Source organism: Haliotis asinina, chromosome 12 (genome assembly GCF_037392515.1).
Source record: "Haliotis asinina isolate JCU_RB_2024 chromosome 12, JCU_Hal_asi_v2, whole genome shotgun sequence".
In the NCBI taxonomy this organism is placed as follows: Eukaryota; Metazoa; Mollusca; class Gastropoda; order Lepetellida; family Haliotidae; genus Haliotis; species Haliotis asinina.
The window spans coordinates 52,867,856-53,156,213 of record NC_090291.1 but is presented as its reverse complement, the minus strand read 5'-3'; the positions used below and the strand labels follow the sequence as shown (position 1 = coordinate 53,156,213).

At 40.3% G+C, this 288,358-nt stretch overlaps 5 protein-coding genes across 9 annotated transcripts; 4 read left to right on the top strand and 1 right to left on the bottom strand.

The window, feature by feature from the left end:
- The first annotated feature begins 22,842 nt into the window (after positions 1 to 22,842).
- LOC137258381 (tyrosinase-like protein) lies at positions 22,843 to 32,161 on the top strand. 3 transcript variants are annotated; one of them, XM_067796043.1, is made up of 4 exons: positions 22,843 to 22,962; positions 29,214 to 29,447; positions 29,994 to 30,109; positions 30,764 to 32,161. In XM_067796043.1, the coding sequence occupies exons 2-4, from the start codon at positions 29,214 to 29,216 to the stop codon at positions 31,983 to 31,985; spliced, it is 1,572 nt and encodes a 523-aa protein (XP_067652144.1). In that variant the 5' UTR covers positions 22,843 to 22,962; the 3' UTR covers positions 31,986 to 32,161. The 3 variants fall into 3 exon arrangements, with proteins under 3 accessions (XP_067652144.1, XP_067652143.1, XP_067652145.1); XM_067796042.1 differs by lacking the exon at positions 22,843 to 22,962 and adding an exon at positions 26,348 to 26,442; XM_067796044.1 differs by lacking the exon at positions 22,843 to 22,962 and adding an exon at positions 27,197 to 27,300.
- Positions 32,162 to 33,891: 1,730 nt separating this feature from the next.
- Positions 33,892 to 34,242, bottom strand: LOC137257568 (nodulation protein O-like). Its single transcript, XM_067794892.1, has one exon. It carries the CDS (start codon positions 34,240 to 34,242, stop codon positions 33,892 to 33,894), a length of 351 nt encoding a protein of 116 aa, XP_067650993.1.
- A 19,378-nt stretch (positions 34,243 to 53,620) lies between these two features.
- LOC137258380 (uncharacterized) lies at positions 53,621 to 58,607 on the top strand. 2 transcript variants are annotated; one of them, XM_067796040.1, is made up of 5 exons: positions 53,621 to 53,709; positions 54,195 to 54,631; positions 55,411 to 55,523; positions 55,904 to 57,492; positions 57,806 to 58,607. In XM_067796040.1, exons 2-5 carry the CDS (start codon positions 54,212 to 54,214, stop codon positions 58,150 to 58,152), a joined length of 2,469 nt encoding a protein of 822 aa, XP_067652141.1. In that variant the 5' UTR covers positions 53,621 to 53,709; positions 54,195 to 54,211; the 3' UTR covers positions 58,153 to 58,607. The 2 variants fall into 2 exon arrangements, with proteins under 2 accessions (XP_067652141.1, XP_067652142.1); XM_067796041.1 differs by lacking the exon at positions 53,621 to 53,709 and adding an exon at positions 53,768 to 53,868.
- A 2,561-nt stretch (positions 58,608 to 61,168) lies between these two features.
- LOC137258872 (uncharacterized) lies at positions 61,169 to 66,816 on the top strand. The gene is made up of 5 exons (XM_067796567.1): positions 61,169 to 61,197; positions 61,372 to 61,822; positions 62,218 to 62,330; positions 63,796 to 65,492; positions 66,064 to 66,816. Exons 2-5 carry the CDS (start codon positions 61,400 to 61,402, stop codon positions 66,411 to 66,413), a joined length of 2,583 nt encoding a protein of 860 aa, XP_067652668.1. The 5' UTR covers positions 61,169 to 61,197; positions 61,372 to 61,399; the 3' UTR covers positions 66,414 to 66,816.
- Positions 66,817 to 137,762: 70,946 nt separating this feature from the next.
- LOC137257886 (inositol 1,4,5-trisphosphate-gated calcium channel ITPR3-like) lies at positions 137,763 to 278,656 on the top strand. 2 transcript variants are annotated; one of them, XM_067795378.1, is made up of 69 exons: positions 137,763 to 137,935; positions 152,833 to 152,953; positions 193,187 to 193,260; positions 196,167 to 196,291; positions 199,041 to 199,127; positions 200,812 to 200,889; positions 203,615 to 203,695; positions 204,231 to 204,328; positions 209,571 to 209,658; positions 210,042 to 210,074; positions 211,001 to 211,088; positions 211,705 to 211,812; positions 213,799 to 213,944; positions 215,353 to 215,431; positions 216,327 to 216,421; positions 216,975 to 217,100; positions 219,448 to 219,498; positions 220,302 to 220,382; positions 221,215 to 221,400; positions 222,708 to 222,830; positions 223,086 to 223,190; positions 223,568 to 223,678; positions 225,156 to 225,233; positions 227,344 to 227,476; positions 231,804 to 231,913; positions 234,242 to 234,358; positions 234,957 to 235,092; positions 235,550 to 235,649; positions 236,994 to 237,048; positions 237,895 to 238,007; positions 239,477 to 239,576; positions 241,912 to 242,019; positions 242,118 to 242,254; positions 242,506 to 242,573; positions 242,897 to 242,952; positions 243,434 to 243,595; positions 243,762 to 244,000; positions 244,169 to 244,253; positions 244,798 to 244,985; positions 248,962 to 249,075; positions 249,914 to 250,088; positions 251,187 to 251,291; positions 252,164 to 252,235; positions 252,857 to 252,986; positions 253,400 to 253,538; positions 253,778 to 253,936; positions 254,519 to 254,675; positions 255,531 to 255,628; positions 256,552 to 256,654; positions 257,838 to 257,888; positions 259,045 to 259,266; positions 260,311 to 260,445; positions 260,702 to 260,851; positions 261,290 to 261,391; positions 262,056 to 262,139; positions 262,541 to 262,741; positions 267,895 to 268,000; positions 268,791 to 268,906; positions 269,625 to 269,794; positions 270,235 to 270,375; positions 270,796 to 270,957; positions 271,999 to 272,107; positions 272,298 to 272,421; positions 272,767 to 272,942; positions 273,337 to 273,489; positions 274,111 to 274,188; positions 274,439 to 274,558; positions 274,988 to 275,125; positions 275,565 to 278,656. In XM_067795378.1, exons 2-69 carry the CDS (start codon positions 152,853 to 152,855, stop codon positions 276,495 to 276,497), a joined length of 8,772 nt encoding a protein of 2,923 aa, XP_067651479.1. In that variant the 5' UTR covers positions 137,763 to 137,935; positions 152,833 to 152,852; the 3' UTR covers positions 276,498 to 278,656. The 2 variants fall into 2 exon arrangements, with proteins under 2 accessions (XP_067651479.1, XP_067651480.1); XM_067795379.1 differs by lacking the exon at positions 210,042 to 210,074.
- Positions 278,657 to 288,358: the final 9,702 nt, after the last annotated feature.

Here is a 288,358-nt window from a genome sequence, read left to right as displayed (position 1 = left end):
CCCTTAGTGTTTTCATCAAAACTTTCCATGTTTTAAAAAGCACGCCTGTTTGTTGAACGATCTCACACGTTCTCCCAGGTTCCACTCCAACGGATCCCACCGAATGTATACTCCAGCGATGGTCTAGTCGGAACTAATGGTGGCTCAGACTCCTATAATTGGTTGGTAGACGAATATTGGCACTTATTTTCTCATTTTCTCTTTCACTTCTAAGACGAGAATTTTGTTATTGCGTAAATATCTCAATCTGAACGTTTGTATTAACCCAGTCTGTTCGGTCAGCACTTCATGATCTACAACTATTTACTTGGACAGCATGAGATATGTCAATTTTACTACATAGTTTTGTGTAAGTATTGCAATGTACATCATTCACATGTTGAATGGCTGTGTGTATTTCCAAATCTTTGTACCCTACTGTTTGTAGTTTACAGAATATTGCCACTGTCCCTTCATGGAATGCTATGAATATCTATCTTCAAGTAATGTTGATACTCACAACACATTCACAGAGCACCCAATGAATAATTAAATTATTTTCCTGAAGCAATTTTATTCACACCTTACTGAAACAAATATTACTTCCAGGCGGTCACTACATTATACTTCTAACGGAAGGTATTTTATTTTATCTTTTCTAGATTGAGACCCGTGAAGATCCGGGACAGAACTGATCTTCAGTAACCGGTGCTTGCCGTAAGAGGCGACTAAAGGGATCACGTGGTCAGGCTCGCTGACTTAGTTGATACATGGCATCAGTTCCTAATCGTGTAGGTCGTTGGTCATCTATATTGTCTGGTACAGACTCGAATATTTACAGACTACCGTCATATAGCGGGAATATTGCTGAATGCGGCGTAAAACTCACTCACTCCATGGTGAGGTATGGCTATGGTCTACGTATGTGTGTATTAGAACGGGCAACTGCATGACTTCTCATTATCTCAAGAATTTGGATACCGAATCCTTGCCGTAGGCAAACTATTCTTACCTAACAGGCTTTAACAGCCTACCATACTATAAAACAGTCCATTTGAAGATATAGTCTGCAAAAACGTTTCATATAGCGTAAAATCCGGTTAATCAAGATAGAAACTAGACTGACAGCTAATCTCTGAAATGAACATATTTTCCAGAAAAAAATAATGTTTTTAAATTAAAATTACAAATACAGTAAATAAGAACCCACACACACTGTTAATTTTCTGAAACTGTGGAAATCTAGACTTGCCATATTTTCTAGACTTATTTGGGCTTTCTGGGATATATTTGCTTCAGAGTATGTATGACAGGCTATAGAGGAACGTTTCCAGTGACATGTTTGGGATTAAAGAGTGTCACAACGTTATACAACAGTTCGCTTAAGAGAATATTGTGAGAGTTCCTCACTAACTCACTAACCCAGTGTTTTGCTTCGAAAATCTCGTTATGTCGCAGAAGCTGACATGGAGAGAAGGGAACATGGAGAGTAGTGGAGTGTAAGCCATTCAATCATTCCATATCAAGTATTTTCATTCCACCGTAGGCATGTAGAACATTCAGTTTTAAACAACACTGTGTGATATCGCATGATGAGCGGCCGTGTCAATGGCGACCTCGCCAACTGAGTCAATATTGCTTCAAACAACCTGATAGGTAATGTTATCCTGCCAACTGTTTCAGTCACTAAAGTATCAGAGACCTTCATATGGCAAGTGTCACCCCAACACCAGCACAGAAAAAAACACGTTCAGTGTCTCAGTAATACTTTGTCATCATCAGAACACACATCATCACACGATATTCCGTGACAGGAACACCAACAGCTTGAGGAACATCATCACTGTGAACCCCCATCTGTAAGAATGGTTGACCCTCTAATTGCTGCCAATTTTTTTCCATTTTTGCTGTTGTTTACAATGCCAATTTCACCTGCCAAACTGTTTTTTGCGCTCAGTTACCATGTTGACCCATGTCTCGTGTCACCATGCCGGGCGGTAAACCTGGGATGGTTCAGTATATGACTTTGTTGTGCTACCCATTCATATATCGTCAAAATCAGTCGCGTTGAACTTCGGACACTTTGGCATCAATAATATTCAGTCATCAAGTCGTAGTATTTGCATAGTATCATCCGGGCGGTGGGGGTGGCCTAGTTGTTACAATGTGTGAAGTCTGGAATGTTGCTGAAAGCGGGATAAAACCACACTCACTCATTCAAGTAGTATCCTCACCTTTGACACAGCGCTGTTTGACTGGTTATTTTCTGGAAATATTTGCTGAGTGACTGACTGACTGACAAGGCAAGGTGTGGGTTTTTCTCTCCCTATATTATCTGGAATACGTTTTGTAAACGGTGTAAATCCCCTGAAGATCAGAGTTAGTCTTTAGCAAGCCATGCTTGTCGACTAACGGGATTGAGTGGTCTGGGCTCCCTGGCAATCATCGTATCCCAGTCGTAACGATCGTGGTATCAGTCACGAGTGTAAGACACGATTATTTACAGACGATCGTCACACAACAAAAAACACCCATACACTCACACACAAACAAATATGGCAATGGAAGAAAATAATATTCCTCCATATCTTAATTGATCTATGGCGAAGCTGTTGAGGAGAACATCAATGTTTATCATAGACATGTAAAGAAATTCAGACGCACACTAAATTTTTTTAAAGACTTCGTCATGTAACTAAGTGTAAAATTTGAAAATTATGAAAAAAGTGAACCCAGATAGCCTTATCTCGATAATATTTTTCTTAATACCATACACATAAATATGCTACAACGACCATAAACAGTCACCTGAAAAAATAAAAGCTGAAAAGTCTGATTCTTAGATATTTGAGTTAATGAATATATGTATAGCGTTATGTATCAATGTTCCGGCGATGTCCTTTACTCATTATAGATTGATTGGAAACACTGGAAGTTAGTGCAGTAAAAACGGGTATAGTATGTGTATTTTATCCTGGCTGGTATTCTATGTTTTAAACTTACTGGATCCATACGGCCTTGAAAATGATCATTTCGAAATACGATCGATATGTTCAAACTGCGCTCTAGTCTTTCGTACAGAAGCTGAAATAAACATATCCAAGAGAGTTCAAATGTGGCAAGTCTAGATTTCCACAGCTTCAGGTGTCTGAAAGTCTCAGGGCTCCTTTTCATTTTATTTTATACCAAGACGGTTTTCTGTAAAATGTGTTCATTTCAGAGACTGGTTGTCAGTCTGTTTGTGCCCGTGTTAGTCGTTGACGAAATATCCCGTTCTTCAGTGGAATCATATCGCACGTGCAATTATGTTTTTTTTGTGTTTATAAAAAAATAAATAAATGATAAAGCCGTGATTATGTCGTAGTTGATTCAAGGGTCATGGTGTAGCCTAGTGGTTAAAGCGTTCACGCCAAAGACCCTAGTTCTATTGACAATGTGAGTACAATGTATGAAGCACAGTCCTGATGTACCCAGGAATATTGCTAAAAGCGTTGTAAAAGTAAACTCACTCACTCACTCATTGATTCAATTTACGGTGTATCCTCTGAAATCTAGACATGTGTTTTAAGAGGGGATGGGTGTGGGGGATAGGGTTAGGGCGTGGAGGGGTTGGGGGATGGGGTTGGGGGATAGGGTTAGGATGGGGGGTGGGGTTGGGTGGGGGAGTGTACTGCTTTTGATTACCTCTATACGCCATGAACGTGTTTCCTCGAAATGATTTGTATTCATCCACTTTGTTTGCATTACAAGAAGCTGACGTCGAGTTTGATCAACTCCCATGTACCGATGTAATACAATGTTTTCTTGAGTTGACTCGAACCCCATTTCCCCATAGGGTCATGAAGATATTAGAACGGCTATACAGCTGTAGCCCTCCGGTGCTTGACGAAATGACAATCTGGTATGCAGACTCTGAAAACAAATATCTCATAATCCATTCAGAACAATAATAGTTGGCAAGTCTAGATTACTGATTAGTAACGGTGTTTCATTTTACATTATTCAGATATTTTACGAACTTTTGCTTCTGTCTGTGAAATATGGTCATTTCAGATTGTCGGGTTTTTTTATCTGAAATTGTTTATCATCAATAAATAGTTAGAATAACTTTTGTATAACAGAAGAAGGTTGATTTGTATATGTATCTAAAAATACACGTCTATTGATATAAACTGTCTTTGTCTTTTAATATTTCAATTTGTAAAGAAGGAATCTTTTTATTCATTTTATTTGTATAGTGTTTATATTTTTTATAACAAAATAAGTGAAGCTTGTTCCGGGTCTGGGGCGGTTGGGTGGCCTGATGTTTAAAGCGTTCGTTCGTCAAGCTAAAAGCCCGGTTTCGATTCCTCACATGGCACATGTGTGAAGCCCATTTCTGGTTGCCGTGGTAATGCTGGATTATTGGTATCATTCATGTTCTAATCGTTAATACGTCTTGGTCACATTTGGGAGGTATAAAGAATGCAAAATGAGCAACAATTTGTCTCAGAGTAACTATTCACAATATGCGCACGTACATCTCTTGAACGTTTATCTAGGAATAAGACTAAAACGCTATACTAAAACTTAATAAAGTCGAAGGTTCATGCAACCACATTTAGTGGTACATAATATTCAGGTATATAGAACATATACATACTTGCTGAAAATGAGTCTTATGTGTATTATTAAGCACAAACTCGTAGAACATCTTTGAGTGGCAGTTTAGAAGTTGGGAAGTGCAACACAGAACAAACGTTTTGTGTGACATTTATGGACCTTATGGACAGGTATCATCAATAATGTCTTCACTAGTTTGTGCTTCCATTGGACTCTGTCGCGCCCGATATTCTCAGAAGCTCACGTCTTGAATTTATTCTAAAATTAATTGCACAACAGTTAATGTGAAACCCCTGTTATTAATACTGCCACCTCCTCTGATCTTGAATTGGTCTGATGTTACAAAATAAAGTTTATTTTCAAATACCTCTCTAGTGGTTGAAATCACGCTTCTAACTTTGTTTTCCCAACAAACAAATACGGTCTTCAGGGGAAAATTTCAACAAACTTGAAACCGTTGTATTGTTTAACATAAATACTGAACAATAACTTCATTGTCTTAATTTGAACAAATCTCGCATTACAAAACAGACTTAATTCCCCCATTAGCACAACGCACTTCAGACGCCTCACCACTTCAGATGTGGGATTTTAAATTTGATGGCAAATAAACATATTGCACCAACACGTTTGATTATTTTCCCCAAATAATCAGCGAATGAAATCCAACCATATTCACTAAGAGGTTTGACCAGCGTAATTGTACTGCTGGCTACCTGTAGATCGGATTATTGAGTTAAATTGACCATACGGGATTAATATGCAAAGGAAAAACAAACATTGCTCCAACCATGCTGAGAACCATTGGCCGAGACCGGACATCAATGACGGGAGAGCGGTCACTTGCTGACCCACGTGGTTTGAGTTTGACCACGGTCAAGCAGCTCGGAGACGCCATGTTGTTTTCTCAGCGGGGGCACTGGTGTGTGGTCAAGCGTCCACTCTGATAGTGATAACTATGGCAGGACAAATAAAAATAATAAAAAACTGAATTCCGACACTGAAAATGAAATTTGATGAAGGTGTCGGAATATTCCAAATACGCCTGTGTTTTCACAGAGATTTGGTACGGGTTTATCATTCCAGTTATTGTGCGAGAGTTGGAAGCCCCATGCGATATGTGAAACACCATGTGATAGTTTAAAGAGGCACGTGACTTGAGTTAGACGTCAAGAAATACACTATCACAGCTCTGGAAAGTGTCACTTCTGAGTCTGATTGTTCAAGTTTTATTACATTGTTCTGTATGTTTATGGAAATTGTTCGCACAAATAAACATGATTCCTGCAGGACCATAATTTTCTATGCTGGTTTGCATGTCCAGACAACGGCCTTGGTCTGATGTCCAGAAGGTCTTCAATCGGTGAAGTCATTGCCAACGGTATGAACAATAAAAAATCCCGACCCCTGGCGCTAAGGATGGATTCGAAACTTAGCATGTAAACCTTCTCAAATGTAAAAATGTGAAAACCTCATCCTGAGCTCAAGAGAAGTTGGAAAATTTCTTCCGACTGTCCCTTCCTTCAGTTATATCGAGTATCATAGTTGTCTAGTTAGGCAATATAGACAACCCAGGAAATACTGACATTAACGCCATGTTTGTTTGAATAATATAAGCAAATGGATAAAAGTGGATGAACATAATTATAGTAGGAGATCTAGAGACTGAGGGATATGAGCACTGACTCATCAATCATTTTATGGAAATCTGTTGTTGTTTGTGTCTTGTTGCCTATCCCCGCATTTGGCAATATTGGCTTTCTGAACGAGGATACGTAACGTTGTTTTACACCACCGTCACCGCGCCAGGTGGTTAACAGCATGAACGACATTGCTGGGAGGCGGGACAGTTACCGTTACCTTCGTTAGTTCCTGACACAATCTCGGGATTATATTCCGTCCCGGAGATCAGAGGTAATCAAAGAGTAACTTCAACCACGATACTTATGAAAGTGATACATTGGTCTCCTCGAACATTACTCTCATTCCTCATATTGGGGCAATAGATTAAAGCATCGCCAACCGTACTGGTTCCAAAAAAAGAAAAATGAGTTTTTCAACTTCGAGGTATTTGTCATACTATTATATCGACAACCTCAAAAACATATATATGATTAGTAATATCATCTAATAAAAGCAGAGCTCACCACACAAATACAAACTGTTGGCGAACGTTTCCTGCACATGACACTATTCACAAATACATGCACATCTATTGAACATCTGAACGAACACATGTGATAAAGTCAAAATACTGACATGCTGCAGATATGTTTGATGTGTAAAGTCTGGAATTATCCACCACATGCCTACCATAAAACCTGCTGAAAACTTGACTGAGGCCTTTCATGTTGTCATGTTGTTATCTCACACCTTGCCCGACAGTACCTAAATTTGTGAAATGTAGACACAAAACAATGAAGTTGTTGGAATATTGCTCAAAGCGAATTACTGTGTCAGTTGTTGGGAGAATGAATCCATTCCTCTTCTCATTCATAATCTTGCGGAATGTCTTTGTGGCTTTTAATCACTATCCACATATCCAAACAGGAACCAGATGAGATGGGTTTTAATTTGTCCCTTGTATTGCTAGTTCTTGTGCGTAAATCAGTGGAAGGGAGTTGGGTATTGTATAAAAACTGACACACGTATAATGTTCTGCACGTCTGTCTACGGATAGCACACTGATGTACGGAAACGCGCAGTTTGCTGGCAGGTCACGTGTTTCTGTAGATATTCCAGTCTTTTTGTATCGATCGATAACATCCTTTACCCACACCTATGACTTCCATGAGTGTACTAGAGAATCACATGAGTCCGTATTTCTGTTTTCCACCTTAAGCGTATGCACCATAATATCTGAAATGCTATTCAATGTTGAAACGCCGGCCCCATCATTCTATAGAGCTTAAAGGGGGGTATTTGTAGTTTCCCTGGCTGGTAAAGAGGGGGTCAGACAAGGACTGGTCTGTGTGGGCCTGTGGAGGTACATGATAGTTCATTAATCAACTGACATTGTGAAATCGGTATCTGACAAACGGGTTTATACAAGCAGGCACAAACACTATACAGACATCATCAAAACTCATTTCATCCCACTTTACCTTATGAAACAAGCTACCTGAAAAAAAAGTATTGAGGAGCCATCGGTCTTCCCAGGCTTGACAACTACAAAATGTTGTCAGCGGTGATTTTAAGGCTCTTCTAATGGTTGACAAATCAGTACATCCATGTTTTTGACTTCACGCCTTTTTTGTTAAGGTCTGCAAATTTCAAAGTGTCCTGCTATACAGATGACCTGACAAATGACTTAACACGCATACTGTTGAACCACGCCCAAACAAAATAAGTAAAATACGTGAGGTAAAATGTATTAATAATCTGCAAAATTTATAAGAAATATCAAAATATATTCCTCAGTTCATATTCAGGCTTTTCCACACCAAGCGCCCACTGTATCGGGTAACTGGTCACGTGATACAACACCACGTAGAACCCAAGTTCACAACCGTACACCCCAAATCAAACTGCCAATCTGAAACTAGGTATCCGTACACTGGCATTAATTCATGACCACCACTAGAACATAAAACACGTCAGGGGGACCGTAGACGCTCGAGATAAGAGGCACAAAAAGGCAGTTTCATGATTGCGACAATTTCAGAAATTCGTCGGCGGAAAATAATCGTCTAAATCGGAGAAGTGGAATTGTTGAAATCAGTAAGAGCAGACCGATGGCAATGATTCATGTGATGGAAGCAAGAGTTCGTATACCGTCCTGGCTGCGATAAGACGTATCCTTCGTCTATGTAGGCCCACGTTGTCACACGCGTAGTTTATTGCTGTTTGTTATTGATGAAGGGAACGATAGACATGTACGTTGGTCTCGTGAGATTACACGAAAATCAGAATTAGGAACGATTTTCGGGAGTGGCGGGGCAGTCATTGTCCACGTTCATATGAGCTGCGTCTTTAACTTCACTTCAGCAGCAATAACATTTGTCATACACTTAGTAAACCCACGCGGCTTCTTGTCATACTTCCTACACGTACCTACTGTATTAAGTAGTATATATTTTTATACATGCATAATGCATTTTTATACATGCATTTTTCACTAAAGATATTACATTTCCCCTGAAGATATAACTGAAATGTGTACCACATTTCGCGTCTTTATTTCCTAAAGAAATAAAATATAAGTTTATGTTTGTGCTACACTGCACTAGAAACTCATATCTCTTCATGTATACATAGATTTATGTGTAAATATCACATCGTGATTATATGCGACATATATTTGTCATTGATAATGACCGTTAACAATGACAATAAATAATTTTAAGGTAAAGGCTGCAAACGCGATTCTTGTTCACTCGGGGCGAATATTTTAACTTTAGGTTTTAACTTTTAACAAATATAGACAAATACAATATTGCTATCTCCAATTCATGCATTCACGTTACATAAGAGTTACACGCCTGTTACATTTTAAAGTAATTTTGTAACGTTTGAGAAAACATTCTGCTTCTATACGTAACGGTAGTTATAAAATACAAAGTATGTTCCACCGGAAACCTAATGACATTTATAAGTATGCATTACAAATGCTGGAAATATTATTATTATGCTACTGCCGATACTTGTGATGTTACTTCTACTAGCACTTCGAAAAAGAAAAAGAAATAGTAATAAATTCAATTTCCCCCGTTGAACAATATATGAATTACACACAAAGGTGATGTTGTCATTGAATGAGTTAAGTATGAAATCTATACGAAAATACGTTTTCAGCGTGTATCTAAAGGTTTCCATGGACTGCGAATAGATGAAAAATGCGGGGAAATTTTTGAAATGTAAAATTATCGTGAACGTTTTTCGGAATCACACAATGTACCTCCTTGATAAGATGCATCGCAAAATCATGATGTGCTCTGTGTTTCTTACGTTTTATTTTGGGGTTGTTTATTTTCCCCTTTTCATGTCTCAGAACTGGGAATGTAATTGTTGCATGGAGCTCGCTGTCCGTGACGTATTATTATAAGTGTCTTTACATCAACCTTACCGTTGCTCCTATACTTCTTCAAACTATCTGGCATTTATACTGTCCCTGTACGTTTCTTCCAGTGTAGAATATGATCACCGGGAATCATTACCGTTTGGTTCATAAACACACCTATATCTTACCTGGCTTTTTATACCTATCTCATTAGGAATCGTTCAATGGACTTTTAACGTTCAGGTGAGTTTTGTTATGGACATTTAAGTTGTTTTTTTCTGGCTACTTTTGGTTTTCTTGCGAGGCAGAGAGTTAACCATACGTTGAGCTTGAGTGCTGTAATCACTTGTTCTATTTTCAGGTAAGTAAATATTAGGACAAACGGTGATAAAATCGCTTGTAAATATTAGAGATTGTTTCAGGTCAGATTCATTTGAAACCCTCTTCAACATGATAAATTCCCCCAAATACTTTGTTCGAAAACATATTCCTTACATTTACACCAGACCAATACCAAAAGCAAGTATTATTCCTATTCTGTTGCTGTATGTCTTATCAACCCTCCATTTTGAATATAACAAAAACAAACATCTTAAAATTTTACGAGCAATAAATTGTTGGACTCTTCAGTAAAATTGATAATCTGGCATATCAACCATACATGTTTATATGCCAAGTATGGAGTAAGGAGGATTCGAAAACAATCATAGTGGAAGTTTATTTTCGTTGATAAATTGTAGATGAGCCAGTAAATTAATGGCTATATATAAAGCACAACCCAGATGTCTTATTGAACTCTACCAGCTCGCCTACAAACCATTATACCGGCGGAAGTTGTATATAAACCTTCTTCTAGTTTGGCGGTATTCTGGCGAATGAGAAGCTCGATAGCTTGACGTTGTGTTCGAGGACGATATGGGGGGTCTACAAATGAGGACGGGAGATAAACACCTTTTTCTTCTCGTGCCTGGCTTTTTCACCAACCCCTAGCAAAACGATTTTTGATAGAAAATTACCGAAATCGCCTTGAGTACGTGTCAGCTCCTCGCAGGGCCAGAGGGATCGCTCGCTGTGTATATTTTATCAGATTTTGGTTAACTTTGTTTACTTTGGAGGCAATACCCTCTCGTATTGTCAGATGAACTGGATACGGGATTGGGACCAGTTTGAACGCTATCTTGGAGAATCGCCCCTGAGGCAAACCCACCCTCTCCATTAACACTGGCGTTCTAATCTCGCTTACTCTAACTGTTCAGTAGGCGTGTCTTACTAATCGACCATGTGACGAGCACATTAATTGTACAAACTTGTCGTATTAATTTGGTAATGGCATGATTAAATGAAAGCGGAAGCATTATGTATTCTAACATCCACACTTGTAACTTTTATATTTCTGTTCAATTTCTGCAATAGCATATGTCCGAAACATTTCACAGGCCTAAATTTTTAAAGTGGGTTTCGTCGTCGTTTTTTTCATGAAAGTATATTTTGTAAAAATATATTTGTTCAAGAAAAAGAAAAAGATACTAGGGTATGATTACAATTTGGTACACCTACGATGTATATATTTCATATTTATGCCGCAAAAGCGAGATTAATATTTTTCAAAGATCTGATGTGGTAGATCCTAACAGGACCTGAATGTTAGGCGATCACAATTTAGATCTGAAAAAGTGAATATCCAGTACTTCCTTTCAAAAATACGACCACTAAGACGTGTTCTGTTAGCGCTAGTTTTCCTTGTGCCCTAATATATTAATATTTCGTGCATAATCCACGTGTGTAACTATTTCTAAGGTTTGTTTGAATACACGCTTCTCGATATTTCTACTAAGGTATAACAAACGTTTCCCCCATAATCTTTTTTTATTCACCTTTCGCTGTATGGTTATATTCACATGTCGGTATCTATTTTGACACCCGTGAGCGTGTTCTCTCACCCCTGCGTGAAATGCAAATGACACATGTTCAAATCATATCCGCTCTATCTGGGTTCTGGGTCGTGCGGTCTGTATTCCCAGTGTCATTCTGGTCATTCTGGTCACAGTGTTTTGTTGGTTTAACTTCATTTTCGCTGAAACATATTCGTGGGCCTCCATGAAATTATAATTTACCAACATCATATTTCCTCGGAATGTACATGCCGGTTAACCATTTATTTGTATGGCCAGATGTTAAGTTAAATAAATGTTTAAAACACAATTTAATAAAAATCAACTGTGACCTCTTCCGGTCTCCTTGAATGCATGTGCGCTATTCCACACATGAATTTGGTAAATTTACTATTGTGCTAAATTTACGGATCTAAGTGAACACATCTAGACATTTTCAAAATACACAACTGGTAAAATACGAATTTACATTACCCAACCTATAAATATAAGAAATTTAAATTCTTTAGAAAGAACAATTAAATTGAACTGAGAGTCTTAAGTGACATGCAACGTAGCGATCACACTCAGAACGTAGATGGCTGCAGTATTTCTGATTGTGTGGGAGTCTGAGAAACTCTTGGCTTAATCTTTTACAAACGGAGAGATTACACGTAAATAATATAAAGATATACGATGTAATACTTTATGCCTAAAATAATACATCCAAGCAAGGGCAGAACGAGATTCTTAATTGAAGATACTGTAAAGTCAAGGAGATGTTAGTTGCGATAAGGCACTATCATCAATCTAGAAGTCCAGGGTAAGCTAAACACGGTGCCAGGAGATATCTTAGTGCTGTGCTGTTCGAGGTACTGTTCTTGTACTCTGTGGGGTGTTGTCCAGCCCCTAGTCTGTTCCTGGCAATCAACATGCCAAGTCCGCGATCATCACACTGTTTACATATGAAATTGCTCCTTAATAAGAGGCAGACTTAATGGAACTCGTGGTCCTTGGAGGGAAAGTGTTGGGATTCGCCCTCCAGCGCAGGCTCCCTCTGACAGACAATCTGAGAGTGCAAGGATTATGTGTCGCATAAGAATATATCAATATTTTTAGTTGTCAGTGTACAATTGCCAGAGATGGGATGATAATCATCCAAGCGACTGTGGACTGGAAGTAGTCGTTGATAAGTATTGTAATCAGCACGGTTGTTAATAAAAAAACGTCGTAAGAAACATAAAGTGATTTGTGTGTGAATATAAGATGTATTTTCAAAGCAGAATTAAATGTTAAAAGCGAATTAAATAGTTGATGTAGCGAAAACCTAAGAGATATACATGTATTACCATTAAATGTATATCTGATTAGTTATTTTAGTGATAATTCGGATAGCAATTAATAATGATCTGTTTCAAATACATGTAGAGCTGTATGGAAGTGCATATTTACATACAGCGTGAGAATGTAGAGGGTGTGTTGTTTCCTAAATACCTTGTCGTCTCTCCAAAGATACAATACTTTCAATACAACAGCGTTACTTATTTTGTTCTTTTTTATCCTAAAGTATGACGTTTCGTCTCAGGTAATACTATTCTAGATTACAAAAAATCCAGAGTTAAAGATCATGGCCATTCGCAGTTTCATTGCATATAACACACTGACTGAAACACGCTGTCTTTACCCCTGCCAATCCAGCACTGACATGCGATAATATAGCGACCATATTATCACTACAAAATACGGTTATAGTATATCTATCTTTCACTGCTTCATTCCAAATATATCCAATATTCAGTCCACCGTATACACGTATCATCTTACTGTCGTTGTTTAAAACATTGGTGTGAAATAGTTGATATGTCTGAACATCGTTTACCTAAAAACAGAGTAATTGGACATGTCATATTACCCCTATACGTATGGGTTGGTTTATATTTGGTGAATGGTGAAATGGCAACGTAAATATATCTGTTAGACAATTTCGTATACGTGCTAAAAGCAGGAACGGCATTAAACCATTAATGAAAGTTCTAGATATGATTCATATCGTCTATTTAATAAAGTCATTGCTTGAACCTTACGCAACACAGTTTAGAATTGGCCTTAAAGGTGTTCAGTCGTGGAGGAATTGCTTCTATTGAAAAGGCGCAAATGTTATGTCCATCCATAGAACGTTATTGAAGATGAGTTCTATAATATGTTTGTTTGTCCTGTATATGAAAATCTAGGAAATAATTAATCTACTGCCTATATCCCATATCAATGTTAACTTATTGTCTTCCTTACTTTTTTTTAAACAGAAACTTCAAAACAACACAACGTAGCCCCATTTTTTACAATGTATTTTTGTTAAGAAAAGAACTGATTAGTTAGAAGTTGATTATTTTTGACCCTGCAAATGTGTATATCTTTTGGATATCGGCAGATGGCGTTTCCTGCAATACAGAATTGAATGTGACTTACCACCCCCTATTTTCCAACCGCAATCGCTGATGTAGATAATATTTTGACCTCAACATCAACAACACAATCCCCATCAATATATGCGGCTCACCATCACCGTCTTGGCCCAATACGGGCACCTTCATACGTCAAAATATTGTTGAGAATGTCGTCACATACACACAGAAATAAGTCCGATATTTCTTATGTCTTCAGGCAGCAAAACATTTAATATATTACCTATTAATATCTATTTATTTCTGAACAGCATATTTTGTTTTTCAGTTAACATGCTGTATTGTTTAGCTAATACTTTCTTCTACCATTATATCATGTAATAAGACCGACCTCTATGCATTATTTTGAGCTACATTCTATTATTTTAACAAGGAAATACATTGTTCGGAGAGAATTTATATTGTAAATATATGTCACATTTGTTACAACAAACGAAGGTATATGTACATACACATTTGTGCGTTTATTTGTGTGTCGTGAAACAATGTTGTTGGTTGTATATGTGTATATTTCAAAACTACACACATATTAAATGAAGTCGTTTTTCACGTCATTCTTTCATAATGTGTTCATGATTTTTTTTTTCACATGTGTGTTTTTTGGATGATTTCAAGTGCAAAGGTCTACGTGCATTAAGGAGACGTGTATGCAGATATTTGTTTACATATAAAACACGTCAACGCCAGAATTATGTCGGTTGTGTCGACGCATACATACACTATATGAAAATAAAACCGAAAATCACATGTAATTCCATTTGCGTTTTCCTTATTTGAAAAATCTACTATCATCACCTACTATCATCATTGTTTCATAGTGATTCCTAAACACACGCTCTGCCATTGTATCGCATGGTAACAATCACTTGATTGTCTGGTCCAGGCACGATTTGTTTCCAAATATTACCATAACCTTTAATTCCGCTGAAACAAATATCTGCTCATGACATAGTCACAACTGTACAATCGACCTTCAGCAGATATTTCCTATGGATGTGAAAAGTCGCTTTGGCACTTCTATAAGAGTCATGGCGAACCTAGCGTCACTCGAGCGAGAATTCAGTTTTGTGTTTGTGAAATGTAATAATTATTATTGACAGCCAGATAGAATTCTACTGAATGCTTTTAAAGATTATTTGTTCCCGGTTAAATACTTATACAAACTAATTCGATAAATAACCGTGAATCAAAATATCTCCACTAACATCGGCGTCCAATCGCTTTGCCAAGGGACATTTAGTTCAGTAACAAAACACGTTAAAATAGCAGATAGCGAATACAACGGTTCTTCTTATGCTTTGCATATTTCACAAATGAAAACGTGTAAAAGATGTCTATTTAATATTGTGCTTTATACTATATGTCATAGACAAAATGTTTAGAGGAAGACGTATTTTATTTTTCAGATCAGTGTAGATGCTTCTACGATGACAACAGTTCGAATATGCGTTCCAATTACCGTTGTAGAGTATGCAATAAGCAATGTTGCACATATGCGTCGTTTCCAAGACGCTTTCGAAATTCCATGTTAATGGAACTAGTGATGCAGTTGATACATTGTTCAACTACATCTCACAGGATACTTTCTTTGCAAACATTTGGTTTCGACGACACAACATATTATTATGCCATGCAAGTTAAAGTGTGCGCTGCAGCATGTCAGCACACCCCATAGACTCATCCAACCGCTCCGGCTGCAGCTTATGCTGTTAGAACAGTGAACCTTCCAAGGTAAAAAATATCTCTGTGTCTATTGTTCGGTGTGTTTCACTGAGCATCAACTTTGAGAGAACCAGATTCGGGATGTACAGAAACACTGAGACAAATATTTTACAGCACAAACTGTGGTTTTCATTCACCTGGCTACTTTGAAATGTAATTGCCTGATGGCTTGGTACTGAAAGGGGCGCTACCCCCTGCGTCGCTCTAATCTATAGGAGCTCTATGACACTTTTATGAAGAATAAGTTCCGAAGAGAGATCTGGCGGGCCATTTGTTCGAGGAAGTAGAGGAATTCCCCTTCCTTTGCCTCGTCTAATGCCCCATCCTTCAATATAGCATAAACACTGTCAGCTCATTTATTTGGTTTTGAGGGTCTTTTTCTCGCCATGGCACAGTTTCCTTTTCTCTTGGACAGAAAACTTTTCTGTGGAGCCACGGATGCAATTGAGGCATTTTTGATGTCTGGATTTGGGATGAATGGTTTTGACTTGACAGCTATCTGGCTTTTATCAAGGAGGAATTCGATGTCTGTTTGGAGGATGGTGTTTAGGCAAAGGGTCGCTGTTACGAAACAAGCATACTATGAAAATCTGGAAACAGATTTTGAACAACAGAACTGGCTTACGACCGAATTCTCACGAATATTTTATTCAGAATAAATATTCTGATTTTTATAGATACAGTGAGTCTACTTTCAACGCTGTAACGATTTCATGTGACAACAGTCTGTATTGACGTGTGTATATACAACACAGGTATCCTGAACATACATGTGCACATACAAACAGGAAAACCCAATGGAGATAACAGTTTTAAACAAAATATGAATCACTCAACAAGCATGTAATCACGAATGTACTGACTGCATGCATTGACACAGGTGTGCGCATTGGTTATGCCGAAGTTCACAATCAACAGCTGTGGTGGAAGGGAGACAACTCAGATACATTGTCGACATGGACGCTCGTCTGAGCGAGTCGGGATTCAGAAGCATGACAGATATGTCAGGCATGGATGCAGGTAATATATGGTGGACAAGAATAGTAAGACTATCCATTATCGTATAAAGTTAACTAGTACTAAAACAGATCAATGTTGCTATTTGTTGTCATTATTGCACATGCAGTGCCTATGCCATCAGAATACTGAAAAAGATACCATACTATATCACCTATACAGTCTTCACCGATATGTTTAAGTTGTGAATTCCAGTCCACACATACTAATGTATTGTTTTTTGTGTTGTGTGATTATTACACGTAAAACTACAGAAGTGCGCTTAAACATAAAATACAATATTTTGTTAATCTCCCGAGTTTCATATTGTAAATTCAGCAGTATTTGAAAACTGATAGAAACACAAAAAGTTGCTTTCAGTGTTGACCATACACTTGCCATGATGTTGTTATCACATATATCGCATTGTTCTGAAATAGTGGGTGTAGTTTTCACCATGCTTATATCGCTTTGTTTCCAGGATTAAATCGGTTCAAATGAAGAAGAAGAAGAAGAAGAAGAACGAAGATGGCTAGAGGGAAATATCTACTGAAACAAGGTACATAGCTTCTTGTTTAAGGTATGTGACTAATATTGTGTATAAGTAAATTACAGGCACGTGTGTTAACACAAACTGATAACTGTTTCATATGTTATATTTGGGGTTATACTTTATAATTTGTGTTACATTTGACGCTTTTTAAATGTCTTTGTATATTCATAAGAGCTGTTTCATTCCGACACTCCCGGGACATCAATATGCCAAATACTAAATATAGGAAATATTGTATTTTCTGTCTTATGTGATGAGTACTTTGTACAGTCGATATGTCAGATTATAATCGTTAGGTAAGTGCTGGCAACATTTCAAGATGTTTGTTTAACTCGTGTATTGACCCGGCATACAGCTATAAAATAAGAATACTACTTAATTTCAGCATAGGTCTCATGAACGTGTTTTCGAAACAAGCACCACCATATGTAATGTTATTATTCTCTGGAAACAGAATCAGTTTTGAAAAACATTAGCTCAATTAAGCTCTAATATTTACAAACGATTTGCCCTATACTTATTTCTCTGCAATAATTGTTTCAAGCACTAAATCCGTATGTATGGTTAACCTAGAGAGTGTGACAAATCACACATAATCATAAGAAACCTTTCCATTGTATGATATAAACGAATTTATAAATTGATACTAGTGGTGATTCCAGGTTTTGCGAGTCCTGCGAGAGGTTTTTAACATGAAACATAGTTAAATGTTGGCAAGCCTCCAAAGGGTATAACCGAAATTGTAAGGTAGGGTTGTTCTAATGACTCTTTGTGTGATGAAATAATGAGTTGCTGTGTCACATAAGCTATAGGCAATATCTATAGCAGAATGCTGACAAATCGAACCCCCAGAGGTACTCATATTACTATCTCTTACACATCTTAGGTGAAACAATAGTCCATAATTTTTTTTTAAAATAGGAAAACCTTGCCATGTTTATGGTCATGTCATTTATCTTATATACTTTACAACGATTTTAACTTTCAAGATTCTGCTCAAGAATTTCAAAATTGCAAAGCATGTTATTTAAATCTATAAAGAAATGTTCCATTTTTTTATCAATTAGATCCACATAAGTTATATTTAAAGGAGGTTCACACTTCTCAATATCCCACAGTCATCTTTCCATTCTTTCTTTTTACAGAATGTTCATAGACTCATTCATTCTGGCGTTTCGAGCATGCTTGAACGGATGGATCACAGGACATCAAAATATGCATTTATTATTATTATCATAAAACATTTAGTCATTTCAGTTTTACACATATTCGGAACAAAACACACCCCTGTAAAAGACAAATTTGTTGCTTATAGTGTGTGGGTGTCTGTTTTGTCTGTCCGTTTGTGTGTATGCGCGTGTGTGTGTTTAGTGTGTTTATGTGTGCGCGCGCGTGTGTGTGCGCGTTTGTGTTTAGTGTGTGTCTGTGTTTGCGTGTGTGTATGTGTTTAGTGTGTGCATGTGTGTGTGTGCGTCTGTGTGTGTGTGTGTGTGTGTGTGTGTGTGTGTGTGTGTGTGTGTGTGTGTGTGTGTGTGTGTGTGTGTGTGTGTGTTTAATTCTACTTGACAAGCAACACCACGGCGAGCACTATCACCTCAGCTCAGATTCTGATTCAAACAAACCGGTAGAATCCACTACATAAAATAATTACAGCCACTGTGTCATATATCACAGTGAAATCCATCTCTGTGTAGTCAAACTGGAGTGACGAAACCACAGCCTTGTGCATTGTACAAATCCATATTTGAAACATACATTATGGATATCTAAAGCTGATGTATTTTGAGAAGGAAGGATCACGATGTCACTTGTTTGAAACACCCTACATCCAGAAAGTGTTATAATTCACATGTTCAAGTATTTCACCTGTGGAGGTCAGAGGTGATGACGTGATGAAGTGATGACCAACAGCTAAACATAACCCCTCCTGAACCCCTCAAGGTGGTGTTGGTAGTCAGCTTGGAGGTTCACATGATACACATGGACTGGATCAATACATTCATTTCCTAAACATGTAACTGAATATGTCATCTCATACCTATGTGCAGAGACTAAATACACGAGTATTTATGGTGATTATTAGGGCAGTTATTACATGTATTTGATGAAAAGAGAATTTGAAAATATAAAATCGCGGAAACGATGTGAATTGATCCTTTAAAATTACTTGGGCGATGAATGTTATAGAGTAACATAGTAATAATTTTTATAAGTGTGAGTAGTGGTGAACTATATATATATATTTTGCATACACAGGTCGATGAAGAATATCCATTACGGTTAACTCCTTATATATATACAAGTCATCTGAAATGTCACTTCACTGTAAAACCTAGGGGACGTTGCCTCTGTTGCAATATATGTTTTATTGCATTTGTTTAAGTAGCGATCACGTCTTGTACATTCATGTTAGTTTATCGAGCGTTTCTTAGACAGCACGGTGTTCTCTAATCCAAGGTATTCTTATACTTAGTCTGGGTCAGGGCCCGAAACTTGGACAATGTCCCTGTCATGATACACAATGCCAATATGACATGTTACAATGTCCCTGTCATGATACACAATGCCAATATGACATGTTACAATGTCCCTGTCATGATACACAATGCCAATATGACATTTTACAATGTCCCTGTCATGATACACAATGCCAATATGATATTTTACAATGTCCCTGTCATGATACACAATGCCAATATGACATGTTACAATGTCCCTGTCATAATACACAATGCCAATATGACGTATGTTACAATGTCCCTGTCGTTGGTGATGCGCAATGAATGAAATGAGTCGGTCCAACCCACCAAGTCACCTCTCCAGGGGTAATAATGGTTGCATGATGTAATGTAGGGGTCATTTTTGAAGCTGTATCGTGGCGTAACGATGTCTTCAGGATAGTCTTTGAATATTGTCTGAATGGGTTTCGTTTGTTTTGTTTAGGATGAATATAATTCTTGTGATCTTATATATTCACAGATCCTGATCGTTTACTGAACTGTTCGGTCTCACACACTCGACTGTAACGAATTGAAGTTAAATTGTTGAGAAAAAATTGAGTAAACCGATATCGAACGTTCAGTTCATTGCAATAACAGTATGGGTGATCTCTTCCATTGTCGTTTCACATGTCTGAAATTTAAACAGAAAATGTATACTACTACTACTACTACTACTACTACTACTACTACTACTACTACTACTACTACTACTACTACTACCAACCAATATTGGTTTTTCAGATGTTTCTTTCCCTGGCGGACACCGTTTTATCATTTACATCTGTGTTCTCAATTTCATGTTCACATATTGTAATATGGATATGTGCATATGTGAACACTACTTACATATATATGACCTTCATATACTTACTACTTCCCCACCCTGATGCTATCATCATGCTGAGTACAGAAAGCAATTCCGTAGTTAAATGTTTTTAAAGTGTCTTAAGTTCGAGCACATGTGTTAAATCCCATTATCTTTTTTATGAATATACCACTTCAAAACAAACCAACCCCATGACTAAACATTGGCGACGCGTTAAGCAGGAACTAGCACATAAGCAGGAACTAGGCTTCACGGTCCGGCACCCCGGTCAAGCGAGGTCCAGACGTTGTAATTAGTACACGCTGTAATTAGTACATGTGAACCTGAGCCACTTACGGTAATTATAGTGATCATTAACTGTTACATACTTGACAGACATAATGACACTTTAGTCAGTCAGAGCCTCGAATCAATCAGTGTTGTCGGATAGCCTGAGGTTAAGCTGTCTTCACATGGGTACCACACTGTCGATGCGAGTTCTTCAGGTAAATGGTTCCCGATAATCATCACCTATAATTACCACACTACCTTGTATTGTTAACCAAATAACACTGAGTGCACATTAGTATCCACAGTGGTCGTAATCATATCTGTATTCTAAACCCACGTTAAACAGAACCATTTCTATATAAATGGTAACCTATGCTGGAGGTATAGGTGAATGATTCAGGGGGCGTTGAGGTAGCCAAGTAGTTAAACGTTCGCTGGTCGAGAACTCGGGTTGGGTACCCCACATAGGTACAATGTGAGAAGCCCATTTCGTGTGTCCGCCGTAAAACTGAACTCACTCACTAAAGGATTCAGAGTTTGTCAAAAGTATATGTTTACCAATCATTGTCATTATGATGATGGTGATGATTGAGCGTATCCTGTACCCGAGGTGTCATCGATCTCCAACACTTGAAAAGGCAAGTCAATTTGTGAACAAACGTGGAAACATACACAAAACAAGGTAATTGCATTAGGCAACAGTATGGCCACTGATGCATCAAATCTGAAAATGTCCTCCCAGCGTCCATGATGAGTGTTTTCGAAAGGCTCACTATAGTCCCGAACGTTCAAACAAATGTTGAACAAGACTCTTGCAACTCCTGTAGAATATGGACACATAATTCTCGTTCATTCCTCAAACGTGAAATGCCGGCACCGTTACAAAGACTGGAGTTGCTAGAATGTTGTAAGATATGACGGGAGACACATATGTATATCTTTCACAAATTCCCTTACTAATATACCCAATGTATGAATCAAACATCGTGTTCAACGTATTATATCAAAATATACACTGTTTCATTTTAACGTAGATAATTTCAATAATACTATATTACCTTAAAAGTACGTATCAGTCCTAACGGTGTCAGGGTAAAAATGAAGCGGTTCCTTTTTTGTCCTATTTTGAATGTAACACAGGTGACATGCAGATACAGGTAATGGTTGTGCTGGAAAGGGTTTAAATAATAGACATATCATGTTATAAAACTCAACCAATGAATGAAAAATACGAATGAAACTTGCTATCCCCCTTAAACCGTTCGCACATAAACAAGTTCATTATGAAAGCACTACCAACGGAGTAAATTTTCTCTTAAATATACTTAAACAGTGAAATTATTTCAATATGAGACACTGTCCACGAAACGAGAATATAAACTGATTCATTATTTACGAATGAGGAGACATTACAAGTAAAACTGGATTCATTATTCACGACTATCAACGACTCCACGAAACAAGAGCCGATTCATCTTCACGACTATCTATGAATCTATGCATGAGGAGACATTACAAATATAAATTGTTTCCTGATTCACGACTATCCTCGTATCAGAAATCATTACAAGTTATACACTGATTCGTTACTCATAACTATCCTCGCATTAGACGACATTACAAGTTATACACTGATTCATTACTCACGACTATCCACGAATCAGAAGACATTACAAGTTATACACGATTCAATATTCACGACTATCCACGAATCAGAAGTTGTAAATAAATGCATTACTTTGTAAAATATGACCATCCAGGACTATCCGCGTTACAAGCAAACTCTGATCACTGAAAATGACTATCCACGAATCAGATTCCTTCTGTCTCGGTATTTTCATCTTCTAAAAGCAAAGTGTGCTCCCACGTTCGCAATCACGTCTACTAAACTCTCATCATATATTCAATGTACTTCTGTTGGAACTACTTCAACCAAGATATTAATCTGTGACGATTTGGTGACGAGTCACGTGATCACTAATTAGCAATGACCCTTAGGGAAATGGGATCGTATGAAATACATTAGGCGCACCTTGCAGTCTCTCACGTGAAAAGGCTAATACAGGTAGGGTGTTTGGGGTTTAAAAGTAAAGAGTCCCAAAGTATCTATCCTTTCAATTGTTGGCTTCAAGGACAGTAACGCCGGTCAGACGCAGGAGGTGTCGCCAGGCCAGGATAAAGGTGAGTTTCTTGTGTAATTGATATGGAACACGTATACATATATACACATGCATCTACACTCTATGCAACATATACTGTACATATGCATACGTATTATACGTATCATCTCATACATGTGTATAGTTTTATAGTTTTTCAAATTGTACATGCGCAGATGTACATATTAGTCTCATGTATAAGATGATTAATGGTAAGGGACGGTAGAGTAGCCTAGTAGTTAAAGTCTCGCTCGTAACACCGAAGGGCCGGGTTCTATTCTATATATGAGTACACTTTTGAAGCCCATAACTGGTGTAACTGGAAACTAATAGTCTCGACCATGTGGAGTAAATATTCTTCAATACTGCATTCAGCACTCTCTGAATATGTGCAAGACATAACTTACATGACAGTCCACTTTCTTTGATCAATCATTGTCAATGCTTCATTTTGCTGGTGAAGGGCAACTCAGTGGTTAAATTCTTTGCCCTTCCCGTCGAAGCGGGCTCGATTCCCCACATTGATAGAACTATGATGAAGTGGAAATATATAAAATACCCCATTCTAGCATTATTTAATATCTGATAATTCTAATCATCACTCAAAGTTCCATATGCGATTGCAAAACAGAACTGTACGAAAAACATTCATTCATGTTATCGTTTTGTGCAGTATGTCAGCCTTTTGGGCAACTATCGTGCCTTTTACATACCGTTTGTACTCAGATTCACTAACATAACAGATTGCACGAATAAATACAACGAATAAATCTTCAAATTCTATAACATTCAAAAGTACAAACACTTTAAGTATGTGTATTGGTTCTAAAGGAAAATTAAAGTCTATATTTTAAACGAAATTTTACTTTTTACTTAATTTTACCTTTTTACTTTTTTGAGACTATCTACGGGAATACAAGTTTTTCATGCCCTCATATGTGATGACCTGCCTCACCCACTTCCTACACGGTGGGCTGATAGAGACGGAAGCAGCTGGCATGGTGATTGATCGGAGACCCAGTATAATCTAGCCTTTGGTTAAATCTACAGGATTAGATAACTTCAACATGCAAAGTGTAGGTTAAGTGAGCACTGGAGTTAGTCCATCTGGAAAAAGGTGACACATGTGGAAAGATTATTCGTATGCTTTCGGAAGTAATGATTTAATAATTAAATCACAACCAAATCTAAAGCCTCTAAGACAGCGACGAAGGACCAAGTGAGTCAGAAAACATCTGTTATCAAGAACGGGTGAGATAGGTTTTGAATAGTGCATATGTTTTGGTTTGCAGATTTTTAAAACAATACGATCAATAAATATAGACAAATTTTAATCAAATATTGTAACTCTACATTTTCACCAGCAGGTTTAAATTAACCAAATTTGCATAAATCATAAAGTGGAGTAGACATGACGAACAATTCTTGTATTTGATACAACAAAGGTTCGTGACATTAAAATGGAAGTAATCTTTGTTCATGATACTTAAAGTCAGTATCAAAATACAAAAGTATTATGTCGTTTTCGTGAAGTATTTTAAAGTTACTACCGTTATGTTTGATATCCATCACACTCTATTTATAGAACAATGACGTCACGTATAACGTTATATTTCATCAGACTTGATAATCGTGACCTGGCCTCGCTTCCTGACATGTGTCCTTATACACATACCCGTCACTTTCATCAACTAACTGCCAAAGAGATATGCATGCCAGACTACTACAATCAATGAGAAAACCAGGTGTTGGTGCAAACTGAGTAATAATTACGTCACTCACACCCTTTTCAGTATCCAGCTCTCAGGCACACACCCCGTGCTATCTATCACATAGGAGATAGTCACTAGTTTATCAAACGTTACAAAACCTTTACCGAAGTTCATACGTATGAGGTTTACAATTCCAAATAAATAATGTTAACACCATGTCTCCTACCGCCTAAAATCCCTGATCGTCACGCTGAAAACCCGATTTCAATTCCCCACATGGGAACAACGTGTGAAGTTCCAATTCTGAATTCTGCATCCGGCCACGATATTCTGAAATATTGCTATAAGCGGCATAAATCTAAACGCTCTCATTCCAACCGTTGGCATCTGTCAAAAACACATGCAAAGGCAAATCAAGACTATATCTGAACAAGCATGGGAGATAAGGTATAAGGCAAAGTAAGGGATTTCGGTGGACACAATTTGTCATCTCTGGCTTCACAAAACGTGTTGAAAGCCTTACTAGGCATTTCATTCCAGCAGCTGCCATCAACAACCTTTGAACATTATGTATACTTGACACAAACATTCTGACATTATCGGGTCCGTGGTAATTTTAGGGCGAAGTTTATGGGCAAGAAGAACACTGTACCTGATGTTTGAATCTGACACAAGGGTAGTCTCGGGTTTATTCGGTTAGTTGGCAATTCCTCAATATCGGCGTTGAGACACATGCCGTTTCACGAACCTTGTCGTGTCAAGTCCGGTTCCCATGTTAACCCACTTTGAGCATAGTCTTGCTCTGTCTGAATGTCTTTGATAACGTCTTTTGATTATGCATGTAATGGTGTTAATGTCCTTCAACATGTAGCTGCGACCAATCTATTACATATGTGGCACTGCGTTTATACAATGGAGTTTAGTGCTACTTTTGGTGGTGGGTTATCAAGCTTCATCTTATAATTAACTTAAATCGGACTCCGATATTAATGGTACATTTCTTTTTTCCGATTTTTATAAACTTTGCTGAACTCTGTTTAAATTTGAACGTGACAGTCATGAGAAACGACCACGGTGGTCTCACTCGTTGAGCAGATACTCAGTAAGCGGACCTTCCTTGAGGGACATTTTGATTTTTCTGTAAGGGAGATAACTCCGGAGCTGGGGCGATTCTTCAACCGAAAATTATTGTTGCAGGTTTAAGGCCTTCAAGAATCTTCGTAATGTTTTCAGTTAAAACAGTCATGAATATCTTGTATACTGACAGTCTAGTAAACTCCACACCTAATCACGTTCTATAATGTAGGATCTTCAGGTTTCTGGCAAAATGTATGTGTAATGGGTGGTGCTATTAATGAAAATTATTACTATGGTGATTACCATCTTCAGTGACCAAAAAAGTAGGCATTTAGTTTTGAGGCATTTCACGTTTATGGACTGAACACATGTAGCCGCCAAGCCAGCTGGCACAACTGACGCTCATCTTTAACTAACTTCACACATACATTTTCTAATGATTCCTTGTAATGACTTATCTATGCTTCCCCGCTCTTCAAATTGAAAAGAAATAAAACTAATTACAATCGCTTCGGAATTCTCGTAACATCGCCGCAACGTTAGGCGGTCATAAACCTGTACGCCTCGAGGCATGTCGTCACTGTCAGGAGCTCTCTCAATGTGAGTGTTTGGCACGACAAATGCGCACCCCTCTCACCTTTCATCACTGAAATGTCAGGTAATTCTGTCCGCTAGGTGGAGTTCTAACCAGACTGGAACATATGGCGTGAAACGTAAGTCTATAACTTTAAATATTATATATGTCAGTCTTACTGCAGCTCATGTAAGTTTTTCAGTGCAGTTTTCGTGTTTATAGCTTATGACGTTAACAAGCAAGTAAACGGAGTATGCTCTTTTTGATCAAACTGACTTTTGACATATTATATTATTTGTTTTTTTGAAAGCATAGATTAAATGATGTTTTACTCGTATGGCATCGTGCCTTTTGCACGTAAACAACCTTCCGATGTACTTTTTTCACCAAAATCTGAAATTTTTAAAGCAAACCCTCCCGAAGTATTTTTCGAGAAATGAATTAAATTTGTTTACAGATTTACGAGTGGGATCACTTTTTATATATGCGGAAACAACGCAAGAACCTGATCCTTGTATCTCAAACCACGGAATTTGTATACCAAATTGTGTTTCAAACGTCGCGTATATTTAGAAACAGTTTAGAAACTGATATTTTCAGATTGACTTTAACACATTTGACATAAACAAAATTACACTTACAATTTTCGAAACATTATTCAAGATATAGAAACGTACAGTACAAACCTTTCTCTCCATTATTCATAGTTTTGTCCGAAATGTAATTTGTGCGTGCAAAATGCACGTTACACCTGAGCAATAACAGTGCCTAGTTGCCAATGCAAGCTACCGAGTTGAAAGGACGCCATAAAACTGCCACAGCGATTCAGGAACGCCCTTTGTGAGTGATACGGCACAGTGTGTAGACGTGCACTTTGATGCTGCAGAAAGAAAACATTGATGAGCGAACAGTGAAGGACACAAACACTGGAAGGGCGTATATTCCCGTGTCCCAATCCGAATGCATCTGATATTGGACCGAGACTTCATTTTTTAAGGTTTCAGGAACATTACATTTAAGTTTTAGTTTTAGTTGTGGCTAAGATGCTTCCACGTTGGTGTTGTCAATTTAGTTATGGCTAAAATATTTCCGGTTTAGTCCAGGTCACGATGCCTTCGTTTTTGTTCAGACTAAGGTCAGACCGTTTTAGCTATAACTATGGTTTTCTGTTGTCAGTTATGTAAATGAGGTCTCCATCTAAGTTGTAGGAAATACATTCAGTTTCAGTTAAGCTGAATTTTGTTGCCATTAACCTCAACAAATGAACCTTCCTATCATCTATTTGACTTAATATCTTTAAAAGGCTCTGAGCTATCTTGTGCATATGCAGTGTTTCATCGGCACCAGTCATAAGCAATAGAAACTCAACCAGAGAGCAATTCCAAATATCATCAAATTCCATGCTGCTCACGTCGATTGGCTCTATGACCTGCCGTTGGTTGGTTGGGTGTTGTTAAACGTCGCACTCAGCTGTATTCCAGCTATATGACGGTAAATAATCGAGAACGAACCAGCCAACCCAATGATCAAGATCATGAGCATTCATCTACGCTATTGGGATACGATTGACAAATAATATCTCTTGCAACAGCCCTCAATGATAGCATTACGCATGACAGTAGCATGCCATCTTTCAACAGTTGCTAGTTGAGGAGACCCGATATATGCTCAGCAACAACGCAAGCAATTGGTTTCCAAGGTATCGAGCTGTAAGAGAAAGTTACTGACACCTGATATTTGCTCAATGACGGGTACACGGGATGCCCGGCTTTAATCTCATCACGTACAAAGTACCACATCATTATATGGTACACCCGAAGGGAGCATATAATCCTACAAACATAATTATGATATGTATATACGCGGTTACATGGGTGTTAAACATCATAGGTTTGGCGATATTTTTTTTGTATGTGTATATTTCTAGGTTTGTAAGAAAGAACTGTGGTCGTGGATATTACAAACTGGTAAAATTCTGAGATCGGCTGGGTCCCACGTTAGGCTGTCACACCAAGACATAACGGAAATACAGCCTCTTGTTGTGTTATACCGGCTCTCTCTTACCGTGTCAAACTGAAATTCCAAGACGAACTATTCCAAACGAACTTACGGTTTTGTTTTATGCATTATTTACATTACAATCTGCAGGTATAAATATGTTTTACCAACATTATGTGCCAAGTGCGAATACAAACAACTGTCAGTAAGTACTTGAACAACCCCTTCACATACCTTGCAGTTATTTGTCTATAATACTGGTGTGGTCCTAAGTAACATTTCAGAGATGTGATGAACAATTCATAACTGAATACAGCATTTTCAGGATACTTTAAAATTGCTGAATTCTATTTCGGTCGCTGACATCGTTCTCACGTCGAAGTGACACGTGATCATGATATGTGTATCTGTAGAGAGACACCCTACTGTAAATATTGTTTGACCAGGTTTAAAGTTATGACATTAATGAAGGCCTGTAGGCATCGCTATTCCGTCATCTCCGGAACTCCAACGTCAAAACCGGCATGATGACAACAGTGAAATTTATGTCATACGATTTTGATGTTGTGTCATAAGGTCACTTGTAATAAACAATCTGAATCACTGCTTTAAACATTGGAATGCTAGACATCACGTGCTCAATGAAATCGTATCGATTAACACTATTGTCACGAATAATAGATATTTTACAACCTTATTTTGCACAGACACACAGATAGACAAACATTTTCCACTCTTAGAGATTCCCGGAAAAAACTAAAACATTCTTATGGTATAATATAATAGTAATGGTATAATAATAATGTCTTTTCACATCGCGTGGGACACGTCGACATTCCTTTTGATATAGAACATATGTAGTAAGGAGTAAACAATATGCAAACAATGTTGGTGATTTATTCTCTATTCCAGATGAAGCCGCTATTACAGACGTTGCTCTTCACGCTGTTGTTGTCAGTGTCAGTTGACCCCCAGGCGCCGAACTTCCAGCTCGCCACCCCAAGGGTGAGGCAGGCGTTGGCGTTAGCCAACTACCTGATGAGGAGGCCTGTGGGTGAGAGGAGCATCAGGAGGGACTGCAGGCTCATCCCCCAGTCAGATTTGGAAACCATATTCAATGCGATCAGGCGCGCCAAGGCAGACACGGTGAGGAAAACAGAACTATACACTCAAACACCATTGGACTTTACCTCCGTTGTTTTTAGGTCTTGTCATATTGTCCAATCCAAAAACCTTGATATCAAGACCCAAGATATCGAAATCTCCAACCAGGAACTACTTGAGAGGCATATACATCGACGCATTGACTGCTTGAGCAATAGTAGATTATCTGAAGGTTCCTAATAAGTTTAGACACAGGTTACCCGATGTTCCTGGGGCTGTTCCTCTGAACATAACTGGGAAACAACAACACAAACTGTGCACATTGCATGCACATTTTATTCAGCTTCAAACTTCATCATGAATGAAAGCAGTATCAGACTTTCTGCTGTATGGCGGCGGTCTGTAAATAATCGGGTCCAGACAATCCAGTGATTAACAGCAAGAGCATCGATCTGCGCAACTAAGAACCGATGACGTGACCACCCGATCCCGTTAGTCGCCTCTTGCAACAATATCAGAAGTGACAATGCTATACTAAGGGATTATTGGAGATTATGAAAGACTATAAGTGATTATTGTGTGTTGTAGCGTCTTCGTCCAAACGTCCATGACTGTTTCGCCTTCCTACACTCCCACCCTCAAGTCAACGCAGGCGCCCACGGAGGACCCGGATTTCTGCCATGGCACCGAGTCTTCGTGTTCCTGTAAGTAGCTGTTAGGCTTTGTCAGCATGTGCTTGAGCAAGTCAGACACCTCGCGCTTGTACGTTCTTTCCCTTTCCCTTCAGTGTTATAGGCAGCTAGTGTTGAACTTGATATCTTTAAGCGTAAACACTTATAAGGACTTAGAAAAGTACTGACTAAATGTGATATGCATAATTATATCATGGGCAGCACTGAAACTCTATCCTTGGGGTCAGATGCGGATAGAGATTCTAATATGTATGATGACGTGGCCTCTACTTTTAGTTTTTATAATCAAGGCGTCAACTTTGTTAACCAGCTATCCGGTAAGAATGCCTAATTGGGAATACAGAGAACCTAGTGAGATAATTAGGACGAAAGTCTCAATTGTTAGGATATTGAAAATCAATGTCCTACTGTGACGTAGAAGAGAGGTTTTACAATTTTTAGGAGGCTTTAGATGTACAGAATTGTACTCGGCGATTGTTGCGCATTGTTTCGTATTTTTCCTTCTTGAACTCAAAATCAAAACAGAACATTACTGATTGGTAAGTGGTGTAAGTGACGGAGAGCTTTGATGTTGTTTTCATATTGTGTTTTATATCTTCCACATCCTGTTTCATTAACATACTACCATGTATACCACAATACAATGTTGTCCCTTTTAAACGCCAGGTATGAGAAGATGCTACGAATGTACGAGCCGACGGTCAGCATGTGCTTCTGGGACAGCACTCTGGAACCTGACAACTACGCAGAATCGTCAACATGGACAGAGGATCTCTTCGGCAACGCTAACGGCCCAGTCACCACCGGTCCGGGAGCTGGATGGACGACACCCGTCGGACGTCTGACCCGCGAAGCAGGCCAGCGTGGAAGGCCGTTGAACATGGCCGACATCGAGAACATCCTGTCACAGCGAACCTTGGGAGAAGTTTCATTCCCTAACGGCCATGTCGCCTCCAACGTGGAAGAAGTCCATAACCACGTTCATGTCCACGTCGGCGGTCATATGGGTCAGATTGAGACGGCTGCATACGACCCTGTGTTCTGGTTTCACCATACGTTTGTAGACTGCATCTACGAGTGGTTCAGGGATGAACAAAAGAATCGTGGTAACGTCAATGTCCAACGTGACTGGCCAGTTGACTGGGGCGAGAGGGCCCACGGTCCCTTTAGGCCAATGAGATTGGGATCCTTGAGAAACATCGACGGCCAGAACGAGTTCTTCAGCACACGAGTTCTTCAGTGTCATCGTGTTCCTCGTTGCAGAACGAACGCTGACTGTGGACGTCACATGACCTGCGAGCCTCGTTCTAGTAGATGCACGAGCACAACACGGTTAACCCAGAGCAACAACTTTTTCAATGGTCTGTTGGGAATGCTGGGTAATATTGGTCAAGTCGGAAACTTGGGTAACCTTGGAAACATGTTCGGTGGAAACATAGGAGGATTTAACCAGAACAATGGTCCAGGAGCGATGAATGGTTTCAATACTTTCAGGAACCCAAATCAGTTTGGGGGCCCACAACAAGGGAATTTCGGCGGACCACCTGGCGGCCAGCGTAACTTTGGTGGACAACCCGGAGGACCTCCATTCGGTATCCAAGGCAACCCTCAGTTCGGACCCCAAGGCAATCAGTTCGGACGCCCTCAGGGCGGTAACGGTTTCGGTGGAATGGGTCCTATGCAAGGAGGTCCAATGCCAGGGGGTGGTATGCCAGGGGGCCCTATGCCAGGGGGTCCAATGGCAGGAGGTCCTATGGCAGGGGGACCAATGCAAGGGGGTCCTATGGCAGGAGGACCAATGCCAGGGGGTCCAATGCAAGGGGGTCAGGGAGGAAACTTCGGTCGCGGCGGTGGTGGTCAGTTCGGCTTTGGTCAGTTTGGGAAATAATCAATATTGCTGCCTGGTTTCATGTCTGTCATTCGGCCTACTTTCCTTTTCACGACATTTATGTTCAAAATTGGACAATACTAAACTTGAAGTATCGTGTGAAAAAAAATATTTTCGTGTTATTTCATAGCACATGTTTGACTGTACAGATCCTGGAAAATAAATGGTCTTTGTTATGCTATGTTCTAGTTATCAGATACCTTTTAAAATACCGCTCTTGTCACATCTGCAATGGACACATATAAGTCGAGGATATTCTCACCCAAGGCCAAAACTCACGAAAACGTTGTTGAGTGCCAGGAGAAGCACACTATTTTTGTATGAGGACAGACCGTATATACTTAATAGACACGGTGGAAGTTTTATTCCATCAAAATCATAACGTTGCCAAAAATTCAGAGATGTAAATACATATTTATTGTTCTTGCTAGTTCCAAAGATTGGTGGTCTTACGTAGAAATAAGTTGTTGATTTTTTGCAGATATATATATATATATATATATTATGTATATTCCTAATAAATGATGTTCCAAGAAGCTTTGTTTGTTGAACGAATGAAGTGCATAGCAGCGAAAACGGAAGGAGAAGAATATCAAAGATGAACGAATAACCAATATTTCTGGTCACATCAATATCATTTTCAAACGTCTATTTGATTATATATGAATGTCTTCCTGTCACATGGCAGTAAAGCACACTCACCCCATTGATTGTAAGAGCTGGACTACCAAAATGCGCAAAAAGTTATACACGCTTTACTGTTTCTTCTGTGACGCTCGTGGCGCTACGCCACTAGTCTTAACATTATAAATGCTTTCTGGTTTTGGACTCAGGAATTTTAAAGAACAAAATCGCCGCTATACATCCCCGATTTCTCACACACACATCAAACATGAACATGTGTAACATATTGTATAACATCTCACACACATATCAAACATGAGCATGTGTAACATATTGTATAACATCTCACACACATATCAAACATGAGCATGTGTAACATATTGTATAACATCTCACACACATATCTCACACACATATCAAACATGAACATGTGTAATATATCCAGCAACAGTTTTTACACCGATATCACTTATATACTTATGACTTCATACTGTTTCCTGTTATCATCTGCGTTGCATATAGTTGTGTCATTATCTAATCTGAAAAAAAACTAAAAAAAACTGATTTGGCTATATTTGGATGTGCTTAGGGATAAATATATACTAGTATGTATTTCCTCGGGCATTACCTAACACGTATTTCATACATTCCGACATTCATGCATTCGGATTTCATGCCTGCCAAAAATCGAAGAATGTCAATAAGGTTGACGAGTCTAAACAATCGCTTTCCGTGTGATACAAAACCACCACCTCCGTATGATCAGCCACTGGCCACTAAACATTACCTTGTAATCTTCACAATGGCATCTCAACTATCACACCACCACCATGGCATTTACAACATCACCTACGATATCGCTACCATCACCCTACACCACGATATCTTTACCATCACCCTCAAACATGAAATCTCCACCATCACCCTTCACCATGGTATCTCCACCATCACCCTCCAAAATGACATCTCCTTCGTCCCCATCCACTACGACATCTCAACCATTACCCTCCACCATGGTATGTCCACCATCACCCTCCACCATGAAATCTCTACCATCACCTTCCACCGTGGTATATCCACCATCACCCTCCACCACGACATCTCAACCATCACCCTCCACCATAACATCTCCACCATTACCCTCCACCATGAACTTTCCACCATCACTCCCCTCCCCCCACCCCCACCACGATATCGTTATCATCACCCTCCACCATGAAATCTCCACCATCACCCCCCACCACGAAAGCTACCATCACCCTCCACCATGCAATCTTCACCATCACCCCACACACACCGCCACCACCACGATATCGCTACCATCACCCTCCACCACGATAATTCCCCCATCACCCTCAATCATGACTTCTCCACCATCAACCTCCAACATGATATCGCCACCATCACCCTTCACCGTGGTATATCCACCATCACCCTCCACCATGAAATCTCCACCATAACCCTCCACCATGAAATCTCCACCATCACCCTCCACCACGATATCTCCCCCATCACCCTCCACCACGACATCTCCACCATCGCCCTCCACCATGACATCTCTACCATCACCCTCCACCATGGTATCTCCACCATTATCCTCAACCATGACTTCTCCACCATCAACCTCCCACATGATATCTCCACAATCACCCAATACCACGACATCTCTACCATCACCCTCAAAACATGAAATCTCCACCATCACCATCCACCACGAAAGCTACCATCACCCTCCACCATGCAATCTTCACCATCACCCCCCACACACCACCACCACCACCATCACCACCACGATATCGGTACCATCACCCTCCACCACGATATCTCCCCCATCACCCTCCACCACGATATCTCCACCATCACCCTCCACCACGACATCTCCACCATCACCCTCAACCATGACTTCTCCACCATCAACCTCCAACATGATATCGCCACCATCACCCTTCACCGTGGTATATCCACCATCACCCTCCACCATGAAATCTCCACCATCACCCTCCACCATGAAATCTCCACCATCACCCTCCACCACGATATCTCCCCCCATCACCCTCCACCATGACATCTCTACCATCACCCTCCACCATGGTATCTCCACCATTATCCTCAACCATGACTTCTCCACCATCAACCTCCCACATGATATCTCCACAATCACCCAATACCACGACATCTCTACCATCACCCTCAAACATGAAATCTCCACCATCACCCTCCACCACAATATCGCTACCATCACCCCCCACCATACCATCATCACCATCAAAACCGTTCTCATGGGCACAGTACTTTATTTTACTGACGCTTCAAACATTGCATACAGCACGATAACACCTTCCATGCTTCAGCTTGTGAAAATTGTCTCATACACATCATTGATTTCCTCTGAATGCGGGCGATGATTTTAATGGCAACACCTGTCACCAAGTCACGAATACCTCATGTCATCAAGTCACTAACATCTCTTTCTCATCAAGTCACCAATAACTCTTGTCAGTAAGCCACGAATACGTCGTCTCACCAAGTCCCGAATACCTCGTGTCACCAAGTCACGAATACCCCATGTCACCAAGTCATGAATACCAGGGGACATACTGTCACATGTACCATGTTCCGGATCCGCCAAGTCACGTACACTCCGTGGTAACAAGTCACGAAAAACACCCAGCCCCTCAAACCACGAATAATAGTCAAATCAATGACTTGTAGAACGACGCGTCAGCCCTCAGAAGTGAAAGGGACAGCCATACAATCAATATACAGGTAAACCAGATGAAGCTCCTGTAAAATCATTCTTCGATGGCCCGGAACGGAGGGCCACACAAACGTCACTGATATTTCTGAGAACTATTTTCATGGCATAGAAAGTTACAAAAACATTACTGCTTTCCTCTCAGTTAGGATGATGATAATAATGATTCTAGTTTCAATCATCAACACACGACAAGAATTAGTTCCACACAGTGTAAAACTCTTCCAGTGTTGTCACAACCCCCCAATGTGCAGTACACAACCATGTGCACGTAAAGAACCCACGAATCCGTTGGTAGATGACCAGATCGTGGCCACACGAATACGTACAAACACCTAGTTGCGGGTACAGCAACGTGCAGTAAACATGGACAAAGTACTGTGACTATCTGTCCCAGACCACCCAGCTGTGAATGGGTACCTCGTAAGGATGGGAAAGCCACATTAACTCGGTGCGCCTGGTAGGCTGCAAGAGTTGTATGATCCCCGGGGAGTTGAGATTGAAAATACTATGTGCCACTGTGATGGACATCCAATGATCGAGAGAAAAACAAAGCGCCCTTGAGCAGTTGAACTAACTCGATATCGGTGCTATTCAAATATCTAGTTGTATTGTATTGTATACTCCTACGATTAATGACCTCACGATCCGAAACAAGGTCACCGATGCTCGTGTTCTGATATCTAACGAGAGACTGGACCACACAAACCAGTGGTTGATAGTGTGAGCACCGACCAGGGTGGCCTGGGCCCCCTTCCTCAAAGCGATCATAGCGCTACAACTGTCGTAAGTCCATGTCAAAGTATGGGATTTTTTTAGTACGATCATTTTACCGCTACGGTCGTTTTGTGGAACGGAGCCCAGGATAACACTTAATCAAATCGTTATTATTGATTACGTCTTCTCTGAGTGCTTCATTGCTCGAAATCGAAGGAATACGAGCAAGTGTGCCGTACATACACCAAATGAAAAACTCACACAACGGGAAAACCAACTACAGAAAAAAACAAATACAAAATAAGGTTATTAACCAGTCAAGAAATGATGCGTTACGTTTGTAGGCTGTCATCAATTCCAAGGATGGGCAAATCAAGCAGACTTAAACGGTCTAGTCAGCTGATCCGTGAAGAGTAGTGGAATGTCGTTCAGTTTACACTATAAGGACGTATGGAGACTGTATATGCCAGTTGATGTTGTATTTGACTTTCTATTTATTCTATAGATTAAGGGTGGTTTTGCCAAAACCGACATGCATTACGACTACATATTCGTCAAACATCACTATTTGACAGGATCAAGGAACAACTTGTGCTGTGTATTTAAATTTGAAAAACAATATCAAGACATTTAAATTGGGTGGAGGTGAGTGAGTGAGTGAGTGAGTTTAGTTTTACGCCGCACTCAGCAATATTACAGCTATATGGCGGCGGTCTGTAAATAATCGAGTCTGGACCAGACAATCCAGTGATCAACAACATGAGCATCGATCTGCGCAATTGGGAACCGATGACATGCGTCAACCAAGTCAGCGAGCCTGACCACCCGATCCCGTTAGTCGCCTCTTACGACAAGCTGAGTCGCCTTTTATGGCAAGCATGGGTTGCTGAAGGCCTATTCTACCTCGGGACCTTCACGGGTCAATTGGGTGGAGGTAGTGAAAAAGGGAAGTCAACAGTTAGCTAGCATAACTCGAGTTTGAGTTCGTGCGGGGAGGTACCCTTGGTTCAAGAGGTGCCCATGGATTGTTTACGTGTTAATAATAAATGGAGGAATATGTACTCCTGACTAACTCCCTGTTGGTAGTGACTGGTAAACTGGGTGGGCACTGACATATCTCCCTCTTGGTAGTGACTGGTAGACTGAGTGGACACTGACATATCTCCCTGTTGGTATTGAGATGTAGACTGGCTTGTCACCGACATATCTCCCTGTTGTTTATGACTGGTAAACTGGGCAGTCACTGACACATCTCCCTGTTGGTAGTGACTGGTAGACTGAGTAGTCACTGACATATCTCCCTGGTGGCAGTGAGATGTAGACTGGCTTGTCACCGACATATCTCCCTCTTGGTAGTGACTGGTAAACTGAGTAGTCACTGACATATCTCCCTGTTGGTAGTGATTGGTAGACAGGGTAGCTGCTGACATATCTCCCTCTTGGTAGTGACCGGTAAACTGAGTAGTCACCGACATATCTCCCTGTTGGTAGTGATTGGTAGACAGGGTAGCTGCTGACATATCTCCCTCTTGGTAGTGACTGGTAAACTGAGTAGTCACTGACATATCTCCCTGTTAGTAGTTATTGGTAGACAGGGTAGCTGCTGACATATCTCCCTGTTGCTAGTGACTGGTAAACTGAGTAGTCACTGACATATCTCCCTGTTGGTAGTGATTGGTAGACAGGGTAGCTGCTGACATATCTCCCAGTTGGTAGTGACTGGTAAACTGAGTAGTCACCGACATATCTCCCTGTTGGTAGTGATTGGTAGACAGGGTAGCTGCTGACATATCTCCCTGTTGGTAGTGACTGGTAGACAGGGTAGCTGCTGACATATCTCCCTCTTGGTAGTGACTGGAAGACAGGGTAGCTGCTGACATATCTCCCTGTTGGTAGTGACTGGTAGACAGGGTAGCTGCTGACATATCTCCCTCTTGGTAGTGATTGGTAGACAGGGTAGCTGCTGACATATCTCCCTCTTGGTAGTGATTGGTAGACAGGGTAGCTGTTGACATATCTCCCAGTTGGTAGTGATTGGTAGACAGGGTAGCTGCTGACATATCTCCCTCTTGGTAGTGACTGGAAGACAGGGTAGCTGCTGACATTTCTCCATCTTGGTAGTGACTGGTAGACAGGGTAGCTGCTGACATATCTCCCTGTTGGTAGTGACTGCTAGACAGGGTAGCTGCTGACATATCTCCCTCTTGGTAGTGACAGGGTAGCTGCTGACATATCTCCCTGTTGGTAGTGATTGGTAGACAGGGTAGCTGCTATCATATCTCCCTGTTGGTAGTGATTGGTAGACAGGGTAGCTGCTGACATATCTCCCTGTTGGTAGTGACTGGTAGACAGGGTAGCTGCTGACATATCTCCCTGTTGGTAGTTATTGGTAGACAGGGTAGCTGCTGACATATCTCCCTGTTTATGTTTATCCAGCACGTACAGCATGAACATCGATCTGCGCAACTGGGAACCGATGACATGTGTCAACCAAGTCACCCAGGATAACCATCAGACCCGTTAGGCGCCTTTTAGGATAAGCAGGGGCCACTGAAGGCAAATGTTCTAACCAGGACCTTCACTGGTACCCGGTTGATAGTGAGTGGTAGACGCATCGCCACCATCAGAACCCCAAAATATTCGCGGTTTCTTTTCCATGTAATTCATTATATGTGCATTTGTTGTCAGTGTAGTATTTCCACACGATTAAATGCGTCTAATTCAGTTTACAATACAGTAGACTCTTAGTCAGACTGAACAAGATCAGCATTTTATCGTGGACTCATAAAACGTTTCGTAAAGACTAAAAACCGCTTGAGGAAAAATGATTGATCACAGGCAACACTCGAAAGTTCTCTGTATTTTTAATACATGCACAGGTTCTTATGTGTCTGTCATTACTCAGTATTGAGTCGTTCAGAATGATCATTTATTGCTGCGTGGAATATATGCCCCGAGGCAAGATTCAAGTTCATATATATCATGATTTTCGGTCATGCATGTACTGTAAAACATGTCTGTCTGTCTCTGTCTGTAGGTAAAGGTTCAACACTACCCAGCAACCCTGTTTAGTTTCATTCTCACACAAACCGCCTCCATTGTGTATAGGCTACACCGGAGAACGTTAGGGCACATGTTCGATTCCCGTCATATCAAAACGACGTAAAAATATGGTACTGGTTGTATGGGTACAACGGCTCGGTGTCAGTAAAATGTGTCTGAGTTATGCATGCGGCATGGTATCGCAGTGAGCTAGCACTAATAACCAGCTTCAGTTTGGGCTGGTACAAGCAGCCACACATACACACGCATGCACGTCGGCCTTTGCGACTGCACTTGATGCTGACTACAATACTGCTTGTAGGCAACTCGTGTTTAAGGCTGTGTGTCCTGTTGGATTTTTATACTTTTACATTTTTTTCGCATTTATATCTTTGTTCCCGTGCCTTATAATATGAAAGGCATATACTGTGTATTGCCTGCTTATTCATTTACGGAGAATGTGTGACATAATTCAATTTGGCAATGAATAGTGTAACCATTGTGATTTAACCTTATTGCATATTTCACTTTTATATATGTTATTTGAGAACGTATTGTCAGCACATTGTAATATTTAAATATATTACAACGCTAAATTACCATGGATAACCAGGTCAGAAAAAAATTCAAAAACGACGTAGTTACCGCTAAAATGGTCAGGATTGAACTAAATATCCTGCGGGTCATGATAATTTCACTTTGTTTATTTAGTGTTGCTGGCAGTATGTGGTCGGAATGTTGGCTTGACGGAGTAAAGCAGTCGGGACTAATGTATTTTATTGTAACGTGTGACGAGAGTGAGGCATTTTACAAACGCGGTTATGAAATGAGTATAAGATGCTTATTCTAATGACAGAGTTGATTGCTTACGAGTATCAGTTTGATTGCTTTTGGCTCGTGTACTGGATTAAAACGCCGTAGCGTTGAATGAAGTACCGGTGTACACAGAGTAAGAGTGAGCGGGTTTAGTTTTACGCCGCACCCAGATATAATTCAGCTTAATGACGACAGCCTGTAAATCCACTGATCAGCATCATGTAGATCGATCTACGCAACTGGGATAGGATGACATGTGTCAACCAAGTTAACGAGCCTGACCACCCGATCCCCTTAATCGCCTTTTAATACAACCATTGGTTATTGAAGATCAGTTCTAACTCGGATCTTCACGGGTCGTACTGAAAAGAGACCTGAGTGGAATATATGAGTACGGGACCCCTTAAGACAGTATTAAAAAAGACATTCCATAAAGGGAATTTATGCATATCTGCTTCTGCGTGTCAGGGAATACGACGCCTTTAGTTTCTAAATTCACAACGAAATATAATTGCTGAGAGAGTGTGGCTAGAGAGAGCAGCTGGCCTGATATTGGGAGCTGCAGAAACAGAGACACACCAACTGACAGACAGACATCAGTTTAAATCTGTACATTTGTTTTATAGAAGGTCAAAGCAGGAGGGGTAGGACTGAAGGATTAAAAACATATTTGGATATTGTTAGATAAAACCATGACTGGAGATTATTGGATATAAGAGACCATGTGCACAGTCTGTTCAGTGATGCGAGGTCGGGCGATTTGTTACCTCTGACCAAAAGGATTGACCCTAGGATTAATCTGACAAGGGAAGGGTGTCATCTGTCTGATAACTGAAAACCTGCTGTCCTCTATCGAAGAAATAGTGACATCATTCGGCAAGTTTAAACCTTCCTTGCTATTAGACAGAGTGACAAGTGAGAGAAGGCTACTGACTTGTAACACTACACCAAAGGACAGCATTTCTCCTCATACGTGCATGCTAGAAAATGAATGTGCCATACTCCTCATACGTGCATGCTAGAAAATGAATGTGCCATACGAAGCTCACATAATTTGGTCAGTGACCCAGTTAAGTAACTAGCAACACAAACGGCACAAGAATCCACTTTACCATAGACTGTTCCAGTTTCCATTGTATTTGTGAACCCAAGACTTCAAAGATGCCATTCATTATATTGCCATCGACTTCTTAATCTAAAGGAGTTTTTGAGGACTGTAGTGTAATCGTTGTAACCATGGGGTGAAATGTCTGCAAAGTGTTAGCTTTTTCTCCCCAGGCTCTTGTGTTCATAGGGGTTCTTTTGAAAATGATTTTGATATAAGCTGTGCCCCTGTCTCATAACTAGATGATTCTTTCGAGGAAATGACTCACATAAATACGTTTCAGTCATAATGCAACTACCTCCGCCCCGACATCCGACCCGTAAACGTATGGTTTACAATGCTGTACATGTACATGATTTTTAAAGACTAGGTGATAGTCCGAGTATTTTATTCTCAGAAAATAAAGGACCAACGCTTGTAGTCTGGGATTTTGGAAGTTGTACTGGGATGGATATCATGTTTAATTTGTAGCTGCAAAACCAGATATTCATTGGCTTTTTAGTGTTATTCATATTAACTATTAGTCTGTTAATATAAATAAAAACTAAACCCAACAATGCTTTCGTTAATGCAAGAACACAAACCTGACACTCGAATCAACAGGAATGTTATAGTGAGACTTTAGGAATAAAGCTCCTAATACATGGCTTCGACTGAGGACTTGATGGATAATTATTAGTTTAGTTGAGGAGATGCTACTATGATGAGGTTGGGAAAGCTATTATAAACACGTCACGCAACAGTCTTTCGTACCGAGCACAAGGACAACGCTTGAATAAGCTACAGTGAATACAAAACAGTACAGTCAGGCTGATCACTTGGGTACAGGAGCAAATGACACGTGTGTGGAATGAACTACACAGGTCTCCAGTGAGAGAAACAATAGCTTTTGAAACTACACACATTTGACCACAAGGCACTTAACGGACAGATCTCTGTATACCTTCTAGAACTCTTGTAGCTCACAAACCGAGCAAGACATTGAGATCTGCAGATCAAAACCTGCTCAGAATCCGGCCTTCTCGGTCTAAACAGACAGGTGTTTCCGTAGAGCAGGCGTTTATCTGTGAAATGGACTGCACCTGGTTGTCAGACAAATCAAGGAAGTCAACAGCTACCGCCCCACCAAGAAAACTGTGGTTATGATCCTCATGATCAGGGAGGGTAAACCTCACGGTATTTGAAAACTGGAATATGAATGTAGGTAAACGGCATCGCAACGACAAATTGTGTAAATCAAACCTGACTCAATCAAACATTGCCGTTCTATCCTTTCAATGTAATTTCAGTGAATAATGATAATTACAATCGACATTGTCAGTCGGGCAACTCTTTGTACTCAGGGAAACCCACCCTACCCCAATCGTATTGTTTGATGAGTAACAGTTTCACAAAAAGGTTCGTATTCGAACCGATAAAGTAAATCAAAGATTCTGTGCCACATGGTCTAACTGACGAATTCAGACATCAGACGGCTCTCATGACAGAAAGTACAGCATATATCATAACTGTGTGTCAGTTTATCCGTTTGAATCAAAATGTTAATTTATACAAATGCGTCATGAATAGGTCGCAGCAGATCATGTGTCGGTAAAGCACCTCACTTGTTGCGATCACATGACGCATTAAATTAACAATTCACATCTACTATATGTCTAAAAGTACCTGAGTCCGTTTTGACATTTACCAATTGGCAGGCAAAATAAAGGGTGTCCTAATCACTGTCTTGAGTTTGACCTGTGTTACCACCTCACTAATGTACCAAACAAACCTGATGAAGCTACATGGAAACGTTAACATTACGGAGAACACATGTCTTAATGTAGAAAGAAAACTGGCATCTGCATGGGTGGCGAGTGCACAGGGTTTTACGATGCTGAACCTGGACTTTGTCAGTGTGATCAGGGTTCTGACCGAGTCCCACAATACTTCGGAAGCAGCTGATTTTGAGTTATGGATGAATCCAGGAAAGGAAAACGTAGAAACAGCGGGAAGTAAGGATTTTCACACGTACATCATAATTAACATTTTAAGTACCCAACTCACTAACTGCTTCTGTACACGTTTCGTTTCATGTCATTCATGTGAGGTCGCATCCTGTCTTAAGAATGTATTTATTTGTTTATTATTTGTTTGCCAATGTGACCTACATATTTCATTCTAGAAATTAAAATTGCTTTTTATTTAATGTATTGTTACATTCATCCTTTGCTTGCGTTCATGTTGCTTCTTGTATATGAACCTTTTACCACTCATCATGGGTAACAACGACATTCATTCAAAACAAACTTGTCTCAAATTGTCACCATTGGTAGTGTCATATACATATATTTAAAGCAAGAATAACAGATCATGCATCTTTCTGGGTATGGATTTATTTTTGTGTGCTTTGTTTGCTTGCTTATATTATCTTTTAATGCCCCATATGACGATGTGTCAACATTTGGATGGCCTAGTCTCAAGCAGACATTAGAGTAATATACATTATACACTTCAAGAGAAGGACACTGCCAAACCACTCAAAATTTCAAAAACTGTAAGAAACGGTCACACGGTTCTTTCCTTTCATTCCTGTTTACATTCGGAATGTTCTTGCAACTCCCAGAAATAGTCATGAACAGAATTCGACGTTCAACTGACCATTTGCGTATTCTTCTGTCCAAACTAAAGTATCACTCAACAAATACGTGACACAATTTCTCATTCCATACTCAAAGCTGTCATTAGCCCGTACGTCCGTGATCTGATGTAGAAGACGTGGGGCACCCAAGAATATGATATCAATACATTACATGAACTATAATCTATATATGTTATGGCTGCTTAGTTTGTCAGTCCAGATCTGAGGAGGTCATTATAAGACGTATTAGCCATTTAGGATATACACTTAGTGTATGCTCTCAGGTGAGGTTCCCCCATTTTGCATCGTTTGTGATAAGCGAGTCACGATCAAACAAGTCCTACTTGACCGAATTGATTTTTCCATTGGGGAGATAAATATTTGAGTGTAAAAACGTTAACTGATCTTTATTACAAAGTTTATCTTAATTTATTTAACGGAAATTGATTTAAGTGATGCATTTTGAATTTCTATATTGCGTTTCTATTAATTTGTTAGAATGAGTAAAATAACTTTGACTGACGTGGCAATACCTTCAAGGGTGGTTGACGAAGCGTAATATTATTGTCTCCCTAAGAGGGTATGTAAGCCACATCTCTTTCAAGGCATATTTCATATCACATGGTTTAAATCGCAGGGTGAACGTTCTCTCGCGGTTTGACTAAATTGGAATATAATCGCCAACGGCTGAAAGAAAGATATAAATCCAGTTTCGGTCCATGCAGGTAACACTACATTTTGACTGATGTATTTGGTAGGTGGATAATATTTGATGACTGGAAGTTTAAAATAAGTAACTGAGGTTGTTAGTGGATGTATTCTCAAAGGGGTTTTAAGTATCATTAAATTACTGTCCTCCTGGGAGAGTAGGTAAGTCCCAATACACTAAAAGTAAATTTAATCCTGCAACTGTTTGAATCGAGAACAACTGAAGGGATGGTGAAAATCCAGGTAGGGCCCATACAGGAAGCAAATATGCTCTAAGTCCCGATGGTCCCTAGGTGATCTACCTTCAGTTGTTCTGATCGATATCCTGGTTTTATATTGTATTGCCTTTTATAGTTAAAAGGTGATAGATGTTCATATATCTCTTATATGTGTGATCCTCTTGTTGTTTTACTGTCCTTTAAGATTCTTTATGGATAACAACTTCTTTATTGCATATGATGCGACGTTTCGGTATGGATCCTTATACCGTTGTCAAGCAAGAGTGGAGTAATACATCACAGAACAGAATTATATACATGGACAGGGATAAAGCAATAGCAACATGTAGGTATGAATCAAAGGCGGGGATTAACAACAACAACAATGGGTGGTGGTAATGATGAGACAATAAGAGGAAGCCAATAGTGACTGTAGCTATAACAAAGTATACATGGCTGATAGGGTAATTAGTAATGGTAGCTGGTGAGCTCTAATCCGTTATTTTTATCAGTTCATTGTATACAGTTGGGATGAGATATCCCTGATCTCTGTTGATTGAGGGCTTGTGTCTCCTGATTTGAACTGCTTCTGCCAGTTTTCTTTGGGTGAAGTCCTTGTGGTTTTTAGATAATATCTCTACATTGTCCCAAATAATGCTGTGATTGGGACATTTGATGATGTGGTCGGATGCAGCAGATTTCCGATCTGATTTGGTTGTAGATGATGAGTGTTCTTTGATTCTGATGTTTATGGGCCGGGAAGTTTCACCTATATATGCCTCGCTACAGTCGCAGTTGATTTTGTAGACGACACCTTTCGGTAGCTGTTGTTGTTTAGAGGTGTTCCTGCCATTCGCTTTGAGCAGCTTTCTACCAGCGTGCAATAGTGCACTGATGAATCTATGTGATGCAAACCCACTTACTTGTAACTAAGGAGTTCTTATGTAGGCACTGACACAACGAAAGCAACAGAAAGATATACCCTATGAGTCCACGTTTTCTTCCGTTTACTTTTTGACGAAGGACGTTTTTCACATGCTAACCAGTGGTGGGACACAAAACGTTCATCTTGCCACAAACAGATAATTTAAAATCACTCTATATGTAAACGGAACAAAACAGTAGACAATGCCGTGAAGTTAGATTACACATAATCAGGGTTATTTTACAACCATGTGTAAACCCATGTGGCCAGGGGTCAGATTATGATGGACTACCTTTTCCTGATTAAAGTTCATTGTGCTTCCACAGAATCCTGTTACTAGTGTCAAACACCTTTACGTCTTTGCTTTTATGGTATTCCATGTCCTCATGACAATCAGGATGTAATCAACTCACATTTTATACTGACAACTCTGTAACACCAGCTTTTGTGAAGAAGGAAAGTCTCCGATCGATAGTGAACGAAAACTCAGCAATGTCACACCCAAGCACACTCAACAGTTTTGGGTCTGGTCCATGGAAGAACGCTTAACGTAAACAGTTTCACATGTACGGATTCCAGTTGTTCAAATAGTCTTGACAACAATCGTCCGATGACGATAACCACCAAACAATAACGATAACGTCAGACCCTCAAACAATTTATACTTGCATGGAAACGTCATCGTTTTAGAGTGTTGCAACGAGTGTCACCTTTCTGTGATCTTATCTTCGATTACTTTGCATAATCATTATGTCCTTGATGACGCGACGATCTTTGTGGCTGTTTTGTGGAGGCGATGAGTGATGATTGGAAGGTCAAGTGCCGTCACTTTCGCAAACGTTAACGTTGTCTCGTGTAGTGTTGCACAACAACGATGAGAAAATGGGAAATTTGAATCAATTCTACCATATATGGTGCGATTTTATTATGTCTAATAACCAGATTACTATGCTCGTGTCTGTCAGATAACATTTATGTTTCAACTCGTTGTTCCAGAATGACGAAACAACTCTTTGTAAGATAAACGGTATCTGGCAGACACTCGTTTAGCAATATCTATTTACCTCTTCGTTTGACGCGCTGGAGGGTAAACCATTCGTTGTACAACAGTAACACGGCACAATATCCAAATGGAATATATGTTTTATGTTCGTATTGTGACACTCAACCATTTCGAATAACCGAATATTGTTTAACGCCGTATCAGTAGGTGATTATCTATGCTGCATTTTTCAACACTTTGGAGATGCTGTAAAGTAGATTAAACATAAGGTAAAGAGTAGTGTGGTGGATTAATACAGAAGTGGCACTCTGATCAGAAAGTAGGGCAAATTCTATAAATCTATTAAACACAACAAGGATGCTGAATTCTACCCACAACAATTACCTGATAAACATAAAACTGCTTTATTATTGTTTAGATTAGATGGTACAAAATTCATATTTTAATAGAAAGTGTATGTTTCGAATTATGTTAGAGATGAATTTCACAACTTCTTTGATTGTAATTACTTTGAAGATCAGAGAAAGAAAGTACATCCAACACCGTACATCAAAATACCATGCGTTTTTAGCATGATATTAAGTTTTCTTCAAAGTTAAAATGTATCGGATATTAAATTGACAACATTTTGTCGCTCTATATTATACAATTTTAAATAGACGCTGTGTCAGCATTGCTAGTCTTACTTTGTCGTATGAACTGTGTGTGTTTACAGCTCTGAGGGAAGTAAAGTTCAGTTCGTGTTTTACTGAGTCCACTGATGATAGGATCTCATTCTTCTTTTGTTTCCGTCTTCTGATTTTCCTTTTTACCTTTGCTTGAAATTCCAATAGAGAAGCGACATCATATATTGGATATTTCCAACAAGCAAAACCTTAATGATACAATGAATTTTATTATATGTGAGTTAAAAATCCAATGGGTCATAATGGATGTGATATCACTTTCTCCCATTCGCATTAGTCTAAGTGCTTGAAAGGATGTGAGTGAGTGAGTGAATTTGTGTTTACGCCGCCTTTAGCAATATTCCAGCAACATCACCAGAAATGGGCTTCAAATATTTTGCCCACGTGGAGAATTGAACCCGGGTTTTAGGCATGACGGGCGAACGCTTCAACCACCAGGCTACCCTATCGCCCCTTGAAAGTACGTGTTACCTGTTAACAATATGTCGCCACTATTGCGCAAATACGCTCATAGCATGCGTTTCACACTGCTTTGCCTGTCTTTCAGTTGAGTAAAATCTGGCCTTCGGTCCCGTGTAATCAGGTCGGAAGGCGGACATTAGGTGAAACGCTCAACCACACACACTCCACTACGTCATCAGGACGCACCCGGAAGTCAGCGTTAAAAACAAGAGCAAGTGCCTGTGGTTTTCTCACTGTTTAATATTCATGTCATCGGATTTCTCTTCAAGGATACACTGTGTATCAAGGGACTTGGTCTTCCTGCTTCGTTGCTGTACTCCAAAATCTTTAAAATTGTTGCCAACGGGCTCTGCAGGGATACAGTACGGTATTGATGGTCACTTCGCATCTGAAAACAAAACACGGATTACATTTTCGTTAAAACTGAAAGCGACAATATCAGAATCACTGAACGAAAGCCACTTTCTGATGTAAGTCTGTTGTTGACACTATACATCATATTTCACGAATGGACAGTTGATTGCCAGTTATATTATAATCAAATTGTGACTGTTACCGGAGTGATTTTAAATTGTTTCTGAAAACGTGAGATGCTGGTGAGTCTGGAATTCATATTTCATATTTTCGTGACCTATAATGGTCGACTTCATGTTTAGGGTACACCCGATAACAACCTTGGTTTAACAGCTTTGTATCAGCAGTGGACTTGAGTACTGAGGCTTACAGATTAAAAAGTTCTATTGTAAAAACTGTAAAAAGATTAAAAAGTTCTAGTGTAAAAAGATTAAAGTGTTCTGTAAACATGCTGCCTAAAAGAATATTTTTGTAATGTGTCTTGAACAAATGATCAGCGACTCTTACTGTAGTCGTATCCAAAACCACTTCAGTTCTAGCCACTTCAAGACAATCACAAATTTGGCGATGATTGATAACGAAAATGTGTTAAAATAAACATGTGTTAAAAAAGTAAATCCGGCTATAAGGAACGTTTAGAACCTTATTTACGATGGCATCACATGTCCAGTGATACATACGCTGACCAAGGGGAGGGACTGCTGTGTCCTTGACCTGGTCACTCAATTCATCACAGCCAGGAACAGAGAGTACGTGCTGCCTGTCTGCCTGATATACGGGAACATGACATGTACATCAGGAAGCCTGTCAAGGAGCCTTATAATTGTGTAACTGTGCCTGTCTCTAATACTATTCTGTATGGGGAGATTAACAAGCTCTATTGTGTTCTATGATACTTGGGACACTATATGAATATGGTTTTACGCCGTTACTGCTGCAACGTGTGCAGTGAAATTAAACCAGCATACGTCTCCTTCCTTAGGAGCTAGTGCTTTGTCCGCTAAGTCATCACTTACGGCCCATAATGCAACGCATTACCAACTCTAACGCATTATTAGATGAACAAGTGTTTTGTCATTCTTGACATACACCGTACTCTAGACGTGATGTGTTTCTGTCGATGACGTTATGACGTCTAGAGTGAGTGAGTGAGTGAGTTTAGTTTTACGCTGCACTCAGCAATATTACAGATATATGGCGGCGGTCTGTAAATAATCGAGCCTGGTCCGGACAATCCAGTGATCAACAACATGAGCATAGATCTGCGCAATTGGGAACCGATGACATACGCCAGCCAAGTCAGCAAGCCTGACCACCCGATCCCGTTAGTCGCCTCTTACGACAAGCATAGTCGCCTTTTATGGCAAGCATGGGTTGCTGAAGGCCTATTCTGCCCCGGGACCATCACGGGTATATGACGTCAATTGATCCTGCACTTATGGCTTCCCATTATCATAACTTGTTATTTTTGAAAAGTTTTTCTCTGATAGGGACTTAATCTCATGCTGTGTTTACTATACTACCTGAAAACTATTTTTCTTGGAAAATCTTTGAAACTACCATTGTAGCCCTTGTAAGAACATACTTACCCGTTGATGTGCTGTTGTATCCTGTAAACACGAGCAAGTGAGATTAATTCTACTCCAACACTCTTAGCAGAATTACAGTAAACAAACGTACCGTCAACAGAAAAAGTAATATATCGTGAACGTACTGTTCACAGAGTGGAAATTTGCAGTACCGTTTGTATAATATATAATATAGAATGAAAATTTGTAAAATCGATAGAAATAACTCAACAACATTTTTCCATATCTAGATTACTTACGTGAGAGTCTTATAAATAAAAACTTACATTAAACATAATTTTCTGTTACCAGAGTTACGTCACTCGTGATCAGTGAATAACTACACTTGATAATGATGTCTTTTAATTTTTCGGTTTTGAATGGTGAGAATCACAGAAGACACATACACTCAAATGAGCAAGGCTGCACATATGACGCGTAATTTTGCTGGAACACGGAGATGTAAAACCAAATATTTTTATTCATCGGGACACACATGTTCACTCCGTGTGTTCAGATGTGTCTGCCTTGAGCTCTGTCCTGTCCATTTAGCTTCATTTGAGTGAGTGGGTTAATGTTTAGCGTCACATCGGCATGATTGCAGCCATATTGTGACGAGAACAATTTCATTTAGATCAATATTGCAATCAATAATTATAGAAAATACACCGCCATTGAAGGAGAGTAAAACTACTAGATTATCATAGCTCTTAATTTATAACTAATTAATTATAACTGTAAATCACTGGAGACAAAATACCATATAGAAAAACAGGCTATAGGTCCCTAGCAACTGAAGGCTGATCACCATGGTAGGGATCATTGGTCTTTATTTGAAATATGTTCATATCTGTCACAATACATTCTTATGTGTATACGTGCAGAATACACGGATGTTACTACCGGCCTAGCATGTGCAGGGCTTCCTGTGCCAGTTTCATCACCTTCTAAGCACTTATATATTTTTAATTTTAAAAATAATCTGGATGTTGTACTTTTCAATAGTTGTAATTGTGTTTTTGATCGCCCTGACATAGCCAAAACCGCAGAGTGATGTCCTCACTGAAACAAGGGAGCGTTGCTTGACGTCAACAACACCTATAACAGGCAGCTACGTGTGTGTGATTGATTACAGCTATTGATAAAACAAGGAACTATAACAGTAAATAAGTATTATAGTTTGGCAGATCACTTTACGCTGTTACATCGAGCTCCATTAATCACCATCCCTGTCAGGGTGAAACTTGATGACGTCATTCCGATTGTGTGTGAGGCTCGCGCAGGCCTACCTCGTCGAGAGAGAGAGAGAGAGAGAGAGAGAGAGCGATAGAGAGAGAGAGAGAGAGAGAGGTACCAGGAACCAAGTGTGTTAATGATGATCAATAACCATTTGATCACGTGACTCGGAAGTCGTATCACCGACCAGACTATTGGATTCTACACAGCGTTTGCACTGCATGGTGAAATACAAATATGTAATTCTGTGAATTCATAACAATTAATGTGGGGTGGGTGGGGTTCTCTTCAGTTTCGCTGGTTTTTGTGCTTTTGTTTGTTTGTCGCACTGGTCCAGCAATTAAACCAGTCTGGACTAGACATTCCAGTGATTGACATCATGAGCATCTGTCTACCTAATTGGGATACGATGATAAGCCAGTCAGAGAGCCACCGTTTGCTTCCTCATACACACATATTTCACGGTCTGCGTCCACATGATCATGAATAACAAATCCAGGCTTTTACATGTACGTTATGCATATTGTCTCTTTGTTTTACCTTAATGTCATGCAGGTTACAATAAGGAACTGATCATAATGTGTGTGTGTGTGTGTTTGTGTGTGTGCGTGCGTGTGTGTGTGTGTGCGTGTGTGTATGTGTGTGTGCGTGTGTGCGTGTGTGCGTGTGTGTGTGTGCGTGTGTGCGTGTGTGTGTGTGTGCGTGTGTGTGTGCGTGTGTGCGTGTGTGCGTGTGTGCGTGTATGTGCGTGTGCGTGTGCGTGTGCGTGTGTGCGTGTGTGCGTGTGTGCGTGCGTGTGTGTGTGTGTGCGTGTGTGTGTGTGTGTGTGTGTGTTTGTTTCTTCTTTTGTTTGGGCGTTTTTCTTTAAAAAAAGCTTTAAATTATAAAATGCTTTAAAATACCAAATGATCCGAAATAATAACTTGAAAGAAATATCCGTTTCTCCTGGATGGATACAAGTTTTAATGTAAGTGCATCATTCGTGAAATAAATACTTTGAAATTATATTTAGGCACTTTGGGTAACATCTTGTAATAAGCATGTAAAAAATACTGACTAAACACAAACAAACAAGTTAGCAGTTAACACGCTACGCATAAGTCACTGACAGCTTGACTAAGATCACCTTGGCATGTATTGTTATTGAGCCAGGTTTCACATAAAACCCTCCCACAGCCGTGACTATGATGCGTAAAATAGTTATCCCTTGGTTGTAGGGCTGAAGATATGTTGCTCTATGTCTCCTCACAAAACACTCACCCACGACTTATCTGGCATTGTCGTCACAGTCGTCAGAGAAAGGTTGCTGTATGTTGTGCTCTGCCTTTAGATGTACACTAAACCTCAAGGAAACTTATTGCATATACCCACAAAGAAGACGCGATAAGCAGCCTCTGTTTAAATCGAATCATTTTTATTTTCAAATAACCATTGTTGGTGGTACAAGAGCGATTACAATTATTTAATCTACAAAACCAAAGGAAACAGAAACATAATTATAAATGGTATATATAAATTAAAAATATGTTACAAGATGGCTGCAGATTGTCTAACCTTTTGTGTTACTTGTAAGAGATCAAACTTTTGACCAAAAAAATTGATAAATTGATAATTTCTCTAGTCTCATTAGTTAAAAATAATTTAACAAAATTTTGCAGACTTGGATGTTTTGTTTTGCAGATGATAAATATATATTTTCTAGCATCACAATCACATCAAACAAATAATTAAAAATGTTGAAACACTGAAAACACATAGAAAAGCACATTACATAACAAAATGTTAGCACTTCAAATGTGACAACGTGGGTCCTTCGAGGGCGCCCTTGTAAGTGAACGCGTTCCTATTAATCTCGTTTCATTATCAGGCTAACCAGACAAGAAACAATGTAATATAACAGTGATATCATTTGAGTATACACGTTTCAACATACACTTCATATTTTTAGTAGTGCAGCTTTCCATACTCTAGACATTATATAATCTTAAAGAGAACACGGTGATACATCATGAAAACAAATGTACCTGTTACAGCAATGAAGTGTACTGAGTATATTTCTTTGTTTCCTTTGTCAAAGAGTGATGTGAATAACAAAAGAGCGGTATGGTTCTGAAAGGGTATCAATCATTCATATACAATAAAATTCGTTTTAAGTTCATTACGTTAAGTCTACAGACTCACGTTTATAAACCTTCGCTGAAAATCAGTAATCAGTAATCAGTAATCAGTAATCAGTAATCAGTAATCCACGAGTATGTAGTTTTCAAATAAAACAACATATAGAAATATATTTCTTCAGAATTTGTAGGTAAACATACTTCTATCAAAGAGTGTAAATTAGAACTGTATGACTACGCAACAGCAGTCCATCAGTCAAAAATATACTTATGAATATTCATTGACTGGATGTTACATGGAAGTACACATATTTCTGACGTCAGCGTCTAATTTTATCAAACAATCTGACACTTGTTCCACCACGCTCCTGACGATATCTTACGTAAATGAAGATCCCGACAAATGAATTCCCCTAAACTACAATTATATTTCCTCATACGTTGTCGCCAGAGGAATGAACATGCCTGCAAAACCTGTCTCCCGTCTCGCTTCACTTATGACAATCTTTAACACATTGTGATGAAACGCATGTCACGTGACATGTGCTACCTCCCGTAGACGTCAAAAGGCCTATGCATCATTCTCAATGAGAGGTATCCCAGCCTTTCGCTGTGACGTTTTGTAATTAATCTCTTACTTTTGATTGGTGGGACTAGTCTTGTTTCCTGCCCTGCTTCACTGGTATAAGAGCGGTGAGAGAGCATCGAGTAGACCCAAGAGGTAACCCTCCTACAGTTTTGAAGTTCACACCCTATCAGAAACATAAGGTAAGAAACCTTCTCCAGTGGTACAGTCTGTTTGGTTTTGGTTCCACGATGTGCGCCGATCTCAACACTACAACTGTCACGTCTTTATCGAGGATGTCAAAAGGGAAAACGATGGTTTAAGAGCTAAGAACACAACCTTGCATTACAACCTTTCTTTAGGTATGGATATCACGATCAACTTGGCAAGCTTGCAGTCAGTCACAAACGGTGACGATGTATCAAATTGCTATAGTTTATGATACAACATACACAAACTTCATTAAATAATTTGCAAAATAGGTATGCGAATTACTTAGTTACGTAAATTAAATGATTACAGGTATATTGTAAGGCAACCGTGTACATCATTTTCTCTTACGTGTGCATAAACAATTCCAGACAGATCAAACTGTACGCAACGTTATTCCTAAACTACCTACAGCTGAATATTTTAATTGCCGATTCCTTGAAAAAATACTCAGTCATTCATTTCATTCTTCTTTCAGGAGTCTGACTGTTCCTCATGAAACTACATCAGTCCATCCGGCCATGGAGTCTCATATTTATGTTGGTCTTAGTGGTTAACCTGCCAGAATCGAACGCCGTTATCGAGAGAGATGATCTCCCACCAGAATTACTAAAATGTTACCAGGACTATTCCCGTGTCAACTTACGAGATGTTGTTGGGCAGACACTTGCTTGGTTCTGTGAGGCTCCGGTTGTCCGTTCCCTCACAAACAGAGCCAGACAAGCACGTAAACCCCCGTCGTCAGTCCGCTATGTCAGTGGGCTTGTGGACAAGGTGGTCGCGAAAAAAGCGAAACGTGTGAAACGGCAAGCTCAACAGTCCGAAGGGAAATGTCGCCGAAAGGAATACCGAATGCTTAGCGACCAGGAGAGGGATGCCTACCATCGAGCTATAATAGCTCTCAAACAAGACACAGTAAGTGGATCTAACTCCTTAATGCCTTTTGGGGCCTCTTAGTAACTCTGCATCTCTTTGCATGGATTCATAGAGATCGCAGTTTTCAGATAGCAGAGGCAATATTTTCTGCCGTATTTGTCATCTGCAGTTTGGCCATGATGATGCCTATACAACCCCATGATAGGTAATGGCGTACAAATGTTCAACTTTCTTTACCTGAGTCACTGTTTATGTTTCTGAAGCACGGTAATAGATAGGACGGCGGAAATATTATATTAATCTTTCGCTCAGTTTACTAGTCATGATTCTTAGGCAATTTTCTGACAAGTATTTGAGAAATATTTGAGAAATCATAAATTTGTTTCATATCGTGTTGACCTGACTTCTATGTTTCACATTCACAGGGAAATGATTACATCTAAACTTGGAAATATACCCGAATACAGAAACTACAATCCAAAGATAACTGCACTGAAAAATTGCAGTTTTTCAGATTCCTAAAAGTTCATACGTCTACACAAATATTTGCTGATATTACATTGAATTCGTCGAGGTCGGTAACTTTGCTCATAGCGTGTCATCATCCGTCAATGAATTGGGGCACTAATCATTAATCCTCCTTTAGTTGACCGACTCTAGGTCAGTAACACAAAGACACCACGACAGCACATGATAATTACTGACTGCACCTAAAATCAACAAAGTAAACTTGTGAAAAAGGAATGGTTGAGAACTTGCCAATCTGGATGTACGCTCGACAATTCTGTAAAATGTTCATGCGTCATCTCTGTTTGCAGACTGTTGAACCCAACAAGTACGATGCCCTTGCTACACTTCACACTGGCCTCACTACGCGTATCGCCCATGCGGGACCAAACTTCTTGGGCTGGCACCGTGTATATCTGCTCATGTAAGTACTCTGTCCGTATCTGTGCACGACTTGTGTCTTCATTGCCGTAAGCGTCATTGAATGATACTTGCTTGAAAGAGTTTCCAAACAGAGCTCCAGATGAATCAAGATCATTTCAAAATATATAAATTCTGGATTGCTTTCGTACAAATACGTTTGAGAATCATATTTCTTTACACACCTCTGTAAAAAGGTCGAATGACGGTATCATAGACACTATTAATTACACATGAAATTGCACTTGAACTTACACAAACTTTTAAGTCACCCGAAACATCTCTTGATGGCTATACATCCAACCAAGTAATCACGTCATCTGTGATATTTTTATTTGTGTATGTTAATCATGTACCCATCATAAGTTTTCGTTTCGTTTGTAGGTACGAGATCGCGCTGCAGGAAGTTGATCCAAGTATATGTCTACCGTACTGGGACAGTTCACTCGACAATGAACTAGATGACCCTCGCCAATCACCCATCTTCAGCCATGACTTCCTTGGCGGAGGAAGTGATACCGGTAATGGTGGCGTTGTGAGTGATGGACCCTTTGCTGGATGGGAAACCCCCAATGATGGCCCTCTAATTAGAAATATAGGAGGAGATGGAGAGCTTTTTACCATAGAGTCGATTGAAGCAATTTTATCCCGTGAGAGGACCCGCGAGATCATTCCACCCAACTCTCTCCCAGAGAATGACATTGAGTTCCACCATGGCGGTGTCCACGTCTATATGGGAGGCCTCATGAGTCAGCTAGACACAGCAGCGTATGATCCCACTTTCTTCCTTCATCATACTTTTGTAGACTACATATGGGAACTCTTTAGAACAAAGCAGCGAGCGCTCCGCATCGATCCACAGTTAGACTACCCTGAGGATGTTGGCGCAGATTTCCATGCGCCTAATGCAACAATGGGTTTCAATCTGAACATGACAGCAGAGCAAGGATACAGTGATGATTTGATGGCATCGTATGAGTACGATCCATCCCCTGATTGTTCAGAGAGACGGCCCACTTGCGGATCCAGGCATCTTCGCTGTAACACGGATAGGGGTAGATGTTATCCTGTTAATCCAACCACTACCCCTCCAGAACCACCTACTGGCATGCCAGGGTGTCGTCCTGGTCAGCCAGGTTGTCCTACAAGGCCCCCTACAAGGCCGCCTACAAGGCCACCAACCCCTAACCCAACCCCACCCAAACAACCCTGCAAGCAGGAGATTCTCCCCACACAGAACAGTTTTTGTATTGAAGGTATATGTGATACCAATGGTTGGGTGTATGTACCTGTCAAGGTTGTTTCAATGCGACCTCCTGGCTTAACGAAATACGACTCATACCCAATCTCTAATGGAAGAGTCAGCAAAACGAACGACATCTACCAGCCATCTGCATATGCTGAAACGAACCGCTATATATCAAGCGTTCGAGGCGTTCCCAAAACATATGAAAGGTGTGACGATAGTAAAGGTTTCGGCCAGGTGTATGTCCAAGCAAGTGGACTCTCTTACAGCGGAGTATACAAGGAGTCAGCTATCACCGACTTGCGTCTAGCCACGTCACTGTCCATTGCTTACCTTGCAGTCAAGGATCCTAGGAACGGCCCAGTCAAAGCTTTATTCAGAGCATTTGACTCTTGTGGAAGAATCTGTCACACTGCTTGTAAGATACCGGGAACAAACGACTATGAACCTTGCTCGGGTGTCCTTAATATTAAAGATGTTGCAGGAAGACCAAAGCAATACAGCAAAACGTATGGACAAGCTGCCCTTAATACGTGGGGTTATGTGCAGAACCAGGACTGCCCTAGCTTTCTCGTTGACGACATCGTCCTTACCTTCTACTGCGACTACAGAGAACGCCTACCATGGTCAGATGCGACGTCTGCACAGATCAAACCAAACCCCAAAACAGTGGTAGCGTCGAACACAGTCCCGGCACCAGAACCAGCACCTCCGGTATTACGGAATGGTTTGTAGTTTTGTTCAGCTATTGTCCTTACAACTAGAAATAATTGAAAGTTTACTAGATAAACGGAACACACATTGTAAGCAAGGATTTACTGTTTATCGGGTCTTTTGACTAACATGGGTTTGGGGCAGTTTTGTGTCCCTAATACACTTTGGTTTGTGATGAAATGAAGAACTTGAGTCTATCATTTCTGAAAGTATTATTTGGACACCAACAAAATCTGTCAAATTATGACGAAACAAATGTTATTCAACACATTTCTGATAACCCTCCGTTTATACACATAATTCAGCATTTGAAACTTTGTTCACAGAATGCAAGGTGTCTGATGACTGCATTGTGGACACCCCGTGCTTGTCAACCAAGAAGCAGTGCAGTGGGTATGGCAAATCTCTAAAATGCCGAGGATCTTGCAACAAATATGCCGTGTGCAACTATGGTCAGTACTGGGTGAGGAAGTGTCCTTATGATTGGTCCTACCACAAACACTGGCAGACCTGTACATCTCGCGTCAAGTGCAAGGACACGAGCCCAGCAAAGAGTCCCGCAAGACAAATACAGAAGACATGGAATGTAAACCCCAGACGAAACACATACCTTCAAAATCTAGGACGAATGGTCTTTGGTTCCAGAAGGCTTGGAGGAAGGATTTTCGGATAATTTCAAACTTGATCTACAAGCTCGTTTCCTTATGTATCAGCACTTTAAAACTTTGAACACGTTTACATTTTTTCCCTTTCAACTCGGCTGTTTTGAAATATTCACAGATTAATTGCTGTTGTTTTCCAGTTAGTTAAAAAGTACATTCATTGAAGACATAAAACAGCAGAAATCACACACGTGCTTGGGTATTGGACACACAAGACATCTATGCTCAAACATGTATCCGCTTAAGTCCTAGAAATCCAATTTGCCACAGTTTGGGCTTTTGTTCTCACCGGAATCTGCTCCGGCAGGGCATGTAGACTGACTGTTCTCTAGCGTTGACGATTATGTATATTAGTAACGTTATCCGCTACTCTGGATACAGGTTATATGTGTATATATGTAAACAATACTTTTGTACAATCTGGAAATGGGTAAAATACATAATAAAATAGATTTTACTCTTTTTATTTCTTGTCTTTTCTTGATTGGAATGAAAATGTCTTTTCATATCTTGGAATGTTCACAATTTGTAAAGTGTGGAATACATGTAAAATTAATCAAAGTAATGTTAGTAAAAATTGTTTTGTGAATATAGGTTATAAATGATACTGTGTTCACGCTACCTCATTTATAACATCGTGATGATAAATGCTAAATACAAAATATCTGTAAAAGAGGGACACCATAACATATTGAATCATTTACATGCGGAATATGACTGTCAGACAGCAAGGTACCCATGAAACTAATCACTTGACATGTATCAGTGACGATGTTCTTCAATCGTCAATCACTAAAGTCATTTCACGATTTTCTTTCGCTTTATTCATGTTTAATTTATCATATTCTGATGAATATGATTTATGTTTGATTTTACTTTGAACACAGAGGGAACTCATGGTCATACCCAAGCACGTGTGGAAATACACAGATACACCCCATGTATTACGTTACATACAGGGGCGGTGGGGTAGTCTAGCGGGTGAACAATTGTTTCACGCCGAAGACCTGGGTTCGAATCCCCAACTGGGTACAATATGTGAAGTCCATTCCTGGTGTTCCCTGCCGAGATGTTGCTGGAATATTTCGAAGAGCGGCGTAAAACCAAACTCAGTCAGTCAATCAGACGTTACATACAGGGAGCTTCTGTTTATTGCCTCTTTTGGTTTTCTTAGATAAACACAATGGCCAGTTGAACATTCCATGCACATTACACAGATAAACATATAGATATGAATATGCACGAGATGACATATTTTCACTCACTGAGTATTTAATCTTATAATCTATAGCACTGACACGTACAATACCTGCCATAATCATACTCTATCTGATGTGAAGCAGCCTTACAGTACCCACCATATCTGAAGCATGTGAAATCATTAGCATACAGTGGCGGTACGGGGTGTCTACTGAAAGATGTCACTCGTGAAATACACATGCGCGGACAACTGTTGAGTAATAAAATGCGGTATGTATGTATGTATGTATGTATGTATGTATGTATGTATGTATGTATGTATGTATGTATGTATGTATGTATGTATGTATGTATGTATGTATGTATGTATGTATGTATGTATGTATGTATGTATGTATGTATGTATGTATGTATGTATGTATGTATGCATGCATGCATGTATGTATGCATGTATGTATTGACAGTCTAGGAATCGAATACAAAAAGTCAGTAGACATGATAAAATTGCATGAAGCATACTTAAGTATATGTTTCGTTTTCACTCAAGTTCAAAATACTCTACTGTCCTAAACCCTCGTCAGAAATGTAGATCATTTTTCGAAAGTTTCATTACTGGTTCAAAATGCAAGTGCATCGAAAAAGAGGAAATCTGTTCATGAATACATCTAACAGTACCAATTTCTTACTGCATATATTATCATCTGGAAAAGTTGTTAGCATTAATATGTCAATGAACAATTTATCAGCAAGTTCCTAAATTCGATTTAAGCAATATTAAGGTCCCCTTTATATTAATGAATGCGTCTTATGAGTCAATGATTTTTTCTAGATTCTTTAACCTTGCAACTTGTAAGTGATCCATTTTGATATAAATACAAGTATGATCCAAAGGTGAAACTATTAATAGCCTGAGAAAGAAACACTCCATCATACTTGCGTCAATGTGAAAACAAATGTTACAGCCACTAATTGCAAACGATCATAACGACTGATATGAATATTGCCAGACACTATTGCATCACGTTCTATGTTTGCGTACTGGGAAGGAACAAGATATTGTACGACATACTACGTTTTAACCAAAGGTAGTGGCATCAACCACTGTTGTAGTTAAGAACAATTGTGAACAATATGAAAATAGCATGAAGTACACCATCACAAAAATATTGCGTTCTTTTCTTTGGGTTGTCAAATTATTATGCCATCCATAACGAGCTTAAGGTCAGAAACGACATCTGCAGATGATAATTGTTAAGTATTATAAGACTCAAAGACATCAAGTATAGTCTATGATATATTGCATGGCTTATAATAGGAATTTCTTTACAACTGTACGATAACATTTATTGTTTGCCTATCCATATATATAAGTGGACTTGACTTAAGGAAATTCTGTAAATGAACCTGTAATTCAGGACAAATATTTATATCTGATGAATAATGATTGATGTACTCTTACCTGTCTCTGACGTCAAAGACCCGCATTTTCATTGTTCTGCCATAATCTACACGGTATTACGTAATATATTAATCAAAATATATTTCCTTATTGGTTGTCGCCAGAGGATTAAAAAAAAGGCCACTGTACCTGTCTCCGGGTTGGCTTAAATTTCCACAATTTTCATCAGAATATGATGAACCAAGCATCACGTGACCTACCTACAGGAGCCGTCAAGAGGCTAATGCATCATCTCATGGTGTGAAACACACCAGCCCATATCGCGTTGTACTTGTTCTCTTACATCTGATTGGTGCGACCCATTTTCGTTTCCTGGTTCACTGTTATAAGAGGGAAGGGCGATCAAAGAAGAGACTGAAGAGATAATAAGTGTACAACTGTTCATCAGAACTTTGAGGTACGAAACATTTATAGCTTGATAGCAAAAATGCCGTAGGAGAGTGACATGTAGAATCTCAGATGGGACAAAGTAGAGACAGTTCTCCATCTGTTCTACTGTATTTTCTGCTTTGATGTGTTGTTGTTAAATCCCTAGATATGAACAAAATACTCATTCTGTCATTCCTTTCAGTCTGGTTTCAGGAATCTCATTATTCCTCATGAAACTACACCAGTCCACCCCGTCATGGAGTTTCCTACATGTAATATTCTTGCTGGTTAACCTGCCAAGCTCATGTGCCATCATAGAGAAAGATGATCTTCCTCCTGAAATACAAAAATGCTACAGCAATTATGCCCATGTTAGTTTGCGAGATGTTGTTGGGCAAACACTGTCCTGGTTCTGTGAGGCTCCGGCTGTCCGGACCCTTAGAAATAGTGACAGTCCGGCACCACAGCCTCTGTCCTCCGTCCGCTATGTCAGTGGGCTTGTGGACAAGGTGATCGCAAATAGAGGGAGACGGGTGAAACGGCAAGCAGCTATACATTCCAGAGACAAGTGTGTGAGGAGGGAATACAGAATGTTGAGTGACTATGAGAGGAATGCGTACCACAGGGCCATAATAGCTCTCAAGCACGACACAGTAAGTGGATCTAACATTTTATTGAGATCTCAACTATAACGGCAACGCAACTTCGTAAAGCTGCAACTCTTGCCACGTTTTGAACAATGATCGAGTGTTCAACTGGCAGAGGTAGTATGTTCTTCATCACATGTCACAGAAAATCTAAACTAAACATAATTGCTTTTAAGTATAATAAAGTAGGTAGATACAATCCTGACAGCTGATATAGATACACTTTTGCGTTGAAAGTAAATATTCTTACTGCATTTGCAGTGGCACATGGCTTTTCATGCAATAAAGATCTGATTCGCGTTACGTTCCAAAGGCATGGAGAGTTCTGCCTAGTATTCACTTTTCCTTGACCTCAGAATAGCAGCGGTCCTGGTCAGTGTAGTGGTCATTTCTTCTTGCAGTCTGTTGAGCCCAACAAGTACGATGCTCTTGCTGCTCTCCACACTGGCCTAGCTACAAGAATCGCCCATTTTGGACCAAACTTCCTGGGTTGGCATCGAGTATACCTACTCATGTAAGAACTGTCCTCATTCACAGATGACTCGTCATGATTATGTGTCCTCATTGCCATAATTGTGTCTCTCTATTTATCATTGTGGTTAAAGCGTTAAGCTGAAGACCTACATTCGAATAACATTGAATCACGCATCAAGCACGGAAATTACCAATGTTTTGCGATTGAAAATCGACGGAAGGGAGATAACTCTAAATCTGTTTACCTTGTGTCGTCTGCAAAATGGCGATTCGCCTCGCATTCAACAGAAGTGCTTCAAACAGTTCAAAATTAAAATTCAAGTGTACGGTAAGCTAAATACGTTGTTCATTGGTCCCTCGGGGGCCAGGGGCTCATGTACCCTCGACGTCTGTTCATGTTCCACTCGCCTGCCGGATCAATGCGAACTAGTACTAGTAGTACTGCCAACACCGTAAAGACCTGTGATCATTCGTCAGATCCGGATGTGAACTCATGCTTGTATGAGGCAGACTTGTAGTCGCGTATTCATCGTTTCAGTCAGTGGATTGTCTGGTCCAAACTGTACATACTGACGTCATATAACTGGAGGATGCAACGATAAACGAACAAAAGCACAAACGACAATTCAGGGGCAAGGTACGATCTCATCACGTCGTGGCTGCTACCCCGGTAATTTAGGCGGGCTTGCCCACAGTACCCCTGAGGGTTCGAATGCTAGATTCATGCTAACTGATTTCCTTGGTATGTGAAAACAATATGCATGTACAGAAGAGTTTTATATATTATAAGTTGCTCACTGGTCAGGAGGGGAACACGGGTTGATGTACCCTCGATGTTTGTTTATGTTACCTGTGTCCAAGGGACCAGTGAACAACGTATTTATCTTACCGAACACCTCAATGTTAATGTTGATCTGTTTGACGCATGGGTATCGGATCGTACACTTCAGGCAAACTGTGTGAATCAAACAATTCGGATCTCGCATCTTGCTGCGTTTTTCTCCTGTAGGTATTGTCTTACTTAAGTCGTCGCGATGTAATTCCTTCTTAATATTCACAGGGACTACATCTGAACGTTTTGTCAAATTGTATTTATTGGAAAGAGAGTTAAATGTTTTCGTAGCCATCTCTAGATTTTGCAGACGACACAAGAAACGCAGATTTATAGATATCTTCCATCTATTTCTATTCTCAAAACATTGGTAATTTTTTAGCATCATGCGATGATGATTCGAGATAAAAATGAACTACCACGAAGTACCGAATGAGTACTTGTAAGCGGCATACATTGAAAATAACAGAACAGCGCTCTGAAACGGCATTTATGCGTGAGGTAACATAATATCTAAAACTCACATTCTGCCCACCCACCCCCACCACCACCCACCACCCACCACCCTCACACTGTGCCCTCTCGCCCCCATTGCCGTAAGCACTCGTAGCAAACAGCTTATATGTGCCTGGAGTTATCTGAGACAACGCTTCACTCACTCTTTATGTTGTAGGTATGAGGTCGCGCTGCAGGAAGTTGATCCAAGTATATGTCTACCTTATTGGGACAGTTCACTCGACAATGAACTAGATGACCCTCGCCAATCACCCATCTTCAGCCCCGGCTTCATAGGCGGAGGAACTGTTGCCGGTAATGGTGGCGTTGTGAGTGATGGACCCTTTGCTGGATGGGAAACCCCCAATGATGGCCCTCTAATCAGAAATATAGGAGGAGATGGAGAGCTTTTTACCCTAGAGTCGATTGAAGCAATTTTATCCCGTGAGAGGACCCGAGACATCGTTCCACCCTTGTCTCTCCCCGCGAATGATCTTGAGTTTCACCACGGCGGTGTCCACGTCTATATAGGAGGTATCATGAACCAGCTAGACACAGCAGCGTATGATCCCGTTTTCTACCTTCACCATGCCTTTGTTGACTACATATGGGAACTCTTTAGGACACGACAGAGAGCACTCCGCATCGATCCACAGTTAGACTACCCTGAAGAATTTGGCTCTCCATTCCATGCGCCTAATGAAACAATGGGTTTCAATCTGAACCTGACAACAGAGCAGGGGTACAGTGATGATTTAACGACATCGTATGAGTACGATCCATCCCCTGATTGTTCAGAGAGACGACCCACTTGCGGATCCAGGTATCTTCGCTGTAACACGACAAGGGGTAGGTGTTACCCCGTTATTCCATCCACTGTCACTCCAGAACCACCTACTGGCATGCCAGGGTGTCGTCCTGGCCAACCAGGCTGTCCTACATGGCCTCCTACAAGGCCTCCTACGAGGCCACCCATCTGTCCGCCTGGTCAACCTGGCTGTCCGGCAGGACCTCCTACAAGACCACCTACCTGTCTACCTGGTCAACCATGGTGTCCAACAAGTCCACCTCCCATGTCAACTCCTAAGCCAACCCCACCCAAACAACCCTGCAAACAGGAGGTTCTCCCCACACAGAATAACTTTTGTATTGACGGTATGTGCGATACCAATGGTTGGGTGTATGTACCTGTCAAGGTTGTTTCAATGCGACCTCCGGGACTCAAGAAATACGACTCATACCCAATCTCTAATGGAAAAGTCAGCAAAACGAACGACATCTACCAGCCATCTGCATATGCTGAAACTAACCGTTATATAAACGGTATCCGCGGTGTTCCCAAAACATACGATAGATGTGACGACACCAAAGGGTTCGGCCAAGTGTATGTCCAATCAAATGGACTTAGTTACAGTGGGATATATAAGGAAGCAGCTGTCACCGACTTGCGTCTAGCCACGTCACTGTCGATAGCTTACGTTGCAGTCAAGGATCCTAGGAACGGCCCAGTCAAAGCTTTATTCAGAGCATTTGACTCTTGCGGAAGAATCTGTCGCACTGCTTGTAAGGATCCAGTAACAGGAAGATATAATACTTGTTCAGGAGTCCTTAATATCAAAGATGTTGCAGGGAAACCAAAGCAATACAGCAAAACATATGGCGAAGCTACTCTAGATACATGGGATTATGCCGAGAACGAGGACTGTCCCAGCTTCCAGAGTGAGGACAACTTCCTAACCTTCTACTGTGACTACAGGGACAACATACCATGGTCAGGTGTCAAGTCTTCACACAGCAAGCGAGATCCCAAGGCCGTGGTACCGATGAATCCAGGCCACCCCGTGCCACAACCATCACTTCCACTTACGCTGCGTGGTACGTGTATAGTACTTAACAACCAAATTTAGTGAAGTATTTCCCCTTTTTTGATTCGTGCAGTCAGCAAATACCGCAGCGGTGTCTCGACTATATCTAGAAGGATAAGTTAAGAGTTATACTTATACATCCACAAGGAATCTCTGCTAAAAAAAGAGTCCATTGTACAATTACATGACATTATGATGATTGCGCATTTGCATCTGGAGTATAACAGCTGTATGATGTATGATGTATAACAGCTGTATGATGTATGATGTATAACAGCTGTATGATGTATGATGTATAACAGCTGTATGATGTATGATGTATAACAGCTGTATGATGTATGATGTATAACAGCTGTATGATGTATGATGTATAACAGCTGTATGATGTATGATGTATAACAGCTGTATGATGTATGATGTATAACAGCTGTATGTTTGTAAACAAATTGAGTCTTTGCCAGAAAATCCAGTGATTGTCATGGTGCGATACGATGGCAGAGCACGTGTTTGTGAATCACTGAAGAAAACAATCCATAACTCTTAATCTGCACATTTTTATTAATGACGATTTTATTTTTCAGAATGCAAGGTGTCCAATGATTGTATCCTGGATGTCCCATGCCTGACGGGCAAAACCCAGTGTCGCAGTTACGGTGAAACTCACAAATGCAGAGGGTCATGTAACAAGTACGCTGTGTGCAACTATGGTCAGTTCTGGGTGAGGTCTTGTCCTTTCGACTGGTCTTACCACAAACACGAGCATACCTGCACATCACTCAACCGATGTAAGAAGCTTACACTACCCAGACCTCTCGTCCCAAACCAAACCCGGCCAACGTGGAATGTTAGCCCAAAACAGAGCTCATATTTTCAACACCTTGGACAAAGGGCCATTAATCATGGAGGACCATTTGTTCACTTTTTCGGATAAATCATAAAATCTGCTTCTCTATGTACTAGCAACTAAGGACTTTTACATAACTACTTATTCGTCCATGTTTTCTTGTCTCACATTTCTATAACTTGCCAACATTTTAGAGCTTTCAGAAGTAAATTGTTGTTGATTCACAATACCAGAATTTCCTCGCATCGTAATTTATTCCATGATTAACTCAGTGGGATGAGATACACAGCTTTTCTGCTTCCGCGGTAACCGTACATGCGACATCGTTGCAGAAACATAAATCCGTTAAATCCACACGATAAGCTGTTAGAAATCCAGTTTACTTATAAGCATTATCATTCACCATAGAGACAGGTGTTATGTGTAAATGAAGAAATATATCTTTGTACAAACTGAAAGTGGCTAAAGGTGATAATAAATTATTTTTGTACACCGTGTTTGTGTATGTACAGAGTATACGGAAGTCAAATTGAACGTATCAGTATATGGGTTTTCGTGGCAGCAGATCACTGAATTGTGTGGTCTAGACAAGAATCGTTATGCAAACTGTGTGAGTGTTGACTTCCACCCGTTGGGTAGGATGTGTACACCATTTTCGCTAAAACGATGTGATTGCGCAATGTTAGTGTTCCGTTATTAATTTTCATCGCTGTTTCAGCAGATAATCTGGACCGACTATTTTCTGCAACTGAGGTTTTAGATACCATTTCCTGTTGAGTGAGTCTAGTTTTACGCCGCACTCAACAATATACCTAGCATATGGCGGCGGTTTTAAATAATCACATCTCGAACAGACAATCCAGTGATCAACATCATCAGCATCGATCTGCCGAACTGGGATCCGATGACATGTATCAACCAAGTCAGCAAGTCTGACCACCAGATCCCCTGAGGTAAGACAACGTGGGTTACTGAAGACCATTTCTCTCAGATCTTCACGGGTAACAATTTATGTTGATGGCCTGAAGTCAGCGAGTTTCGTCATAAGCTTAGTACATCTTTACTGAGTAATAAATACATCTGGACGTAAAACAAGAGATATTTCTGCACATGAATACAGTCAAGGATTTTCGCGGAGTATGATGAGTATTTTTTTCTTTAGGTGATGCATGTTTAGTGTACAGAGAAAGCTTTGCATGCATGATTCGACGTATGTCCTTAAAATATACACAAATGCTTAATTGGTGACATTATATTGATATGATATTAAGACTATTGTTCTTATATTACATAATGGATAATTCATGCCAATGTTTTCAATGTTTGGACAAATTTCATCCAACAGTAACGAATAAGGCTTAATCGATATGTGCTGAAATATTTTCATAAGTGTTTACTTGTAAATGTATTTCGGAGTGAAGTGAAGCCTTGAATGTTTCAAAATATTCTTACAGTAAATAATAGAGAATAGTCCAATTTATTGCGCCATTCCAGGAAAACGCGAAAATGTTTACATAGTGTGATCTGACAATAAACATGGGGACATCGCCCTACACAAACAGATGTATAGAAATATACAAATGCCCAAGGGGTGAAGTATAGAACATTTTGTTACATTGTTGCACGATGGACACTGAACGTCAGTGACATGACAAGATGCATGTCGCCGTATGCTGACAAACACCTTAATTTGAACATACAGGTGGTATTCCTCTCGTTGGAAATATTTGATGATTTTAATTTTAATTCTGATTTGAAATTTTAATTCTTCGAGAACAGCTTCTAATACGCACATCGTGAGACGTTGTATTATATGACAGCTTGGTTTATAAACAATCAGTTCATCAAACAGTAAAACAGAGGCCCACATATTGTCGTGCGACGCCCCTTAACTTCACTGCATCTGACCTAATGATAATGGTGTAGACACATCTATATATTGCAACACGTTGTTAACTGGTGAAATACCTGTAACGGGGCGATGCATGGCGCACCTACTCCGATAAAAGTATGTCGGTAAATAAAACACATGAAAGTGCTACATTTATCATCATCCGCTTTATAGTGCCCCATAATATATCTGGTCATCAGGTCGACTCGCGGACAGGTGAGAAACAGACCGTGGAGAGCGAACGGCTGCACTGACCATACTGAATGTTGACCATTTAGTCGGGATACGATCACTCAATCAGTAATCCATATTGTCCACAGGCCCTCTAGGTCAGCGAGTACATCCCCAAATCCATGCAAACAATCCCCTAGGGAAAACAATTATTCTTACTCTTTCTCTTTATTCAGGAGAATATAGGTCATATATTGTAAGAGGCATCTTGAGTGTCTTCTACAAATGTGGTCGCCATGTTCATATTCTGATATAATGGACAGATTGGATATGTGAAAATAATGTGTTACTTTAGAGGTATTCCTAACGAAATGTGTACCTTGCCTTCTTTAATGTAAGATAGTTATAGCTACCATATTGAAATAACCCTATGTTTAAGTTTTAACGAATATGAAAAAATGAGACAATTTTACAACGTTAACGAGCCGAAAGATAGCGGCATGTTGTCCACCACTGATAAAATGCATGCCCTTAGGCCAAAATGTATTGAGCCAATGACCAACATTGAACCAACAGACTTACATAAGTTGTACTTGTTAGTTTAGTTTTTTTCGATTAACGGAATACAACATGGACTCGGAGTGAGCGTATGCAGACTGAAACTGATAGACTAAAATCCACATTTGTCAGGAACACACACACATACGCACGTACGCACACAAAGACAATTGCATTCAGCATGACGTTTATAAGTGTAATAATCCTTGACGCGAATTTAAACCCAGCTTATACTCATCTCCCAGGTTAAAGTTTTACCGACTTTTCAAAATTCCTCTTCAACATTTTCTTATGGTTTTTTTTCCAAATTATGATGAGAATGTTTTCAGCAGCTGTCGAGACGTGTAAACGTTTATCTCAATGTCATACATCCATCAGTCATTTGTCAAGTTTGTCACCCGAGGAGTAATTCGATTGTTAAACGCTGATGATTGCAGCTGATCACCTGCCACTTGGAGAGTGATTGTACACGCACCTGACAGGTCAGACACATTACATACTGCGTGTGTCACTCCATCACAGACAAATCTTTAGCCTCGTGGCACACATATCACTGTCCGCCAAAACGCTCACTCAGACATCTGTTTTAATCAGGTTAATAAACACCATATGCTTTGTTGATGACGTATATTTAAATATATATACACGTAGGTGTCCATCACATCAAATGTCAAAACATTTTTAAAAAAAGAAAAATGCATTGTTATAAAATAAGTGTCTGTTTCTACCCCGGGACCTTCACGGGTCTCCTGGAGGAAGAGATAGCCTGGTGGTGACTTTTCACCCAGAAAGTCCGGGTTCTATTTTCCACATGGGTACATTGTGTGAAGTCCATGTCTGATAGTCCACGCATGTTGCCACATGCGCGTAAAATAGAACTCACTCACTCACTCACGCGTATCAGACTGGGATGCGGATTTAAACAAAGAATATATAGAAGACCAAATCTTTGTATTTGCGTTTACTGATTGTTAGCCAGTTTGTACAACGAGATTCTTTCATTTAACCGAGGGTTTACAATAGAAACATTTACAAACATTACGCCTATATGTCTGTACAGTATGGAATACTATAAGGGACATTCTCTCGATCTCGACCTTTGTAAAAAAAAAAGCCAAAAGCCAAAATCTCGTGTTTTTGGTATTTAGTTCATCTGACAAAAGTCGACAACGAGGGAATACAACTTTTAAACATGCTGTCAAATCTCGCAACCTCGCACTCTCGACTTGCCAAATAAAGCTGCAAAAGGACGAAATCGCGAGAACACGAGAATGTGACGTTTCCTTTTCTCGTGATCCCGCGTTATAGACGTTGCGTATTATCACAAAGTCAAGGCGCGGATTTGTCAATCCTCCACGATCACTCGTTGCAGGTTAATGACTTACACAAAAGTCATGCTTGTACCTCGGACTATTTTTGTATAGGACTTTACTTTCAAAATGGATTATATGTCTTTCGGCACTGTCAGACGGTCGTCATGAACAAGTGACACGAGCACGAACACTTTCGTTGTATTTTTTGCAGAAATGGCACTCCGATTGTTCTAATGAGGGACGGGTCACGATGACCTTGTAAACGAGCAGTCGGTGTGACGACTGACAATGATCTTTTCATTTTTTTGTATACAATCTCATCACATCGGCTAATGGAAAAGAGCGACAAAGGCCTTTCTGTAACCTTAAGGACTCTTCACTTAAACCAAGACTTATTGCGCTATTCCAGAAATATAAGTATATGTTCAAATGTTCAAGAACCCGTATCATACAGTGAAAATGGCCTTTGTCCCGATCAGTACTAAAATCAGTGAGTAAGTTTCACGCTGCTTTTAGCAATATTCCAGCAATGTCCCTGTCCAATGTCCCATAACTGGTGTCCCTGTCGTGATATTGCTGGAATATCGCTAAAGGCGGCGTAAACTATACTCACTCATTCACTCACTCACCATTAAAATGTGAGTGGGATTGGCTTGATGAAGCGGCAGTGTTAGCAGATTGTCTTTGAAATTTCTTTTGATAGTATACAAGAAAAAGTTATTATTTAAATTTAAATTCTGAATGAAGTTATTCTGATTGATACATGTTTTGTCCCCCTTCCTATTGAAGCCAGTATTGGTCAACAAATAATGCCCGTATCATTTCGACTTAACTTGGGATTCGTTCCGGCAAGAATAATAAATATCATATACCTCACACAGATTACACCAGTCCTAGTCTCGTGGGGTAGCGTAATCCATAAAGGGTTGCATCTGCAATCTATACCTCTCCTCAGATTTACTGCGAAAAATATCAGTGATATTTTGGGAAAATCACAGAAGCAGACTAATATACAGATGAATCGCTCGTGAATCGTTGATATTTACTGAGGGTACAGAATATGCTTTGAATGTGTTGTCCTTAAACAGACACTCGAGAGGATGCATTAGGTCTACCTATTTTTACTGAGTATCTTTGCGAGATATATATGATGCATCAAATGTCGGGATAAAAAGAATATTACTGAACGTCACACCGTGTTGAGTCAGACATTTTATAACACTATCATGCATATGGAGTGGTCCTGTTTGGTTTATTTCATCATGATTACAATAGGCATGTTTAAACTGTTGATGTTCTTGTATCTTTAGACCTGGAAATGAGTACTTAAGCTCTGGTTATCGTTAGGATATACTCAACAAAACGTTAAGGAGCACCCCTATTGTGAATATTAAAGTATTTAATGGTTCATATGATTATCCATACACTTAGATATTGAAAACTGGGGTAGTCCTTAACTTTGTGTTATTTTATCTGATATAAAATATATCATAAAAAATACAATAGGAGAAACTTTTACATTGAAATCACGATGTTTTATAGATATTGTGGTACTTATACACTGAACTATGCCCCTTATGTAATATACTGTAATGTTCCGGCTTAACTGTAGTACATAATATGGAAAATGCGAACAAAATGTTTTCGTGTCACTGTATGTTGACAAGATGCTGAATGAAGGAACGTCTTTGACGATACACAAGGCCAGATCAGTTATGATTAAAATGTTCTGATTGCAATAACATCCCAGTTACAGTGTCAACACCACTCATACATTGTGTGGACCCCCGTGGCCTGAACGAGCAGACATGTACGAGTAGTTCGAGACGAGCGGACTCTGACAGACACCGCCTCCTGTGTGATATACATCAAGCTGATGACGTCACAACACGAGATCATCCATGTAAATAATATACATGTCAACGTTCTGACGTCCTAGTTTTGCCGATGAAGAACGGCCCGAGAGTAATTGAGGAAGTTGGTGTCGCATGTGTGTGCGGTTCTTGTGGCCCGAGGACATATTTGTGTGTGTTACTTGGCAGGCTTTCGAATGTACAGGCCCCAAATGGAATATGCAGGCCCATTTTGTCAAACTGTGGTGACAAAACAGACTACACTTTATACAGTTTCATATTGTTTCTACAAAATGAGTCCGCGAAGCGTATGGCGGAGAAAGAAGTTGTGTTGACATTCCTATGCGCAAAGCCATGAAATACCAGGATTAGCACCACCATCATCACCACCACCATCACCACCACCATCACGACATTATCACCATCAACACCACACCACCCCCGTCACCACCAGCGCCATTGTTATCACACCACCACCATCACATCACCATCACATCACCATCACTCCATCACATCACCATTATCACCATCACAATTACCATGATCCCCACCATCATCATCACCCCCAGAATCAGTATCACCATCGCCCAACCACCATCACCATTATCACCATCACCACCACACCATCTCCCTCATCATCACCACCTTAAGATCACCATCACCTTCACCATCACCACCACCAGCAACAACCCTACGTCACTAGTAACACGACCGTCAACGCCACCATCATCACCACCACATTCCCGAGACCACTACCCAGCCACAAGTAACACCACCATTGTCATCATCTTTATGTTCCACACTAACATCTCCAGCAAAACGAACACATTCTCATTAGCTCACTACCATGACTACCACCACCATCCTCGCACCGCCATCATCGGAACCACTGGGTAGTCTCACTGACGCAGCACAGCTGAGTCACGTCATAAAATAATCAGATCACAATCACTGCTGCTAGCATGCGTGTATATAAATGTTTGGCTAAACCCTGCACGTTTTACACATCTTTGTTGGGACATGTTTGTTGACAGTAATATAGTAATATTTTATGGCGCTTCTTTTGACAGTTTTGCGACTGATCTCTTTTGATCAACTTAATACTGTGTTCAAAAAGAGTGACTGTAGTGGTACAGATAACGTTACAGATGTAGTGAGAGTAGTGATGAAAGCGGTTTTAGAAATAGCATTTGCAGATGACACGCTTGTTTAGAGCTACGTCTCCAGTCGCTTGCGAGATTTATCTCCCATGACTCGTCAGGCAGGTATTACGTACTGACCCGAAAACCTGACACATTACGTAAAAATACCCATAAAAAGTTTACACTGACTTAAGCCGTCAATACACGTGTTTACATCGAAGACGAATTTCTCCACTAATTTGGGGGAACCAACTGCAAACCTCGTGCAAAAGAATTGCACGAGGATCTTGCTTAAACTGCTGAAGGGCATGTAAAAATAGCGTGCATGTGAATACATGCGTTTAAATGTAAAGTTTTGTTAAAAATTCATCATTTATTGAACTCATAACAAAACCCCTTCAACGTTACGACTTTGTTTTACAATGGATGAGTTCATATGTAAACAGTACCGTTATACAGTATGGAATATTTGGCCAAATCTGGTTTAAACAGTTGTGACTGCATTGACGCTAGTGGACGGGTAGTATATATATGACGGGTAGTATATGTATGACGGGTAGTATATATGATCTAACACCATGGTCAGAAGTCACGCATGTTACTCTATAAACCATAATCTGCGGTAGACAGCTAATGTTACACTCTTCTGCTATATGTAAGTAGTTCCTAATTATTAATATTATCACGACAGACAGCAATATTACATCAGTAACTCAGTGACCTACAGCAAGAAGTCTCAGGACTTCTAGTAATCGGCAATATTGCAGCTGTATATCTTGACAACATCCACCAGTCATCATTGTAACCGTCAAATCTCAGGCGTCCAGTATTAAGCAATCAGCAATCGGTAATATTGCATCTGTATCTAGGCAACGTGCATCAATCATCATTGTTATAGACAAATCTCATGACTTCCAGCAATCGGCAATATTGTAACTATATCTAAACAAACTGCATCATTGTTGTAGTGAAATTTCGGTTGTTCTAGTATTCAGCAATATCACAGCTGTTTGTCAGCTGCGTACAGCAACCATCACTCTTATAGCTACCTCTAAGGGGCCTACATCAATCGTAATTGTTTAAGGAACATCTAGGTGGCATACATAAATTGTCATTGTCACAGCTACATCTCTCCTGCCTACAGCAATCATCATTGTGATAGCTACATCTCTCATGCCTACAGCAATCATCATTGTGATAGCTACATCTCTCCTGCCTACAGCAATCATCATTGTGATAGCTACATCTCTCCTGCATACAGCAATCATCATTGTTACAGCTACATCTCTCCTCCCTACAGCAATCATCATTGTGATAGCTACATCTCTCCTGCCTACAGCAATCATCATTGTTACAGCTACATCTCTCCTGCCTACAGCAATCATCATTGTGATAGCTACATCTCTCCTCCCTACAACAATCATCATTGTGATAGCTACATCTCTCCTGCCTACAGCAATCATCATTGTGATAGCTACATCTCTCCTGCCTACAGCAATCATCATTGTGATAGCTACATCTCTCCTGCCTACAGCAGTCATCATTGTTACAGCTACATCTCTCCTGCCTACAGCAATCATCATTGTGATAGCTACATCTCTCCTGCCTACAGCAATCATCATTGTGATAGCTACATCTCTCCTCCCTACAGCAATCATCATTGTGATAGCTACATCTCTCCTGCCTACAGCAGTCATCATTGTTACAGCTACATCTCTCCTGCCTACAGCAATCATCATTGTGATAGCTACATCTCTCCTGCCTACAGCAGTCATCATTGTTACAGCTACATCTCTCCTGCCTACAGCAATCATCATTGTGATAGCTACATCTCTCCTGCCTACAGCAATCATCATTGTGATAGCTACATCTCTCCTGCCTACAGCAATCATCATTGTGATAGCTACATCTCTCCTGCCTACAGCAATCATCATTGTGATAGCTACATCTCTCCTGCCTACAGCAGTCATCATTGTTACAGCTACATCTCTCCTGCCTACAGCAATCATCATTGTGATAGCTACATCTCTCCTGCCTACAGCAATCATCATTGTGATAGCTACATCTCTCCTCCCTACAGCAATCATCATTGTGATAGCTACATCTCTCCTGCCTACAGCAGTCATCATTGTTACAGCTACATCTCTCCTGCCTACAGCAATCATCATTGTGATAGCTACATCTCTCCTGCCTACAGCAGTCATCATTGTGATAGCTACATCTCTCCTGCCTACAGCAATCATCATTGTGATAGCTACATCTCTCCTGCCTACAGCAGTCATCATTGTTACAGCTACATCTCTCCTGCCTACAGCAATCATCATTGTGATAGCTACATCTCTCCTGCCTACAGCAATCATCATTGTGATAGCTACATCTCTCCTGCCTACAGCAATCATCATTGTGATAGCTACATCTCTCCTGCCTACAGCAATCATCATTGTGATAGCTACATCTCTCCTGCCTACAGCAATCATCATTGTTACAGCTACATCTCTCCTGCCTACAGCAATCATCATTGTGATAGCTACATCTCTCCTGCCTACAGCAATCATCAATGTGATAGCTACATCTCTCCTGCCTACAGCAATCATCATTGTGATAGCTACATCTCTCCTGCCTACAGCAATCATCATTGTGATAGCTACATCTCTCATGCCTACAGCAATCATCATTGTGATAGCTACATCTCTCCTGCCTACAACAATCATCATTGTTACAGCTACATCTCTCCTGCCTACATCAATCATCATTGTGATAGCTACATCTCTCCTGCCTACAGCAATCATCATTGTGATAGCTACATCTCTCCTGCCTACAGCAATCATCATTGTTACAGCTACATCTCTCCTGCCTACAGCAATCATCATTGTGATAGCTACATCTCTCCTGCCTACAGCAATCATCATTGTGATAGCTACATCTCTCCTGCCTACAGCAATCATCATTGTTACAGCTACATCTCTCCTGCCTACAGCAATCATCATTGTGATAGCTACATCTCTCCTGCCTACAGCAATCATCATTGCTACAGCTATACCTCTCCTGCCTACAGCAATCATCATTCCTACAGCTATACCTCTCCTGCCTACAGCAACCATCGTTGTGATAGCTACATCTCTCCTGCCTACAGCAATCATCATTGTGATAGCTACATCTCTCCTGCTTACAGCAATCATCATTGTTACAGCTACATCTCTCCTGCCTACAGCAATCATCATTGTGATAGCTACATCTCTCCTGCCTACAGCAGTCATCATTGTTACAGCTACATCTCTCCTGCCTACAGCAATCATCATTGTTACAGCTACATCTCTCCTGCCTACAGCAATCATCATTGTGATAGCTACATCTCTCCTGCCTACAGCAATCATCACTGTGATAGCTACATCTCTCCTGCCTACAGCAATCATCATTGTTACAGCTACATCTCTCCTGCCTACAGCAATCATCATTGTGATAGCTACATCTCTCCTGCCTACAGCAATCATCATTGTTACAGCTACATCTCTCCTGCCTACAGCAATCATCATTGTGATAGCTACATCTCTCCTGCCTACAGCAATCATCATTGTTACAGCTACATCTCTCCTGCCTACAGCAATCATCATTGTGATAGCTACATCTCTCCTGCCTACAGCAATCATCATTGTGATAGCTACATCTCTCCTGCCTACAGCAATCATCATTGTGATAGCTACATCTCTCCTGCCTACAGCAATCATCATTGTGATAGCTACATCTCTCCTGCCTACAGCAATCATCATTGTGATAGCTACATCTCTCCTGCCTACAGCAATCATCATTGTGATAGCTACATCTCTCCTGCCTACAGCAATCATCATTGTGACAGCTACATCTCTCCTGCCTACAGCAATCATCATTGTGATAGCTACATCTCTCCTGCCTACAGCAATCATCATTGTTACAGCTACATCTCTCCTGCCTACAGCAATCATCATTGTGATAGCTACATCTCTCCTGCCTACAGCAATCATCATTGTGATAGCTACATCTCTCCTGCCTACAGCAATCATCATTGTTACAGCTACATCTCTCCTGCCTACAGCAATCATCATTGTTACAGCTACATCTCTCCTGCCTACAGCAATCATCATTGTGATAGCTACATCTCTCCTGCCTACAGCAATCATCATTGTGATAGCTACATCTCTCCTGCCTACAGCAATCATCATTGTTACAGCTACATCTCTCCTGCCTACAGCAATCATCATTGTTACAGCTACATCTCTCCTGCCTACAGCAATCATCATTGTGATAGCTACATCTCTCCTGCCTACAGCAATCATCATTGTGATAGCTACATCTCTCCTGCCTACAGCAATCATCATTGTGACAGCTACATCTCTCCTCCCTACAACAATCATCATTGTTACAGCTACATCTCTCCTGCCTACAGCAATCATCATTGTTACAGCTACATCTCTCCTGCCTACAGCAATCATCATTGTGATAGCTACATCTCTCCTGCCTACAACAATCATCATTGTTACAGCTACATCTCTCCTGCCTACAGCAATCATCATTGTTACAGCTACATCTCTCCTGCCTACAGCAATCATCATTGTGATAGCTACATCTCTCCTGCCTACAGCAATCATCATTGTTACAGCTACATCTCTCCTGCCTACAGCAATCATCATTGTGATAGCTACATCTCTCCTGCCTACAGCAATCATCATTGTGATAGCTACATCTCTCCTGCCTACAGCAATCATCATTGTTACAGCTACATCTCTCCTGCCTACAGCAATCATCATTGTGATAGCTACATCTCTCCTGCCTACAGCAATCATCATTGCTACAGCTATACCTCTCCTGCCTACAGCAATCATCATTCCTACAGCTATACCTCTCCTGCCTACAGCAACCATCGTTGTGATAGCTACATCTCTCCTGCCTACAGCAATCATCATTGTGATAGCTACATCTCTCCTGCCTACAGCAATCATCATTGTTACAGCTACATCTCTCCTGCCTACAGCAATCATCATTGTGATAGCTACATCTCTCCTGCCTACAGCAGTCATCATTGTTACAGCTACATCTCTCCTGCCTACAGCAATCATCATTGTTACAGCTACATCTCTCCTGCCTACAGCAATCATCATTGTTACAGCTACATCTCTCCTGCCTACAGCAATCATCATTGTGATAGCTACATCTCTCCTGCCTACAGCAATCATCATTGTTACAGCTACATCTCTCCTGCCTACAGCAATCATCATTGTGATAGCTACATCTCTCCTGCCTACAGCAATCATCATTGTGATAGCTACATCTCTCCTGCCTACAGCAATCATCACTGTGATAGCTACATCTCTCCTGCCTACAGCAATCATCATTGTTACAGCTACATCTCTCCTGCCTACAGCAATCATCATTGTGATAGCTACATCTCTCCTGCCTACAGCAATCATCATTGTTACAGCTACATCTCTCCTGCCTACAGCAGTCATCATTGTGATAGCTACATCTCTCCTGCCTACAGCAATCATCATTGTTACAGCTACATCTCTCCTGCCTACAGCAATCATCATTGTGATAGCTACATCTCTCCTGCCTACAGCAATCATCATTGTGATAGCTACATCTCTCCTGCCTACAGCAATCATCATTGTTACAGCTACATCTCTCCTGCCTACAGCAATCATCATTGTGATAGCTACATCTCTCCTGCCTACAGCAATCATCACTGTGATAGCTACATCTCTCCTGCCTACAGCAATCATCATTGTTACAGCTACATCTCTCCTGCCTACAGCAATCATCATTGTGATAGCTACATCTCTCCTGCCTACAGCAATCATCATTGTTACAGCTACATCTCTCCTGCCTACAGCAATCATCATTGTGATAGCTACATCTCTCCTGCCTACAGCAATCATCATTGTTACAGCTACATCTCTCCTGCCTACAGCAATCATCATTGTGATAGCTACATCTCTCCTGCCTACAGCAATCATCATTGTGATAGCTACATCTCTCCTGCCTACAGCAATCATCATTGTGATAGCTACATCTCTCCTGCCTACAGCAATCATCATTGTGATAGCTACATCTCTCCTGCCTACAGCAATCATCATTGTGATAGCTACATCTCTCCTGCCTACAGCAATCATCATTGTGATAGCTACATCTCTCCTGCCTACAGCAATCATCATTGTGACAGCTACATCTCTCCTGCCTACAGCAATCATCATTGTGATAGCTACATCTCTCCTGCCTACAGCAATCATCATTGTTACAGCTACATCTCTCCTGCCTACAGCAATCATCATTGTGATAGCTACATCTCTCCTGCCTACAGCAATCATCATTGTGATAGCTACATCTCTCCTGCCTACAGCAATCATCATTGTTACAGCTACATCTCTCCTGCCTACAGCAATCATCATTGTTACAGCTACATCTCTCCTGCCTACAGCAATCATCATTGTGATAGCTACATCTCTCCTGCCTACAGCAATCATCATTGTGATAGCTACATCTCTCCTGCCTACAGCAATCATCATTGTTACAGCTACATCTCTCCTGCCTACAGCAATCATCATTGTTACAGCTACATCTCTCCTGCCTACAGCAATCATCATTGTGATAGCTACATCTCTCCTGCCTACAGCAATCATCATTGTGATAGCTACATCTCTCCTGCCTACAGCAATCATCATTGTGACAGCTACATCTCTCCTCCCTACAACAATCATCATTGTTACAGCTACATCTCTCCTGCCTACAGCAATCATCATTGTTACAGCTACATCTCTCCTGCCTACAGCAATCATCATTGTGATAGCTACATCTCTCCTGCCTACAACAATCATCATTGTTACAGCTACATCTCTCCTGCCTACAGCAATCATCATTGTTACAGCTACATCTCTCCTGCCTACAGCAATCATCATTGTGATAGCTACATCTCTCCTGCCTACAGCAATCATCATTGTTACAGCTACATCTCTCCTGCCTACAGCAATCATCATTGTGATAGCTACATCTCTCCTGCCTACAGCAATCATCATTGTGATAGCTACATCTCTCCTGCCTACAGCAATCATCATTGTTACAGCTACATCTCTCCTGCCTACAGCAATCATCATTGTGATAGCTACATCTCTCCTGCCTACAGCAATCATCATTGCTACAGCTATACCTCTCCTGCCTACAGCAATCATCATTCCTACAGCTATACCTCTCCTGCCTACAGCAACCATCGTTGTGATAGCTACATCTCTCCTGCCTACAGCAATCATCATTGTGATAGCTACATCTCTCCTGCCTACAGCAATCATCATTGTTACAGCTACATCTCTCCTGCCTACAGCAATCATCATTGTGATAGCTACATCTCTCCTGCCTACAGCAGTCATCATTGTTACAGCTACATCTCTCCTGCCTACAGCAATCATCATTGTTACAGCTACATCTCTCCTGCCTACAGCAATCATCATTGTTACAGCTACATCTCTCCTGCCTACAGCAATCATCATTGTGATAGCTACATCTCTCCTGCCTACAGCAATCATCATTGTTACAGCTACATCTCTCCTGCCTACAGCAATCATCATTGTGATAGCTACATCTCTCCTGCCTACAGCAATCATCATTGTTACAGCTACATCTCTCCTGCCTACAGCAATCATCATTGTGATAGCTACATCTCTCCTGCCTACAGCAATCATCATTGTTACAGCTACATCTCTCCTGCCTACAGCAATCATCATTGTGATAGCTACATCTCTCCTGCCTACAGCAATCATCATTGTGATAGCTACATCTCTCCTGCCTACAGCAATCATCATTGTGATAGCTACATCTCTCCTGCCTACAGCAATCATCATTGTGATAGCTACATCTCTCCTGCCTACAGCAATCATCATTGTGATAGCTACATCTCTCCTGCCTACAGCAATCATCATTGTGATAGCTACATCTCTCCTGCCTACAGCAATCATCATTGTGACAGCTACATCTCTCCTGCCTACAGCAATCATCATTGTGATAGCTACATCTCTCCTGCCTACAGCAATCATCATTGTTACAGCTACATCTCTCCTGCCTACAGCAATCATCATTGTGATAGCTACATCTCTCCTGCCTACAGCAATCATCATTGTGATAGCTACATCTCTCCTGCCTACAGCAATCATCATTGTGATAGCTACATCTCTCCTGCCTACAGCAATCATCATTGTTACAGCTACATCTCTCCTGCCTACAGCAATCATCATTGTTACAGCTACATCTCTCCTGCCTACAGCAATCATCATTGTGATAGCTACATCTCTCCTGCCTACAGCAATCATCATTGTGATAGCTACATCTCTCCTGCCTACAGCAATCATCATTGTGACAGCTACATCTCTCCTCCCTACAACAATCATCATTGTTACAGCTACATCTCTCCTGCCTACAGCAATCATCATTGTTACAGCTACATCTCTCCTGCCTACAGCAATCATCATTGTGATAGCTACATCTCTCCTGCCTACAGCAATCATCATTGTTACAGCTACATCTCTCCTGCCTACAGCAATCATCATTGTTACAGCTACATCTCTCCTGCCTACAGCAATCATCATTGTGATAGCTACATCTCTCCTGCCTACAGCAGTCATCATTGTGATAGCTACATCTCTCCTGCCTACAGCAATCATCATTGTGATAGCTACATCTCTCCTGCCTACAGCAGTCATCATTGTGATAGCTACATCTCTCCTCCCTACAGCAATCATCATTGTTACAGCTACATCTCTCCTGCCTACAGCAATCATCATTGTGATAGCTACATCTCTCCTGCCTACAGCAATCATCAATGTGATAGCTACATCTCTCCTGCCTACAGCAATCATCATTGTGATAGCTACATCTCTCCTGCCTACAGCAATCATCATTGTGATAGCTACATCTCTCCTGCCTACAGCAATCATCATTGTGATAGCTACATCTCTCCTGCCTACAACAATCATCATTGTGATAGCTACATCTCTCCTGCCTACAACAATCATCATTGTGATAGCTACATCTCTCCTGCCTACAGCAATCATCATTGTGATAGCTACATCTCTCCTGCCTACAGCAATCATCATTGTGATAGCTACATCTCTCCTGCCTACAGCAATCATCATTGTGATAGCTACATCTCTCCTGCCTACAGCAATCATCATTGTGATAGCTACATCTCTCCTGCCTACAGCAGTCATCATTGTTACAGCTACATCTCTCCTGCCTACAGCAATCATCATTGTGATAGCTACATCTCTCCTGCCTACAGCAGTCATCATTGTGATAGCTACATCTCTCCTGCCTACAGCAATCATCATTGTGATAGCTACATCTCTCCTGCCTACAGCAATCATAATTGTGATAGCTACATCTCTCCTGCCTACAGCAATCATCATTGTTACAGCTACATCTCTCCTGCCTACAGCAATCATCATTGTGATAGCTACATCTCTCCTCTCTACAACAATCATCATTGTGATAGCTACATCTCTCCTGCCTACAGCAATCATCATTGTGATAGCTACATCTCTCCTGCCTACAGCAATCATCATTGTGATAGCTACATCTCTCCTGCCTACAGCAATCATCATTGTGATAGCTACATCTCTCCTCCCTACAGCAATCATCATTGTGATAGCTACATCTCTCCTGCCTACAGCAATCATCATTGTGATAGCTACATCTCTCCTGCCTACAGCAATCATCATTGTGATAGCTACATCTCTCCTGCCTACAGCAATCATCATTGTTACAGCTACCTCTCTCCTGCCTACAGCAATCATCATTGTGATAGCTACATCTCTCCTGCCTACAGCAATCATCATTGTTACAGCTACATCTCTCCTGCCTACAGCAATCATCATTGTGATAACTACATCTCTCCTGCCTACAGCAATCATCATTGTTACAGCTACATCCCTCCTGCCTACAGCAATCATCATTGTGATAGCTACATCTCTCCTGCCTACAGCAATCATCATTGTTACAGCTACATCTCTCCTGCCTACAGCAATCATCATTGTGATAGCTACATCTCTCCTGCCTACAGCAATCATCATTGTGATAGCTACATCTCTCCTGCCTACAGCAATCATCATTGTTACAGCTACATCTCTCCTCCCTACAGCAATCATCATTGTGATAGCTACATCTCTCCTGCCTACAGCAATCATCATTGTGATAGCTACATCTCTCCTGCCTACAGCAATCATCATTGTGATAGCTACATCTCTCCTCCCTACAACAATCATCATTGTGATAGCTACATCTCTCCTGCCTACAGCAATCATCATTGTTACAGCTACATCTCTCCTGCCTACAGCAATCATCATTGTGATAGCTACATCTCTCCTGCCTACAGCAATCATCATTGTGATAGCTACATCTCTCCTGCCTACAGCAATCATCATTGTGATAGCTACATCTCTCCTCCCTACAACAATCATCATTGTGATAGCTACATCTCTCCTGCCTACAGCAATCATCATTGTGATAGCTACATCTCTCCTGCCTACAACAGTCATCATTGTGATAGCTACATCTCTCCTGCCTACAGCAATCATCATTGTTACAGCTACATCTCTCCTGCCTACAGCAATAATCATTGTGATAGCTACATCTCTCCTGCCTACAGCAATCATCATTGTGATAGCTACATCTCTCCTGCCTACAGCAATCATCATTGTGATAGCTACATCTCTCCTGCCTACAGCAATCATCATTGTTACAGCTACATCTCTCCTGCCTACAGCAATCATCATTGTGATAGCTACATCTCTCCTGCCTACAGCAATGATCATTGTTACAGCTACATCTCTCCTCCCTACAGCAATCATCATTGTGATAGCTACATCTCTCCTGCCTACAGCAATCATCATTGTGATAGCTACATCTCTCCTGCCTACAACAGTCATCATTGTGATAGCTACATCTCTCCTGCCTACAGCAATCATCATTGTTACAGCTACATCTCTCCTGCCTACAGCAATAATCATTGTGATAGCTACATCTCTCCTGCCTACAGCAATCATCATTGTGATAGCTACATCTCTCCTGCCTACAGCAATCATCATTGTGATAGCTACATCTCTCCTGCCTACAACAGTCATCATTGTGATAGCTACATCTCTCCTGCCTACAGCAATCATCATTGTTACAGCTACATCTCTCCTGCCTACAGCAATCATCATTGTGATAGCTACATCTCTCCTGCCTACAGCAATGATCATTGTTACAGCTACATCTCTCCTCCCTACAACAATCATCATTGTGATAGCTACATCTCTCCTGCCTACAGCAATCATCATTGTGATAGCTACATCTCTCCTGCCTACAACAGTCATCATTGTGATAGCTACATCTCTCCTGCCTACAGCAATCATCATTGTTACAGCTACATCTCTCCTGCCTACAGCAATCATCATTGTGATAGCTACATCTCTCCTGCCTACAGCAATCATCATTGTGATAGCTACATCTCTCCTGCCTACAACAATCATCATTGTGATAGCTACATCTCTCCTGCCTACAGCAATCATCATTGTTACAGCTACATCTCTCCTGCCTACAGCAATCATCATTGTGATAGCTACATCTCTCCTGCCTACAGCAATGATCATTGTTACAGCTACATCTCTCCTCCCTACAGCAATCATCATTGTGATAGCTACATCTCTCCTGCCTACAGCAATGATCATTGTGATAGCTACATCTCTCCTGCCTACAGCAATGATCATTGTGATAGCTACATCTCTCCTCCCTACAGCAATCATCATTGTGATAGCTACATCTCTCCTGCCTACAACAATCATCATTGTGATAGCTACATCTCTCCTGCCTACAGCAATCATCATTGTGATAGCTACATCTCTCCTGCCTACAGCAATCATCATTGTGATAGCTACATCTCTCCTGCCTACAGCAATCATCATTGTGATAGCTACATCTCTCCTCCCTACAATAATCATCATTGTGATAGCTACATCTCTCCTCCCTACAGCAATCATCATTGTGATAGCTACATCTCTCCTGCCTACAGCAATCATCATTGTTACAGCTACATCTCTCCTGCCTACAGCAATCATCATTGTGATAGCTACACCTCTCCTGCCTACAACAATCATCATTGTTACAGCTACATCTCTCCTGCCTACAGCAATCATCATTGTGATAGCTACACCTCTCCTGCCTACAGCAATCATCATTGTGATAGCTACATCTCTCCTGCCTACAGCAATCATCATTGTTACAGCTACATCTCTCCTGCCTACAGCAATCATCATTGTGATAGCTACACCTCTCCTGCCTACAACAATCATCATTGTTACAGCCACATCTCTCCTGCCTACAGCAATCATCATTGTTACAGCTATACCTCTCCTGCCTACAACAATCATCATTGTGATAGCTACATCTCTCCTGCCTACAGCAATCATCATTGTGATAGCTACATCTCTCCTGCCTACAGCAATCATCATTGTTACAGCTACATCTCTCCTCCCTACAGCAATCATCATTGTGATAGCTACATCTCTCCTCCCTACAGCAATCATCATTGTGATAGCTACATCTCTCCTGCCTACAACAATCATCATTGTGATAGCTACATCTCTCCTGCCTACAGCAATCATCATTGTGATAGCTACATCTCTCCTGCCTACAGCAATGATCATTGTGATAGCTACATCTCTCCTGCCTACAGCAATGATCATTGTGATAGCTACATCTCTCCTGCCTACAACAATCATCATTGTTACAGCTACATCTCTCCTCCCTACAGCAATCATCATTGTGATAGCTACATCTCTCCTGCCTACAGCAATGATCATTGTGATAGCTACATCTCTCCTGCCTACAGCAATCATCATTGTTACAGCTACATCTCTCCTGCCTACAGCAATCATCATTGTGATAGCTACATCTCTCCTGCCTACAGCAATGATCATTGTGATAGCTACATCTCTCCTGCCTACAGCAATGATCATTGTGATAGCTACATCTCTCCTCCCTACAGCAATCATCATTGTGATAGCTACATCTCTCCTGCCTACAGCAATCATCATTGTGATAGCTACATCTCTCCTGCCTACAGCAATCATCATTGTGATAGCTACATCTCTCCTGCCTACAGCAATCATCAATGTGATAGCTACATCTCTCCTGCCTACAGCAATCATCATTGTTACAGCTACATCTCTCCTGCCTACAGCAATCATCATTGTTACAGCTACATCTCTCCTCCCTACAGCAATCATCAATGTGATAGCTACATCTCTCCTGCCTACAGCAATCATCATTGTTACAGCTACATCTCTCCTGCCTACAGCAATCATCATTGTTACAGCTACATCTCTCCTCCCTACAACAATCATCATTGTGATAGCTACATCTCTCCTGCCTACAGCAATCATCATTGTGATAGCTACATCTCTCCTGCCTACAGCAATCATCATTGTTACAGCTACATCTCTCCTCCCTACAACAATCATCATTGTGATAGCTACATCTCTCCTGCCTACAGCAATCATCATTGTGATAGCTACATCTCTCCTGCCTACAGCAATCATCATTGTGATAGCTACATCTCTCCTGCCTACAGCAATGATCATTGTGATAGCTACATCTCTCCTGCCTACAGCAATCATCATTGTGATAGCTACATCTCTCCTGCCTACAGCAATCATCATTGTGATAGCTACATCTCTCCTGCCTACAGCAGTCATCATTGTGATAGCTACATCTCTCCTGCCTACAGCAATCATCATTGTTACAGCTACATCTCTCCTGCCTACAGCAATCATCAATGTGATAGCTACATCTCTCCTGCCTACAGCAATCATCATTGTGATAGCTACATCTCTCCTCCCTACAGCAATCATCATTGTGATAGCTACATCTCTCCTGCCTACAGCAATCATCATTGTGATAGCTACATCTCTCCTGCCTACAGCAATCATCATTGTGATAGCTACATCTCTCCTGCCTACAGCAATCATCATTGTTACAGCTACATCTCTCCTCCCTACAGCAATCATCATTGTGATAGCTACATCTCTCCTGCCTACAGCAATCATCATTGTGATAGCTACATCTCTCCTGCCTACAGCAATCATCATTGTTACAGCTACATCTCTCCTCCCTACAACAATCATCATTGTGATAGCTACATCTCTCCTGCCTACAGCAATCATCATTGTGATAGCTACATCTCTCCTGCCTACAGCAATCATCATTGTGATAGCTACATCTCTCCTGCCTACAGCAATCATCATTGTGATAGCTACATCTCTCCTCCCTACAACAATCATCATTGTGATAGCTACATCTCTCCTGCCTACAGCAATCATCATTGTTACAGCTACATCTCTCCTGCCTACAGCAATCATCATTGTTACAGCTACATCTCTCCTGCCTACAGCAATCATCATTGTGATAGCTACATCTCTCCTCCCTACAGCAATCATCATTGTGATAGCTACATCTCTCCTGCCTACAACAATCATCATTGTGATAGCTACATCTCTCCTGCCTACAGCAATCATCATTGTTACAGCTACATCTCTCCTGCCTACAGCAATCATCATTGTGATAGCTACATCTCTCCTCCCTACAGCAATCATCATTGTGATAGCTACATCTCTCCTGCCTACAACAATCATCATTGTGATAGCTACATCTCTCCTGCCTACAGCAATCATCATTGTTACAGCTACATCTCTCCTGCCTACAGCAATCATCATTGTGATAGCTACATCTCTGCTGCCTACAGCAATCATCATTGTGATAGCTACATCTCTCCTGCCTACAGCAATCATCATTGTGATAGCTACATCTCTCCTCCCTACAACAATCATCATTGTGATAGCTACATCTCTCCTGCCTACAGCAATCATCATTGTGATAGCTACATCTCTCCTGTCTACAGCAATCATCATTGTGATAGCTACATCTCTCCTGCCTACAGCAATCATCATTGTGATAGCTACATCTCTCCTGCCTACAGCAATCATCATTGTGATAGCTACATCTCTCCTGCCTACAACAGTCATCATTGTGATAGCTACATCTCTCCTCCCTACAGCAATCATCATTGTGATAGCTACATCTCTCCTGCCTACAGCAATCATCATTGTGATAGCTACATCTCTCCTGCCTACAACAGTCATCATTGTGATAGCTACATCTCTCCTGCCTACAACAGTCATCATTGTGATAGCTACATCTCTCCTGCCTACAGCAATCATCATTGTGATAGCTACATCTCTCCTGCCTACAGCAATCATCATTGTGATAGCTACATCTCTCCTGCCTACAACAGTCATCATTGTGACAGCTACATCTCTCCTGCCTACAGCAATCATCATTGTGATAGCTACACCTCTCCTGCCTACAGCAATCATCATTGTGATAGCTACACCTCTCCTGCCTACAGCAATCATCATTGTGATAGCTACATCTCTCCTGCCTACAGCAATCATCATTGTTACAGCTACATCTCTCCTGCCTACAACAGTCATCATTGTGATAGCTACACCTCTCCTGCCTACAGCAATCATCATTGTGATAGCTACATCTCTCCTGCCTACAGCAATCATCATTGTTACAGCTACATCTCTCCTGCCTACAGCAATCATCATTGTGATAGCTACATCTCTCCTCCCTACAGCAATCATCATTGTTACAGCTACATCTCTCCTCCCTACAACAATCATCATTGTTACAGCTACATCTCTCCTGCCTACAGCAATCATCATTGTGATAGCTACATCTCTCCTGCCTACAGCAATGATCATTGTGATAGCTACATCTCTCCTGCCTACAGCAATCATCATTGTGATAGCTACATCTCTCCTGCCTACAGCAATCATCATTGTGATAGCTACATCTCTCCTGCCTACAGCAATCATCATTGTGATAGCTACATCTCTCCTGCCTACAGCAATCATCATTGTGATAGCTACATCTCTCCTGCCTACAGCAATCATCATTGTTACAGCTACATCTCTCCTCCCTACAACAATCATCATTGTTACAGCTACATCTCTCCTGCCTACAGCAATCATCATTGTGATAGCTACATCTCTCCTGCCTACAGCAATGATCATTGTGATAGCTACATCTCTCCTGCCTACAGCAATCATCATTGTGATAGCTACATCTCTCCTGCCTACAGCAATCATCATTGTGATAGCTACATCTCTCCTGCCTACAGCAATCATCATTGTGATAGCTACATCTCTCCTGCCTACAGCAATCATCATTGTTACAGCTACATCTCTCCTGCCTACAGCAATCATCATTGTGATAGCTACATCTCTCCTGCCTACAGCAATCATCATTGTTACAGCTACATCTCTCCTCCCTACAACAATCATCATTGTTACAGCTACATCTCTCCTGCCTACAGCAATCATCATTGTGATAGCTACATCTCTCCTGCCTACAGCAATGATCATTGTGATAGCTACATCTCTCCTGCCTACAGCAATCATCATTGTGATAGCTACATCTCTCCTGCCTACAGCAATCATCATTGTGATAGCTACATCTCTCCTGCCTACAGCAATCATCATTGTGATAGCTACATCTCTCCTGCCTACAGCAATCATCATTGTGATAGCTACATCTCTCCTGCCTACAGCAATCATCATTGTGATAGCTACATCTCTCCTGCCTACAGCAATCATCATTGTGATAGCTACATCTCTCCTGCCTACAGCAATCATCATTGTGATAGCTACATCTCTCCTGCCTACAGCAATCATCATTGTGATGGCTACATCTCTCCTGCCTACAACAATCATCATTGTGATAGCTACATCTCTCCTGCCTACAGCAATCATCATTGTGATAGCTACATCTCTCCTGCCCACAGCAATCATCGTTGTGATAGCTACGTCTCTCCTCCCTACAGCAATCATCATTGTGATAGCTACATCTCTCCTGCCTACAGCAATCATCATTGTGATAGCTACATCTCTCCTGCCTACAGCAATCATCATTGTGATAGCTACATCTCTCATCCCTACAACAATCATCATTGCTACAGCTACATCTCTCCTGCCTACAGCAATCATCATTGTGATAGCTACATCTCTCCTCCCTACAACAATCATCATTGCTACAGCTACATCTCTCCTGCCTACAGCAATCATCATTGTGATAGCTACATCTCTCCTCCCTACAACAATCATCATTGTGATAGCTACATCTCTCCTGCCTACAGCAATCATCATTGTGATAGCTACATCTCTCCTGCCTACAGCAATCATCATTGTTACAGCTACATCTCTCCTGCCTACAGCAATCATCATTGTGATAGCTACATCTCTCCTGCCTACAGCAATCATCATTGTGATAGCTACATCTCTCCTGCCTACAGCAATCATCATTGTGATTGCTACATCTCTCCTCCCTACAACAATCATCATTGTGATAGCTACATCTCTCCTGCCTACAGCAATCATCATTGTGATAGCTACATCTCTCCTGCCTACAGCAATCATCATTGTGATAGCTACATCTCTCCTGCCTACAGCAATCATCATTGTGATAGCTACATCTCTCCTGCCTACAGCAATCATCATTGTTACAGCCACATCTCTCCTCCCTACAGCAATCATCATTGTGATAGCTACATCTCTCCTGCCTACAGCAATCATCATTGTGATAGCTACATCTCTCCTGCCTACAGCAATCATCATTGTGATAGCTACATCTCTCCTGCCTACAGCAATCATCATTGTGATAGCTACATCTCTCCTGCCTACAGCAATCATCATTGTGATAGCTACATCTCTCCTGCCTACAGCAATCATCATTGTGATAGCTACACCTCTCCTGCCTACAACAATCATCATTGTGATAGCTACATCTCTCCTGCCTACAGCAATCATCATTGTGATAGCTACATCTCTCCTGCCTACAGCAATCATCATTGTTACAGCTACATCTCTCCTCCCTACAGCAATCATCATTGTGATAGCTACATCTCTCCTGCCTACAGCAATCATCATTGTTACAGCTACATCTCTCCTGCCTACAGCAATCATCATTGTGATAGCTACATCTCTCCTGCCTACAGCAATCATCATTGTGATAGCTACATCTCTCCTGCCTACAGCAATCATCATTGTTACAGCTACATCTCTCCTGCCTACAGCAATCATCATTGTGATAGCTACATCTCTCCTGCCTACAGCAATCATCATTGTGATAGCTACATCTCTCCTGCCTACAGCAATCATCATTGTGATAGCTACATCTCTCCTGCCTACAGCAATCATCATTGTGATAGCTACATCTCTCCTGCCTACAGCAATCATCATTGTTACAGCTACATCTCTCCTGCCTACAGCAATCATCACTGTGATAGCTACATCTCTCCTGCCTACAGCAATCATCATTGTGATAGCTACATCTCTCCTGCCTACAGCAATCATCATTGTTACAGCTACATCTCTCCTGCCTACAGCAATCATCATTGTGATAGCTACATCTCTCCTGCCTACAGCAATCATCATTGTGATAGCTACATCTCTCCTGCCTACAGCAATCATCACTGTGATAGCTACATCTCTCCTGCCTACAGCAATCATCATTGTGATAGCTACATCTCTCCTGCCTACAGCAATCATCATTGTGATAGCTACATCTCTCCTGCCTACAGCAATCATCATTGTGATAGCTACATCTCTCCTGCCTACAGCAATCATCATTGTGATAGCTACATCTCTCCTGCCTACAGCAATCATCATTGTTACAGCTACATCTCTCCTGCCTACAGCAATCATCATTGTGATAGCTACATCTCTCCTGCCTACAGCAATCATCATTGTTACAGCTACATCTCTCCTGCCTACAGCAATCATCATTGTGATAGCTACATCTCTCCTCCCTACAACAATCATCATTGTGATAGCTACATCTCTCCTGCCTACAGCAATCATCATTGTGATAGCTACATCTCTCCTGCCTACAGCAATCATCATTGTGATAGCTACATCTCTCCTGCCTACAGCAATCATCATTGTTACAGCTACATCTCTCCTGCCTACAACAATCATCATTGTGATAGCTACATCTCTCCTGCCTACAGCAATCATCATTGTTACAGCTACATCTCTCCTGCCTACAGCAATCATCATTGTGATAGCTACATCTCTCCTCCCTACAGCAATCATCATTGTTACAGCTACATCTCTCCTGCCTACAGCAATCATCATTGTGATAGCTACATCTCTCCTGCCTACAGCAGTCATCATTGTGATAGCTACATCTCTCCTGCCTACAGCAGTCATCATTGTGATAGCTACATCTCTCCTGCCTACAGCAATCATCATTGTTACAGCTACATCTCTCCTGCCTACAGCAATCATCATTGTGATAGCTACATCTCTCCTGCCTACAGCAATCATCATTGTGATAGCTACATCTCTCCTGCCTACAGCAATCATCATTGTGATAGCTACATCTCTCCTGCCTACAGCAATCATCATTGTGATAGGTACATCTCTCCTGCCTACAGCAATCATCATTGTTACAGCTACATCTCTCCTGCCTACAGCAATCATCATTGTGATAGCTACATCTCTCCTGCCTACAGCAATCATCATTGTGATAGCTACATCTCTCCTGCCTACAGCAATCATCATTGTTACAGCTACATCTCTCCTGCCTACAGCAATCATCATTGTGATAGCTACATCTCTCCTGCCTACAGCAATCATCATTGTGATAGCTACATCTCTCCTGCCTACAGCAATCATCATTGTGATAGCTACATCTCTCCTGCCTACAGCAATCATCATTGTGATAGCTACATCTCTCCTGCCTACAGCAATCATCATTGTTACAGCTACATTTCTCCTGCCTACAGCAATCATCATTGTGATAGCTACATCTCTCCTGCCTACAGCAATCATCACTGTGATAGCTACATCTCTCCTGCCTACAGCAATCATCATTGTGATAGCTACATCTCTCCTGCCTACAGCAATCATCATTGTGATAGCTACATCTCTCCTGCCTACAGCAATCATCACTGTGATAGCTACATCTCTCCTGCCTACAGCAATCATCATTGTGATAGCTACATCTCTCCTGCCTACAGCAATCATCATTGTGATAGCTACATCTCTCCTGCCTACAGCAATCATCATTGTGATAGCTACATCTCTCCTGCCTACAGCAATCATCATTGTTACAGCTACATCTCTCCTGCCTACAGCAATCATCATTGTGATAGCTACATCTCTCCTGCCTACAGCAATCATCATTGTGATAGCTACATCTCTCCTGCCTACAGCAATCATCATTGTTACAGCTACATCTCTCCTGCCTACAGCAATCATCATTGTGATAGCTACATCTCTCCTGCCTACAGCAATCATCATTGTGATAGCTACATCTCTCCTGCCTACAGCAATCATCATTGTGATAGCTACATCTCTCCTGCCTACAGCAATCATCATTGTGATAGCTACATCTCTCCTACCTACAGCAATCATCATTGTTACAGCTACATCTCTCCTGCCTACAGCAATCATCATTGTGATAGCTACATCTCTCCTGCCTACAGCAATCATCATTGTGATAGCTACATCTCTCCTGCCTACAGCAATCATCATTGTTACAGCTACATCTCTCCTGCCTACAGCAATCATCATTGTGATAGCTACATCTCTCCTGCCTACAGCAATCATCATTGTGATAGCTACATCTCTCCTGCCTACAGCAATCATCATTGTGATAGCTACATCTCTCCTGCCTACAGCAATCATCATTGTGATAGCTACATCTCTCCTGCCTACAGCAATCATCATTGTTACAGCTACATCTCTCCTGCCTACAGCAATCATCATTGTGATAGCTACATCTCTCCTGCCTACAGCAATCATCATTGTGATAGCTACATCTCTCCTGCCTACAGCAATCATCATTGTTACAGCTACATCTCTCCTGCCTACAGCAATCATCATTGTGATAGCTACATCTCTCCTGCCTACAGCAATCATCATTGTGATAGCTACATCTCTCCTGCCTACAGCAATCATCATTGTGATAGCTACATCTCTCCTGCCTACAGCAATCATCATTGTGATAGCTACATCTCTCCTGCCTACAGCAATCATCACTGTGATAGCTACATCTCTCCTGCCTACAGCAATCATCATTGTGATAGCTACATCTCTCCTGCCTACAGCAATCATCATTGTTACAGCTACATCTCTCCTGCCTACAGCAATCATCATTGTGATAGCTACATCTCTCCTGCCTACAGCAATCATCATTGTGATAGCTACATCTCTCCTGCCTACAGCAATCATCATTGTGATAGCTACATCTCTCCTGCCTACAGCAATCATCATTGTGATAGCTACATCTCTCCTGCCTACAGCAATTATCATTGTGATAGCTACATCTCTCCTGCCTACAGCAGCCATCATTGTGATAGCTACATCTCTCCTGCCTACAGCAATCATCATTGTGATAGCTACATCTCTCCTGCCTACAGCAATCATCATTGTGATAGCTACATCTCTCCTGCCTACAGCAATCATCATTGTTACAGCTACATCTCTCCTGCCTACAGCAGTCATCATTGTGATAGCTACATCTCTCCTGCCTACAGCAATCATCATTGTTACAGCTACATCTCTCCTGCCTACAGCAATCATCATTGTGATAGCTACATCTCTCCTGCCTACAGCAGTCATCATTGTTACAGCTACATCTCTCCTGCCTACAGCAGTCATCATTGTGATAGCTACATCTCTCCTGCCTACAGTGATAGCTACATCTAGGTGGCCAACAACAATCATCATTTTTGTATCTTTATCTAGGCGGCTGACATTATGAATATTATGGCTACATCTAGGCAACCTACAGTAATCATCAATATTATAGCTGTATCTAGAAGGCCTTCAACACTCGCCAATATTATAATTGTATCTAGGCGTCGTACAGCACTCATCAATAGTATAGCTGTATCTAGGCCACCTAGAGTCACCAGTATTATAGCTTTATCTGGCGGACTTACATCACTCATCAATATTATAGCTCTATGTGTTTGGCCTAACCATTATTTTTCCAGTTAAATCACATCAGTCTTCGGTAATCACGAATATTGCAGCTGCGTCTGGACGATCACTGCAACTGGGAGTCAGGTGTCAAACTTATTCTTCCTTGTACATACTGTGGGTAAAGGGTGTTACCGGTAGGGCATCTTTCTCCTTTCCACCAGGTGTTATAGCTGATTTTCGCTCATCCGTCATGCAATCTTCACTGCAGTTTTGTTTGTAGAGCATCACAGTATCTGTTTCGTCTCAATTTCGAGGAGATATTCATCCCCTGCTCACCCTACTGCTATCGTCAGTACAGGAGAAGAGAGCCTCACTAACAACAGACACCTTAACAGTACTTTTTCCATGAACAAAACGGTGTTGTATTCTGGGCAAATTATGCCACGTAAAAGACGTGTTTTTTACATTACACGTGTAACAAAAACAGTAAAATAAACGTCGGACTTTCTCTTCACGTTAAATCTTTCACGACTTTACCATTATATTATCCCAAACATCAATACATGTGCATCCATTCGTGGCCATGCCGATCAAGTCAGAAAAGAACCTTCCTCATCCTCTGCTAGACACAAGCCTCTGTGATGGCGTGCTGCACGCTTCCCTGCCCGCCACGGCAGTAATTGGGCTGGTTAAGTTAGAAAACGCTGACAAGAAAATAACTACTAATGGAAATATTTACCAAATGGAAGCTTGTAGGAAAACGATTCTTTGAGGCCTGTAATTTAGATATGGATCCAGGCGATTCCACTGGACATCCAGTCTCTTTCCGGTGATTTGGACACAATACCAACGGTTTATCATGTTTATCTGAACGGTTCTGTTTTGAATGATTCCGAATGAACTAATTATTCTTTTTGTTCCAGTGCTGGTGAAACTGCAAAAGAGCAGTGCAGTCATGCATCACTCCAGTGGCTCCAGATCCATGTTAACTTGATACAAAGAAGTTCTTGTGTTCATGTGTAAGATATACATCAAAGGTATGTCGATAGGTTTTCCATATTCATCCTCCAAGCGTCAAATATATATCTGGGATCATATCTGAAAATTGAACAGTTCGAAGTTTGAATGTTCCTCACAGAAACGCAAATCACTAAGGGTGATTATTTTGACGGGAACTCCTATAAAATGTAATTAGCATCCAGTCCTTTATGGTATCCGACCGCCAAAATGCAGTATAACATTTTATTGGTTCTCTTGGATTATGCGTTTTTATTTGTTAATATTTCTCTGCTGTCGTGATACACATTCAACAAGCCACATCGGGGTATCATAAAACACTTGGGGAATGCGTCGGAGGAAATGAATGAACATGTGATACATTTCTATTCATTGTTCTGGAACAGTAGAAACAAATCTAAGAAATACTCGAATCGATTCCGTATTTCTTCTTTGACCTAGGTAGCAATCTTTTATATATTTGCATTGATGAAACCAGCAAGAACTTGGACAATAACGATCGTCCGATGAGTTGATTGGTAGCATGCGACACGCGCTTTCAGTCAAAGATTATCTACAAGCCGAGTCTCATTAAACTAGAACACTAAAAGTAAGAAATATGGAAACACAAACAATAATTGTGTACCTTTTGGAACCGTGATAACCAACCTGCATACCGATGCAATAGAGGCAACAAGTGATTTTAATTGTACATCTTGGGAATTTGGTAACCACCCTCAATTTCCTTGCACAGTTTATAATGTTCACCTGTAGGGTCAGCTAAACGAAGCATCAAAACTTAAAATGAGACTGCCTTATGATATCCCGAAGAATACCGATCTGTAACCCTTGGACAGCAGGGTCTAATGGGGACATATGTAATGTCGATGGTTCTACCTATGTTATCACTGAAGATAATTGTCACTTGAAATCCTAGCTCAAAACACAAAATGTAAATGTAGTTTCACCGGAATATTCCAGATGTTACAATTGTTCAAAGAGTAAACAATGATTTATACCTCTTGAACGTTCAGCATATAGGGTAAGTTACGCTAATTACGGCAAAACATTAAGCGTGACCAAAACATTGCGTTAAATTCAGCTCTTAAGCTGCCTGGAGCGCCGGGGAAGGCACACCGTCATTATACTGTCAAACTGATATAGGTCAGTGTGAGTATGTAAACAGTGTAATACCAGGGTGTCCCCTCTCCCCGCCCTTCGCTCCAAACTACAGACCTGCCACGAAGCAGCAATTAATACCATGCTGACTGAGTGCTGCTAGTTAAGATAATGCGCCACATTAAGTCATTACCCAATCCCTCTGTGACCGCAGGTCTGGATTGAAACCTTCACTTCATTCACAGACGTAATTGCCATCTTGGGCCACTTCCCTGTGTGCTTCAGAACGACGCTGTGTTACAGACAAGGATCACCACTGAATGTGCATATTATATGACGCAACGAAATATTTTAAATCATTTAGATTAATATGACCATGTCCCTCGTTACAACCCGTTAGCTTTGAAGCTTTGGTGTATTAAATCTGAAATCATTTTCGCTCCAGTATAACATCTTTACTGTTGTATAATTGCAAATTAATTACTGTGACGAATTATGTTTTTGCTTTTTAGTAAATAATGATAATAATCAATAGATGTTTGGTAAATGTCATTGCGCTGTTTCATTGCGAGTTTCAAGTTCACTTTTCTTTCATGGGCAAGTCCCTGTGGTACACTGTGTGTAAGTGTACAAGAACGATGATTGAAGTAGCAGATTGTTCTTGCATAAAATGTTAACATGAAACAGTTTTGATTTCTATGATTTGTTTGTTGAAACATTATGTTTATTTACTTTGTTTTCATAGTAATTGTACAAAGTAACACAGTTATGGCTCTATCATGTTGTAGCTTCGCGTGCTCTTCCTGGCACAGTCCCACAAATACCTATGTTACTGTCGTGACTGGAGGACGTCACGGCGCCTTGACAAACACCATTCTTTACTGTACTCCCAGTGTTCATAGATGGGTAACGCTACACCAGTGCAATGATATGTCCTATGCACAAGAGTAAGTGAGTTCGGTTTGGCCACGCTTTGAACAGCATACTGATTATATATATACTTATGTTGTCGCCAACATCGTTATATGGAGTTGCCTTCAGCATAGTCGACTGCAGTGCGGATGATATACATCTTGTATACTTGCCGCAGTGGGGCAATACTATCAAAACTATGCTGTTCTTGAAGTGAATACCATTGTCGTAGCGTTTTCCAGCTCAGCATAAATACAATGCCGAGCTACGTCTTCATCATTATCAGAGCTATGTTGTTAATGAATATCATATATTATTTTTCTGGTCAATATCAGGCAATCATCGTTCTTCAGTTCAGAATCAAACCTATATCAGAAGATTATCTGAGCTATGTCGTGATAGTCGAGGTCAACGTGGGAACTATTCCGCTCCTCTTTGCATCGTTCCAACGTTATCCTTGTCCAAGTCGACAAGGAAAAAGCGGTTTGTAATATATAGTTCCTTAGAGCAATATCTATCATGTCAATAGTCCAGTACCAATAACCATGTGAAGGCATAACTGTCAAATAACCATCAAGGAACAATTTAGTCTTTTCACGAGTAAACCAGTGGTATATATTATGAGCACCATACCACGTCGTTGAGTATACTAACCATGATCTTAACACTAACCTCTCTCGCTAAATCGACCCATAACGATCCAGGTTAGAATTGATCTTCAACAACACCTGCTTGTCGTAAGAAGCGACAAATGGATAGGGTGGTCAGGTTTGCTGACACATATCAGTATCCCAGTTGCTTAAATCGCGACTGATGCTGTTGATCACTGGTTTGTCTGGTCCAGACTCGATTATTTACCGACCGCTGCTATATAGATGGAATATCGCCGAGTGCGGCGTAAAGCTAAACTCACTCACTCGGAGAATCCTAACTGGTCAGGGTGTAGGGTGGATGCGGTCTATTTATGTGTCTGGAAATGTGACCTATATTACGTCCTTACCTAAGTGTGTGTTAGATGATGCTGTCAACATCAGACCTATTAAACCATCAGTGAAGAAACTGAAAATAGTAAATTGAACAAACGATCCAGAAGTTGTGTCCAACTCGACCAGTTCGGTTTAAAAGCCACTGGCTGATTGCCAATGTCACACACACACACGCACACACACACACACACATACAGACACTCACACACACGCACACACACACACACTCACACACACACACACACACACACACACACACACACACTCACACTTTCCCTATGTAATATATATATAATGTGACAGTCTTCTCCAATGAAAACAACTACCCGGATGTGCATATATATATATGTGTACAACATACTCTGGATACCCAAGCGCCCACTAATCATGAGCTGATTTTGACCTGATCTAGGTCATCGCGTCCTCCGGCGTGAGTGGTTGTTCATGATTTCAGCCACACGTTTTACTGGCCAACGGGAGATTATTTACAGGCTCTAATAACTCTTCCATTTACGTGACCCACAATGCTCTCATTAACAGTTCTAATGGATGTCCGTTGTTCCACGTACAGCTGTCGATTCGTGAGGAATTCTGTACAGCGACCCCACACCGCTGAACATATCCCCATTTTCCCACACATTAAATATTACCTATGTTTACAAATGCAATAAAGAATGCACTGTATACAGTAAAATCACTCAATGTTTCTCAGCAATTAAACCTTAAGAATAAACAGGTGTTTCAAAAATTGTAATGATAAAACGTAAACATCACGTGACTTAGCTTAGCTCGCCTGTTGGGATCCCACAAGAACCCGTTGTGGATCTGAACCGCGTTTTCTGAAAACAATCGAATACGTCCAGTCCGAGTGTCAAACAGACAATGTGTGCGCTAAATATCTCAGTGAATACAATATCATTTCAGCATGAATAACAGAAAACCAACTGTCCATTCGTGCAAAATAAACGACCACTTCAAGGAACAGCGTGACGTCACGCATATTTTAATTATCTGATAACTTAAAAGGCTAATAGAACACGTGTTCCTTGTTGACACGACAATTACCACAACAGCTGAATGGGGCATAGTATTGTGGGCGATTAGTACTTTGCATGTGCTTGATATTTATGGTTTACAGACTCACAGTGGGACTACACAGAAACTTGAAATGGAAACAATGGATGTTGACTTGAATGTTGACAACTGATGTGCAGAAGAATTAATGTCTTGATCTATTAAGCAGTAATAAAAGCCATCGGCCCAAAGAACATGTATTGATATTTCGTGAAACATAAAACGCCACCATTTAATTAGTAATGTAAACATGTCTACATGGTGTACAAAAGAATGTCCATATAAAGAACAACCTTCAGACTTCAAATCAGACTTGCGAATATCAGATGTGCACAGCCCTCTTAGTGACGTCAAAGCCTCAAATACTTTCATCGTACTATAATACCTTTCATAGTCGTTTGATGTTGTTGATTTGGCTAGACAAGACATAGATTATATTGATACTTTCACATGAATTTTTTTGTCAGACAATAGGTTCCATCACCTTCGTTCTTCCCTTAGTGGTAAATATTTACGGACTTTAATGTGAAGACCTTGTTTGATTAACGTGGAGACTCTATTTGACACAAATTAATTTTGCACATTATTTGTTTTATAATCCCATGTGCATCCTGAGACAACTCATTTTGAAAACAAGGCATTTCAATGTCAATGTTGATTTAGTTGATGATCCTGTACTGCCAGACAGTACAGACATGAGAGTAATCCATGTGGGTTTCATTTCAGAAAAGGACTCCATATATCAAGCTGAGGTTATTAGCTGAGCGCGTTATCCCAAACGTTTTTGATAGGTTCTACTTGACAGTGCTTTCTGTGAGGCGTCCCAACTCTTTGTATACTGCGTGTAGAAGGGTCAAGACAATATAGCCAGTGACGAGTCGTCCAAATCGGATTGCGTCAAGATCACTCAAACCTTCTTTGCTCCATATATCTGATCATAACCAGTATTTTAATATTGGATGGATGTTCATAAATCTGCGTCTGCATTACTGTATGTGAGATACGACAATCGTAGCGCTACGGTAGCTCAGTGAAACGGGACCCCGGTTTCCATAGAAGGGCTAAACTCACTCAACGCGTGCTCAAACTAAGCTGCTTCGCCAGGCGCTAGCAAATTGACATCATATAACTCTCGGGTACCCATTTATACTGCTTGAATCATATTGCGAGCATAGTAATAAGAAGCCAAGGATGGGGCTTCGAGCTTTATGGTGTATCAGATGAAAACATGGCATATCTTTTGGAGGTTGTTTTGGCATCACCTGTTTGCATTGGGAATGATCTTTCATTGATTTTTCTATTGCACACTGGTTAATAGCACCAAACGTAATAAGTAAATATTAATAAGTGTTAATATAAGTGATAATATGTTAGCAGACATAGGACACTGTATTAGTGACCTTAGCCCAGGCAAAGTGTATAATAGCCGGCGTGCATGTACATGTGCGAGCGTATATGTGTGTGTGCGCGCACGTTCGGTGTAAATGGTGGATGAGGAGGCATTGCAAGCATACTTACATGTATATGCCATGTACCAGTTAAACAATAAGTGTTAGTTTCATATCTATATCAGAGCTTTGTAAGTATTAGTTTCATATCTATATCAGAGCTGTGTAGGTGTTAGTTTCATATGTATAAGAGCTGTGTAAGTGTTAGTTTCATATCTATATGAGCTATGTAAGTGTTAATTTCATATCTATATAAGAGCCGTGTAAGTGTTATTTTCATATCTATACCATATCTAAGTGTTAGTTTCATATCTATACCAGATCTAAGTGTTAGTTTCATATCTATATAGGAGCTGTGTAAGTGTTAGTTTCATATCTATATAAGAGCTGTGTACGTGTTAGTTTCATATCTATATCAGAGCTGTGTACGTGTTAGTTTCATATCTATATCAGAGCTGTGTACGTGTTAGTTTCATATCTATATCAGAGCTGTGTAAGTGTTAGTTTCATATCTCTATTAGAGCTGTGTAAGTGTTAGTTTCATATCTATACCAGATGTAAGTGTTAGTTTCATATCTATACCAGATGTAAGTGTTAGTTTCATATCTATACCAGATCTATGTGTTAGTTTCATATCTATATAAGAGCTGTGTAGGTGTTAGCTTCATATATATAAAAGCTGTGTAGGTGTTAGCTTCATATATTTAAGAGCTGTGTAAGTGTTAGTTTCATATCTCTATCAGAGCTGTGTAAGTGTTAGTTTCATATTTATACCAGATCTAAGTGTTAGTTTCATATCTATATCAGAGCTGTGTAAGTGTTAGTTTCATATCTATATCAGAGCTGTGTAAGTCTCATTTACGTGACCTGTTTGCTCGAACCTGTCCTTACAAGGAAATAGATTTATACATGATATTGTGACATTGAGGCATTTAATTCAAACAGTGCCCCCCTGATCTGACATATATCCAGCTTGGAAACAAATAGAGCTAGTCCTTATATACCGCATGGCACACAACGCCTGGCACAGATGAATATAATTGGTACTTTATCCTTCGGCTTGATAAATGCCCTCTAAACACTATTATCAATATCTGTCTGAGTTTCAACATGGCGATGTAGTCACGATAAAGCTCTAGATGAGTAGTAAAGAAGAATGCTCACATCTGAGATGACTAAGTTACCAGGACACTGAGAGGTCTGATAATCTGGATCACCGTCATCAGCTCATCATAAAGGCATACACTGCTTACATACAACTGGCCTGAAGGAACAACAGCATTGTAGTCCACTGTTACAACCCTAGTCAGAGGTTTTGTATTGTCTGAGTTCCAGGAGACCTAATTGATACCCCTCACCCCCAACTAAAGCTCTAAAGGACCCCGATGCCAGCTGATTCCAAGACTGGGCATACCAATGAGGCGACATGTCCATTATTCCATCATCAGCTAAGAAATTAGCATACTGGCACTTCGATTACGGCCAATTTATTCTGTCCGAAGAGTTACGACAGTAAAGAGGTCTTTTGTTGTATCCCCCGACAATTCCAAGCCCCGGTTGGACGTTTGTTGACGAGCTTGGTAAATAAGGAACTTCAGGATCGAATTGGACGTGCCGTTTGGAAAATAAGCTTTGAAAATATCGTAATTGACAGCTGCTTTCATAATACACGCGAGACTTGGTCTGTGGTGGATGTGTCTCTGGCTTGTCTTCTCACTGGCTTAGAAGTCACACGCTCCAACAGCTGCACACTACAGTCATGGACGACAAACCTCAAGGGACTGGAAAAAATGAAGGTAGGTTTATTTGTAACAAAAGTTAAGTAATAGAATATAAAAGCTGGAACGGTAATTATACATTCAGTTGCTGGGGGACATAAGAGTTGCATTTTACAATTTTTTTATGTTCATATGGCATAGTTTTTCATATTTTGGTTAATATAAGAAACAAACAATCGTACACATCCATTTAATGCATATTTTACCCTCGGTTACTTTTGTCGACAAGTATGTTTCGTTTAAGGTAGAACCAAAACATTTACTTTATCAGTTTCTATAGTATTAACGAAAAAAACTTCATCAGTAGTAAAATCTTTCTTGTTATCGCAATAGTTCTGTTTGCCCGGGTTAAATGGACTTTTATCTACCCTTAGGCTTTAACCAACTGAAATCAAGCAGTAAATGTGTCCAAAAAAAATAGCGTTACTGTTGAGTTACTGTATATCACGTATGTGAAAGTTCGTTATTGAACACTTGCATACACATGTAGATGGCAACCACATTATATTCGATTAGAACTCAAGATAATGTCTTTCGTGTTGTTGCCAGTTCTTGACGGATTTTACGGTGTCTAATATCCCTGGAAAACGTAACAACACTCGAAAAACACTCCATATGCTTCTTTGAAATAATGTCAGCGTTTCTCCTTATTGCAATATGACGTTATATACAATATATCCTATACAAGTGAACAACTGTACATTCATTGACTAGAACCGGTATATTCATAGGTTCATTTATTTAACATGTGTATATCACTGTGCACTAACTGTCGTTCTTCCGGGTGTGCCGTGAACAATATAGCCCTGCATGATTGTGAACAAGTTAAGGTTAATATGCATTTACGTAAACAATTTTGCTATCATGTATGTGAACAACGCACGGTTCATATATATGTACGCAAACAAACGTATTCCTATGTACACGGGCACGCTGAAGTTTGTATTCGCATGAGAATAACAGAACTTACAGGTGTGTGAACAAGTTGAAGTTCTTGAACTCACTCGTATTCGGGTGACCCTGATTCGTTGATGTGATGTAATATCATATTTTTATTACAAATTTTTTTATTAATGTCGTTCATGTATACGGGAACAAAAGACTCCACATATGTCGATCCATTACAGTTAACTGCAATATTACTCGCCACATAATTTAACGGTAGACATGTATGTGTTACGTTATTGCCACAGGACGAGTTTAAATTTAAGGCGACAATGACTAGATAAAAGGACAGCCAGTGACAACAGATATAATGTAGAAACTGGTATTCACCTATCAAAAGAACAACACACACTGACCCAGGTGCAATTTTAATATATTGTAATTACGCATGTGGGGAAATCTGTCCCGCTATGCGTGATAGCCGACAATATTACCAATGTCAGTAGTTTATGAATAGTTTAGTTTATTTATTTCAATACTGAAAGGCCTCAGGCCTATAGTATAAAACACACATCATACTACTCATGATATAAAGTAGTATAATATCATGGAGTCATATCATACCATATAATGCTGTATCACGTCATATTAGATCATATGATATCAGATGGTACCATGTCATGTCATGTCGTATCATATATGTTCTCACATCGGAAATAGTATCATACCATATCATAATACATCATATCATCGTCTCACGTCATATCCTATATATCATATGTCAAAGATCAGCTTGTACATCATATATAATGGCATATCAAATCATATACATGACATTTTAGCAAATGTAATATAGTATCATGCTAAATCACTCACTTCTCGATATCACACATATCTTTATATCATTTGTAGGGCGCACTCCATATACATATCATTTATAGAAGAATTGTCTGGATAGCATAGCTTTGTGAATAAAAATTGCAATATTTTGGATTACCTTTTCATTTGAACACGTCAACAGTGAAGAGAATTTGGCAATCGATGGATGTACAAAATAGTATTCTTTCATATATTTTCTACGTAGTGTATCAAATGCTGGACAGACAAGAAGGAAATGATATTCGTCTTCTATTGCATTGTTAGTGCAACATTTACATAGTCTATCTTCTCTTTTTATATTCATAAATCTCCCCTTTTCGATCAATAAATCATGGGATGAGCAACGAAAACGTGATAATGCTGTTCTGAATTTCTTAACATTTACACATGATAGATAACCTTCAGTATAAATGTGGGTTTTTAGTGTTGAGTAATACTTACACTTTGTTGATAATGAAACAATTCCCAACCACTTTTGTTGATATATGTCTTTTAATCTTTGTGTGAATGTATTTAAAAACAGTGATGGGGCGAACACTTTTTGCTCATACCATAGGTTATGGAATCCAGTTGAGAAGAGTAGGTTTTTTACTTCTGATACCCAGTTCTGCTTACCGTTTTCATGCAACAATAACATCATTTCATAACATTTTTTGGGTAAACGGTGTGATGACATGTTTAATAACTTTATCCAATATTTGATCACTCTAGTTTGCTGGAATATGTGGAGGGGAAACCTGCCACATTCTCCATATACCATAACGTCTGGTGTGCTCATCTTTACTCCGAGAAATGTTTTACAAGCAAATAGGTGAACTTTTTCTATACAATCAAAGTATTTCAAGCCCCAAATTTCGGCACCAGCACTAGTTTATGAATAACACCACTATGGAATACGAGAATGGTCTAAGAATGTTATCGAAGATACCTGAGATATATTGTCTAGTGACTGAACGAAACAACTCAACCTTTCAGCACGTTCTCAATGGCAGTGGTTTCAGCACGTTGCCAATAAGAAGGCGATTAGCTCAGAAAGCTCATGGCAACTGAATAGCTTTGCCACCAGGTGTCCGATGAGAATATGTTTCTGTTTGAATAACTCAATCAAACTTCTTTAGGGCAATACATGTACTTCTAAACATACGGATATATCTCTGGATAATGACTTAGCTGACCAAGAACCAATCTTTTTGGTAATTCCGAGCTATAGCTACAACTCATTACGGTGATTGTAGGGATGTGAATGGTCGTGCAGATCATATTTGTATCGCACTTTGATGAAAGCCACGAACACATGTATGGTTCTCAAAGACCGAGGATCGGAAATGAGGAAATCTGACCTTGAACCCTACAATTAGTGACCTCTGACACTACTGTGCATAGACAGAGCCCAGGTCTCAAATCAGTTTGGTCACGGAGAGTTCTTGGATGTGATTCGGCATGACTCCTGAGAGTTTCTAGGACTTTTGTACGGACCCACAAAGAAGGACACGTGGTCTCACCTTCGCAGGTGATTGCCTCTGTTCACTCTTCAGTAAAAAGGGTACTCGGCGAGATGACTATTAACCTTCTCCCGCCTCACAGCCATCTTGGGGTATCCGTGGTAAAATGTTCATTATGTCGTATGCGCTCAGACCTTGCTTGTGCGGGTTGGAGTTCAACGCCTAAGGTGGCCTTATTTTTACACAAAAGAGAAACCTGTGCCCCATTAAAACAGCAAAAGGGCCTAGTTATATTTCTATGATATGATTGACCTGCAAATCGGGAGAATACAATATCTGTAAACTGTTAAACCAAAACACAATTATGTGAGTCAGTTAATTAGGATCCTACGTCACGTTTATGACCCGCCCTTGAATATTGCCACTTCTGTAATTACCTCTCTGCATTACTTCACTTAACCACCTAATTACCACATCTCTAATCATCTATTTTCTCATTAATTGATAAAACAACAATTAGTTGGTGTGGAAAAATTATCCAACTGCTATATCAGCTTTCGTTCTATCACATTTATTAAACCGATAATGTTACCCTGTTCATATTACTAGTGCATATCAATTACCTTCGTAAGTGTAAATATCAATAGATAATTTCTGGGAGGGAAAGAAAGAGGGCGTAGGATGTCAAGAGGGAGAGAAAAAGAAGGATGAGTGTGGGAATGAGTGTGAGAGATGACTACGGGAAGAAAGGCTGAGAAGAAAATGAACACTACAGAAAAAGAGGGAGGGAAGAGAGTAGAACCCGTCGGCCATGAATAGACCTGGGTTTACGGGGTCTATCGGGGTTAGTTGTCTACTTTTAGTGTCGCTCATGAATAAAGATGCGCCCTGTTTTACAGTCAGTGCACACGTGATGACGCAGATATCACGCTACTGTCTTTATTGATTTGGATGCTGCAATGTCAGCTATGTTTTGTGAAAGGAAACATTCCTTGAATGTGTCTTATGATAACTTGTACTTACTGAAAATGGGTTGTTTTAAAACATGAGGTGTTAACTGACACGGTTGAGCTTGGTTATTGGTAAAACAACTGTTCAGATAGCTGACACAAATTCGTGAATAATAAGATTTGTTGTTTTACAAAGGTTCAAACCACGGTTTGAACCTTCAGGGATGATACCGGGTGTTAGAGACAAGCTGAGCTTATAATCTCTCACCAGAGGCTAAACACAAGCAATGACAAGTCACTCGTTCACCCGGAACCTACATGGGAATATGTGCTGCAAATCAAAATAGGAATTGTTTAAATAACCTTCACACGTCGCCATAACACATTTTGACTCCCTCCTAAGGCTTCGAATGTTGTAACCTTGTTCAACCCGCTTGTCCGTCTCAGTCACTGAACTACATTATTTTGCCAATTGTCTCGTCCTCCCTGCAATGCTTAAGTTGTTAATGAAGTAAGTCTATGTTCAGGAATGTATACATCCACATTGCCATTGTTCATACTTACACGGGAGACTCCATGTATTATCTCTAGTCAGCACAGGGAAAACATCTGCCCCACGTGATAACATGGCGAGCTATCATTGGACAAGAGCCCCAGCTGTGCTGTAACAATATATAATAATCCAATACATAACTTGAACAATTAGGTCGATTGTTCCACCTACTGAAACCAATACTCAGGCGAGGAGGACGAAAGATATGAATATCAGATTGATCCCCATGTGATCAGCTTGAGGTGCTGTTATTGAGTTAGGGAAATGCTGCCAATCTCAACTGTTATCCACCAGAACAATCCCCTAAAAGCATCAGAACACATTCTTGTATGGAACATTAGGGGGAGGTTAGTGGCCTAGTCTGTTCTTTAAGTGCAGTGAAAAATGAAACGTTAACATTCAGAGATATTTTGGAGTTCCACAATTACAGGATGATTGTTCTTCCAGTGCCGCGTGCGGTGATTATGTCTGGGAGTGTAGATATCATTAATCCACATCGATTATTTATCTACCTGAACTTGACGATGTTGTGGAGTGAAGTCTCCGAGTCTTATCGTGCACTCAGTGGCTTGTTAACAACAAAAGTGATACTTAGTTCAACAACTGCAATTCAACGTATTTACCATTTTGTGCATAGTTATGTGGATTTGATTAACCCATTTGTGTATGAACAGCTATGATAATTTACCTAGCAGTGAATAGTTATCATCTGGCAATTTATCTAGTAGTGAATAGTTATCATCTGGCAATTTATCTAGTAGTGAATAGTTATTATCTGGCAATTTGCCCATTAGTGAATAGTCGTGAAAGGGATTTTACCTAGTAGTGAATAGTTATGATGTGGCAGTTTATGTTATAATGTGTGCTTATGATGAGTGAATTTACCCAATAGTGAATAGTTATGATGAATGAAGGTGTATAGTGGTGTATACTTATGATGCGTTTATCTACCAAACAGTGAATACTGGTGATGGGTTTATCTACCAAACAGTGAATACTGATGATGGGTTTATCTATCTAGAGGTGTACAGTTATGATGAGATTATTTATCTAATGGTTGATATTTATTATGAGTTTGTACACCAGACAGTGTGTAACGATGACGACATCATCTAGCGGCGTATAGCTGTGATAGTGAGTGTGTGGCTACGAAAAGCATGGTGTTTTCATTAATGAACATGGCGGAATGTAATACAGCTTATAGTGATCATTAGACTAATTATATCAGTGATGGAGAACAGTGAAATGTGACCTTGGTCATTGAGTGACCTGTACTGAAATAATGAGCCCCAAGGAATGTTCAGTCATGTCAAACCGACGCCAATGATTCTCATCCCGTCATGATTTATACTGATTGATTAACACCCTCACGTACAATAAATATCGTGGATCTTCATAGCAAGGATTGCAATATTACTTGATAATGTTGTTTTATAGGACTATGGTTTCACTATTAACACAAATACATATATAGCATTCAGTATCCCTGTATATCAAAATATCGTTTCATAACATCTCCATATTTGTAAATTAGTGCAATTAGATGAATCTATTCAAATAACAAATGTTCAAGTTATTGTGTCGGAACAAGGATATTCGAGACATTATATCAAAAACTGTCTCAATAAAATTAAAATTGCATACATCCTGGCAACACCTACCTACAACGTGCACACTGAGGACTTACCAAGCTAACTAAACCAAACTAAGATTAATCCACTCATCCACATGAAAATCAATGTTCTAAACTAAAATTAAATGAAATATTCAAATTCGTTTCCAGTAGACAAATGTATTTACATAGCCACATTACACCGTTAGAATTCCTTGTTATGGAATCTTTTTCCCCATTGGTATTACTTATTGCTCCTTGGATAAGTAATCCATTGTTGTCTGTCGCTGAACATAGATGAGAACCACATTCAGGTCTAGGTGTAGATTCCGGCAGGTCCATATCATGCCCACACCACTTTGCTGGATATTGCCTCAGCTTCCATATGCTAATAATGGTTTGTTTGTATACTGTGATGAGATATGGACAATAACTTCCCAACACAACAGTCATTGAGCTTTAACACTGTTAGCGGACACTGAGGGTTGTGTTACCCCTGGGGCAGGAATATTTGCTGATTCCGTTAAAAGAGCTGAAGAATGCTGGACGTAAGGCATAATCTCTGCAGAACTGCTATATTGGATGTGCCGGATGTGTCTATGAAACAATCTACAGATGCCTACAGCGTGAACAGTATTGGCAGACATCTGCCTGAACGTCTCAATGATACGTGTTTGGAATGGAATACGTCCTACCATCTTAATCAAGTAACCATTTCAGAAACAGTGTCTATATGCCACTGCTTTGCATGTAAAGCACTGGTTTTACACAGAATGGTACTGCTGCTTGATAGCGTGGTCCGTCGCCATGAGAGCATTGCTACACGTGCAGGAAGACCATTTGTTTTCCCAAAAGAGACTGAGATCATGCTGGGTGTGCGGTCTGTACCATAGCAATGTGTGTGCAGACAGACTACAGGGACACGTGGCCTTGTGTCGGGAAGTGTCACTGTTGTCTTTGATCATGAAGTCCAACCGACGCATACTGAAATCAATATTTCCTGAAAATGATCTTTTTAATGGAATTGGGATATCCTTCTCAGGAGTTCTAATGAGTGAGTGTGTGAATGAGTGTGCTGGGTTTTACGCCGCTAATTAGCAATTCCAACAATGTCATATCGAAGTACCAAAAGTAAAGATTAGATCTTGAAAGGATTTAGACGAAATACACAGACTTTTCTTCTTTAACGTTCACAGTCTCCACAGTACAAAAATCGTATTAACACGTATCTAGGCAAATGCGGAACTTGCGAACTTGTGCATCTCACTAAGAGTGAAGAAGAATATTGAATGGTATTCAGGAGGGCCTGTTCCAATTTCCAAAATGTTGCGTAAGGAATAAAATCTTACGAGTCAAAAATGACGTACTTGCATGGTTGGCGTCACTACTGGATACGTCATCAGCGACAGGGAACGGCATCGACATGATGATGTGTCTTCTACATCCAGACTACCAGTCCATGCAGTCATATCATGTTTCTTGTACATCCAGACTACCAGTCCATGCAGTCGTATCATGTTTCTTGTACATCCAGACTACCAGTCCATACAGTCGTACCACGTTTCTTCTACATCCAGACTACCAGTCCATGCAGTCGTATCACTAGGCGTTAGATATGGAATGAGGCCGTAATCGACCAGCGGTACCGGCTGATCCAAGCTGACCCAAGCTGATCCGAGTTGAAAATCGTTTGTGAGGAACAGGTGCAGGGGCTCTAGGATTGAATGTTTTCAATGATGTCATTATTGCATTTCCTCCAGGGTGAAACAAACCGCCTCTTCTGCAGGGATGTGCGTCGCGTACATTACGATGGAGGGCACCGGTACGCAGCTGTCGGCACGTCGCACAGTATGGGATAATGACGACACTACAACTATCAAATCATGCTATATACAGCAATGTTTCGATAGATCGTGTTTCGTTTCTGTGGCGATTGAAAAGACATTACATCGCACCAGCACTCAACAATTATGAAAACATTGGAAATTGGTTAACGTGTCTTTCCAGTTTAACACAGAAGAGCATTAATAGATCTTCCATGTTCGGTCGGCGCTCGGAAATGGAAAATTCAACACGGGTCTTGTCTGTTGTTTGTCACGAAGATAAAACACTGGCTGGTTCGTTTGATCTCTTGATATTTGATGATCCCCTTCCATGTTCTATTGTCAAACAATAGGTTCACTTGAGAGCTGTGTTGTATAGGAAATATTTGTATGGTTGTTAATTTGCATATACATACCATGTATTAAAATAGTTTGATTTGTTTCTTGTGTAGCTAACGGGTGACCCGCCTTACGTGTCTTTTTTCACAAATTGCGTTGGGATGGCCTGGTGGTAGAAGCGTCGATCGTCATTAAGAAGACTCAGGTTCAAATCCCCAAATGGGCCTTTGAGCGGGGACACCAGAAATGGGGTTCACACGTCGATCTCGGGGTTACTTCACGTGCGGCTCGAGACGAGACGTTACAAAGTTCGCTATGAAGGACATACAGAGCTCGGCGTGAGGACAATACGACAGTCAGTTCTTACAATTCTCTGTACTCCGTTTTAGTCACAAAAAGGACATATCTCAATTCAAAAGTTCATCCAGTACTCGTACATGTTTACAGGAAACATACTCTTCAAAACGAGGAATTTTTTACATGCTAAAATTACCCTCCCGTTTACGTTTGGTTTCATCAACTGCACTGACATTTTCATTCATCCAATGAGAATAGCATATTAAAAACTACTTAAAAGATTTACTTCATGGGCAGGACGTCCAATTTGCCCTCACGATCACCGAGACGGGTAGAATTCCAATGATCCTGCAGCGATCTGATGTCAGGAAGCATTGATTGATCATCTGGCCATTTCTTCTTAGGTGGAATCTCTGTTAAAACTATATGTTTCCGATATATGTTTCTATTTGGGACAGTATCAGGTGTTCAGGAAAAGTGAGCGTATCCTTCGCTATCGGTCAGATAGAATTGTTTGTTTTGATTGCAGTTTAAAGGCGCACTCAGGAATACGAGTTTGGTGGCGGAAAATACAATCCAGTGAACAAAAGCATCAGCATCAATCTACGCAACTGGGATACCACGACACGTGTCAGCGTAGGCAGCGATCCTGAACTCTCGATTCCTTTTGTCGCCTCTTACGACAAGCATGGGTTGCTGAAGATCATTTCTAACCTAGAACTCCACGGGACAGGACTTTTCTCGTAACTTTTCTCGTAGCATTCGTACCTCCTATACAGTAACATAGGAGGTACGAATGTTACAAGCAAAGTTAAGACATCTTAAGCTTTCGAGAGCTTTGTGAAACGGTGTCCAGTCCTATAGATACAGTACGTTAGGATTTATCATTTAAAGGGAAAAGACGTAAATATTCATGGGGTTGTTCCCCTTTAATTCCCACTAAATGCCGGTAGAGTTATTCCCCTTGCCGAGATTCCTGCAGTACAGTCCATTCATGTCTGTTAGATCATTCTGCACTTCTTCTCCCAAGTCACCGATGCTGGTCCTAATTACTGAACTTGTCACTGATGCAACAGAGTGAATAAACCGTGGTGTTTTTTAGCTTCTGGCGTTAAAAACAACCCTAGCGAGCCATCAGTTTATGAAATCGATCCAATCTTATTGAAATTCGCGGTGGATTTCTCATTTCAGATTTGTGGAAGCCATTTTGAATGCACTGTTGCATAATGATTTATATCAGTTCCAACCGAAACGGGAAAGCCGGAGAAATAAAAGAATGCAATTAATGCCAATATTATCCGGGGAGGATGTTGCTGCCGGTACTCCTGTGGAATATTCAGCTCCTGTCGTCATAGCCAGAACTCAGGGCAAGTGTCAACTCTGCCAAGTGTATTTCAACATTACAGTGAAGGAGTTTGCAAGATATGCAGCAAGCGTATCTCTTGAATTCTTGAAAACAGTTTTTAAAATAAGATCAGTTCACGTTTTCGGGCTTTTTAACTGAATCTGACTTGAATGTAGAATGCTATGATATTCGTAAAAGTATCAGTGGAGGTTCTGTAATCAATTTTAATAACCCTCCGATGTTTCTACATTTTGAATGATTCTCAGTTGTACCAAGTCAACCTGTTCCACTGCTGAAATGTCTCAGTCGTCACAAATGCCGCAATCTAAAGCGCAAGTTGAATGGCTACTTACCATTCGACCCGTGAAGGTCCGGGGTAGAAAAGGTCCGGTGTCAGGCTCGCTGATTTGGTTGACACATGTCATCGGTTCCCAGTTGTGCAGATCGATGCTGTTGATCACTAGATTGTCTGGTCCAGACACGGTTATTTACAGACCGCCGCCATATAGCTGGAATATTGCTGAGTGGGGCATAAAACTAAACGCTCTCACTACCATTTTGCGTTCAAACTTAGAACTTGAACTACGTGAGTGAATGTGGTTTTACGCCGCGTTTAGCAATATTCCAGCAATATAACCGTGGGGGACACCAGAAATGTGTTTACACACTGTGTCCAAGTGGGGAATCGAACCTGGATCTTCGGCGTGAAGGTTAACGATAAGGATACTCCACCAATGTCGGGCTGATTTAATACCGGAACGGGCATAACATTGCCTTCCCAAAGTCAGAATTCTGAAAAGTGTACAGACTGAGCGTGATCCTATTGCTGAACTTGTTTAATCTTGCCTAAGGACTGTGTGAAAGCTTATTAGTTTTACCAGTTGTAGCTACCTCCATACAACGCAAGACGCTTTTCTCTAGAGGTTGGGAATCACATTAGCTGTAGCACACTCGGCGCTAATATGTTCTAAAAGAGTGAGTTAATATTGGTATATTCTGCAATGTATGAGTTTAGATCACGTTAAGCCTTTCGGTGTAACACCTCTCCCTGCTTCCGCTGTGACAACACGCTCAACAATGACTCTCTCACAAAGCTAACATATTGATTACTTCAGCATAGAAATTGTCATTATCCTCCTAATGTGTGTTTACTGTTTCTACATCTGCAGTTTTCTCAAGTTGATTGTTGGTAAAGGCGAGTTTTCCCCTGTGTCATACTCCCTGCTTATCTCTAGAGCGTCTGATTATTCCCTGTGCTCGGCTCGTCTTCGGACTGGATTGCCTACTGGTCAACGTGTTCACTAGGCACATCACACGCACGCTATGTAAATAAAACCTTCAAAACAATTTCCATGATCATAATTCTGCTAAAAGCGGTCCATTGTGCGATTTCGACTGAGCCTAGAATACACATTGCAAACCGTAGACAGAGCAACGGCAATTCCTATGTGGATGATCTACACTTCTTCCAACGTCATTCTGGATCCTTTAGCTTTGGCCAAAACCATAAACATGGGTACACTGTTGACGAATCCAGAAACATATTTGGATGGTTCCAAACCCACGGTCTCCTGACACGCCTAAGGGAAGCAACTCCTCGGACGAATGATGGTGACTGAAGCTGGTCACCTGTGTACTGATTTGTGTGTAAGCCTGTCTATATCTTAATGAGAGTGATCAACTGTGATTCTGTAAAGAACCATCGCCTCTTCGGTTACTGACTTCTCAGTGTTTATCGAAACCAACGTTATTCAACTGAATCACTCTTCATTTCCTTGTTGAAATCAGCACGTGGTGAGCATGGCAGCTGTAACAGTCAATTATTAGTGAAATTGTTCTGGTATTCATTGACTGTAACGCTACGTGTCAATTAATCACACGGGAAAGGTCATAGTCCAGGGCAGACACAGTTTCCGCGACCTTATAAGAAAGGTAGGCCTCAAGATATGTTGTACATGAGGGGAGAGAGGGGATGGATCTTAAACTGTAACATATTTGTCAATATAAGTGAGGCACTCTGATCTTCCGGCTGGAACTTCAACTCTAGAATATTAACACTTTCTTCAATCTGAATGATATGTTTCTGTCTTGGCGTTGATTGTGAGTTCGGCCCTCATTTCCCGTCCTAACAGCATGTAGACTAGAGTTGTAGACAGCATGTAGACTAGAGTTGTAGACAGCATGTAGACTAGAGTTGTAGACTGTACAAGGTGGTCAAACCCACAACTGACTGACGCCAGAACGAAACCCACAAGACAAGGGACGGAGGGGTAGCCTAATAAGTATCCTGGGAGGTCTTCGCAGAAGATCTAGGTTCGATTCCCCACATGAGTGTGTGTGGAGTTAATTTCTGGTGTCCACTCTTGGTATTGTCGGAATATCGCTAAAAGCGGCATAAAAGTAAACACACTCTCTTACCCACTCACTCACCCTTCACTCCCTCACTCACTCACTCACAGGACAGTATCCTGTTAGTAACCATAGATATGTTCGAGTGCGGAATTTAGACTTTGGATCAGTTGTGTTGCTCTGGAGCGCGTCAATTTGGTTTAACTACATATAACTACATACAGATACACATGTAGTTTAACACTATCAGCACTATTCTAGCTACTTGATGTCACTGCTGAGGACTCACACTCACACTCACACTCACACTCACACTCACACTCACACTCACACTCACACTCACACTCACACTCATTGCACCCACGTTTGGAATAGAGCCCGGGTCTCCGGCGTGATGAGCGACCACTATGGCCATCAGGCTGCTTCATGACTCTTGTAGTTTCTTACACTAAGAAGTCAACTCTTTTCGCTACTTACGAGAGTTAAACATCACTTTCACAAAGGATCCATCAAATATTACCCCAATATGTTTCAGAAACACTTTTCCATATACCCTCAATTTAACATTTATTAGGGAAGGTATTTTTCCATAAGTGCCAAATTCAAGTGATGCCTCAAGGTTATCTGTAATCCAGTTTCCTGCTAAACGATTACTGCAATCGCTTGTTGGATAACGAACAATGTACCAACCTTTCCTCGAATTTACATCAAGAATGCGATAGACTCTCATTACATTAATTAGGAGTCGGTAGTACAACACAAGATACACACCAGGCCTTGCTACAGGTTCCACGTTTTCTGTCCATATGTACAACACCCTGCGTGACACTGGTGTGTGTTCACACAAGCATATCCACAACAGCAATGTTAAAGCATATTTGTATTGCAATCCATATCATCTGATGTGTGTGATAAGCCCATTCGATCACACACCACCAGCGGTCAGAATGGATTTGTAATTATCAGATATAGGTTTCACTAATTTATCAAATGACTAGGGTAGCGCCCTGTGGTCGACTACTGGTCCCAGGGGGTATGGGACGTGGGAAGGGACACCACATGTTTCTGGTGTCCCAGTGGCCCTAGGCACACGCAATGGCGAGGTGTGGTATGTGGACACTAAGAGAACGCCAAAGCTGAATCCTGACAACTCGCGAGGGAAATTAGCTAAATCACCTCACAGCGTATCTGTGCACGTGTAGAGAGCCCCGCCGCACGACACTGAACTCAAGTATTACAGTATACACTATTATCCTATACAGAGAGAGCGCAGAGAGAAACAGGTGATTTCCATCTTCCTAATGTTGCACATTATATGAAGTTTCCGCTGTGGATATCGTTGGACCCTAAATCTGAAAGGGGATAGATATTTGTTTATATCCACGGCTTTCATTTACTAACAGGATGTATTCGCTGCTGTGTAAGTATATATACTCAATTACATGTTGTGTTTTTCAAAGACCTGTTATTCTCGGTTATCGGGGTTTTTTTGTGTGACCGCCTCTGTGTTTGGCGACAGCTGTTTTTGTGTTCAAACCAGTTCACGGAACTCGTGTGATGCAGTTTTCTCAGATGTAGCAATGGAAATCAATTTAAATCTAAAGAAAGTTATCTTCATTGTGATTTTAAAAGGTTTTCGGTTTTATATCGGTGAGTTAGAAATCAAATACACTTACATATATAGGTACTTTCGAACATTCTATAGAAGGTCCCTAGCTTAAGTGTGCATGGGTGTATTAGAAGTTGGAGAAGCAACAAATACAATATAACCACAACAAACATATATAAATAACTATATTCGGTTATATTTATAAAATGGCATATATACAACATAACTGCCTATGCATATATATGTGTGATTGTGGGTGTTTGTATCTATAATATAGATATTGTACCTATACGATGGTCTACATATCGGCGTTCTTACCTATACGCTATCAATACGTATGTGGAATTTTGGTGGTATTGAGTGTGTATTTATGTAAATGTGTAACCATGTATTTATGTAAATATGTAACCATACAGTCAAACTGAAGTCCAGAAGAACTCACTTTCTGGACTTTTTCTCCTGGACAAGCTTACTTGTGTTCAATATAGACGCAGGATACTGGCGCTATTATTCAAAATTGCCTGACACCGACTGTACCATAAGCCAGCATATGTATGTGGTTTAAGTAAAGCTGACACGAGGTTTTCTCGAATCTGAGCGCATCCTGAACCACAAGTGTCACCATGTGCAAAGGAAGGTCCATATCAAGCGGCTATTCTCTCGATCAGCGTGTCCTATGAAAAGTATGTTTTAATTACAACTGCGTCAGCTGAAAAGCATACATTTGATTCCATCTACGATTCCTTAAAAAACGATATTGTACAATTATCAATGAGTTCAATGAATAGTATATATTTGATGTATCTACGATTTTTTTTAAATACGCATTATGTCTTTAAATCTCCAACTTTTCACCATCACCATCACCATCACCATCACCATCACCATCACCATCACCATCATCTTCATCGATTTCCGTAAATGCTACATAATAAATATTGCATAGAGGTAGGTTATATATTTTGTAAATGAACGCGTCTGTAAAAAACATGTATATTATAACCTGACCTATACAGTACATATTTTATGAACCAATGTATCCCATAAGCGGAATATGTTTGACTATCAAAATGTCCTTGAGTATAGATATTGCATTTACGTGTGCTATAAAGAGTATATAATACACTTTCCATTCACTAAGACCATTGAAGTGCACCTTCATAATATATCCATCAGTATTGTGAATTGTAGTTACATGTCGATGGGAAGAAAACTGTCAATAAAATAAGGTGACATTTGCGTATTGAAGGTATAGTTATACAGCTGGCAGTTATGGTATATACCTCGAATTATCCTATACACAGTTGTAAATGGATTGAGTGTGTTTGGGTGTTCCTCAACACTGCATGTGTGTATTGATATATGTAATGTTTCACTAACTGTGCTGAGCTGGCGAGAGAGTCAGAGGGCCAGTGATAGTAAACAGTCAACAGAGAGAAGTTTACATAATTATGTCTTTGTTTATGAAAACTAAAGGCCAGGAGAACTGTACTCTGCTGAACGCACTGGCGCCATTATTGCTGGCATTCTCGGGGCACAGGTAGAACAATAAACTGCAGTTATCGGACGCAGGTTAGCGGGATTCAAGGCAGTTACTGTTTCATGGACGTTGGACACATTTCATTCATGTTTCTTTCGTTTATGGAACATTTTATTTAACGTGTGCAGTAATTGTTGCAGTACAAGATGAACGGTAGGTACAAGCACTAATTATCACAAATGTTCAATTTTGTTTACGATTTTTGATAAGCGTTTTCTCCGCACTTTTCGCAATGGTAAGGAGTTTGTGAATTGAGCATTGTCTTGAGAAATATGTGGTTATTTACAATCAGAGGAGAGGTGATTCAACGCTTTTCTTGTGGTGCCGTGAATGTTATTTGTCATGTCTCTGCTTGAACTGTGGTCGATACCGTTTGGATATTTTGTCTGATATATCAGTGGTAAAGTTGCATTTTTCTGATGTTCGTTATATGACATTATGCAACTGCATTGTTTGTGTATATCAGTACACCACTGTGATGTATATACATAAGAGAGAGGGAGAGAGACAATGATCTGCATTATCACATATAAAACATATTTGTGTCAAACAAGACGCACCAGTTTCTACCATGAAGATACAGCTCTGATATCATCGTCATGTCATCAGAAATGTCCAAACGTTCACCTGAATGCTGGAAGTCTGATAAGCATCATCTTTAGTGTCATCGGGGACTAAGATCTTCCAACGTAAAACTGGCATTCATGATAGTGCAAACTGAACACCATCATCCATACAAAAGAAGTTCCAGCTCACCAGTACAAACCCCATTTTCAATCACCATACGTCCCAGATTCGTTCGGTATTTGGGGGATATCTTGAGCCTGATTGACCTTGTTTTGATTCGATTCACCAGATAAGAAAAGGGCCCATTTCTGCGATTATTGACGGATCTATAACATTGTTTAATGATGTTGCGCAAAAGGAGCAATGGCTTTTACCAAAAAAAACGTTACATGTCAAAGGGTGGGTGTGAACATCCCAAATCCGTTGTTGTTGTGTCCCCCGGGATGACGGGGATGGTGAGGAAAGTCACACAAACAAACCCACTCACTCCATTTGTCTGTTCAGTCATATTTGAATTCTGTTTCATTTCCTTTTCAAGACATTCGACAAAGAATATTCTTTGACGTTCTAATTGAAAAACAAAACATAAAGCTGGTCAGATAAATACTCACAAGTCAACACCTTATACAACGTACACATGATAAATGACACTTCAGTAACGTATATTCTTTCATATGAAATATTGCGATCCATTGTGTTGTTCTGATGCCCAAGGCTGTCATTGAGTCAGTCAATGGAACGATCAGAATGTGAAGATCTCCGAAGTTACAGCTGATTTGCATCTTCGCTGTTCAGAGTTTCGTGTTGTGATTAACGCCTATTGACAAACAAGCATTTCCTAACGGGTTGCTTTTAGAAGAAGTGCGCCGCACGTGCCGAGAAAGTGGCTGTTGTGAGGTTAGGTGTGTGAGGTGGTTGTTGTTGGCTTAGTCTAAGATCAATAGAGGAGATTGGGGGAATGATGTGTTTATGAACGAACATGTTTGTCTCAATCGTCTTGTGTTAGATCATTAGCAACACAATCGCAATACTCTCTCTTGGGGTTATGACACAGGATTGGCCATTGTATTTGGTTTTGTTATGATTTCATATGATGAACAATACAGACATGTGAGTCGGTCTTTAGGATGTGAATAAGATGTGAATACTTACATTGTTAGAGCATATTGTATGGTGGACGGGCGGTACCGGTAAGGCAGGGCAATTACATTATTTCATTGATGTTCAGTGACCCATATTCTGTCCATAACTGTCTTTCCCTTTACATCAAATAGATCTGACGGTATGGACAACCATGACTAGACACTCTCCTGAAAGTGTTTGTGTGCATTGCTTAAATGGAATACTGTAGGTAATGTATGAATAAATATATGTAGCAAGGGCGATAGATGGTACATTGCTGTCGAGTGATTTGTACTAACACAATTTGTACTAATCCACAATTATGTTCCTATCATACGGTGTGTCTCAATGGTATATCGTACTGATTAGGAATGTTAAACAGTGCATATAGAGATTTAAAATTATAACCACCCTAGTTTTACATTTCTTCGGAACTATTCACTGACTACTGGCCATGTAACTTATCATAACACTAACTGAACATCACATTAGCGTCAAACTATTAGCGTCAAAACTATGGACATAAGTTTGGTGACACAATTATGTCATGAGCATTTGTTTACCGGGGCGTTATGTTTACAGATAACTGTCGTGTAACATTCAGAAATTGAGTAGCATGCTATATTCAGTCTGTAGTTAAAGTTTAATGTCCATATCCTCCTCAGTACGAGGAATGCTGTGGTATTACTTGCATGTCAATAACAGGAGCTCAACGAGATGTGGAGATAATCAATAATGAGTAGCTAGGTGGAGGGTAACAGCAGTCACCGGCACACGTGGGGTGAAGTCACCAGCGCACGCTACGTGATTCAGACCTGTTGTGTGTATTTTCAAAAGTGTCTCACTTGTCTTTGTAATAAATGAAACCGTGGAGATAAGGTCTAGAAATGGTCTTCAGTAACCCATGCTTGTCATAAGGAGGAGGGGGGGGGGGGATTAACTGGGTTGGGTAGTCAGATTCCCGGACTTGGTTGAGAGATGCCATCGGTTCCCAGTTGCGAGCATCGATGTTCAGGCTGTTGATCGGTGGATTGTCTCGATTATTTACAGACCCTAGCCATATGGCTTGAATACTGCTGATTGCGGCGTAAAACGTGAACTCGCTAAAATGAATGGACTTATGATGAAGCGTAGTCTCTAAAACAGAATTACACTTAGAACCTTGCAGTGGAAAGTCAAGTATATTTTTTATCATAACTGAATGATAAAGCTTGGACTTTTAAGTAATCTGGTTTTGAAACGAGAAACAAGAAACAGAGGAAAGTTTTACCCATTTGCTAAATATTATATTCTTTTGTTAATCGCTCATCTCTGATACGTTTTCAAAATGTATTTATCAATGTATGTATTAGTCATCGTGTTAACCTGCTAACGTGTGCATTTTAATGCAGGCATATTGGACGGAGTACTGTCCTTAAACACAACCCTATCTTGGCAGAAATTCAAATACACATGGAAACACCTCGTCGTGTTTACTACTTTTTTCCGTTCCATGTATCAAAACACACACCTTGAATCTGAGCAGGTGTACACAGGTGTACCCAGCTTGTAGGTTGATGTAACAACGTGGTCGTGTAGTGCATATAGTGCGGGGAAAATTGAAAGATGCGTTAGTATGTAAATATTGGCACCTACAGGCTCATATGTTTTGTTTTGTTTTGTTTTTTTGGGGGGATGGGTTCGCTGCACGCCATATACGCTCCGTATCGAATAACATTCTACTCATAAAAATCGACAGCGTCTCTAATTTATTTTTTCGTGTGTAAATATAACTTCAATTTGGTATTGCTTCACACGAGCGTTAAAAGTAATCTGAAAGTTATCCAAAAAACAGTCATTGAATGAAAAACGAAATTGTCGGACAACACATTCGTGAAGTGAGGCATTCTCTGACACTGCGTGACTTGAGCCGTGGGGACCTAAGTTCTAATCAGTTGAATCGCGCTGTGCTTTTATGCCACTATCGTAATTAAAATCGACGTGAAAACCGAGTTATCTCCCTTCCACTACTTAAGCAATAATACCCCACGCAGGGAGTTCTACCAACACGTGTGCATTTCTCGAATGACTACTTGTGTTAATTATTTCATCAAAGTAAGAAACACCCCGCTCAACATCGCCAAGATAAAAGTGTTTGATTGCAAATGTCCATAAACAAATGGGTGAATCATCAGATTTTGACACAAATAATATTCCAGCCCTTTATTCCATTAAATATACAACATGGCTTTTATCGTTCCTGCTAATCAAATCCACAACAACACATGTACAGCCATGGTTGAACAGCTTTGTAATTTAGACGTATTTCTAAGCAATGTACAATGTTAATTACACATGCATATGTCAACTGTTAATTGTTTGTTGATAAACACTTGAACTGTCTGTAAATATCGGAAACGATATGTGGCCTAGCCTATTGACTGGCAATAAAATAATACAAGCGTATGGCAGTTTGCAAAGTAGGACTTAAGTACCCCGAGGCATTAAACAGTGCTCTGCTAGCAAGAGACATGTGTTGCGCGGTGTTTGTAGTGTCATCAATACCAGGTGACCTGCGCCAGCTCGGGGTAATGTAATATATTGCCCGTGGAAAGTGATGGTGGTATTGTGTGAATGTCACATCCGCTACCTTCTATCTGACCTAAATAACGCCACCGAGTTTGGTATTGATGCTAATTGTAAGATCAAAGATGTTGACAACTACTCAGAGTGTTGATCTGACTTTAACTTTGACTTTGAAAGTCAATACATCTAGCCTTGTAATTACCTTTGGAAGTGATGTTGTAAAATGGAGCCTTGGGGTCTACCATATTCACATATATTAGAATTTACAAACATTTCATCTACCAGCAGAGGCACACTTAAATTACCATTACATATCAATATAAAATACTATATATGTGCAAGAGAAATTGAACCGTATGTGCTATTTCATCATTCATTCGTTCACAGTGAGCCTTAAAACATCATGAGGTGTCATTTATTTAATCGTCCATCTGTCATTCCATGAGCAAATGCATAACTTACTCATCCATTTGTCAGTCAGTATTCATCTTTTCCAGTCACCTTTTGTCATTCTTTCATTCAACGGTGATTCGTGTGTATCGTTTTGTTCTAGTCGAAGCCGCTACATGATAACATAATAATCGTCTGAAATGCTGTTACTTCTATGTATTGCATCCATACACAAAAATATTAAAAATTGTTCCAGCATGCCTACATGCATATTTATCTATTTAGAACTCCCGCTTCTCGCTTCACTGACTTTTCATTTTCATGCACATTCCACAGTAGTATGTATGTACTTACATCACGTCCTGTGATGCGTGGAGTTCAGGACCACTCAAGTGTCCATGTTATCATTGTTATTGATACGTGTGAGTGACGCAATGAATATGAACAGATGGTAACTCCGATGACAGGGTATATATGTCTTATAGGTATACCTATTGACCCCTGTCACGGACAAAAAACCCTTAGTACTTTCAACACCCCTGTCAAAAAACCCTTGATTCAGCTACTTTATAAAAGTATGTAAACATTTCTCACATTATACAATATTTCAAGTAGGAAGAGAGTATTTTATTTGAAAAAAATGTCCATATACAAAATTATTCATGTCAATAAATATTTCTCGTCTTAAATTATTATTGTCCCCATTAATAATGAAAGTGAGGAGTTTTTTGGTAATTCTTTGAGGAGCTTTTGTCCAAAGGGACTTTTGCACCTACAACAGTTCGCAACAGCAAATGAACTGACGATACAAGTGTCATATTTCCCCTAGAGCGCTGTACCACCTGACCAGGGTAGAGGTTGAGGGTGTAACAAGGGAGATCAAGAATAAGTCGGTTTAATGAGCCAAGTCCACTTTACAGCCATTAGCCTCCCCGATTACCTCTTCACTGCTCACATCTGGCCTGTAGTGACCACTACTATACAACAGCACTAAATGACATTAATTAGTAACTACAAACAGATGACGATCACGTCAGTACTTAATACACTTTGACGATGCACTAACTGTACACGGAGGGATGTTCAAGTCGGTATGTTTATTGCTGTGAACCTGGGGTGTTTGGACCGGTACAGTGTGTGGGTCAGTAAGGCAAGGTGCCATGTATAGAAACTTACTCTCGACTGTTCGACAGTACATAATGGAGTGATTAATGCCCTTGTTATTTAATTATCTTCATCCCCTGAGTGATGAAACATCGCCAATCCTTCTTAGTTATCGAGATCTGAAGGTCTCCCATCAGATTCAGATATACATATAAGTTAAGCATCAGTTAAGTTAAGTACCCATTCACTAATTAGGGTATTTGTTTTGAGTATACAAGAATACGCTTGAAGATATTTATATGTTTGTATGCTAGCATTATGATTTGGTTGGAATAACCTGTGACCATTAAACTGTTACATCTTATAATGTGCCTTAGACTATAGCTATCGGTCACATCTGGTTGTGGCTTTAATTATTAAAATGGCACTTTCCTAAATACCAGTATTTCCTTTATCAAATTAATTGTAGTGTTGGATGGTACTACACGATCTGTTATTCCCCACATCATGCTGGGAAGTGAGTGACAAGCGTTGTGTCCCATCTGTTGATTGTATTGTTATTCGATCTGCCCCGCCTGCGTAATACAAATGACTGTGTATCGTTCTAATAGCACTATTTATTGTGCAGTTAGTTGTAATGTTTAAAAATTTATAAATTAGCTGCTGGGATAAATAGGTTTGTGTTCGTGCCAGCGTTACAATCAATGCTGGGTAATTCCATCATACATAATGACTGGCACGTACGCTTTTTAAACAAATCCACGGACGTAAGTCAGGAATAATGCCCTTTAAATAAAGTTATGATAAAATACAGATACCATGATGTTCGTAAATGAGGCGTCTTGCAAAAGCACCTAAAAACCGTGAGCTCTTATCCCCGTATCAGGAAGCTGTTACAGTATAGGAGGTTCGATCGCGACAGTCGTAGCTACGATAGCTTTGTGAAACGGGCCCAGGGCCTGTATATTCGAAGGTCTTTAAGCGCTACGATAGTCGCAAGTGGCATTATCATTAACTTACGACTGTCTTAGTCATAAGTGAGTTTCGAAAATATAGGTCTTGAATTGTCCGCTTCATGACCTCTGATGTCACCGGGGCTGTTCTTTGTGATTTCATTAAGCTTCAAATGTTTTAGCGTTTTATTTGGACATTTTATGTGACATCAGTTATGTAAACATGGTTCCTGGTACATGTCAAAATGTCTCTTTTGTTTATATTGTGAACGTCTCAGTATGTACACATGCATATATTCCATTAAAACTTCGTATTTGACTCACCATAAACGACATTTGTCCCTAAAACCACAAGCCTTAAAGAATGAAAAAAAGAACAATTGAGATGACCCCGACTAGAAATGCTTCATAGGACAATATTAGTAAATCATGATCATGAAATATTGGGTCATCTCAATTATGTTTTTCACCTTTAATGTTTAAAGACACGAGAGCCTGTGCTTCAACAAACCAAATTCCCATGTCCCACATTTCCCCCAACTACTCTGTGTGAACTATCCCAGCAACATTACGAACATGTACCAATCCGGCAACTGTTTCAATGCACGTGCGTTTTTCAAACCAACTCAAACAAGCATGTACGTAAGTCAAACTGCCTCATGCCCCGTGTTTGATGCATGTGGAAATCTGTAATCAGATACACACAAAACCTGTTGTTTTGCATCCAGACCGGATGTACTATAGTGCCTCTGACACTGGCTAATGTTAGCACTCCAGTCTATCAGGAACTGAAACGATGAACTTGCTGTTACATAATTATAATAATTATACTACTGCCATATGATCCGACTGTGGCCATGAGCCTCACATGAGGAGTAATGCTTTTACTCATTCTAGTAAATGACCCATAGTATGTTTCTTCTCTTCGGTAGAAATAATATATGAATTGTTTCACTGACACTTTCTCTCATTGATTACAGCGGTGCTTACGGACATGAAAACTTCGAAACCTTGCATAATGCTTTGATTGAGATCGTGAAAATACACCAGACAGATCATCCGTAACAGTCTTAATCTATGGACGTTTTTTTAAACACTACTGTACGTATTCCGCCGACGTCTTCGGCGCCCATTTCTATTCTAAAGGATAATGCATAGTATTCCAACAGAGAGTAGCCATTTTGTTCCGTGTACACCGTAGCTAACAGCCACCACTCTGATGTTTGGCAGTCAGATGGATAAATGCTCCATTTCCTCCAGGTTCAAAACACAGTTATTAACACTTTGTTTGCATTGGTCACGTGACCTGCTTAATGTAACTGTGTGCTATCAATTTACACAAAATCGTTTTGCTCGAAATGACACTTTTTGTTTATCCACTCACTGGTTGTAGTTCATCAGAGAGTAATCACCAGTAGCTAAGTGTATTCGGCTATTTCCTGAAGCTGTACACCTAGCGTTTTCTTCTCTGATGTAAATCCTATAAACACACACATCGATAAGGTAATATCAACACTAGTACGATAGAGTACACGGGAAAGTGAAATACCTTGTAGTATCCCATGTTTCATTACTGCGACTTCAGTCGAGCCTTTAGCTGTTGGTTTAAGCAAGTGTTGTCTTCACGTAGTCATCAAACCACGATCAATGCCTACGATTACACTTTTTAAAGATTATATGTCCTTTTGAACATTTCCCAAGGCCAATACTTTTAGATCTGAGGATGGGAGTTCCATATTAAATCTTGATTGATTGTTACCCTCGTAATTCAATCGACATGGCATTGCAAGCACTGTGCATGTAGATACACGTATTATCTGGAATAAATCGATACAAAACTTAAACAGACGGAGCAAAGCCCAGAAGCCTGAAGCTCCGGTAAAACCATTTCACCACGTTCAACAGTGTTTGCGCCTATCGTGTCAGATGCCGCAACAAGAACTAAACGTAATTTCTCTAATTGGCAACCTTGAAATGTGAATGTGATGAGAGATTCTTGAGAGCAGTGTTCCTTGGCGGCGATTTCTTGAGAATAGCTTTTTTTTGTTAGTCATTTGCCGATTCCGAGGTACAGTGTAGGTATGTGTGGGGCCTGTATCTCCTGAAATGAGTCTGCGACCGTGGTGCACCTGTCTTCATAAAGTCTGTTCCATCTTGTCGATCTCCCAGGCCTTCACTCTGTATAGTGGTGGGTTTTAATGGCAGTATGTGTTTGTCCACGAAAATAGTTTCATTCTTTAAGCTGATGTGAGTAGCAACTTAGGTTTTCCATTCAGAAATTGTGTGAATGAAATTTGTGCCAGGTTTAACGATTACAAAATTGATCCCAGCGATCTCAAACAAAATATATTTGAGGAATCGTGTTATAGTCTAAGCCTGACGAGGAAACCGGGCTTACAACAATCCGTGTAGGTTCATGTTGTTGGCAAAATGACATAAATATTTTTCTGTTCAGTTGGTGTCTACGTGTACTCTTCCGATCGAAATAAACATCGCCTTGAGACTGGATAGTGATAGACTGAGTGTGTTTATACGCCGCACTCAGCAATATTCCAGATGTATTTGTAAATAACCGAGCCTAGACCAGACAATCCAGTGATCAAAAACATGAGCATCGATCTGCGCAAGCTCTTACGACACGCATAATGGCAAGCATGGGCTGCTGAAAATCTATTCTACCCGGGCCATAGCCACACAGCAATGTCATGGAACAAAGACGTCACGACCTTTGAAGTACATAAACATGTGTTTGTTTACCGTTTAACACCGTTCTAAGCAATAATCCAGCTAAAAGGCGACTGTCTGTAAATACTCGAATCTGAACCATGCAATCCAGTGATCACCAGTTTGAGCACAGCATAGGATGACTTGTCAAAGCAAGTAAGCGAGTCTGATCACCCGATCCCGTTGGTCGCTAATTCCAACCCGAGGTCATGTAGAAGTACTATTTATGCAATCATAAGAAATATCTTCTTAGAGTCCATTTGAAGGTTCGAATTATCACAAGCATGTAATAATGAATCAGATCTTAGAAACGACTGTTACACGACACCCGAGCAAACATCCGGAACTTTATTTTGACTAAAAACATTTAAAAAAGTCCTCAAACTCGCAGCTGAAGTTTGCAAGGAAAGTGTAGTGAGTGAGTGAGTTTAGTTTGACGTAGTTTTTAGCAACATAAAAAGAATATCACGGCGGGGATAACAGCAATGGGCTTCAAACATTGTATCCCCACCGCCCCGATAGTGTAGTAACACACAGTATAAACATACACGTAAGTGATACTTGATTTTGAATCCTACCTCGGAACAAGGCATAATGATGTTGAAGGGATCACATTTGCCTCTACCATTCATACAATGTTTAGCAAGGGATCAATTCCCATAATTGTTCATCATGTGTCAAACGTCAAATCAAAGATTTGCAAACCCATCCAAACGTTCACCCCAAACTATCACCAAAGCTAAAATGGATTTATGCTCCCCTTTAATTTACTAACTGTCAGTGGTTCGCACTCAGGCTATAATGACATGAAATACGACCCACAAGGAAAAAGTCCATTGAATATTACACGAAGCCACTAGGCTCGTCACTCAAGTTTATTTGGTAGAGAGTGCCCATTTGAAAATCTCAGGCGTCCTAAAACACCTCCTTTCCAGCACTTTAGACGTCGTTTGTCCATTACAGAGCGATCAGTATCGTTGTTTCATATTAAGATGATAGCCTGGAGCTGATAAATCTCTCACGTTTTGGATGGTATAATGCATGCTGTTGCTACTTGTCATAGTGATTCCTGCCGATGTTTTCACTCTGAACTACATCCATACAGACTTTATTTATCTGAAAATGGCGTTACTGTGTTACTGTCGACATGTGTTACACCTTATATAAAAAACACACATGCAGAAGTCGCAGTCAGTTTATTTTATTCATTAAAGATCTCGGGCAAGAGAATATACACTTCAAAACTGGATTTCGTGAATTACACGTTGTTTACATGTTCTATACGCTTCTATAACAGATAGAAGGATTGCAAGCTCAAGGTCCAAATCTCTTCTACATTACCGTCATATAACCATTTCTTGTGTGTATCAGTTTTACACACCAATGTTTTCCTTTGTGCGGCAGTTTACAGATATCACTGGATTCACACTCACTCATAATTTTTAAATTAAGAAATGGCAGTCTGTATGCACAAGGGTTCATTGTGTAACAGATGATATACTGTTAGCCGTTCAGTGATGTTTATTATCGATGCCGGAGTAAGAATCGAACCGTGCTCACTCACTCACGTGTCTCAGAACAGCATTTTCATAATGGTCATCGCTAAACTGCACTTGGACAGTGTGAGATACGGTAAGAAATACACTTTATACAATATCATTTACATTTGGGATCCCTTGAATTATGAATAATATTTTCCTGTAATATGCCGTTTTCATGTGAATATGAATTCTGGATGATTAGAGGAATGCATTTTGAACACTGACATCCGAGGCAATTCCTAAATGCTACTATATCATGTCCTTTTAATGTACAATTGCTCCTGCATATGTATGTGACAGGTGACAAGGATGAGCAGTCACGTTTGGATCGTGACTCACAACTACCTGTTTCTGGTGTAGTCGGAATCGTGCAGTCTTGCATTTAGCAGATTCTAAAAAGGGTTTGGTAACTTTAATTGATGTTATTTTTAACTGTAGCTCTGCCAAAGTATGTACGTAACACTTGTCTCAGCTGCAAATGAGTTTTCGTTAATGTTTTTGATGATTCTTGCTCTTACGAATGGCTCATGACATGACTGACATGTTCTGCTATATTACACAGTACAGTTTTCGAGTAAGATGTGCATATAATGGTTTTCTTACGCACGTGGCACATGTTGTGTATATATTTCAAGGCCCATGAGTGCATAACACATATGTGTGTCACATACAGGTGTGACTATTTCACATATGTGTTACATATATGTGCGATTGGTTCGTGTGTGTTTTTCGTGTGTGCTGAACTGATCCAATCGTGTGTTTTCATATAGGTATGATTGCTTTACGAGTGGGTTACATACATATGCGACTGTTTCATGTGTTTTGTTTACATTTCCGATAATTTCACGTGTGGTTTGCATCTGAGAGTGTTTCATGTCTGTTTACATGTCTGTGATTGTGTACATATATGCGATATGTTCGTATGTGACGCTTATAACGTCAGAGTGAGTGAGTGAGTTTGGTTTTACGCCACTTTTAGAAATATTCAAGCAATATGAAGGCAGTGGACATTGAAAATGGTCATCACACATTGGACGTATCTAGGCCTTAACCCTTTGGCCTTCCCACCAGTCCATGTATGTCAGTCCATGTATGTGTATGTCAGTCCATGTATGTCAGTCCATGTATGTCAGTCCATGTATGTCAGGAGTTTTCTATGTCTTAAAATATACTTGTGGATATGTGTACGAGATGATTTTATGATGATACAAAAACATGCTTGTAATATAGTCGGAACGATACATTATAGGTGTCTGGTGTTTTTTTAGCCTATGCGTTTGTTTTCAACAGGTGCTCTGGGGTGGCAGGATACGCTCATCTTTTCACGAACATCTGGTATCGCCACTGTTTAATAGTGATCTTTGAACACCTCAAACTGGTACTCTAAGAAAGATATTCCTGAAAATTAAGAGCATGGTTTTTGTGACATTTATTGCTATCGTTATGGAAAGGGTATTGACGTTTGTGTATCTATGTTGTTATTGTATAGTTTCACTTGTGATACATTGGGTAAACATGTGTTAGTCTTCATGTGCTATAGTACACACAGGTGATATTAATGTGTTAGTCTTCATGTGCTATAGTACACACAGGTGATATTAATACATGCGGGATGGTCATCAGGTGTATAGTTCTCTGTCACTGCTTGGAGTGATTGTTGGTATACCGAGTTTCACACTACACTCAAGCAGCCTTTTCTTCTATTTGAATGTTAGTCATCCATGTCGTTGTAACAGAGAAATAACTGACAACAAAACAGAATTGGAGTTGAGGACGACGATGAACATGTTCGATTGACTGTAATCAATGTCGAGTCAAAACTGGTCATTCAAGGACGGAGTGCAACGTTGTGTAGAAAACAGTGAGACTTAATATATAAATCACTGAATCATTACAAATTATTTATTCGCAAAAGCATATTTCAAAATATCACACATGCTAGCTATCTGAAATTGTGGTAGCGCTGGTGATTTGTGGATCCACAGATGTCAGGGATGTGAGGCACAATAAATCTTCAAAATCTTGGCTGCATGGATAATGTCGACTACTTTATTATATGTCAGAGGTAAAACATAACATAGCATTTGTCCATTTAAAACACGATTTGCTCTGCATTCGTTAAAACGTGCAACAGCTTGGTGAGTCCTAACACTGTTCAACCGAAATGGGCGTGTCTCATACATACTCGGATAACATATAACCTATATTTTATTTAGTGCGTGCATGTGTACATTTGTAACAAAATGGTCATAGCATCTGTCTCATATCACTGTAAACCCATTTCGTGAAAATAGTATCATGTACATATTTCCCTGAACCACTAAAGATAGAGGTTCATGATGGCGCTGCGATGTGTAAGCGTTACTCAGATGTACATAAACTAACCTGTTTTATCTCTTACGTCCGAATGTTTGTGCCAGAGAATTCGTTATCTAGTTGCCGATGGTATCAAATAAGAAACTTTCCAAAATAAGAGCATCCAACACCATGCCATTAAGCGTTTTGAACATCAAATTCATGCCGTCGTTACTTTCGAAAGACATTCTCAATAAGACGAATATTGAGAATGTCTTGAAATTGGAGTGTTTATCGTTAGGCGGAGTGAGCCAAACAAGATCTCTGACGCCTACTGTCTAGCGAAACCAGGACGGTCCCCTACTCGAGCAAGGTTTGTTTGTTGTCCTGCTGTAGTATCATCAGGTAGACGACTAAGTGCTTCCGTGAACAGCCATTGGAAGGGTCATTAATCTGGAACGAGAACAACTCTCGTCTCGACACCACCTTGTTCCTGGCGTCTTGCAGCGACGTCGTGTACTTCTTCACCACCCTTTGTCTCCTTCACATCGATGTAGTACAGTTGTGGGGAGTGTTGCGTAATCTCTACGTCCTCTCAAGATGTAGATGGAGGGAACTCGTCACTCAGTATTCGTATGTTCGACTGAATATGTAAATAAAAGCGGCAAAACAATTTCCATATTCATAAGAATCTCTGCGTGATTCCGACAATATCATGAGCATGTGTTTATCAAACTGAAATGACTTAAGACGTTCGTGATAAATGTGAGCGTATTCTGCTCCATGGAAGCTATTAATCACAAACACACGCAAGGGCAAGTAAATTGTCCACATGAAAGAAAAGCACGTGAACACATGGCACAGCTGAAACGAGAAATTGCATCCGATATCCTTTCGTCAGTTGTGATCAATATTTCTAAATGCCATATATACGAGTACCTTACCTTCAATGTTTCTGAGGTATTGAATGTTGTCACCTAGGTAAAACAGCTTCTGGGCATGAATCGTTTGGGGCTCTTGAAATATTGGCATAAAGAGCATGTTCCACCGTGTCTAAAACTTGTGTAGCTAGAAAACAGCGTCGATATTACAATATGATGAAAAATACATCTTATAAAGCATATCGTTCAATGGCCACAAGTGCACGATGCAGAGTTGTAGCCCTTACCCGTGCTAGGATGTGAAGATCTTTGGCTGGATTCCATGATTCGCCGAGATTCTGTTACTTGATCTCTCTGCAGTGTTAAGCGTGGGTGACATTAGGCCTTGCCTCTGACATTATGGAGCATGAATGCTGTCACATTTTGAAAACATCATAAACAAGAACGAACGTTTCATGAGGGGGATGAGCGAATGAGGCAGTGAGCAATGTATTTAGGTTTACATTCTGACATAAAAAATACATGTTTCGTCTAGGTAGGGCAGAATGTACAGCGATATATGCCAAGACTCGGGGTGATCAACTACACCAGTGACAGTATTACGTGGGTGTAATAATTTTCCGCCGGTTGTACTGTCATAACATTCTCATCACATAATAGATATCCACCTTCACATAACGAAATCACTCTGAAAATTGTGTAATCATCCTGATCAAATTATTCCACTGTTTGTCATATGTTTGGCCTTCTCGTTCCCATGGTTACCCGTGTACTTTATGATTCATATTAAAATAACCTTTTCTCGGAGATTCAGAGCCATTTATCACCGCCCATCCCGTCTCTACCCGCCCACACATTCCAATATTGCGACGTTCCCTCGGTCAACACGCCCGAGGGCAGCAAGGAATGGGATTATACTTGCGCATCATTCAGTACGGTGAAGTGATTTGATCACTGGCTGTATCCCCCGTAATCATATCCTGAAACAACACGTGCACTGTGAGTTTGGTGATGATTCCATTCGGAGTCATAATTTGAACTAGTTACATAGATGAACTCCCTTAGTAGGAACAATGGCGTCTGAAATGGTCTGGAGTAAGAGAAAAATATCACATCGTGTATTTTGATCGCTAATCACTAATTAAACTACAAATATATGAATATGGCATTCTTTCCATCAGTCCAAACAATTGTTTTAACTTCTTTGTTAGAAACCAGTGTAATGAGTGTGAAAAGTACAGCCAGCCATCTTTAGTGGCATAGAGATTAGCGACAGAGTTTGAGATATATTCGTAAAAATATACATCAGGCTAGCTATTCTCGAAACGTTCGTAGCCCTGCGTACTTCTTAAACCCATTCTTAACACATTGGCTACGATTAAAGTTAAGAATTCTTAGGGCTACGAACGTTTCGAGAATAAGGGCCCTGGTTGCTGCATGTTATTATGGCATTACACCTCGGATTTTAGTAACTGATTATTATATCATTTAAGTGAAAGCAACACAACAGTCAACAATGTACGGAGTGCTATCAAGAGGTTAGGACATTTCACATCGATTATTTTCCCCTTTATATTTGGACTTATCCCATGATACAGCTTTAATTGGTTTTTTGAAATGATCCGAGATGAAAAGGGGCGATGAGTTTAAAGCTTCATGTTAAAGCTGCAGGCCGGAGAACCGGGTTTGATGTCCCATATGGGTACGATATGTGAAGCCAGTTTCTGGTGTCAATGCCATGAGATTTCTGGAATATGTCTAAAAGCGGCGTAAAACCTTAAGCACTCTGTTGTCGGCAAACTGGCCTGTAAATCTCTCCCAACGACCCAGGTTGTGGAGTAATCGTTGTAGCTTTTCAGTAAAACCTTTATGACATTTAACTCGATACCTTTATGATTATGAAACCCTATTTACTCTCCATATTATACCTTAAAACCTTGCCTTACCTGCGACTCATTAGGGTGCATGAATATCATACAATGTGCCAGGTTTTCAATCAGTCGCGGCTGCGTGTACATGAAACGGTCCGATAGCATCGTGTCATGTTCGTGTGTTTTCCATAATGGTTGGTGAGCCGTAGTTTTTGTCCTGGAGTATTATTGGCATAGCATATGCTTTCACTTTTTGTTTGTGTCATAATACCTTACTGAATGTTATTAAACGGCTAAGACAGATTAATGCTTCTCGATTCTGTTGACTCCCCGTCAGAACGTATTAACGGATCGACTAAGTGTCTGTTGCAGTGCGTCTGGTGGTAAATATGAAATATAGCATTATGAATATTTATTCCGTAATTATCTTATTAGCATTGTAGCATTATACTCAAAATGGTCACTGACATGAGAAGTTACATTTTAACTACGAAATATCATGTCTGAACTCTAAAGTTAATTATGCATTTCGTATTTGTGCATCCAGGTAAATCTATCATCTAATAACCAATAACAATTCAAACTATTCTTAATTCAGCAATACTGTCAGAAGAAGAGGAATACCACGAATTTTACGATTTTGACATCACTTCCGCAATGTACTGACGCTGTGGGTATTCTGGAAAAGAAGAGGTGACCAGATGTTGGCATTAAGAGCCGACAGAGCATTGCGTGGTCAGGTACTGGTGCTGATTCTGTGACCTGCCTGGTACCTTGTCATGGACCTCTGATTATAGAACCTCGAAGACAGTGACGACACTGCCCAGAAAATGCCAAGCATATAAAGTTTAAATGGGTATACGTGAATTTACCCATATACTTAGAATAATGTTTTTTCTGAATATACATAATTTTGATAGTAACAAATGAACCCAATGGAGACCAGAGATTCAGAACCTACGGAAATGCTTGCTTTATTTAGAGCCGATACTATGCAGAGAGGGCTAGGCTGTAGGGAAAATAATGTGGTTCAGGGACTGTGAGACAGGCTACCATATACTGTACGCTGCTGAAAGATACATATAGTGTGTATGTGTCAGATTTGTCTTGATTTTATTGATCTCTTACAGTCAGGACATGTATTTGGGTTTTAGTATGGAGACAACTTGACAGAACAGATGCATAATTGTAGTAAAATTCTTCATCGTGAACTTTTTACGTTCTATAACACCATGGATTTACTGTCATTTGTATGTATGGTTGTTATTGTTCTGGGGGCTGCTGTGCTAAGGGTGACAGCTGGCTCAAACTGAAAGGATATAATCAACGTCCGTTCATATATATATTAACTTCGAGTCTTCTATCAATGACAATATCAAACATTGCCTTAGACATTTGAAGGGATCATCTTCTATATTCGACAATGTTGAGGAGAAATGTGATATCAAAACGAAGAAAGATTATTTGGGGTTGCATCAACTGACATTTGAATCTGAACTAAACCCATCTCTTAATTGAAGTGTTCACAGAACTGATGTACATACACTTATTAACTTCCACCTCATAATGTTCTATATGGGAAAGGTACCGCGTCCCACCCGCTGTGCTGCTGTAGTTATTACTTGGAAAGATGCCAACTGTTCAATTTTCATTGGAGTTGATAATGAATTAATCTATTCCTTACTCAGAAACAGTGTCCAGATGATTTCATTTGAAATGACTGGTAGCATCAAGCAAACACGAAACAAGATCAATGTAGAAAGTACACGCGAAATGAACACACTGTAGGAGAGAGGTTCGTATCGACACATCCCAAGCATTGTCCACTTAACGTTTGAGTGGCACTGAAAAAGGTGACCTTCTTTGTTTTTTGCTAGGACATCCCATATTAAACACTGAGTATTTGCCAAAGTGTATTGGATTCTTCAGTTATTTCCCAGCTTGACTTTCAATGAAAAGATGAATCCAGTCAGTAAGTGGTCTTTTACTGTCTCGCCTAACTACCTAACACACCCAATCTCACAAGAACATCCGCAGTCTTAACACAGATCGATGCTGTAAAATGCCTGTGGTAACACACACGCAATTTTTGTTTGATAAATTCCCCTAGATATCTGTTATGATATGACGATACTTAACAGATCACAAACAGTGAAGCGGCATTAATTCACCAACACAATTATGACCAGTCCCCCGAGTCAGCCATGTTCGATAGATGAAACAAAGCACACGGCAGGCGAGTCTGCGCGCCCACAGCACGCACCATGTTGCTCCAACTCCACTGCTATTAGCGATACGAGTAAGCTAGTAATTGTTGCGTTAGACACATTCCTTGTGATTGTGAAAGGCCAACCAACCCAGGGATGAATGTTGGAAGTAATGGACTGGCTGTTTCGTTTGATTGGCTGATGAGCGATTTCCAGTCGTTTCCCTTTTCTGTCGGGATGATTTGATTGGCCACTCTTCAATTTGTGAAATTCGATTCCTCTTGTGGCAAAAGAGATGACTTCAGTAGTGATCAAGTCACAACATTGCTGAGTTTGGGATGTAAATTTAACGCCTATGTTTGTGTGACTTTTTTGTAAGTGTGATTTTTCTGAAGGATAACGAAAGGATTTTCTACCACGAGGAGAATGTAGACACGTATAGCGCGTGTTGTACCCGACCTACAGTTTACAAGTCGGTAGGTATAACATAAGTTTGACAAACTTTGGTGACTCTTGTGGGGGGATCATATATCACCACAGACCTCGTGTACAATGGCCTTGGGAACCGTGGCAATCAATTAGGCGAGCCAGTGTCTTAATCACAAAATAATATCTACGTGTATTGTTGCACCACCAGAGGTGCCGACACCTCCCCAGATACGTGATGTAACCTGATAAACAATATTTCCATCTCCCCATGATATTCTGAGCACTGGCAATGATGAAGAGAAACACTTATATGTGGTGGCATTGTAGCTTTGATGTTGCAAATTATTTCATCACTATTCTCTCACGAGATTGGGAGGGGTGGGGGTAGGGCGGTGATTAAGGGGGCATAGCATCGGAACTTATATTCACATGTAACATTTCATAAGACATATTCACATTCTTGCTAATTCAATTGAAATGTCATTCCAATGAATTAGGAAGTTAACTATGTCCAGGTTCGAATCCCCTACGATGGTATTTGGATATCCAGTTAAATTGCTATAGTATAAGGCTCACTCACACCCAAGTCAGGCGTAATAATGACAACATTCTCCTTATCCAAAACAATACCAACATACATCAATATGCTGAATAGTTTAGGATTCAAACAGGGAAGGCTGGGTATGCTTGCATTACTTCTACTTCACTAGTGATTGTATAATCTATATAATTGGTGGCAAATACAAGCAGCAGAGAGCATGTGGAAATGCATCGATGGTGCAGTATTGAGACCAAGTGTAACTAACCTGGCTACCTTGACTTCTGTGCAGTTCAACAATTGTAGTTATTGAAGTATAAATAACCAAGTATGGAGTCCTCGTGGGACCATGTTTGACGTAGCTTGTGAATTATGCATCCGTATGTGTCCAATGTGACTGACACCGAGTCACATATATATCTATTGGTCTCGTGTGTAACACATGTACCCGCAATGACATCCTGCTTGTCAGGTCTATAACTGTATGCAATCGATTACAAATAAACACTAGGAGAATTCCTATCACCGTTAACCATTCACAAGCCTGTTCTCACCGTATACATTGGCAACGCGATATGTGGGTTTCTTCACAGTGTACAGTAAAGTATGCAATAATATATACAATGACAGTGTACTCAGGTGTACTTCGTTGCTCTGCAGTCGTATCTGATGGCACTTTACTCATATCACATGCTCTATCCATACATTTCTGCAGTTAATTTATTGTAGCAGTGAACACGCGTGTAGATGTCGATGTTCCTTCGACAATGTCCAATCGTGTGTGAAATTCAAATCTAGGGATTTAATTATATTATGTTTTCTCATAATTAATCGTGTTTTTGTTTTTCATAAAAAAACATATCGTTTACTTCATTGTACCAGGTGAACGTGTGCATATGCATAATTATATACATACATCTGTTACCTGTCATTAATTGCGTATGTATGCTGTCATTTTCTCGACGTGAACCCCAAAACATAGCATTGTACGCGTCAGAAAGATATGCATGAAAATACCACTGTATGCATGAAAATACCACTGTATGTATGGAAATAGCTATGTGTGCATGTATTACCATCGTGATATTGTTCTTGTAGTGTTATGAGCATCAGTGGTAATTATTGTTGTAATCACTTGGCTCCTGACGTTCGTTTCGGTACGATACCTTTAACACATTTACTCTGAAAGAAACCTGCATTCCCTGCTTCCGTTGTGCTGATACAATGAGGTGTTTCACATCAAGCACGCCGATCCCCTAACCCCTCGGGACCCTGCAGCCCGGCACAAGTACATAGCTTTGCAGAGATCGATGTGCTCACATATCTATTAATATTAAGATTAACGTGAAACCTGAACTCGAACCATTGAAATTATGCAAGGCATCGCACTGTGTAGTTCCAAGACATTGATTAAATACAATTCTTTTATTCTAAATTCCTCCGTCACCTGCTGTGGAAATGTCTCATAGCAGGTTCTTTGGCATGAATTCGTCTTGAGGGATGGTAATATGACATTGACTGTGGGTATTCTTTGAGAAACTAGTTCAAACATACAGGCGTGTTTTTAAGGTGTTTTGCAAAACGCTTGTTGACCTTGTTGTTGAAAACAAGGCATACTTTTTAAGATAGATTTACTCTTTCATATTGAATGACGCGTCATTAAACTATTGTGCATTATGTAGGTAGATTTGCGGTTGGAAATAGCAACTTATATATAGAATGTCAGTTGGCCTTCAAATTGTAAACCTTAACTTTCATGGACAGTTTTTCGAAATTATCGTTTCATCAAACAATCATATGGTAAACAAACTTGTAATTATGTAAGTTACATACATGTAAGTATGATTGAGAATATAGTTCAACATACACTAATCGCCGGTGAATCGGATGGGAAAACTTTGCTAACTGCATGTCAGTCGGCGTGAACCCTTCACTCTCTCACTCGTTCACTCACTCACTCACTCACACACTTACTCACTCACTCACCCGTGCGTCCGGTAACAACTCACTTGCATTCAGCAGGGTATTGTTCAGAGCGGCGTTAAACAGCAACCAAATGAAAAATAGGTTAAACCTTCCAGAAAATTGTTTACGAATTTTTTCATGCTACATTAAACAAATTTTGATCAATGTAAGTAACACGATGTACAATGTGACAGCAGGCTGCTCTATGCAGAACCATAAACCAGGAATATAACATCTCAGTAGGAACCACACCGCCCTCAACGTCATGCATCAGTAGATGTTAGATGAACTCTAGATTTCCTTAAGTGAGTATGTTTCAGGCCGCTTCCACATCTCATGTGCCGCAGGTACACCTCTCTGGTTAAATGTATAAGGTGAAAGATCTGTTGTCGGTGTTCTTTATTCATCGATCGTTTAGACAGTGGAAACGGTGGAATTGTACACAAAAGATATCTAAACCACCATGGCTAAATGCTGGGTTAGAACTCGGTATCTGTCCAACCTGAGTCTTGACATCATGTAGTAAATGACACGACAGAAGCTTCAATCTCCGTGAACATGCCGCTTGAGTGACTATTTCATGTTTATTCTCGATGTCTCTTGACTGATTAGAGGGTTCAGTCTGTAACTTAAATGGAAATATTAGCGAAATATATGCGGTTGATATACTCACATAAAACCTGTGGAATAATAAAAGGTGTTTTAAGCCAAATGCACATCGCATTAATGTTGTGCATTGAGTTAGCAAGATGTCCGTGTTGAGGTTGTCATTGTGAAACTACTGTATGGCTCGAGAAATTCTTAACAGATAGTCCAATACCCACTATGTGATATGAACTAGCACACACAGTTGACTGAGACCGAATGAAAATTGTTGCTAATTTGCCAGAGGGCTTCCCTCTCTTATGAAATGTTTCAACAGGGGAATGTACCTGTTATCTGTTGAAGGTTCATATGTAGATGACAGCGAGTACCTTAATGCTGTTGTTTCACTCTCGCTCCACTCCCAGCTTCGCCTTAACGGATCGTATATAGACGATTCTGGGCCAGTCGGACCACTGTCTAATGGTAAACGTGTGAACAAATATCATGGATAAGTGACAATACTGTCAGATGCGATTCCCGTGTTTCCGTGTTTGTTTGTGGGAATTCTTTACGTGCATTTGCATGTACTTGTGGAGGACGCCACCGGTAGAGCAGGATGCGCTTACCCCTGTATTAACGCTATTTGATAGTGATTCGCAAACACATGATAGTCAAATTTGTACCATAAACCCAGTAGTTTATGTGTATGAAATATATCAAAATGCATGGTCTGTTTCGTCAGATATTGATCAGAGTTTATTAAAGGCTGTGTTAACGTGATATTCAATCGCCCGTGGACGTGTAGGATCTATCTTTAATCAAAGTTTTGAAATCATCAGTTTTCTTTACACAAGTCCGGCTGATTTGTAGATCATATCATTTCGATATGACACCAATAGGGTATCTGAAAAAATAGGTTATTCTATTATATACACGATCGAGTGACATGGCTTATCTACATAACGAAGGAAGTATTATTCACGGGTGTTAAGTAAATTCTATATGGGAAATGTGCAAAGCAGATTGGGTCAGACGCATAGGTCACACATCATGGTGTTAGTTTCACTCTGTTGACGTTTTGTCGTGTTAGGTCCTTTCACACAATATAATGACAGACAGGCAAAGGACACATGAATAAAATGACCGACTCTCTCATATAATGTCATCTTTTCTATCAGTTCTGTTAACCGTTTCCAGAGCATAAATCTAGTCAGATATGGGAAATCATGAAAAAGGCACATCAATATTTTATTACGAAGGTGAAGAAAGAAATAGATTGAAAATTTGATGATTCGATCGTCCAGCCTCTACGGCATCAGATCTTAAAGCCACAGTCTTCAATTTGATACCCGACAATTCCTCACCAAACTAAGTCATATTAGTTCAACAAAATTCAATTTATCCCCAAAACATATCGATTACTATTGTAGAAATGCCGAGAAATCCATGTTTTGAAGAGCCTCTGAAACTCCATGGGCACAGAGACTGGTACCCCTAAGGTTGGTGTAAGATGAGGGATGGTGTAGAATATCTCAGCCACTAGCTCTCACAAAGGGGGAGGCCGTCGTGCATATTTGATACAAATCGGGATTTCGATCGCTTCAGCAGCTGCAAAATACCCTTATATGGGGAATGGAATCAGTCGTGCCTTTAACACTAGCGATATCACCGTGACATCAGATACATCGTCATTACCGGCAACGGTTTTACGACGGCAGTGAGACCATTAGACCGTGGACGCGAAACATCAAAGAAACAGTTATCAGAAATTGTGTTGTACCCGCCGGTCTCTGACTAATGCAATAGTTATGGGGTGATACCACTCACTTACTTACTCACTCATCCACCCAGACTCCCACTCACTCACTCACTCAATCAATCACTCAGCGAAATTTGGAAATCAGAAAATGGCTGTTTGTATGCATATGAGTTCAATATGTAACAGATGAGATATTGTTTGTATATTGACTTGTAACGTCAAAACCGCCATAAGCTTCAGGCAATATTTTTGTGCTAAAAATGGAAATCGATAGAAATTTAAAAAACAATCAAGCAAACATTAATGTGATTGTTTACATAGTGCTTTGTAACGGGCGGACCTAGGAACGCCTGTCATCGTTTATTATAGCTACACCTGGCTTTTATCATTACCAGCATCTCCTTAAAAAGTCAAATTTCCTTTTCTTTTGCATTATGTTTGAAAACCGGTTAAAGAATCAACGGTCATTGGGAAGAATGTTTACAAATTTATTTCTGTAATTGATGGAATGAGCGATATAGAGATAAAAAGTCATCTGCACTGTACAGGACTATTGCGAGTCAATATCACGTTCAAGAATATATTGAACCACTCAGTGCACAGCCCATGCCAAACTCCTTGCATTGCAGTATTGGATGTGGGTGGATGTGATTATGTGTAAAATATTGCTTCGTGATTATTATTTTTGCATTTTAGATTTTTGTATATTTTCTCAGTATTGGAGCAATGATGACGCATATTTTCAATTACAATCTAAAACTTTAGATTTTCAAAGTTGAATTAAATTTAAGAGAATCATGACATAGAAGATCAATGACACATGTTTTTACCGATTATTGATTAGAATCGATCGGTTTGTCAGCCGTCTTCTGAAGTTGTGTCAATAGCACTAGCATAAAATTTCAAACATGATCAAGCACCTAGAAAGGCTTTGACTTATTCCCTCACATGGGCCCCTATAGATTACCCCAGAAGTATCCTTTTCACATTGATTTTTCGTTCATTAACCTCATATTTTCAAGATCCTGAACGAAAGGCATTCCGTTGCTCTATACATGTTGAAATTTCATATTTTTTTTGTCTTAGAAGCTGAACAGCCTCAGTCGATAAACACACATAGCGTGTTTACCCATAGTGTGCTCCTATGGCCGCCAGTCTTTTAATCTTGCGAGATTTGTTCAGATTTGTTGATAAACTCAACACGACTTTATAAAGCATGTAACTTCCCAACAGGTATGCATGTGTTGGGCTGTGTGATAACACAGTCTACATTTTGTAATGCAGAGTGATCAGGTCAAGTGGTGTGCCATAACTGAAATGAGTCGTAGCTACATCGTGCTGGGTAACATCTGTCAGTCAACATAATCAGATGTTTTGTTGTTTGTAGTTACAACCAACATGCACGCATAATGGTCTGGTCGTATGATTACTGGCAACATAGACATCGATTTGCTTCGGAATTACATGTTGCTTTAAACTATTAACCTTATCATCACACATAATAGGCTTCAATTGATAACTGATTCAGGGATTCCGATTGATGTTTGAACATAGATTAGCTCCCATTATCAATCTGTTTTTGTCAACTCTACAGCAAGTGTTTCACTTGTGGTAGACGCATAACAAACGAAAGTCCTCTGGAAACAATCTCAACTATGTTCTACAGATAGATCGCAGTAGGATTGTATGTACAACGAGAGTATGCTGATTAATTCAGTCTGCAATTTCACCGTCTGTTCGTAATGGTAACAACTATAAACTGTGCACGAGTCCACTCCAGACGAGATATCACACTTTCATCACTCAGCTCCCCATCCCCTTTACCTGGCCGCTACGACAAGCTCTTTGTACCAAGGACTCTTACATCCGGGGTCCTTGAATGGGGATGTTTATAAGCATTTGACGATGAAGTAATATCGAACATATGAGTCGTGCTGTCATTGAAAACAGAATTATTTTATTGGTTGTTTTCCCAGCAATCGCTATAACCCAGTAGTATGACAGGCTGTACATATTGAATGTAGACCAGATAATCCATTGACGGACACCTTGAGGAACGATCCAAGCAGTTGGGATACGATGTCATACAAGGAACCAAGTAATAGAGACTGGCCTTTCAAATCTTGTAGTTCCATCTTGCTACACATATATCTTCCTGGGCACCTCTATTCTTAATCGGAATCGCCAATGGTTGTTATAGTGATGACGTCATGGTGTCCGGCGATGCGGTCTACGATGACATACGGCGACCTACTGCCATCACCTTCACTGTTGATGATGCTCACAAAGGAGTCTGGTTTACCAGACAATGCTGATTCTCAAGCGTTGACGTTGTATCGTGGAAGGGCAAGATGCTCACCTTTTCGCGAACATCATTGGACAATGATTCATAAACATATGCCTGCAATAAGTCCCAATCCTGCATTCGAATATACTTTTAGCAATCATTTCTTACCAAGACGGAAAGGGTTTATGTGTACAGGTTTGGGGTGGGTTTTTTCTATATATTGTTTAATATGTGTAGTTTAGCGAAGGTGAATTGTCTTCAGTCATCCGTGACATCCGGATGTATGATCGGATTAATTGAACAATACTGATGCTTGACAGAGCATTGCGGTAACAACTTACAGGGTGACGTTCTCGTCCCTGGTGTTATCAGTGATAATGCTCATGCAGGCAGCAAAGTGCCGAATAAGTACTGCCTGTCAATGTGTGGCGCATAACATTGTTGATATTTATGTTTTATATTAATGTTTATATACAGAGATAGACACATTGATAACACATGTATCGAACCAGGTGTATGTCAGCTGAATGTAACCGCTTGTACTTTCAGATTGCATGCATACTATTATAACAGGACTGGACTGATATTATAGATATGAAACCGCTTGTACTTTCAGATTGCATGCATACTATTATAACAGGATTGGACTGATATTATAGATATGAAACCGGTTGTACTGTAGTATTTACCTCATTATGCATATCCAGATCAGTTCGATACTGTAAGCGTAAAATCGGGTCTAGTTCTAAACGATTAGCATTGTAGATATATCATTGGATGAATCCATGATAAGGCTGATATTGACTTAATACTGGCCAGGGAGAGTATGATTAGATTTACAGTACAGAAGTGAGAACGAATTCCGTACGTCAGAACTAAGGCTATCCATCTGAAAAATCAGAATTTAGCTGTGCTTGAAGAAAACACAGATCGTTAAGTGGTTTCATGCCACGTAGTTCGTCAAGCAGAGTAGCGTTCCTTTCTCGCCCCAGCATCCCATGCCTGTGTTTGTAGGAACTGATGTATCAAGAGTCTATTCCACGCCACAATTTAGGTGTTTCTCCATACAGATCGAAATACTTTCAAAGAGCTCATGCTGATGTAACCGATGTGTCAGCCGTGTCACATGCCCTGCTGGAATCGCGGTTGCTTCATCGTATCTGGTGAGGTTTCCTCAAGGTTGGTATGGGCGACCTTCAGTCAAGTCCTACAACCGAGGGATGTGTCAGCCCGTTTTCAGACCGATGCCAGTAATTTTACAACAGTCTTTGTGTTTAACACTGTGGAAATTAACACCGATGGACACCTGAACACCTACTATGTCTTCACAAGTGAACTGACAAGCTCAAGGAGTAGGTGATGTCGTCATCGATCACACTGTCGTTACAGTTTAGTTACTGATGGTATGAAAAATAATATCAATCAAAACAATCTGTGTGACAATATAGTTACCGACTGTATATAAATAATATCAACCGATAGAATATCGACATTGCCCAATAGCTTTTGGCTGTGTGGTTTTATTGCTCCGTCCGTCATTAAGTACGATATCTATCGTGGGTTCACCAGTTTTGAACATCTAAGACCAGCATCAGGTCTGTATCGCTTATGCGATAAAGTGAAAAGTCAAAATATAGATCACATAATTCTGAAAGTGTCGTTAAACCAAAGTTGAAGTCTACTCACTCAATCACTCACTCACTCACTCCAACACTCACTCGCTTATGACAGCACTCATTCGACAGATGACAGCACTCAAATGGCAGACTGTATACCCAAAACGTCAACGTGTAGCAGATGAGATTGTTTATATCAGTGAAAGTATGTTTATTGTGTTGTTGAATACCCCGTGCACTTACGTGATGTTTGGTGGGAAACAAGAAGGAAAACACTGAGACTTGTCGAGGCTTGTAATTGTTATCATGTTACTAACATGAGAGAGATATTCTATTTATCTTCCACACATATTTCCGAATGGTATGAAACTGTAAACAATACCAGTCTGTATTTGTGAAAAGTTCCAGCTTATGTCAAAAGTGGACAGATTAATATGACGTCATAGTAACATATCTCACCCAAGCAATTTCTATTGTGGACACATGTTCTGGAAGCTACATACAATGTCCCCGTCTCACATCCTCAAGAACTTTCTGATACTGTTGTTTACGGCAAACACAGACCAACAACAATAGCGTTTAGCACCCCAGATCGCATCCTTGACTGTCAGCTTGACATAGGAGGATGTAAATTGCTACTGTCTTAAGATGTATCTGTGAAATTTGGAACTACTTAATTTTGACCCTTTGCTGGCGCCTCCTTTTCATCAAAGCTGACTTCGGTTATCCTGCGTTTAGCATGGCTGATGTAATCACGAACATTGTCACGAAAAACACTGTAGTGAATTTGTTGTTCTGCACATCAAACGAATGTTGCTGTATATCTTATGATCACTGTGGGTCATCACGTCTTTTGCCAATCATATTTTTTGCTGATGATCCGAGGAACTAAATAATGCTTAATGACGGCAATCAAAAACACATGGCTTTTTTTCATTACATAGGACATAATTGCTGATTTAGAAGGCTCGGACGAGGAGGTGCTTGAGAGTGAAGTGCATATTTGTATAACGCTGACTGAACCTCATACAGTAGTCCTCAATATTACATTACCAAGACTATCATCAGCAATGTTTGTTTAGCAAACTTCAATATTGTATTTTACGGTTCCAGTTTTGTACAGAGAACTAAAATGCAAAGTGGATTCCGGTAGTTCTCCCGGCTCATAATGATATCATTGTAGCGTGTGGACACTGGGATGTGACTATACATTTAATATGGAAATACTTGCATTGTCAGCATTCCCGAGGGTCTGGGACAGTCATCAGGGAGAATGAGAAACAACTCCGGTTAAGTGCACATTCAATTCCCATATCATTTCTATATTGAAACATACCCGCCAGAAACACCCGCCGTTGTTGACCATGTGTGTCTATCTACGGGTGATCTGGGGCGGCAATGAATATAGATATGGTAGTGATAAAGTTATTAATCTTGATCAGTGGATACAGGTAATTGCATTACGAGGTAGTTTAACAGGGCCTAGCCTCTGGATATTCGACAGACCTGGCAATGACGCTTCACTTGCAAACTAACTGTATATCAAGACTCTAGCAGTTATTGAGACGGTAGCATATATGAAAGTAGGTTTTGTGTTGGTAGGGCAAATAAAAATATAAAGCGTACCCTTTCCTAAATACGTTGTATCAACTAGAATCTAGATGATGCTTTGATTCACTTTACAGTACTCGTGGGATTACTGGTTATCGATATCTATATAATCTTCACAGTGAATCTACTGCTGTATAGATCTTTTCAGATATATATCTCTAACATATGGATACTTCTTGACAATACACCCGCTGTGTATTGTTGTGAGTTGATCACATTTTGTGAAGGGTGGATGCTAAAAGTAGAGCAAGACATGAACACCTGGTGACATCACCGATTTTTGTGGCCCAGTCATATAATTTTCACAGTTATTTTCCCCTTACGTCAATTTGTTTCTTAATATAGTCAAGATCGGGCATTATTTTGCACTGACGCTCAGCAGTAGTAATAAATCGGGACACTATCAATATTGACAAAAGTATTCCCATTTTGCTCCGTATTTCAAGTGCCTGGCAGTACGGTGGTCGATGTACGGGGAAGAACAATTCATTAGACTGAGTTAGCGGATCCTGCCACAGACTATCATTTAGTTCGATTGCATCACGTTATGTCAGTGTTTGGGAAAACCTAAACAGTACATGAGAATACAACGGTATATATATATATAAAGGTCATAGCCGAGTGGCATATATAATTAGACATTGTATTTTCGGTCCTTCCTCCGCCAAAAGATTGAATATCCTCATTTCTCCCTATCACTGTGACCTAAGTCAACTGATAGCCAGAGGAATGTATACACCCATAATTGATGGTAGCTAATAATAGACAATAACGTTTCTTATTCTCTATTAAAATACAACTTTGAAGGGTATACTTTCTGTAGCCCGACAGTTTATGTTAACTGAGTTGTTATATAAGTTATAAACCAACTGGCATTTCAGAGGACAGTAGAGGAATTATGTAAGCTTGTTATGCAATATCGACAGCGAAGCTCGCTATAAGCGATAACCACTGCTTGGATCTCCGTCTGTCCAGCAAATATATCCGAGGCCATCCTGTTGAAATAACACCTGTCTTCAATCAGAAAGGAATTTTATTGTAGAAGTTAGGTTGATATATAGCTGAAGATAGCAGCTGCACCCGCTATATTTATAATGAGGTGGAATGAGATGTCAGTTAGGGGATATAGACACCACGCCGGACAAAGAGGAGGAGGAATTTATTGGGGGTGATAAATCCTCGACAACCCCTAAATGGATAATACAGATGATTTCTGGCCTAGTAAGAAGACTACACACCCACATGAGATATGTATTCTTTCTAAACATTTCGACATACATGATCAACACTCATTTGTTATGTAAGTATAGTTAGAAAGGTCTTGGAATGAACTATAAAAGTGATAACGATTTTCGTTGAGCAGTGTTAATTACATCGATATATACGGTTCAATGTTGAATAGGGAACAGACCTTTGTAATGTGAGGCTTATACTTCAAATCTGTTTACAAGATACTCCACTTCCTAAACATTCGTTGAGTAGTGTACATGTAGCTGTATTCCTGCACTTCTGATTTCATCACTATCTCATCAGTATGTCATCTCTATGTCATCACTAAATGGAATAAGACATCTATTTTCATCACTGTTTGATTGTGAGTTATAAACACATGCCTAGTCAGCAACGGTCAATGCCCTATGGATTTACATTTCTTGTGGTATTTATTTGCCGTTTGTATTTATTCTCTGCTTCATACAACATATAGCATGTTGTTGACAGTGAAATATGTGCGGATTCTCAAGGGTAACTCGGTTTGACGTCCAACCAGCATTACTCCTGTGATATGACGGCTACTCACAGAGGAAGGAAGCCCAGAGGAACGTCTGTTGTAGACTTTTACCGCTTCCAGGAACCCACCGGAATCGGCGTGATGCTGGCAGTCCAACAATCGGCGTGATCTGGAGGGCTGTGCAGTGTTGAACACCTTCAGCAATATCCATATTTATTCATCACATGTTCAAGCGTCTATCCCAGGGCTGTCACCATACTCTGTCTTATTTGTAGCGTTTGTGACTTCATAAACGTGTGTGGGTTGATGCTTCAAGTAAGCAATGTCTATTATAGAGACGTTTCTATGTACACCAAATTGTCCTATTCTGGATTCATTGTGTGAGAGAAAATAGTACAACAATCCATGGGAAAAAACGGTTAGAGTACAATAAAGCATGAATGCACATCTGAAGACACCTCCTTGAACCTTGATGGATACACACGTGTTCAGAAGCTTGAACATTAAAGTGTTGTGATTTGTCAAGTCGAATACAGACAACGTCATGGGACGAATTATTGATAATTCTGTTTTTGAGATTCTTGGTACATTGCACGTTAGTACGTTTTATACCGAAGACCACTTACTGCAGATTTTCAGTAAGACATTGTTCACTCCCAAGTGGTAAACTGATGAACAATATTTCATGTCTTCCGAAAATGTCTATTTCTATTTTAGGATTTATTTTAGAAGCTCTATTCCGACGATGTTGAAATATTTCTCGTGATAACATCCTATTGGCGTCTTCTAACATGGACACGTCCCTTGGTAAATCAACAGTTCTTCTTATTCACACAACAGGAGTACACCCAGTCTATGCGTGCCACATACATTACTAGCGTTGAGTAATTACCCTAAGGATATTCTACTTCATTAAATATAGCAACAAAATAACATCTCTAGGTATTGATTCTTATATATATAAACTGACAATCAGATTATAAACAAGCAATCGATCTAGTCCCGTTGTAGTATTAGTATACGTAGAAGCATAGCTCTATGGCGCGTCTATGAGAACGACCCGTCTGGCAGAGAAGGGTACACGCCGCTCTTCCACCATAATAATCCCGTGCAGACAGAAGTAACCGCTGTATAATACGTTCTTTTTATAACCAATGTAAACAATTTCTTGAATATGAAGCGTCATCGGACGAAAGGGTGTTTCTAAAAATTGCTCTAAAAAAATTCTTGTAAATTGGTTTTCCTTCTTGGGCCATGCTTTGACGTTCAACTGTGTCTCCCTCGGTTCTAACTCACTTCAATTTTTGAGAGCCATTGATCAACGAAGCCTGTCTCTTGCTCACTGCAGTTTCACAATAATGGATACATATATGTGTTTCATGTTCTTCTGGTGGTGACTTTCGTCAGTGCAAGGTGACAGGTCGTTTAAAGAAACGATGTGAAGTGAAGCGCCATTCCAAATAAACTCTTAAAGATAATTACTGTACGTTTCATTTATTCCAGCAATCCAATAGCCTGGTCAATGGAGGCTTGTAAAAACGTTGGTTTGATGGGAATAAATGTAGAGACCGTGTTCCCCTCACTTCTACCTCGTGTTTCAAATTTCAAAAGCCTTCGCTTTGCAATCAGCTTCCATTCTATCCTAAAGAGACCCACGTCAGTGAGGCGTACTCAAGGGTAGAACCGACTAGGTTCATCGCCTCCAAGGACATTTTAATCATATTTATTTTGCTCATAGGTTTATGTCTCTCTTGACGATCTCCCAAGCCCCCATCACTAGCTGCTTTAACGTCAGTTTACTCTTCAAAACCACAGACGAGGGTACACATGTACATATCCTAATACAGCTAATCATTGCGAATATTGTTATTGACCTGGCTACGCCTTCTATGCTGGTCTGTGCCAAATAACGGAAATCAGTATTGCTCCAAGATGTCCACTAACGCTTCGCCAAGACTGTCGCTACCTGTCGTAAAGTGTTTTGAGCCTCCAAGTAGACGTATGTATCTCAGCATGTTTTGACGGTGAAGCATGATACGTGGTTCTTGTAGACTCTAGTACTGGATATTTACATTTGTGTTTGACTGTACATCTCCTGGCTGCTGGCGAATCGTTTATCTGTGATAGTCGGCATGATCACAGTGAAAGGGACCGCTGTTAAGGCTGTCCTGGCTAGCTAGATAGTGTCTAGCTCAGTGAATGACGTTTAGGTGGGTTTGAGGAGGGATATGATATATTGAGGTATTCATATCTTGTATGTCCATATTCATTGAATTTGATTTGTGATGACTTGTAAAGAAAATTTACCCAGATTGAGGGATTCTGAAGCTATGTGATTTTGGTATGTGTTGTATTTGAACTGTTGATGTTTTGTTTGATGTTTATTCCGTCTTTAACGTTTTATATGCTTAACTTTGTATAATTGTTATGCATGTCGTTATTGGGAGTAAATGTTGGTTTTATAAATGTTAATATTATTCTATAAATGACAACGGTGTGTTGCTACAATTTATGTGGATTGTAAGGACTCATTCCCGTCATGTTGATGAGTCTGTAAAACTAGTTATATCTATTGTTGTTGGATTATACCTTATCACGTCAATGCACACTGTCGCATAATGCTAATGCAGCAGCGAAAGGGTACCCGGTAGGATGGTCATTGTAAATGCACATCCTTCTTTCCAGGAACGAATTTCTTGGTTAGAATGTTCTACTGGAAATGATAACACAATTGTACTCTTGACCACGGTAGGAATATCCACCGTGATATGGAGACTTCGAAATTTTCTTAAGCATCATATCGTGATTTATGTTTCTTCTAAAACTATTGCAACATTGGTTTCTTATTCTGCAGCTGACCCCGCCGGATTTAATATGATGTCTAACAGCAATGTGGGGGAGCAGCTTTATATCGGGGACTATATCGCCCTGTACTCCATGGAGACAGAGGGATATATCTACAGTCTTCAGTCCAGGTAAGTCTTTATGACGCTATAACGAGGAAAACCGATGTTTCCATAGATACAAAGGCATAGTTACATGTTAAGTGATAATATGTGTGTGCGTACGTGGGTGGATACGACGTGGACCTGCAACATTTGGGGATATGTGACCACAATGTGATCGTTTCAGTGTCTTATAAGACCTCTCTGGAGCACTAAGGATACCAATGGATTTATACAGTATAACAGGTGAGTGGCCTTGGCCATGTGTTCTAGAATACTAGGAAGTACTGACCGAGATTCTTTTTGGCCTTATATACAGTGTATGTTCTTATGTACAATAAAGCTGTTTGTTTATAGTATATATGGTCTATCCCATATGTTCTATATATTAGATATATTTAATTAGTTGCATACCCTTGTTCCCTGGCTACTTGGGACACAAGTCAAAGCTGCATGTGAGGTGCTTACAGATATAACGAACTGTACTCTTTGGTGATCAAAATGTCTAAATTGTATGTGTAATGGCGTTATGTCGACAGCTTATCAGTTGTTTTTGTTCTCGTGGTTGTCTATGTTTCTGACTGATTAATAATCCCTAGGGTTATACTGTGATTTCTTTTCAAAGACATGTTGTATGCGTATTGATGCCATTTTGAAAGCATATCGGGCCCCTGATCTGCATACCAATAAGGGGTATGATCGGGTCCGAATGGTATGAGATATATAGACATATATATGTGAACACATGTACATGGTGTACATATGTGTGTCATTTGTAGTACACATGTACAGATGTAGAGACATGTCATAGTGTGCTCAGAATATCATTGCGTTAATGCTCTTTGCGATAAATGGTGGTGCCATTCTCACCGCAATCAGAGAGAAGCTTCAATATTCTGTGAAAATACGCTAATGTGGACATATTTACCAGACTGTTGATGTGCAGTTACCAGCACATAAAGATTTACTGTATGAATTAGCGTGATGACACTTGACATCTGGAAATTATACACTGCTATTGTCTTTCAATTGAATATGTCTGCGTGTTCTAGTAGGAGGCGTAGGTTACGTCAATGGTAAGACATACTCCGAATGACTGGTACCGATTATCTTGCAATTAACACAGTTTTCCCGTAACCTGAACACGCGTTAGTCCATGTGATACACTGGGCCAGTCCCGCGCCCGTGTGCCAGTAGGTCTAGCATTGTCGTTCGGGGAAATCAAAATGACATTACTGGAAGCGCGACATTCCCGTTGATTCGTTTCTCAGGACATCGGTGACATATAGACGTTGGCTTTGAATGGGTAGTGTAATGGTTCAAGTGCTTGTTCGTCAAGTCGATGGACCAGGTTCGAATCCCTTCTTGTGTGCAAAATATTACATATTACTTTCTGTCCCGTGCTGACAGTGCTGAAAATAGGATCAAAAATGACTATCTCACAGTGACTGGTAAAGAGTCTTTGAACCGTTCCAGGATCCGCGTAGCCTGAGTTTGAATCCAAGACAGGCCAGATTACTACCCTTGATATGTCATTTCTACGGCCTCGGCATTCACATTTATAAATAGTAACATTCTATCCAAATTAGTTTGGGTGTACATTCAGCATTATGCTCATCCTCTGTGATAATGATATCATTTACTTCCTCACGTATTGCATGTTTGTAACAACATGTGCACGGTGTTATATAATGAATGTAGTTCCTGTACTAATATGCAGGGGTAGTTTGGTAGCCATGCAGCTAAAGTGCTTGCTTAACACGATCCCAGTTCGAACATCCTGGGTTCGATGTATGGCACTCGTCTCCCGCATCTACTCGCCTCACTTACACCAGGGTAACATACTGATATATAACCACTTGTCTTAACACAGCATTACGTGATATTGTTATCCCCCAAGACACAGGATGACGTCAGTTACTAGTTCAAATAGATTAAACGTTATATGTTGGGTAAAATTCATTTCAAGTTTGGAATACATCCAGGCCAAACTATGGTGCGATCGGGTCGTTGAGTTTGAAGGTAGGCGTACAGTTTGGGTTACATGAATGATAAACAACACCAGATATGGCTCAATTAGAGATGTTAAACTTGCTGTAATAACGACCATAAATAAGTGCATTAGAATACAATTCTCTTTCAAATGTACAAAAAAGTTAGTTTATGCGCCTTGAGCTCTTTCACACTGACATTTATAAAACTCGCAAATTATTTTTCATATGTGTATTCAAGAACTTGATCACTGTCATTATCTAAGATTGGCACAGTGCCACCATATCTCCAATATTCCCAACTGTCCTAAATACGTCAACTCTCCCCCAGCTATGCCCGATAATTAAAAAAATCAAGGATCTATGCATGATTTCATACTCGTTATATTGACAAGCAATCACATAGTGCCATTCATCAACAGATCGATACCAACTGTAAGCTCCGAGTGTTCTTGGAAACAGCGATTTATGCGGAAGTAGTTGCTATATGCTTTAAGTTCTGTACAAATATAGCTATGATTAATGCAGCTTATCAAGGAGGGAATTTATAGAGTGTATTGGAACCCCAAAGTACGCTATAGCTTGTACACATATATACCTTGTACATCTGTCATACAACGTCTGTTTATTGACCCATCATTGTATGGTGGTAGTTTGAGACGGGTGTCGTATTGGACGTTGGACTGATACATGCATTAGGGAAACTTATGTGTGATTTAAGTAGATATCAGTATTGATATATCAACAAGTGAACACTGATAGGTCTTTTCATCACATAGGCAGTACTATAAGACCAAATGACCGTTTAACAGTGTACACAAGTTTTCACTTGCCAAGTAAATATAATGTATAATGTATTAAAGACAATTTCTGGTGTGAAATTGTTGGAATAATGCGAAGAGCGGCGTAAATCTATACTCACACTCTTTGCCACTCAGATGTTTGATTGCTCTTGGCTGAATATGATTTCTCTAAAACAAATACATCATAACGTAAGGTTTTCATCTTTGGCCCAATTAAACACGTAAAGAAGGAGAAAGGAGATTCCATTATTGAATGTTTCTAAACATCGGACCGCAGTTTCTTATATATTTTACGACTTATTGTCTCAAAAGATTGATCGAGGTGAGTATGTATACATGGAGCACATTTGGAACACATATGTAAGTCAGTTTAACCGACCTCTCGGACGCTTGAAGTAGAGCACTCACCATGTAACGGTAAAATTGCTTCCGACAAGTATATCTTTAACGAATTGTAATGACTAATTAAAATACAGTAGTCACTGAGCCGAAACACCACAGTTTTGTGCAGAATCCAGTAATGAGATCAGGAGTAATGACATGGTGTGTTTTGAAGACGCACGATTCTTCCGGATCCCTAAACTGAGTAGAGATGACAACCGAGGACCATTTCGTCAGAACCATAGTTTTCGTGATTTCCCTCGGGTCAGTAGGGTCCATTGTGTACTGACAAAGTTGTGTTTCAATATGACCGTTCCCTGTAACCGCATTAATTACTTTGTCTAAATATGGAAATAGCACTGTTTCATAACGCCTGGGGGTATTGTCTTGCTGAGGGTCAGTGATGTACGTCAAGATGTATTATCTGGCTAAAGACCCATGAATTGGTCTTCATGTTTGTCGTAAAAGGCGACTAACGGGATCGCGTGGTCTGGCGTTCTAACTTGGTTGACATCGTATACCATTTGCTTAGTTCGATGCGCATGCTGTTGATCGGCGGATTGTCTGATAGAGACTGGATTATTTACATACCTAAATACTGCTGCAATATTACTAAGAGTGGCTTTAAACAAACACAAACAAACCTAGCTAATTTATAAAGATATGTTATTTATATCTTAATGGAAGGAACACAACCTGTGTACTTTCTTTTGCTCGCCAGTTTATCATTGTTTCATAACGTCTTGCGGTGTTGTCTTCCAAGGGTTGTATTGATGTTTCATCACGTCAGATGTTGTTGTCTTGCTGGGGTTACCTCTCATTACGTCTTAAGGTATTCCATGGCTAATGATGTACCATTGCTTTATTGCTCTCGATGTCTTAACAGGATACGGGTACATAGTCCCATGCGCCCACTGACATAAACATGAACGACAGTGTGTTTTGAGTACATGGTCTCAACTATGCTCAGAAATCATTCCGTCCCTGCCTAGATAAATGACAAAAAACAAAAACAATTCTACCTTTGCGTAAATTTAGTATGGTGTTGATGGCTGTGGGCTAATTTCTTTTGCGAAAGCTCGTGTTAGTATGAAAATTTAAGAAGAGAGAGGCCTTTAATTGGCTACATGACATCTCGCTTAATTAAACTGTAATCTCAAAATAACGCCCAGGACAATAGATCGTATGATGCATGGGCTTATTGCATGAGAAACGTGTTCTTGGCGTTCACTGAATTCCTTTTTATATATGTGTAATTCTTTATGGCTATGCTTCCCATGTACATTGAATGCCTCGCGTTATCAAACGGGCATGCTTTTGAATGGGTTTCCCCGGACAACAATAACAAGCTGAATTCAACTTAGTGACACCAGGTTGCAGGTTCTTCCCTCTTCGTGGGGAAGCCACTTTTAATGCTGTTAACAACTAGATACACAGCACAAACCATCCACGTCGTTTTGGATGGAGTGGTCTTGTTCCTGGAAGTGAAATGCCATGATTCGGTTGGCGCCAAGGTAGTCCCGTTTAATTTTCATTGGCGTTTTATGAACTGCATAGAAGTTCCAACCCAGTCATGTCCTGTAGATGACACTGATAAACACTGATTTTTATTTGGAACCGACACTGTAAACTGTATGAAAGAGGCACTAGATATCAGACGGTCAGTCAGCTGGCATCTCAAATCAAGCGTGACGTATTCCTGAAGTAAGCAACAGCAGAACAGACACATTACACGCCCTAGAGCATACCCATTGCCAGTGGTAGTATATGGGCGACCTGGGTCGACAGCAGTACGTATAGTGTTAAAATGCCCAGTGTTATATAACGACATCTACGTTATCTGGAGAATATTGATGGTCATTAATATCACTCTTCCATGCACATTTACTTGTCTAGGCGTTTATCCGATACGTCGATTCGAGTAGAGCCAATTCAAAGGTTGTTAGTATGTTGTGACATGGGATTAGATATTTGCTGTACACGACAGTGATGTTTACTTGTATTGGATTAACGGCACCACTGTATGTGGCTGCATGTCATCGTACAGAGTAATATGGCTGTGAATGGAGCTGCATGAAATGCACAGAGGCGCTTGTGGTTTTATAGAGTATTTTTTCCTACATACAGTATCTGGTTGAATACACGGAGCTACCTTAATTTCTTTGAAGCCCTCTGTTGCTATAACAGCTGCATGGAACTGCATGGAGCTGTATTCCCTTGTATTTATAGCTGCATGCTTATTTATGAGCTCTATAATGTTGTATAGAGATGCGTGTGGCTGTATAGAGTGCCTGTCTGTGTGGTGTTGTACAGAGTTGTGTGTGTGTGTGTTTGGAGCTGTATGATGTTGTATAGAGATGCGTGTGGCTGTATAGAGTGCCTGCCTGTGTGGTGTTGTACAGAGTTGTGTGTGTGTGTGTTTGGAGCTGTATGATGTTGTATAGAGATGCGTGTGGCTGTATAGAGTGCCTGCCTGTGTGGTGTTGTACAGAGTTGTGTGTGTGTGTGTTTGGAGCTGTATGATGTTGTATAGAGATGCGTGTGGCTGTATAGAGTGCCTGCCTGTGTGGTGTTGTACAGAGTTGTGTGTGTGTGTGTTTGGAGCTGTATGATGTTGTATAGAGATGCGTGTGGCTGTATAGAGTGCCTGTCTGTGTGGTGTTGTACAGAGTTGTGTGTGTGTGTGTGTGTGTTTGGAGCTGTATAATGTTGTATAGAGATGCGTGTGGCTGTATAGAGTGCCTGCCTGTGTGGTGTTGTACAGAGTTGTGTGTGTGTGTGTGTGTGTGTGTGTGTGTGTTTGGAGCTGTATAATGTTGTATAGAGATGCGCGTGGCTGTATAGAGTGCCTGCCTGTGTGGTGTTGTACAGAGTTGTGTGTGTGTGTGTGTGTGTGTGTGTGTTTGGAGCTGTTTGATGTTGTATAGAGATGCGTGTGGCTGTATAGAGTGCCTGCCTGTGTGGTGTTGTACAGAGTTGTGTGTGTGTGTGTTTGGAGCTGTATGATGTTGTATAGAGATGCGTGTGGCTGTATAGAGTGCCTGCCTGTGTGGTGTTGTACAGAGTTGTGTGTGTGTGTGTTTGGAGCTGTATGATGTTGTATAGAGATGCGTGTGGCTGTATAGAGTGCCTGCCTGTGTGGTGTTGTACAGAGTTGTGTGTGTGTGTGTGTTTGGAGCTGTATAATGTTGTATAGAGATGCGTGTGTCTGTATAGAGTGCCTGCCTGTGTGGTGTTGTACAGAGTTGTGTGTGTGTGTGTTTGGAGCTGTATGATGTTGTATAGAGATGCGTGTAGCTGTATAGAGTGCCTGCCTGTGTGGTGTTGTACAGAGTTGTGTGTGTGTGTGTGTGTGTGTGTGTGTGTGTGTGTTTGGAGCTGTATGATGTTGTATAGAGATGCGTGTGGCTGTATAGAGTGCCTGCCTGTGTGGTGTTGTACAGAGTTGTGTGTGTGTGTGTGTGTGTGTATGTTTGGAGCTGTATAGTGTTGTATAGAGATGCGTGTGGCTGTATAGAGTGCCTGCCTGTGTGGTGTTGTACAGAGTTGTGTGTGTGTGTGTTTGGAGCTGTATAATGTTGTATAGAGATGCGTGTGGCTGTATAGAGTGCCTGCCTGTGTGGTGTTGTACAGAGTTGTGTGTGTGTGTGTGTGTGTGTGTTTGGAGCTGTATAATGTTGTATAGAGATGCGTGTGGCTGTATAGAGTGCCTGCCTGTGTGGTGTTGTACAGAGTTGTGTGTGTGTGTGTGTGTGTGTTTGGAGCTGTATAATGTTGTATAGAGATGCGTGTGGCTGTATAGAGTGCCTGCCTGTGTGGTGTTGTACAGAGTTGTGTGTGTGTGTGTGTGTGTGTTTGGAGCTGTATAATGTTGTATAGAGATGTGTGTGGCTGTATAGAGTGCCTGCCTGTGTGGTGTTGTACAGAGTTGTGTGTGTTTGGAGCTGTATGATGTTGTATAGAGATGCGTGTGGCTGTATAGAGTGCCTGCCTGTGTGGTGTTGTACAGAGTTGTGTGTGTGTGTGTGTGTGTGTGTTTGGAGCTGTATAATGTTGTATAGAGATGCGTGTGCCTGTATAGAGTGCCTGCCTGTGTGGTGTTGTACAGAGTTGTGTGTGTGTGTGTGTTTGGAGCTGTATAATGTTGTATAGAGATGCGCGTGCCTGTATAGAGTGCCTGCCTGTGTGGTGTTGTATAGAGTTTTGTGTGTGTTTGGAGATGTATGATGTTGTATAGAGATGCGTGTGACTGTATAGAGTGCCTGCCTGTGTGGTGTTGTATAGAGTTTTGTGTGTGTTTGGAGATGTATGATGTTGTATAGAGATGCGCGTGCCTGTATAGAGTGCCTGCCTGTGTGGTGTTGTATAGAGTTTTGTGTGTGTTTGGAGCTGTATGATGTTGTATAGAGATGCGTGTGGCTGTATGGTGTGCTTGCCTGTTTGCTGTTGTATAGAGTTGTGTGTGTGTTTGGAGCTGTATGATGTTGTATATGAATATGTGTGTCTGTATGGAGTTGTATGATGTCGAATATATTTGTGTAGGTCTATATGGAGCTGTAAGATTTTGTATAGAGTTATGTGTGTCTGTATGGAGCTGTATGATGTTGTATAGAGATGCGTGTGTCTGTATAGAGAGCCTGTGTGCGTGGTGTTGTTTAGAGTTGTGTGTGTGTCTGTTTGGAGCTGTCTGATGTTGTATATATATTTTGTGTGTGCGTGTGTTTGTCTGTCTGAAGGGAGCTGTAAGGCGTTTTTATATGCCAATGTGTTTCTGTAGGGAGCTGTAAGATGTGGTATAGAGTTATGTGTGTCTGTATGGAGCTGCGTGGTGTAGTATGGAGTTGTGTCGTATGGTGTTGTATAGAGTCGTGTGTGTGGATGGTGTTGTGTAGAGTTGTGTGTGTCTGTATCGACCTGGATGGAGCTCTGAATCTGTACCTCAGCATGTAGATGTCTGTCTATAGCCATGAGCTATGGGCTTGTTCAAGTCCCTGCTCCTGTGTCATCGTGACCTAGCATGTGTTGTTTTTACGTGTTCCTATGCAGTTTGGTGCAACGCTTTACATGTCACGGAAACGCTTTCATCAACGGTTGATTTGGAAAGGAAATATGATATGCTTATAATGATGTTGATTTCTCTACCAATGCCCTCGGTTGACGTTTATTTTAACATATATAGTTATTGATCGCCAATGCGTTGATTGTGTTATTTCTTCCTGAAACATATTGGTGGAAAGAAACAATGAAACGCAGGTGCCTCTGAAATTGATCGAGAAACAATCTCCAAAATATTCCATTTGTGTGACATTTTGGTTACAGGACATTTAGACACTCGCCACTATGGATACAAAGCATGTTCACGGTGATCATGTCAGGTACTCCCTGCCTTATCACAAACACAGACAAAGGTAGGGAAACTACCTTCTAATGGCCGTGAATTATGTCACCCTTATTCAATACCTTCCAGGCAAGAGTTGTATCTTTGAAAAGTCTGTCTACATATTGTGGCTTATATATGGTATCCTTGACACGGGTAGTATCAAAGAGATCAAGCATGCCACAAACTAGTTTTATTCGGATGATCTGATGATCTAATATCTAATGGTGAAATATTGGCAGTGAAAGCACATAATGTTTGGCATAACCTCGAAAATATATGTTTGGCACTTGGATGGTACGTAGATAGTATGCAATTAGTACTTGCATTGTTTGTAGCGTCCATAGAGCTATTATGCGGATAGTATGTGGATATTTCAAGGATAGTTAATGGTTAGGACTGTAATATTTTGTACAGTACGTGTCATTGTAGCGCTATCATCCAAAGGTCACAGACAGAAACATCATTTAAAGCACTTAATACTGAAATATGGAAAGACCATGCTCAATAATTTCCCCAAAAATCTGTCTCGTTGGAACTTCCTCCTCCACGCGCTATCATGCCATTTTATACCTGAAACATAACTCAATCCCCATCTCGCTCACTTGTAACAGACTATCTCTAGGATAATACGACCTTCAATGAAATATAAGGTTCACTCACCACAAAACTGAGATCACTATATCTTTAAACACAATTTCTACAATTGTGAAATATTGATATTTTGACATCTCCACTGCATTCCTCAATTGTGATCAATTATGAATACGCCCTCCATTAAGCGTTCTTTCATCTGTACCAACCTCTCTGCGACTGATAGTGTAACTCAGAGACGTCTGTGTACTCACAAAGGCCAATGGAGGTTTGCTGTGGGAGGTTTCCTGGTAGCTGGACAGTTGCCTAGAGTCCACCAACAGCCGCCGTCTGTATGACTGGACACAAGATCAGGTGACGTAAAGGAAATTGACCATTAACCATAACGATGTCCACCTTTCACGAGATAAACGCTGCTCGCTTTAAAGGTGAAACCCTACGCCACTTACGGCACAGATCGGAAGCAGTCAATAATGGCAACTTGCTAACCTCGGTTCTGTCAAGTTCGTTGTCGTGTTTAATAACTGCCGACTCGAAGGTCGAGAACATGATCATTGTAGCTACTTTAGCACGTTACCCGACAACGGGTAAATAGACCGCATGTCCTTCACGGTGATCCTGAATTTGATATCTGTCAGTTTGACATAACTGTGATCTGAAATATTCATTTATGTGAAAATAATCGTTCATTTTTTAAAATCTGAGCATGTTTCCATTAAAACATGTAAGTGATTATCTCGTGTTCTCTTGATGATTCAAGAGCATTGCTAGTGATGAGCGGAATAACAAGATGTCGGATTTATGGGCTGGGGATTTCGATGTTTAGATATTAAAGTTCATGTCCGGAGTATTTTAGGGAACAAGTCATCAATCAGGGGCAACAACACGGACTTGCTCCTTCAGTCAGTATAAACACGTGCTCTTCTCCAGCTGTAATAGTCAATCATGCTCTGATTATAGGTCTTCGTTCGAAATCGGCTCAAATATGAATAGAGACTTTTAAACACGCAAGCCTGTAACATGGCCTGGGGATTTGAGATTCATGCATTCAATTCTGGGTTACACACGCAGTTCACTTCGTTTGTAGTTATTTCTCAACCATAGTTGTCAATAGCGTTTAGATGTTCATATCGATAGTAATTATTTCGTCGTTCGTCGCAGATCGTACGAAACTGGTCAAAACTACCTTTGGCACATCAGCTAGAGTAGTCATACAGATCCTTGATTCAAAGCGCTAAATCTTTTACTGATGAAGATATTCTAAAGGGCAACATCCTTTACTCATGAAGATATTCCAAAGTGCAGCATCCTTTACTGATGAAGATGTTCCAAGCACAACATCCTTCAGTGATGAGGATTTTCCAAAATGCAACATCCCGTAATGATGAAAATGATCCAAAGCACAACATGTTTTACTGATGAAGATGTTTCAAGCACAACATCCTTTACTGATGAAGAAGTTCCAAGTACAACATCCTTCAATAATGAAGATGTTCCAAAGCCCTACCTCCTTTACAGATAATAATGTTTCAAAACTCTTTACTGATGAAAATGTTCCAAACTGCAACACCCCACACGGATGAAGATGTTCCAAAGCGTGACATCATTTACGGACTGATGTACGGATTTACAGGAGCATGTGGATACAGGCGCACTTGGGTGCTTCTAAAACAGATTCCTCATTCTCTCGTATTTCGTTTATTGTCATCGATCCTTGGCAACTGATCATATAATAGTTTATGTATTCCTGAGTATATTGTAATCATCTTACAGGCACAATACAACGAGTTCAAAACTCTCGGCAACATTCAATAAATGTACACAAAGTGAATAGATTCATATGTCATCGCTATAAACTCTTGAATGTTCTACATAACTACAATTTCGCTAGTAACGGAATATTTTCACTGATTTGGAAGAGTTTAAATATGTATATTTATAGGGGTAATTGAACATTCAACATAAAGAATCTGGCCTCGCGATCGATAACTGAGCGTTATATAAGCTTTAAATTTCTTGGATAACTGAATATCCTGCATCTAAAAACTTCCCTATTTGACCAGTCTACACGTTCTACGCACCCAACGCGTCACTATTCAACAAACAAATACCCAGCTAATGACATGAGAAGAGAAACATCCATTCAAAATATCATGACAACCCCGTCTGTAGTTAGATATGTCTATGGTCAGTGCATACATACTCTCAACTTAGACACCTCACGACAAGGAGTACAGTGCTGTGTGTCACGGTACTGGGTACAGGTGATACGCCATTGACGAGATTACCCAACACAAGATGGTTTAACATCGTATTTTCGACAGTACTAATTAGCTAATACGGGTTTGAGAGTGCAGGGGTGCTAAGAGTTCACTGATGTGCGTGTTGGTCGAGCATGACAGAGTGACGTGGTGCTGTTGCAGCTGATGTTGGAGGGGTTACATTACACTGGCGCTGCGAGAGACAGATGGTCACTCACTGGCCTTGTTTGCGTGTTCCATATGTAACGACTGATTGAATAATACATTACTTTCATATGTTAATGTCGAATACCACCAAGCAATATAATCAAAAACGAATTACAGGTTTACAATGGCCTCTGTGCGACACAACAGTGTTACATTTTTCATTAATAACTGCCTACCAAAACAAGGTGTATATTTATGTATGAATATGGTTACAGTGAAACAGGCAAAAATGGTATTCGATGGTGGTGCAATTGATACGTGTATTGGAGTACTGTTTTAACCAAACGTTGTTTTCAGTCCTGTTATGGTTTCATAATGTTTGTAATGGCATCATAGTGTTTGTAACAGTTTCATAATGTTTGTAATGATATGATAGTGTTTGTAACAGTTTCATAATGTTTATAACGGTTTGGTCAAATCCAGATTTCCAATGTGTGTTTTAAGCTCCATTGTTCATCGAACCAACTTCTAGAATGCCAAAAGAAGTCAAACTGTTAGTATTAAGCATTTTAAGTCGGCCAATTTTCAGTGCTTTATTGATTTAGTGAGGATTCGTGGTTTATATTGACAGCTTTAAATCATAACATGTGATCATTTCTCAGAAACAGTCTACAGAACATTCAGAAAACGGCGTCCATCTTAGCCTAACGGCATACAGTCTCAGAAACAGGAAATGTTAAAAAAGTACTCTTGCTACCTTAAACTGCATTAATATAATGGACATGAGCCGAGTGACTTTCTTCCTTCCTCAAACTTCAGTAACAAGCTTGACTCTCCAGCTCTTGAAGACTTGTTCAGCCTGTTCAGAATATTTTTCAGAGCTTGCTAGATTTTAAGATGCCCGAAAATCTTGAATCAATATCAGCTTTGCATTCTGTTATTCCCTCATGTAAACTCTATAAGTTGCTCTTTGTAGAATTAAGATTGATGTTTGTATAATCAACCCGAAGTACCCTAAAATGTTCGCCTGTGTTTGTAGACATGTGGTTTATATATTGTTAAGTATTTCACTTGCAAGCTGACGCCGTGACCACAAAGGTTGGACGACGTCCCCAAGTGCATTCAGGTAGAACTACGGCTTATAGTAATGGATAACCAATATACATCTGGCCGGGGGATTACACTGTAAACTTGTGCACTTGCCGAGTTGTCGATACCTTGATAAGTTTACGGACATTTACATACAGTCTGTTGCATTTAAGTAGAAATGACTCATTCAAAATGTTGTCAACCTACACGATGCATCAATTCTTCACTGTTTACATGGTTATTTAGCTGGGAGCATTAAATGTGCAGCTGTTTACTTGCTCAACCATGTGTTGTCTTAAAAACTTACTTTTTAACAAATGAATGTATATGCAATATTTTTACCGTAGGTTTATATGTTTTGAATATCCACTATGTACAGACCGATAACTGCTTCACAACATAATAATGCCCTAGTTAATAGCATGCATGTGCAGTCGTTAACAAGGTGAGTGAATTTAGTTTTACACCGCTTTTAGTAATAGGTCATCTAAATAGCGGCGGGGACTGTACGCTTTAGCCTGGATAAGTCGCATTATAAATATTCTCATTATTATCAAGGTACTGACCAGACTTTTATTCGGTTCTCATAAATGTACCTTGGACATTGTAACGCTAAACAGAGTCGTTTGTTTATAAGGCTAACATCAATTGCGCTGTAACATCAACTGCGGAGCAAACCATTACACACATTGGTTAGTATACTTGTAACCGTAGCAAGCATTAATTGGAGGACAACAGTGGAAATATCACCAACCTCAGTGCCAAATCACAACTATATCACCATTGAATGATCGGGTCATCATGAAACATGGGTACCTGCTTTATTTTGTCCCGTAGTGTAGTCCTCTGCAATTGCTTATTGTGTCGAACTATTTACGGAGAGAATGAATGTCTATAATTCTCTTCTCCCAACAGTGACTAAGTGTTACAATTTGGATGTCGCTATTGTACTTACCGTCGACTGTGCGTGGTTCCATGTATATGCGAAAGTGTTTCCCTCACAACAGAGCATTCAAATTCATATATACGTATATACATCCACCCACCCATCCATCCATCCACACACAGACACACACACAGACAAAGAGACACACACAGACACACAGACACACACATACCAACATACCAACATACCAACATACATACATACATACATACATACATACATACATACATACATACATACATACATACATACATACATACATACATACATACATACATACATACATACATACATACATACATACATACATACATACATACATAAAAGAAAACTATGACCGAGTATGTATATTTGTGACATTTCAATATTATATCACATTTAGTAAACATTATTTCAGTATCCATATAATAGCGGAATTGATACGCTTTAACAAACAAGACAACACTGAGCCCAAATGGCACATGAAATAAATTTATTCCTTATTCCATTGACGCTAATTATAAATACGTTTTTAAAATATCATTTTCTTTATAAATGAATAACAAAAAACATATTCTGTCAATAGCCAGTTTGAAAACTGTTTTCAATCAATAACTCATTGCGTGAGTCGCTGTTCCCGGTCAGACGTATTGGACACAATACCCGGTAGGGGATCACTTTCAGCCTGAGCGCTGTTTTTGATCGACGTGTTAACTAACGAAGACGCAGTTTAACGCTGCTCTGTTAATGCAGACAACTTAATGGTGTTCACACGGGTTGGCTGTGGTCGGGACGTAGACGTTGATGAAGATAGATAGAACAACGCCACGAAGACAGGGTCGTTAACGAAAGCATGTTTTATGTATTGTGTTACCGTCCTCTGCTGGACTGGATAGCATGATCGAGGGCGAAGGCGTCGAGATGCGTTAACATCGACATGTCTATAATGTCGTAAGATGGCAAATTATTGTGTTGTTTCAAGATAACCTTGCTGTTCCTGTCTCATGAATGTCAAAGAGTGGTATTTGTTCCATTTGTTGTCTGAGATTGTTTATGGTTTGGGAAGATTTGCGATTTTCCGTTACAATGAAGCTGTGATAATCCATATAATTCTTTTCATTGTTCACTGACAGTAGTTCGAGGGAAAGGGTTAGTTAGTTATAACGGAAAACATGTCCTTTGAAACTACAATAATGACGTGAAGTATTACATCAACCCCTCAAACATCTGGTACCATCGCTATAGTTCGTGGTTCATTTGAAACAGTTACATACGCAGCTGTTATAGAGGAACTATTTTAATAATTGTTACAACAGTATTGTCACTGCCGCCACGATCACTTTGGTACTAAGAGAGATTTCCAAATAACATCGAACTCTGTTTTACTCGAACTTCCTTTCACTCGAACACTAACATAAGCTGACAGAAGGGTAGTGCTTTAGCGATACTCTTCATGTCTCGAATAACATGTCCGCTGAAGCCTCGAGTCCACTAAAGACTTCGAGGTATCGAGTTCGAGTTATCACTGTTTGCCCATTTAACATACACTGAAGCAGAAGTAAGGGATCACATGAAAGGACAGGTGTTCCTTTCGTTTTTTTCCAAGTTTTATTTTCACAACCTTTGTATCGCATATACACACACACACACACACACACACACACACACACACACATACATATATACATATATACATATATATACACATATACATATACACATATACATATATATATATATATATATATATACATATATATATATATGGCAACTTGCACAATTGAACAATTTGAATTTCAACTCAAAGAGTCATAAGACGTAGGAATGCATGTTTGTGTCACATGACAGTGCACAGCACAATGAGGCAGTGTAGTTCCGCATACCAGGACGTTAACTGTTTATCCATATTACTTTGTCACAGCGAATGCACACAATAGCTATGGTCGGTGCACATGAAGCAAGTTGAAACAGTTCTGGCATATTGCATACCCTTCGGCATCTGTTACACTGGATGCTGGAACCTGAACATTCACCTTAATCCAGTATTATTCACTTGTATTGTTATTTAATGTAGTAAATAGAGGGAAATGTATACCATTGTCCCATTTAGATGCAAACGGCGCGGTTCGGTCAATTTATAGCTAGCTTTAATTGACTCAAGGGAGTATAATTCGTGGTTAGATTTCATTTTACAGTTGATAGGGCTTATATTCATATTGATTTGTGTCCTATATTGAACGTCGCCATATTTGTGTTGAATATGAAACAGTCTGTTTGTGGCCGTTAAAACCGAGAATTCTTTCGGGGAATTAGCTCCTTGATCTCCATGCCTTCAAATACAAACAGAGAAGATCTCAGCCAAGATTGGAATCTGTACTAAATATAGCAACATACATTCAATTAACACTCTCAAGTCAACATTCAGATTCTTAGTTCATTGTTAAGACAATTTGATTTTGCAATTTAACACTTATATATACAAATCACTCTACATTACTCCTCTTGATCAATGAATAAACTTTACATTTGAGTAAACCCTGTATCACCAGACGTTATTATGAAATAATACATAGTAGTAGTTAATGTTTAACACATTTTTACTAGCTAACAACTCATTCTGACATTCATATACTTACATTTCTAAACTTACATTTCCCACGTCTTAGAATTTAAATGTGACAGACAACTTGGATAGTTATGTTGTACTTTGCAAGCATATCTTGATAATATACTGGCCGGATGGAAGAACGGCTTGGTTTACCGTCGTTTTCCCGTATTGACAGCGGTTTCAGTATAGAAGGCCCAAGACGTTGGCTTATTATGAGATAAACGAACACCTGTATAGCGCTGAAAAGCAAAGAATTTAAGAAGCGGGTAATTCTTGGTCACAGCTCCCTACAGCTAATTGCAGCGTCTCCGATGATAGATTGAAATTGGACCAAAAGTGCTCCACTTCGTTCTTTCCGCACCATTTTCTATCGGTGTGGATGTTACTAAGTAGTACTGAAATAGCCTACTCACAAATGTACGCTTGCCAAAAGTTTCCAAGTTCAATTAATTTCATCCAAGTCAATAACGACCTTTCACAGAGATGAAGAAAGCAGAATGGTAGAGCGGAGTCAATATTTGCATATCAAAATATGATGGCCATTGGAACATCATCTTCAACATTTACTCCTGTTTTTTTTTTAAAATATCAGCACATTCCTAGAAACCGTGAGTCACCGCTAGAGCAGCGTCACTGCGACATCAACAACACAGAAACACCACTCGCTCATGCAAACAACATTCCCAAACTTGGGTGTAAACGTTGATGGTTGTGGCTGCCAAGAACTGGCCACACTCATCGATTGTGTTAACGTTGCTGTAATTAATTGAATAAATACGCAACTTGTACAGGCATTTGTTAAGTGGTAACGATTTTCGATATGATTCGGCCAGTATGGGAATTCCTGCTTATTCTTGCTGAGCAAATTAGGGCAGAGGGTGGAAGACAAAGGGTGTCATTGGCAGCATCTCTCAATCAATGATCGTCTCTGTCTCACACAGACGTGATTCCTTGGGTTCTGTTGGTGCTCAAGGGTGTTCTTCAGCGATGAACGTGTACTCCCCACTTCTAGGTAGATCAGCCAGGTGATGATACCCCCAAATCGCCTTCGTGCTGGTTTGACAGTCGTACAGACCGTGTGCAAAATGCTGTCAGTGATAGGTGGTGAGTGAATCTAGTTTAGCGCTGAGTCACCACAGGTCTGGCTATCTTATAGTGGTGTGTGCATAATCGTGTTCGGACGAGGTGAACCACTCGCTGATCCAGTGTCCCGATATTTCGGAGACTCACATTAAGCACTTACTACATATAATGTATATGTATATTGTTGCATCGAAGAGGACTTTCTCCACTAACTGGAGAGATCAACTGCAAACTTTTGCAATCATGCAACAACTGCAAATATTTTGCATGTTAACAGCTGTGTTCCATTGTAAAGTTTTATTAAACTGAGTTTCACTATTTATTGAAGTTATGATAATTGGCAATTCAACTTTACGAATTTGTTTAACAATTCATTAGTTCACATGAGAATAGTTCCTTTAAACAGTACGGAATCTTTGCAAAATCTAGTTTAGAACAGTTGACTAAAGCACGCTGCTACATTCACACGTACAAGAGCGTCCAAACTTTTGATGAGTAGTATAGTATATATTACTCAGAGAGTCAGAAATGCCCTTGCTGCACTACGGGTGCTTTCTAAACATCAATCAACAGTTTAGGTGGTACCCAAAGTTCCGAGGATTATACAACCGCGACATTTCGGATTAAGATAATGTTAGTTTTCATCATGAGTCTGCCAGACGATCTACACGAGTCATCAGTTAAACAACTGTGTCCAAAAATACGCAATGCACTTCTGTCATGAAGAACCTACTCCAAATCACACTGTTATTCTTGATAAATATATAGCTTGAAGAATGATGATGGTGCATGTATTGCCTTCATATGTGGATGTACATTTCATGATTTATTTACCTGGACCACCCAGCAAGTTACCAATGCGTCAAAACACGGCATATGCATTTCAGGGTTCGAACCTGTACATTGTGATTTTTGAAACATTAAAATTCTGAAGTGTGTGTCTCGAAATTGTGTGTTCATATGGATATTTTGGACATTGTGTTAACACATAAACTTCTTTGGACTAAAGCACTATATAGCTAATTACTCTTGGTGCACAACGTAAAAGGGCCAGTACGACATTGTACAGACTTTGAAAGAAAGATGGAATTATACCATATCAAGATCTCTTTAAGATATTTGATGTTTTGGTTGTTTCTATAGTGTGGTATGCTACAGAAGTATAGGGGAACTCATAGTATATATTGAAGATGTACAAAAAAATGACCAAATGTTTTGTCAGAATGTGTAGAACAACAAACAATGCTATGTTTTTAAGAATATGGCAGTAGCCTTCTCCAACGTGAGTACAGCAATGGCTACTAACTATTGGTTCAGGCTACTGTATTTGGATGAACAGAGACTACCTCAACAATGCTATCTAATGATCGATTCTAGCTGTACCACACAGGCTACTGTTGTTGTTTTTTAAATATTCTGTCGAATTTGGATATGTGAGGTTCACACAAGATGCGTGGAATGTGAATATATCTCTTCATCTTTCCAAAACCTTGATTATCTGACAACGTACAACAATCACGGAGTAGTTCTATCAACAGCATGTTGTTGTTTCCTGATGCCTTCTATTAATATTTCACAATGTGTCCTATTGCATAAGACTATAACTGTATCCGGGGTGGTGTGGGTGGGGAATAGGGTACATTCAGTTTATATATACATGTCATATCAAGTAGACAGCATCAGTATAGTCAGATGTAGTCCACTTCTTGGTATCATCACGCAGATGTTGCCATATCATGTCTATTGTTCTACTTTTTAAAATCAATGTCCATTGCATAGAAGAATAGATATGGATGATATACTGAAATGATATATGACAAATGAATAAAAATATCAAATATATTTATACTTATCATTATTCCATTTAAAAAGCACATACATTATTAAAATATATGGTTGGGTTAATCAGTTATGTGTTTCAAATGTGTTTGATCTTTTTATCAATAATTGTTTACTGTGGTAACAGGCATTGTCTGGTTACTATTATGGGGCGTTCAGTTTATTTCCAGCACACAAGAGGAGAAAATGGGACCAGATCATTGAATTATACTTCATCAAATTAGCTAAAATATAGATGCTACAGTTCTATATTCAATCAATGTGGTCGTTCAGATCCATGTTTTATGTGTACGATTTCGAAACCATAGCAAGCTTACACGATATATCAACGCACATGTCGGTGTTGAAAATGTGACGTATGTTATTGTTTTCATTACGCCCCTGTGTAAGTCTTTCCGTGTCTCCAAACTGCTTAATCAGCCTGTTTCCCTGGGTCTGTTGCGATGGCACTAACACCCCAGCGCTTTAGCGCAAGCGCAACAGATCTAGGGAACCAGGCTGCTGTTTTGATAACGTTTTCGTACACTAAAAGACTGATTTACGGAAACTGTCGCTCTTTACCGAAAAGAGGTAGACGTTTGTTCAAAGCAGAGGGTTTTGCTATCTCGAGGGTCGGTGTTCAAATGTGAAATGCAGACAAATTGGATATGATGAGCAGAAAGGAAAAAAATGACCCACAAGCTCCATACAAAGTTTTTTTCATTGAGCCGCTCGCTGAAATTGTCGGACTGTCCGGTATTTGATCAGGTTTATAGCGTTGCGAATGTCACCCTTGTGTGTTTTATGTAATGAGTGTAGCCGTCGAATTTTCTAACATATTCATTTCAAATTTGAAATATGTGTCAAACATCACATATACAAACAACATACGATTGCAAAAGTCTAGATTTTTATTTTTCAAAATTAATGCCAAAACAGTGATTCGAGCCTGTGTACTAAGGTGTAATTTTCCTCTACAACGCACCCCTAAGTACGTGCAGGTCTATGATGTGGTCTATAGCCCCGATGTATATATCATTGTCAGTAGCAGTTGTAGTATGATATCAGTATTAAATACTCAAGAAGACGTCCAAGACTCAAATACCTTGAGAGGAACTGAAAACCGATAATGATGCGTGATCAATCCACCTGGGTCTTGAACCTCGATGCCATATGCTTGTATGGCTGTTCTGCCGATGATCCTATGAAACATCAAAGGATTGTCTGTTGTACCGTAAAAAATGTATCTCTGTGATGTCAAAGGGCGCGTTATTTTGTTTGGGTGAGGGGTACCTATAATTCGCTTGGACACAATCTATCAATGTTGGAAGGACAATTACACCTCCTCATGATCAGTTTGTTGTTGGACTCAATGTGACAACTTTAATCAACTTTGTCTTTAATCCAGGTGTATGCCTGTCTGCAGTCTGGTGTACCTCGGACATATGGGAAATATGTGCACGTGCATTCTTACATAAACTGATGTATACCATTCAAAAAAGGTAGGGGATATTGGATGTACAAGACTGATAAACTGATAATGATGAAGCCGAGGAGGATACAGGCGATAAAGAGAAATTAAGGGGAATGTGTACCCACACAGACACTCATACCCTCCCCAAACCCCACTTCTGGACGACGACAGTCAGGTAGGTGTCTGGAAATCCCTTTACCAGGACCCTCTCACTTGGGATGCGTCCGGATTAGTGAGGTATTGCTGTACTGGTGTATATAACGGTGTTGTGTATACATGTAACTACCTACATTTACATTACCATGAATAACACATGGTGACTGTGTACTGTATAGACAGAATTACAACATGATTTCTGCAGGGAATAATTACTCTGACAACATAATCGAAACCCTATTGAATTCCACAAGAGCTCGACAATACACCTTTCCACAAAATGTTGGATAAGAGGGGTGACAGTTTATGTGTTACAATCGTTTCAGTCTACAGGTGACACAATATGTGTCAACGAGGGTCAACGAGGATTGGTGTCTGACCCAATTTTCAAGGGTACACTTTTTAAACAGGCAGTATATTATCCCTGACATCATGTCTGAAGTGAAAACCTGGTTAAATCAGAAACCCGTATATGTATTTGTACAAATTACTTCAACATTGCAGGGGTGATGGGGTACCCGTGGTTCCCTCGTCACACTAAAGACCCTGGTTCGCTTTTTTCTCATGGTCACATTGTGTGAAGCCCATTTCTGATTTTGCTGGAATATTGTTAAAGCGGCGAAAAACTAAACTCACTCACTCCACAGGCCGTACTCGGCGGTGAAGACAACTGCCGTATCGATAGTGCAATGCCAGGTTCAATAAACTAGTTTAGTATAGGCAGTTAGTCAGTATGATGCCTATGAACACAGAGGAGCTTTACACCATCCAGAATCCATACTGACACAGCGTTCGTTCACTCCATACTATTGATTGCAAGTTACCCGCATAAAAATGGAGCATTAAAAAACCATTATCGCTGGTACCAGAGATCCATGTTAAATCTTTAAAAGAAGAACTTCTTTCAACTCATCTTCATCTTTAAAAAAACACCCAACTATGATGCAATTAAGCTAGTCTTGCACAAGAGCGACTGTTACCAGATTTTCTATTACATTTAACAAACGTCATAAATTACAGCTTTTTGTCGAGGGGGATATCTGGCGGGGATGAATTTTGACCCTCAAAGGAGGATGCAGACGCTCAGTTTGAAAATACCTTATCAGACACACGTGTTGCACAAACCATCACCCTATTCTGTTATGTGGCGCTAGTTTATTGAGAACTATTCCTCGTTAATTCACGTGATTTGTGGCTCCTTGTTAGCCGGGCATGTTTCAGTGCCAACCATGTGTAATGTATAACTGAGCACCACCACAAGGTGTCTTGTCATACTGAAGAGGTTTGGAAATGTATTTGTATATTTTTAAGCCAATTACGGTAATTATAGTCATGTAACAGATATTGCTCCAAAGTAAGGTTGAACCTGAAGAGATTGACAGCATTTTATACACATAATGTCAGTCATCGCATCCGTACGCCAGAACATCCTGCTCAAGGAGTGACGTGTGTAATACTGACATTCCAAACTGGAAATACATTTGTTGTGATGTTTCTGGACATATATTGGTAGGGAAACCATACAGTAGCCAGAAGGAAATGTATAACCTTATAAATTACCTGCCTTGTGGTTGCAAGACACATGGGAAAACTTTGCTTGGCCACATTGTACTGGTTCTCTGCCAGCAAGAACTTCTTGACTGCTAGAGGAGATCAGTCTAATATTCGCGGTCGGTTAAACCATTGCCATATATGAGACTTATGTGCTCGATCAGAGACAGCTAATCGAGATCAGAGATTTATACAGTTATAAACAAGATCTAATGTGCCCGGGTTAAATGAAAGAATCGAGTGCTGGATGACAGATTCCTAGGTTAGACGAGAGTTTTAGGTTAAAGCCGAGATGAGAGATCGCTTAGCTAGATCACATATTCCTAGGTTAAATGAGAGTTTTAGGTCGACACCAGACATCCCTTAGCTAAACTTAGCTAAATCACAGATTCCTATGTTAGATCAGGGTTTTGGGATAAAGGCGAGATCAGAGATCGGTTAGCTAGATCACAGATTCTTGGGTTCGATCAGAGATTCCTAGAAGGTCAGCAGATCAGACAAGATCAGTCCCCATGACTTATGCAGAGAGTCTCGGGATCAATCGCAGTATTGATCAGAGACACCAAAGACATGACAGAGACTCGGAAGTGAGAAAAAGAAACATTTATGACTACTAGTATCTGAAATAGAGACTCTACAAGAGATCAAGAACTAGAGAAGTGGGATCAGCGATACCAAGTCTCATGTGTCAAGAAATTAAACGCCCTGTGGATGCTGATAAGCACGGAGATTCAACAAGCGAAATCAGCATACTAGGCTATTGCTACACAATGACCACACTCAGCTGCTGTTGCTTATGTGGGCATATTTACTGTGAAACCAGCCCCCAAACCATTTAGAATTAGCGTTGCTGAAGGTCAAGGTAAATTAGAACGGTTTTGATCGAATGACATGATCAACCTGAAAAAGTTACATGTTTTAAAAGTATTGACAAGCATGTGTTTTATAACAACCAAAATGCTGGTTTGATTTATTATTAACGATTGTTACAGTTTTTAATTTCAATACATCGCATTTATCGTTGTAGCGGAATGACCGAAACAATGTAACAATAGGCTTTACGCCCGACTCCCTCCATGTAGCATGGCAAAGTAGTGTACGTTATACGTAATAATAACAATCAATAGGTCTGGTAAGCAGTTGCTCTGAACATGTTCATAGCCTGATGTACACGATCTGTGTAAAACATGAACTACACAATGTGGCTGTTATGTCTTCTTTTCTGCTTTCCCCGGACATACAGTATGTAGCTGGCATGTAGCGTTACACCATTGTTACTGTTCCCGGAAATATAGTATGTAGCCTGCATATATTGTCACACCTTCAGTTCTGCTTTTCCCGGACATACAGCATATAGCCTGCATGTAGCGCTACATCTTCAGTTCTGCTTTTCCGGGACATACAGCATATAGCCTGCATGTAGCGCTACATCTTCAGTTCTGCTTTTCCGGGACATACAGCATATAGCCTGCATGTAGCGCTACACCTTCAGTTCTGCTTTCCCCGGACATACAGCTTATAGCCTACATGTAGCGCTACATCTTCAGTTCTGCTTTCCCCGGACATACAGCTTATAGCCTACATGTAGCGCTACACCTTCAGTTCTGCTTTTCCCGGACATACAGTATATATATAGGGTTACACCTTCAGTTCTACTTTTCCCGGACATACAGCATATAGCCTGCATGTAGCGCTACATCTTCAGTTCTGCTTTCCCCGGACATACAGATGTCCAAGGACCATTGTAAATAGGACCATTGGGTACTATCAGTATCAGCTGAGGAACCCTTCTCTTGTATTAATGGCATAGTAGACAATGTTGCTGGACATAGACTCAAGAGGAAGAAGGACGGATCTGCGAAGCACGGTCATTCTTCCTCTTCAAATACATATATTGCTGAGTTCAATGTCAGCGTTTGCACAACCTTTCAACATGAGTGTTGTCGTTGTTCAAGACGTTGTTTAGCTGTGTTCATTATCTAGTTATCTTTAATCCCCATGTTCAGTCTAATATCAAAACTAACGATGAACATTGACACTGATATTAGTGTAACTGCATGTTTGGAGTCTGAGATCTTCGCTTTTCTGAAGTCTCTAGTGTTCATTTCTTAATATAACGCTTAGATCCTGAGACATGTTGATGTGAGGTAATTATCCTTGCCGCATCGACATTAACTTAAAAGAAGTTTGTTTTTTGTTTCAGTTCAGCCATGCATATATTACAAATGTACACTACATATGATCTAAGTGAGTGTGAGTGTGTTTACCATGGTTTTGCACGTACACATTCTCTAATGTTGATGTTCTTGACGTCAGAATGTCTTTTGCCGTTTGACTTCTCATCCCTAATGGCGGTGTAATCATGCCGTGTGACTCTCAATTTCAATTCATCAAGTTGTTTGAAGTAGACTATAATTTTATTCTGAACCTGATGGTCAAATTACGATGTATATTTCTTTCCTCCTGCACTTGGATAATTACTGTGAGCGATACTGTAATTCCGAGTTACCGTCTATGTGTGTGATCTAACTTGACAGTAAGTGGCTGTTCCAGAGTAAACCTATCCGGCAGTCACTTGTTGCCGACGTCCGTTCCTAACAGCTTAGATACAGTGTACGGAGTACCAAGCACGTGGAAACTCTCGTCAAACATCTTTTTGAGCTGTGGTTGCTGGAATCATGCTACTATGTAACAGCGTCGTCGCAACCGCCACCGCTACCTGTTTTGTACATGATTGTTTCATGTGATAGCTGATAGGATAAATTTCGTGTCATAAATCTGTACATCGTTTAGATTTGTGACAACGGACATACATTAATATATATTTTCATTTACGAGCCATTACCCAACCGAGGGTTGTTTACAGCCATAACCCAATAAGATATGAATACTCATATTATAATAGGACAAAAACTCTGTATTCTGAATTTGTGATTCGAAGTGATGCAATTATCTGGTCCCTTTTGTTTACTTGTTTATCAGATGTCCAGTGAGACGTGTTGTATACACTAAGTAGGATATATACATTTTCCCCAGCTAGTGCATAAGTATTTCATTTTTGTCAGGGCAGTGTGTTTTATATCGTAGGGTTATGTCGAGTTATGCCCCTCAGTCTGGCCAGAATGCTACGGTTGTTTGGGCGACTGTACGACTCACACCAGTCATGATTGAGATCCATGCCAAGGCTCCCCGGGATTCAAGAGGTCGATATACATGTACTTGCATTACTTCGGGATTTCACCCCACGTCAAAGTGACATGTCGTGGCGTTACTGCCCTACTTTGAAGAACAACTAGGAATTCCCATACACGCTTAATCATATCGAAAATCATTACCACTTAACAGTTGCCTGTACAAGTTGCGTATTTATTCAATTAATTACAGCAACGTTAACACAATCGATGAACTTGGCCAGTTCTTGGCAGCCACAACCATCAACGTTTACACCAATGTTGGGGCTGATCGGACTTGTTCCGTACATGAGTGAGGGGAGTTTCTGTGTTGTCACAGTGATGTGCCAACGATGCATGTCAGAGACTCAGCATGCTTCTAAGCATGCTAAAGAGTAAACAGGAAACAGAGATCCAGTCTTCAGAGTAACTGAGAAATTGAGACTCTCCATCTAGAATGCGTGTCCAGAAATCTTATAATCAACCAACACCAACCAAATCTTGTAATCAACCCAACTACATACTAAACTCTACACTCTCTTGTATCTGCACCCAGAATACAAAGCCCATGTGCCACATACTGTACTAGTCGCTTCTAAAGCCCAATTCTCAAAGGAATGTATGCTTTATAATAATTTGTACTGTTATGACCACGAGCGCCCACTTCATCTTACATTGTGAATCTGTAATGAGCCAAGAAATCATTTTTATGACACTACTAGACTTATTGTATATAGATGTATATGTATTATTGAAATGCTTGATAATGCAGATGCCCTTGTACTATTCCGTGGTGCCAAACTTCAGATCCCTGGTCTTGACGTAACAGCATGGCAAACCATCATCCTACATTTCGAACTATTATCTATTCTCTAAAGGATTCTCTGATGTATACTTTCTCAAGTACCATTGATGTAAATACCCGTGTGGGGTAAATATCCGGACTTTGTAAATGTCATATGTACATATATGTAACTGACTGATGTTATGGTTGTTTAATGCGCGAATATCTTTCGGAGGAAATATAGCCATTCATCCATTCATTCATTCATTCATTCTCTGTTAGACTTGTAAATAGGTGATAGTTAATAGTTTAAATGATAATTTAACAGATTTAACAGATTAAATATCCCCTTACATACTGTCCTTACTGTCCGATTATCTAGATGTGCCTCTTATAGGGTAGAATTTACAGTTTACTGTATCTCAGTTACGATACTGCACTCACTCACTCACTCACTCACTCTCTCTCCTAACTTCACATAGCCGTTACCGTTTCCATATGTTTGCTACTTTTCGTATCTAACCGTCACGGTGGACGTTGGGGTAACTTCGTGTGTCCCCCCGCCTTGACATTGATGGAATATAGCTAAAAGCGGCATTCGATCTTATTGACTCACTCACCCCAGATGTTACCGGTGAATTGGAGATGGTTTATCGTCCTCTCACTCTCGTGTTTTAATCCCAGAATCTAATGAAATGTGTACAATTTTATTGACACCAACTCGCACGGACATTGCACTGAAATATTCTATTAAGATAATTTGTTGGGGAGTGTAATCACCTTTGAATGTGAAAATTTTCAGAAATCTGTGGTATCAATTCTCGAAGCTTTCATACCGAGGATCCCGAGTGAACTAGTCCGTCTGGCATATGTGTCTACTGGGCCCATCAGCTGTCAATCATGTGTCATTTCGACAGCATGTGTTGATATCACCAATCACTCATACTGGACACGAGAACCCTAAATAGACACGATCAAAAATGAATGGGTCTCTTCTCGCGTACAAGCAACTAAATGTTATATTGATTTCCGCATCTCGAATAAATATACAAATATAGGTTGACTGTGTTCATCTACAACTGAGTAAATGTTTTCATTGGGGAAAAAATCCAGAATGTGTTTGGTTAATCAAACAATCAATTCTCTCAATAATAGTACTTATAGCCATTGATTGACAACAATGACTGGTCAACAAGAGTGATTGTTTCGACTGTTAATTTGAGTGGTTTTCTAGGTAGGTGAATTAGGATAAGGTGATGGATTTTTAGGTCAGTGGCAACCCCTTTGTCTACATCCATTTGACCATGTCCATCACCCATAGGTACATAGTTACATTACCTTAGGACGACCGGTATTGACCAAGATTAAAGGCCAGCGAATATTTCAACATCGATGACGTTCGCACAAATAGTTTTAAGCTTGACGATGAAATTCGGTAAGATGTATATTGAAAACCGCAGCATCTGAGAAAAAAAGAATATGAATATTCTTGAAAAAATGCGTGTGTAAGAGATGGAATACTGTCAAGAGCACTGATCCAGCACATCATTCATAGAGGCTGAATCAGCATCTTAAACCTAATTGCTTTAAATGACATTTTGGTCGATATATACAGTTGCTTGAAAGACTGATGTCTTGGACAACTGGCGCAGGCACAATGGCAAATATTCGTGGAATAAGGTATACAACGGCTGAGAAGAAAATTATACACTTGATAATTGGATTTAACCACAAATTCCAGAGATATCATTACGTTATTGCTTGGAACAGAACATTCCCAGATACACAACTCACTCACAGTCCAAGACACAACGTTGACAGCCGTCTCAAATACATGCACAGAGCTTTCGGATAACATGTCTATGTTTGCTTCGTTTAATGCGCAATGATATGGGTGTATACTTTGTTTTGTCTGTCAGTTTATCGTACAATTGTACTCGACTGTATTCATGTTGTCTTTTATTCATTTTCCGCCCTTGCTTAAATAATCAAAAAATATTGCATACACATTCTCTCGACCATACTGGGAATACATCGAGGGTATTTGAATAATATTGTCAATAGCATGTATATTTTAAGTGGTGACTGAAGTATACACTTAAAAGCAACTGCTTCAGGTCACGAAATGGGAAAACCTGTTTTATTACTAAACAACCGAATGTTTTTGTCATAAATTTCCAACAGATCAGAGTCTGAGCGCACGTTACTTAGGCGGAGTGAAACTTGTTCAAGCACTACTTAACTCGAGTGCAATATCGATTGTATACTTTATATGACCGTAGGTTTTTATACCTAATGCATAATAGATTAAGATATTCAAACATCGAGGTGCGGTGACATGCACGAATGACCTACTGGCCTAAGGCGTGCAATATGTACCTAGCTACATACTTGAACCGTTTTACAGACGTTAGCTGGTCACGAATTTGAATCCCCGGTTCGCACCGATTATTACCATCCGTCTATAAGTTCACGACTGTATGTGGTATGAAAAACCTGCGTGAAGTAAAGGTCCTGGACAGTCCCTAAGATGGGCTAAGATCCTATGACCCTACGACCCTTATTTCAAACCCCAGTAAATTCTGATGTCAGCACCATGATGGCACCTTCAGCATGATGGTTTTCATCAGAAAAGGTAAACGCCAGCGACTTCAACCTCCGCCTGCAGTCATCTGAAGCTGATACACCAGGGTATGTACTGGCGACCAGAAAGAAAGTATGCACCTATGTTTCAATGTGACTAAAAACGAAAGAACGAGACATGATATTGGATTTTAATAAATTGCTGAGCATCACAGTTGTGTTTTCGGTCATACGTTTGCAATGACTACCCCCGGTTTGATAACGTTTGTTTTTCCAAACCCATTTTTAAAGGGTGTACTTTCTATTAAATACCATTTAAGACACATTGTTATTCTAAAAGTTGTCTGATGTAACGGTTTAATAAGTACAGAGTCTAGTGGTTTGGGCGTTTTGGTCCCTTCCTGAACTCCAACCTTCAGTCAATGAGAAAGGCAGCACACTCAGTCATCTTGCCCACTCAGCCACCGCGTACATGTTATGTACGACATGTTATGTACGTTCTGTGGCCTGACAGCGTAGATAAAATACATTAAATTTAACACATGCTACACCCACTGCTGCGACAAACGGAGACGGATAGGATATACCGCAAAATATTCATTCTTTACTGTGATTAAAATGTTTTAATACCCCCACCAACTGGTTTCACCAAGAAAATATGTAATTACCTTAATGATTCATGTTTATATTTCTTGATGATTTTTACCGACAAGTTTTAAGAAGTTCCAGCAGTTTCTAAGCTTTGAATCTATCATTATCCTCCATGTGTGTTTGTTTACATCAACATTCATAAAGCTGCATTCAGTCTCTTAATTACACTGCTGCTGAACCAGGACACACGCAAACACACTGTGTCGAAACTTGGAGAAATTTTACTTTGAACGAAATGGTTAAACTGAAATATTCTAACCAATTATATCGCATAGAAAAGCATCTCTTTCCATGAGCACTGATTAAATACTATATAGTGCATGGCATTTGAAGTTGAAGAGTATTCAGTATTTATTTATTGAAAATTTATTCAAACTGTGAACCGAACCTCGTGGTTCACTCATTAAGATCCCGTTGGTATTCATGTTCATGTCAACGAGGGAGAAATGGTAGCGTCATTAGTTTCCTAACGACTCTGATAATTGCCAATAAACAACACCTTCCAGAAATGTGTTTGTTTGTCTGGATCTGTGATCGTAAAGCAGGAAACAAAAAAACACATGTTGAAATGACATGGCGATATTTGTTGAACTGAGGAGGGTGTTTCATACAGTTGTGATACAAGGATACCAGGATACAACAGGTCGTACAGAGATGTAACCCTTTGTAGCCAGGATCAAGGAAATAGTTTTAAATATTTTACTGCACTTCACATTTAAAACCTGAATCCACCCCAGAGGATCCACACAAATGTTCTCATGCATCACGCCAAGCTCTATCGGTGGTGGAAAAAAATATTAGTTCGGTATAGTGAGCGTTTTGTTTATACCTACTCGTTTGAAACGGACAAGTTTGTTGAATCATTGCGACTCACTTGAAAACCCTATTGATTATCAATACCTTTCGTTCTTTCACTGTAAAACCTTTACACATTATTTTAACCTTTTATGCTATGAAGCTTTCAACAGTCCTTAACTATGTCACTTAACCCCATTTAACACCAGCGTTAGTGCTGTGTGTAGAATATGTCTGTATAGGATTTTAGCGTAAAGCGGATCCATGTTACAAATATCGATGTTACTACAGACTCCGTCCGTAAACTTCTGTCTGGTTAACTGAAGTATTTTCTGCATAGCTCTAATCGAAAGAGGCACTCAATTCCTTATCAACTAACTGGAAATAAGCCCCATTGAATCTTGTAATGCAGAGAAATACTAATATCTTTACAACAACCTCTTGTGGAACACTTTTCAAGTCGGTCTCAGGTGGCCAAAGCTGTTCCTGTAATGACAGAAGACGGTCAGATGCCATGAGGAGATAGAACAAGCAGCGAGAAGGATTATGGGTAACGACATCTTGACTACGTCATTACAAGTACATTAAAGTTGTTCACCTCATCAAGTTGACTGACCTAAGTTGGCCTCACTTAGTTGACTGCCAAATAGTACCAGACGCCATTGGAAATGAGAAGGAGGCACTGTGGTAGTTTGTGTATTGTGAGACAAAAATGAAATTAACAGGGGCGTAGTGTTAAGCTGTTAGCACCAGTGGTGCCAAGTACACGTTATTTGGTTGATAAAGTCGTGAAAGCTTATTGGATTACTTTCACAAAGGGTATTGTAGCGTGTTAATGTTAGTTTAATACAACCAAGTGCAGAGGTTCATTTGATTGTTCACTGAATTGTAAGTGTAAGTGTATTTCCCTTCAGTGTACAAATCTGATGACTTGAACTCATTGGAGAATGTGTGTAATGCCTCATGACGACATCTATCTGACTTGTAAAGAGATGCGAAGGCTCCTGTACATGGGTCTTCACCAAATGTACCATGACCTTGACCGTGACCTTGACCATGACGTTTAGAAATGACATCATCGATAGAGTAGGTCAGGATCACAGGTTTCTTGAACACCTTGTCGTAAGTGTACGCAAACCGTTGATGTAGACTGCATGCCCGCCATGATCTAGACAGCGTTTTTTACTCAATCACAAGTTTCGTTGATAGAAGTTATTCTATTTAAGAAGCTTAACAACAGTTCAGATTTGTTGCTTCAAGTTAAAGAAAGACAGAAGTGAGGGATACCACGTAAGGATAAGACAATTCTCAAATATTATTTAGTAAAATGGAAAAAAAATAATGAAGAGAAATGAAATGCCAAATAGGCCATTGTGTCAACACCCCCCTGGGCCTATGAAGATCCAGGTTAGAACTGATCTTCAGTAACCCATGCTTGTCGCAGAAGGATCGGGCGGTTCGGCTCCCGCCAGGTTGATACAGACATTGTATCCCAGTTGTGTATGTGATGCTCATGCTGTTGATTACTGGATTGTCTGGTTCAGACTTGATTATTTACATACCACCGCCATATAGCTGGAATATTGCTGACTAGGCTCACTCACTCATTCATCTCATTCTCACATAAACACTCTAGACACATATTATCATAAAAATAATGTGTTTTTTTCTGAAATCTCTATGTGTTTTGTTTTAGTGATATGAGTCACACAAACGTACAGGGGAATGAAACATTAAATAGTTAAAGAGATGTTGGTTTGCTGTTATTGAAAATTTCAGACTTCTCAGTGTTATATTTGGCTGGTTCTGTGGGGATTTCTTATACCTCTTGTCAAGGCAGATGATTCACTATAACAGCATATTATAATAGTAAGCTCACATCCTTAGTAATAAATACGTTGTCTCTTTAACGTTTTTTGCTGTCCGGGTACACGAGGTTCCCATAATTGTGGTGTGCATCAGCTTTATGTCGCTGTCTTTCCTTTAATTATTATTTACGCCCTGGAGTAAAGAAAAGGATTAAGTACCCTCCTAATGCTGGACCACCAATTATACCTCTTGATTGACTGTCCTGACACCAAACTTTAGCCTGACAGTTATAGTCACATAATGGCTCAGATTAATAAGAGAAGGCTATCAATCTCGCCGCCATGCATGCTGTATATCAATTATGTATTGACCAAATGACAGAAGTGACGTCTTCAAGCTATAAACTTCGTCCGCATTTGTTAGACTGTTGAGTGTATCAATCCTTGCACAAAGAGATAACATTGGTCATTATTTGTGCATTGTCTTTGAGATCGAGAATTCTCATTTGTTATTGTCTTAAAGATCACTTAAGAACATATGTACGATGTAAACATTTGTTTTGAGATAATGCGTACATGCGAACATGCGTACTGTGTGACGTGGGGGTGTACTAGTATTCATAAGTCATTGCAAGCTTGTCGCCTGTGGATCACGATATCATGGAACCTTTCTCTTTAGCTAAAATGTCTGGGGTTTTTTCAGTATTCTTTACAACACCCAGGCAGTAGTTAACCCTTACCCCATTATACATATCTTTGCCATATGATTGTGTATCCGTCGGTGGGTTAACCTTAGGATATGATAATCATTCCAACTGGAAGGGTTGCCTAAACTATCGGTCTGGGTTCGAATCCCCTTGTTGGCTGAATTTGTACCGTAATAGGAAACCTCCATGAGAATCATAAGTCCCTGGCCAATACGATGTCCAGTGTCTACGGTGATTGAGAAAAGCTGAAGGTGTTCCGTCCCACCGGGGACACCGACACAAACACACACAAAATATTTGTTCACCTAAAGAACAAATTTAGTAAAAGTTAAAATCGGAATTTATTGGGCTCCCGTTTGGGGAACTGGTATGTCAAATATGAACTTTTTCTCCACATGTGTACCATTAAATATTTTGAAAGCTTCACTAAGACATTTATTCTTACAACTGTTTGAAATCTTCCAAGAAAGGGCACGTTTGATTGAACCTCAAATACTGTGGAATGTAGACCCTGGTGCTGCTGGAATGTCACTGAAGACTATCAGAAAGCAGGAGTGATGTCCTGTCATCTTGAAAGACTTGAAAACTTGAATGAATCTTCTGAGTTATAATCATTCCAACAAATCTTTGGAATTTGTCAAACCTATATTGTGATGGTTTGTGGTCTTGTCCATGTAGCCCAGGTCACAAATCAGCATAAAATGAAGATTTCAGTGCGTGGTAAATTTTCTTGGGATTTATTTCGTAGTATCTCTCTTTTCGAATATCATTTTTATGCATCTTTGGAACTTAGTACGAAAGTGCACGAAGATGCTGGCATGAACTTTCGTGTTCTTTGTGGTTCTCAACGCGAAGTAGGAGAAATACTTAAGAATGTGTCACAAACTGTAACTCACTCACCCACTCAATGTAACCACAGCCCGATTGTAGGGGCATTGTGTCCAATTGGGACACTATCTGATTTTTTAAATTGTAATTTAGGGTGGGGTGGGGTGGCTTGTGAACGGCTTGATCTCCAATCACCACATAAGCAGATCTAAGGCATCAAAGTAATAAATAACCTCATCAAATTACTGGAGCACCATTTGTCTCGGATGGACAAATCTACACTATTTTCTTCAACCGTTTTATGTTGAGCTTTTTCGCCTTTTATCATCACATGTGATGAGCGATGTGATGGACTTTGCATCTTCCCTCCTAGATCCATTTGTTTCTTCTTGTCACTGTCTTCAAGTGGGCTCCCTGCAACATATCCTGCCAGTGTTATAAATGTGTCAACTTAAATGTAGATCAAAACAACACTTACATGATGGACCGAAGCTGTGTGTAAAGCATCATGGGGTCTTGGGTATATCGTTGTTTAGACAGGCCTACATATCACGACATGCCTGGTTAATGCAGGAGGAAACCCGTGAAACACGGTATGATGAGAACTAATAACTGTGCCAAACCTGGGATTCGAAACCGAACGGCAACTCTGCCACAGACAAACACTGTCTACTTGGTTACTTGCGACATATTCTGCAGAAAGATACCCCAACCTTTAAAAGCGTAAATGGGTCAGCATACTGACATATATAGATGCAACAGGATATTGAGTTGTCTTATTGACGAGGAGGGTCGGTTGTGACGTCAAACGATCAAGCTCTCTGTTGGTGCTAAGTGCTCCCTACGGCTCTCAGCTTGAACATATTTAGCCTTAAACTCCCATCAGAGATAGAGGGCCTCGCCGTGTATATTAAACAAACATGAAAATTTACTTACAAAATTGTACACTACCACAATGAACCAATATCAATGGAACATTGATTGATTGATTCGTGACATGGTAAGCCTGTGGTATTTGCCGTGGAATAAGACGATCATGTGCTTTGTGGACAAACTCAGTGGGAATACTGGGGAATTCAAAAAACAAAAAACTCTTGCTACCATGACTAGTTTTAACACATTAAACTCAGCAATTGCTGATGCTTGTGTGTGTGTTTGCGTGCGTGTGTGCTAGTACTAGTCTACAGAAATAGTGCTAGCTGGCTGCTCACCCAGTGTGATACCATGCCGAGGTCTCCGCATGCTGGGTCAGTATGTGGCTGAACTATTGTCGATGAGATTAATGATCTTAACTGCCTCACTCACACACAGAACCTGGAGATCGAAACGCAGAATAAGATGCCCTCTTGTGGGATGACGGGGATCGACCCCTACTTGCCGCTGTGTAGGCTAACACTGTATCCACTTCACAATGTGAAACATTCATGCAGGATTGTTGGCGTCACTGTAATTTCTCCAGTTTCATCATTGTTTGATAATCACATTCAGTGACAGATCAGTTGTACTTAATCTGTCAGCAGTGACTGTTATTGTCTACACAGCCTATGGTTAGCCAAAACACTGACGAACTCACCTCTCAGATATGTTCTTCGCATTGTACGCTGGGAATTTGTTCAGAACCGGTTATACGTTTGTAAAACAAAACAAATCACAAATAGGTGAGTGATTAAGGTTTTTACGATTCTTTTATCAATATTTCAGCACTATCAGTCCACGGAACATAACACTGACTTTCATGTATTTCGCTCATTTGCGGGGTCGAACTCAAATCTTGACGTCAGGAAAGAACACTTTAACCACTAGACTACCTCTCTACGACTCACAGTAGGGAAATCTGTAAACGACACTGTCATAAGTGTTTCTATTATATATAATAGTATTTATTAAAGACCCCGAAATGGATATTATTTCACTATATGATATATCAATTATGCATAATTTGTTTACAAAAACAGCAGTGATTAACCTTATGGTCACATCCCGATGCTTTTTGAACGCACGGCGTCACAGAGGCTTCACAATACACAATAACGCATTCCTTGATTTGTAGTCTTGATAGACTACATGTTCCACAGACAGTCTTTAACACCAGCTTTCCGCGACGGAGATATTTGCTTTGTCAGCAAACGTGATAGTGGAAACTTCTGTAAGTATTCTCACCTAAGTTTTTTTTCATATTCCTCGGCTTGAGACATGAAACGAACGGAAACTTAAGCATGTGCTAAGTGTTTATTTTGATAAAGACCTGGTCTATTATCACAACTTACGATAAGCTGAGGTAATGACAGGTCGGTGTTTCCATCCATATACATTAATTAAACCTTATTGCTAGCTATCACTGCCTACGTACACATCTGGCAGTACAGCCCGTATGGCTTGGCTATTCTTGTTGTCTAGGCGTATCATCTGCTAGATGCTTTATGTGTAGATAGGTATACATGATGGTAGCTCAGTTTGTGGCACATATCGGGCATTCTATGATAGGCAGATATATATCCTTGCATATCCCGATTTGCATACACATATCCTGTCATTTCTAAATATGTATTATTTCATGTGTACAAAACACATATAATATCTGTTATAAGTGTACAGAAATACTTACCTGTTACAAGTGTACAGACACAGAAATGTCTGTTCCACGTGCACAGAAATACATATTGCATTGTTTCAAAGTGTACAGAAATACATAATTGCAAACAACCAAACAAGCTGTTATTTGGTACTTGACAAATTAGAAAACTATATCGGACGTCATTTTTGGCACTAAGGCTACAAAATGGGAATGCCATCTTTCTCTGTCGTGAAAATGATGACATCTTTCAAAATGGAACATACACTATATGAGCAAGTAGAACTCAGTCGTTCCATCAAATGGACTTAATGGTTATTTTTATCACTCCAATCATCTGTCATAAATCTTGTTCTTGTAAGCGTGTTCACATGCTCCTGTATTTAGTTCAAGTGAGTAAATCAGTAAAATGGAATTTCTGTTAGGGCAACTATTGATACATACGAACAATAATCCACTTTGATGAAATTGTTAAGGCATTATTTATTCGTGTAATTAACCAACATGAACTCCACTTTGCCACGCTGTTAATACCATTCCACCGATAAAGCAATGGATTAGTACCAATAAGGGGGAGAGAATTATTGCACCATGGATCAGAGGTGATGTGATAAACTCGATTTTCAGGGCATAAGGATATTGACATAGAAAAGAACAACGTTCCGTTAGCGTGTTCCTCTCGTACAAGACCGTCGGCTGATCGCTTGTTTGGTGTTTGTGGGAGTTTAACCATATGGTTCTACATGTACTCTATTAGCTTTTCAGGTTATAAACAACCGCTTCACCTCACCTGACCACACATCAGGCTCTAACTATCGGAGCAAAACATTTCGAATACAGTAGCTATTAGTGTTAACATGTGACATCGAGTGATCAAGATGCCTTACTCTCAGTTCACATAACAGCTTAGTTCAATTACCCCAGTCCCTATGTCTCTCTTCCATGTGCATGGCGCTTACGTATTACTGTTTTGACCATCATAAGCAAATTCAGTCACATTAACATTTGATGGTTTATATCTTTATATCAGCGGTCTTTAAAGAATTAGGACACAAAGATTGGTATATCATGATGTGCTAATGGATTGGTTGTTTTCTGTTTCAGTCAGGGGCGGATGGATAGCCTTGTGATTAATGTGTTTGCTAGCTTAAGACCCGTGTTCGATTTTCCACATGGGTGCAATGTGTGAAGCCTATTTCTGGTGTCTCCGGGCTTGATACTGCTGGAATATTGCTAAAAGCGGCGTAAAACAATACTCACTCATTTACTCAAACAGTTTCAATCACGATCGAGAGCTGTCAAATTAGCACATTTCATATTTCGCAAATTGTTCAGTCATAGTTGCCTGTTATTCCTTCACCATAAATCATCTTGAAGTAGCTGATAACAGCTACCAACAGCAAGCCAAAGCCTCGATGAACCTTTCACATGGTTAATCTAATTAACAGATTCCAAGTACAGATTTTATCATGAAGACATCTGCACATCCACATCATATGATCATGAGTATCCCTTGGGTTAACATAAAACATCATCAAAGTTTTCATGGTCAAACAGAAAATCCAGCTCAAATCGTCTACAGGACGGGGACACAGCCCTCTTTAGTGGCAATGACCTGCTTTGTCTGCAGACAATATAAAGGAAATGCCAGAATGGCCTGCACTGAATGGAAAGTGGATCATTGATTGGCTACAATTTTAGAAGCCTCTCGTGACTTCATAAAGTGAGCTGTGTAAAATTCGTTCACACCCAGGAGTGTAAAACGATAAAATAATGGATTGCATGCTCAGGGATTTCGTCAGGAACGGAGAAACTCGAAGGCCTCTCGATGTCAGGATTTTGAAAGACGTCCTAGCTATTGATAGCATTGTTTGGCCTCTTTTCCACCGATTAGACGTAATTCATCAAGAGGGTGCGGGAAGGGTTTACCTACATCAGAGAATATGAAAAAGGAGAGAACAGTTCTATTTTCTATGTCATTATGCCAATAATGTATTTTATCAAAGGTTTCCCAAATGAGACTTGCTATTTATAACCCTTCTGCACTTCCTTGTTCAATGAAGCAAAGTTAAGATGAGCGTCGATTTGAAAGTCGTATTAGGTGCTGGTCTTTCACTCATGCGGTCCACATAAAAATGTCTAATTTCAGTTCCCAATTAAATACTGTTTCTCATCAAACGCAGACGAAGTATTTGGAGACGTGATTGCACATGACTGTACACTTCCATCGTCTAAAGATGTCTTGTTGTGGCATCTTGATAGGCCTGTATTTAGCTGACAGAGCGGAAATTCACGATTGCTGCATTGAATATATCACTGAAATATGTAAATCACATGCCACTAATTAGCGTATTCACTGTGGCCTTTCACGATGATTAGTTTAGTGTGTGAGTCGCCTTGACATAAACTGTTTCGGCGAGATGTGTCCCTCACATGTTACCAGATTTGCTTGTAACATCGATTGCCCGTGTTTGATTCTTCACAAATTCCTTGTTTCGCCATAATGCTAACTTTACACTATTCGTAAGCTCTGATTCACGTGACCTCATCTACAGTTGATTAATTAATTGGTTGTTTGACATTTTGTGTAACAGTTAGGTAGGAGGCCCCTAGGTCTGGGGTCACTTTTGACGTCATGCGATCAGCACGACAGACTTACCTACAATGAATTGGTTCCGGCGTGGGATAAGCCCTCAGTAACTCACCTTCATCCATGACAACTTAATGGGTCGGGTACTCGATTCAGTGACTTGTTTCATTGCGTTTTGTCGACCACCAACAGAGCGGGTCGGCTCTCAGAGAATCAGACACTGTCTTGGTCTGGTCAGCAGCCATTTGACCGCTTGAATATTGCTGAGTGTGGTGTTGAAGAACAGATCAACAAATAAATACAGAATCAGTTTCGATTAAAACTTGTTAAGTGTTAAGATTTTACATTACTGATTACACTGGATGTCTTCAAGTCTCAGAAACACTGGGGGTTTGAGTAGTAAAGGCATACTCAGGTTGCTGATAAACATTGTTTACGAAACAAACAATTCTTAACAACAACGTTTAGCTAGTGGACAATCTGGCTTATAGATGTAATGAGCATACAGAAGAAACAACAAGACTGGGCATTAAGGTGTGCTTGGTGGACCCTCCACAGTCAGCAGTAACACTATTGGGTGCACTTAATGTCTCAGGGACTAGCCATCTGTATTGATGCTTCTTCTCACGCACTGACAACAGCAAGGTAACGCTCTCGCTGACTGCCTAACACCCATGGACACAGCATTAGGCAAGCCTACACCATTGCTCTACCTACATGGCTCCAATCTCTTGAACATTCGTGGGTTGACGTCTGCACGGAGACCTCTTCCAAGAGCATCCCATGCCTGTTCGATCTAATTGTGATCAGGTCATCTCGACTGTCTACCTTTCTCAGGGAATTTAGACTTTTCCAGGCGTAAATTTGACCTGCGTAGGCGTTCATTATTACGTGCCAGAATCGGCTCAGCACAAGGACAATGATCACAAAGATTGGAAAGGTTAGGTTTGGTCATTTACCCTACCTGTCAGCAGTGTGGTACTGTCTGACGTTGCAGTTGTAAAACGCTTTCAAAAATGACGTAGCCGAATTTGATTGTCCTCCTAATCATGTTCTCACCTGGGACAATCAGACCTGTATGATTCATACGTGTCCTCAGGTTGTGAAGTGTCCGTATACTACATGACAGTAGACAGTACTTTAACATGTGCAAGGGGTGGCATGTGAACTGTTTATCTCTCCAAAGATTGTTAACGAGGTTTTTTTTCTAATCGTCTATCACAACTCCATTTTGCACACGTGTAGGTGGTATTTTAGGTCACATGAAATTGTGTTCACGTGACACCGCGCATGTGTAGGGTAGCGATTTCCATAAACAGCGTTACAGACTCCCACATAGTTTATCATTGTTGTGAAAGTCGTTATGGTATTCGCCAATATTTAATACCTTGCATTACCAATTTTTCAACATAATTAGTTTCTCCAAATGTGACGTTCCTGTTTCTTGCACATACTAGAATATTCAGTGTATTATATGTTTATAAATGTGCTTATGTGATGTTTGTTTATCTTTCCAGTTCCAGTCACAGCTCGATCAACATCTACAACAATCAAGACCGGGACAGACCATCGAAAATACCAAACCCAAACGGTAAGCCACGTCAGGGAACAATGTTGCGACATATATGAAAATACCAAACCCAAACGGTAAGCCACTTTAGTGAACAATGTTGTGACATATATGAAAATACCAAACCTAAGCTCTATAACCCACTACAAGAAGCCGTTACACATATTGAATACTACGGGCGCTATAGGTAGGGCAGGACATGTTTACACAGGTGTCATCGCTGATTTTCAGTGATCCATCCGCGTAATTTTCACAGCTATCTTGACCTTTGAGGTCAATGGAATCAGTTTTATCTGATAATCAAGCCAGTATATTCTCTGGCGTTGACGTCTTGTAGTTTATGTATATCACTGCTACTTATACAGTGTAATTAAAGACGGAGTATACGTTAGTGTAAACAAACTAAAACATTCAGTTTATCAATGATATCTTAACGGTAAAGTTAAGAAAACCTTTGCTTTTGAAAGATAAGTCACTTCTCCTTCCTAATGTGCTTTCTATTTATTTCCATTACTAATTGTTAACAGACACAGCGGTAATGAAAACAATTGTTTCAGTACAATGTTAAAAATGCGTGTGGGTGGTTACGTAAACAAAGACATTCAAAAAACGGCAAGTGGGATGACTTGGCCTCTTGCCACCGTCTGTAACGTCACTGCATGGAGATGCAGCCATTGTTACAGTGATACATCAGTTGGATGAGTGTGCTGATGCCGCTTACAAGAAAACGCCAACTGTTGGCTCTCATACTAGATCGGATTTGGAATGCGCCATTTTTCTACAGAGTCTAGATTAATCTGTAACTAATTAGCGGAAGAAGCTCAGTGTTCAAATAAAAGACTTTAAAAGTGTTTACAAAACTGTTTTCTAGAGAGCTTTAAAGTAGAGCATGCATTTCCCGTTGCTGACAGAAAGTATTAAGAAGTAGTTCCCGCAAAGGCGTGTAATCTTTCAAAGCGCTTTACCCATTAAGCATGTTGAACAAATGTATATCACATTAGAGACATATCTATACTGGCACACTAATCACAGTATTTGATAATGTGCCCTCTTTGCTTGCGTCTTTAAACTAAGACATCCCAATAGATGAGATTATTGGTACTGCAGTCAGCGAGGGCAAGGCTCCCCAATACAATCACAGCGTTTGACGAGGAACCGGTCTATAGATAGATATGCATAGCCGGAAAGGAACTGAGTGGCGTCACATCTGCCAATCAAAAGCCTTACCACATCTGCATGAATGGGTGTTTACGTAAGGAGACAGCTAAAAACTACACGGACATCAAGTTAAAGAAATTAAGAAATTTGTCTCACTCGGTAGATCCTGAATCTTAGAAGGGATTATTTGATGTGGTTTTGCTGGCTATTTATAGACGGGTTGATGACAAGATCTGAAGAACGCTCTTGCTAGGGCGCCCAAGAATCATGCGGAACTAGTGTGGTTATATCGGCCTGAGCGCACAACCGCCTGGTTTATATACATGAAACGAGACAGATGAAGCTATTTTACCGATGTGTCATACATTTTATGTATTTAAAGCTCAGTTGAAGGCTCTCCTCCAATGGGGGAACTTAATGTGGTGTATACAGAACTCTATATGTCATAGAACTCCGGGGCGAAGCACGTTCAACACATGCAGCAGCTATTTCTTGCTCTGACTATAATGTCCATATCCACGAAACCGTAATTACTGTACATTGTCGAGCCAGCGAGTAAAGTGATTTGAACGTCGCGTTCAAGGTTCTTGCGTTTATATAGAGACGTGCGTGCGTGCGTGCGTGTGGCTGCATTTTCTAATCCATGCCTGCATTAGTTTTATCCCTTAATGTTAGGCATCAGGCGAGGAAACAACAAGTACCACATTTTAATGTCTTTTGGTATGGAGTCGTACCATTGACTTTCCGCTGTTCAGACAGATGCTCTCCATTCATTATACCACAGGGGTGGTCTACCATGCAATATAGAATGCATCCCGTATCGTTTGTGTACGAGACCGACGAGGACAATCACAGGATTGTCTTGTCAAACCAATAACGAGTGTTCCATATTTGGTTGCAATATCCGAACTTCGAACCCAGTGACATCAAATTTCCATGACTGTACTCCACCTACAGCAGAAAAGGATGTCTCACCATCAGCATCAGATCTGAGACGGCCTCTTCATCTCCGGCGGTCGATGTATCGTCATGTCCTGTGGGAAATCTAACCGAGATTGATCCGTCAATAAAACTACATTTAAGTCGTTATAACGCCAGTATCCTATATTTTAATCTGATTGTACACCGGATTTATCGAGCATAGCGCAGAACAAGGCAAGTTATATGCTATCTGAAACGAAAATAAAACCATAATCCTATCAGCCTGTTTAGAAATCCCATCTACACATACCTAACGCATATGTTCCTAAAGCTTCTTGTCTATCTTCTTATCAAATAACCTTACAAACAGTCTCCTCATGTTATACTGATAATGTCCAGCGTGTGGTGATGACAGTTCTTCATATTTTTGGCGCCCGGCGCCCGGATGGGTGGCAGAAAAAACAGGGCAGTTATTGTTCAATGCATTATACAAGGCGTTGGCGGTAATGTCAAGATGTAAAGGGAGATAACTCTAAGAGCACATCGCTCACAAATATTTGGCAGCGATAGTGAGTCTTCTTGTCAATTGTTCTCGCGGATAGATGAATGTGTGATTGTATGTCAAGGCCGGGTTGCCAAAGTGAAATTGCTGTGGAAAGTAGAAGTTGAATCTCACGAGAAGCCTCGTTTTCCTTCATCGAATGAAATGAGCGTTTATGTCCTTGTATAATTTGCCCGTAGGTTATTACTTCGTATTGCTATTATCACTTATTATCACTTATGATGATGATGATGATGATGATGATGATGATGATGACTCAGGCTAAGTAAATACTATCTTCCCACAGCGGTGGTGTTCCAGATATGTATTCAGAACAGATACAAGTTAAACAAGAAGCTCAGGAAATGGCTCGCCCAGTCGTCAGCCAACCCGGAGAACACAGAGGAAAAGGGACTCCTAGCACAGGCCAAGGTAGGTCACTGTTGGGGTGGACGGGTGGGGCTGGTGGTGGGGGTGCTTAGGTCTGTGTTCTAAAGGGGCTGCAACACGGGCAGAAACAAACAGGGAACAATCGACACTGACAATGTCCAAGACACTGATGGACGGACGTGAACACTGAAATAAACAGACATCAGGACACGATCTGACACTGACAATCATGTAGGCATTACTGTATTACCTCCACAAATGACTCCAGGTAAGAGGGTCCCTCATATATACTCTCTTGATCATTAGTAGTGACTAGATGGTGAGGAACTCCGGCCATATGTACTGTGTTTTCAGATGGTTTTTATGTTTCATATAAATAATCAAAAAATCAAAATATATTGTGCAACTCTGGCACAAGTTATTGTCACTGACCGCGGTCTTCATGGCACACGTGAAACCGCTGCATGTCAAGGTGAAGGTCATCTGTTCTCGTAGGGCCCCATAAAGTCCAGAACTGCCTGGCTTCATTGCCACATGGAACAAATCAGATTAAGACCTGTGGCCTGTGGAATGTTCACTGCGTCCTCCTGCAGTGATGGTTCCAGCTGCTGGAGGTTCTGTGGCTGTTACTGGCGTGATTTCAGACGCTGATCAACGGCATCCCATAAATGTTCGGTCTGGTGTAGATCTGGAGACTTTGATCACCATGGTTGTAGATGGATCTGGAAAATCATGCCGAGTTATATCGGGTGTTGTCGTGTTGAAGAATGGCGTTGCTTGACGTTTAAGGGAAGGACGAGTGGACGAGAAGCCTTTTACCCGTGTAGCGTTATTTCGTTAAGTTGCCGATATGGGCGGTTTCAGTCCAGAACTATCAGTCAGTATACCAACCCCACGTGCGCACACATACACGCATGCACACACACACGGGCGCGTACACGCACACACTCTCTCACTCACACCTTCCTATTGCCCTTGCTTGTTTCTGTACTCCGAAAACCCATCTATGACATCCCCATACCATTCATGTTTACCGTTCATGTCATGTAGGCGTGGTGATGTAACCTACTGGTCACGATTCCCCATATTTGCACAATGTATGAAGTCCATTTCTGGCGTCTCCAGCCGTGCTGTTGCTGAAATCCTGCTAAACGCGGCGTACAAATAAACTAACTCACTCATTCCATGTAGCTGTATTTGGTAGTCACGTTTTCACGTGCGCCAAAAGTTAGCAGTTAATTATCGTCTTCGGTATTTTGATTGATATAGCTAGATGTTAAATCTTCTGATATTTTTTAAAACCTCTTTCATCATATGAACGATCCCACTGAATATTTTGTGCGCTTTCAGCATACATTTGGCGTGGAAAAAAACGCTATTAAATATAGATACTATTGATATACTAAATATACCATAGAACTATAGGACCCATGAAGGCCCAGGGTAGAATAGGCTTTCAGCAACCCACACTTGCCATAAAAGGCGACTATGCTTCTCGTCAGAGGCGACTAACGGGATCGGGTGGTCAGGCTCGCTAACTTGTTCCCAAATGCGCAGATCGATGCTCATGCTGTTGATCACTGAATTGTCTGGTCCAGACTCGATTATTTACAGACCACCGCCACTTAGCTGGAATAGATATATCTCACTGATATAATAATCGGTGATTAGATTTGACGTACCCGTATCACTGGGTGGATCGATGCAGGTAACATCAATGATTGGATTTCTATCTATCTACAATTCACTGTCACAAGCTGCAATATGGCTGGCTGTGGGATTAAACAACAAAAGAATCACTGTCAGACATAAATTCCAACACGGACAGAAACAGACATCGGTACAGGTACAGACAGACAATGACGTGGTCCAGACCCAAGGGTCAGACTGTTTAAGGTGATACGACCCTCGGGGAGGGGGAGTTGTCTCTCGACGCATCATCAAAGTGCCGAGTGATTGTAAGTGACGACCAGAGCGCTCTGCTTATGGGTGGTCATTTTCCACAAACCTGGAATATTTCTACATGTAAGGGAAAAACTGTTGTTAGTAGAACAGGATTAATAATTCAATTTGAGTAATGTAGGGCGTTCAGGAACGTGCACACAATAAAGTTACAAACGCAACTAAAATACCTACTAAAAGATTGCATTTTTTACACTGAATGAAGCATAGCATAAGTAAAGAGGGTTAATTACTATGTTTTACTGGGATTTGTTCTACCGGCATGTATTGTGTAAAGAGAAATATGTAACGATAGAGTTCGACATACTTCCAACACAACTTAATATGTCGGAATTCGTTGTATAGCGTTGTCTACCTTAGCCGTGCCAGGCTTCGTTTGGCGTGTGTCCGAATCTCATATCAACCCTGATTACACCCGCCATCAAACTGTGCTGCTGGGTTTTGCAAAAGTGGCATACACCTGCTCCACTTTGGGATCTGCTTCCACATAAACCAGGCCATATATGGACAGTGTTTCAAATAACTGGTTTCTACAGTTACTAATGGTATTGTATCAGGGGTATTGGCCTTAACATCAGTTATACATCATGCCAAATCGTTCTAAACCCATCCCATTTACACCTTTCCGAGTTTCGAGCAGGTGTCTTATACATACTGTCTGTAATATAAGATCGTATTGAATGGGGTCAGTGCTTCATATGATTGCTTTATTCAATTAATAAATTTATATTGTATTCATCAGTGGGAACCTTGTTTTTAAGCTTTGATACATCTCAAATGGATGTTTTATCCGGCATCAACTTACCAGTGCAATGTTGTTTCTCTGTAGCATGCAGCGGAGGCCGAGAATGCAGACAATGCCGCCGAGCAGAAGAGACAACTGGGCAAAAAAGTGCGATACGGCGAAATAGTCCAGGTAATTTATTACAATTAAATACCAGTTTATCACTATTACTGATAAACACCTTACTTAGCCTATAATGAAATGGCTAGTAGAACAAGAAGAAGATGCCGCAATGTGACAAAAAATAGGTGAGCAATGTGTTACACAGCGGCTTCTTTTGTCCGCTGTTTTTGTTGCTGATGTTCATTTAGCCATTACCTCCGAGCCAAGAACGTGTCTGTATTTAATTTAATACAGCGTCACTGTTGAAGTTTTCATGCACAAGAACGGTCATTAAAAATTATTCATACCAATTAATCACTTGCATTCATTGAGACAAACGTCTAACAATGACGTCGAGGTGTACCTGTGGTAAAGATTCAATAAGACGCTGTATAAAGATGTATGAATTGCCTTTAGGGCTTCTACTGAACGAAACGTTGCTGCTTTTTTCATGTAAACGACTGGTGATTCTCAGAGCAAAGACTGTACAAATACATCGTTTCTCTCAAAGTGAACGACCTCCGCTCAGCTGGCTTGTTTACACGCATTTGATACAAAAGCCATCGATTGTGCTCAGATATATTGCTTTCTCTCATCTTGCCTCCTACCGTCATCTAGACAACAGACTTAAGAAACCAGCGCATAAATTGTGTTTACCCGAGGCGATAAGATTTACATTTTAATGGATACTGTCAGTATGAGTTATTATAAGACATATGTGATGAAGGTGTGGTGTGAAAAACAGACCTCTACAAATAAATTTTGTTGTTTTATGTAATTAAAATATATAGGGTTCCTTTTGACGTGACATGTAATGTTTAGTTTACGTTGGTTTCATGGTTGCTTTTCGTTATTCTTCCATACAGCATATCTTTCATTCGACAGTGGTAGGAATTAAAAGAATTGCCTGTCACATTGCAGCATAGAGTGGGTAGAGGCTTTGGATTCGATCCAGGACGAAAATCAAAGTACGCATGAACTAATTCTAGGTGGTGTGTGCCACAGATGGGCAGGATACGCTCACCTTTCCCCTACATCTGGAATAATCATTTTTGTTAGTGATTATTAAACACGTGGTCCTACGATGGATCCGGGATTTAGAAGATTTTCCATATTTTCACAGGAATGGTTTTGTGGCTTGAACTTATTCCCAGGGTGGTGTAAAAAATATTTAGCCTTAGCACATTTCATGTTCCCCATGCACACCGTCCAGACTCATTCCAAATCAATGCCTTAAACAATCCTTAAACTATTCCTTCTCCTATATGGCCAGACCGTTGTAAATATGTATGCCAGATTATGAAAGACAGGGAAGCATTGCCATGTCCTTCCTTAGCGACGAAAGGAAGCAGTGCGCTGCGTTTACTACACTATGTAGCTTTATATATACTCAGATTCGTTGAACACCGTAGTTATCAAACTGTATTGTAGTGACAGAGAAGCTATGTTCTTTGAGGCTAAGTTATTTTGGGTAAATATAGCGGAATTGCACCTTACACTATTGCATCGTCCAGTGGCATTTTAGAAGTTGGAAAGTACAATATTGACCAGTTTCTGTAATTTTTATTGTCCTGCTTCACGCCTGTACAAGAATCTGTATGGTAACATCTCACACACGAAACAAAAGGAGTGGTTATTCATAGTTTCTTAATATCATACTATTGAACAAGTGTTTCTTCGTCGTCAAACTCATTTGTTTCCTTGTTTGTTTCAGCTGAAACACACGTTCACCAACAAGTACATCCACATGTGTACATCACAGACGAGTCAGAGGGACAAAAACAACATGATGGTAGGTACAGGACTATCCATGAACAAAGTCATCTCTAGACATATCTAGCGTATGGAATAGGAGTTTTCGTCGGCGCCGATGACGTTCGTTACACAGATGGGGAGGATGAGGCGGGGCAGGATACGCTCACTACTTCCCCCAACACCTGGCAGCATCACTGTTCCATGGGGGCTTAACACATGCTTAGGAAATACTCGGAGTCATACAATGGACTCTAGATTTATCGGGCATTTCCTATAATATGCAAGGATTTTCGACTGAATATATAATATCATATTTATTATTGCGACATTTCTACACTCTTCATAACTGCGTTAGGAGGTGCTCAGACACATACGTGAATCACCTGGGTCATGAGATGAGGTAGCACGGTCGATAAACACGTGGCGTGGTACGTTATTCATGATGTCAATCATTGGTTTATCTGATCCTGAGTTGCCGTCTTATGTCAGACATATTGCTGTGTACGGACATAAACAACACACACAATTTGAAAAATAGGAATAAATCATAATATAAGAATAGAAGTGTACATTCTATGCTACACACAATAAGATTCAAGAATCAAAATACCGCGTTCTGGCTATTGGGTGACTGTTCTAAGAGCGTGGGTTCGAATCCCGGATGGAACACGATCCAACAAACGTACTGGAAGGTGTAATCCCATGTGTACTTTATGCTTAGCAGGTAAGAAAAGTATGTTTTAACATGCTTGGACTGCCAAATACACCGTGCTCTAACAGGCAGCGTCAGTGCTTAATAGTCTATCCTCTGAATTCCAATCGAGATGCGTCCCTTATCACCAGAGTTCCTTTACACAGTAGCCTAGTCGGAGAAATTACATGTGTATCAAGCAGCCTTATGATGGATACAGTCACGTGATCAGGCATCCCTCTCTTGCATCAACATCCTATCATCACAATCTCTAACACATTTCTTTGAAGAAGATAATAGAGCAGAAAACATTACGACTCAGCAACGATCTAATCTTGTGATGCTAACATGAAACATTTCGAATATTTGTCTTAATCTCCATGCCAAAGTTTTCTGAAAAAATATGTGAACGCCCAGAATGTACTGAAATAAAAGGTGACATACAATCAACAAACTAACGACCTCTTTAGAAGTTATTAATATGCCACACAAGCTCAAAGACATAATTCATAGATGTTTCTATGGGAAATTAAAGAATTATCTGTATGATTTCTTAATTCGTTTTCCCCAAAGCAACGGAAACATCACTTTGAAAACTAATTGTGTCTACCGGCCCCCTCCTGTTGTTCAAACCTGAATGTTTTTTCAGCGTTATCAAGAGTCATGTGCATGGGTCTTCTAACACGAGGGCAAAACAGCAATAATGAATGTAAGCTGGTGGGGCTATTTATAAACTACATCAAAGTTCCCGACCCAGAGAGAATATTGATTGATAGTAAAACATTCACTGGGTGGCAATCGGATGTGTGGAGTGTCTGTCTAACACACATGTACCTCTCCCGACTGTCAGACTCGGAAAATAAACACTCCCTCGGTACAGTCGCTGGTATTACGAACTATATCCAAAGAATCTCCCTACATGTGTTGTTTAAACAACTGCTGATGGTAGTGACCAGGAGCGGGACTGACCAGGAAGTGATTAGGGTAATCGAATGATTAGGGTCATCGGTGATGGGAACGCCATACGAGAGGTGGGCCTGGTGACTTTTGACTCCCCCATGGGAAATGAGATACTGTGATGTGAATCTCAGCTTTAATAACACTTCGTAATCAACTTGATATTTCCCCGTAGCATCCCATAACGCCGAACCGCATCTCGTTTGGGAACGTTCGAAATTAGGATCGATGCTAATCCGATTTTGGATTCATTTTCTGAATTAAAATTGTGCAGACCCATTTGGATATTGTGATAGCAGTCATCTGGGGTGCATCAAAAAGTCTAGGTTGCTGCGATTTCGGTTTTTTTACCGTGATAAACATTCATGGAATGATACCTTAACTACACTGTATAACACTGAGGACAACATTACTAATTTTACTTGTCGACCTACACGACATTTCCTGTGTAGGCAGTTGAGGAGAAAAACTATACTTTCTTGGAAATATCGTGAATTGATAAGTGAATCCGATAATAATCAATGAATGTGCTATGTGTGCGTGTCTGTCTGTTTTTGAATGTGTATGTATTTGTATACATGTGTATATGTGTGCATGTGTATTTCTTTGTGTATGTCTGTGTGTTCGTATGTGTGTCTATATGTCTGTGAGTATCTCTATGCGTACGAGCGTCTCTGAGTAATTGTTTAGCTGCCTGTTTCTCTGTGTGTGTTTCTGTGTGTCTGTATGTGTGAGTAATTGTGTATGTGTTTTGTGTGTGCTTCTGTATGTCTATCTGTGTGTGTATTTGTGTATCCCTGTGTATATGTACGTGTGTATTTACGTGTGTCTAAATCTGTGTGTATGTGAGTCTGCTTGCATTTGACGTTCCTCAATACTTTGACATTTCCCTCCCTATTTAGATAAGCCTGACTGATGTCATTTGGCCCAACACTGGTACAATAAATACAGTCTACTCAAACTGGCGTTGTCTTCCTAATGCATTCAATTACTTACTTGATCGAAAAACGAATTATTCTAACCAAGTCTTCATATGAAAATATGTCATTATAGTTGCAACAAAGTAGGGAAAATATGTCAATATTACAGCTCACAGTCTGTGTCTCTTTTACAGATCATGTTACAAGACTTTAACGCCAAAAATGCCCAATTCCGCATCCTACCTCAATACAAGGTCAAATCAGAAGGGGAAGTGGTAAGTTGTACTCCACAGCAAAAACGTTTCAACCTCCACAATAAGATATCTCACCAGTACAGTAAAACAACTCACCTACGCCGCCATATAGCGGGAATATTGCGGAATGCGGCTTAAAACTTACCTCACTAATTTACCCACAGCAATATAACTCACCATATACTCAAAGCTATACAACGAACCTCCACAGTGATACAACTCGTATCCATAGTAGTTATCCCACTCGTACAATAAAACAACGTACCTTGAATGAGGCACAGACATACTACTCATCTCCTCGTATGGAAACACAAGACAAACACTGAGGTCTGACGATCTTCTCTTCATGTGCTAATACAATTCAAGCAGAAAAATAAGAATGCATGTACTGTTAAGGATGCGTCGATGTTACACCTTCCTAGCTCTACACACTGTCTGCGAAACTTCAGTGTAAAGAATACCCAGTACTGGATCTCCGCAGTATGGAGTATATGTACCCAGTAAGTTAGTATTCCAGCAAACCGTATGAGTACTGTTTGTCACACTTGTTTTCCAGGTACAAATCTACGACCAGATATGTTTCGAGAGTATCAAGTCCCCTGGCCATTACTTCCACGCCAGCATGCCCTTCCAGATCGACGCCACCAGCTTCGGGTAGGTCACCACATGGCTAATTACAATAGACTTCATGCCTGTGAAAGTCTAAACATGATTCCCTACATTGTAACTCATACTCATGAAAGTCTAAACATAATTCCCTACAGTATAACTCAAACCCGTGAAAGTCTAAACTTAATTCCCCACAGTATAACACATGCCAGTGAAAGTCTAAACATAATTCCCTACAGTATAACTCACACCCGTGAAAGTCTAAGACATAATTCCCTACAGTATAACTCACACCCGTGAAAGTCTAAAACATAATTCCCTACAGTATAACTCACACCCGTGAAAGTCTAAACATAATTCCCTACAGTATAACTCACACCCGTGAAAGTCTAAACATAATTCCCTACAGTATAACTCACACCCGTGAAAGTCTAAACCATAATTCCCTACAGTATAACTCACACCCGTGAAAGTCTAAACATAATTCCCTACAGTATAACTCACACCCGTGAAAGTCTAAACATAATTCCCTACAGTATAACTCACACCCGTGAAAGTCTAAAACATAATTCCCTACAGTATAACTCACACCCGTGAAAGTCTAAAACATAATTCCCTACAGTATAACACATGCCAGTGAAAGTCTAAATATAATTCCCTACAGTACAACTCACACCCGTGAAAGTCTAAAACATAATTCCCTACAGTATAACTCACACCCGTGAAAGTCTAAAACATAATTCCCTACAGTATAACTCACACCCGTGAAAGTCTAAACATAATTCCCTACAGTATAACTCACACCCGTGAAAGTCTAAAACATAATTCCCTACAGTATAACACATGCCAGTGAAAGTCTAAACATAATTCCCTACAGTATAACTCACACCCGTGAAAGTCTAAAACATAATTCCCTACAGTATAACTCACACCCGTGAAAGTCTAAACATAATTCCCTACAGTATAACTCACACCCGTGAAAGTCTAAACATAATTCCCTACAGTATAACTCACACCCGTGAAAGTCTAAAACATAATTCCCTACAGTATAACTCACACCCGTGAGAGTCTAAAACATAATTCCCTACAGTATAACACATGCCAGTGAAAGTCTAAATATAATTCCCTACAGTATAACTCACACCCGTGAGAGTCTAAAACATAATTCCCTACAGTATAACTCACACCCGTGAAAGTCTAAAACATAATTCCCTACAGTATAACTCACACCCGTGAAAGTCTAAACATAATTCCCTACAGTATAACTCACACCCGTGAAAGTCTAAAATATAATTCCCTACAGTATAACACATGCCAGTGAAAGTCTAAACATAATTCCCTACAGTATAACTCACACCCGTGAAAGTCTAAAACATAATTCCCTACAGTATAACTCACACCCGTGAAAGTCTAAAACATAATTCCCTACAGTATAACTCACACCCGTGAAAGTCTAAAACATAATTCCCTACAGTATAACTCACACCCGTGAAAGTCTAAACATAATTCCCTACTGCATAAATGATGCCATTGGAAGCCTAAAGACAATTCCCTACAGTATAACTCACACCCGTGAAAGTCTAAACATAATTCCCTACTGCATAAATGATGCCATTGGAAGTCTAAAGACAATTCCCTACAGTATAACTCACACCCGTGAAAGTCTAAACATAATTCCCTACTGCATAAATGATGCCATTGGAAGTCTAAAGACAATTCCCTACAGTATAACTCACACCCGTGAAAGTCTAAACATAATTCCCTACTGCATAAATGATGCCAGTGGAAGTCTAAAGACAATTCCCTACTGCTTAACTTAAGCCCATGAAAGACTTCCCTGAAGTTTTCCCGTCTAACTCCATCCAATAGTTGTCCCAACTTGTATAACACCTGCTCATCTAGTTCTGTGGTATAGCGTCTGGTTATGAGATCCATCAGAACTCGACAATGTACTAACACTGCAGTTGTTGCCTTCGCCCCTAACAGTCGGCCTTTTGATTATTGAAGGTTATAGGTTGTGTTATGGTGACAAAGTTGAGGTCCAACTTACACTACCAACTGGAACCCACCGTAGTTGTTTCAGAGTGTTATTTTCATGACTTTTGCAGTGTGGGACAATTTAACCACAGGCTCAAACACACTGATATAGGTCCATGTCCACAAAGTATGTTCCAAAACATACTTAAACAAACGCTGTTGGTACATTGCCCACCCTATTACCAAGTAAGGAGCGCCTTGTCCCTCGGTCCGACCGTCGGAAACTGTTACGTCGGTACAAACCTAGTTAGGACAGGATGATGAATGTGAGTCATTATGTCAGAAGTGAGCTCCAAAATTGATATCGACAATAACGCTAGTTCTATATTTAGATTGATTTCTTCCATCAATGTCAGAGGCAATTATTCGCGTGGCTCTACTTTCTCTAAGAGTTACATCCTAAGTCAAGAAGGCAAGCACTTCTTTGTAGAAACCATGTCAGATTCAACACAGCCATCAAGAGCGAAATACCTAACGAGGTCGTTTTGTTTATCGGTCAATCAAGCTATATAAAGTGATGGTGTTTGACAACCTTTGAAGACGTCCCTTGAGTCTACATCCTTTGCAAGTCAGATCCCTGCGGTATTTGGTTTAACTCCTTATATAACGGTCATTGAATCACGACACCTCGTCATGAAGATGTGACTTTCCATTGTTTGAAGAAGCTTTAAGATGGCCGTGGGTTTCTGAAATTAAAGATTGGCCCAAAGCTTGTCCGGAAATAACAAATAAAGAAAGCATCGTTAGAGGAAATGTTGATTAAGTTTAAACCATAAACTGCACCATTAGATTTTATGGAGGAAAACGACACTTTGTTGTTTGTTAGGAGAGCCCCTATGGACGAGCCCGTCAACACCAGTGAAATGTGATAGACATACACGCATATAAAAGAAGCAGGATGCACCTTCTTAGAAGCGATTTAATTCCAATAGCAATAACCACTGACTCTTTGATACGTTGTGCAGTAGCTGCACCAGCCGAGCTAACGTTGGTACAGAGGATTGCAGGTCCCCTGGGTAGGCAGGAGACATATGATTGTGAGTTTCAATTATAACTCTCCACGTCACGTTTCTACGTTTTACCGAAGTGGTTAGCGTCTCAAAAAAAACTGCATCACTTCGGGACTTCCTCCCAGATCAACCAGACACGCCTTGATATAACTGAAATAAGTTCACAGCTCACGTACCCGCTCATTAGAAAGGTCTTCATACCGTTATGTTTCTCATCTCAAGGTGACCTGATCAACATAATTTTCGTCAAGAGAAAAAAGTACAAACCAGTCTAGTGTAATTTGAAAAAAAGCCTTTTATGTTTAACACGTGATGAGAAATGATATTTCGACCAGATTATTTCATCGGAAGAAGCTCTCTTATTAACTGCACTCAAATTCGTTCTCACGGCATGTTGTAATGTCTCACGCGATAATGAGATATATTTTTGAACTTTTCACATGCCTGCATGTCAATTGAAACTTAAAATATTCAGCCATTTATAGAACGAATTTCAAATGGATCATATCGGGGATTGGGAACAAAGGCGAGTCATGTCCATTTACAACCAATAAAATTCACGTAAAAACAGCTACATACATGGGTCAATGACGCTGCGCCAGTGCACTGCCAGATCCCCTATGGGCAATGGGACAGCGACCACCACGGATCATGCGTGGAATTGATCTTATTTGCATCTATATATCCATCAACGAGTGAAATCTTCATTTTATTACTTACAGTACGTTGCTGCTTCAAACGATCAGAACAATCAAATTGGCAGTAAAAGTAAATGATGCGTAGCTGTACGGTAACGCATCTGTGACTGATGTGGAAGAGGGTTTGTGACAGTGCTGAACTGCCGGTTTCATTGTCAGCCTGCGGCTCTGTCACAAGCCATTGCACCGTATGTTGTCAGCTACACGCCCAGTTAGCGTTACAGTGTGTGAAGAGCACCACAGCCATGCACATCGAATCCATCACATCTGCTCCATAGTGGTAACTGCTGTATCCGGCAATCCTTTTAATAATGGGCATTTTATCCATGTAACATCTATCAGGTGACCAGATTGTATTCTTCACGTCTAGCGATGGTTATTTTGTCTATATTACGTTTGACTGCCCATCTGATTGATTTCTAATAAACCATTTATCGAACAAGAAGTAATGCAAGACTAAGTAATGTATTCACCCAGGTGGTAAACTACATAAACACCGGGTCAGATGTTTGGCTTGACAAGAACTGAAATCAAAGAACCATGGAAAATCCTTTGTAATAACATTGTAATTCCCGCATGGACACTGTAGCTTCTTCACGTCCAGATAGACACTGTTACCATCTCGCCATATAGTGACCAGCACTGTAATCAACAAAACCACATTTTGCTGTCCATTCTGCGATGCGATGGACACTGAAGACACTTAACCATTGTCCTCTCGCGAGCTGAATCTAGTTCATTGATACATTTTCCTTCACTAACTATAGCAATGCTCAAATGACCGATAGCTACAATCTGGGACTGGAATGTATCAGTTAGCATTCAGCGAGGATGATCACAAACTAATTTGTTACGTCAATGAACTGCTATCACGTCCAGTAACCTACTGGCTATCATCAAGTTCTATTGATACATAATCGATGGCAGTTCATCACTTAGTGTTCAGACAATCTATTGTGTAATCATGTCGTGAGGTTCAACGAGTTTATCAATAACAAGATCATCGATGGTTGGGTGGAAAGTCCATTCCAAAGAGGTGTATGTAGACAGCAAATGAAAGCTTGACATTAAGCTATTCTTCGTGCGTGGTTGTGTGAGATATTGTTTCTTGTCCGGCTGATGAAAGTATTTTATTACAAGTGTTTACCTTTTTGCGTTGTTGAAGATTGATAGGTAATCACAGTTTATGTAATAGTGATCATATTCTCCACACGTTTATTGTTCACACTGTTTATGTCTGGGAGTTGATCTTAACCCAATAATGCATGGTAGAGATGGAAATAAACATTCAGATACCCTAAAATCAGTACATTTCTGCATTTAACGTCCCAAAATGTTTAACCTAACTATGCTATAAATCCTACGTACTAATCGTTACACAAGAGCAAGTAGCATGAGCCTTCTTGACATGCTTATAGATCCATATTCATTGAATATAGGAATGCAAAATCTGTACATCTTCTACGACTGAAATGTGTTCCTTTAACAAACTACGGGTTATTACGGATTAAGGTCTTCATGAATGAATCTATTCCTCCACAGATCGGAGCTGAACCTTGGGGTTGAGCGAACCGGATTTACCCTCGTCCGTTTCTGCAAAGAAAATCCAGAACTCGACCTGTTTGTCAAAGTGCGTATCCACACCATCTCCCAGCCAATCCTAGTTGAACTAGATTTGTAATCAGTGTTAGAATACAGCCATATTTAGTCTGTGTAAGGTTATGTACCCACTGGCCACGAATTCCTCTCATCGGTTAGGTTAACGTTATTATATTATGTGTAACCGAGACGGCCAAGGAAATAGATTATACTCGTATTTTACATCTGATCGCTTTTCTATTGATTTCTTATGTAGATAAAGAGAAAACGAGTTTCTACTTTGTCTTAATTGTTCTCTATGAATGTATATGCACTATTGTATGTGAGAGCTAGTGATGTAGTGCATGCTTTAAGACTGTTGTCTGAACTTGGAGACTTCATATTCAGTTAGTACTCCGATGATTTTATTTGCAGCGAGGGATTTGTACAATTCCCAAATACGTCAAGGTAGCTACTATGGGTATACCACTATGTGTTCTGCTCAATACATGTCAATATGTCTGTCCGTCCACACGTCCATGTCACGGCTCTTTCACTTGGGACCTGAACTCGTAAACGATCGTGCATAGGCCTGGGTCATGTAGCCTATCTCCTGGTGTCGGCTAGCCCTCTCTCTACTGTACAATCTCTCTCCTGTCACGCACATACCAATATTTTGTACCAAAAATCAGCCCTTTTTATGAAATAAGAAAATGAGTTTGAGAAGTACTTCATAAATATATTTATACTGCATGTACTATTTTTGTAACATTAGACATTAGGTAACAGTTTTTTATTTATTAAAGGAAAGCAATGTTAATTATTTAAGTGTATGGGTTTATTGTCTTAAATTAAATTAAAATCATGAAATTTAAGATGTGCGTGATAGGTGAACTAATACCCAGAAGATTCTCTGAATGGATCTGGATGATCTGCGTCCTCCGTCTGTCAACCCCATGTGCTGCTCGCCAAATGTACATGATGTAGCCAGCCCCCTGTGTGTCATACTGTTAACCATCTCTACATGTGTCTAACAGCATCACGTCTGACCCTAACCAGTAGTTGTCTGTAACAGGTTTACTCTTTACTCACAAGCCTAGACCAACTGGGGGAGCCTTGCCCGACTCCGTGTCCACACGTGTGCTCAGTGCTACCCCTCACAGTCTATGTGATCAATACCATGAAACATATATGCATGTGTGCTCTTAATATCAACCACACGCTGTAAGCAGCACAACTATATATAGCCGGTATATAACCATTCACGTACGTCTCTTCAAGATACCTTTCACTGTAGGATATTTCTTTAAGAATTAAAGACAGAATATTTGTAATTGATTTAAAACTATAACTGTGAAAGCATGTGTTGCACGTGTTCTCTTCCTGTATTACAGGGAGGATGTGCCATACGATTGTTCCACAAAGAACTGGAGGCGTATTTAGTCGCCGAGGGATTATTTGGGGAAGAGGTGACCGAGGATGGTAGGTATTTATAGACTAGTTTTTACATTTCACCGAATTGTTTCCAGACACTTTAATTTGCACATATAACCTCTATTTTGGTAATATTTGACAATGTAATCTCACGGGAGCAACCTCAGACCAAAGGTCTTGTGGTATAAACCATTGTATGAAGACCTCGGTGACAAGGCGACTATGACAAATGGGAGTTTCCAGCAGTGTATAATATTCAATTTTCATAACAAACTGAATCAATGTGAAAAATTGTCAATTTCACGAGCAGCTACCATAGTAGCGAGAGTCTGGGATGCTGGGCCATTACAGTATGTTTGTGCGGTGGTTATTACACATGTCAGAGTGGCAAGATGAACGAGGAAGATGGTACAGATACGTCGACTAGATGACTGCCAAGACAGTGTTAGTCTAGATTTATCCTCCACCGAAAAAGTGAAATACCTACACTTTACATATTTGTTATGCTGAAAAATGCCCATGTGTTGTAAAGAATATGAATAGTTCAGCCAATTTCAGGTAATAATACGACTATTGTCTGAAGAATATGTCCCTCATGCCTTGCCTTTCATCCCTCGATATATTTGAATTATAATCAGCATGTTGTGTCGTGTGATTCTTCCAGTTCATTTCCGTATCAGAGTGATGGACCAGCATAAGCCTCGGACTCTCTCGCCTCCTTCCTCGGGCAACACCTTCTGGCAGATCGAGGCTGAAAACAGTTGTCTCAATGGTAAGATGTGGAGATGGTTGTTTCAATGGTAAGATGGTGGGGAAAGTTGTCGCAATGGTAAGATGGTGGGGAAAGTTGTCACAATGGTAATATGGTGGGGAAAGTTGTCACAATGGTAAGGTGGTGACGGCAGTTGTCTCAGTGGTAAAATAGTAGAGGCACGTTTATAAATAATACGGCAACGGCAACAATTTTCGCTGGAAGGTTTATTGGGAACATTTTGTTAAAGTAGTTAGCTCAGTTGGATCAAATGCTCCAATAGGTTGTCTGGTCCAGACTCCATTAATTACAGAGCGCAGCCATATAGCTAGAATATTACTAGAGTGCGGCGTAAAACTAAGCTTGTCCACTCCAGTGGCTATTTGTGGGAACAACCCCCTCGTTTGACGGTAGGGATATTTTGTCAGTTTGAAGATGGCGACAGTACCTGTCCTTAGCATATGCTTCACAGTAATATGACGCGAATGATTGTTACAGCTGACGTTCTGTCGGTAGTAACTGATGGTTTCTATAATGATACGGACAATTTCTCAGAGACACTGTGACAATAACAGGTTCTATATTTGTGCAGCTGAGCACGAGATTAAACGTGCTGAACAACAACGAAAAACAACAGTGATGAATTGTTTGGTGTAGGATCATTACAAGAACTAGAATATCCTTTCACCACATCTTGTTTGTGTCTTTGTTCCAACACTGGAAACAAAGGAAGCGGCAGTTCGCGAGCTAATGTATAAATCAAGCCAAGTAATTACGATTGATTATCAAATACTTCCTTTCTAATTTGGCCAGTAATAAAACGTAGTGACTGAGTGGAAGAAAGCCGACAGGATACGTATACAGATTGATAAGTGCAGATTAAATGTTGTTTATTGGCCGGGCTGATGCAGACTGTCCGGGCATAAAGTGACGAGAACATCGTTTTCTTACCCATTCTATAGGTATGGTATTCGGTTGAAGACTTTGGTCCGACATATTATTACAACTGAATGCTATATCGCCTGAGGCTTAAAACACCTCATTGTTCGCCCACAATATACTAACACAATCATAATTAACTGCACGATCACCAACAAACTATATGTCCTATAGCTAAGAACCAAAGAATGGTATCATAAATGTATAATATTGACATTTTTCTATGAGGATGGCACAAGTTAGTGTCAGTATGTTTTAGCCCCGCTGTGTTGTTCTTCGGGTAGTGGACCCGTGAAGGCCCGGGATAGAACAGGCCTTCAGCAACCAACGCTTGCCATAAAAGGGGCTACTAACGGGATCGGGTGGTCAGGTTCGCTGACTTGGTTTACACATGTCATCGGTTACCAGCTGCACAGATCGATGCTCATGCTGCTGATCACTAGATTGTCCGGTCCGGACTCGATTATTTACAGACCGCCGCCAGATAGCTGGAATATTGCTGAGTACGGCGTAAAACTAAACTCACTCACTCACTCACTTCTTCGGGTAGTGAATCCACAGATGACGTCTTGTGCAGGAAATGTCTGCGTCACAGACAGAAATGTCTTGTCAGCAAAATTGATGGATGGTATATTGTGATTCCGCAATGTCATTTAGAAAGTGATCAAATGTAACGTGTCATATTTGGGATTACACTTTATCAGTAGGGTACAAATTCTAGTACATTTGATGGGTTGACACTCATTCGGGATTCGAACCCACTCCCTCAGAGTCAGGCACCTAATCGCCAGCACACAAAGCCAGCCGCCTAACCCGCTCAGCCACCCGATAACCGCAGGTGGCAAAACCCAAGAAAAGTACTAGAACCTGTACTTTACTAAGAATGTGTAATCCCAAATATAACATATGATGAAGGTACATCGAAGGTTTGTATCGTATTCTGTGCTCTCTGGCAATTATAGATAAAGATAGTTTTCACAAATATAGAATCTGGGGTAGACATGATTCACTCCACCTCATGTTTGTGCGAGTGGTCATGCACCCTCTGACGTGACGCTTGTCTTGCAGGTGAAGTGATACGGTGGGAACAGCAGATACGACTACGGCACATGACGACTCGACGCTACCTCTGCATCGACGGCAACCGTGAGATCTCCCTCATAGAGGACAACGAAGATCCCCGTACAGTGTTCAGGCTCCACTCTGTCCTCAGTGTAAGATGGCCTCCTTATTAGAAACGTTTATTTATGACCTTACATTAGATGCGTTTGAAACCCTGATTCGATCTAACTATGATTTTATTTTCCCAGCACCAATTCACCACTTAAGATAACATGGTTACCACAGGTCATCATATCCCTGTTGCCTAGGCCGATGCTCAGTGCACATTTCGCTTTCACAATTCCTGTTCTTAAACAGCGACATAGCGTGTATCTATTTGTATGTAAGTATTTAATGTTACTCACGACCAGTGTCGGTCTTATAGCGCCATAGAAATTAATCAAATGAAGCATTCGTTATTTTTGGAATTGAACATGTATTCCCAAATATAACATTTGGTCATTTATTACTGACATTGTTTATTCACAACTTTCGGGGATGGGGGCCGTGCCTGTTTATATTTTCCACAAAGTTACGTGGTCTAGGCAACCAGACTGTTAGCGGAAGCCGGGGTGGCTGAGTAGGTCAGATTGCTAACTTTGTGTGCTTCGTATTTTGTGCCTCTTGGTTGAACCCCGAATAGGATTCAACCACGGAAAGTACGGGATTCTGTATTTACTGATGAAGTCGAATACCAAACGTATGTTACATTTCACCACTTTCTGAAGGCTACCCTCTGGCAGCGTCTTTTCCAATCATGCGAACCACCAACGTTCATTCGAACCACAGGACCCTAAAAGCAGTGTACACGTCTTGGCGTGTTGCAGTGCTGCATATAACTGTATAAATATGTAGGGAATCAAACATGACTCCCTCACGTTTAATAACGTGAGTGCAACAAAAGCCATTTATTTTTTTTCTTGGGACATATGGTGTCAACAGCCTAGAAACCTGTATCCAATTCATCTTTATGGGCTGCAAATTCGCTTTGTGTAAATCATTTCAAAACATGGTAGTTTATCTATATACCCTAGTAATCATTTATCAGAAACAATGAAACGATGATTACATTTTTGTTCGAGGAAGAAGTGTTTATCACAGTCTTTGTCCGAATGTCATTTGTTTGCAGCGCTGGTATATTGGACGTAGAGTCAATTAAGGAAAACTTCGGACACTACCAGTATATTTTTCTATTGACAAAACTTTGCACAATACACAGCTATCATACACATTGTCCTTAGGAAAAAGTCGGAAATGTCTGAAGAAATATGATCGTTTATAGAAATCGATTTTTTCCACACGAATAGTTTTCATTTCCGACAATTGTTGCAGACTGGAAGCGTTTCCATCCAACCCTCATTTTCCTTTGAATTGATGCTATTACGTCCAACATACATGCCCAAAACTGGACTGCATTCAACAAAATGGTAAATTACCAATATTTATGCCCATTAAGAATATGGCAAGAAAGTGAACGGTAGTCAGTTGCAACCAATTACCATGTCATTCCCACTGTTTCAGGAGAGGGATGAGATCCATTTCGAGAGTTATGCTCGTATTGAGCACGTGCTCACGGGCTTCTGGCTGCACGCGCTCAAAGGTCGGTACTTAACGCTGATTGGTCCAGCCAATACACGTGTTAGTGTCAATTAACAAAGTTCCTTGGGTACTGTGTTTAAAAGAGTCCGTTATATATATATAACGATCGGGTTTTATCATTTTCTCAAAGACTGTTTCGTGCAGTTGACTTAATGGTAAATGTTACCTTATAAAAATAGTAACCGTTTTGTTGCATTTGTTGAAATGTTTGTTTCGCATTTAAAGTTTTCAAAGTGTACGTGTTTTATCACAACATTGACTGCCTAACTAATGGGCTCTTTATAAAGGAGAAACTCAACTGTCACGGGAAGGCTGTTGTTGTTTCCCTATGTACACGACTTGCCATCGATCAAAGTGATCCGTCATGTATTTCTCAACTTAAACTGTTTGTCTGTTTGTGTTTGGGGCGTCTGTTCAGAACGCCATCATGCATAATCAATTTTCATGCGCCAACTCCAGGAACCGAATGATTATCTACACCCAATTAATCATGTAGTTGTTTATTTATTTTCTAACATCATCAGACTGTTTACTTTCTAGTGTAAATTAATCTGGACGTCTTCAAAATATTATACAGGTGTGACGGCTGCAGGGTGTACAGTAAGATATTTGGTTTTTAGATTTATTGCCGCGTAGATTGATTATGGATTTGGCTTCAGGATGGTTGTGATGTTCCCAGGATTTTGGCATCATGACGTTGACCTTACCTGGCGGCGTTACTGCCTGCAGCGCTGGGTTAGCCTCGTCCTGTTTGGAATACGTTGTTACAATTAAACCACAAAAACATTCATTTTGGTCTGTTTCTCAGTTCAGTCAGGTTTTCACCCTTTTCTTGTCACAGAAGACGAATGAAGTAGTCACTGAAGAATTAGGTGTTTACTGTCGTGATGTTCCAGATGAAGACTACATCAGGAAGCAGTTCCGCCAAGTGGATGAGACACAGGACCAGAGCATGCGCGGACTGCGCTGGGACACCGCCCAAGTCCGACAGGTCTGCAGTTGGACATAGTACCTGTGTGTCAGCCAGCAATAGAAAGGATTGCAAAACATTCATCTGTACCATGTGGTTGTCTTTGTAACACAATAAAGACCATATGCACAACTCATCCCGGAAATAGGAAAACGTGAAATCAATAGTTGATAACATGGCATAAATTCACTTTGACGGACAACAAGATTTGATAGTAAGAAAACTGGTGAAACATAAATGGAAGCATGGCGCATGACCATAAATTATACAGAAAGGACAGGGGAAAGGCATGTGGCAGGTGTAGCGCCAGGATGGCACTTGACTTATGGTCAGGATTGTTGTGATATCAGTCACGGCCAGTAGAGGTTGTTATGTTTTCAGAATGAACTATGATACACTAAATCTGTACAATTCATGAAAGACAACCAAATCCGAGATGTCTTGCCCTACGCCTTTGCTCTGCAACAAATACAAATGAAACCCTTAAAACTTTTGAAACAATGTTTATACTGTATCATTTCAAGAATTTTGAAAAGTTATTTTGTTAGGGTTTCCAGTCCATCTTTTCCTGCAGGTTGCCGCCAGTGGCGAGAGCATGTACGACGATGCCTTCACCATACAATGGGTGGAGCAACAGTACGTGGACGACTTCAACTACGTCAGTGGGATGGTGCCATTCCTGCACAGTCTCATAAAAGACGTGAGTTTCTGCACACACAGCGGTATTTGTACTGGAGTGTTTGAAATACATACAGTGTTAGTCCCGAGGTCAGAACACTGGTGTACTCTGAGTGCACATAACATTGGTGTTACTGTGGGTTTTCAAAACCTTCTTCCTAGTGAAATAGTGTTCTTGGGACCGTTTCTACCTAGGATTATTTTCCATTAGAGTCAAATATACAATGTAGAGTATTTTCGAATTTAGTAAACACTAGAAGTGGAATATGCCAATTTTGACACTTATGCTTCTATGGGTGGATTGAACATTGATCTTACGCTCAATATAAACAAGACTGATGATACTCTGAAGGTATGTAACTAGTGCCTATTCACAATACATTGGGGATTGGTGCTGTTCTCACGGCTGGTACTGAGATGATTGCTACTGGGGTGTAATATATGAACTTCACAGCAGGTTATAGAGCATCTGTCTTTCAATTGATATGTGAAACATATCCGCTCACACTGCCTCTTCCGCATACTTGTTCTGTTCTACATGCACATTTGTCCGAATGTACAAATGTTTTGTTATCTTTCCTGTTTTACAACCGAATATTATTCTTCGAACAGTTTGACTTCAGTTTCTGGATTAAGTTATTTTAGTTTGTTTAATGTGACGATTATTCCAATATTATTTGCATTGGGCATTGTAACGTTCAGTACAAACACCGATTGCTGTACTTGTATTTGTGCACCTTATATGTGATGAGTAAACAAACATAGCGTAACATCGTCATTTCAGTTTTATCTCACAAGTTCCACAGGAGTCCTCTGCTTAAAAACATTTCGATATAACTTTATCAGTTCATAAATTGATCAACCGTGTAAGCTGTTCCATCGGAGTTTGAACGATTAGTCTCACTGCATAAAAACCTTCAACCGGATGTATCACTGATGTCTTAGATCTCTCTTATCTATGGATGTAGAACAGACTGAGTAGCTGACCCGAACAGAGAAATACATCAAAATGTTCTTTGTAGTGGAAATGAATCATCCTGGTTCTCGTTTTCTCTTCAAAGAAGACACTTTCCACCAGATCTGTACTATATGCAGGATGACTATCAAATTGCTACATGCGGTTTTAAGAGTTTTTGAAGAAGGAACAAAGAGATTATCAGTGATGCTACAGTACAAACGCCCCAAACAGTTTGTACTTTAGGGTGCTTCTTGTATAATTAATAGAAATTGTTTCTGATTTCATCATTTAATTATGCATCTGTATATTGATTACCTGACATTGCACCCAAGGCAATAAATATTTGCAAATCATGACCGTGTTTGTTAATATCACGACCAGTATTAACGGAAATGATCGATTTCATTCTATTTCCCGACAGTCGGTGATCAGTTGATACCGCTTCGCGTTTCCGGATAACTTTTTCCGAATTGGTCACGAAATGTGGACTCAACTTTTTCTCAAAAGAAAGGGCAAATAAGACACCGATTCTAATGCCATTACTATCCTGTAAAAATCTGCATGGCATTTCAGAATGTCGGAATAATAACAGATTAGATCTAGCCTTATTATTACATGCTAGTGATGATGCACGTGAGGTCAATTGAGAGGTCAAACGCTCACTCATAGTGGGTAATCCTGTCCTCGATCCCATGTATGTTGAGGGTCTGAACCTGTTTCATTCAGTGCATACTGTATGACAAAATTATTCAACATGTCCATAATTTTATGAGTATAAATGTTTGATTTGTCATTCCATATGTTGCATCAAAAGAAACTAAAATGAAGGTTTTAATGCAGTCACTTACCAAATATATTGTCTTTAATTCATAAAGGAATGTAACGGGTTTTTTTCAATTGGCCAATCCCAGGACGCGTAAAAAAGTCACCAAAGATGGAGACGAAGTAAGCTGATTATTATAATTTGTACTTGTTTTGATATATATACAGAGAAAGATAATTTAATAGCAATATTAACAGAACGGAATGTGTTGTGTTGTCAAATACCATTCCTTTGGATGGTACTTTGTGTACCCAAGTACTTGTTATTAGCTGTCCAGTTCACCATGTCGAAAATAAAAATGTAACAGTTTCATGTAATCCAGTGTGTGTGTTAGAGAGAGGGAGTGTGTGTGTGTGTGCGTGGTGTATGTAAGTGTGTGTTAGTGAGTGTATGTGAGAGTGCGTGCGTGCGTATGTGTATGTGTTTGTTTGAGTCTGGTGAGTGTGTGTACGTGTGTCTTTTCACGTAAGTGCATTATTTGATGAGCATTTGTGGTGTATAACACATTCGTGTATGTATGTGTATCTGGGTGTATGACTGTATGGTGTGTGACTCATCAGACTGAGCTGTATCTCTCATGTGTTTCAGAGAGAAGAAGGTCACCTGCTGAACTCCAAGAAGACTCACACAGTACTTACGGTGAGTATTTCTCAACTCACCGAGACTGACATACATTACTCAGGAATTTGCTATTTACACATATTGCTAAATGTTTATTAGGTAGTAGAAATATGTTATTTCTCAAGCACAGAAACAGGCACAGATCAATGATTCTTCTAACTTTTTTTGCGATTTCAAATGTGACAGCGATGTAACATACGTCATTACCAACAACAATGACGTTGAACATCAACTCAACCCACCACTACACTGGCATTTATAACCACCTTCTTATACGCTATTTCATACGAACAGCATCATTTAATTTACCAGTTTTTCATTCAACGAAAATAATTGGACTCATTGAGCACAAACCTTTTACAAGTAGCTTACGTTTTATGGTTTGGAAACAAACTAATTTGCAAAGGTTCGTGAAATTGTTTTATTATTATATTCTGAGTGAACAAATGAACAATTGAAACGAGAAGGAGAATCCAACTTTAATCTAACTGGGCCTCTTTCTGGATTTCATTTTCTTTTTTTTTCGTATTTTAGATATTATCAAAAGGAACATTCCATCCACCTGACGAAGGGGGCAAGAATTAGCCTTGAAACGTCGTGTTAAAAGAATTAAAGAAGTTGTCATCCATAATAGTGTCTTGTATTACCTCACCAACTTCTAAATGCCTTTGAAGAATTTCAGGAACATTCCGGAGAAGATGTTTTTCTGCTAATGACCAAGCACAGAAACTATTACAATGTTACAATGCCTGTCATTACAATGTTACAATGCCTGTCATTACAATGTTACAATGCCTGTCATTACAATGCATACATTTCAGGCCATGGAGGAACTTAGGAAGTTCATGTATGTGAAAGGCGTGACGAGTAAGGGAAGACAGAAACTTATGAGGAATCTGAGAGTAAGTATATATATCCACAGTGTTCCCTGGAAACGTGAATATATGTACATGTATATGTAGGCATATGTGAAAGTTTAGTCCAATAGTTCCGGAAACAGAAACCGACAAGGAATCAATCCTTAAATCTATGTGGTAGTAATTTCATCAATCAGTACAATCAGTATAGTGTATACTTTGTGTGTATGGTTACATCGGGTCGCTTGCTTGTATTCGCTCTTACACGTCTACTTCAGTTTCTTCGCTGAACTACTGTCCAATGAATTGTGGTCGTGGTGTGTTCGAACCGACCTGCTGTAGCTCTTCCAGCACCAAATCCTATAGGGCTTTATTATCGCATTGAATAACATACTAAAACTGACAGGCGGAGTCGCAACTCACCTTTGAACATCGTTATGGAAGGGTCACTCGTTGTCTTGTAGCTGATACTACTCCTTGATATGTACCAGTCTCACACAAAATAACATCAGGTATATAACAAAGTAAATTATACCGAAACCACAGTATAACGTAACATTATCATTATCATGTTTGTATGTTTGATTGGGTGAGTGAGTGAGTCCGTAAATGATCGAGTCTGGACCAGACAATCAAGTCAACAACATCACCAGCATCGATCTGCGCAGTTGGGAACCGATGACATGTGTCAACCAACTCAGGGAGCCTGGCCACCCCATCCCGTTACTCGCCTCTTATGACAAGTATTGTCGCCTTTCATGGCAAGCATGGGTTGTTGAAGGCCTGTTCTACCCCGGACCTTCACAGGTCTATCATGTTTGAAGTCGTCATACCTGGGGTGTGTGTTTGCATAACAATTACCTCACCCTTTTAACAGGTGATCGATCTGCTGGTTCGAATCCTCCAGTGCCCTCTAGACGGCGTTCATGACGAATCCAACCTCATCCAGATCTTTAAGGAGGCCTATGAAATACTGTACACATACATGATCGGCAAGAGCAGGAAGAACGCACTCTACTTCGCCAAATACATCGACTTCTTCCAGACACAGTTCACACAGAAGGTAGGGGACATAATTATTGCTTTAGTTCATACACATCTCTGAAATATGCAATGCTTTAGCAATGGTTTTAAGTAAAGCGCCTTTCCAGAGAACATGGCATTTCAGTCCCACCAGGCATAGTTTTACTTCAGGGAAACTGATGATAGTAATCAGTGGTAACAAAACATCTTTGGGAACTTCTTATTATGCAGTAAATGTTGTCATAACAACATCTCGTTACAGTAAGCTGTTCTCAACGATGGTTGTTCAGTCCACTAAATACAGCCCATATTCTCTGAAAGCTCTTTCTGGAAAACAGTTGTAAATTCAAAGTTGAACTATCACTTTTTATGACAATTGAACTAGTTCTGTTCAGGAACTTTCTGTGAAAGTCTTTATTCTTCCTGGAATAAAGATCAAACTTTGAGACAGGGCTTTGGCGATACATTGATGGAAATAGAAGTAGACCTCTGAGTACTGATTTGTCTTCGGATCTTTGGAATGTGGAATGGACGTCCTTCAGGTTATATAATCCACTGGGACAGGTTATATAATCCACTCGGACAGGTTATATAATCCACTCGGATTCTAACAGTTTATGGCTTGTTTTACAAATGTCGTCCCCAGTTAACAAATCGTCCTCACACGTGACATTACTTGATATTACCTACACCAAGTTCTTCAAGCAAAGAAACGATATATTGATGCTTAGGTTATTTCAGGCATGCCAGCATTACAACTAATATCTGTTCATGTACTCGTGACTTAGGATAACCGCTAGCTAAGACAGAAGCAGTTTCTTCAGGGGTTATCTCTTATTTTTACAGTTCATACACTCTATGACATCAGCGTGCATTGACTAAACCGATTCGGGAATACATTCTGCTCTTTTGGTGCATTTCTTGGTATAATACATTACACTGACATTATATGTCAGTGACACAAACGTTACTCATGACATCATTGCAGCTCAGACAACGTGCTTGATGGTATCGGTGGAGCAAAAGCTGTTATGTAGAAAACATCCTGCACACCAGGGGCACATTCCGCACAACATTCTCATGTGTATCTACGCTGCACTTTAGATATATCCTTCAGAAGTGTCAATTTTCCCCCGAGTATTTAGCACATTGGAGACATGTTAATTAGAGAGAGTAATATTATATTTCACACACAAACACAAACGCACACACACACTCACTCACTCACTTACTCACTCACACACACTCACACACACTCACACACACACGTCATCACTGCTTGACACAAAACTATAACACTACAACCAGGCTGGATGTACAGTAAATATGTTACACGTTTCCTTCCAGGGCGGGATCGGCCTGAATGTGGCCCAGATGATTGTGGAGCTGATCAGAGACAAGAGGAAGATCGTTGACAGAATCACGCATTCGCAGATTGACGAGTTTGTAGGATTACTTGAAAACACACAGGTAAAGCAATCTTCACAATACAGTCCTAACAAAATATAAAAACACATTTTATAGGCTGAAAGTGTTAACATGCTTAAAGAAGAAGAAAGAGAAGAAAAAGGATAAAGGATTCGTGTTTGGTGCTTAGTTCCGTAATAAACAATAACTGATGAAAACATCAGACCCATTTATTATTTTCTTGACATAAGTATGTTTATTACACGATGTTTAAATGTTCCTTTTTTATTTCCCATGAGTATATATCACTAATTACAGAATCACCGGTTCCTTGATCTACTGCACGTGCTGTGTGTGTGCGACTTCGTGGCCATTCCCAACAACCAATCATATATCGTGGAGAGATGGCTACAGAAGAAACAGGTGCGGAGTCTGTAGAATAGCTGGTCTTGAAGCCCATTTCTGATGTCCCACGCCGTCATATTGCTGGGATATTACTAAACGCGGCGTAAAACCATCCTCACTCACTCACTATCACCAGCTGTGACTCATTATGCTGTTATACCTTGAGTCAGGTTTAAGACAATTGTTTTTGCTATCTAAAGAAAAAAGTAAGAATTGAAATATTTCCAAACGTTCCACAAAGCAGCTACACAGAACCATATTATCCTTATCGACTCTATGTATGTTCTTACCTTTTGGTTCACTTTCAACACTTCTTTTCCCTCGAGCTTTAATCAGCTGGAAATGCTTTTGATATTTTTCAAATTCATGAATAAAATTATGTGGTTATTGTCCAGCACGGAGCCTACCTGACCGCCAGGGGGCAGGACATCAACCGTCAACCCAACATCCTCTACATTTCAACAACTGCCGGAAAGACGTGGGTGGCGCTTCATGAGTTTGTTGATGTAAGTTGAAACAGTTTTTCATAAAACAGGTGTTGCCAGGACGTGTTAGCTTGTGTGAGAAAGGTAGCATCTTCTAGCTTACTTTCTGTAACAGTCAGTTAAGGTTTGATTCCAGCTGTGCTTCGCTAGACTTTTCTGTTACCAAAGACTGCTGTTTGGTCGAATATTCGGAAAATGCTTCTTTGCCAAATGAGGTTCACACAATATTGAAGAATCGTTTCAAGATATAAAAACACGTTGTGCACAACAGCGTTGTTCAGAGGATATGGTTGAAGTTGGAATATGGAAGTAGGACAAAAGGTCAGACGCACCCCATGATGCTGCGTATTGTAAACTGTTTAATCAGTTTGAAGAAAGAATCCCTTTTCATTTACGCCAAACAATAATATTTTTTAAAATGTTAATGAACGCGTACTTTACTTTATTCCATTCGCCTAGTAATCGTTAATTTGACATTGTGAAACCATTATTCATAACCGGGCCGTTATAGCCAGCAGCAAAGGAGAAAATAATTCGCGAAGCTTCAATCTGGCACAGCCCAGTCTGCCAATACACCGAGATTGTGATATAACATTGTTGGGCGTAATGTCACACAGTTTCATCAGAGATTGTGGCCATCTTGCTGCAGCCGTGGACGATCACGTCAACGACGGTGTCAGTCGGAGTTGTCCGAGACCCGTCCTTTACTCTGATTTACATGATTAGTGTCACTCCGTTTGTGTTTTCCTTTAGTAACGGGAGGATGGTTGCACTGTTGTCTTGGGTTATATTGTGTATGGGTGTGATTATTGTTGAGGAATATTTGTATTCAATTCAACAACTCCTTGATACACAATCATCTTATGTGTAAATGTTCCAACAGTATACTGGTGTATCAAAATCTTGTAGCAGATATATACGACAAACTCATAGCTTATGTTTCCAACACTGTACTGATATATCACAAACTTAAACCACATGCTTCCAACATCCCAATTTTAAACCTTATGTTCCCAACACTGTACTGATGTACTGAAATATCACAATCTTAAACCTTTTGTTCCCAACACTGTACTGATGTATCACAATCTTAAACCTTTTGTTCCCAATATTGTACTGATATATCACAATTTTAAACCTTGTGTTCCCAATATTGTACTGATATGTCACAATCTTAAACCTTGTGCTCCCAATATTGTACTGATATATCACAATCTTAAACCTTGTTTTCCCAATATTGTACTGATATATCACAATCTTAAACCTTTTGTTCCCAACATTATACTGATATATCACAATCCTACTGCTAATGCATCGACATACCATAAATCAATGTATATAGCATGTGCTGTCTACCCAGACGCAATTTGTCCTTATTTGCATCGCAGATTTTGATGGTGGGTTAGAATCCCAGATTGGACAAGTTATGATTCTGTTTGTCAGCACCATGTACATAAAGGTACTAACTAAACTCACTCATCTAATACTGTGTCTTCAGGAGGAGTCAGCTGTATACGACAAGGACACTCACGACTTCCTCATTCACCAGCTGGATCTGTACAAGGCGCTCTGCTACGTGAGTATCACGACATGCTGTGATGAGGGGTTTCATTTACGATATGTTATATCAATATCAACCACGGAACATCAGGTGTACTATACTATACAAGACACAATATGTACAGTTCATTACGTCTCTCCTGCCCTCTTGTCGCCTGCCGAGCAAAGTCAAAGTATACATTTTTATAGTGGTAAACATGAACATAACAAAGATGAGTATTCGATGGTGAGTAGTTTAACACTTTAACCATAGGCGATATTACATGTAGGATTCAATGAAAATCTGACAACAGGTCACGTACCCATGACGTGTAACGGATGTACACTGCAACAAGCAGTCACGTATCAAGTGTACATTTGGTTTTGCCCCTCGGTTTACAAACTGATATTGCTAATATCGGCTCATTACAAATAATAACCTCCTCACTCACTCATTTATATCTTATTTCGACGTGCAAAGTGTTTATATTCCTTAAACCATAACCATGCGTAGTGCCACCTTGGTGCAGCGGCCATTTACAATGAACTATTCTGTAAACTGTACTGCTTCATTCCGTCTCTACGTCAATATTTTGCATCGGTTAGAACACTTCCCGTCAAAGATTGCCTTACACACTTTCCAACAAAACGGTTATTATCTTTAACACCGACACATTGATAAAGAAAGATTGATCCTTCATATTCCCCTGGTCTCAAGCCTTCTGCTGAACCGCTAGATAGTGTGTGTATATGCGGGCTTTATCAATATCCCATCCGCTGGAATATTCAAAAGCACGCACTACAATGAAATGAACAATTCTTATGAATATGGTGTTGCAGACTTGTTCTCCCTGGTTGTATAATTGTATAATAACATTGTCCCACAAGCGCGCTATGCATGGACAGAAGCTATTATCAGAGAGTAAATAAATACGCCTCAAGATACTGCTGAAAAATTGAAATTGACATATGATGCCTATGGGGTTATACTCCAAACAATATTTGACTAAGTTCTTGTTCAAATAGCTCATGGAGGCACCGGTTTGTTGTCAAACGTTCAATTCAGTGAGCTGTGTTGGAAGAGAGATAGTACTTGGTGTTCTAATTTCATGATATGGAAATAGTGTTCTAGTAAATATCTCGGTCACCTCATTTGTGCGTCTTATTGTGTAGGAGTGGGTGTTAAGGTAACGCAGGTCAACATATATGAATAATGACACTCAATAGTCAAAATCTCAAGAGGTATCAATTTATCCATACATTCGGACGTCTCCATTGAAGTGTGTAGTGGCAGCCCCTGGTGGGTTTTTTGTAATGCAAAAAGAAATAATTTTTACTGAAAGGATTTTTTCGTTTTTTTGTGATGTAAAAATGTCTATTAATGGAAATTCGTTTGTCGCAATGAAATATATGCGACAACTGATTGGTTTATACCCTGTTGGTGTTAATTGTTCTATATGAATTTCCTAGTTCCACAGTAGTTGTACCAACGCTAGAATTGTGCTTCAGTATGTAATCTTGAATTAACAATTCTTTTTTTGTGAATACCATTTTTCAAACGGCCTCCTGGTGGTAGAGTGATTTCGCTGTGTCGATCAGCAGAACTCATTTTTCATAGAACTGTTTCATAGAACTGCTTAATAGAGCCTTTTAATAGAAGTCTCAAATTATGCTTCAAGACCATGATCGATAAAAAGGATACTCAGCAACTAACACACGTTTCAGTGACGAATACGACGCATGTGTTCGAAAGATCCCGATGTATTTTGTATCAACATTCCTAAACACAATATGCTGAAACGCGGTATTTCTTGTTCATTAATGATACTACAAATCCTGATTTAACAACCAGTGAAGGTTGGTGAAGTAACTGTCTTTCAGGGTCAACCGATGTTTGTGTGATAGCACCTCAGTAGCATCAGGACATGTGCGGCGTGCACCAAATCCCTAATTTATGTCGTAAGAATCGAAGAGAGAACCTGTGGACTAGGATGATAGGGTGTTGTCGAACCCTGTTTTCACGGGTCTTTCTTGTACTGTCGTTATTTACCTTTATAGTCAAGAACGGTTACCCTCTATTCATAGTGTATACTGGTACCATCTATTTAGCTCCACCATTGTGTTGAACTACGTGTTTTTTTCGACAGGGACGGAACGACTTCGCCATCAACATCATCACAAAGGAGCTTCGCTATCTCACCTGGGAGGAAACCTTCCTGTCCATCGGCTCCGATATCCTGCCTGACGCAATCAGAGCCAAGTATTGCGACCTCACCACCAGTAAGATAATAGCTGCTTACGTGCACATCACATGAGAACTCTTTAGTAGAGACCGCCGACCTCACCACTAGTAAGATAACAGTTGCATGCCTGCACATCACATGAGAACTCTTTAGTAGAGACCGCCGACCTCACCACCAGTAAGATAACAGTTGTATGCCTGCACATCACATGAGGACTCTTTAGTAAAGACCACCGACCTCACCACCAGGGCATCCTTTCACGAAACACTGGGGTGTTCGTAAAGTGCAATGATAAAGAATGGGAGTTAAGTTTAACCTTAGAAAGGGTTGCGCCTTAGTAAGATACTTGTCGCATATATGCATATCTCATGTAGACGCTTTTGTTAAGAACTGGCAAATGTGTTTTTACCCTTAAGCATGAGCGAAACGCGGTTGAATGAGATTATGAAGCACTTCACAAGTCCGCCTTGGTGGATGGTTTGAATATTGTCGAAAGTGGCAGTATGCAAGATTATTTCACAAATGGCAAGACGTTCTGATATTCAACATGCGGTTGACATAAACCTATTTACCTGAGATATTGTTCCCCAGTGAACCAACAATAGCACAGGCTTGCACTCAGAACATCATATATATCAACCATCCACCTCCAGCTCAACAGGAACACTATACCCGTTTGTGTTTCTTATTCTGGCTCCACCATAGCTTCATCGTCTGTTTGTCCTATGTTTCACGGCTGTGCACCGTCTAGCCATATACCTATTACTTATTTTACTTCTTGCCATTTCTTAAAAAGTGTGTTGAAATAAACATGTGTGCGTGGACGTCAATACTCCAACTATGCAACTAAACGTCAACGATCTGGCATCGCACCTGTTAACTCAGCAAAGAGCAGAAAGAAAATCGACATTTTAAAAATCGCACATATAGTTTACGTTTCATTATGTCTTTCCTCTTGGATGAAGAAACATTCTCTTCTCTCAAAAACTATAGTTACTGTCGTCAAAAACACACAAAACCTCTTTTTTTCTTTTCTCTGAGAAGACTACAAGCAATGAAACGTGTGATCTTGCCAAGTGAGAGGATCTATCTGCAGGTGTTGCTTCACAATGGCTCTCTGTGCATTCTGTGTATTATTTCTTAGTGGAGATTCTACGAGCATGTTTAGTTATCTTTAGGTGCACGTGATACCAATCCAAGTGAACTGAGATTGATTACGTGTCATACTCTTGACACTTGGCGTGAATGTGTTTAGCGCGACACCTGAAACACGAAGAGACAAATAAATGAGAATGTTTAATATTAAGACCACAAAACATAAACTTCCAGTTGACAATAGAAGATGAACTTGTTTCCGTACTTGATATGAAATGCACAGTCACCTGTCTCGAAGGATTCGTGTGGAAAATAGCATTATTGTTGAAACTCTAAACACACTGTAAGTTATATATAAGTAACTAATGGATGCACATTCTGGTGTATGTTTGCATATTTAATGGCAAAATTCGCGAGAGCTCGCTTGTAAGTGAAAATTATTACTTTTCATCGAATTCTAGAATCACTTATCTGCGTTACGTCTCTTGCAATAAAGAGCAGGATTTCTGTTGGATGTGGAATGTACAGGGAGACATTTCACTGGCACTAGAGGTTGGATTTCTGCGTGGGTGGTGTTTACTTCTATGTATCACTGCTCCGAGAAAACAGGTTACGAAAAAGAAATGAAAACATTATCACAATGAAGACTTTCCACAAATGTGGAGGGATAAGAGTAAGATAAGAGCCAGATGCAGCCAAGTGTACCCGTCAGTATTGTAATCTTAATTCAATCCCATATTGCCAAAACACTCCTACGGTGAAATACGTACCTTTTTTCTACAGGCATTTACACAATTAGCCGAGATAACAATGGGGATTCGTGTTATAAAAACATGGCAACTGTGAAGGGATAAGAAACATTAATGTGCAGCCACGAAAGGTAGTCGCCCACGAACATTATCTTCACCGTGACAATATGTCCTTCTCATCACCCTCCACATAACGTTATAGTCTATCAGCGCATATTTCATGATGATTAATTCGACCTGGATGGATATACGCTGCCAGATATGATGGCGTTTTCTTGAGTGACTGTGGGCCTACTCAGTTCTTTATGATGATATCAGCAGTCGTGCTCCAGCCCTATACGGCCATCTGCCCTCTCGTTCCCTGCCCAGATAATTACAAGGGTAGCTGCTTTCTGCCCGAGCATCGGTCGGGGCGTATTTGTTTGTTGTTGCTGGCAACTTCTGTAGATGTGTTCGCATGTGCTGGAAACACACAGCCAAAATGTCTCACAGACAGTTTCTTTTTGTTTTGTTTGGGTTTTTTTTGTTTTTTGTTTGTTTGGGTTTTTTTGTTTGGTTATGTTTTGTTTTGTTTTGTCTTTGTTTTTTGTTTGTTTGGGTTTTTTTGTTTGGTTATGTTTTGTTTTGTCTTTGTTTTTTGTTGTTGTTTTTTGTTTTGTTTGGTTTGGGCTTTTTTGTTTTTTATTGTCAGTTTTATATTTTGGGGGGTTTTGTGGTCATTTTTTGTGTGTATCTTTTTCTGTTCTGTAAGCAACGAATTATCGTTATTTGTTTGTTGCAATGTCGATTGTCGATAAATATATCTCAATGATGTAAATGTGCCCATGCATTAACATGGCTTGTATCTGATCCATGTTTATAATTTAGTTGGTAATTTAGTAGCACAATAACAACAGCAATACCATGGAGCTCACACATCCGGATATCTTTCCAACAATGCTCGATGATATGATTGTTTCTATGTGACCTGATGATATTATTATCAGAGTTATAACAGTTATGGTTGTTATTCATTTTGTTTTTGTTTGTGTGTAAATAACTGCAATATGTTGAACTGTACTCGTATGTCTTCTCTGTCATCCACCCCCTGGACCACCTTTGCTGAAACCTTGAGACACGTGTCTTGCATATCTCCGTTCATCAAGGTTTCTTAGAACAAATTAACACTTTTCCTGGATCAGTAATGTAAGGAAACCCGTTCTGACCACTATTACCACATGTGAGGCCCCTTACGGGCCTGGTACTCCGACTCGCGCTCTAATCCCATTAGACAATAGCTGTATTCCGTGATACTATCTCATATTTCCCGCTACGGGCTATTGTAAAATTGATTTTTATCCAAGATGCTGGTACAGTGTTTTGTTATTTCGCCTATCTATGCCCGCTGCCACTTTGGTGTAATTAACAAGATTGCTGATCACTCGCTCTTGTCACATATAAAGCCCGTCAGTTTCATCTGGTGAAATCAACCAGAGTAAATCAAACAGTTTTCCCCATGAAGTCTATCTTGCATCTGTCAATAACAAATTTACATGTCCATCAGAAAATCAAATTTCCAGTCGATTAATTTCCCCATCGTGTAGGTAGGGCCTGCTCACATGAGTGATTGAATTAGTTTTGAAATTCTATGATGTTGGGCAGAAGGGGATTAAGTATTGCCCCAAGTTTCACACTAATTCCAAGGCATGCAGACATAATTATGTACGAAAAATTTGATTTTATGAAATATCATAATGTAACTTTATATCAAATCAATAGTTTTCACATTATATTTTTTCACTCATTCCTTTAAGGCGCAAAGTCATTATCTTTAATAATAGACAGAGACTATACATCATTTGATTGGGTTTGTTTATTGGGCCATTCTTTACAAACGAAAAAACAACATATTCCGATGTGTTGAATGGTTCGTAATTTGAATTTGGTTAAATATGCGTCGGTGATATAACAGTGCGTTGTAACACATCTGTTGATTCAAAAACAATTACCATACCGTGACGTAGTTATTATATATGAGCTGGACCACTAGGTGCCAAACACCCTGGTTAGATTCTATGTAATTTTGCATGAATTGAGTGTAATCTTATCTGACTAATAAACTTGGCGTATTATGAGTTCGTTTTTTTCTCTGTGATAATCCATAAAAGTTTGGGTATATCCAGTCTTTCTGTGATAGCAATACTGATCAAGGATGTGTCTGTTCAGTTTGTCTGAGATAGTGATACTGGTCAAGTATGTGTCTGTTCAGTTTGTCTGAAATAGTGATACAGATCAAGTATGTGTCTGTTCCGTTTGTCTGAGATAGTGATACTGATCAAGTATGTGTCTGTTCAGTTTGTCTGAAATAGTGATACAGATCAAGTATCTGTCTGTTCAGTTTGTCTGAGATAGTGATACTGATCAAGTATGTGTCTGTTCAGTTTGTCTGAGATACTAATACCAAATTGTAAAGCATTAAAAACTCCTCAAAGGAACATGAAAGAAATTTGTGTTACAGTCTGCTCTGACATTTCATCCCAGGTTTGTTCGTGGACGTCGGTAACAACTACTCGGTGCTAGATCATCCAAACATCTGTTTCGTTTACGACTACGTCGGTTCCAAGGACGAGGAAAAAAGCCAAGGCGACTTTGTGAGTATTCCCATCAAAGCATGTTCATCTCTGTCTGTACCGGAGAAGAGGTTCATTAAAAAACTTGTATTATATATGACACGTCAAGGCCAACAAATACTCAGTCTTGATAGTAAGCTAAAGTTGTCGTGTTGGTGACGGGCAAAGTAGTGATGAAAATATGATTGTGCATTGATCATTGATAATGTGCAATGAATCAAAGTGTTAGAGAGAAGGGTACAAGTAATAATAGGACATGAACATAATATATTCACTTCTGTTGAAGCTTTCTGTCAAGACATGGCCGATATACTGCTGATGTTATTTAATGTTTTAACATTCCGTGTTATATACTGAGGGAAGGAAAATAAGCGACCACATGGAAGGCCAAGTGTTCCTCTATTTTGTTCCAAGGGTTCTTCACGAACTCTGTATCGCTCAACTTATGAAGAAACCTGGAAGAAAAATAAAGAAACACTTGTGCCTTTATGTGATTGCTTATTTTTTCCCCTCAGTATATGATTATGAAACAATATACGCAATACTGACAGAAATATGAAACTGCACTGAAATTGTTTGGTGGTCTTATATACACAAATGCTTCATTAAGGTTACCTCTTGGATCAATCGATACACAAATATCTCAGAAACATTACAATTTATCATTTCTAAAACCAAAACAATGAAATCCAGTAACACCAAATTTACGCGAAAATAAATATAGTAATATCAGAAAAAATGCAATTCAAAAAGAAACCAAGACTTGTTTAGATATTCGAGTATTTGTCCATCTGGCAGTTAGAATCCTAACATTTACATTGAGTGAACTATAACGGCTTCCAGCACTGAGATAGCACAAAGGAGGTCAATGCATGCTTTGAATTAACTTGATATGGCCCCAAGCCATCTCATACATCATTGATATTATGCCTCAGCGTATTTATGGTGTTATACAAATATTTCCCAACGATATTAAAAGACGGCTTTGTTTGTTTTCCATTAAAACGTAAGTTCTATTATTCTCAACGAAAGGTAATAAAACGCTTTTGGCTCGGGTTTAAGTTACCGATCACAAAAATTGCGAAACGATGAATTCCTCAACTTCAAAGTAGAGGCAGCCTCGGATGTGGTATTAGGAGGATTGTATTCGCATGTCAGATTGAGTATAAATTTAGGACTATTCTCGATATGAACTGTCTAATGCTTCTCGTACATTTGGGCAACATAGTCCATATTGACAGTACCAACCCGTAATTTGATCTCCGCTCAGTATGATAATGATGTGTTTGATCACAATAACCGCCGTGAAACGCATTGTATTGATGAAATAAGTCATGTGTGCTTGGTTTCATCGGTGGAAGGCCAGTGCGCTGCAGCTGTGTATAAATCAAAGAAACCGTTTTAATTAACGTGCTATGTGGATGCACGCCGACTGATCGTGAAGTGCATGTTTAACGATCATATTCCTGTTACAAAGACTTATCAATGACAGAATGCTTGGTAGACCGCACCATGTAACGTAAGGATGTACTGGACTATGGCACAACCTGATTACACCAGGGCCGTGCCTCTGGTCGCCCAGACCAACAGTTGTTCCAATGGGATAATGTCTGTTCATTGACTAACTGTCAGTTGGAACCGTTCTGGTTGGCACTGACGTCAGGTAGTGAAAGACTCCGATCTGGAGCATAACACGTTGGCCTGTGCAGATGATTACAAGCGCCATTCAGATTAAATGGTTGTTGACCTAATCACTTAGGGTTGTCCTCTACTGAACGGCTTTCATGTAAATAGTCAGATTTGTGTGATTATACGGTCACTTAGAGTGAGTGAGTAAATTAGGGGTTCACATCACCCCGAAATGCATTGGCGTCATTTGAGGGCGTGTATGACAGCAGATAGCATTTATTCACCTACAATGACGATGATCAGATGTTTGAAACGTCGGTATAGCCCAGTAGCACGGGTGCGGTGAATTGCACTGAAACAACGCACCATAATAGGGGTGATTATCTGGCTTGAACCGATGGTGTTACTACGATACACAACACTACAAAGCACAACTTTCCACAACAGAGCCACTTACTAGTTCACGTAACTGAACGATCACAGACGTTTCTCATATGGCAACGTATCCATGCTTTAAACGAGACCCGTAAAGTAAAAATATACTCAGCACTAAAATAACTGGTTTGAGGATTGGTCTTTATTGACATTCATCTCCTCTTCTCTGCGTACGTTTGGAAAATGCGATTCTGGAACAAAGCATTCGGTGGGAATGTTGATGGGTTTCAGTCGCTGTATGTTATGTTTCGTCCACTGTTCTAAATGTGTATATGTATGTCCCAGGTTGTGAAAGAACTGGTCGCTATCTTCCCGGTGTTGAGGGACTGGATCGCAGAGTTTTTGTCTCAGAATACCTGTATGATCGCCTCGGACATCGGGCACAACATGCTCGTCGAACAGGTACTCCTTCAACTGCTCATTAAACTGTTTCAGATTAAGAGATCGAACTACAGGATGACCATCGTGGTTACTGTATACCGTGTGAAGTATATTGTCATAGCATCCTCTCTCTTTTGAATAAGACATGTTGACAATGCAAGCAAATCATTTGTCCCTATTGCACAACCAACAAACATACCCCGTTCCTCCTTATAGCACATTCGAAATGAAATCGTACTCAATAAATTTCAGGAGTAAGGAATGGTACGTAAGGTGTGAAGCGTTTTTCTACATCGTGATCTAGCTGGAATAATGCTAAAAGCAAACTATGCCGATAGACAGTCCCTCAGCTGTTGGTTGCCTCTTCTTAATGTCCAGTAAGGGTGGTAGAACATCTTCCTCTTGTTGTTAGTATTGACAGAGAGTCGGATGGTTTGGTTTGCATCTCGTTCAGACCACGTCGACAGTAGGAGATCTGAATCTCACAGTTGTAGTACTCACACATCCTAAAGGATAAGTTGATCTATGTTTCTCACTTCCGGACTCCCACTGACGTGTATGATAGTTCCATGAGTTCTGTATGATACATGTGTATCATTAAAGTACCCATATCTCCTAGGTGCTGAGATTGCTGTACCATCTTGTGAAGTTCGGCTACTACCTTGATCTTGAAGACGTTCTGCAACTCCTGCCTCCGCTCCTCAACCTCCTCGACGGCAGACACGACTTCCCCTTCCCCAAGGACAAAGAAAAGGGTGTGTGCTATTCCCGGGCTTGTTATTACATAGTCAATGCAAGCATTAAGGGAGACAGTAGATAAAGCATGACTGTTAAATCATGTGTTTGGTAATTGTATGGGAGCCATACATCATTGCATGTTCACTTGAATCTTGGCAATTAAATCCTTAAAAAATATGTTACTTTGAATCTTTCCCAGGAATACTTGCCTCAAGAATTACTTCCTCTCCGAGGTCGAGTGTTGCATTATTTCAGTAACCGGGTAAGAGCCCCGTGAAAAGTAAAACAGGATGTGTATGGTATATTCTGTACCTGTGAAAACTTAAGTCTGCGTCTTCGTGGATCAAGAAATAACCAAAAGAAATGCTTTGCGTGAAGTTACCATCAAACCCACACTGACTTAATAGTTCAAGACAACGATGTTGAAACAAGGTGAAAGACCACACTATGCTGACGTAGTTGGTGATGTTGCAGGCTACTCCAAGGAAGCGATGAAGCAGGTGACGCAGTACCAGACGTTGGATAGATATGAGAAAAACACCGAGACGGAAGCCATTGTCAACGCCAAGTATCAGTATGTTCATTCCCTCCATTTGACCCGTGACAGTCCGGGGTAGAATAGCTCTTCAGCAACCCATGCTTGCCACAAAAGGCGACTATGCTTGTCGTACGAGGCGACTAATGGGATCGGGTGGTCAGACTCGCTGATTTGCCTGACACATGTCATTGGTTCCCAAATGCGGAGACCGATGGTCATGCTGTTAATCACTGGATTGTTTGGTCCAGACTCGATTATTTACAGACCGCCGCCATATAGCTATAATATTGGTGAGTGCGGCGTAAAACTAAACTCACTCATACAGTCACTCACTCACTCACTCACTCCTCTCCTCCTTTTAGCACCAGACCATATAGAACTGTTTTTCAGCTTGAATTTACGAGCGATCCATGTCATGTCTCCATGTACTGTTCTGTATCATAATCCAGTTTACCCCAATGGTACAGTTACAATGTCATTAGCCAATCCTCAATATAGAGAATGCAGACATTAGGCATAATTCAAATGTTAAAAGACATCCTCAGTGTAACATTGCATTGAAGTTTCTGTGAATAATGTGTTGGTATCTCTGTGTACGAGAGTGTACGAGATGCTGCTCATTTGTACATTGTATAATTCCTTCGCTCAAAGCAGTGATGCATTCTTTGAACATCCCTCTCCACTAGCCAGAATCAGTGACACGAGACCGTAGCACGATCATGTCACCAGTAATTGTTGCTCTGTTAACATAACAAGGTGTACAACATGTTACATTTTGCATTCGAATAATCGATAAACATGTAAAATATGATACGCATGCAAAGCTGTTGCTCAGTAAACATGTGCGTTGTTAATGGATACTCTAGCATGACATTCAAAAATGTATTGATTTTGCTCAATAAACTTTTTTTGTCAAATATTCACTCATGTGAAGCCGCCTTAAACAATAACCAAAGGAGTTCCTTTTTCGTATAGAACTATAAATTTCATTGGACAATTGAACACCTCTATATGTATTTTTGCGATGTACACTCATTAGTATGTGAATGTATTTGAATTAAAAATAATGAGGGTAGGTGGCAGTCAGATGGTATTCCTTTTGGTTCAATCACTGCCCTGAAATGTGGAAAAGACGACCTACAACATTCTGCCTGTCCTTGTTCTGCACATGGCGGATAGTTCTCTGTTGCTAATATCTACACCAAAACAACTACAAATACCTAAAAATTATGTGATTATTCCACATTTTGACACAATAGATTTGTTAGTAATAGTGGTCAACTATCAGGGTAATCGTATTCATAATTTATATCCATAGCATAGTTGGCAATCTCCAAATTGTATGTGTCCTCTCAAAAATATATTGTTTTATGATTTCAGAGTGTTGGAGGTTCTTGACCTTCTGCTGACCTACCAGAGGAATTCCCGTCTACAGGTAAAATACTGACCAGTGCACCTGCAGTTAAAGGCCAATACTGATCAGTTTAACTGTATCGTATCTTGGAGATGCTCACTCCACGGATGCCATGATCTTCCATAGATCTTCAAACTGGAAACTATCCTCATTCATTCTCCACCATTTTATCTTCAGCGTACAATGCATAATCGAATCGGGTTGTTCTCTGGCGACACTTGTTAATGTTAAATGTCTGATAATTCAGCGGAATATCGTGATTTCTTTTTATTATTTTTGATACATTATGTCAGCATTTCATCTGCCCATGATCAATGCGATTATATATTAATTAAATATATGACATGAGTTTCGTTTGGCTATTATTAACGCCGTACTAAGCTGTGGCCACAGTCTGGACTAGACAATCCAGTGATCAGCGGTATGAGCATGGATCTGAAGGCAGATCAAGGGAGCTTTACACCATTTAGATGCGCGTTTCACTAAACAACCTGACACCACACTGTGCGTCAAGTACACATGTCATGAGTGTTGAATATGACTTGATGGTAATCAAGTGTATGTATTTGTTTTCAAATTTAATTCAAAATGCCATGCCATCTTTCAGTTTGAAGACGAAAATAGTCAGAGAATCTACCAAATTAAGCAAAGGTGTGCACAATCTATACAGATGTGACTGCCTGTCGAGTATGTTTGCATATGTAAAAGGTTTGTTGGTGTCCGAATGAAGTACCGTCCAACGCATGTTTCGAAGTAAAATCGTTGCCTCTATTCCTTTTTCAGGTATGATTTTTTGTCATGTCGAATCTGGGATACCTAGATCCCTACACATAAGTGTCTTTGGTCGTATATGAACCGTCCTTTCAGAGTTTCATGGGCAAGTTCAAGGTGGCCGAACAAGCAGCTGCTGCCAAAAGGAGCGGGCAGACGTCGCTAATCCCACTGTTGTCTGACACCTACAATCCTCACGACAGCAACAAGTAAGCGTCGTCAAAAATGTTCAGTGATCTATTCATATACTTTCGTAGAAATTGTAGAATACTTGTAGAATCTGTGTGGGTTGATATTTGAGACTGGTTATCTCTGTCATTGACGCAGGTACTTTTGTAGCCTCTGCACGTATATGAGACTCAGTCAGTCGTATGTGTTTGATATGTAAATCTAATCGGTCACGAGTTAGAAAAGGTGCACACCAATCTATAATGAACAAATGTGAGAGATATTAGTATTTCTATGACTGATGTTTTATCAGTGTGTCAGTGAATACATGGGTCAGTATTCAGAATTTGAAAATTTGCATATATCCCTAACTATTTGTGTCCAGAATATGTCTCTGTTTATGTTTTCATGGTTAATTGTGTTATCTCGTCAGCATTTGATGTTGTTCGTGTTATTGATCACTGGTTTGCGTCGACTTCAGAGAGTTGGAGTAGCGTTAAGTCCAACACTCCTTATATCCTAATGAAGACATTAACAACCCATTCAGTGTAACAGCATGACGTACAGCTTTGAAATAGACACACGATCACGGTTTTACGCCGCTTTTAGCAATACTCCAGAAATACCTCGGGAGGGGGACACCAGGAATGGGCTTCACACCCATGTGGGGAATCGAACCCAGGCCTCTGGCGTGGCAAACGCTTTAACAATTAGGATATTCCATACTACCGATGAGGTTTTTGCGGGATTGTACAATTACTTAAATTGCACCGTTACACTTAGATAAATATAACAGACAACAATTTGGTAATGCTTGATTGGACAGAGTGAGGCTAACATCGATTATCATAAGCGCTTCTACTTCAGTTCTCACTATGAGTAAAAAGTCTAGAACAATTGTCTGATAATTTTGTGTTATATATGAGTGCTGTATGTCATGAAGGTAAAATATAATTGCCATGTAGATATCACAATTGATGTATATATCTTGTATTTGTCATGTCAGTCGATAGTCGGTGTGTATGTCATGTTGATGTAAATATAATGTATATATCTAGGATACATATAGCATGTATATGTGTCAACTGTCTGGTATTTGTATGTATACAGTGGTATGTATTATATTATAGTATGTATGCATTCAATGGTAATTACAAGACAAAATGTATGCGTGTAAATAGAACGCTTCTTTTACGTTTTCAGTAATCGGCGGGTGACTGAGGTTAATTATTCACTTTCATTGGTGTTTTCTTTTTCATTCAAACAAGAATTCTTAATCTATAACGCCTATTGAAATCTCCAAAACAGCGCGTGATAATTGGTATTATTCAATTCAGTCTTGTGAATCGTTTGCCTACGTTCGACGGAACGTGACTTTTGATGTTGTCACGGTGATGTAATAACTGGGCCAATATAACAATGTACATAACATAGACCAGTGAAATACTTCAATTAGCATCTCACAACAGACTGTTCATTGCTTGTAACAGAGACATGTTGTTTGTTCCAGAAAGGGGCTGGCTCACCAGAAGAAGGTGACGAAGGAGCTCAGAGACATGTTTAATGTGTCAGCCATATTTGATGTGGACCTTCTCACCAAAGTCCTTATGGTAGGGTAAAACAATGTAACAACACCTCGTGGTTGTAACATCATTTGTGTAACTGTAACAATGCAACATGCAGTTGAAACTAAGGAATATACATGTCGAATTCAGTCTAGGGAAGCGACTACTCAATGTTGTTTATGGTATCCATGGATATTCATATTCAGTTGTTTGTTATGTTTATTTGTTTCCAGAGGTGACACTTAAGACCATTGCGATATTTCTTCACATATAATACAAATATCGCAACCCGTTTCATTGTTTCAACGTTAGTGTTGGACAATTAGACGTCAACCTTATGATTTGTAGGGTTTATAAAATACTTGTGTGGTATAAACTGTGTTCTGAGATTACTGTAAGCGTTACATTCGTGGATATTCACTCTTAATATCACATCTATAAACGTCGTGTAGTTCTATATTCGGAGGTGAATATAGATCCAATCAGTATATATCGGAAGTAGAATGAGAAGACATCATACAAAAGGAGGTGGCTGATATCGAGCGATAATAATATCACATGCCCCTTTCACTAATTTATTGGTATATATAAGTCAAATGTGAATTACCGCCGGGGTCACTGTGAAGCTGGTATACGTTCCTGCCAAAGAGCACCGAGTTCCATCTAATCCTATAAACAATATCAGTGGTTAAATGAAATCAGATATATCGATTTTTCTTGTGTATTCAGAACATGAAAGCTGACTAAATCAAATCACTCAGAAACAGCAAAATATGTTCGTACTTTAACCCACAAATAATATTTCTACGAAATGGTCGACAGCCCTGAAGAGAGAGTTCATCTGAGCGAACCATCTTGTCCTTAACGTATTTCTTTCATCACCACCCAAATCCTTTATATTACAGCTTACTGGGTTAACCTCCCTGTATCATTAAGGTATTATTAAGTCAAATTAAAGGACCCCCATACGGGGTGTCCCCGAGAGTACCGAACAATCTGTAGAACGTAAACGTTCAGTGTAATTTTAGGCTGATCCATGGCTCCAGTTGAAATCAACTTGCTTCTGATACCAGATTAGACTCGCAATACAAGCACACACCAGTCCGACCTTCACTTCGAGTACGCCCGATGTTTAGCTAACGAATGAAAAGGGCGATTTATCAGAGCTAAGCCGTGTCCATATCGAGCCCTGGTCGAGCACATTGTATCACATTAATATCCCTTTAAATCTATTGTTTAGTTTAACAACAGAACAGCGAGAGCTTGAAACTTTGACGTGTTCCGTCTTTAATCTGAATTATATTATCTCTAATATACCTAATTAAGTGCAGTCTATCAGTAATACCTTATCAGAAAGCGCAACGATTTTTCGCTTTTATTGAATAACATTTACTTTACTGGGAACCAATCCCTGAATTGCGGGTCTGGCATAGCGGTTGATTTAACAAATATTTGGTTCTAGTCGATTGTGTCATTATATCACACGTCCGTTTTGTCTCGTTATATTGAATTCTATCCCCTATACTTCAGCTAGAGGACATGAGGAGTAACAGGGGGATGACCGCTACACAACAGGGTCAGATTGCCAGCTTTCAGATCATGCACGGTTGCTAATTTCCCCAAGCCATGTTGCATTTAAAGCTTATTAATGTAATGTATTAACGGTGCGTTCTATGAGTTACAGTCACCCCTAGTGATCACAGAGGTAGGAGTACTGGTGTTTTAGCTTCAGCTCCTATTCTCCAGTATACCAGCGCACCGCTCGGACCAGAAAGCTTGTGTTTATTAGCTTGGAACCTTTTGAAGGTTATCTTATTGATTTGTGCGAGAACATTAAATGGTCATTATCCCGCTACAGAGAGTCTTTCTGACGTCACAAGATATTGTCTAATGCATCTCCGTTAAATCTCATCAAATGTCATTTTCGTAGAAGAGAATAAAAAAAGTTTCGTTTCCATAGAAACATGTAGTTCTGATACCATCTGAAATATGTGTGTACACGCACGCGTTTAGAAATACACTTTAAAGTCTTCTGATTTACTTTTCAAATGAAAATGAGAACATCACTGTGAGGAGTGATTAAGAAAGAAAATAAAAGTGATACAAGTAAACAAGTTTCGAACTCTTCATTTATGCAATTCAGTTTTGGCAAAGCGTCAGCTCCATGACCTGAATCTTCCAGGTCATATTTGGTCATGGTCATCTCAGTGGACACGCTGGGTCAACAGATCATCAGTCTGCTTGTTTCGTAAAGTGAGCATGCAATCTACGGTTCCGGATCTTGTTTCTGTATATCTACTAACTAGAAAAGACAAAACCTTTCAAAATCCATACTAAATAACATTGTACAATTCTGACTAACACGCGTTGTATTTTCCAGGACTTGTCGCAGTACAAATACAACAAAATCATCACCAAGTCTCTGAATATCCTTAATAAAGTGTACTCCTCCAAGACAAACATGTTCAAACTCTCCAGCAAAGCTCAGGTACGTTGAAACCCTAATACAACAAGAGTGACGCTTAAACTACACAAACCTTACCATCCTTACTTACAGTTATCACACGAGATTTGAACGTGTTGCAGGTGCTTCTGACCCAGGACTCTGCACGTGTTCACCGAGAGGTCCTCAAGAATATGCCCATTCTGCGGCGTCTTTCACGTGCAAAACTGGACGACCAGCAGGTCAAACTCATGAGTGACATCTTGGACGACCTAGCAGAGTGAGAACATACATATAGTGTTTTTGTCTAATATTGTATTACTGGAGCTTATATTAAATCATTGAAACATTATGCACCTCAAGCGCCACATATGTACCCAACCTGACTCTAATGGCGACATGCAGTGAAATAGCCCGGTCGTGTTAGACACGGCAAAGGAAACTTGTACTTTCATGTGTTTCCTTATTCGTGTCTATGAATATATATTTTGAAAACCAAAAGGAAGTAACGAAGACCTTTGTGTTGTTTAGGTTCTGCCATCTGCCAATGACTCCAGATGAACCCCATCCGATGAACCAGAATATCCTCATCAGTAACGGTATTGTCACCATCACCATCCTTTAATCTACCGATTTTCCATCAACATATGGTAGTTTTATTAAATGAAGCCATTTGATTCAGCATAGTATTGCATACCTGTTGTACGTGTATCTTTGGCGCCGAAATTGGCTCATGTACAGATAGCCTAACGCTAGATTCGGAAACCTATAATCGTGTGTTCGATTTCCTGCTGTTAATGATGATGTTGCTAGTGCTGTCATCGTCCACATCCAAGCTGCGCTAAAGCAGCGTTAACCAAATTCACATACTCACGCTATAACACACTCATTACCTCACTCATTTACTCAATAATTGTTTCAGGAATACTGAACATTCTGTTTGACATCTTGGTCCAGGATATCGACGTCAAGCTGTTGGTAAGAACATGGGTTTTCTTCTGACATTTACGGGAATGTCATAATGAAACCAGAACGTTTTCTTAATGGAACACTACAAAAAAGCCTCACTCGACTGCGCATCTCAGTTTTGATTCTGTCTACTGTGAAGCATAGCGTGGTGTTTAGAAATACCGCCCTGTCTTCAGTGTCATAATAATACATAGTATTTCTCTGCCTATGTAATATGTAAATGTTTCCCTAATGTAGAAGACAACTGCTGCATTACGTAGAACGTAGCACATAACGGTCCTTCGATATCGATAATAATGTACCTGTAATCCTGGCTCGTATTGCCTGTCCAGGACTCAATTATGTACAGACCGTTGGAATCTGCATGTGGAATATGCTGAAATAATATTGACACACAATTTACGTACTCTGGCAAGACGACATGCGTATTAGGTTCAAGATAAGCCTTACCATCATCTGAACTTCATCTGAACATCATCTGCATCTTCAGGAACAATACAAGGGCATGCGTGACATCTTCAGGAAGACACTCTACCTCCTCAAGCTGCTGGCCAAGGAGAATGACAGAGTCCAACATCACATCTTCGAAAGACTGGACGTTCTCCTCGAAGTACGAGTGGTCGAGTCCGATCTGGCTGTAGCCCTCAGAGAGGTGGGTAGATCTTACTTCTGCAGACAGTTTGGTAGTAGGTCTGCCTTGCTATAGTCAGAAAGGTGGTAAAACCGCCTTGTGCAAGAGCGTAGATCTGTAGATGACTAACGTGTTCCTTCGTCGTGTGTACAAAGTCCTCGTCACTGAGCCACGCTGTCTGCTTCAGGTATTCTACGGTAACCAGAACACGTGTTTGAAGATCAGCCCCCGCCAGATCCAGAAGGTGGTGAACAGAGCAGCAGAGCTGACGGAGAAGGCTCCGGAGTTTCTTGACCTCCTGCAGATGATTGTCAAGGTCGTGGGCACTGGACTGACACTGAAGCGGAACCAGGCCTACGTCATGAAATACATTATGCAGAACTACAAGAAGCTTGCCTACGTCCTCGACCAGAGTCGTGAAGAAAGGTGAAGTTTACATCCACTGTGATAGACAAACAGATAGATAAATATGATAGTCAGTGTATGTGAAAAGTGTCGATGTGTTTGTCTTCAAGACCTTGAGGTTACATCCAGGACTTTAGCCTACATAATTAATGAATAAATAGATTGCAGTTTTCATATCCATGTTCCCAGGGAGAAGATCCTGACAGATCAGGACCGGATGTCCACCCTTAGGTACTACCTGAGTCTGTTGGATCTGCTTGCAGCATGTGCCGAGGTGAGTCCAGAAGACAGAAGTGAGTCATGGAGAGTCATTCCAAATGATATCACAGAATTATGTCCTGTATACGATATATTCATGCAGTTGTGGACAGAACTATTTGTCTTTTCTTTTACTATGAACATCAGGTTTGGGGATCATTTCATGCAATTTCCATCACAGTTTTTGACGAGGATGTTTTTGAGCTCGATACTATGGTTGTGTGTTGGACCCAGATTTGCAGTGTATCGGCAAGTTTGTAAATCCAATATTCAGGTGAATACAGTCTATCGCTCAGCCGGTTATTAACCGCCATACAAGAACACGTGATTCCCAATAAAGTTGACATGCCAACATAAGATTGACATATCTGTACCACACCCTCCCAGAAAGGATACGCGTGGGATTACGTTACGAGTTTAATGTGCTAACTTCATGGAAAGATATATCGATATGATTCCTAGTAACATCTGGTTATAAGAATTTCTCGGGTTACAAATTGTTTTCGAAACATGTTGACCCCATATGGCACTGACACCGGAAGTGGCGTGTTCCTTTTCAGGGGGAGAACATGTTCATCGAGTCCCTGTGTCAGACCATTCTCCCCATGGAGGACCTCCTGTGGGTACTCAACAACCCAAACGTAGACAACGTCCAGAAGAAACCGTTCCTGCGTTGCCTCCACCACGTCTACATGAAGAGCAACGGCTCCTCGGTGGACATGGCCAACAGCGAGATCCCGCACGACAGGTACGTTGATGACAGCATCTACTTCGTTTCTTTTGTAGTCACCGACATGTTCTGTTTTACCTTCTATGCTACAACATCGCTTCTACTTGCCAACATTGCAGGCCTGTAGACACAAACACATGCCTAACTTCATCAACACTTCTGCATGGCGTTAAGGAATCATATTGACACACATCATCAACATGGGTTACATTGCATTTAGTGCAACGGATTTTGAATCTTACCACTTTTACACTTATTAAAGTATATTTTAAACAATAGCTGCATGTTTTGCCTCTAAACGTGTAACTCCGTAATGTTAGTGATCTTTATCTGTGACGTCACGTCTCCTGTAAATGTAAATACATGTACGTAATTGTGATATTGTCAAAAACTGTGTTTCAATTATACTAAATTACCGACGAACTGACAATAACTACATTAAGTGTTTCATTGGTATGTGGATGATGAAAAGTCATAAAGACATTGGTTTTTTTATGGATAACAATTTTTTAATTGTTCTTGGCGGCGTTTCAGGGCTTCTACCCGATGAACTGGCAAGAAATAGCCCTGAAATGTCTTGTCCTCAATAACTAGCTTGTCTTTCGCCCAGAATCTGGTTACCAGTCATGTTTTTATGATCCAATGGAAAATGGTATTTATGTGAGCCATGGGCTTTCAATTTATTATGGTAAGTCATTGTGCCTCATGTTTGTCGTAAGAACCGAGGAATGAGGATCTAGAGGTCACACTAACCTTTGTGAGTGTGTGTAATATCTTAATGTTGTCTGCGGTGTAAAATACCACAAAGAAACCAGCAAAAGTCATTGTTGTCAATCCAGTTGGAAATTTCGTTTCTGTGGTCATTATGTGGTTAGTTCCCACGTCAAACCATCCTTCACTTTAATCTCAAGGACCCCAACCCGAACCAGGCCCTCATTCAAGAGCCGACCTCAGGAGGGCAACCCCTCACTTATACTTGACAACCCGTGGTAAGATGGCGACCCCTGTGACCTTGACCTGTTGGAGTAACCCCATGACCTCTACCACCTGTCATGTGTGCCTACCATATTTCAGTGTTGTGTTGTAGAAGCATTTCAAGGTTGTCTGTCTCCAATGATATGATAGGATGTCACACTCTGATATAACACACTGTTACCCTAGAAATGCTTCCGAATTGTGTGTGTTTGACAGTTATCCCGTTTGAAACTCTCACGGCGTTTGTCATATGTCCCCATGGTATTTCAACCACTGACCTCGTATCTATCTGACCTTGTCACTGACCTTGTAACCGACCTTGCCACTGACGTTGCCACTGACCCTGGGACAGAGCTATGCAGAATGATCTCACCTTGTATCATGGAACTAATGTAATGGGCGATATTCAGTATCATATACCTTGATACCTTGTAATGTATCAGTTTATTTGAACGGAAGCTCTCGTTACCTTTAAACATTCACCGATATATGTGCATGACGGTGCTGACGTGGTGAACAGAGCAAATGCAGATGGTAGATGCAGTATATGGAGTTGAACAACCGAACTGCCAAAACTAGCATTGCGTCTGGTGTTCAGGAGTTGTCTGAGCATGTTCCCTTCAGATATACCTGGTGATGTCTGGTTTCCAGTTACCATGGAGCCATGTGTCATGATACTTGGCAATATCGATGACGTGTCCAACAACAGCGTCGTTCATGACGTCCATGACACAGTAGCATTCTGCATTGGTCTGTCTGATTCTCACCTGTTCACCCGTGTTTTCTTCTCCCATTACACCCTTACCACGGTTACCACCACCGGGTAACGTCCACCCGTATTCCACCTGTTATGAGACAGCTGGTATCAATACTTATGAACTATGATGGCATTTTGTCATGATATATCTTTACACTGAAATTTTAAACTCGCTTATGTCAATAGTCATTAAGTAATATATATGTATTACATGTTTTACCTTATCCTGGTCTAATGCAATGGCGTATAGTCTATGGTTTCCGTGGTGATTTGTATTGATACCAGGTCAAGTTCTGTGACAGTGTAATTGCTGAAGTAACCAGTGTCCCTTGATTCCATAACTCACAGCCATGACTGAAGGGAACTATGAAGGCATCATATTCCCCGATATGCCATGGACCAAAATGTCACAATTGAACCCACGTTTATTTACTAACATTTTCTAACAGTTTACAGAAAGCACGACCTGCACACGACTTTTTCCGATGGTAAATCTGAGTGTTTTTTGTGCATGTGTGCAGACAACGCATGCAACTATCATGCAATGTTACCTGAGTGCATTCAGTGTGCATGCATCAAACCATCAGACTCATTGTTGTGTATACTGGTAACGGATGTCCGACCGCTACATCGAGAATGTGTGTCCGCTATCCATCCCCATTGTTTCCCGGCATCACACCGAATCCTGGCACTCCGGCTCCTGGCATGGTAGACAGCGGCCAGGCCTGGTTTAGTTGTTTCCAGTGCCATGTAGCAATGGTACACCGTCACACCTGCACAACCACAGTGGGCGTGTCTTAGACTTCTAGGGTGTGGCAGCTTGTGTAGTATTGATAGTTTGATTGGAATCAATGCGGTCCCTAGAGGCCAATATAAAACTGTTCTATAACAAATCAGCTTTTCTGCTTAGTTGTATAATAAAAGTTAAGTGATGTTTCAAAACAATTAACTCTGGTTATAAATAAACAAATATGAATACATACTTTGGACGGAAAACATTTCTATATCTGCTAGTGATCAAGTCATTTGTTATCATTCAGTCTCACATAGCTAGTAGTCGGCCAGAGCGTCACTGTTATCATGGATCAAGTCAACTTCAGTTTGATAAAATCTAATATACGCGAGAACGGTTATTACAAGGTTAGGCAGAGAAAAGTAAACCAGTCTTGAGTACCAGTTGTTGATAATTTTCATACAGATGGTCATATAAACAACTTATGTACGTAACCTACCACTGTTAGGTTTCAAATAAGCTGTCAGATCCGTTTAGATATACTATATTAGATTACGTAACTTTCTATCGCAAAGGTTTCATGACTTCAATACATGCGCGATAATCATACACATTCGAATAACGTTGACGATCCCAGTAGATAGATCCCATATCTGTAGAGTTAATTATAAGTGTTTCATGTAAATTATTGCCGTTCTTAGTATTAACATATTAAAGTAATGTCTTCACCTTGATGATATTCAGCTGGGGTTCGATGCTGACTATTGTGCCAACTGGTTTGTCCCCTCCAGATCTGAGTGCACGTTGTATGCCATGTAGCTGCTGTCGCCAGACGTGTATGACCACATGGAATCATCACGATGTCGTCACAGTCACTGTTGACGTAGTTAGTGACAGTAACAACACCGGGTTTATCTGTTTAGCCTGGTTGTAGTTGAGGCGTGACTCAGGCGTGAACCCAGTTCACCCACTCACTATAGAATAGGATTAGGATTCATGTAGACCAACCTGTCGTGGCTAGGATAGACGTGGCTGACATGACTATATGTAACTATGTCGCATGGCAAGCTATAGTTAAACTAATACCTATACTTATATCTATAGCTTCAGGAAGGACTTGTCATGTAGCCTAGATATGAGTTAACCTGGCCTGGTTTTGTTGAGTTAACCTGGTCTGGTATTTGAAGGTGTGAGCTGAATAGAATAACAGTATGCTTTCTTACGCTTTTTGGATATTGTCAAAGACATATTTACCATTTACCGTGACTTGATTTCGTTGGGAGTATGTATAGAATCTACTGGAACATTTTCTCCGCTTGACGTAGAAAAATATGCTAACGTGCCCGCATCACTATGTCATTTATATTTCATTATCGCATGTTTTGTTTCTTTAATATACTCATTAAAATACTTAATGGCATGAATCATATTCGTTACGACGCTTGTAAAGCACCGGCCATGACGCCATGGAGGTAGTGCTAGATTTTGCCGTCTTGTGTCCATGTGTAAATATACTTCTGTGCCTCCAGTGAGCTCTGGGACTACCTGTCTTCCTTGTCCATCGAGATTAACAGACTCACCGACAGCATCAAGGAGGATCCTGACAAGATAGCCATCTATCTCAAGACTGCTCCTGAGAAAAGGTTAGTGCGTTGTACATCAGCGTGAAAACCGCATTCCCGAGAAAATACGCCACACACTGTCTCTGTTTAATTCTTAGCGTCTGCCCTAGAACCATGTCGGCTCCATAGATCGTTTTGGATGGTATTTTAGAGTAGGCCATGATCGACCTCTTTGCCAAAACGTGGTACCATCACTGATTTTAAATGTTTGATTCATCACTATGGTTGCTCGTATGTCCTGTGGAATCTGTGACTTTAGACGGTCGAGATGTTTAACGTTGTGAATTTATGAATCGTTACGGTATTATTGTCCGATATTGACACTGTCTCGAAGTCGTCTCAGAAAATCTATTAAAACGGGGTGAACTCGATACCGTTCTCATTCTGTATGATTCCTGGGTTTCCTGATATTCACGAGATCTGTCATCATGGATAGGATTCTATGTGCATTGATAAGACTGACAAGGACTGATTATTAGCATTCTTCCACATGTATACAATGAAACTGGATGTCGGTAACTCAAAGTCTGGATGTCGGTTGAGTTACCGACATGCTCGCGCGATTTTACAAATGCTTATTCGTCAACATATAGACATTAATAAGCAAATTCAGTGCATTTAATTAATTTGCCGCCTCAAGGTTAATCGTTTGCACGTGGAAGACTGACAATTCGAGAGAAATAATCGCCAAACAATCTACCTGCCGCCATCTTGGGATGCACCTTAGGTACAGTGAATCTGTAGTTATCGCTAACGTGTTGCCCGCGTATGCGTCCATCAGATATGTAAACCAGTGTCATAGGTGCAACTGATGCTGTTTAACGGTGTTTCACGTTGTCTACTCTATGTCTCCTGACAGTGGCACGGCACAGACGCAGTTCTTCGAGTCCTCGGCGTATGGAACGGTGCTGTACATCCTGGAAGGGGTGTGTCCGTTCCTGGAGACGTTCTACCGCGACTTCTACTTTCCAGACCAGATCAATCCCGCCGGAAATGAAATAGACGAAACTGACCATCTGGCCAAGGCCGGAGTGGTGAGGGCATTGCAGCAGAGTATTTGTCCCTTGTCCCCTCTAACATACTGCTCTACAATACTTTGAGTGATGGGTTTGGTGTAGCTTAACCATACTAGTGAGTGAGTTTTTTGTTTTACGCCGCACTCAGCAATATTCCAGCTATATGGCGGCGGTCTGTAAATAATCGAGTCTGGACCAGACACTCCAGTGATCAGCAACATGAGCATCGATCTGCGCAATTGGGAACCGATGACATGTGTCAACCAAGTCAGCGAACCTGACCACCCGATCCCGTCAGTCGTCGCTAACGACAAGCACAATCGCCTTTAATGGCAAGCATGGGTTGCTGAAGGCCTTATTCTTCACGGGGTCCTTAACCATACTAACTTTATAACCAGATGTTTCCGGGGTGTTGTGGGAGTGGTGGGGTAGCATACGCCGGATGAACCGAGTATTTAATAACTTTAGTAATTTGGGTAAAACAGTCATTTTGTGTGGTCATCGGTACAAAGTGTGAATCCCATTTCTGGTATCTCCCGCCGTGATATTGCTGGAATATTGCTAAAAGCGGCGCAGAACCCAACTCACTCACTTACTCCAGTGTGTTCTGTAACATCAGTCTTCTATGGCACTAACACCGTACAAGACGGTGACGTTATAACTGTGACCTGCCTTCTAGCTGGCAGTTTGATCTTGTCACATGATAACACATAAGTCATTATGTGACTATTGAACGACGTCGTTTGAAGTGAATAGTCGGCCTGTGACACTCAATTAATATACTCATATAATGGGGATATTTGTCTGAAACAGAATAAAATTACATACAAAATCCTACTGCTTCGTACTATGTATTTCACTGAGAGGGATGCCGAATACAATTGTATGTTAGAATTAGGAGCTTTAGGATGTGTAAAAGCAACTAACAGGTGTAACCTAAAACACTTTTTGGTATTTTTTGAAAAAGCATGAATTATGTTTGTCATACTATTGAAAGAGGATATTGTTGGAAAGACACGTTTTGGCGTATGCCAGTGAGACACATCCAGATTTTATATATCTTGAAAGTAACTTGTACATGAAGATTGTTGAAGTTTTCTTCTCTTAATGCTGTAGATGTTCAGCGAGATCGTTGGCCCCCTCCTGTACAAGCCTGGACATATGAAGAACATGGTTAACTGTCTGACCGTCCTTGTCCCTGTGTCCAACATGCCCAACTCGGTGAGTCACTGTGTCCTACATGACCAACTCCGTGACTGTCTCCCTCATCCCCAACTTTGTGAATTACTGTGTCCATCTTGCCCTACTCGATGAGTCACTATGTCCAACTTAGTGAGTCATTATGTCCAACTTAGTGAGTCACTATGTCCAACTTAGTGAGTCATTATGTCCAACTCGGTGCGTCATTGTGTCCAGCATGCCCAACTTGTTGAGTCACTGTGTGCAGCATGCCCAACCGGTTGAGTCACTATGTCCGACTTGGTTCGTCACTGTGTCCGACATGTGCAACTCCGTGACTGATTGTGTCCATCATCCTCAACTTGGTGAGGCACTGTGTCCAGATAAGTGAGGCACTGTGTACAACAAGCCCAACTGGGTGAATCACTATGTCCGACTTGGAGCGTGACTGTGTCCAACATGCTCAATTCAGTGAGTCACTGTAACCAGCATGCACAAACCAATGGGTCACTTGTACTGTCTGCAACATACTCTACTCAGTGAGTCACTGTGTCAAATATTCTCAACTTCGTTAGTCACTGTGTCCAACATACCCATCTTGGTTAACCATGTGCCCATTGTGCCCAACTTTAGGAGTCACTGTCTCCATCATAACCAACTTCGTGAGTCACTGTATCCAACATGCTCAATTCAGTGAGTCACTGTGTCCAACATGGTAAACTCGATGAGTCACTGTGGCCAACATGGCCAACTCCGTGAGTGACTGTGTCCAACATCCCATCTCGGTGAGTCTCTGTATTGAACATGCCTTCTTGGAGGAGTCTGTGAAACTACAACATTGCTCAATCAATGATTCCTGCTTTGTGTCCTCCGTACCATAGTCATGCATGACCTGCTCATATGTCTTCCCTCAGAACCTGGAGGTCATCCTGGAGAGGTTTGCGTCTGGTATCACTGTAGAGGACACGTCCAGCGCCATCCGCAGGGTAAGTGTATGATAGTATGTGAAATAAATGTTATATTCCAAATAATTGAGTGAGTGAAATTAGTTCTACGCCGCACTCAGCAATATTCCAGCTATATGGCGGCGGTCTGTAAGCAATCTAGCCTGGACCAGACAATACAGTGATCAACAGCATGAACATCGACTTACTCAACTGGGAACCGATGACATGTGTCAACCATGCCAACACGCTTGACCACCCGATCCCGTTAGTCGCCTCTTAGGACAAGTATGTGTTACTTAGATTAATTCTAACACTGTTCTTAACGGCTCTGTTCGAAATCAAAAACATCACACGAACTATTGCAATGCCAGCACAATGAGTGATACCCTCTGATGTGCACGTGTGTCACTGATAAAGCGTCACATACACCTGTAGTATATCAAGTCATAACGATCCTGATGCTAAGTTAATTACAGACCGAAGCCGCTACATGGACATATAAAGCTGGAATGTGACGGAAATATAAAGTCTCTCACGTTATGTTCTTCAGCAAAACAACCGGTATTTGTCCTGTATAATTGGCCGGTAACTGATGCAGATATTGCATGCCTTGTCAGTCACCTCTCATCTATTACCTTAATCACATCATTTCCGTCTCAGGGTAATATCGAGTACTATTCTTCCGAAGTGGAACTGAACGCAAAATTCCGGACATTCGCCAGAGGCTGCGCTGTTGTGTTTGCCGGACACAACACTGTCCAGGCTCAACTCAAGTTCAAGTCAAAGAGAGGTCAGTTTTCTTCGGTGACTCCAGGTCACTGCCAATCACTATCAATAAAAACACAGTGCCTGAAGATATTAGTTCTATCGGCAGAGAACGCTTCTTAGCAGTAACAGGAAACGCTGTTCGTAAGTTCGAATCTCAACTTCTACAGGAAATCCACACACGAAAAGTCATCATGATTCCATGAACCGTTTTCGTGACCAGCTGATAATCTGGGACGATATTTTGTTTTGTGAACAATGTAGGAAACGGACTCATTAACTGATTGAAATACTGTCATATAAGACTAAAAGTCTAAAATGGAGTTGACAGCAGTTGATGCTCACTTTCTATCGTAGTATGGACACGTTCAGTTTATGCATTCTCGTTAGGATATTATTATTACTATTGAAGTAAGGGTTTCATTTTCCGCTGTCCAGAATACACCATCCTTGGAGGAGATGAGGAACTGCCCCTTGGGGAAGAGTTCCAGAGTTTGGTTCGCTGTTTTATTGCATCTCATGAGAAGAAACCGGAAAAGAAGTTCTTTCCGGCAGCGAAACTCATAGAACAACTGGCGTAAGTTCGGGTGATATTACCAACCGTCGTCTTTTGTACGGGGAAGCATTTAGCTAACAATGTTCAATATGCTCATTCATGTAAAAAGGTTAGTGCATCCATACGTATTAATGGTGAGATGCTTTGCTCATGGTATCAGTCCATGACTTGCCTGACCCGAATCGATCACTTTTATGCACAAACCGCCAATATTTGTGGCATTGACAACATTTATTTACTTATATATCTGTCCCCCACAGAATATCCCTGGAGTACAAGCGACTGACGGAGGCTGCCAGACAGGAAATGGACGACCTCAACATCAAGTGTCTGCAGGTTTTGAGGGCGCTGGTGCACAACGAGGAGAGGAAGTTACCGGATAACTGGGAGACACGGACAACGGAGTCCAAGATTCTCAGGTTGGCCTCAAACATTTTACCCTCAGTGATGCAGCTTTCCCCATGCAAAATGAAAATGAAAAAGTTTTTTCAATGATTTGTCATGTTGTAAGTTTACGTCAAGTTGTATGTTTTGTGGTATGTCAGGTACTATAAGTAATAATCAGGCGTTTTAACACCGTTTGGATAATAGGTGTAAACATTTTAAGCAGTTTTAGGTAATATCTTTCAGCACTTTTAACACGTTTTGGTAATACATGTTAGCAAATTGAGTAAGGCATGGTATTATCTGTTTGCACTTGAAGCAGGTTTGGATTATATATGTTGACACCTGAAGCAGGTTTGGGTTATATCTGTTAGCATTTGAAGCAGGGTTGGAATATATATGTTGGCACTTGATCCAGGTTTGGGTTATATCTGTTAGAAGTGCTAACTGATTCCAGTGATCCTGGAATGGTGCTATCAAAGTGAACTGTTACTATTATCATTATTGTCTGTCATTAACGCTTTACGTGTAACACTTCCGTTATTATTATATCTTGAAACTATTATGTAGTCCCTATCGCCTCACCTCACCATTACTATCATACGTTCTGTCCCCAGAGCCCTGAAGCTGATAGCATGCATACAGAACTTCTATGAGTGTAATGGTGCCATGAAGAAGTCGTTGCCCCACCTGGCGTCCAGGAATGACGAGATCGCCAAGGAAGTTCTTGGCTTCCTCTGCATCATGCTGTTCAACGCTAACCAGCAAGTTCAGGTTAGTGATGTCGCACATTCCTGTCACTCATATCACCACTACAGACCATCCTATCATTCATCTTACCACTACAGACCATCCTATCACTCACCCAAGTTTAATAATTCATTTGAGGGATTAACGTTTCATGGTGTGATTATGCGTCTCCTAGTCGAGAGCATTAATCGTGATGGTTTGGAAGCACTATACACATGTTCATTGGTTCCACCAAACTGGTGGAAATCGTTCGCTCGTCACGCCAAAATCCGGGTTTGATTCCCCACATAAGGTCAAAGTATTAAACCACTGTCGTGATATTGCTGGAATATCGCTAAAAGTGGCATAAAACTAAAGCCACTCACTCCCTAACTAAACTGGTACTTTTTCAGATATGGGCTATATTGACTTCGCTCCGACATTAACACGTCGTGACATACTAATCAGTATTAAATCAGTGTCACTGACTGTGCTGCATCTGCTTTGTTAAGTATTAACGTAACGATGACACCTGGACAAATAATCACTACTGCAGGATATACACGACATGGAATCGTGTTGTCTCTATCATTGTTGACATCCACTCAGGTTGTGGGGATTTTAGTTCAAGGTGTCTTTTTTTATATGAATCGACTATCATGCGGAGTTTATGTAGTGCCCAAACAGTGCACCACTCTGTTCCAACTGTGATAGCTGGACTACTGACGTAATTTAATATGATAAATCACTCACGTGTGATTTACCTCTTTAATGTATTGTATCCGATCTATTATGGGCATTGAATCACAATAGTGATTATCAACTTTGTATTGGGAAATATTAAGCTATGTGTATTTTCTGTGTAACTGAGGTTTGATGGTAGAAATGTGATATTTCCAGGAATCAATGTTGAAGTACTTCCTGTCAACGAGGGAGGAGGTGTTCTTCATGGCTGTCAGAGACAGAATGGCGCTATCCACCAACTCCATCAAGGAGAAGTGTGTATACAATATCACCTCAGTCACCCTTAATACACACCCGTGAAGATCCTGGTAGAAGTGATCTTCAGTAACCCGTGCTTGTTGTAAGCGGCGACTGTCAAGATCGGGTGGTCAGACTCGCTGACTTTGTCATAGTATCCCAAATGCGATGAACGATGTTCATCTTGTTTGTCACTGGATTGTCTGGTCCAGACTCGATTATTTATATAAGCCGCTATATAGCTGGAAAATATTACGGAGTTAAGCATCAATCAATCAATCAATCAATCAATTAATCAATACAAATACATAGTCTTCCCATTAATACCAAACTGGTGATGGGGTGGCTAAATGGTTAAAATGTTGGCCTGTGACCCATATAGTGCAATTTGCTTGACAATGTGACAAGACAGTATACTCACTTGGTTATGATTGATACTGGGAACAAATTGGGAATGATCTCTCATGTATAATCCAGGATATTTTGTAGGTATTTCGTTTTTACCACTGTTGGGGTGCTTCAAATCTATGATATATCTCACAAGAGTTATATAGTACGAAGGACATTGGAGCACTGTGATCATAGACAACACTAATGTGTGTGCGTCCTTCTGTTGCCCAAGGTTCTACAGGCAGAAACGAAGTATGCATGTTATTACCGATGCTATAGTTCATACCCTACGTGTTTAGGGGTCCACGACTTGTGTCATTTTTTGCTTCCACCCTACACCATACTGACCCGTCCTATATATAGCAGCAACACATATCATTTTCGATTGGTGTTCATTATATTGGCCACTGTATTGTCTTGTCCAGACTATCTACACACTGCCGTCATATAGCTGAAAATATTGCTGAGTAAGCAACAAACTCAAAACAAATATCCAAAACAGCGTTAATCTTTTAATACCCTCACTCACACATGTGTGACCACGTTGCAGGCGATCACTGGAGGCGCAGCAGGAAGCCAAGATGAAGGACACACCAGAGGCTGTTGCCAAGAAGTCAACTCACACATTCGTCATCAGCCTCATGGCACTCAAGGTCTGACATGGGGATTACACGAGTCTGATATTCCAGTATTAAACCACATGGAACGTGTTCTATGTTTTTTCACTAGTGCAGCTGCTCGTAAAATCATGTTACTTGTCTGATGTTATGTTCATCTACCCGTGTTGTCTTAAACGGTATCCTGTCTTTATCAACATCGGACAACAGAAACCGTAAGAGGATATTTATACCGGATATGATCATACAATCTGAGTCAATACTGAGAACTAGGACATGATTTTATAGTGTTGAAGGGACTAGGGGCAGAAGGGTACCCAAGTAGTTAAGGGCTAAAGGGCACAGTCATGTTCCATTCATATCTGAGTTAATCTCTCATAATATTCAACATCTATTCACCGTACTTGTTCATGTATCCTCAGTTATATCATTAATTGTCAGTCTTGTAAAACTGTGAAGAAAGAAATTGTTTTGAAAGTGTAAATATCAGTGTAGTCACTCGGCTATGGTCAGCATGTTTGCCTGTACGTCATTGTTCTGATCTAACGTACACAAGCAACGTACACACAAAACAAGGATACCTGCAAACACATCGTCCTTCACTGAAAGAAACTGTGTACCCACCCAGACGACCACTGACAGTAGAACATACAAACATGGGACATTTTAATTCCAAATTGATAAATGGCTATGGGTGAAATGTTTCACTTGCCTTAATTGAAACTGGAGCCCCGGGTATACGTCAACAAAGCACCAGTGCAGACTAATACACTACAATAAATCACATTTCCCCAGATGGCCATTACTTCTTGACTTTGTGTTCATCAAACTTCACAATTACACAAATGAATTTCCCTTGACAGTGGATTCAATTCTAGGCATGGTTCAGCTGTCGGGGGAAGCTTTGACCCTCTGCAGATGAAAGAAGTTTCTTGCTCCCGCTCGGTATTAATAATTTACATGTGATATGTACGGTTCTAAATTCCACATGCATCACTAGAGTAAGATACATCACTCATTGTTTACAAGGTTGTCGGAAATGTGTACACTTGCGTAATTAAATATGCAACATTAAGAAGATTTAAGAGAGGATTATAGGAAATTGTATGACACTTCTGTTCATAATTCATTTCCTTTTATATGTTTTCGACTCTGCATCCTTTGCATGATGGATTCCATCCACATGATGTTCTAAATCCGTTTTTCATGTCTGTTGCAGCAAATACAAAGTTATGAGGACGCCCTACGACAGCAGAGACTCAGTGGATGGGTAAAATATTCTCTATTCTATTTTGAGGTCGCTTGCCCTGTTGAAAGTCCCGGCACACATGTTCCCCAGCTAGCGCTGTGTCACATTGCCCCGGGTTTCCATTGAACTTTTAATTTGATCATCATTGTCCCTTTTTCCCCGACCTCCATTCCCTATTCTTCCCGATCCCAGTTGCCCCCTGACCTCCCACATTTCCTTATTGCCCCTGTTCATATTTCCTCGTCATCCACTGATCTCTCACCACCAACCAAATATCCCTTATTGCCCATGTTCCCCATCCCCTCAATCACCCGCTACACCTCACCCATCTGCTCCATTCTCTGTTCCACTCAGTCACCTGTTCCACTTCACCCATCCTCTCCATTGTCATCTGTTCCATTCAATCACCTGTTCCACTTCACCTATCATCTCCGTTGTCATCTGTTCCACCCAGTCACCTGTTCCACTTCACCCATCCTCTCCATTGTCATCTGTTCCATTCAATCACCTGTTCCACTTCATCCATCCTCTCCATTGTCATCTGTTCCATTCAATCACCTGTTCCACTTCATCCATCCTCTCCATTGTCATCTGTTCCATTCAATCACCTGTTCCACTTCACCCATCCATTGCTTCTATTTCCCAATCGTCCCCTCCTGTTCCATACTCCAAATACACAATTCTCCATCCAAGATACGTTTTAACCTACAACCTAAGAAAACCTGACTGGGTAGGTTTGTACAGTTACTCTTGAATAAGAAGTAGAACTCACCTAAATGAAGTTGAAATACACTCGAAGTTAGTAACCTGGCATGGTTTCAGGACGCAGACCACATGTCGCGTTAACAGTAATACCATTGTCGGCACTGTGTCTGGAACAGACGTCGGTCAGATTTGGTCTAGTCGTCCAAAGGGTTGCAATTACTAAAGTTGAGTCTTTTTCCGCCGGTCGTGATCAGCTGATGTGACCGTTGTCCCGTCATTCTGGACGTACATTTGAAACAACACAGACGTGAATAAAGGTTGTTGGGGTTTTGCCAATATTGTAGAAAATATACACTAGCTATAAAATTATGTATTTAATATAGACATATCCCCGTTAGTCTTCGCCAGTTCTACTTTCGGAATCACTCCATTACGTCAAATACTAAAATGTTTGTCAACATTATGGTGACAGACGAAGAAGAAGGTAACAGCCTCAACGAAGAAACCGAAAAAGAAGAAGCCTAAAAAACCGAAGGAAGAGAAAAAGAAGGAGCCTAAAAAGTCGAAGAAGGATGCGGCCCAGGCTAACGGCATCAAGAAGGAAGTGAACTTCGCCAACCCGCTTGTGAAGGAAAACGAAGCTCTTATCGACACAGTTCAGGAACCAGACATGGAACTTACTGTCAAGGTAGAGGTAAGAGTGCCGTCATCTACCCATGATCACAAACACAGCCATTAGGGCCACAACCAGAAATCATCATAGCCATATCTACAGCCACAGCCATAGCCACAGCCACACCCACAGTCACACCCACAGCCACAGCCACAGCCACAACAACCACAGCCATGGCCCACAACACACAACCTCAACCTCCACCACCACCACAAACACATCCTCAAACTGTCAACCCTCAATCTCAACCCTCAATCCTCAACAACAGCCACAAACACATCCTCCACCGTAGTCGTAGCCACAACCACAAATACAAACACAGCCACAGCCACAGCCACAGCCACAGCCACAGCCACAGCCACAGCCACAGCCACAGCCACAGCCACAGCCACAGCCACAGCCACAGCCGCAGACACATAGCCATGGCCCACAACCCACAACTACCCACTTCAGCCACAACTACAGCCAACTACCTTAATGGAATATGTTGATGTCATGAAGCGTGTAGTACAGTAGAAGTAGCTTCAGTAGTGTTGGTAGGTCAACATTTAACCGATTCAAGTCCAACAACCCAGATCCTTCTAAACAGGCAATGGTGACGAAAGTCGGATCATACTGTTGGACCCACAACTCAAAAGGTTCTCTCGAGTAATTAAACTTATACCAAGGGTTCTGAAGGCACTTCAGCATTGCATATTGTAACCGGTTGCCGTTGTCTTTATCAAATTCAGTGTGTAAAGGGTGTCATCACGTCAAAAAAGATGCAGGTGTAAAAACAGCACGGTTTCTGTAGTTCTGCACATGCCGATGCACATCAGAGATTTGGAAAATTGTTTCATTATACATTAACTATTCTTTTCCTTTGTTACAGCCGTGTCCATGCCGTGTCTTCTTGCAGTACACATACTACCCATATCATTAATGTCATTCATCTGTTCAAGCAGCAAGTATAGTGTGAAACTCAGTGTTCTTCATTACACAGAAGCAGACATCCATACCTCCCACCCTTCCAGTAGAATACCAGTAGGTTTAGTCCTAATGTTTTGTCTCTTGTGTTTCTTGGAGGAACCGGAACCAGAAGCAAAGGAGGAGGAAGTGCCGGAGGCCAACGCATCCGCGGAGTACCGAAACGACGGCTACATCGAACTGGTTCTGAAGGTGATGGCGCGGATGTGTGACGGCCAGAACAAGCTCCTGCAGGTGGGGCTGTTTGACAGGGCTCCTGTCTACTGATGTGATGGCATTTAACGCTGACTACTATTTTCCAGGACAGTCAATAGTGTGAAAGTTTGAACCATTCGTCATGGTATATTTACACGTTCTGCTCTCTTCTTTTCTGTTTGACATTTAACAATATCCAGGCAACTCATAAACAAAACATGTTACTGGTCCTTCGCAATAATGTCTTTTGTGTCGGTCGTTTAGAACTTCAAATCCATTTTATTTGCACTAACAGGACTATCTACGTGAACAACCTGACAACGTTAAATCGTTCGACATCATCGCAGAGGTGACCCGCTTCCTCAACGTCGTCTACTCCAACATCAACGGCAAGAGCATTGATCTTGTTATTCAACTGTTTGAGTCGATGAACGAGTTCACAGCCGTAAGTTAAATAATATACGGATCGTACTGCTGTTCGGATCGTTGTCTTTATCATGTTTGTCTAAATATTTTTCTGTAGACAACAAGGTTTATATCCAAGATATGTTCACACCAGTCAATGCTGATCTTAAGAGAAGACTCCCGAATAAAGTGGTCTGAATCGTAGGCGACCACGTTTACTTCAGATCATGACACTGCTGCAGCTACGACGTCTATAGTTGCTCGTATATCAAAATCTATCTTTTCATTCACAAACCTAAAAACACATCGTGATATTTTCCATACTAAGACAAAACAAGAATGACGGGAATCCAATGTAGAGTTGTAATCATTGATGGTCAATTAGAAGTTGGACCAGTGGGTGAAGAGCAAGACATATCCCATCCTAAATTGAAAGAGTGATCAATTATAAATTGTCATGTATTCATTCTCTTTCAAGGGCAACCAAGACAACCGCATCGTCATCTACGACAACAAGATCATCGACTACATCAATTTCATCTTGAGAGCCGCCGACTTTGAAAATTGCTCCACTGAGAAGGTTTGGCAATCGTTTATCACTTCCAGAAGAAATGTAATCAAATTTGTCCTGTTGAACATTGAATGTAACTTCTATAGAATTCCTAACGTTGTTGATGAAAAACGTACTTGTTTTTCTAGACGGAAATATAGCGACACGTGGTATGTCCATATTCACATATTATGCGATTCATAAGCAGATATTTACCAGTCACTGTGATGAAACATTAAGACACCTGTGATACCAATGTCAACTACAGCTACAGCGGACAACCATTTCTTGATCGTTCCGATTAGTCACCATCATTCATGTATAGTGTCTCCTGCTTGGAAGAATATTTCTCTACGACCAAAATCAAGACACGTGAAAAATTGGGAAATAGTCTTCAAACCCAACTCTTTTTTAAGAATTTGAATTCTTTGAAACTGAATGTAAGATCATTACGATATTAATGCATTTCTTCTTCCGTAAGAAATCTCAGCGTATAGTCGATTGTACAGTTCAGACCCTGTCAGGAGCATGGCTATCAAAAGTCATCCGAAACTCATTCGGTTATGTAACGTTTGGTACTTATTTCATTGTGGTCTATGTTGACCATATATGCTGACAATGTATGTGGACAATGTATGCGTGATGACAGTGTTCGCTGACCATGTGTGCTGACCACGTGTGTTTCTGCTTGCAGATCCTGGAACTGCGGAGTAGTATAGCTAACTTGGTCATGTCCCTGGTTGAGGAAAATGGACCCGGGCCATCACAGGTCGCCAAGGTAGGTGCTTGAAGTTTCAGTGCTGCTGCCAACGAGGCCATGGTCAGACTGTATTGCGCCCCTGCATCATAGCGGTGATTAGTTAGGAAGCAAGGATGGCAAGTGGATCCATTTCAGACACCGCAACATCGTTAAAGGAGCACAAACTGTGCCACTTATTGCCCTCCTATACACTCGGAATTTAGAACTATTAACTCACCTCCATTTTTTTTCTTTTCAATGCTCCAACCTGTGATTGCCAAAAAGCACAAAATGCAATATATTTTTGTCAAAATTCACAAATTACAACTTCCAAATGCAAAACGGAAATTGGCAGACCACGAAGAATATTCCCACTTTAATGCGCGTGTACGGCACTTAACCCCAGCGTTCACTGTATGAAAACACGTTTGTCTTTGTAGGAGGTAAAAGATACTTTGGACAAGAAAGCAGTCTTGGCCTTGATGACAGAATGCTACGAGAATCACGTGACAGACAAGAAAGCCATTGAGGAACTAAAAAATATGCCGATAATGGGCGCACCACAGACTGGGTCTCAGAGTTACCTAGCAACAGCAAAATCATTCGCCATTGCTGGGGGCAGCTTCCTGTCAGGTGTCATGGTACGTTTGGTGTTTATTACATTAAAAGCATGTGTTTATATTAGAAGTTTCGAAAGTTTTTTTTTTTATTTATCAAAACGGTTAATGTCAAAGCAGCATGTTTCTGTAAAAGCTAAAAATACATTAATAAATATGCATGGCCTTATGCTTGTCGAGAAGTTGCATGACCTTTTTCTTTGTAACTAGACGTTTAGTGCCTCCTAGTATAAGGGGACAGATACGTGTTGTAATTCTGCTTCATATCATCAATGTTCTGTTGAAGCTAGATCTATAGATACACAGCGCTGGAAATGTGTTTTAAATGTGTAAACAGATATTGTGTTGCAGTATTGATACTATTATGATACTGTTTGTTCTACTGTTCTTTTAAAGGACAAAGTAAGTACACACCTTTCCCTGCACTTCACTCTACCCTGGATTTCATCTTCTATAGTTACATTACCATGATTCGAACTAACTTATCGAACCCATCTACTCGTTAAACAAACATCCCATTAGCCCATCATAACCTAGCATGGATCACTGGCTCCCATAGGAAGACTCAGTATACCCATGGTCTAACAGTCTCATTATTTTCATTTATAATAACTCATACTTTATGGAGCTATCATTTCATGTAAGATGTAATGCATTACTTTAGTCTATTACTAGCTCAAAGCAAACTGTTATAAACGAAGCATCGTGTAATATGTCTGTTAATTAGAAGCGAATAATAGTTTGCTTTTCATTGAGACATATGTAGTTTTAGTCTGTGACTGTTTTTACCTATTGAATGTTATCTTAAGTAAAATACGACAGTATTTCTGATGGGGAAATTGTTATGACACCAGCTGAAATATTTGTAGAACTTCATCTTTCGACTCTACCTGTTACTGTGTGTTTGTGATGGTTTCACTGCTCACTCAATGTAGACTTGTAACGTCTTTGTTTGTGTTTACAGGATGCAGCAGTAAGTAATGTGTTGACAAACATACTAACACAAATCTCCGTTAAAATCTTTGTTCCAAACTTTAGACTGTCCGTTCTGCTGTTCAGTAGATTCCATTGTGTCTGATATACGGGTAGCTGATCCGGGTTCTGCAGTGGATTCCACTGTGTCTGATATATGGGTAGCTGTGTGGGTATGTGTTTTGTAGTAGGTGTAAGAGGATGTGTTTTGTGTAGTGTTCTGTCGTATTCTTGGGACTGTACAACCGATTAGCAGAGATTACGTGTGTAGTTGTCGTGTATAGTCTAGATACTTAATCCATGTAATAGTCGGTCTCGTCTATCGTTCTGCTATTCAGCCCGGTTAAGTCCAGTTTACAGAGTCGCGTCCCTTTGCAATATCAGTATCCGCTAATCCGAGGTGTACGACTTTCGGTCCGTCAGTGCCGTATCGTGTTTGTGGTACTCACCAGGGTGATAAACCTCATGTTTGGCATCATGGACAGAGCGGCTGTCGTGAAGACACTGAAGTCGTGAAGACAGGGGTACCATGAACAACCACGTTACACACACTGAAAGACGTTAACTTATCATTGTCGCCCTGTCTTGCGCTCGACATTAAGCATAACAAGGACTGTAGGTTCGCGGATCGGAGTCAGTGTACTGTGTATCCTTGTGAAACTGCGATATCGCATGGCAGGGCCATGGCAGCATTATACAGTTGCACAAATTGCCAACACAAAGAGAGGGGGAGGTAAGAGAGATAGAGGGAGGCACACACACACACTCACACACACTAACTTACTCACTCACACACACATTCACGCAATCACACACACACTAAGACACACACTCACACTCACTAACTCAAACACATACTCACACTCACTCACTCACACACTACACTACACTACACTACACTACACTACACTACATTACACTACACTACACTACACTACACTACACTACACTACACTACACTACACTACACTACACTGAAATACGCAAACATGACGTCAGCTGTCTGACCAGACACACACACTGGTGATGGTATTTCAGGCCCTAATTCCTAACCTTGGAAACAATATGGGGGTTCCCTTCAATATTATTTGCATGTGCCTTAGACTCCCTACCCACTTTACTCCGAAGTGTGGAGATAAGTCCCTCGGTCTTTACCCAGAATGTTTACTTCTTTTAACACATGACAATGGTTACAATGGTTACCATGGTACCAGGAGTAAAAATGACCAGTCGCCACTCAACGCTACCAACTAATGCACTCTGTATTTGTCATCCATTGTGTGTTTCCCGAACAGTGAACATAGCTATCGCTCCAGGCCTGAATCTGTCTGGCCAAACCTCTTCGTCCTTTGTGGGTCCAGTCTTCTGAATATGTCAAAGAGACTCATCCTCTGTAGTGTCAAATCTTTTCAGTTTGACAAACATCTTTATCCTCTAGGCGTCCAGTCTTCTCACCATGGCAAACCACCTCATCCTCTAAGCATCCAATCTTCTCAACTTGTCAAACTACTTCACCCTGTGTCGAATCGAATCTTTTTAGTATGTCAACCATCAATGTTTTCACCAATTCAAACTACCTCATCTTCGAGGGGTCCAATCTTCTCACCATGTCAAACTACCTCATCTTCTAAGCGTCCAATCTTCTCAACAGGTCAAACTACTTCACCCTGTGTCGAATCGAATCTTTTTAGTGCGTCAAACATCAGTGTTTTCGCCAATTCAAACTACCTCATCCCCTAAGGGTCCAGTCTCCTCAGCTTGGTAAAAACACTCTCACCCTCTCGGCGTCCAATCTTCTCAACATGCCAATCGACTTCACCCTGGCAAGGCCAATCTTTTTAGTATGTTAAATAACCACACCTCTGTCGGGCCAATGAGCTCAATATGTTCAACAACCTTGACAATCGATCTCACACAGATGCAACTTCACCATAATGGTCTCGTTCAAGAAGGTAACCTTATCGCTACGACGACCGAACGCCTATGTCCAAGTATGAGAGTTAGGATACTCCTAGCGTTAAGGTCTCTTTTTTAGAACGTGGTCAGATCTACCACCACTGTATGTTAGTAAAGCAACACGATGTACCTTGCCACTGACACTTGTACAGGAGACTATTCAACTGAATATACAGCTCTAGTTCGTTGATGATGTTCAGTATGTTTTTTTCTATTGCCAATATGTGGCGGTCTTCATAATATTCATGAAGATATGTTATTGGTGATATAGTTCCCCTAATCAGCTCTTATGGATCGGAGTTAATGCTGTGTATACAGTTAAACCACAAGTAATTGGTTTACGGGTTTCCCAACAAAACATCTTTAGAAGCGGAAAACATATTATAATCCACATGTAAAGGGGAGTAACTCTTGAATGTTTGGAGACCTGAGCACCGCAATTATAATATTTAAACCACAGTTGTCAGTTGCTTTTTTGGGGGGAAAACAATTCCTAAACCAATTAAACAGTGGTCATGGGCTTTTTCAGAAGAACTTTATAATTTCATCGCTTTACTAACTATTTGTGGTCACGCTTCACCATGCTTTCAAATCCACATCTACAGTCATTGACTCACGTGTATATACTTCCTGTCTCATATCACCTGTATCATATAATCACCAAACACTAACATGTTCATTTATGTTGAACTGTGGGCATCCTGTATATGACAAAACCATCATGCGTTGGAATGCGTGTGTTAGACTTGACCAAGTCTGTTTGGTTACCCAAGAGCACGCGTTCTTTTCAAGGGAGATAACCCTTATACTTGATTTACACGGTACCGCTTCAAAACACCATGGAGCGTAATAAAGTGCCTACTCCACGCAACGATACGACGGAGACAATACTGAAGGGAATGACGGGAGTGCTTGTATGTGCGTGGTGTTATATACTACTCAAACAAGTTAAGGAATACCACCAGTAGGTTGGCTGCAGACCCACTAGCCTTAATGTGCGTACACTTTATTGAGATTCGGTGTTGTTTAACTTGTTTTGAGTAATATATACAGTTTGCATATTAGACCAAACAGTGTTGGGCAAGTCTCTGTGTTACAAGGTTTTGTTGCTATCCCGAATGATAACAGGACTGATGTGTTCCATTCTTATTCATCTTGTGCCAGCTGTGACATCAATGTCGTTGTCTTGTAGAAATATTCTACCCATGATGAACTACAAATGTTAATAACTATGATAAATGATAACTAAATAAAATACGGGAAAATGATATCAGGGCTTGATTTAAGATATGTCTACCTACTTGCACCAGGTGCAACCTGAGATGAAAACGTAGCAGCACAGACCAAACTCCAGTTGCACTGTTTTTATTGTGATATGTAATGAAAGAAATATGCTATTGTATTATTTTGGTGTTGTATTCAGAGGTTTACACATTCAAAAATTGACTTGGTATAATAATACATAACTATGTTGCACCAATGTTGGGTTGCACCAGTGCAAGTAACAAAACACTAAATGGAGCCCTGTGAAATAGATACAATACGATTCCCTGATGTTTTCCTGACTAACATTCAGTTGTATATTTTATGGTTACTGTATAGGCAGCAGCCCTCAAACCTTAACATGATTATCTCCAGGTCTTATAGAGGAGAATAACCGTTACGTATTTTATGTTTTGTCGGTGTTATGTTATATATCTCCGTATCATTGCAAGATATACTTTACAGTGAAACATTCTAACCATATGATTCGTTATGAATATGCTGGTAAGTATCAGTTCCATAAGCATCAACTGTTAATAGGTATATATAATGATTTTTAAGACTGTTTTGGCTATTTTTTATCGTTAATATCAGTACCATTTGACTGTGACGTTAGTTTCACGTGATCTAGATTCCAGAGGAAAAGGTAGGTATACACTGGTCATTACTATAGTTGTTGAATACTTGTCCGAAAAATAAGAATGTTAATTCCCAAGTACTGCCCTACTCAGTAACGCAAGGATCCGCTAGTCGAGAGTTTGAATCTCAGATTCCCACTGATTATGATCCTTGATTAGTCAGTAGTATTCTCGTAGGTTTCATGAGCGTCATACGTGTTATAGACGTTTGTCGTGTCGGGCGCTACATGAAACACGCTAAAACACTCTTCCAATTCATCCTCTTCACTCACTCAAGTAGGAGAGCCCGAACACGATTCACAATGGTATGGAAAATATGTAGTCAGTGCTGACGTTGTTATTTCACAGAACAAAAAGAAGATGGAGTACGCAGATGACTACATGGACGTCGGTTTCAGCCTCTATCTCATCCTCGCCCGTATGGTGGACCTTGACCCCAAGATCCTAGACATGCGTACGTTACAACGCTAAATATTGCATCATGGATCGTAGATATACGAACGTCAATGTAATATAAGCAGTATTTTATTTAATGTGTGTGACAGATTTAAGTATGACATACTGAATAGAAAGCGAAATCAATGTGATGGCTGCGAATACCCCTCTGGGACCATGCCTTCTTTTTCATGGGAATTAAGGACGATGTGTCTTAGGAAATGAAACGATGGAGTAAGTGGTATTCGTTTGGAGGTTTGCTCACGCTATCGAAGACTGACTGACCTGGTCTAGAGTCATCTACAAGCAGTCCGCTGTAATTTATCGGTTGCACACGTTCAGTATGAAAGTCAGTCATTTGTTCTATTTCTTCAATATATTCAACTTTTGTCGCTATGATGGCCGCCTGTCCCATTAACGTGCTTATGGTGCGTCAGTTTTTGACATGGATTTACCGAGCACGTCGCCGACAATACTGTAACAGCTTATACCCACTGAAGCTGTCATAATTACATACGTATGCCCAAAATGTGGGAACGCTTGTTGAAAAGGTGCAATAGATATACTTTCATCATGAGCGAAACGAAAGTTTGGGAACCAGTAGGTGTTAGTTTTTGTCAAATACATTCTTCTATCTGTAAAAGGATCTTGTTTAATTTCTTTCAGTATATTCGTCGTTGACGCTCTTGATAGCCATGGATACGTAAAGGTGTATGAGAATAAGTAATTATCTTTATGAAATTTGATCTATATGTACAAATGGCTCTTTTCCAAGATGACATGTCAGAAGCATGTGCGTTCTGTTCCAGTGCGCATGACACCTCTGCAACAAAAGGCCTTTAACTTCTACAAGAAGAATTGCATGTCAATAGAGGTCGTGAAGGACGATGAGCTGCAGAAAGTTAACTTCCGGGTGAAGAACAAGGTGAGGGGGGTACTTGATGACACCTTTAGGACAATGCTGACTCATTCATGATGTAACAGAATGTTATTTATTACAGATCTCCCGACTCCGTCATTGTGCCAACGGCATTCTCATTTACATACGTACCCACACTGGGAATCAAGCCATGAATCTGTGTTTGATCTAGGAACGCTTTAACCTAGTCGTCTTCATTCGTTCTTTCTGTAAGAGATGATTAAATATGCTTGTTCAGTATAGAACAAAGTCCATGGATAATAACTTCTTTTAATCGTGAGTGCGTCCTTATAGTTTGTTCTGTAATGTACTTCCCAATTTCTAAAATGCCACTCAAAGAAAATTGGATAGTTTGTTTACCCCATTATATGTTTGCAACACTAGCATGGAAACCCAACATCATTTGCCATTTTGAACTCCACTGTCAAATGGATCTGCAGGATGTTGGAGAATTTGAACATGGACCACCGTATGAAACAAAACGAAAAATGACGACAGTCGTTGTTACTCTGCCTGATGCTTGGTAATGAAGGACTCTTAGTCGGAGTCAGTCAATGTTGAACTGAGACTTGGCATCTCAGGACAGCACTAAAAAGATGGTACGAGTAGATGCAGGCATACGCACATACGTGCTTTAGTGTTAAAGACACTAACTTCCCCTCTTTATTTGTCATGCATATAATTTATTTGTAATCCAATCTATAGTCTTGTATTTCTCCCACAGCGGGTACTCAGGGAAGAAATCAAGGAAAAGCTGAAATGGAGTGTAGACAGATCGTCGCCAAGCAACAAAATCCGGGACCTGATGGCCTGGAGCAAGGACATCATGAAGGACATTGCCTACCAGCAGCGGATCCTGAGCAACTTCCTGGCGCTCTGTATCACCAAGGGATGGTAAGTTAAACCAAATAGTATCTTAGAAGAATATGTCTAGAATATCTATTAAATGGAGTACCGACAAAGTGAAAGAATTTAAACAGTCAACATGTAGATTTTACAATAAACGTACATATGTGTGCTTTTGAGACGAAAATCCAGAGACATAGTCGTTTATCTGACATGTGGGTTTGGAGTCGTGTAGGTGTGGTTCTGTGAGTACGTGTGTGCGTGCGCGTGTGTTTGTGTGTGTGCTATACTGCAAACTAAAGTCGGCACATAATGTTCAAAATGAGACACTCACTCATGTCAGTATCACTGAGGTATGCATAAGCTTCTCTATTTCCACTAGGTTGTGTGCAAGCTATTTATTTCCCCTGTCTCTGTGTCAGTAGTACCCCTCTCTGTTTCACATGGGTTTTGTGTCCGTATTACGCCTCCGTACTTCCCGTATTCAGGCTCATCTGGAATCATGCCGTGACGCTTCTGAGTTTTGGCATCAACATGTTGATGCTGGCGACGTGGAAAGCCAAAGGGTCGATGGAGACACCCGACATCTTCTCGAGCAACACCACGGGGATACCACCACTACTAGTCGAGTAAGAACAGTTCTGTCGCTTACATATCTTCTTTCACAACGAAGTAGGACTAGAGTCTTTATTATTTAACATCCTGTGTGAAAATGTCATAATTTATATATGTGCATAAATGGATAAAGGGAGTTGTCGACTTGGAGATTTGGCTGGAAATATAAATGGTATTAGCTGGGATCAGCACTCCCCTGAGAACTTTTCAAGGAGCGAGTAAGAGCGTGCCCTCCTATGGTTGAGAAAAAACTTTCCCTTTTAAGGCGGAGGAAGATCATTTTCTTGATTATATGTTTGTATACAAAGAGTTGTCCTGATCATATTTCATCTTGCTGTTCCCACGCTGAGTGGCAGGTCCACTGTATGGTGGTGTGGATAGACCGTCCAGTTGTGTGTCCTATGATGCCCAATATGCTGCAATCTCTGTTCCAGCCCTGTCCCCGCCATCATAAATCTTGGAGCGGATACATACGACGTGGTCCTGAAGAGTATGGGCTTCACCCACAACGTCCTCTGCCTCCTCGTGCTCATCAGCTACTTCGTGTGCAATCATCCGCGACTGCCAAACCCTAAAACCATGTTCATGAACCTCAAGCAAGTTACTCTTCCCAAAATAGCTAACATATTTGTGTAACCTGGGACCTGTCAGGCTGAAAACAAAAAATTGTAAACCAAATGTTACTGTGTTCTGTAATCTGATTGGTTGAAAAACATGATCAAATGGTATTAGATTCCCGGAAACTGCAAGACTATTCACTGCGTATTGACACGTAAACAATTGTTTTATTGAGTCATCAACAGTGGTGACGTAATTCAAATCATATTGTGACGTAAAGTTAGACTGACGTCACAAATGAGCAACTCCAGATGCTACCATGGGAACCAGCTGATACGGCGAGCTGATGACACTTCACTGCTGTACCCCTACTCGATGTAAACGAGTGCAGACAGTAAAACCCCTTTGGTTTACTTTTTTGTTTACAATGTCGATAAACATCACGTGTTGGCCAATTTCCGGGTGTTATTGAGTATTTGAAGCACGGGAATGCATTAAAATGAAAAATTCCCGTGCTTCAAATACTCAATAACACCAGGAAATTGGCCAACACATGATGTTTATCTCCTAAATAACATATATTCACAATCTTCGTAGTCAGGATATCGCTTTGTGGCTATATCTTTGGCTCTATCTTAGTGTTCAAAACCTGACTGGTAATTCCCATACCATAACAGAGATTGAAAGCAATCATAATCTTGATGATTTCTTGCACAAGACTTGAACGATGCTTTAAATTTGTTACAGTTTGTCACATTGAATTAAATAAGATTTTACACGTTTGTACAGATTGTGTCAGACTGCACAGATTGAATTAAGAACTATAATGAAAACTGTGACGTTGCATTTAGCATGTCCGCATGCTCAATGCACTTATTTGGATTTCTGAACATTATTTATTAAAATTCAAAAACTATTTTTACAAGCTCAACAATTGGAATAGCGGAATGTTAACGATAGATGACCGTAAGTGATATTTATCTAATTATTATTGCCGATGTAACATCTAGTCTGATCATGACTATTCACAAAGTGTAACAAGGCAAGAAGCACGTGTTACAGTCAGTATCGTATTTTAGGAGCGCGGTGAGGAAGAAGAAAGACGACGAAGAGGAAGATGGGAAGAAGAAAGAACATGAGTCCAAGCTAGACGCCCGCTTCTTCAGTTTCACCACCTTCTACTACCTGGTGAGTTGCGGTCGCTCTCATGTGTGGTTTAAGCACTGGAAATTTGGCGATCAGTTGGACGTTTAAACACCGGGCACTTACATTGAGATTTGATTATAAACCACGATCATTCAACAAGCCCGATACGGTTTTACCCTTGCCCTATCTCTATAAGGTTGTCCTTCTAAGCCACTGCATTGTGTTTCTACAGGCATTCTTGGCGTTGTCGATAGGAGGGACGTTCTCAAACGGCTACTGCTTCGCCTTCCATCTCCTCAACATCGTCAACAACAACCAGCTGCTGAGCGGAGTCATCAAGGCCGTTACTCATCCAGGTGTGTTGGAGGTGGCTTAGCTACGACCAGTTTCTTTGTTTTAAAGCGTAATTGTCTTTACGTTTCCACATATAATTCCAGTTACCGTACAGTACCTGTGCAGAGTCTTTGCAGTCTTTCAGTCTGTACTGTATGCAGTGAACTTTCGGAATGATAAATATTGACATCCTGTACTTTACATTCCTCTGAAATGAAGGAATTGCCGACAGTATCTGATTCTCGGGGAGCAATGTGGTAAAAATGACTGATCGCAAAGCCATTAATATCTTAAGGTGGAAAGGTATAATCGAAGGTGGAAAATACTTATCCAGGCAATGTTGCAATTGTTATCAATAACTGTTTCAGCTAAGTCCTTGGTGTGGGTGGCCATCCTGGGGTTGGTGGTGTTTTACCTGTATGCAATCATTGGGTTCGCGCTGATGCGGAGTATGTTCAACCCGGATAGTAACCTGTACTGTGACACTTTGTGGCAGTGTACCATCACTGTCATCCGGTACGGCTTGATCGGAGATCTCTTTGAGGTAAGTACCAGCACCGATGACTTCCGACATACAAGGAACGGCCATAGACTTTGAAACACTCACTGTACAGAGTTGCTTCATGGATAGACAACTTAATTATTGATAGACAATAGATAACAGATACAACGTGTCGGTATGATGGTAACATGGCAGCTTCTAACTGACACATAAAGAAACTCTTATTATTGTTGATTGTTGAATCTTATTTAAGTGAAAGAATTGGGCAGTACAATTTTTTTGCTTCAAATTATCATGTATACTTGTATGACATACAAGTGATCGTGATAAAGTGTGTTTCCTTGCACAGTAGTATTCTGTGTTGAATGTTCTGCTCAGTAATGTTCTGTTCAGTAATGTTCTGTTGAGTAATGTTCTGTGTACCGTGGACTCCCAGGTGCTCATCCCTCATGATAACGAGAAGACATTCCAGAAGTTCGGCTTGGTGGTTATCTACCATGTCTCTTTCTTCATCTTCATCACCACCATTGGTCTCAACATCATCTTCGGTATCATCGTCGACACCTTCTCAGAGCTCAGAGATCTCAAGGTATCCACAAAATGATTTTCGGTTTCGGTCACAGCCGATCATGAGTTCGAATCCCAGTTTGCACCACGCCAACATGGCGCACAGCTGAGAATCGGGCTCACACACTGACATCAATAATAACAAGACTACTGTTCAAAGCCACGATAAAGAAAAAAAGTATATAAGACCAATGGTCCATTCAAATTCAAAGTAAAGTTAATCTGCATGAACATATCGCAAACATCTCCATGAGAATGATACCCAACATCTGTTTACCTTTGTATAAGAACAAGCCTGAATGATATACTATTTCAAGGTCCTTCACGTGTCTGAAAAAGTGATGTGCAAGAGGGTGCTACGTGTCCCTTCGTCTATATGCTGTTGTAGTTATACATTGTCAAACATATCCGTTTCATCATACATCCGACATCATATAAAAATGTCATATTGTCCATTGAATTGCTAAACAACGAACTAGCTGCAACCTTAGCCATTGTGGTAGCTATAGGTTGATGTGTTTACTAGTGACAAGACGTGCTGGCTTGAGAGCTAGTTCTGTTGTCATCACGCAATGCGTTTTGAGTTCACCATGTACAGGTTATTGAATGTTCACTTCACGTGTGATGTATTGTGTGTCCACAGTGGACGGCTGAGTCTGACATGCGCGACACCTGCTTCATCTGCAGCCGGAACAGCTACGACTTTGAGCATCATGGGAAGGTAATGGAGACAGTATCCCAGCCATGTGTTATCGGTCCAACTCCTGGTAACACGACGGGACACATTCAATCTCTAAAACACATTTAAGTTCTTCTCTGAATTGCTAGATGAATATAACCGTTTCACAAGTACCTAGCAGTCGATAGACTATTATCTTATAATGAAAATTATAAAATATCTTGACCTTGGTGCCCTTTAATACAGTAAATGGACTTTCTTGTATATCAGTTAATGTTTTGTGAATTTCCAGGGATTCGAGCACCATGTTCGTTGTGAACACAACATGTGGGCCTACATTTTCTTCTTCATTCACCTGAACGGAACCAAGGTCAACGACTACACAGCCATGGAGATGTATGTCTATAAGCTGGTATGTTCTTGTTTTGAACTTTGGTGGAAGCATATAAAATATCTTCCGCATATCTTCTGCAGTGATGAGGTCATTGACTATTGCAATTGTGATCTGACCAACCAGAAACTAGTTACCATTAAATATATACATCTTCGTCATAATAATACTCATCTTGTGAACTTGGAGGAGTCAATATGGGCTTCAATATGGGCTTTGTTTTCATTAAACGTCACACATTTCTATACTCGAAGCTCATTTTACCGACTGGGAGATCCGGGCAGATAGGCACCTTGTACTTGAACTGGATGTATACCAGTGTACAAATGGAAACCCACATACTCTAACGACAACTGGCGTTTCTCTAGTACGTCCACAGCCCAGACTTCACCGTGTCTCACTACATGATAACACTCTCACTACATGATAACACTACTTCCTCTCCAACAGTTGGGGAAGGAGAACTTCGACTTCTTCCCGCTGGACCGCGCCCTGTCGCTGGCCTCCATGGGTAAAGACTCCACAGAGACCAAGCTGGATGACCTCCTGTACCAGGTCACGTCCATAGTGGAGAAACAGAGGACGGAGGTAAGGGACATCACTCATCGCTATCAATTTGAAATGATATGTAGTCTTCTCTTTTTTCTGGTTTTTTTTTTGTTTGTTTTTTATTCATTGTGCCAGTTTTATGTGTGGTTTTAAATATGTATCTTTTCTCGTGGTCATTTCCATATTTACAATACTGTTCAGAAGATATACTACTCATAAAAAGGATAAAGCACCATCCGGTTCAGGGTTACATCATAACCATGATTACATCATAAATATTCGTAGATAAATGGCATATATTAGGGTGCGGCGTTCCGCTTACCTGGATACAGTGCCAACGCGATGTGTGTTTACTGTTATACAATCAACAGGCATTTGTTGCTAAATTATGGCGTCAAATATTAGGTTGTATACGTTTTAGATTGGTAAACATTGAAATTCACATATGCAGTCCTCATTCTCGATTCTGTCTTCCTAGGAACTGGAAAAGAAGAGACGCGAAGAGAAAATGCGTCAAAAGATCTGGGAACAGAAACATCGTTTGGGATCATTCCGCCGTCGAGCCCGTCTCCCTGGCCCAACAGAACCAGACCCACTGATGCAGATCTCACCCGCTGCCGCAACCGCTCAGCTCGGGGACGACAGTCGCATGATGCAGCTGAGCCCACTGCCTGGACTTGGACCCCTTCACCGTAGACCCAGCATCTCCGAACACGGCCATGCGTCGGAACTCCAGCTAAGGAGAGCTAGCATTACAGACCATTCAGATCTTCTAAGGAGACCAAGTATCTCCGACCACTCGGATTTCCCCATTCGCAGACCCAGTATCTCTGATCACGCGGACATGTATCGAAGGCCAAGCATTTCTGATCATGCAGCATTCATCAGTGGCCATCGCCACCGCCATCACGACCGCCATAGAGCGATGAGGAGTGTGAGTCCACTTCGGCATGAAGCAGACCCGAGGTTCTTCCGCGGTCCAAGTCCATCTAGGTTCGACTCTGAGGAACCCTATGTCAGAAATTTGAGTCCAGTACGATACGACGCAGGTACGAGAAGCCCTTCTCGTTCCAGACAGGGAAGCGAAACAGATTTGATGGGTCTGAGCCCAGTACATACACGTCGGGAACCTCCGTCACGGGATCTGGGCATGCAGGCAATGAGCATGCTCAGTCCTAAATGGATCGACAGCAGGTCTACAAGTCCACGCGGAGCTACTGTTTTCTTCCCAGAAACCGAGTCGCTGCACAGTTTGAGAGAGGGTGCTGAACGCACCATGCCAGGACAGTATCCGGACCCCCTCGAGGGTCCAGTTTACGGTCTTGACCAGGAAGCGCCCACGAGGGAGAGGGAGGGAGACGCCGACAGCACTGGCAGCGGCGATTACGGCAGATACGAGACAAGAATATAAACATTAACGCAAGCGTTTCTCAGGGGTCAATGCCAGTTAATGATTGCTTACAAAACTGTTATTCATGTATGTAAATGCTAGTGCCGTTGTAGTGACGATGTAGCTCCAGTTTGACTTACTAGTATCTGTCAGTGTACAAGCCTCTCTAAGACTGGCACAAGCTGCTGGTCCTTTATCAGAAAGGGGAGACAACCGCCGCTGAAACCAGGTGTACTACAATAGATGTGATGATACAAGAGTATGGTGCATGATGTGTTAAATAAGCATCGAGCAGTACCCTTTCTGTTGTGACCAAGCATCGTTGTGTACATCATTTCTAAAGGAAAAGCCTTGGACGTTTTTGGCTCCAAGAAATAAGTTCGCACCAACAGCAATTCTGACAGGAAAACAACTCATTTAAAGACTGATAATTCAGACGTTCTTCAAGCACATATTATAACCAGATCAATGTTCGTCAAAATTCCATTTTCAGCTACATTGGAAGTATCCTGAACAAATTACCTGCTTGAGAATGATTCGTAGTTTTTGAGAATTGCAGTGTTTTCCCCGCTGATCTTAGACTTATGTATTTCGATCAACTACCAATAGCGCCTGTCACTGGTAGTACAAACATCTGACGTTTCTAATCTGTTAAAGTAGGTACACACTCACACCGATTTAGAATGAGTATAGAGCTTCCATTTTCTCCCAACCCGGTATTTTCTGCCCTAACTAGAGTTTTCCCACAAGTAATACTACTCAATCTGACCCTTGTATATCATATTATATCTTGATCATTCCACGATGCTTAACATGCGCATTGTATTGTATCTGCTGAAATCTCCTGCGTGACGTCATTTCACGTTGCTTGAGTACCCACGAAATAACATCACTCATCTCGTGCTCCCTTTTAATGATCTCATTCTTTTCAGTTCTTCATATTAACAGTCATTCAATTTTTCCTATAATTTGTGTAAATAGAACTGCTGTAAATAATCCTGCTCGGAAATCATGCATTCATCGCAGCCAAACAAATGCCAACATTTCTAACACATGAGGTGACAACAAAAGCAGTTCTTGTTCGTCAGAATCGGAAGTGTTATTTTCGTTTGAATAGCTCGTTTGCAAAATGACGGTTTGTCCGCCTCAAATCCGGGTTCTGTTCTTCAAAATGTGTATATCAGTAACCTAAAGTGTAAATCTGAATGCACAAACAATTACAAGACACCCGTCGCTTTACACTTTAATATCTGAAAACGTATTTTCAATACATTTTATTGTATCTCTCAAAACACCAGACATGAAATATAATTAAATTCTGGCCATGACAGGAAGTTCGGGGTTTGAAGGATAAACAAATTATTACACTTACTGAACAAAGCATACCTTACGAAAGACGAACTATTTTGTTGTACCTTACGTGTTTTTAATCACATTTATGTCAAAATATTTGTAAGGCGACCTCTCCAACATTCGACGCCTGAGAATGCATTTTATCATTATACTGAATCTTTACTATTAACCGTTCGTTATTCAACCCATGCTGTCATGTCATCTTGAATTGCAGCATAACAAAAACTATATCCCTCCAACTCGTGTTTAATTCAAACATTGACCCATGTACTCCTGAAGCAGCAACTGGGGCTCATCATTAGCCAGATAGGGTGGTCTTAGCGGCTGGCCCGGTCCCCAAGACGCCACAGACCTCTGCAGAGTGATGACTCTTTGCCAAGCAAGGATCCGCTGGTCGGTGGTAGGCTAGATTACGATAACAGCTCTGTCGGTATGAGCAAGAGCGTTGAACAGCGTGTCTGTATTTAGCTGACGCCCTAATATAGCGGACATACTACTAGCGTCTTGGTTGCTAGTTCTTCACCTTCCATAAGGCATTAGTAACTACCCGGTTGTATTATTTACCATTTTCATGTGTTTGTAGAACTTCCGACAGCGTCAGTTCCTTGAACTCATAGACATATGTCGTTATACATACGGTTGTGTTTTACTCAAACGGTTGTAGTAAAAGGTTTTATTATATGATGGCGTCATTCTGTCACCTGTTACCATTTTTAATTGTCAGTTCGATATTGGCACCGAGATATGTTTCTCTGAAATCAGTGAAATGCGAGCATGACTATGTTTATGCAATGATCTGTACATAAATAGACACATTTTCAGACATACTTTTAAGTACTTATTGTTTTATGTTTTCCTACCGTCGTCCAATATTGTCACTCTCCATACGTGGAAAACTTAATATCATGGTTCAGTCTGGATGACTCGACTGTGTGATACAGTAGATGCCTATTCATCATCAAGCGTCTGTACTCGTATGACTATCAAACCATCATTCTGGAACAACCGACGGTCGGTTACGGAAAGGAACGAAAGGTGACCTCGGGTGTTTACGTTGGTTATCCAACGGAGCACCGGCTTGAACGGGAGTAGCCGACTGATGTAGCAGGTCTCCGAGTTGTTAGTTGTGATGTTTTGCTAGGATATAGATGTTGCAGTTTCTTGGTTTCTGTTAGTGAGATCCTGATCTGACAGTTGGACGCTGGTTATATTAATGACTCACGGGGTTTCTTTAAACAGGATACGTTTCTTGTACATACGATTCCATTACAATTAATATAGACCTTCGTTTCCATGACAGCCATTACTCTGTAGAACTTGCATCCAGGTTCCACGGAAGCTGTTTCCCAAAGCTAACGGACAAAATTTCCGTCAAGACTTACACAAAAGTTATTAATATACGAACAGGATTTCTCCACGCGCTATGTAAAATGCTGCCAGACCTGTTAACCACGTGAGGCATCTTAGAGTGTACCGTATTTCCTCTAATAAGCGCCGCATACGTTTTTTCATAAATGTACTCTCCCTTGATGCAAAAATAGATCGATTAAGGAATGGTCCTTTTCGTCGTAACTTCCTGTCCTCCACATGACACGGGTCAATGGATACTACGTAATCCTAAGCCTAATATACGCTTGGGTGGTTATTAGAGGAAACACTACACACGGAACTACATGTTTAAGTGGATATAGAAGATGACTTATACATACGTGATGTCTAAAATCTGATGCTTTAGTTGGAAAAGTATGAATTCATCTGACATTTGTCTCCGGTCACATCTGGTCGTCATGGCCTACGAAAACAATCATCTGTATCCGTGTATATGTAAGACCGGTGTAAGTGCATACCCGTGTATACGCTAGTCTGACATACGCTCAGTCTGTACATGTATATACTATTGATCAATATGCACATTGATACAAAGTGAATGTCCACCTGACTAAGTGTGCCGTTTGAGTTCCATTATTAGCCCATATATAATATATACAAGTTTCAGACTAGCGTATATATGTTTTATGTTGCGCGAGTATAGTTCTTCATAATTTTATACTGCAGTCTATCACATATCACAGGGTAGCCCTTTAAAAGCCTCACTAGTGAAAGTGTTGTTTTTCCTTTCTTTATATAAATATGTTCCATTATATCCTATCTTACGTATACATGTATATATGACTGCAATGGCTGGCGTATACCTGATTAAAAGCAATCTCACGTTCACTATTTGAGTATATGCCCACCTGACGTATGCGTAAACCCATGTGTCCGGTATAAACCCAGATAAGGACAGGAGTCTCTGATAAGCAATGTTGTAAAATCTTACTATCGGACAATGAGTTGTCACAGACGCCCACCTTGATGTAGATGTCGGGGTATAGAATGTAGATTTGTGTATGAATCGTGCACATGATCTGCATGCGCGCACATCTTTCACGTGATCACCACGCGCACTATGTAAACATCACATTTGTACATCTTGATATTGTCTAATAAATCTTTATTACATCTTCTGCTGGTAATGTCTGTTGTGCTAAGGTAACGTCTGTTGGTGCTAGGCTAATGTCAGGTGTGGATAAGGTAATGAGGAAAGACTTCCATAAGTATAACCAGGACAGGATTCCATCTGAGAATCTGGACAAGCTTATAACTGACTCTTCTAAACCACAACACGATAGATGGCTTTTTCATTGGCCAAGAAGCCGATCACATGACCGTGAGTACACGCAGAAGCGTTCTGTCGTGTCATTTGACCTCTGCATGCAACTCAGTTTTATAATATACTCATTACACACATATGTCTAAAATATTTTCTAAAATATTCATTTCCTCATCGATTTCGTCCAAATCTGAAAGATATATCCCTCATAACAAATAAAAACAATATGCGACTGCAAAACTCATACATACATCATTTGTATTTATAAAAGTAGTGCCCAAACAGAGATTCGAACCACTGTGGTTTTGACACATCTTTATACGCACCTCTCCATGGTGATCCCAGCTGATCATTGATGACTGACACCTGTGTTATACCAACTGCGGAAATCTGCACCAACGTTTAATCAATCTGCGCCTACTCCATCAAGGTTCATTACCCTCAAATTCAGTTCATACCGGCTTTCAAGGCAGCGGGACTTGGTATCTCCAGTGACCTAACGTCACGTCAACGTCAGCAACTTCAGGCTTTGAAGGGGACAAATATGTTCGGCTACTGCAAGGATGTCCAGCTGGTGACAGTACCTCGTTCAACCAGTGGAGCAGCCGGGTCTGCCAACGTACGAGATTCTGTAGTTCGTACCCATACGAGGAAACGGCAAGCGAAGTGGAAAGCAACCCTGCCGTAGCATTCCTGCCGAGGCCAAGATCGTGTCTCACAGGGTACTGCTGACAGTGGCACCGGTATTACGCCCACTGAGGTTAGACAACACCAAATGGTTTCCCATAGACTTCTATAGTAACCTTATATTTTTTTCAATAATCATCCAATATTTAAACAGTCATTCCATATACAAATGGGTACAGTCCGGCCTTAAAACTACAATGACACACGCTGTTTGGCCAATACATCGGCGTATTTTCCTAGCACAGGCAGCAAAACACATCAACTCCAGTTTCGCACAAAATATCATCTACTTGAAAATATTCTTACACATATAAGTATAAATCATGGTGATAAAAATGTCAGCACTAAATGCTTAAAATTGTGGTCAGTTTTAATTACTGGATGCAAGTGCAGAACCTGTGTGATTATGGCAGATTTTAAGGAGGTGTCTGCGTATGTATACATCAGTCTATCAGCAAGTTCTGTAAGCTGATAGCTACAGATGTAGACAATTTTATATGCATACACATGTCAAAATCTTTACTTGCTATAATTGGTAAACATGTAAATGTCATATGCACATATATGCCACCTGAAGACTAACTATGTTGATACTAACTGTGGTTTAAATAAACTGGAGGATTTTTTACTACATAAGCATTCGGAACTTCGTGATACACATGCTGTTTTGTGTGGTGATCTAAATTCCCGAACTGGTAATGCTAATAAGCCCTCAGCATCCTCAAATGATGATGTATTACATAGATACTTCCGATTTCATGAAGATGATGAAGTTGATGTTAAGTTCTTAAATGGCATTTAGAAGTGAAATACATAAGAATGAAGATTTATGGATATCACCGCTTACTCCTTCATCCACCTGATGAAGGAGGAAGCATTAACTCCGAAACGTTGTGTTCCCATAATAAAGAAGTTGAAATCCATAAATCTTCATTCTGAAGTTGATGTTGATAATAGGAGGTTTCACGATTCAACTACAAACAAATCTGGCCAGAAACTTTCACACATACGTTACGCATTTCAACTGTTTAGGGTTAATGTGAAAGTGTATGGCTATTTACAGGGGTATTATATTATATATCATGTCATATTCAAGCGGTGAGATATTTGACGACGTAATTAGTACTTCAGATTCCAACAATTATTGTTATACAGAAGTAGAGCTACTTGTACTAGACGGTCCCATTGCTGATCAGGAAATATTAGAAGCGATCAATCATCTTCAAATGTGGAAAGCTGCTGGACCTGACGAGGTCATAACAGAAATGATAAAATGTTCTAGATTTGAAATTATGCCGTTCCTTACGAAATGTTTCAATGAACTGTTTGAAAATGGAATGTTTTCCCGCACTTGGTCAAGCTCTATAATAATTCCACTTCATAAAAAGGGGGACAGAAACGATCCAGATAATTATCGGGGTATATCATTAATGAGTATATTGGGGAAAGTGTTTACTTTTTCATTCTGAAAAATAGACTATCAAACTGGGCCAATATGCGTAATAACAATCCTGAATCCCAGGCTGGTTTTAGAAAGGTATAACCTACTACGGATGACATATTTACTCTGTATGCACTGCTCCTGAAAGCATTATCAAAAAGAAAGTATACGTTGTACATAGCATTTGTAGATTTTAATAAGCGTTCATTTCGATCAATCTTTCTGAAATATGGCAGTTTACATGTGTAAACGGTACGCATTTTGAAATCAATATATTCTAACGTTCGTTCTTGTGTGCGTTGCAAAGACGGGGTTACAGATCTTTTCGATTGTCCATTTAGTTTAAGACAAGGTTGTTGCTTAATTCCGCTCCTTTTTCCCTTCTTCATTAGTGCATTATATCATGCCATCAACTTAGGTGGAATCTAAATATACCAAAGTCTTGTAGAACACCAGTTCTCTGTAAAGTGGTGCCAATATACGGAAGCGCTGAAGGGACATGAGTATGAGAATTTTTTAAATATATATTTCGTGCGCACGAGATACTAAAATGTGCGCACGATATAATATAGCGTGCGCACGATATACGAAAGCGTGCGCACGTTATAATATAGCGTGCGCACGATATGACGGGAGAAGATTTTTTAAATCATATATCGTGCGCACGAGATACTATAGCGTGCGCACGATATACTAAATTGTGCGCACGAAATACTGATGCCTCGTGTCGTGTCAAAGCCATTTGAAACCATGTCAGTGTTGCAAGATTTGCTAAATCGAGCGCACAATATGCTATATCATATCGTGCGCACGCTATGTAAAATCGTGCGCACGCTTTGTTAAATCGTGCGCACGTTTTGTTAAATCGTGCGCACACTATACTATACCGTGCGCACGCTATAGTATCTCGTGCGCACGATTTAACATTTAAAAATACGTGTCTCCTTTCATTTTGTGCGCACGCTATGTTATATAGTGCGCACGCTTTATTATATCGTGCGCACGCTTTATCATATCGTGCGCACGCTTTGGTATATCGTGCGCACGCTATATTGTATCGTGCGCACGTTTTCGTATAACGTGCGCACGCTTTCGTAAATCGTGTGCACGCTATATTATATCATGCGCACGCTATAGTATCTCGTGCGCACGAAATATATATTAACAAAAATTCTCATACTCATGTCCCTTCAGCGCTTCCGTACCAATAGCCAAATATATATTCATAAACAATAAAGTATTGACTTTCTGTGAAATTTTAGTAGATTTTAACTGGTAACAATTCATGGAACATGCTGTGCAAAAATCAAGAACAGGGAGCACTCACTTGGCACGTTCAGTGTCATGACATTGACAGGTATTTTGGTGGGAGTGTACTCGACTTGATTTCTGTGACAAATCGAAAAACACAGATTAAGAATACATAAATGTCATTACAGTAATGTTGATATTCCCTTTAAAGAAGTATAACTCTCCCCATCAGAATCAATGTCAGTGGGTGGGATACAGCTTTTAACTCTGGAACAATACATGTCAAAGAGGAAATGTAGAAACCGGCAACATACATTAGCACCATATGTTATCTTCCTGACCATTTGGTTCCAATCGTTATAATGTAACATGACAAAATTGGAATAGAATTTTGTCTTGTACTTAATATCATCCATTATTGACCAGAAATCAATGTGATCTTACTTGCATAAAAAGGCATTAGATGAGGAAACTGAAAAACTACCGGAAGCAAAACATTTTTGGTAATCTGTGTTACCCTTAATTGTATAGTAGCTCTGTAGCTAATGACCCACTTTTTATCATAAATTATTACAAAACAATGAACGTTATGTATTGATGAAGCATTAGTAGAGGGTGTCCGATAATGTTAATAATCTTCACTTCAATTTAATTACGTTACCAACGTGTAGACGACTTAGAAACATAACCTAGTAAATGCATTGATTTAACATTAGCTGGATTTTGCATACTGGTAGTAAGTATTATATTATTATTATTGAGTATCACAGACTGTTTCTGTGGATCATCTGTGACATATTACTGCAATTTGCTGCATCCTCTTGACGCACTAGCCTCGCTATTGTCAGTTGTTTCCTGCCTGTTATGTTGCATATTGATCTATGTAAGTTTAGCTTTAACACATTTCCCATTACTTTCTCAGCTATTTCACATCATTTTAAGAATTTTAACAAGGTATTTGCGTGTTTCAGATATCGTTAATTCAATAGTTGCATAGATAACACATATACTAGAGGCAATGTAAAAATGGTAATCTAGGCCCACAATTATATGTAAACACCATTCTTTATTTTCTCTTGAGAGAACAACATTATAGAATATTTATAAATGCTATTCCAAAACGTTTTCAGGATTCTCCACATATTTTTAAATACAAATACAAAACTCCTGAGGCCACAGTTTAAGTGGAAGAAATATCAATAAATGGCTCCGTTTCACAGACACGTCCTTATGCTCCATTTTTCGGATACTGTGGTCTGTTCACAAAATCAATTAAAAATACAGGAAAGCCGTTACAAAGATTGGAAGTTAACAGATAATTTAAGCAAGACAGAAATTGTAGGACACTGGCCAAAAATAAAGAAACGCATGCTTAAAATATCAGTTTATCTTAACGTGTTTTATATAATCGGAATACACAATGAATAAAGAATGTGTAACAACCAAACTTTACATTGTTAGGAACATGTTTCCTCCACTACATACAGTCATATGATCTTGGGGACTTCTGGGAAATGCCGGCACTGTGACAAAGTCAGTACCTAGTGTGACCACCACAAGCATGGATCACTGCTCTGCACCGCCCCGGCATGGACTGACGGGGTCGTCGAATCTGGCATTGTGGAATCTTTCTCCACTCATGCTGCAATGTATGGCTCAACTGTTGTAGCGTCTGTGGTTGAGGCTGTGGGCGTCCACACGTCTATCTAGAAGATACCACAAATGCTCAGTGGGTGTGAGATCCGGCGATTTGGATGGTCATGGCACATTCACATTGATGCTGGCAAGATAGTCCATGGTAACGCGTGCTGTATTTGCTCTGGCGTTGAGTTTCTTGACATACTCTCCTCTGATGTTAATGGCGGGAATAAGGTGACGTTGGAGAATTTCATCACGGTAGCGTACAGCCGTTAAGCATCTCTGTACGTACACCAGATCTGTCCGACCATTCAAGAATATGTCTGCCCACATAATGACACTTTCATCGCCGTATTTATCAACGTCACGAATACAATGTCGAGAGCAGCTTTCATTTCTACGTGCGTATGCTACTATCATGGCGATACAGCAAGAACAGTGAGTCATCACTAAGCAAGATCCTCCTCCAGTTCATTAGGACGCATAGTCGAACGTTTCTGCACCATTACAGACGTGCACGACGATGCTGATGTCGCAGAACATGAACTGTACGTGATCGCACTGGTTGTATCCCATGCTGTCCTAGGCAATTTCTGATGGTTTGTCCTGATATTCTAGGAAGTCCAGGAACATTGTTGGCTGTGTATGTTGCACTGATTGTTCTCTGCCTCACGTTGAAGTGCCTGGCTACTAATGGCTGACTTTCTCCAGCTTCCAGACGTCCAATGGCTCTGTTTCTACACTGTTCATTCGGTCTTGGCATCTTAAGGGTCGCAAATACGGAACAGCTTAGGGTGATTCACAACGGGACTGTCACACTTTGTATACCCATCAGTGTGAAGCTTTAGTATTCACCTTTGCACGTGCAACATGCTTACACCTTTTCTCCATGCAGCTGCTCCAAGTTTTAAGGTACTATATTTTTTTTCAGTTCCCCAAATGTTGCGTTCGTGCACAATGAATTAGTATACGGGCTGTATTCACAGTTAGCAATGACATTAATGTTGATTTTAAGCATTTTTATTGAAACATAATTCTTTGAAAAACAGATTTTATCTACGCGTTTCTTTTTTTGCCCAGTGTATTTAGGAGGTCTGGTCCAAAGGCTACAAGCGAGCTCTGGTTTTATGACGGTGAATTTATTAATGTATCCGATCAGTATTTCTACTTAGATGTTTTGTTTTCAAATCGAATGAATTTGACTTAATGTACACAGAACGTAGCTTTACGTGGAAAGAAGGCTTTAACACATGTTTTATCGATTTTATACCAAGCTGGAACTATGTCACCCAAAGTGTTTTTGAAGATATTTAATACACAGATTCAACCCATTTTATTATGTGAAGCTGAAATATGGAGTTTTCAGCGGTTCGATTGTATAGAGAGAGTTCATCTTTTATCCTGTAAAAAGTACCTCAATGTAAGCCTAAAGACACCTAACGGCATGGTATATGGCGAATGCAAATTTCCATTAATATATATTCATTCTCAGATAAGATGTTTAAATTTTGGTTAAAGATTCTAAATGTTACAATGTGCACTTAATCTGTATACTTTGGGAAAACATGCTGGGGTAACTGTTTTCAGAAATTTATTATTTTCTCACGGTTTGGGTTTCATTGTGCCAGATAGCTGGCGATGTGAATAGGTTTATATATGAATTTCCCCTTAGACATATTTAATCAAGAATAGACATCCAACTTAGATTCAAGCTCACGACATCAATATTACAGGATGTTTAAACCGTTACTCCGACCAGAAAAATATTTATCAGTAATTACAAAAAATAGTTTACGAGAGTGTATTTTCTGTAAATTAATATTAATTAAGAAATAATTAATATGGGTCACATTTCATATTCTAAATGTCCAGTGCTATTAGTATTTTCTCGGCAGGCCCTTAGGGTAGTTCGCTAGAGATACCCCCCTTTGACGATATTTTGTGATTAGTTGTGCGTACTTCCGGGAGCCTACTAGAGAATTCTACATTAATGACGACATGAGCTCTAACATTCAAGAATTAGTGACTTTATACATAAAGGCTGGTTGTCTGTTGACGACACAGGACATACACAGATTAAATGGAGGAAATATCTGCCAACCTCTCTGTCAACGCTTGACCTACACAACCGCTGCCTGACCGCTCAATTCAATAAAACTGTTTCTCGCTCTCACACCAAAACTTTGGTGAGTTGACTTTATATTTGTGACCCATTACTGTAGATTTCACTCAGTTGCATTGTACATGAAAACTCTATTGTGAATCTTTTGTATCTTGCCTTTGTTTTTGCTGAATACAAGTTAATTTTGGAACCGGCAAGATGGTATCTGAACCTAATTGTCCTATGTGACTTACCTCACTAAAACTCTTCTCGCATACAAATGTTAGGAAGAAGCGTCGTAAAAGTGCCGCCGTCCATAAGACAAGGGGCGCAAACCTGTGACGACTATTTACAGCGGAGTAACTCCATCATGGCGGTACTATGTGGTGAATACTCCTGTCTACTACAAATATCACAAGTAAACAGTTTAGAAACTTCCCTTCGTTGACTTCTGGAGATGAGGTTAACAATGAAGTTCAAGTTCCAAATCGTAATACTCACAGTCATATAAAAGGTTTATGAGGGGGATTTTACTCCGCTTCTTTCACAAATGGCGTGACAAGTCGTTTGACGTCCTGTATCTCAAGCAAGTAATACGGGTGAAAAAGTGACCTATGACCTTCGACCCGGATCCGGATCACTGCACTGCGGTCGGTAGTTAGGGTATTGTATTGAAACATATCTCAACATATCTCCAGTCAATCACGTATACCTGGTGCCCTAGAATCAATGACCGATTTCACACAGGAAGAACTTTA

Excerpts from the sequence above, each read along its gene's own strand:
- LOC137258381 (XM_067796043.1), top strand. The coding sequence starts at position 29,214 with ATGAAGCCGCTATTACAGACGTTGCTCTTCACGCTGTTGTTGTCAGTG. Across the intron at positions 29,448-29,993 it reads GGCGCGCCAAGGCAGACACG|CGTCTTCGTCCAAACGTCCA; the intron begins GTGAGGAAAACA and ends TGTGTGTTGTAG. Across the intron at positions 30,110-30,763 it reads CACCGAGTCTTCGTGTTCCT|GTATGAGAAGATGCTACGAA; the intron begins GTAAGTAGCTGT and ends TTTAAACGCCAG.
- LOC137257568 (XM_067794892.1), bottom strand. The coding sequence starts at position 34,242 with ATGTGGGAGGTTGATGGTGGAGAAGTCATGGTTGAGGATAATGGTGGA.
- LOC137258380 (XM_067796040.1), top strand. The coding sequence starts at position 54,212 with ATGAAACTACATCAGTCCATCCGGCCATGGAGTCTCATATTTATGTTG. Across the intron at positions 54,632-55,410 it reads TAGCTCTCAAACAAGACACA|ACTGTTGAACCCAACAAGTA; the intron begins GTAAGTGGATCT and ends CTCTGTTTGCAG. Across the intron at positions 55,524-55,903 it reads CACCGTGTATATCTGCTCAT|GTACGAGATCGCGCTGCAGG; the intron begins GTAAGTACTCTG and ends TTTCGTTTGTAG.
- LOC137258872 (XM_067796567.1), top strand. The coding sequence starts at position 61,400 with ATGAAACTACACCAGTCCACCCCGTCATGGAGTTTCCTACATGTAATA. Across the intron at positions 61,823-62,217 it reads TAGCTCTCAAGCACGACACA|TCTGTTGAGCCCAACAAGTA; the intron begins GTAAGTGGATCT and ends TTCTTCTTGCAG. Across the intron at positions 65,493-66,063 it reads ACTTCCACTTACGCTGCGTG|AATGCAAGGTGTCCAATGAT; the intron begins GTACGTGTATAG and ends TTTATTTTTCAG.
- LOC137257886 (XM_067795378.1), top strand. The coding sequence starts at position 152,853 with ATGATGTCTAACAGCAATGTGGGGGAGCAGCTTTATATCGGGGACTAT. Across the intron at positions 203,696-204,230 it reads TCAAATCAGAAGGGGAAGTG|GTACAAATCTACGACCAGAT; the intron begins GTAAGTTGTACT and ends CTTGTTTTCCAG. Across the intron at positions 255,629-256,551 it reads ACCAACTCCATCAAGGAGAA|GCGATCACTGGAGGCGCAGC; the intron begins GTGTGTATACAA and ends ACCACGTTGCAG.